We start from the raw sequence: 288358 nt of genomic DNA, 5'->3' as shown, positions 1-288358 counted from the left end.
GGCACGGAGGGCATAAATATTTTCGGTATAACTTCAGGTAATTAAGCAGTCATTTTTGGAACAAGAAATCATTAGTTCCTTTGCTGATAAGGTAGGAATCTTATAGAAAGTCACTCTCATGTTTGGGATTGTTTAATAGATCACAAGTATTTTGGGGTACTTTCTGGTCTACATTCCACAGCTGTCTGTCCCTACAGTCGAGGTGACACGGACACTTTCAGATGTTTACTCCTGTTTGCACTGCAAATTCCAAGATTGCCTCATGGTGAAGAGAGAAGGAGTAAGGAATGTGGAGGCCTCACAAACTCAGATGCCATAAAGTCATCAGAATATGTGACAGGACTCTGGGATACAACTGTTAGAAACAGATTCTTAACAGTGAGTTACTGTGGTGATGAGCCGATTGTCTCGGCTTAATGACTGTAAAATGTAAACTCACAGCTGTGCAAATGCTAAAAAATGCATCTACAGTTGCCGTGATGCACTGGAGCAGGGAAAGTAAGTTGCTGGACGTGCACTCACAACACAGACGTACACACAGTTTGATGAATGGAGGTCATAGCAAATTGTCTGTGAAAGTTGGGGACTTAGAGCAAGAGATTGACAGTGATGAATGACACACTGGGCACAGAGTTTTCTGTCAGCTACAAATATGGCTAATAGGAACACTTGAAAGCAAACTGAAATGCATACTGCGTCTTCTAACTGTCACCCTCACTATCATCTACTTGTTTGGACTATTGATAAGCCACATTTATAAAAGACCAAATAAGCGCTTTCATTCAGACTCTAAGTGGTTCTCCACGGGAACGCCGAGGCACACATACCTAGTGTAACTCTCATCGGGTGCTCTGGACAATGTCATGCATAATACGCATCATAAACTTTCTCAGGGCGCAGAGGCGGAGTGCCAGCTGGTGGGAAAACAAAGACACTCTATAATATGTATTGCGTGGAATTCTGTGTTTTCCTAAGTGCACACAAAGTTGCATGTAAGAGATTGAATGTGTGTTTGGATCCTGAGTTATTTTTGCTCCATGTCCACACAAAGTTAGGAATAATGCCCTCATTTTATTCACAAAAAGATATGAATATTATGTGTCTGCTTGTTTCTCATGAGGGTGAACACATGCACCTCATCCCCAGGAAGTGGCCTACTATGTAAGGGATAATGTATAGTGAGCAGGTTGTTATCATGGCATAGAACCCCGACAGGGTGACCAAAGGGGTCTTGTCTCACCCTAAAGTGGTTCCTCTGCGATAGCAACCTGCTCAGTATACATTATCCAGCCTATTACAAGGCTTTTTACTTTAATTTAATAACCAGTTATTTGATACAAAATATTGATTTTATTCATTTAAAAATTATTATCTTTCTGTTTTCCATTTAAAAATAGTCCATTACACTCACAGTGAGGGCTGCGTCCATAGTAATGGTTTACTCTGTATCATTCGTAAAATGAGCTAACCTAGCTGTTTATACTCACATTAAAATGAGCTAACCTAGCCGTTTATGCTCACATTAAAATGAGCTAACCTAGCCATTTTTACTCTCATCAAATTGAGCTAACCTAGCTGTTTTAACTCACATCAAATTGAGCTAACCTAGCTGTTTTTACTCACACCAAATTGAGCTAACCTAGCTGTTTTTACTCACATGAAAATGAGCTAACCTAGCCGTTTTTACTTACATTAAAATGAGCTAACCTAGCTGTTTTTACTCACATTAAAATGAGCTAACCTAGCCGTTTTTACTCACATGAAAATGAGCTAACCTAGCTGTTTTTATTCACATTAAAATGAGCTAACCTAGCCATTTTTACTCACATTAGAATTGGCTTACCTAGCTGTTTATACTCACATTAAAATGAGCTAACCTAGCCGTTTTTACTCACATTAGAATAAGCTAACCTAGCCGTTTTTACTCACATTAAAATGAGCTAACCTAGCTGTTTTCACTCACTTTGTGAAGTAAGTATTATTGTTGATGTAAAAATTGATTGATACGTTTTTTATTAGTAATTAGTGAAAGTCTTCTAGTATAAAAACAAACTGATAACTGAGGCAAGATGACAGAAGGTAAATGTACAAAATTACAGGACTTAAGGGTCTGCTTTCACACAATACAGCATACAGTACAACAGGTGCAGGCCGGCTGGTGAGAGGCAGTTGTGAGGCCCATTGAGGCTTCATTAATGGAACAGGAAGAGAATTGAAGCACGAGGGCAAACACACACAACTCATTACCCCCTGGCTATCGTGTACCTTTCACACCGCAACTCAAAGTGTGTGCCTGTGTGTGTGTTGCATTTATTGCATTTATATGAGTTTTGTGTTTGAGTGGGCGGGCAGGCGGGGGAACAATTACAAGCTATGCTGCCTCTTAGTGTGTTACATACACTCAGCATAGAAAGCAAACTTTTAGGGCCACAAAGAATAAAATCACAGCATTACAAAAGACTGACAGTCCTCAGCTGCAGAGTCAAACTGAGAGCTGACTAAGCTGACACTAAGCTGTTGGAGATGCAACAGGACATCCACCCTTTTACACCACCGTGACACATCAGAACCACACGCACACACTTTAACTCATACACATGCATTAAGCCACTCTCAAACAGGACACACTGAAGGTCTCTGTTCTGTATCTGAAATCACGAGAGCAAAGAGCAGAGCGATTGACGCAAAGGAAATAAAAGAGAAAACAAACTAAGGGAACAGTACGGGCGCTCATGCTGTATGCACATGTGCCGTGTGAAAGGCAGTGGCTGGACACGTCAGGTTGTTGTAGACAGGTGTCAAACCTGCCCTGGAAAGTGTCTGCCGTCACACGCCAACAAAGAACCTCTGAGAAAAAGAGTATTTTTAGTAGCTGGCTGTGACTGACGGCTTCCTCTAACTACTCATCAGGCAGCTTTTCACCACATTTAATGCGTGCTAAATATTTCACACTGCTGCTATGACAGGTGCAAAAGCAGGGATGTTATTCTTCCTCCTGCTTGTTGACAAAGGCAGATGTTGGAATTACACTGATGGAAGATGATCTCAATGAAGGTTTCTAACTTTCTAACATTTTTTCCCCACAAAGAAAAGTAAAATGCTGCTAACATTTTAATTTGATTCAAGTAATACTCGGCCTACAGAAGCATCAGAAGAAAATGTACACAACTACTAAAAGAAAACACAATTTTGTATCGCCATCTTCTTTTTAAGCCAGAGGTGGCCATATTGCTAACGCTAGCACTAGCTTAGTTATGACATTGAGAAGTTGGGTCGTTTTTTACAGATTTGCATACAAACCGTACAAACCACTGTATAAAAAGATGGACGAAAAGTGAAGCCAAACCCTGCCCCCTGCTGACTGGCTGCAGTACAGGTCATAAAGCCCGCCTCCTCAATGTTAACAGATGGGACATGAGTCAAACTATAAAATCAAAATACACGTCAAATAAATGTTCCTCAAACATGGTTACTGTCATTATAGTTAGTTCTTATCATGATGATTTACGTCCAAGTGTTCATTTTTCTGACAAGTTTATTTTTAGTTAGTTATTTGATGCTGTAAAAATGATGATTGACAGCTCTGTTGTTGAATCCAGCTCCTGCAGCCGATCTGTTCTGGATTATCAGAGTGGAGGACGATCCGCGAGAGGAAACGTAACTAAAACAATCACTACAGTCATTGAAGTTTACATACCTGTGAACGTTAACCTCAGACCAACACAAGAAGCTGTTCTGCTGACGCCAACGTGCGGGATCCTTGCTGTTTTTTTGGTACGTTAAGTGTGCGTTTTGGTAAGGGGAAGTGGCTACGACGTCACCATTACAAGATGGCAGCGCCAATCAGGAGGGCTATTTTGGCTTCAATTTCGTACAGTGAGAGCGGATGGAGAGGCGTCGTCCATCTTTATTTACAGTCATTGGTACAAACAGTGGTGCATCCCCTGCTGGCCATTCTTCAGACTGCAAGTTTAAGCCCCTCCTGCATTGGCTTCCTCTTTGTGACCGGAGGCTTTGTCCACTTCTTATTTAAAGTCTGTTATTAATGCATTATCAATGCTATAATTCTGTAGTTGTTCGAAGTGGCTGCTATTTTGAATAGATTATGTTGTTAGATATGTCAAACTTCATGTTCCAACTTCATACATATTTTAATTGTGAAGTAATTGCAGGTACTGTAATGTCTTTGATGCGCAATTATTGGAATAAATATGGTAATTATAATGTTTGAGTACGAATTATAATGATGATGTGAATCTGTGTGCATGTATATATTTATGCATCATTGGCTGTTATACCTTTTTTCCCCAGGTGTGTGCCAGTACAGGTGATCATAAACAAGCGGCCTCAGTGTGTCTGCTCTCACACACAGGGATAATGAATGACTCTGCGTGTTCCAGCATACAGTGGCCCCCGTACATCACAACAGTAATGAGGGAAACATTCCTGTTTATCATTGTCATCCTCTGTGGGCGCTCAGCAGGGGGACGTGAACATGTTTTGCCACTATAAATTTTGGCATTACTTTTCCTGGAGGTTATATTTACTCTCAGTCAAGTCAGTCTCCATCCCCTCCCTTCCCCTCTGTCTCCCACCCACCCGAGTGGCTCCGCCCTCCAGCAGATATAAGCTGTGTCTACAAGGTGTGCGTCTCTTATGAGCACGTATCCCAGGGTTCCCTCTGTGTGGCTGTCGACCGCCTGCCATTCTGTCTGTTAATCTGACTGCAGTGATTATTTCCTCATAAGCGGCCACTCACGACGGTAAGCACCCAAGTTTTCTCACTGTCTCTGAATTTTAAACGCAGTTCACTTCAATCTCTATTAGCAGTTACATTATTGGATTCATAGAAGTATTTTCTGACAAAGTGGCCTGAAAGTTTTTCATTGTCTATAATGACATTTTTAAATAAACTGTAAGCACTGCACTTTTCTCACGTTATAACGACGTTCATGCATTTGATTTTATGTAAGAATTTTCTTGCACATCTGCAAGAAAGTTGTTTTATTGTCTTTAATTAATTGCTTGGGCCTTCTGGGAATTCACTTTCCCCTATATAACATGCAAATAATACATGTTCTAATATGTTAACTTAAACATTTCTGATTGTAATTTATGTTAAAACTATTTGTTGAACGCACAGTGATTTTCTGAAGCTTTCAAAATAACTTTTGCTCTCTTTTTAAGTGGAATAACGTCACACATTCAACTTCAGATTTGAATAAAGCTTTAAACAGAGGCTCTTATTTAAATATATCACAATAAATATAACATACAGAAAGATACATAAAATTTGTGTGCAAGTTTTATGATTCTTATTTTTAGTTTAAATCTGTCTGTTGTGAGTGACAGGTATTTAAAGCCACTAATATCTTTGAACTGCTAGCACCTCTGGAAGGCCTCATAGCAGTCAGAGCATCTCCTCAGCTGTAGCGCGGTGTCTCCCAGCCCGCTGAACGCACAGCGTCCCCGGCGTAGTCTGCTGAAGTTTGTGCCGTACATTAGTTTGTGCCTGTGCTTGGAGGCAAATAAGCATTGCAAGTGTTTTGTGTGCATGTGTGTAAGCAGAAAGCTGAAGGCAAACTGTCAGATGGATGTGACGGGGGGCAAAGCAGCAGCTTGGTGAGAAGAGACTGCAGAGCAAACACAGGCACAGTTTTCTCTGAGCAGCTCCGGCTCTCTCTCCGGGCTGATGCTCTTTGCTCTGACAGAGGAAATCATCTGTTCGGTGCTCCGTCAGTCAGAGTCACTTTTACATGATTGACAAGTTCTCCTCCTGATCAGATATTTGAAAGGAATGAAAGAAAGTGCGTCATATTGGAAAGTTGAGCTTAGAAAACTTCCTTATGCTCTCACCTTAGGCCTATTGGCCCTTATTTTAACGCCTATCACAGACACCACAATTCTCGGTCTAGGTGCGTAAGTGTGAAGACATGGCAACACTGACTTGCCTCAGAAAACGTGCTGGTTCTTATTTAATTGGTGATTTATTAAGATTAAAATAAGCTCTTTTTGTCCTGCCCGCTTTGCTACACTAATCAGTGTGCATTATTTTATGGATCTTCAGTAAAATACATCTTATTGTCTGCAAATAAAACTATTTAACATGTACTTTAGGGGTGTTCTTCCTTGAGAAATCCTTACACATTGATCTTTTCTTCTTATTTCATACATTTAAAATGCTCTAAAGCTATAGAGCTGCTCCCTTTCTCTCCCATCTTCCTTTAGCCATCACTCTTTGCATCGCATCATGGTATCAAATCGGCGCACAGCCCCTGCAGTGACCTCAACACCGCAGAAGATGAGAACCTTAAATATAGCCGCTCCTGTGTACAAGCCTTTCAAATGGAGTGTGTGCTTGTTATTGTGTACAATCACCATTGTGCACTGCTGTACACATTACTCAGTAAACTTTAGGAATGCACAGGACAAAAGGGCCCAATGAAAGCAGGAATGATGGCCGGGTAGAGGAGAGGGAAAGAAGCAAACACTTTAGTCATTTAGCTGCACAGCTGTGGCAGAGTGTGTGTGTGTGTGTCTGTGTGTGTGTGTGTGTGTGTGGAGTAGCGGTATGCCTCTGGTTTGTGTACGGGGTTTGTTTGAACGAGGACATTTGCAGCGTGTCTTGAGGAGGTGTTAATTTTACGAGGTGTGCTCTGCGATAAAAGCTGCGTTTAGGGAGCCGAGGAGCTGCAAATGTTTTTCCCTCTCGCTGAGAAACCACAGCGTCGGGGCCGCTCACCAAGATTGAGTGCGAGGGCACCGCTGGCTTAAGGTTGAATTTGTAAATGGTTTTTGCGGTGCAGGGTAAGGAGAGGCAGAACGGTTTGCCAGGCGTGTTCGGGGGGAATGAAACAGCAGCTTTTCGGTCAGGCTGCTTGTTACAGGCAGAAGGAGAAAGTCAAAGTGTGGCTGAAGAAGTGAGCAGGTTAGGTGCTGAATGCTGTAATGTTTTCTTTCCACTTAAACAAACATAAAGCACAGCAGAGTAAATACATAAGCAAGTGTGAGAACATTAAAAAGATTTAATGGTCACTTTTAAATCTGTGCCCAGATGTGATTAACACCTCTCACATCGCAGACGTTTCTGTGGTGCCTTCCTGCGCTCTCTTAGCAAGGTGGCTCAAAGTGACACTCAGTCTCGCCCTCCGACCTCCGCTCAGGTCTGCAAGGTCACCGACCGGCTTCAGGTCACCAACTCGGGATGTTCCCAACGGGGCAAAAAAGGCCAGCGAGGGCAAACAGACAGAAATGAGGCAGACTGTGAAGACGGCGCAGAACAGGCGTCGCTCTGTTCACTCAGACGCACAGGAAGAAAAGGAGACGGTGAGAGGAGAGAGAGAGAGACTTGTGTATCTGACGGAGGAGAGAGGAGAGACAGATGTGTCTGGAGACGTGTGGACAGTTGACACAGAGAGATAATGTTTCCGTCTCAGTCTGATGCATGAGAGCAGAGATTACAAAGTGCTTTAGAGAGGGAATCTCACACACATCCTCAGCTGTGTGAGATAGTTGTCCTCTGCCTAAATGGTGCTCTGTCACTGAATTGTTTGCGTGCGTGTTTGCATGAACATTTAAAAATCCAGGCGTGTCTCTCAATCATCTTCTCCTTTACATCATTGCTCAGTGTTGATGTGTACGATGGAAATCACGCTAACTAATGAGTATAAGGACAAAGTGAGGACAATGTATAACAAGCCTTTTTGTAGCGGCATATTTTTGCCTTTAACACACATTTCCTCCCAAAAAGAGCTGAATGTCAAGCTGTCTTCCACAAATAAAATAAATCTCTGACTAACTTCTTTTTAATCCTCTTGAAATCCTTAAAATCAGGGCGCTAGTTTAGCTCAGTTGTTGGAGCACATGCCCCATACACAGAGGCTTCGCGTTATCGGCCCCAGGTTCGACCCCTGCCCTCCGCCCTCTGGTGCGTGTCATCCCTTCCCTCTTTCCCCCATATTTGCTGTCTTTCTACGATGTCCTATCAAGTTATGGCAAGAGGCCACAACATTGTTTTTCCTCTTTAGTCCTTTTTACTATTGAAACTACAGCAACGCTGCTCTCCAGAGCTCAGTAGGCTCTTAAAGAGACCCTACCGTGGGAATGCTGAAGCTACAAATAAAATAAACTAAAAACAGCTACTTTGAAATAGTTTCAACTTGATTGAATAACTTCAACAACAGTTTTTTAAAAACGTTTTAAAATTTGAAGTTTAAAAATTTGCCTTTTCGTCCTTTTTCAATGTTTCCTCTCCGCCTTCCCTCTTGCATATTTTAGTAAATCAGAAGTATTACAGAAGCTGAAGTTGATATCTACGGAAGCCCTTAGCGGACATGCATCCATACATTTTACTTACTCTGTTTTCCCGTGATAACGAGTCATTTCCGTTTGTTTTCTCGACTTATTTATCACATCTTCACGAGATAACAACGCTGCACCACTGTCACGTCAGATGATCATAACTTGTATCCACAGAGTCGTAAGAGCACAAAACAAACACACAAACAGGCTTCACTGACCTCATCAGTGTGGGCACTGATGAGGTCTGTAATATCACAGTAACCAGCCTGTTGTTTGTTTTCTAGATCCCGTTACCACGAGAAAACCAGCTTTGTTATCTCGAGATGACGAGAAAAATAAGTCGAGATTTCAAGAAAACGAGCAGAAGTAACTCGTTATCACGGGAAAACAGAGTAAATATAATGTATGGATGTCCGCTAAGGGCTTCCGTAGATAGCGGTAGTTTTGGTAGGCTTATTCTTCTTTACACATTCGCACAGCTGCTGCGGTTTTAATGAGATTCTGGAGATGGCAGCTTGTTTAAACCGCAGAAGCCGGCACCTTTAGCTTCCGCTGGCTCGAGGTTGACTCAGCATCTTACAGACACATGATGCCCATGAGTCCTCGCACACCTGACGGACAATTTAATGCTTACACAAAATGTCAAAAAAGATGGACATCTGGAAGCAGTTGGGGAAACACACACACACACACACACACACATATACAATTCAGACTACTTCGAGGTTTGCTTATTTTTGGGACTGTCTGGACCAGGCAGGACATGCTGAGAGCTCAGTGGTGTATGACCAGCCGGCAGCACGTGATGTTGGCAGCAGATGTCGAAAAATTAGAGTCCGAACCGCAGATATTTGTACCTGCTCGTCCCCCTGGGCTGCTGTCTTGTGTTGGGTTTAAGGGAACCCTAAACTTACATGCCTAAAATAGACAACTTCAAGAATAAACATTTACTGATGATTTCTGATTTGCAGAAATTAAAATGTACCATTCATTTAGGAAAGGTCACAGGATCACCCTTCGGAGGGAACTTGCTTATGATCCGTAATTGCCCAGATACGTCTCTGCTGCACGGGCTGCAGGGTGGTGCAGTGGTTAGCGCTGTCGCCTCACAGCTATAAAGTTCCTTCTTCGATTCCTGATTCGATCATAGGGGCCTTTCTGTGTGGCGTATGTTTCCCCTGTGCATTCAGAGAGGGTTCTCTCTAGGTACTTCGGCTTCCTCCCACATTAGGTTAGCTGGTTGGGTAAATTGATGACTCAAGACCCCCAGATTTCAACAATGGCAAATCATATCCATTAAAATCACCATATGTGCTTCAGAAATGACAGCCAAAGTATACTTTACATGTGGGTGTTTAAGCCCAACAGAGTTTTGAAAAACAAAGCTGACTGACAACAGTACGCTATAACTGTAATGACAGCATGTGAATCTTTCCCAGCCTCATAAACACACCACTTTGAAACGGGTGTGAACTTAATGGGAGACGTCTCCCTGACATGAAAATGTAGAACATGGTTGCTGTTCCCGTTGAGCCTCTGTAACAAATGGCAGCTTGTCAGAGAGTCGTCATCGACGGAGCCAAATTGTTTCACACTCGTGTGTGAAAAATTAAAACTGTTAATCTGACAAATGTGAGAAACAGTTCGCGACACGTTACTCACGCTGGCACGACTCCTCATAGCTGCAGCACATTTATATGCGGCTTCATGTCTGACATGTGTGCAGATATAGACGGAGGGATGACACCAGCTCTTCAAAATAAAGGTTCTTGGTGAAATATTCTCTGTGTTTTTTTCTGTTCAAAGTTGGAATTTGCTGGTTAGAGTTTAAAAGAGGCCAGATGATGTGATGAACTCGCTCTGGAGGCAACACTTACGTAGAACAACGTGTCGGAGAGAGAAGCCCAGCAGGTAAAGACAGGAGGTGTTTTCCATCACTCGGTGGTAGCCGACATCACGGTGTTGCTATGTGACGCTGAACAGACCCTCGTTGTGCGGTCCCTCTGATCTGTATAGTTGCAACTTTTGTCGGAATATTTCCAAACCCTTTAAAGACCCACACAGACACTCACACACACACTAGCGCACACACAGACTCAAACATACCAGTGTTACGTGACGTTACTAAAAGGTAGTAAAAAGTATCACATTATGGTTGTATTAGGGGACATGTGTACATTATATATATACAGTATACTACATGTATAGGTTAGTTGATTGGGTCAGTTGTACAGTAAACTGTATGCTAACCCGTCTTCTCTATACTTAGCTTCAAATAAACTGGTAAATGGACGGTACTTATGTAGCACAGCTCAGTCTTCTGACCCCTCAAAGATGTGTTTACACTACATGTCACATTCACCCTTTCACTCACACGTTCACATTCACACACAAGTGCCAATCTCCGACCAGTATCTATGCACATTCATACCTGATGGCCATGCCTTCAGTAGCAATCTGGGGTTCAGTGTCTTGTCACTTCGACACTTCGACAAGGGATTGAACTCCCAACCTTCTGATTAAGACGACTGACTCCACCACTGAGCCACAGCCGCCCCCAAAAGAAAAGAGATGTCACAGTATAAGATTTTTATCATTTACATTGTTAAATTCTCAGTCAGAAGGTGATATTTTATGAAAACTGTAGACTTTTCTCTGCGCCCTTATTAATAAATCACATACAAGTTAAATATTTTGTTATGCTTTTCGGCTATTTTGCCTTGATTAGAAAGGACAGCTGAGGAGAGACAGGAAATATGGGGAGAAGATAGCTGAGGATGGCGTGCAGCAATGGGCCGGGGGCGGGAGTCGAGGCAACAGGGTCTGTGCCCTCTGTTTGTGGGCCGCCTGCTCTACCAACTGAGCTAAACCAGCGCCCCGTGATATATTAAGTTTAACATATTTTTTCCTGCTACATTGTGGCCCAAGCAGTTATTATTCCAGATCTAATTGCAACAGGATATTTCAAAATGTATGAACATTTCTGCAAGTGCATAAATAGGATCTAAAATGGGACTTTATTACATAACCAGTCAATTTATTTTAGATTATATCAAATTTTTATAGATCATATTAACTGTTTTACTGTCATTACATTTGGTGTTAACCAAAGCATTCAGCTCATTCATGTGTTTGGGCTTTATGCGATAAAGGTTCTTTGTTGTGTTGTAGAAAGTAGTGAAGACCAACGCCATTAGATAGAGAGACAACATTTGAACTTTTAAGCTCTTAAACATGTTTGCGATGGTGTGTCTGAATATTGTAACCTGACAAATGTCTCAGGATCACTGCACCTTTACCTTGTCACTTTAAGCCACCTGGCTAAAGCCCACATGAAGCCCACACCTCAAAGAGGCCTTTCGTCTGTACCCTACAATACAACAAGATTTCCACACACTTTAAATGCTCTACACTCTTTAAAAAGCAGCACACACTCTAACTTTTTCTCATTAGACTGAACATTTCTATTATCTACCTTTATCAGTCAATGTTGTCCACAAAGTGTCTATTCAAGCAGCTCAGGAATCTTAACACAGCCGCACACAGACAGTGGTCATGATGCTAAGGTTAGTCTGTGTCACAGATTCATATCATTGATAAGGAAACTGGGGGCAGACCACAGCGTCCACTCTCCAGGCAAAAATAGGTTCCAGTTTCAGTTGGGAAAAACTCAGTGGCATTCCTCTGGCCTCTTTGGCATGTCTGGCCTCTGTCGCAGTGGAAACTAGGTTTGCTTCTCTCAAAGGCCAGTTCTCATCGGGAGAGACAGTGGCACGGCCATGTCAAAATCACCAGTCCACTGAGAAAAGGTCAGAGGGCGCAAAAGATCCAAAGAGCCAGTGATGGAGTGGACACTATAAGGATGTGGTTTAGGATGTGAATCTAGGGATGAGATGAATGAATAAAACTGTAACCTGGATTTGCGGTTCAACCTGGAAAGGTAGTGTGGCAGGAGACGAGAATGAGACTAGGGCGGAAAATGAGTAACCAACATTAGACACAAAGAGGCAAAGTTTAAAGCAAGTGTGGAGCCAATTCAAACTCTCCTTTCCCTTTCTCTGTAACTGAGAATTTAAAGCATAAAGCTCAGGGGACTAGTAATGGATGTAAGACATAAATAGGCAGTCTGGACTGCACAGCTACACTGCAACTTCTTGGAAGAGGCATTTGATTGCAGGGGGAAAAAAGACTTTAGACAGGCATCATGAAATGAGTTGATTCTTCCTCAGCAGTGTTAATCTAAGAGATCTTGTTTTAAGGTTTGTATATTGTGCCTGTAGGTGGCTTCGGAACATTCTAACCAATTTCTTTTATTTTGGGATTTATTTGAGTGAATGGCTGTAATGCAGCAGAATGCTCCTTTGATGCCAGCTGGATTGGTGTGCACACAGCAGTGAGTAAACTAGGAAGTGGTAGAAATACTTTACACACTTGTAAAAAGTGATATAAAGTAAGGTCATGTAAATCCTCTGCATATTGTACCTCCACATCTAACCTCTGTAGAGGTCAGAGCCATTGTCTTTGCCAGGCATCACATCCATTCTACTCTGATTTAAATGATATAGGTTCTTGCAAAGTGTAAATTCAACATGTGGACATAAGGAGGGAGTTGAAAAGGATAATTTGACTGAAATTTAAGAGTGCTCCCTCTGGTGGATAACTATTGTAAATGCAGTTTACGACAGCTTGAAAGATGGAAAAACACATTTAACCATTATTTCTAAATCAGTAGTAGGTTTAAAATCACCAAAAGATAATGCTATATAACCAGTAGAAATTGGACATCAATAAAATAGAAGTTAAAAAACACAAATTTACAAAGCAGTCATGTATCACTGCCATCATACAGTCACTTCCCTTTTCTGCAACGTTTGGGAGTTTGTTGGTGTCAGAATTTAACGTCTTAGATGGTTTATTTCTGCACAGACTTTCAAAAATCCTTGGCTCAATGTCATTTTGTATCAAACATCTCTGGCAGGCAAAGTATGACTGAAAAAATTACTTAAATGTCATTACTGTTAAAGTCCATGATGTTGTTCAACTTTTCAAAATTCTTCACAGGAAAAGTCTACAGAGCCCAGTCAAAAATATATTTAACAGCGCTACTATTTGTGATATTTAACATTTACTTTTACTGCAGTAGTTGTGGTTGACCTTTTGTGAGGCACTTAGTTATCACTCTTCTATATTCATAGTATATTTAAAAGGTATTGAAGGTAAACCAGTGAGGTCAAGTCATATAAGTAAGTCATAAAGTCATTTGGCATCTTTGTTTTATGATTTTTTTATGGGGGCAGTTTTGTGTAAAAGTAAAATAACTTGAAGTTCACTCTTGCTAAAATGTTGTTAATTGCAAATGGCATAGAGAAAAATAGGCTTCCTGATTTTTGTGGGTTTATGCACATATTACAAAGGCTACATTCCCTCATGGTAATTGTAACTGACTGATATCACTAACACAAGACCAATGTGTAGTTCCAATGTTTATCCACCAGAGGGAGACAGAGCATTCCCTCTCATTCCCTACATTTTGCACTGACCAATGACATCTCAAGAAATGCTAAACTGCTACCACAACAATGTTGTTTCTACTTACTGATGCACAGGATTATGTAGCCTTCTCTCATATCTTGTCATCTCTACCTTTCATACAGGCGTTGGCCATGCCTCCCCTCCCTACCCCCATGTTCCTTGCACTGCTACAGCTTGTAGTATTCACATATGTGAGTGCTGGGGCATACTATGGACACAAGCAACACCCTCAGCCATACCAGCCTATGCAGCACCTCCAACACATGGGCATGGGAAAGGAAGGCTTTCCACAACAGCAGTACCTTGGCAAAGAGGTCCCCTACATGCAGTATCCCCACTACAGGAAAGAACTACCCCAGGTGCCGATGCACAAGGGCAAAGAAAATCCTCGTAAAGGGGGCGGATATAATGGTGGCCAAGACAAAGGTAAGAAAGTCAACATTTCCAACCAACAGAAATCAACATTCTTCGAGGAATATACATACAGATCTTGAACATGTGACATGAGAAACATACCAAAACAGCACAAATATTTATTTCACTTATTTGTTACACTATTTCTTTAAGTGCCCGAGAAGAAAATATTTATAGGGCGTTTTATGAATGAGTGTCAGTTGTGTGTGCACGTCAGTGCTTTCCCCTTTGACAAATTGATAAATCACATTTTGTCAATTTATTTTTTTAAATTTTAAAATAATTTCTGATTGGATGTTTATCTCATTCCTCACAGGTCAGACAATCCCGAGTGGTGCTGAGGGAATTCCCCAAGGAGAGCCAGGCCCAGCTGGGCCAGCTGGGCCAGAGGGACCTGCAGGACCTCCTGGACCTCCAGGGAATGGACAGCCAGGACCTGTGGGTCGACCTGGACCTCCTGGTCCCCAAGGAGTGCCTGGAGTGGGAAAACCAGGTCTGCCAGGACTTCAAGGCAAGCCAGGAGGAAGTGGGGAGCCGGGGCCCCAGGGAGAAATGGGCCCTGGAGGTGAAGAAGGGCCAGCTGGACAGCCAGGGCCTCAAGGTCCCCCAGGACCACCTGGGCTACCAGGAATAGGTAAACCAGGGGTACAGGGATTACCAGGCCAGCCTGGGCCCAAAGGTGAGCCAGGACACAAAGGTCTGCCAGGACTGCCAGGATTACCGGGACCCAAAGGAGACAAGGGGATGGGTTTGCCAGGACAGCCTGGTCACAAAGGCTTTCCAGGGCCCCCAGGACCTGCTGGTCCAAGAGGGCTGCCTGGTTTTGGAAAACCAGGGTTGAATGGGGCACCAGGGCCACAGGGACCACCAGGAGAGAAAGGGCATCCTGGAGAGCAAGGACCAGCTGGGCCACCTGGTGACGGAGGACAGCCCGGCCCACCAGGTCTACCTGGTCAAGGAAAGCCAGGTCAAAATGGTTTACCAGGACAGCCAGGCATGCCAGGTGGGAAAGGTCATCCAGGACCACCAGGTTTGCCGGGAAAGCCAGGACTGCCAGGATTTGGTAAACCAGGACTCCCAGGACCAAAGGGTGATAAAGGTATGGGTGGGCCCCCTGGAACTCCAGGACCAAAAGGAGACAAGGGCCATGGAGGACTACCTGGTATGCTTGGACCCCCTGGACCAAATGGTCCACCAGGGCATCAGGGCCCTATGGGACCCCCAGGAGGTTTAGGTGCACCTGGTCTGAAAGGAGACTGTGGAGAAGGAGGACCTAAAGGACTTGATGGAGCTCAGGGGGAACGTGGTGCTCCTGGGTTACCTGGGAAGGACGGTCTGCCTGGAGAGCAGGGAGAGCCAGGACCTAGAGGTCCTGCAGGACCAATTGGTGCCAAAGGAGACAATGGGCATAAAGGTCTACCTGGTAACCCTGGTCCTTCAGGACTTCCCGGGCCAAAAGGACAAGGTGGATTACCTGGTGATTTGGGACCTCAAGGTCCTAAAGGAATCCCTGGAATGGATGGTGCAGCAGGTCCAATTGGGCCTCCTGGTCTTCCAGGGCTAAAAGGAGATAGCGGTCAACCTGGTCCACCAGGCATTGCTGGTGAGGGGACTTCGGGTCTTCCTGGTCCCATTGGTCCAACAGGCAAAGAGGGCCCATCAGGACCTGCTGGACAACCAGGTCAGCCTGGCCCTCCTGGACCCCCGGGACCACCTGGAGCAACTGGTCTGTCTCCTGACATGGCTGGAGTGCTCTCTCAGATGGGCCCTGGGCTTGATGGTGTTAAGGCTGGTGGTTATGGTAAGACGGGCAAGTATGGAGGCAATGGGGCAGAAGTAATGGGTGCCAGTGGGTTAGAAATGCCAGCATTTACAGCAATAGTAACAACTCCTTTTCCACCTGTGGGAGCTCCAGTTGTCTTTGACAAGCTCTTGTACAATGGTCGCCAAAACTATAACCCTGAGACAGGAATATTCACCTGCGACATGCCAGGCATTTACTACTTTGCTTACCACATTCATTGCAAAGGAGCTAATGTGTGGGTGGCTTTGATGAGGAACAACGAGCCAGTGATGTATACATATGATGAATACAAGAAGGGTTTCCTGGATCAAGCATCAGGGAGTGCGGTAATACCTCTACAACCTGGTGACACTGTGTATATTCAGCTGCCCTCAGATCAGGCCTCAGGACTTTATGCTGGGCAATATGTGCACTCCTCCTTCTCCGGTTATTTGTTGTATCCAATGTAAAACCACAAACTGCAGAGAGAAAGAGGCCCCAGTGAGTACAAAGTGGGAGCATATTTTTTGCATTAAACAAAACATGATCTTAAACCACCTAAGACTGAACAGTCTTGGTAATCAAAAGTCAACAAAACATAGATCTTGTCAGCGGAGATGAGTGGGCGAAGATAAAAGGAATATCTGAGGTATGCAGTATGCATATACAGCAGCTTTTATACTGTATAGCCTTATAGTCACATAATTGGGAGAGCAAAGATCTTTTCTTTTACATCCGTGAGCTATATAGAATGTATAAAAGTGCAATCAAAGAACAGTGGTTGAAGATGTTTTATATCTACAGTGCTAAAACACACACAAGGATTAATAGATACCAACAACTTGTTGCCAGGCGAAAACAAACAAGGGGAATGTGTTCAATGTATGCAAAAAAATTATACAACAAACTACACAATTTTAGTTCAACTGTAAAAAAAGATTCAAATTTCATCCCTGCCCCTCATCAAAAGTGGCAGCTACCCTATGTGGTGAAGAATGTGAATTTAAGTAGAAAACATGAAGGCTTATTCTTTTTGGGAGGTTATTTAATCTTTTTGCATGTATACCGTTGTATAAATACAGTTATTGCATCCCTATTGATAATGGCCATCATGTAAAATGATCTTTTGAGAATCATTAAAAGGTTGGCATTTTAGCCATTTGTGCATGTAAAGTAAAATTCATTTCTGGTCGTGGTCTGATTAACAATATCTCAGGCTTCCGAATGACCACTAAATTAAAATACAGTGTAGGAGCAACCTGAATGACATCAAAGGGAATGAAGGCCTTATCGAGGAACTGTGGAGAACTGTGCTGTACTGGTTTTGGGGGGTAGCAATTGATGTGCTTGTAGGGGCACAAAATTAGATGGTTAAAAGTAAATAATCACACGCATGATATATGTTGCCGAAAGACAATTGCTCCCGTGAGTGAGATTCATAAAGTAAGAATGTAATATTAAATGTGTATTTTAATGTTTCCATGTAGGTTTATGTTTTATGCTCAAAAACACAAAGGTCAAACATACACACCATGTTGCCCTGAACTATGAAAACCACTCCATACTCCATGCTCCACATTATAACACCATATAAAGAAAAGTCAACACTATACATCATCTCTGCGTCACTAACTAAGATGCAGGGTTATACACATATACGTAAGTGGCACATGACAATAATCAGAACATGTACTGTTGACCAGTGTTCCAGTTAATCCTGCTATTATCATTTGGAGTGGAAGTATAATTATACACAAAAGGGTGTCATATTTGGAAACAATTTATAGATTGTTCTTTTGAAATGAAACTGTTTTAATAATGATATATTGTTGTTGTCCTGTGCCTCTGGTGTTAAGAAATGAAGTTCCACGACATCCTTTGTGTTCTAAATTCAGTATGTCCTGCAGCCATGTTTAGGGGAAATAAAAAATAACAGATGGACTTGAAGCTAATATTGAATATTTCAGCAATTAAAACATTCATGTCAATATTTATTATTTTATTGCTGATCTCCTACATGCAATGGCAAGGACATAAACATGGCACAATTTAAAGGAAATTAAATGTGTATTTCTTCTTTTAACCATGGTGCTAAGATTGTCCTAACCAAAGATTTTATGTCTTAATGCTTTGTGTGTTTTTATTTTTCATGTTTTTTCTAAATAAAAATGTTTAATAAAAACTGCTGTTGAAGTCTCTATTTCTAATCTCACAGGAAGCAAATAAATCAAATTTGAGTAAGCATGGAACATTAATTACTTCCTGTTTAAATTAATGAGATGTGATTGAGCTTAAAATATCAGTCCCATGAGTGAATTAACTAATGTGGCTTCATCAGGTACAAAATATGTCATTAATGCACGTTTGGTTGGTAACTTTAATCCGTTAATGTTTTATGTCATTTTACCAGCTCTACTGTACAATTTCTGTCATTTAAAAACACATCTCAAGAAGACCCAGAGAGCTTCAGATATAATATACTACGTCAAAGTTGTACTGAAAAAATGTTCGGAGAAACGTACCCCTGAAATACAAGACTGACTGAAACGATAAAGTGGCCATTTCCGGTTCAAATTGCTTACAACCGGCTCTGTGCTGGGATGAGGGATGCTGATGTTGCGGGGGGGAGGTGTTTTGGGCAAGATTACGCATGCGCAGAGCCGTTTATATCACATCCATATATCACATCTTTTGTTTGTACAACATCATACAAGAAGCTCAGCTCGACGGTAAGGAAATACGGAGCGGTGAGCTCTGAAAGCAATCGAAATCTTACGTGATGTTTTACTCTGTTTTCATTGTTGATGATATAACGACGCCATACCCAATATACAGTACGTGTATTTTTAAAGGTAATGTTGAAGTAGGTTAGCTAGCACTAGCAGCTAACATGCTAGCCTGCTTTAAATCGGTAAACTAACCCAGCCAATCTGTCTGAATTTAGCCATTTTAAAATCCAATAGTCTTTAGCCCCTTGGTATCAGAGTTACACAACGGGCTGGCTTATTAATGTTGATTTAATGTCATTGTTTACTCTTCCCCATGAGATCATATTTTGTGGGCTATGTTGTTTTAGCTGCCCTATGTGTCCAAGCTCAAATTGTAGCCTAATATTAGCAAGTAAAATGAGTGAAACGAGTTAATTCGATCAAAAGAAAAACATTTGCCAACTATTTTGATCACTGATTAATTGTTTCATTTTCAATCAAAGTGTCCAAACCTTACATAGTTTCATCTTCCAGTTGTGAGGATTTTCTGCATATCTGTTTTATCTGGTTGAACATCCTTAAACATGTACAGTATTTGGGCTTTGGATATCAGCCAAAAACGCTCTTTGAAGACATCACATTTCAAAACTGTGATGTCCATTTTCACTGTTTCTGGACATATTATAGACCAAATGATTGAACAATTAAAACAAAAAGTTTGTTGCAAGCCTTGGTCTTCCACACTCTGTAATTTGAAATAGGTTTTGTTTTGTGTGTTTGTAGCTTTCCCTCAACATGACATCACGCGTTGGACCTAGAAGTGTCGGTACCAATGGAAGTGACTTCAAACACAGAGAAAGGATAGCCCCACATTACCAAATGAGGCAAGTATCTTATATCTATTTTTGATATTTCCCATTAAATATGATTGTTTGAATTTAATTCTGAATAGCAACAATAACCGCAAGATCAGTAATTCATGTCATTTATTTCTGATCTTTTTTACAGTGCTTCCCTAAAGTCAGAGGTGCGAAAGTTAAATGTGGTCCACCTTATCATCTGGCTCCTGGTGGCGGCTCAGATGACTGTCAGCCACTTTAACCTGATATCGCATGACACAGTTTCCATGCCCTACCAGTGGGAGTACCCCTACCTGCTCAGCCTCCTCCCTCTGTTCTGCAGCAGCTTGTCACTTCCAAAGAATAATATCAGCTATCTGGTCCTATCCATGATCAGTGCAGGGCTGTTCTCCGTGGCACCGCTCATATATGGTGGAATGGAGATGTTTCCTGTAGCGCAGCAGCTCTACCGCCATGGAAAGGCCTATCGCTTCATTTTTGGCTTCTCTGCAGTGACTGTTATGTACCTCGTCATGGTGGTTGCTGTTCAGGTGCATGCCTGGCAGTTGTATTACATGAAAAAGCTGTTAGACTCATGGTTCAACACCACCCAGGAGAAGAAGAAGAAGTAATGGAGTGAGAAAACACTGACTGGGCAAAACTGTGTTTTTATCTTTATATATAAGTTATGTAAGTTATGAATCTTACATATGCTATTTATTTTAACATACTCATGTAACATACCTTCACTACAACTGTTCACTGACACAAAGATTTAAAAGTAATATAGTATGAAGTATAATTTATATATTTATTCACCATTATTTATTTAAAGCAGATGAGTGTCTAGCACATAAACTGCGCTCTCTTCATCAATGAGTCAATACAGCAACTTTTATCCATACAGAAAGGCTGGTTATTCAGGAGAACCAGGACATGTTTTATTTGTTTTTATACATATATAATTACACGGTTGAGGTGGAAATGTTCAAACAGGCACAGTTTACCCGTACATTTGTTGTGTATTTATTTAAGAAATTAGGTTTACCTTTGTTGCAGGTGTTGCTTCCTCTATTAAGGTTACCTTCCGCAATCTATTATCAAAGCCATTAAAAAAAGAAAGGTGGCAACCACAAAAGCTGCCTGTGCTATTATGGTTTGAGATATTTTTCTGATTGTGTGTGCTAGTCATCTAATTTACCTATGATGCAGTATTTGCACTTGTTTTAATTAGCCTGATTTGTTTTATTCTCCTATTTACTTTGTTGTAAAGCACTTTGAACTACTCCCCTTGTATGAGAGGTGCTATATAAAAAAGTCTATTTATTTATTAGTTATTTTCAGTCATCATCAGAAAGCCAGTTTATGAAGCCTGTGTTCATGAATACAATATGCATTGTAAATCAAATGAAAATAAAATCATTGCTCTTTAACTTGTGACATTTGATGTTTGATTATCTTTACAATTAGCTGAGTCAATCATAGCGCACTTTGTTCTAGGTGATCTGCGACTGCGCACAATGAATGCCACGTACTGGTTGACGTTGACAGTTTGGAGGACACTTCCTGATGCTGGCACCCGGGTTAAGCTAGGCTAGCTTACTGATTTGATTTCACGGTTTGGGGATACCTGTGAAATACAGCCGGGTCAAGTCGTCTGATTTAGGTAAAATAATTTATTTTGTTTGGGGTCCAGTCGTATGTGATTTAGTTTTATCTCTACAGCAGCTTCTATGCTCTCCCCATTTGGGTGTTATGTTGCTAACTAGCAAGCTAAGTGTTTAAATTGCTAGCTAGCAATTAATGTTATGTTCACTACGCAGTGAGCTAACGCTTGGCTAGCTCGCCCAAACAGGTGTCGAGACTCATTTGTAGGAAGTTACTGTCATTTGAAAGATGTTCTGACTTCAAAGAAGACAAAGATAGCACATTATAAAGTTAAGAAAGTGCTGGTTTACCTAGCAGTGAATGCTAATCCAATGTATTACCGGTTACACAGGAAACTGTTTTGACGACTAGTTCTGTGGTGAAAGTGAAATTAAGACAGACTGTTTCATGTAGCGAAACAATGGAAGATTAACTTCATTGAAGCTGTTAATCCACATCAATTGTGTATATATCCATTATCGTCACAATAATTAATCGGCCCTGAAAACGTTAGCAGTCTGTAGTTTGCTGTTGATGGGCCGCTGACAGATGACTCTGCGTGTTTTTACAATCAGCGTTAGCTAGCCTTTTGATACAGTCACAAGAACGTGTCTTTATGTTGCCTAAATCGTTAGTTTCTTAGAGCCAGTCTCGGTAGAAATCAGCTTGTCGTTGTCCCCATTAACCATAAGTCAATGCTAAACGTTAGCTACCACACAATCCCTAGCATCCAGCCAATTATTCATCTGGCTAGGAGAGCCAAAGCCGCAGCATAACTGGAATTAAATCCAGGGTTGTATATTGTCCGGCCTCAAACATCAGCAGTAACGTCATAGTTAATCCAACTGGTGGTGCATGGCACGATCATTTAAATACGTCAAATTATAATGATATAATAATAATACACTTTATTTGTATGTGCTTTTCTCACTGCAGACATTTTGACTTCTAACAGGAGGAAACGCACAGGCGTTAATAATAACTTTAACAATGGTTCTGTTGTATTCAGGTGTCTGAGAAAGCCATGATAGGCAGTCAGCATGCACACAACCAGGATGGTGAAATTAAAGCAGCTAACTGGAATACAGCCATCATCAATGCTACTATAAACACCTACACTTTTCCTACTTTGATATGCTAAAAAGTCTTCTGTGGAAAAAGGGCTATAGCACATTTTAAAACACACGGTCACAAAGTGCTTTACATACAAGAGAGAGTACACGAGTTAAATCCTGCACAGGCAGGAAGAAATACAACATGTATACATACATACAAATACCTGAAACAAGCATACATTCATACACACATACAAGAAGGATGTACAGACAGACAGGCAGAATTTATGAAAACGTTAACCATCAATATGCGCCAAATCACATACAAAGTTATCTCAAGACACTTTACAAATGAGTGTTTAGCAGCAGTTTAAAACTGACCACCGATTCGGCTGACCTAATGTTTACAGTTGTTCACAGTTATCACAGACTGCTAAGGCTAACTTGTTTGATTGTCTGTATGGTCTTACAGTTACAGTACACATCTAGAATGAGGTGGCAAACAAGTCCAACTCTGTCAAGCAAACGCATGATCCCATTGTATGTTTCTAAAAGACTCTCTAAACATAGTAGCTTTAACAGTCTTATCAAACTAATTGATATTTTGGGTCAAAGTCTATTAGGAGAACAGTCTGTGCCACCTCACTAGATGATGTCTGACCCTTAGACTGTTACGTTCAGGTGAAACTGTGTGACCTTGTTACAGCATAGGAGAAGTCCTGATTGGATTTTGAAGGTAAGATAATGATGTTAAGATGATATCAAGATAATATGAGAATCCTTCAGTACCTGGCAAGGACTTGAGGTTTTAAATATGACCATATTTTAATCATAGATACCTTCTCTCAAAGCAACCACCCTCCCTGACCTGCTAACCTACTTACATAGACCGAGTCTTTTAGGGGGCTTCAATTTCATTGTTTTGTTTGTTATCATAGTGTCATTATTTAACCATATGTTTGCAGTCTGAGTGGGGTACAGCATATTGGTTTATTAATGTTAACTTTAGTGAGGAAATAAGTAAAGCTTGGACAATAGGGGTGTATTAGTTGGTTGTTGTTAAAATTACTTCTCCTCTGACCCTGTCCAGCGGTGGGAGCAGAAGAGGTCGGACGGCACCATGAACGGCCAGCTGGACCTGAGCGGGAAGCTGATCATTAAAGCCCAGCTGGGCGACGACATCAGGCGCATCCCTATCCATAATGAAGACATAACTTATGATGAGCTAGTGCTGATGATGCAGCGTGTTTTCAGGGGGAAGCTGCAGAGTAATGACGAGGTTACCATCAAATACAAGGATGAAGGTAAGCCAGAGAACAGGCCTTTTCTGCCAAAATGAAGTCTATTTTCTTTGCTAGCGATACTCTACCTTTCAGTGAACCATCTTGACTCTCTTTTCCATTTTTCTAGATGATGACCTCATCACCATATTTGACAGCTCTGACCTTTCCTTCGCCATCCAGTGCAGTAGAATACTTAAACTGACTTTGTTTGGTAAGATATGTTTTCATTTCTCTTGCCCCTGCTCAGGCATATACAGCTAGGAGTAAGCCTGTAGAGTCATGTGATAGTGACATCATCACAAATTGTAGTCCAAGATGCTTCCCACAGCTGTTACAGTAAGCAGTCACTGGAGGGCAGTCCAGCCAAAGTTTCCAACAACAAACCTCCGCTCCTATCTGCTCCTAAAAGTTGTCAGCACTCCCTTCTGGCTGAATAAGGGTGGAATTCCCATGTGTTCTTAGCGCTAGTTCAGCAAACAAGCAAAGTGACAGGCGGGACATGGATGCATTCACAAAAGCCTTTTCTGGCCAGTTATACTAGTTCCTAATCTTAATCTTAAATATGTCCCAACCCAGTGAAGTCCACAGTCATCCAGTAGGCCTGTAGAGCTATGTGACTTCAGGGGTAGGCAGGAGTAGGATTAATCACTTTTCCAAACCAGTTAGCCTCACCCTGTTGTAATAGGTGTTGGCCTGTTTTTCTGCATATTAGCAACACAGTGTACAAAGATGTCTTTAATTTTTTTTTTTTTTTTGACAGAAATTACATTCAGTACTTACAGTTAATTTGGTGTTAATCAATAAATACTTAATCTAGAGTATGATTTTTATTATTGCTAGAGAAAGAATCCCCACAAAAACAGGTTTGCCCAGTGTTCACATGGCATTTACAAGCGGCACTATAAGCAGATGGTGCCTGCTTGACATTGATTTCTAAAACTTGATAAAAACAAACATTAACAAAAAGATATTAACAAACAACACAATATGTGATATAAACATGGTGTCACAGCATGTTTATGTCAAGATTTTTTTTTGCTTGTTTATTTTATTCAAGCTATTCTTGATATTTATGTCTGTGCTGTTGAAGTTTTAGGCCGTTTACAGAATTTGTGGGCTTTAAAGCAAAGTTGATACTATACACACTATAAGTAAATGATTAAGTATTTTTCATTCACCAATAAGCAATACCAGCCTATCAGAAGAGTCACCTGGAGCCGAGTGTACCAGCTAAGCCTAAAGAAATAGGTCTTTCCTCTCACGTCCGACTTAGCTACGACCAACTTCTTCATTCCAATTTACACTTAACTAACTCACGCTAGTTGTAGCTGCGCCTGGTTTTATGATGTGCGTCCACGTGAACACTCGAAGAGCGGTGAATGATCCCAAGCAACACACGTCTCCCCTCGCTCGAGTTGTCTGCAGAACATAAAAATGGTCTCACAGCAAAACTGACCAACACAAACAAAAGAAAAGATACTGACAAGGAAATTGATCTCCGCTGCAATAAATAGTAATAATCAAGCAGCCTTGTTTGAGCCTTCCCCAGCTGACTTTGAGTTGTCCTGATCAGACTCGCCTCCTGGTACTGATTACTTTCAATAGTGGCAAAAAAGCAAAATCTGACACAAAAAAATATAATATGCAACTTGATTTCATCATTGATTATATCTCCTTGCAGGCCAATTCTTCTTCACATTTGGTTTTGTTTAAGTTCATGAATAATTCTTTGTCCTGTAAATGCTTGTAAATGGAATATGTCCCAGTGTTTAGTAGTCGAACATATGTTTTAGAGCTGTTTCGTCCACTCTGCCAGGAAATAAAGATGCGGTAAAGATTCACCGGTATGGGAACGTAGCCATGAATTAAAGTCCAACTTGAAGATATTGAGTCTTGAAAATTAAATAACAATATCAGAATATTGCTATCAGCTGGAAAAACAAAATAACTCCAAAACCAGAGCCCACCATGGACGTGTCTCTGACAAATTTAATAACCTAAACAAGATTTTGAATCTCCAAAAGGCTCACACAAAGTTAGAATAACAGTAACACACGCTAACCCTTGGATCTGTAATGACAACATGATGTTGTTTCCTCTGCTCTGCTCCCCGTCAGGCATTCCTCTTTCTGCTGCTATTATTAGCCAAGAAGCTGTATGATCTTTCTTTAAAAAAAAAGACAAAACTGGACTTCTTCCCAAACAAACCTGAGTGCTGGCTCAACATTACATGTCACGACCTCACGTGTTAGTGATGTTCTCGGACATGTGTGGAGATTCAAAGCCAGCAGGAGTAGCTGGAATCTCGTGGCGGCTTGTGTCTGAGCGCAGAGCCTCATGACCCCGATGCATCTCTGTTTAGTATTATCCACTGAAACAGAGAAACTGAGAGGAAGGAATGTGCAGCGATCTCCATTATTGCTCTTATTCTGTTGGGATGGAAGTTTCCCCCGTCAACACGGTTTGTAGTGCAAAAATAGGAGCTTGAATTGGTGCACATGTGATGCAGGCCCCCTAAGTCGGAAGATTTGGTTTGACCCTTAAAAAAAAGAAATGTCATCATTTAATGTTGCATTCACGTTGATTCAGGCAGATGGTAGACATAGGGCTGTCACAGTACAGAATTTTTCTAACCACAGTGAAACACTAACGCCTCCTTGTGGTTCGGTGGTTAACCGCCGCCCCATGCCCGCTGCGTGAGAGACGGAGAATTACACGTTGGTTAACATTTTTTTTTAAACTTTATTATCATCTATAAAGCAGCACAAGCAGCCTTCCTGACCCTCCTGTCACTCATTGTGGTGTAAATTTCTTTATCCTTCCTCCTGATCAACTGACAGTCAGAGACTCAGCACTGTATTTCCATGCGCACAGTGCTGATGGTTTACCTTCTTCCTTCTGCCGTTACATATACCGCCCTTTTTACAGTCTTTCTCAGACAGAGGTTCAGTTTTACTTTTTCTTTCACTCTCTTGAGAAGTGCCTCACTGCTGCATCTCCAAATTTGTGTTCTGCAAACTTGAAACCTGACAGCATTCAGGTTCTACCGTTTTCTATGTGCCGCCACAGCGACCTGTGAATGTGACGTGGCGTTTAAGCGAACAGGACCTTTTCACATCTTAATTCAGTTATTTATTGAACATGGGAATTTTTAATAAGGAAAGCTATAATAGGTCTATGATAAAAAAGCAGTATTGCGGTCATGCGGTTACCGTGACAACCCTGGTAGACGGCAGAGAGACTTTTTCTGTCACAGGAAAACAAATGCAGGACTGTAATACGAAACAGCGATGGTGATCATGTGTTATATACAAAAAAAAGAGTATGATCTATAAATACAAACTTTTCATGTATCGTATTAATGCTTGTAGCTTTAAAGGCAGTTCCCTCGTCATATTCCAAGTGCAAAATCCAAAATCTGAAGGTTCTTCATTTATTCCAACAAAGATAGCAAAAAGAGAACGGCAGTTGGAGTATCCCCTTTTTATCTTTGTCTGGAAAAGAGACTGTGTGATGTTGCATCAAACTAATTGGCTCCTAGTTGTAGAGGTAGCCTGTGTTTTCTCCTTGTGTGAAGGACCTACTTAAAATTAGGTGCAAATGATGGGAAAAAGTTACAACATTTTAACATTGGATGACATTGCTATCTACCGTTACAGTGGTCAGTGTTCTCCTAACCTATTTTTACCATCCTGTTGTCGTCCACTAAAAAGACACCAGGTTTGCCGTCTACCTGAGTCCATGGGAATGCAGCACAAGTCCGTCAAACCAGCTCTAAGTTAAATGCCTTGCTGACAGGGTGGGATGATGAAGCTCTCACTCCCTCTGTCAACTTAGCTGCACCCTATTGTAAAAGGCTTTGTGAACGCAACCATGTGATGGATGATCTCTGTAATCCAAGGTATTCACAGTGTGGAACCGGCAGAACCATCAGGGACAGATCATCATTTGTAATATACACTCCCTTTTCCAGACCAGTGAGCTGCATAATTCAAATTGGTGTTTGTTTTACATCAGCAGATATTACTGTATAATTGACCTTTTTTTGTTAGGAACTTTCTATAAATAAACTGTTAATCCTGTTTAATCGCTAAAACTAATGTCTAATGGAGTGAACAACAAAGTTTGTTCTTGGCTTGCTCTGGGTGTTTTTCACCAAAATCATTTTGTATCTGTTCGTCCTCTACAATCTCATGTTTGATTTTCCTCCTCCTTTTGGTTTGGTTATCTGCCGAGCTGCTGACACATTTCTGTCTGACCCAGATATTCCTAAGAACTCATGGCCATAACCCAGATCTACACCGTGATCCATCTGAACACGAAGTTCAAGTTCAAGAAAACATTGCCCCAAGTGGGAAACGAGCGCGGCTAATGAGGTCCAGATTCAGTAATGTACAAAAATGGCCCATTAATAATGGCACAGACAAGGCGATTGTTTTCTTCTGTAAAAGCGATCACGAGCCGAGGTCTATCCATCAACCTCCTTGAGGTCAAACACACAAGTGGAGTCAGCTGTGCGAAGCCGAGCAAAGACGTGCCAAACAAATAACACGAGATTTGTTTAATTTGTCCCACTTGTGTCCTCCTTCTTCATCTCTCGTCTTCCACAGTTAATGGTCAGCCGCGGCCTTTGGAGTCTAGTCAGGTGAAGTATCTGCGCAGGGAGCTCATCGAGCTTAGGAACAAAGTCAACAACCTCCTGGACAGCCTGGAGCCCCCCACAGAGCCTGGTCTGGCTGCTACAGCACCCGACAGTGGTAAGGTCCACTATAAGCTATAATACATTTGGTTTAACTTATGAGGGAAAACATCCATGCACAAACTAAAATAATGAGTTAAAAACATCTTAAAAACATGTTGATAAACTGAGCGTGCACCACAAATAACGGCAAAAACAAAAAAAAAAATGTTCAGATGGTTTGATGTTTTTTTTTAGATCACAGCAATGTTCCTAAATCTCATGGATCAGGATCGCACAGCCTCCTTAACAAAAAAAACATATTTTTACAATTATATCGAAGAGGGATACTGGCACCAGACTTGGGCTGTTAATAAGATTCAGTTATTGTTGGAGTAATTTAATAGCCCCCTTTTCATATGAAGATTTGCCTGGCCTTTCACGCTATATTTGTAGCTTTAATTGTGAACTGCAGACATACTGGTTCAGTCCAGTTTGATCGTGGTCACTCACACCCACACAAATATGCATATTTTTAGAATAAAAATACCCTTCCCTCACACAAGGAACATGTGTGACTTTGTTTAGTTGAGCTGCAACATTATGCAGTACCCTATTCTGACCAAGTAAATATTCATGTGATTTGGCTAGAATGGAATCAACAAGGGTGTTTTGTAGTTTGCAATCTGGCACAATGGTCAGAAAAACAGGTGGGTTGTTTGTTTTTTCTTAGTCAAACACGACATTATAATCAGTCTTTTATGAGGCTTTGGTTGTGTTCATTTTTAAAAGCCAAAGTTTGTTAAATGAACTCACACCCTCATTAAACACGTACTGCAGGTCTTTTCTATCGTTGACTCAGCTCTTGCAAAATGTTGCAAACATAATGAGTTGTGTTATCGCCACGTTCTTTCATCGTCTCTGTTAGATCTCAAGCTATTTCTGTGTCCGTGTTTGCAGAATCAGTGGATGGACGTGAAGGTAAAGTGGTTACAGCAGATCCCACACTGAAACAGGCCACTCCAGTCAGCGCAGCCAGCATGTCAGCCTTCGACCCGTTAAAAAACCAGGACGAGGTCAGCAAGAATGTCATCTCCGCTTTCGGCCTGAGCGAGGACCAGGCTCCAGGTATAGTACAATATCCAATGCTTAAAAACATGCACAGAATTTATTGTATTTCTTTTTGTTTCAGTTTTTAGTCATCGTCTAAATAATATCTCTTTATGTCTCCCAATTTGCCTTCTGATCAGCTCCTCCAGCAGTCGCACCAGAGGAGCGCTCAGGGACCCCTGACAGCATCAACTCCTCCTCGTCTGCAGCCCCTCAGCCAGGAGTGCCCCCCCAGCCTCAAGCTCCCTATCCTGGTGTACAGCAGGGACCCCAAGCTAGCATGGATGGTGAGTAACATGCACATAAAGCTTCTCCCAAAATCCTAAATACACAAATACAATATTTAAAACTGTGTAATTGGTGAGCACACAAACACTCAAACAGCCAGGTTTGTATCCCTGTAAGAAACACAATGGGATGATGTCCTATAAACCAAAGGGAGTTGGAGACCTCGCAGTGTGGGTGGTTAAGCCATTAAACTTTATTTAACAGTGGTGCTGTTATACTGGACGTTTTTCCTACATCACCACCAACACAGCCTCATAAAAATGTCACCTCCTGTTGAGTGAGTTCTAATGCATGGCCCTAAACGAGCGATCCAAGCTCTTGTTTTCCAAGAGTAGTTCTGCTTGGATGTTATAAACCGAGTATAGGAAACCTTGAAATACATCCCCTGGTGAGTATAATCAGGAATGAGTTGATTTACAGGCCCGGTAGTTCATCCATAAAACATTCTTGCAGTACGTTCAGCAGTCCATTAACCAGACAGATATATTACTTCACTCTTATGTTTTTGCCATAATTCATAAGGTTGTCTGTAGTTATATTTTTTGGATTTATAGAATTGTGTCAAACAAATCAAAATGTAACCAAATTTAATTTAATTATCCAAAGAATCCAAAGTAATGATAATAACAGAACAATAGAAAGAAGCAATATATATTAGGTCACTGTCACTTTGAACCTGCTGAAATATTAATAGTTCGACCTGTAATGATGTGATCGAATTCCAAATTGAAGCACAGCAGATAACGCTCGCCCACGAACACATTAGTAATCTGCTGTCCAGAGTCCCAGAATGCTATCATGTTTAAAGTACTGTGCCTTGTATTCCAACAGATGGCGATAATACGCTGCCTGCTACAAACCAATGGAGGAAACTAACAAGCCAAGACGCTGTTAATCTTTCTTGCTTCAGCGTCCCGACTGTAGTCAGAAAGCACAGGGAAGACTTATTGTTGTTCTACTCCAGGGCCGAAGCTGTAGCTAGCTTCGGGGCTAACTCCTGTCACTTTTTTTTTTTTCTTTTTGGCTGACCGCCGTGGTCAGCCCTACATCTGTATGTGACTGACTGATTGAGTGAGTGACGGTACTTCCAGAGCCATAGAAGGAGAGTCGCGACGTCGCAATGGCTGATCATGGAGCGTATTGGACCTCCACTGACGCGACTCTCTGTCTATAAGGCTGTGGATACTTTGTTTGGGGAGTAGGCGGGGCTGCTCCTCTGCTGCTCGTCCGCTGTCCTCACCTACGTCCGCAGCGCGCACCTGCTTTCAAACATGTCATCATCGGCCTCATAAGGACAGTCCTTGTAACACATTGCCCACAAAAGCGCACATTGACCTAAAGCTTTTATTATTCAAAACTCAGGTACAGACTCCCGTCACTTTAGTACGCCAGCAGCATACCCGAACTATACATTAGTTCTGTGATTTAAAAAGCTTCCGATCACTCTTTTCTCTGCTCTTCCGCTGCTTCCCTTCATGTAACTCGTGCACACACACTTGCGTTCTCTCTCACTCGCTCTAACACCCCACTCTCACGCACTTAGCTCTTCCCAAAACAGAGCTACGCTTGTAGTATAAGACCGTGCACCTCAGACGCGCTGTATGTACCACTATGTACAGGGGGGTGTTACTGTTTGATATAATTCGATATCAAGTTTTATCAGTTCGAACTCGGAAAAAGTGACAGCCATAATATGTACAGATATATAATATAAGTACATGGAGTAAAACAAAAGACACAATCCAAGAAGAAACAGTACCAAAAACACTGAGCTCCTGTGTTCTGTATTACATTAATTTGTATCAGGGACTATCTACAGACCACATCAATCTCAAAAAGTACCAGATTTAGCTACAAGCTTATTTCCATCTGTTTCACCAGGGCAACCCTCCTCCTCCTGTCTGCCAACTTCCCCCCTTAGCTAAAAAAATTCAACTCACACACACACACACACACACACACACACACACACACACACACACACACAGCACTGCGGTAAAAACCTTAAAAACTTTTTATGACAGTAAAACCAAGAAATTATTCAATCATAGACACTTTAAACTGCTGTTTTTATTACTTTTACTATGTTGATTTTATGAGTTAAGTCTTGTCTAAACTGTGGTCAGGCACTTACAGTGGAGTACATACACACAGTTGTCTTTTTACGTCTTTTCCATGCACCATTTTAAAAGTAATAAGAAGTTCACACATTTCAAGTTTACCGTGTGGACTACAAGCACATGCTTGTTGTTTTTTGAGACTCAGATGCATTCTCCTTTTAAAACCAATTTGACTGAGTGAGAGAAGATGTCAAGTTTCCCCCACTGAGGATTCAACACTGTGTAAACAAGAGTATCCGTGGGGTTTATCTTACTCAGCAGACCTTATCACAGCTGTCCCATGTGTGAGATCTCTAACAAAGGCATGTTGGACTCAAACCCAAGGCAGAGATGAAGATAAATTCAGAAAAACACGGCATGTTGGCAAAAACAAATATGACCTATTTTGGGTAATTTTATCTGCTAATACCGCTCTGGGAAAAGCACAGGTTCATTTCCTTACCAAAGTACCAAAGTATCTCACTTAACACAGAAGCGTTGTCTGGCTTGTTTCTCCTTGTGTTGTGAAGGAAGTTCCAGACAGGTGCAGCCTTAGAGGTGAAGCATATCGTACTGTTGATCACATTGCAGTAAGAGGAGTAGATTGTTTTCAGCTTGTGGTTTGGCTGAGCTGAATGAGGAAGAACAGAGGAGATGCCTTTTTGTTGCACCACGAGGCTCGTAACTTGCTCTCAGCGCAGGCACACTGCTGAGACATGACCGCACCTGAAGCACTGAGGATCAGCACACTTGTGGTATGACTTCCTACACTGAACTAGTGGTTTGTGGTTTGGCCGGGTTACAGCTGCAGGGCCTATCCATAGGGCTCAATAAGAGTTCAGTGGATCCTGAAGGAGGACGTGTTTCCTCACAGGGTTAGTCAGCTGCAAGCTTTTTTCCTTCTGCGACACAAGCACAAGGAAAACAACAACATACGCTCTTGTCTAACACGTAACTAGTTCTTGATGGTGTTTTATATTTATTCTGACTTGTTTTCCAGATTAAACAAATGTGATGCAAGGATACTATTATGGAGGTCTGTCAGCACATGCTCTGCGTAGGCGCTCAAATTGGCAGCCTTGCAGAGTTTACTGAAAGGATTGAAAGGGCATGTTGTTGTAACCACTAAGAATCATCAGATTTGAATTGTTATACGCCGATCAGCCATAACATTATGACCACCTGCCTAATGTTGTGCAGGTCCCCCGTTTGCTGCCCAAACAGCCCTGACCTGTTGAGGCATGGACTCTTCTAGACCTCTGAAGGTGTGCTGAGGTATCGGGCACCAAGACATTTGCGGCAGATCCTTTAAATCCTGTATGTTTCGAGGTGGGGCCTGCATGCATAGGACTTGTTTGTCCAACACATCCCACAGATGATCGATTGGATTAAGATCTGGGGAGGCCAAGTCAACACCTTGAGATCGTTGTCGTGTTCCTCAAACCCTTCCTGAACCATGTTTGCAGTGTGGCAGGGTGCATTATCCTGCTGAAAGAGGCCACTGTCATTAGGGAATACTGTTTCCATGAAGGGGTGTGCTTGGGTGGCAACAATGTTTAGGTAGGTGGTACATGTCAAAGTGACATCCACATGAATGGCAGGACCCGAGGTTTCCCAGCAGAACATTGCCCAAAGCATCACACTGCCTCCGCCAGCTTGTCTTCTTCCCATAGTGCATCCTGGTGCCTAACTTCCCCAGTTAAGCGACGCACACTCATCCGGCCATCCACATGATGTAAAAGAAATCGCGACTCATCAGACCAGGGCACCTTCTTCCATTGCTCCGTGGTCCAGTTCCGATGCTCACATGCCCATCGTAGGCGCTTTCAGCAGTGGACAATGTTCTACCAGAACCAGCATTCACTTTTTCAGCTATTTGAGCTTTACTAGCTCTTCTGTTGAATCTGTCCACACGGGCCAGCCTTCGCTCCTTACTCAAATCACTGAGCCTTGGTCGCCCATGACCCTGTCGCTGGTTCACCAGTTTTCCTTCCTTGGACCACTTTTGGTAGGTACTGACCGCTGCAGACCGGGAACACCCCACAAGAGCTGCAGTTTTGGAGATGCTCTGATCCAGTCGACTAGCCATCACAATTTGGCCCTCGTCAAAGTTGCCCGTTTTTACTCAAATGTGTCAACTTCGAGGACAAAATGTTCCCTTGCTGCCTAACATATCCCAACCACTGACAGGTGCCATTGTAACGAGAGAATCAATGTTCTTCACTTCACCTGTCAGTGGTCATAATGCTATGGCTGATCGGTGTAGGATTCGGGGTTAATACATATTGACTGAAGCAACCTTATGGTCTAAGGGTTCAGCTTTTACCATTCCAAGTTGTAGTAGCACAAATGCAGTCTTCACAAACAGGTCGACGCAGCTTGACATGGGGTGTGACAGAGGCTCACCACTCACTAATGTTGGACTGAGATTCAACTAAAGCCCCTGTGCAGACGAGCATTAACCTCACTGACGTTCAGAAAGCTTCTCTTCCAGGGCATTTTTTCTGCACTGAAACAAATCTGCAGTTTGACCTTCTTCTGGTGTGAGACAAGTAAATTCCTCACCGATAACAGTATTGTTATTGTACACCCTGGCAGCTCTAACCTTGTTATCTTGCAGCAGTTTGTTAGATGCATCTCCAAATCCAACAACGCAACAAACACCTCATCCTCTCCTCATCCTTTACCTTCTTTGTCTCTTTTCTTACATCCAGGGCTGCAGATGGTTGGCACACACACACAGACATCAAACTAGATTCTGCTCATCCCTCTCTCCCACTCGACCCTTCTCTCACCCATGCAGACTGTTTGTCAGTACAGGAGCCTCAAGGCTCTTTTTGTTGAAAATATAATATTTAAAATTAATGCCAATTAAGTATGTGTGGCCTTTTTAAAAGGTAGCCTTAAGCTCACTTAGTTTGGTTGTTACCAAAAGAATGCTGCTAACAAGATCCAGAAGATGGTAAAGATTTCAACCTGGTGTCTGTCAGTTGCTGAAAGACCCTCGGCAATATGAACATCTGTGCAGGACAGAAACTGTAAACACGTGCATGCAGCCGCAACAGCTCAGACGTTTGCGTGAGGGTCTTTATCAGATGGGCAGACGTGTGTTCGGTGTGATATATTCGTACAAAAATGGAACCATTTTCTCATGACTCCTTTTATGAGGCATGTGTGGAGGCCAGCAGAGCTACAGCCAACTGCGTCTTTCTTCCAGTGAATATAATTTTGTTAAGCTTGGGGACTTTCTCCTGAAGCAAAGCAGCTTGTGTTCAGCGAGCCTGTGGTCATTTCTTTGTCCCGTGAACTTAGCAGGTTTGTAGCTGACCTCTCGGCTACACTAGAGAGAAATAGCCTCCCCAAAAGCCATGAATCCCTCCATCACTCTTACATAACGCTCATGATGGATTACAGAGCGAAGAAGCCAATTTAACACACATGCCTTCTCAACCAATAAAGACCACGGTGTTCTCTTTAAAGGTGCTGTCAGTGAGGTAACAGATGGTTGCCACATCGCTTCATACCATTCAAAAGACACTATAGTGGTAGACTGTTTCTAGCTAAATATTTAGTTGCCAAATGTCTCCCAGACTGATGTAAAGTAATATCTTTGTTTTCGGTCTGCTTCTTCATTGAACCAACTCTTATCTCATTACATATTTATTATGTCTCCATAGCAGAGCCATAGGCATTATGTTTTCGTCCGCTGTCTGAATGTCAGTACATTTATTGTGTCCCATTATTGACCATTATACTCAGGAACGCCTTGAGCTGTTACCTATATATTTGCCATGAGCGTTCACTTGGACTTAAAGGAGCAATTTGCTCCTGGAAAAAGCTGCTGTCAGTCAAAGCTGGTGTTCTCTATAATTGATAGAAGCAGTAATATTTGAAATTGGCGCCATAGCTGTGGAGAAAGTTGTACAAATAGCTTGTGGTTTTGCCCATTCTACTTTCCTACAACACCCAGCGTGCATTGCGCCCCCTCCCTCTGAAAGGAACGGCCCAGCGAGAGACGCTGGAGTGAAAGACTACCGTTTTCCACTCAATGACATTGAGTGCTGCAGGCAAAGGCACAGAGCGAAATTGCATTTATTTTCTGCTATAATGGCATTAGCTCTCCATAATAGCATGATAGGACTGAGGTTGAAAGTCGGTGAACTGGCCCTTTAAGGATGACCTTATTAGATTTTGGATGTCAAAGGTGTCATGTCCGTCTCATTCTTTTGAATGTGGTTTTTCAACAAAACCTGGAGAAAGTTCAGTGTTAGCTGAATAGATAAGATCATGTTTGGGGTGCTGGTTTTGCTCAGTTGGTAGAGCAGGCGTCCCATGTGCAGAGGTTAAAGTCCTCGATGCACTGATCGCAGGTTCGACTCCCAGCATGCCGGTCATTTGCTCCATCCCCCACTCTCTCCTCGCCACATTCCCCGTCTCTCTTCAGCTGTCCTACATACAATAAAAGCAGAAGCTACAAATATAAGATGTTTTTTCTGAGAAGTTCTCTGACGGCACAAAATAAGTTGAAAGAGTTTATTGTCTCTTTTACAGTGTTCCTGTTTTTTAGCCTTTCAAAAATAGTACAAGTGCCACAACATCAGGCCTCCCAAAGGCACTTGGAAAATTAGTTAACCCGGGTGTGGCCCTCCTTCTCTCTTTTTGCTCTCCTTTTGCTTTTCATGTTTCGTCACCCTAACTTACTTGCCAGGCAGGAGATTTTGGGAGTACAATTCAGGCCTCATTAAGGGAGAATACAAGTTTGCCAAGCCCCTTGCATGTTTGCTGAACATTCAGGCATTCAGTGGAAAACCTGATGAGCAAATTTGAAATAAGAAGAAATAAAGGTTTCCATGTTTTCCATGAAACATAAAAAACAGTCCAATGGCATCACTGTCTAGCATAATATCAATGATTAATTGTCAAGCTACCCCAATGAATGTTACATGGAGCTCCAGGCTTTAATGGATATAAGAGTTACTATTTATTGCACATCATTAAGATAATTGGAGTTGTAGAGTCATTGTTGTCCACATGTGCATGTAGGCAGTGTGGACAGATGAAGTCATCATCACTTTTGCAACAGGAAGTCGCTGTCTGCAAACACAGACACGCCTGGTGGAGCACAGGACATCTGTTACTGACCTGATACAGAATTATGCATGTCTGAGTGCCCATAGTATCTCACTGGTGTACACGTCGGCCTTATTTGAATGATTGCGTCTTTCACTCTGTGTATTTGTCTTTGTATCTGCTCAGCACCTGCAGGCTGCTCTCTTTGTATCAGTGAGCCAATTCTCACTGTAATTGTAGCAGAGATATTTGTGGGTACTGGACTTATTTCAACAAATAGTTGTATCAAAGTGGTTGCAGCTGTTTTTACTGGAACGGTTGTGTATTATTCTGACCAGATGTACAGGTGTTTTCGTGAGGATACAGAGGCCCCATTTAAGCTTATTTACTTCATGCACGTTGGATCTAATATCAATAAAAGCTTAGTGTAAATTCAACCAACAAGAATTCAACATTAATGTGCCAGATGTTCAAAAGGTGTGAGTTTTCTCTTCTCTAAACTCTTCTCCACTAATATTTTATGTAATATAATGTGCTTTATTACCAATATGATATGTGTCTGGGTATAACATACTTAAAATGTAAATGAATGTATATAATATTTATAAGGCTTGTCCTTGTGTCTTCAGGTCAGGTGTACCCACAGTACCAGGCTCCAGGTGGATACCCGCCTCAGCAACCAGGTGCCCCACCGCAGCAGCAGTATGGCATGCAGTACTCTGGTAAGACTAAAAGAATGTCGGGGATAGAAAAGATAAAAAGGAAGCTGCTCTTTCTTCTCTCTACAGTGATTGAACTCCCTCTTTCCTCCCTCTCTCTGCAGGATACAGTGCTCAGCCCGGAGCCCCTCAGCCTGGCCCCCCGCAGCCGCCACAGCAGCAACAGCAGCAGTTTCAGAACTACCCCCCTCCCTCCTCCCAGGCTGCACCCGCACCCGCTCCGGCTCAAGCTCCGGGCTTCCAGGGTGGCCAGCAGCAGCTCCCTCCAACTCAGGCAGCCCAGCAGTATCCACCAGGAGCCTTCCCTCCCCAAAACTATACCTCTCAGGCCTCCCAGCCTGCCAACTACAGCATGCCGCCAGGCTCCCAGCCCGGCCCAGGGTACCAACCTCGCCCTGGATACACCCCACCTCCAGGCAGCACCCCTCCACCTGGAGCTGCTAACCCCTATGCCCGCAACCGCCCCCCTTACGGCCAGGGCTACACTCAGCCAGGCCCTGGATACCGGTAAAAGAGGATAACGAATGTTCCTGATCCTCACACACACCCCTAACCCCTTCCCTAGTATGTGGCTCCAACTGTCTGGAGTGGGTGCAGGAAACTACCGCGCTGCATCTCCCCCTCCCTCGTACAAATATCAATCCAAATATGAAACAAGAAACTCCCCAAGTCTGATGGTTAGTGTCTGTATGCCGTCTCTCCAACATACCACTCTGTTCTGGCCCCGGAGTATGTTCCTGGTGTTATTTTCTCCGCCACTGTCAGCTCTGCCCTCTTGTATCCGTCATCGTAAAAAAATGTAACCAGTCTGTATGCACACACCTGGGAGACCAAAACAGGCTGTTGCACAAACTGTTCATTGTTATTTTTCATGGTAACGCTTCATTTTAGGAGTGAGATCAGCATCCACATTCTGCATTTGTCATACATGTCAATGACAGACATCTGAACCTGTTGTTTACCGTGTATAAATTAATTCATACGACACTATCGAAATGAAAAGTTACCCCTTTGTCGTTTGTTTTTGTTTAGTTTTTTCTTTATTTGATCAATTTCACCACCATGTCGGTATTAATGATGCGTCAATGAAACTGAACTGCCCCATGTTGGGAACACTAGCTAAGTGATGGCTGATGGGAGGCGTAGATCCCACTGTCATGAAGCAGAAGGCTTCTTTTGTTTAGCTTCTTATATCACCTCCAGTAAAGCTTGCTATTCCTCTCTCTTTCTCTTTCTCTTATCACTGGTTTTTACTAATAAATCAAATTCCACCTTCAAGTGAGATTAGTTGTTTATGTATAAAATGTAACATTTTTTTTCTTGAACCTAATAAATGATTGAGACCCACTTGGACTCCTTGTTGTTTTGATATTGAGTTGCTTCTGGCCCTTTGTTGCCTGTATGTTTTTCACTCAACACTCACTCTCTCTTTGTGGTTTCTGAGTTCATGTCTCTGTTAAGTTTGGCTTCTCTCTTCCTCTTCTCCCCCACCCAGATCTGGAAAACTGTGGTAATGCTGGTATTTCTATTTTGCTTTCCTGCCTGTGGGTTGTGGTTGGCTGGGACATGGGAGTATGCGGTTGGACGTTCGTGTCAAACTGTCTCACTGAGTGAGAAGAAGTGAGCTCACAGGATTTATTGAAGATAATTTAGTGCACTGTGTTGAGGTTGCTCTTCATGTAGTACGTGCAAAACTAAAATCACTATTTTTAGATGGTTTTGTCCCCTGAAAATGGAGTGCAACTTTGGCATAGTTTGCGATTTGTTATAAGCGATTGGATTAATGTCTACCTCTGGAGTTAAACCCTTAATACTTATTTTATAACACCTTCTGGTCAAAATTTAAACAGGAAAACACAACTTTTTACAACCATTTAAATAAAATGTTATCATTGAGATGTCTGCTTAGCCTATACGCTTTTTGCTGAGAGAAATTTAGATTACTCTCATATTGACCTGCGAAATATGAGGCTAACACCAGCACCAACATCTTTCTCGCTATAATAACTATATTCATATTTATATTTACATGATGACGTTCAAGTGACGGAAGTGATTATGATGCTCACCGTTGCTGCTTGTGGTTATTTGATTGGTTAGTGTCTGTGGTCACAAGTCTCATCGCGCGTATTTCTGAGACAACATAAACACACGAATAGTTTTTTGTGCTAGGAGCTACTACAAGTGTTGAATCAATTCAGTGAAACACAAATCGTCAGTGTGATCTAGTGTGTTAAAGCTAATCAGCTGATTATTGGCCGCATTTTATTTGTTATTGCTAAAAAAAACGAGGGAGAATGAACACAGTCTGCCAATTCCAGCAACGAGGATGCTAACCTGATGGAGACATTGTGTTGCTACACATGGAGGATAACGAGGACGATGAGGATGAAGAAGTTGGCAGTATGATCGAGCGGTATTTATAAGGTAAGTTGACGACGCGAGCTGAAACTACCGGTAAGCTTCTTCTGTCATGTGCTGTGTGCCGCGGGCTAACGCTAGCAACGGCTAACAGGCAGCTGCTAGCTAGCAGGAGTTGTGAAGTGCCGCTGTCATTGGGCGAGAGGCGGGGTACACCCTGGACTAATCAGCAGTCAATCACAGGGCTGTAATGTAAGATGAATGTGCTTAATCATGAAGTAACTGCTGCAGTGGTTTTTATTCACAGCTGAGCTTTTTTGTAAATCCACAAGTGCTTTTTGTGATGACTTTGATTTGATCTGTGACTGTGGTTGTTATTTGCTTTTGCATTTGATTACTTTGAAAGTATTGCACGGAATTGATTAAGCATATGTTGCGCATACAGCTACCTGCATTTCAGCTATACAGAATGATTTGAAAGTTTTTTTAATATTGTTTATTATTGCTAAGGCTTCATAATAGATCTGGGAAGACCTGTTAATAAATGCGGATTGTCTCTTTTCCCATTTACAGTGGAGTATACTTCAGTCGGCCTCTTTTCTGCTGCGTCACCACCTGACATCACAAATGCGCCAGAAACAGGGTTAGTAAACAATAGTAAGCAAAAAGAACTTACATTATACTCTTTGGTAAGCAGCATGGAGGCCAGTAAAGATGTTACGGTGGTTAGGTCTTTATTGTACCCTCTCTGCGCCAACATATTTGGAATGATTTTTGAGCGCTGCTTGGAGGGAGACGGGTGGAATTTGTAGCTGAGATGATGCGCAACACAGCATTATGCTGAGAAGGGGGCTGAGATTAGCATGTCGACTCGTGTTTTGTGTTCCTATCGTTGCTGATCAGAGCAACCTCTGTAACCTTTCCCACTAAGCTAATAAAGTCAGGTGTTAGTGGGTGTTAGCAAGTTTTTTGACCAGTGGGAAAGTGGCTTTATTGTGCTAAAAGTGGGCAATGCAGATCACAACAAAGTCATGTTTCTTACCTACATTCAAAATTCAGGTGATAGCTTGAATTAAGTAAAACATAACAAATTTTTTAAAGCTACCATGTTGTCTTTTGGTTTCTTTAACTTTTCGCTTTTACCGTGAAGACGTTGTATCGTAGTGCTCCAGGTTACAGAGATTTGTTAACAAATCCAGAGTAGTTGTTCCCGTTTCTTCGCTTTGTGTCTTGTAGTCAAATGAAAATGAACATCAGTAAATATAAAAACAAGATTTATTGCTGAAAATATACATGGTGCATCAAAACAACTACAGTCATGACATATGTGGAAAAAAACCTGACAAATTTCTCTCCCATGATTCATATCTTTATGTACACTTGGAAGTCACAAACACATAAATTAGGCCTATGTCATTTGCTTATGTCATTTCCACATTGAACCTCAATTTATTTATTAATATGTTTTATATATATTTATTCTTTTACAAAATACCGGCCAAGACTGCACAAGCATTAAAAAATACATAAATCTTTAGTTGCAGATTTGCCCCGAACAATTTGACTAAAGCTGTTTTTTTTTTCACCTGAAATTCATCAAACCATATGATCCCTGGTATACATATTGTATTTAACATCATATACATATATGAACAAAAGTTTAATACTGTGCAAACTGCAACTGCTAATAATCCCTTAGGGCCAGCAGAAGGTCGATTCTGCATGTCTGTGTTTACTTTATTTTACAAAGTCCAAATGTACAGCGAAAGTATGATTGGCACCTTTCTTTATACAAATGTGTGTGACAATGTGTGTGCTCACTGACATGCAAGGGAGTTCAAAAGCCAGAGCACACACAGCGAATTGAGCAACGATCCCCAGATAAATAACATCATACAAGTAATTACACTTTGGGAGCCAGCTTCCCAACATTTTCTTTTTGTTTAGTGTATATTCAGCATTTTGGTTCACCCAGACTCCTGCATTCCTTCGTCCATTGTGACATTTTTGATAAATACAGAAATTAAGACCAATTTTACAAAATGCACTCAATGGAGTTTTGTGACACCTAATAGTCTTGGACAGGTTCATACCAGGGAGAAGAGGCTTGGTTCAAACACAGGCCCTTCTACAGTGTCCATGGTAAAATTTAAGACAGGCCAATCTCCCTTTAGGCAAAGTCAGCCATCTTCTTTTTCTTCATCTTCCACACCACCAAACAAGTAATCCCTCCTGGACAGGGATCTTACCATTTCCCGGGTATGGGTGTGCCACACTCGTACCAGCCCACGTAAGTAACATGTGACTTCCCTCCAATCTCTCCAAAGTGCACAGGTTCCTGTCTCAATGCTCTATAATATCCTGGTATAAAGGCAAAGAGGTGGGATTAGAGTCATATAAGTAAAGACTTCATGATGATAATGATGGCTATGGTTTACTAAAATACCTGTCCTGCTTTGTAGCTGGTCAGCAAACATCTGGGTGCCCGTCCGTCCATCCAAAAAAGAGTCAACAAATTGACAGTGGTCCTCACCATACCCCGTCTGATCTCCTATGTTGTAGAACTTTCCTACAGAGAGGAGAGGAATCTGGTTATAAGCTATACAAATCATCATAAAATTAAACTGATCAGACATAGTCCGGGTTATTTTTCCTCAGGACACTAAAGTTTTATATCTACTTCTGATTCTATACAAAGACAAATAACCTGGAGGAGTGTCTGTGAAGGTTCTCAGTCATCCAGGTCAAGCTTAATCCAAAAGGCAACTGGACTTGGTTGAAGCTAGAAATATAATGACCCACAGAAGCTTATATTTCTAGCTCCGTCCACCAGTCAGTTTAGAACTAAAGGAGCCCTTTGGATGACAGGTGAAATGTTTTCAAGAACGTAAACCAAGTTCAGTTGCCTTTTGGATTAAGCTTAGAATATTCTGGATTAGTGTTTTAACCATCCATACGTGGGTCAAAGGTCATCCCTTGTTCTGTGTTTTTATAAGTTTACAGAATGTGTTGAGAGATTTTTTTGAGATTCAGATCCTTTTTTTCCCCTGAAATATGGGCTGTGTATTTGGCATAATACATAACAAAAGTTTGATTTCATATTTATTTTATTTTCCGCTAAGTTAAGCTACTGTGCTAATTTACACTTAGAATGTACTGTATGTTATTGCTGTTGTTGTAGTATGTTTTTAATATGTAATCTTTGTGCATGGCTGTGTGAACTAGTTGCACTATGGGGGTAATAAAGGTAGGCTATTTAATTTAATCTTCAAATTTAGCATTATTAAGATTCTGTTACACATATGCCGTTACTCCCAAAGCAGTCCAACCAAGATAACTCTTTACTATTAAGAATTGCACGCTCCTCTCTGGGTTAAGTCCAAATATAACACAATTAAAAAGAGAAAAAGAAGAAAACAATCAAACATAAACACTGAAGTTCCCACAGGGCTGACGTGTTGGACATGCAGTGGTTTAAAAAGTGATTTGTAATTTCCTTGTGTCCCCTTGGGGCCCTAAGAAGCTGCGCAGGTACCTCTGCCAAGAATGTTGTGTATGAAATTTTTGTCAAAGGGATTGCAGAAAAACCACTGGCTCAATTTCCAGGTAACTAGGTGGTTCGTTGTTGCATGCAATAACAAAGAACACATTTGTTTTTGGACCTAATTCAGATTCGACTCACGAACAACAAATATTTTGACACAGTCATGGCTGTGTTTGTGCTTGCAGACATGGTCACACTGGACCATGCCCTTTGGCGGAGGTCTGTTTTCTCTAAGTGCCGTATCGTCCAGTAGGGTGTCAGTCTGTCCTTACCATTGAGAGAGTCACTGAGGTAGATCTTATATCTTAGGGAGTTGCAGAGTTGGATGCCCACAAACTTTCTGTACCAAGTTCTCTTCACATACTGCTTTCCATTGCATTCAGAGTAGGCGTCAGACTTAAATGGGAACTGGGTCCAGATGGCATCTTTGCCTGTGCGGAAATAAGTAGAAGCAAAGGCTTACTAAACTATTCCGTATAAACAAGAATCTAAAAAAAGTGAAATCTAAACTAAGCAGGGTTTGGCTGAAACATACTGATCTTAAAAGAAAAAGAAAAATTCACCTGAAACATTTTCGCTCACTCGTGGATCCGCTACAAACGTGAGAGAAAGTAACAATGAATAACGTCATCAAAACAATTTCAAAGGAACACAGTCATGATATATCTTGAATTATTGTGCTCGACAAACCTAGACTTGTATTAGAGCCCATTTGGCATTGTAATCACAATGTTTAGCCTCAACAGGCTGTTCTTTGATTGCACAACGGCAAGAGGCCAATTAAGCAAAGCATTCCCCTCTAAGTGTTGTCATTGTGAGTTTCAAGAAACAACATATGATCAACTCAGGGCTAAACTCCACCTCCTTAACACTGATGATAGATAAGCTTTGTTCAGAGGGCTTTGATCAAGAAGGTAGATGATATTTTAGAAATAATCCTCTGGGGACATCTGGTGAGCTGTCAACACCCTTGAGTCCTAATCATTCGGACCTCAGTGCCATGTTGAAGTCATTAGACCAACAACTGCCTAACAATCCATCTTCTGAGATTCAAAGCAATTTGAATCTCTGCCCTATTATTAGCAACGTACACAGTGGCATCAACTTGCAACTAATGGGTCTCTTCTGTCAAACACATCAGGGTTTGTGAGGAATGCTTTTAGTACGTCTTGTAGCATTTGTACTTGCCTGATTCTGTGCTAAAAGACACAGGATCACTGGACGGCCCTGTTCCCAGCTCATTCTTAGGTGTCACTTTAAACTCATAACTGAAATAAAGAAGGAAAAAGAGAGAATAAAAAGGCAAAATCCAAACGTTGAATTTTCAATTTAAATACCTCTAAATCCCAGAACTGGGACGAAAGATATTTTAATGCCTTGGACAGCAAAGAATGGGTCACACACATACAAAGTACTGATGGTTATTCCACGTGCTGCGTTCAGATGTCCTGGCAAAAGTTGAGCCAATAGTCAGGCCAGAAAACCGAGCCCAGAGGAGGGTTCTGGTAAGTTCTGCGACTCCAGATGCTGAGATCTAATTAAAAACTCAGTGACCCACTCCACCCAGATCTCGTCAGCTTTTGTGTCGCTTTATCTATTTTGTAAATGCAAACCAAGCATGAGTCACTGCATTGGCTGCAAGAGTATGCAGTAGTGCCGTTTAGTACTCCTGTCCTTGATGAGATTTACAGCAAACCTCACGAATGTAATCAGTCGCTAGTTCAAGCATACAGGATTTGTTAAAGGTGCCCCGTGGAGTTTTCTTGAAAACAAACAAAAGTAATGTGTACACTCTGTGCCACTCATCAAAACCCGTCATGTGTATCCTTGAGGTCTAAAACACATCATGAATGCATTTCCTTCCTCACAAAACATTTGCAAAGCTCATTATAGGTCGAAACCGGTATTGTTGCATCCATGTTAACTATCAAGAATTCTTCTTCTTCTCTGCCTTTGTTGGCTCCTTCGTGTCTTTCTTGACAAGGCATCACTGCCTGTTGATATGTAGAATAATTTGATACAATTGGTACCAGTTTGTATCGTTGCATGCCTGTACACTTGCAAGCATGTCCTACTTGCATGAGACAAAGAAACCAGAGGCAAACAATAAACTGAAAAAAGTGGACGTAGCTGCCGTGACATCACAAGCTGTAAGACTAAAGGAGAAAGAGGTCAAGTCGGCTTGGCACATTTTTCAACAACAGGCTTTGTCAGATTTAACGTCTGAATCCTGTACCTGCTCTCTGGTTTGAGATTCTCCACAGCTGTGTGTGTCTGGTTGGTCGTCGTCAGTATGGACATCTTATGTCCATTTGGTCCTTTACTGGTGGATACAACTTCATACTCTTAAAAAAGGAGCCAGAAAATCAGTGTTATCTCAAATGTTTCCTTAGATAATAAACCATATTAGAAGAAGGGTCATTTTCTCACAGTCTAATCAATCGTACAGAGTTGCCTTCTGCTTGCCTTGAGAAAGATTGCTTAGAAGTTCAAAGCACTTCCGCAGTTCTATAGTATATCAAGTCCAATCAGCCCGACACAATTTGGACTCAGGGGTTCTCAAACCCAAGAGCCAAGAGATTAGCCGTTTGATCATATTTACGGTACCTCTGGTTTCATTGTCAGATTTCTGCCAGTCAAGAATGACGAACGACGGGCAGCCTTCCACAGTAACCACAGTGAGGTTTGAGGGAGGTATGCGTGGAGGACCAGTCACGTTCTGATCGCTGCCTTCCTCATCCGGGAAGTAAGCAAGGGAGGAGGTGATGGAGCACGGCTCATCTGGCTTCTTGTCTGTCTTGTAAACCACATGGGGAGCTGAAGACAAGCGCAATAAAAAAGCAGTTATTAATTAATAACTGCTACCTTTTTTTCTATATTTGTGCTGTATTACTGAGTAGAATTGGGAGAGAACCTGCACTGGAGGAAAATACCTAAAGAAGTCTTACCTACAAAGCGCTTCTTGCCCATGATGTCTACTTCGGACGCAGGCAGAGGCCTGAATATGGAGGAATTTTCATTTATGTCAAAGCGGCTGCCTGAAAAGGAAACAGAAGCGAGGTTAGGTTTATGCGCCAGTAGTCTGGCAGCTCTCTCTGTCCTCATTTTTACAGCTCTGGCCCAGGTCAACCGCCAGCCAGCACCCAGCACCTGCTCTGGCCTGAACTCAGGTTCTTTGTCTGTCTCTCAATATTTTATATTTCTCTTTTCTTACGACAAGACACACCTGCAAGCTGCATCACCAGTCCAATGATTAATATCATGTGCATGCACTGACTGAAAGTCTTTTTCAATCATATGTTTTAATGTTCCTGGAGATACTTAATTTTTCCTGCAGGTGTGAAAGCAGTTATGATAACGAGCCATAACTTTCCTCCAAAGATGCAATAAAAGTTGCGTTTCTCGTACTGTTTACTGCCGGGGCGGAGGTGGTTGTCTGTTTTCTGCGCTCTTGCTTTGGTTTGGCTGTGACCAGAGGGAATGTCTTCAAGATGGACTCCTTTTCCCCTTGTTTCAGGTCCATGGGTTTATCTAAGGACAGAGAGCAAGAGAAGGAGGAGGAGAGATCAGCTCTTCACTCTCATCATCTGACTCACAGTCACAGTTGTGATCCATCTGCTCTGGCCATCCTCACTGAGCAACTCAGTGGCCTTTTCCTGGCTGCTGAAAGATCAGAATTTGCGTCTTGAGTAATCTCTTTTGCTCTTTAAAGGGGAAAAAAAGTCTGCCAGAATACATTTTCTGAATCCAAGGATGCCCAGACGCTTAGAATCATGCACGGACACATAAACAATATAGCCTTTGTTCACATAAGTATACTTATAATGAGACGGAGACGAGGGACAACAAAGAAACGGGACAGAGTGAACGTAGACACAGAAAGTCCAGAAAAGAGCTTTTGCAACAAGACTGCTGAGTAGAGCTGTAATGTTAAATAATTGCTGTTTTGTTAATAAAGTAAACACATCATGTTTAATTATAAGCGATTTTTAAGTTGTAAGCCCTTTTTTATTAACAAAAGATAGCTTAAGACAGCGGTTCTTAAATCATATTGGCGAGTGCAGAGGCATTGCAGCGGAGACTTACTGGAGGATGTGAGAATATAGCGGAACTAAAGTTGAATAAGCTTCATTCGGGACTAATAAATAAACTACAGTGCTCTCACGCTTGCAAGGCAATAAGGGTTGGGTTGAGCAAGCTTCATTCAAGAAACACAACAAGTGTGAATGACAAGTTGGACATATTTTCTACCCAGAAGAAAAGGAAAACAAGTGTCAACAAGGCAAACAAGCCTTGTGTCCTCAATGTTTTCTAACTCTTTTGGCAACTCAGGGAAGATGTCAAAAAGAATGCTTCAGTTATGCTTATTCACTCCCTTGCTGCTGGCTGTAGCTTCACAATAACAATTGCGTCCGGTAGCATCAAGTACCGACCATTGGTTGCGCCCCTTTGGTGTCTCACAGAGATGCAGATGGTACCCCTTTAGCGCCTGTGTCAAGGAGCCTTTATATGTTTTAAGATACCCTTTAGCATTTTCTCTCCCTTTCTAACACCTCTTCTTAACATGCAGCGAGTAAGCGCACAGCAGATGGAGGGAAAACAATTGAAATACTGCGAGCGATGCTGCATTACTGGACCGAGATGGAATCCTTGTGTGTGTCGCTTGTGATTTCTTTCTCTGAAAAGGAAGTGCAGGTACATGACACTTTTATCAAACAAGCCACAAGTTGCTCAACCTGTTTGCTGATTCAAAGAGCAGGCTGGAATATCCTCACTGAAAAAAAATGAAAGTATCTGATGTTTGCTTGCTAGCTCTTAGTTAGAAATTTGTTTTTTAATGGTAAATGATTATGTTCTGTTATGAAAGGTTATGGAAATGCTACAGGGTACCTTGCTTGTTGTATGAGGCGCCAAAAGGGCATGGAAATGGTAGGTAGTTTTACAATTGAATGACGATGACAATTTTTTTTTAGCTACAGCCAGCACCCCGTGACTTTAGCTTAGGCTAAACAGAGAAATAGTTGGGGAAGCAATTAGCGGTTAAAGGGTCAACTGATTGAGGTTCTTCATGAGTGTTGTAAAGGGGTATTTCTTGGCTTGTTGCAGTGACTTCCTCAAATTTCCACTTGATGCTTGGTAGCCGCCACTCCCTTTTTAGCTGCCCCTTCCTTTCAGTCATGTTCTAATCTAAGCTAAACTGTAGCTTCATATTGACCATAAAACATTTTGTGCCATTCTTCTCATCTCTCTGCAAGAAACCCAATTACGTTTTTTTTGCCGGAAGTTGATCCATTTCTGTAACTTGCATTTTGTTTTCCTTTTTTCATACCCTTTAACGACAATATGGTTAATAATTGAAAAAAATATGATTGGTTGACAGAGGGGTTAAAACCATGAAGTGTTTTTTGCATCTGAAGGAAAAGATGAGGGAAAGGTTTGAGAACCCTGTCTTGAAAAGCAGCATTAAGTCCAGCCTTCCTTGCCATCAGTGCAGCATACAGGACAAGGTGCAGCAGTGCTCAGTGGTCAGTGCAGCTAATGCTGTTCACTGTTCCTCACCATGGTCATTAGGTTTCCCCACCAGGTTGGTTCTCTTGTTGACAGGAATAGGGGGATGCAGCACTGCAGGGAATCGTGGGAAACAAGAGTCATTTTCAGATTAACAACCACATTGACACAGAGCAGGTGGTCAGCACTGAAGAGAAGATGCAAAACTGAAAACAAGTGTTGTTGGTTATTTAATAATGATGAAGGAATGTCAAGTTTATAGAATCAAAGACTGGGAGACATTAAGCAGGGGAGAAGGCCGCGGTTATACTGTGTGCTGAAAAAATGAAAATACAAACACAGGCTTAATACAAACAACAATAAAGCACATAAAAGCAAAGCACGTTGCATGTGAATTCTTTATGAAGTGCTGCCACAGAGCACCGCTGTGGTATGACTAATGAAAACCATGTCAGTGTTTAATAACCTTGAAAGCATAAACTGGTGCTTTAACCACCCGGAATCCCCAAAGGAATAACTCTGGAATCTAAAAATTGAAACAGGACTTTGACCGCCCTTCTGTGAAAAATTATTTTGGATCCAATGCAGTTTGAACAACAAATGTTTCACAAAATTCCTGCACCACAAAGAAAATGAAGATCAAGCCAAACCATCAGATGAAAACAAAAATAATTGGAATTAATTGGCTTCAGTGAACTGGATAAGTAATCGCAAGGAATAACAAGTCTTTGTAATGAAAACACCTTGGATACATGCTGTGAAACTCGGATTTCTCAACATGAAAGTTCTGCCATAATTTAATGTTGTTAAAGAAGCACAATCGTCCTAAATCTTTGTTGTGATATCTTAGAGGAGGTGGAAGACCTTTGGGAGGCTTGAAACATGAAGTTTCCGTTACACATTTCACATCTGAAGTGCTTAGAGATAATCCATTTAACTGCAGTGATTCACTTCCAGATCATCCCTTCACCATTTGTCATTTTCCTATCTCAGAGATTCATTAATGGTCCTTCCGTCGACAAAATTCTGTAATTGCTATAGTGTTCTGGCCAAAACACCCTAGAAACATTTCTCTTGGAATTGTTTCCTCCCTGGAGCTGGTCGGCATAAATCAGTGATCTCTGGCACCTACTCCCAAGAGAGAGGAGTTGAGGCTTTCAAGACCAACTGAAACAACATCTGCCAACAAGTAACTGATTAACATGAGAATATATTTTAGGAGTACCTCTGACTCACACATGGTATAACTGACAGCTAATGGTAAACATATGCTCGTATATCAAGTCACACAATAAGATGACGCAGTAATTTCAATGCCAGTCTCAAGATATACAAATACAAATGTCGGGTATGCACACTGACAGCTTAAAAGAGTTACGTCATCTTTAACTGGGCAGAGAATGAGAAGAGGGCCATTGTGTTGTAATGTGATAAGATGTGATGTCAACATAACACATGTGAACTATCTGTCTGCAATGTACACAGTGTGATCTGGTGTGCGTTCTACAGCGGGTGTCTTTGGGTTGCTGTCGCACAAAAAACCCCTCAAACGGCAGGTCAAGTATCTGAAGAGCCAAAGGCCTCAGACTCACATCTATGATGAAAAACAGCAGCAGTTGTGTGAGCACTGGTTTCTGTCAGACAACATCCTCCTCTGGGTGAAATCATATAAAATGCATGCAATCAAAACAGAGAGACTAACCTTCAGTTCAGAAAAAAATATTCCAACTGAAATGCATACCATTGTCTCATGTGTTAAGTTTTTGCAAAATACGCTCAGATTTCATGGATGGACATCATCCAATACACACCTGCGGTCCACTGTAAGGAGAGCCTTAAAACAAATTCAAGTTCGAATGCCAATGTGAAACTGAGGTCTATAAAACTGTGGAAACTTCATAGGAAGAGCAAACTGTCTCTGAGCTTCTGTGTACAATCAAAGAATGCAGATTACTATTTGGTGAAAGAAGTAATGATGATGGCTGGAAGGTGTTGACAAATGGTATCTTTCTAAAAACCTGCACATACCTCAAGAGGTGCTTGGATGTGTTTGCAAGGTGGCAGGCAAATTTATAATGTTCTCTGCTTTAGAGTTACTTCCAGAGAGCCTTGTGACTCCTTGAAGACCTCTGAAACTGTTTAAGTTTCCAGAAATAACACACACCAGCTGTGACATGGGACTGAAGCACAACCTCTTTTCACAACTCCAAACAACTAGGATTGAGTAGAGCGTCACCATTAATACATGCAGTCCAGACGTGGTTTGCATTACAACTTGAGATGGATTCAATTACTCTAATTAACAGAGCCTGCCCAGCAGAATGGAAACAATGTGACTAACCAAGGAAGGGCAAGACACATTCACCTTTCACAACAAGCAGGCTAAAGCTGTTCTCAAACTAATTTAAAAATCAGCTCCTGATTACAGGTCCATATGTGCAGTAGACTAAACATTATGGGAAGAAATTCTTATTATATATGGCTTCAGTCTCAAGTTACAGTAACTGTACATAATGGACAACAAAGACAACAACCAGACACAAAATGTTACACTGACAGACAAGTTAAAAATCACAAAGCAGCATAGATTGTGGCAAAAGCACATATCAGTGTGGCCATGTGGGACAGGAAATTACAGTGCCTCTTTGGTTAGTGAGTGAGGAGCACTGAAAGGCATTTATCTTGGTTTACCAGTTTTGTCTCTGGGCCACACCACAGGTTTAGGAAGAGCATTGCCCCTATGATGCGCTCCACCAACAGCTGGAGGGAGAAAAAAGGTCTGTTATAAAATGTTTTGTGTGTAACTGTGAGAAACATACTGAGAGCAAACAAAAAGAAAGAAAGAAAAATATTTTGTCTTTATACTTTCTTGCTGTCTAATGTCAGTGATAATAAAATGTAGAATTGTTTGTGATCTCAAATTGGTTTTAAAACATACATTATTTTATTTGACATTAAAATTCTCTTCTGAAACTCTTTAGGGAGTGTGCGGGTGTAAGATGGAGATGCAGAGAAAAAAGGAAAGCAAAAGAGGCTGGCTGTGCAGCCTGCACAGTGCTTGGCTTGGCATGGTTGGTGTAAAATGTGGTGTGTCCTGGCCAGTGGTGTGGCCAGACTTCCCACCCGGCCAGCAAGAGGGCCCGTAAATCATATTAACGATCCTGACCCCAGAGACGCCACTGCTGCTCGTGGCAAAGCTGTGAAATACACACCGAGCACATGTGATGGAGCGTGAAGAACATGTGGACAGTAAGAGGAGGTAAAGCAGAAGATCAAGAAAGTATAGGAGAAAGGCACAAGCATCCAAATGTCTACTGAATTCATTTAACCGTAAATCATGTGCTTAATCAAAAGACATAAGTTTGTTTTTCTTCTTCAGTAGATGCACATCTGCAGCAGTAACTCAAGAGAGTGCTGACAGGAGAGGATTACTTGAGGTAGCTGCTTGGGAAGAGAGACTAAGAGAAAGGGAAGTTAGTAATCAATTACCCCCAGGTGTGCTGGAGCTGTGAGAGGAGGTGAATGTCTTGGTTGGAGAAAATGGTCGGACGCTTTTACGATTGGAATTGGGAGGAACTCGGGTGCGAGACAGCGTGCTGTTTCTTCCTGCTTGAGAAACTGATGAGCTAATGGGAGTCTGAGGAACTTCAGCAGTGGACGATTTGAAGACACCAGTACCTAGATGAGCAGAAAGGCAATTGAGGAGGTTAGACAGGATCATCTTCTGAGAATGACAGCTTTACCTAGATGGAATAAATGATAAAGCACATCAGTGAAAACGAATGAAGAAGATTGGACAATGAATGAAATGACAGAGGCATAGATGAGATTGGAAAGCTAGCAGGACAGCTCTAGATGAGTGGGCAGAGGTGAGGTGAGTGTGCTGGGCTGAAAATGGAGGCACACATGGAGAGTTTGATAATGATGGGGTGGGGTGTGTTGGGTGGTGAGATGGAGATGGTGATGGGGAAGCAGTGACATCATCCAATGGTTTGAGGGACAACTGAAAGCACTGGGTTTCATGTGACTTTACGGAAGCAGAGATGGTGATGGGACAAACTTGTTGTGGTGTTTACCCTGATCGTAACTACCAGCTTTCTCTGTAGCCAGGTCAGGTCTTGGTAGAGGCTTGCCCTCTTCTGGTTGACTAGGAGCTGTATGAAAGAAAACTCACTATTTAACTCTTTATTATTATAAGATATATTTAAAATACCCAATAGGATACAACCAAAATTTCAGTCAAATGCCCCTTTTAAAATGTAATTTTAGACAAGCTCTTAATACTTGACATGTGGATTGCCGATTGCAAAAGGTAGGGTCTTTACCCGTAGTAACAGCCTGCCTTGGGGTGACCTTGGTGGGATCAGAGTAGCTCCTGGACTGAGACTCAGACTGAAGATCAAGCTGAGGTTGTTGTTGGGGCCTAGGTGCAGGCTGTGGCTTGGATTGAGGATCAGGTGGAGACTTAGACTGGGTTGTGGGAGGTTGTGGTTGAAGAATGGGTTTAGAGTGAGGTATAGGTTGGGTTTTGGTCTTTATTGGAGGCTGTGATTGTGGCCATTGCTGAATCTTTGTGTGAGGTTCTTGGACCATTGGTTGGGGCTTTGGTTGAGATTGTGGCTGAAGCTTTAGTTGCTTTTTTGGGTGAGGTGGTGGTTGGGGCTTGGATTGGCTTTTCGTTTGAGGATGTTTCTTGGCCTTGCATTGGCTATTGGTATGTTTCTTGGGCTTGGGTTGTAAAACATTGCTCTTTGGTTTAGGTGTTGGTTGGATCTTAGACTGCTTCTTATTGGTCTCAGGTTTGGTTTTTAGTCGAGGCTGTGCATTGATCTTTGGTTGAGGTTGTGTTTGGGGATGTGGCTCAATTGTGGATTGCAATTCTGGTTGATGTTGGGGTTTGATGTGAATTTTCGGTGGAGGTTGTTGGGTCTGAGGTATGTGTTGTAGTGTTGGTTGAAACATTTGTGGGTGTGCCATAGGTGTGGGCTGGATAGTTGTTTGAACTCTAGGCTGTGTCTGGGTCTTTACATGTGGTTGTGTTTGAGGATGGACCTGGTGTTTGAGCTGGACTGTTGGTTGAAGTTTTGGTTCAGTCGGGAGCTGGGTTGTGGTTTGAGGCTTTGATTGGGGATGTGGTTTTATCTGAGACTGTGATTGAGATAGGGTCTTGAGCATGGGTTGGGATGATGGGTCAGGTTTTGGTTTAAACCTGGGTACGTTCTTGGAAGCTGGTTGTGGTTGTGGTTGTGGTTGGGTCTGGCGCAAGGGCTGGGATGATGGTTTGGGTTGATGTTGTAGTTGGGTCTGGCGTATGGGCTGGGATTTTGGTTTGGGTAGTGGTTTGGTCTGGGGTATGGGCTCTGATGATGGTTGGGGTTTTGGTTGTTGTTGGGTCAGGGGTTTATGCTGTGGTGTTGGCTTGGGTTGTGGTTGATGTTGGTTCTCAGGTGTGGGCTGAGATGTTGGTTGAGGTTTAATTTGTGGTTGGGTATGGGGAATAGGCTGCCGTGCCATTTGTGGTTGGGTCTGGGGAATGGGCTGGGATGCCTTTTTTGGTTGGGTCTGGGGAATGGGCTGGGATGTCGTTTGTGGTTGGGTCTGGGGAATGGACTGGGATGCCGTTGGTGGTTGGTTCTGGGGAATGGGCTGGGATGCCGTTGGTGGTTGGATCTGGGGAATGGGCTGGGATGCCGTTTGTGGTTGGGTCTGGGGAATGGACTGGGATGCCGTTTGTGGTTGGTTCTGGCGAATGGGCTGGGATGTCTCTTGTGATTGGGTCTGGGGAATGGACTGGGATGCCGTTTGTGGTTGGGTCTGGGGAATGGACTGGGATGCCGTCTGTGGTTGGTTCTGGCGATTGGGCTGGGATGCTGTTTGTGGTTGGTTCTGGCGATTGGGCTGGGATGCTGTTTGTGGTTGGGTCTGGGGAATGGACTGGGATTCCGTTTGTGGTTGGTTCTGGGGAATGGGCTGGGATGCCGTTTGCAGTTCGGTTTGGGGAATGGGCTGGGATGCCATCTGTGGTTGGGTATGTGGAATGGGCTGGGATGTTGTTTGTGGTTGGGTCTGGGGAATGGGCTGGGATGCCGTCTGTGGTTGGTTCTGGCGATTGGGCTGGGATGCTGTTTGTGGTTGGGTCTGGGGAATGGGCTGGGATGTCTCTTGTGGTTGGATCTGGGGAATGGGCTGGGATGTTGTTTGTGGTTGAGTCTGGGGAATGGGCTGGGATGTTGTTTGGGGTTTAGGCTGAGCCTTGGCCCAGTACTTTAATTGAGGATTTGGGGTTTTAGGGTTTATTTGTGGTGGTGGTCGATACTTTGACTGAGACTGAGGCTTTGGTTGAATTTCTTGATGTGGTTGGGACTGGGTAGTTAGTTGTGGTTGACTCAGGGGATACTCATGTTTCTCCACATTTTTCTGAGGAACTGGCACAGATGCCATGGTGGGTGTAATGTGTAGTGGAGGATGAAGCCTGGGAGTTAACGGGATCTCCAGGGAAGGAGGCAAGTCAGATCTGGAGCGGTCTCCTCCTGCTGAATTGTGTGAGAGAGAGAAATATGGCAGTGAAGCCACAAGGCTGTGCTGTAAAATATAATTTCAGGTATTATTTTCAGTAGGAAAAGATCTTTTACAAAATGAAATTAAACAAAATGTTTTTTATAGTCTAGAAAATAATGAAAGTAAGACATTAAGGCAGCCAGGGTCCAGCTGAAATTTAGATCAGAAGGAGGGCCAAAAGCTTTTGGCCTGAGAACTCACAGAGCAAATCTTGGACTAAAGCAAAGGTTACACAATAACTTCTACCTGGCACTTATCTCCAATTTCAAAGGCAGACAGACCATATGGAGGTATTTGTAATGTAACAGCCGTGTTACTACAGACAGACTCAGCTACCAGATCCCGGATGCCTATGAGCAAAGGCCATCCAAATCCATTTGCTGTGCACCTAAGAAGCTATGACACACAGAGGTTGCTGACTGATTGCTTACTGTGACATTGTGATCGACCCTTCTAAATTGATTGTTTAATCTGATAAGAAAATCACCTCAGGGAAAAAATGACAGGAAAAAAAAACAGAATAGAAAATGAGAAAGATTGAGTGAAATTTGAGAAAGCTAGTATGCTTTTTCAGAATTAAGGCTACCAGCAAATGAAATCAAATATAAAGGTTTGAGAAGGGGATACAGACAACAGGGTAACACAAGTTCAAGAATAGATGAATGTAAAACTCTGCTGGAGTTCCTCCTAGAGAAAGAATAATGTCTGGTGCATGCAATTTTTATCATGCAGACTTTATACCATGCCCTGCAGTGCATTGTGAGCAAAAGCCTCAGTTTTGAAGTCAGCTAAATAGTGATAATAATACTGTAATCTTAGTGCAAAATATTATGTGCACCGATACAAAATGTATAGGTATTGATGGCTTTACAAATGTCAAAGCCAGACACAGGAACATTAAGAAATACAGACTCAGAATTTGAGATATTACTAACCTTAAATGCATTGTTTGAGAAGGTTCAATGTTTTCAGTGCTGGCTAATAATCATCTTTCTCACAAACAGGTTGTGATCCTCCAGATACTTTTGGCTATTGGGCTTGTCTGACTGACCTTTGCAAATCATGTACTCAAAAACAATTTTTACAACTTACAAAAGAACCTTATAACCATCTTTACGAATCTCAGCAAGCTTTGTCACTTTGCTTAAATGCCATGCAGCCAAGGCCACCTACCTTACCCTCATTACAACCCATACAACTGACACCATCAGTTTCCACAGGGAGGCTCTAGCTACTGTACTGACACCGAGCATGCTGCTTTTGCCCATGCAGCTCATTGCAAAGGACACTGTAAAGCATCTCAGTTACAGTCCACCAGGACTACGACTGCGTACAGCGGGAATGAGAGCCATGAAGCTTTTTCAAAAAGAACCATTATTGTCTCTTTACCGACTGGCTGTTTGGTGACCACAGGCAGTGTGGGTCCAGGGGTCGACAGAGATTCCTGTCTAGTAGTTGTTGTTGGAGCTGAGAAATATAGTGTGCATTAGTAGACCTATGAGAAAAGTTGGAACTGTTTGTTCTTGTAGAATGTACAATTAATTGGTTTATGTATTGTAAATAAGAACATTTTCAGGATAGTGACGGAGAAGTCAGGTAGAATGGTCAGACCTAAGTTCAAGAGTTTTTTTCTGACTTCTGAACCCAGTTTTAGGTCAGAAAATTCATTACCAAGAGTTGTCTTTGGGGATAAATTCCTGGAGAGGGGCACCCTGCCCTGGGTCCTGTTATGTGGAACTGGCGAGAACAAGGGAGGAGAGATTTTAGTCAAAGAATCACACAAAAGATGTCCTCATAGACCTGAAAAAAAGAGCCATGTAAAGGAGCTATCGTAATGCATTAAATGTGTTTTGGAGGAAACAAAGCATCCTGCATTATATCGTACCATCCCAGAATGTTCAGTGTCAGTGTTAATTGATGTTTTATTCCATTCCAGTAAATGAACATGGCATCACTTGTTTGACCACATGGGAGCCACAGAAACAAACCGTAAATACAACATTGACATGACCTTTTAAGTTGATATGGTGAATAGCTGTGTTTCTGCACTTCTGAGGATAATATTCACTCTCAATTTAGCCTCTTTTTAGACCAAATGAGTAGGGTCCTATCTGGCTCTATAACAACAAAAACATATTAGCCAGCGAGTCGCTATCTCTGTCTGTCTGCTTTTTGGTGCAGGGTGAGTAGGGTACATTGTATTTTTGGAGCAATGTTTGAGCAAAGGCCATTGTTTCCAACAGGTTGAAGACATTGTTAAAATCATGAGTAACCCCTTTGCTGGGCGATGTTAAAGCTGTCGGAAACAGAGAAGGAGCAGCAGGTTAAGATATACATGTAGTCTTAAAACGTAGGATACAAGCTGTTCATTTGACGATATTTTCTGGACCAAAGTTGTGTTTAGCTCGAGAAACTTCTGTCTCATTTAACACTGAAGTATACTGAAGTAGATTGGGCCGTTGGACTAGGCTCCTATTGCTTGGAAGCTCCTTATCCCAAAACTTTAAATCTGTTTTGCTTCAAAATTATATCTGTGTAACCAGAGAAATTTTCCTACATTTTGAGGGTATGATATTTGTGTTGGGGGGGAAACTGTTGAGATTTTTTTTATATTTTACAACTTTTCCACTCCAGCAATGATGTCACTCACTCTAGCCTTTGGCCCTAAAGATAGGTGGGTTTGAGCTCTGTTCCATTCATTTCTATGGGGATTTGCACAGCTTGTAAAAAAAGAAAAAAAAAGAAGTGTTGCGAATAATAATAGGTTGTCTGTTTTGCTTTGCAAACCAGCCATCCTAATGAGAGTGGATCAAAAAGCTTAGTTGTGAACCTTAAAAAACATGTATTCTTAAACCAAAGAGCTAAAGGGCATTGCATTATGGGTTGAAAACTTTAAATGAACCACTTAAAACTACCAATTTCTCATTATTTGATCTATTATTATTAAAACAATACTGATTATAATATTATGGTATGGCAAGTCTTGCTAAGCTGTTCGTCATTGTCATAGTTTGGAAATGTTTAAACTGTACTTGGTATCTGTAATAAACTAGCAAAGTACAACAAGTACACACAAAAATGAGACTGTATACAATGACATACAATACAAATACAATGTCCTGTCTGCAAAACAATAAATCACAGTTCTAGTTAAAATTCTTCCAGTCCTAAGTCCTAAAGTACGGGTCAGTGAGTAGGGTTGAAACGGATATTCCTGAGCAGCGATAAATCATGGTTTGTTCTAAAATCCTGCCGCTGTATTTAAAAGGGTTCAGTGAGTTTGACCAAAAGCAGCATGTCGCTATTGGCTTACCATGGCGAGGAGGAAAGGGGAAGGAGTGTGGACCTGGCGTTAGAGGTTTCTGAAGGGCAGAGAAAAAAAGACAATGGGAAGTATTGGTCATTAGTCTTTGCAAAAATAACAAGAAGTCAGAATTCATTTGACTTCAATGTGTTTGTCTGCTGCTTTCTCTGTGTTTCATAAGGTTTAGGTCCTCTACCCTTTATCTAATTGGTGAAATCCCTGGTGAGAAGCTTGTTATTCAACATTTACCTCTGTGAGGGCAAGTGTTGTGGCTGATTCTCAGCAGCTGTAATGTTATACAAGAACAGAGCAAGAAGTATGTGACACATAACCCCAGAGTGGTCGGTAAATCAGTGCCACCTTTCTCCTCTCAACTCATTTCTACACTGCCATCTTTCCTCCTCTACCCGTCCCTCTCATCTCCATATTTGTCCCCCTAGTTTGTTCCACTCCAAAAGTTAGCTAGCTACAGACTGCTGTCTTGGCTCTGTCGGTCCTGGCTGCACTGGTGCTGTTTCCATTCGGCAGTTGGATGGAAAATTAATGAGGCAAACAACCCTGAGAATAGCATAAGCCTACTAAAGTACACTACATGGGCTCTAAAGCATATTGCCTCTTCCAAATATACATCCTGTTCCCAAATATATTTATTTGAGAATGTACCTGTGCAGTCTCAGTAAGGTAGTCTCACTAGTTTATGACTCTTCCTTTAGCATGTTCAACCTATCGGTTTTAATCGGTTTCTTGTGTGATAAGAATTTAAGTGCGGGCAATACATACCACTGGGGTGACAGGACGTTTGAAGATTTTCCTGATGGTCTTCTCTACTTAATGACACAAGATAAAAATCACAAAATAAATCAGCACAGCAGAACCAACAAAAAGTGAAAGAACTTAAAAGCATGCCTTGAGATTGAATGAGGGGGTTCTTCAGTAGCAGTTTAATTCAAGTTTCCACATATTCATTTGAAAGGGTTTATTTGATATGGCATTATCATCGACCATCCATTGCATGGCTCTTTAGTCTTTGACTTTGATTCTGGTCAATATTACTTTCTGCTATCAGCAAAACAGCAAGAGTTCTCTTTTAGTTAGTGTCAAAGGGCAGGAATCATGCAAAACAACTTCACATACCCTCTATGCCCCCTGAGCTTATGTTGTGAATGACCGGTTTGCTCCACGGTCCAGTGGTATCTTTAGAGTTGGGCTGCACACCGAACTCGTAGACTGTGTTGGGCTTCAGATGGTCAACAACGGTGTCACTAGTTGGGCAGGTCTGGTAGTTCCACTTCCTGTTCCTCTCACGATAACGCACTGTGTAGTGTCTAAGCCCATGCAGAGAAAACAGAACATGAGGATAAACAGTATGCTATGTCTATTATGAAAGAAAGATGTTAGAATATCAAGAAGTGCAAGAGGTTAAAAGGAAGTGCATTTACCACCTTTGTCTCCAAGACATATGGTAACTCACCTAAGAGGATTTAGGAATTTAACCTTCTAGGAACATTCAGACTTCAATTTCATAGCAGTACTGCTAAATTCTAAATGGGAACAGGAAAAGGGCCAGTGCACGTTTCTTTCCCATTATACAGAATATGAAACTAATATCGGTCATGAAATCAAGAGTTCATGTGTTGCAAAAGGAAAAGTTAGAGTTTCTCTGAGTTTCTCATCAAATGCTTCTAAATTGGTTTTCCAGACTTCTTCAACAGAAGGAGAGCTGTGCACATATGTTGTGTAGGTGGACTGCTCTCCTAAACACCTGTGTGTGCAGGCTGTCCTGGATCCACTGCTCAGTAACCCGAGAGACTTCGGGGAGTCATATTATGTTTACGAAGATATACTGGACTCTGTGCACAAACCCAATGTGTGTGTGTTACTTATCCTCCCACCATCTGTTTTTATGCACAACAAACTACAATACAGCAACCCCATATGAAATGAAAAGGCTGAAAATCAAAACTCATTGCATTAATGTGACCCTTTTGTTTTTTTAAAGGCTACATCTGTTGGTGCATACCAGCTGTCTCTCTGTAGGAAATAATATTCCGCTAAGCTTGTGTGTTTGTAGGTCTGGAAGCTCACCCATCCTCAAGACAGTCATTCATGACGTTTCCTTCATAGGGGGTTTTTAGCAGCGTCCCCCAGGACAGGAGTACTGAGGTGGGCGTTACCGACCCAATGACCAAGTGTAGTGGCTTCTCCAGTTCCACCTTACCTGAGAACACATAAACATTTGACTTTTACTTCCATGTCAACCTCTTGCTCATAATTTATGTCCGAATTCCAGTTTTACCATATAAGCTTCATTAAAAAAATGCGATACCTGTGCAATGCTTCTTAACGTCATTGGTTGGGATTGGCTGGACTGCAATAAGGTACTTGGGCTCAGCATCTAAACACAGAAGAAGAAACATAGATTGGGTATAAAATCAGGATGTAGCCCCCATAAGACAACCATTGGTTTATGGGCTACAGTTTTGAAGCCTTGAGTTTGGCATTTTGGCCATCGCCATCTTGTTTTGTAGAAGACAAAAGTGACCATATTTGGATTAAAGAGTGGATACCCAAGAGATTCATACACAAGAAGATCTTGGTATTGCAAAAATAGCTGTGTGGAGAGCAAAAGAGATGGAGTGCATTTATTGATATGCCATCTCAGAACCCAATGGCCATTATCAAAGGAAAATGTAGCTTTTCATTCATGTCTTTAAACAGCTATCTGCATGTTAGTGCAGATACAAATCATGCCATGATGACATCTCTCCACTCCAACTTCATTCTTGTGTCTCAATGTTCTAGCCAGACCATAAGCAATGACCATGGCATGGATAAGGAAGGCTTGGCCCAGATATTTCTTCTCTGTTATTGGGATATCCGCTTGCTACAGTATTAGCCATTAAAATATTAGCTGTTATCCCTGGAAATTGACTTATTACTACTTACTATCAGACGGTAGCGGATAGGTTCGGAGACTTCAAGTTCAGTGATTCCAATCCACTGAGGTGATACCTAGCAAACTGCTAGCAGCACCAAAATTTCTCTTTGTGTCTACACCCTTAATTCTACATGAGTTTAGGGCGTTTATATGGGTGAGTTACATAAAAATTAAAACAGTGTACAGTTGTCATGAATGGGGAAAAGAGCTAGCCAGCCTTCAACCTAAACTGGCGGTTGTAGAATTGCAGTTTATGGCACTTCCGCCCTGGCGTTACTTTTCAGCCCCAGAGGTTCCTGCTTGGGAAGAACAAACTAGGATTTATAGATCCTCCGAGCTGAAACATCTTTCTCTGTCAGCCATGACTAAAGAGGTCAAATTTACAATTCACATGTGCATCATAGCAGATGTTCATCTCTCAGTGAAACTTTGCAAACATACATATCGGCAGCCTTACCAAACTCCGTCTCATACGGCTGTCCGTTCTCAGGCAGCTGAATGAACTGTTTGGAGAACATGCTGCTGCCGTAGCCCAGGATGTAGCCCTCAAGCTTGGTGTCAGAGTTAGGACGCAGGAACTTCATCACGATGGTGTCTCCTGTGGCGTTGATTCGGACTTTCATGTTCTGACGCCTCACTGGGGGGACAGAAAAGGACAACATTTGTGACAAAAAAGTCAAATTAGTTTTAAAAGCGATAAAATCTAGCTTCCATAGACATAATTCATTGCAAATGTTTGAGGAGCCTCTGGAGCTTCTAATGGCATCTTTTTTCATTCCATGAAATCTGGGAAATGCAGTTTAATATTGTAGTTGTAAGTTCTAAATACATAATATCACAAAAAAGGAGAATACATCCATTCAGAAAAAAAAATATGGGAAGTAGTAAAAAGGAAGGCAATACTGCCCAAACGTGGGGAACAGACAGCACCAACGACCCTCAAACAAACGTCCTCTTTCCTTTTCAGTCTTGTTTTCTAAAATCAGAATTGAAAGCTAGTGAGGAAGAGTTCAGAGAGTTATATCACTGCTGCTATTTAAACAACCTTCACTTCCCAGATTCAACACCTCTGCTCTCCATCACTTCACAGGCACTCTCGAAAGGTGCAATTAGTCAAAGCAGACATGCTGCTGGTTTAAAACCTGCTGAGGTGTAAGATTTACTGGAACAAATAATGGTCATTTTATTCACCACTTGGAGACATACTTAATACACTTTTTATTGTGTTCTTTCTAGCTGCAGAGCATTACTTTTACAGGCGGTTCAAACATTAAGATCTGCCACTTACAGGCTTAATAAACTGCATAGATTGAAGCTTCTATATGAGGTGTTTGTGGGTTTAGAAATAGCTTCTTCAGTGTAAACACAGTTCTTTTATATTAAAAATTTGTGAACACGTGTCACTTGAGGTTAGCAATGAAAAGTTCAGCTTTTGTTGAATTCACAAGAGAAGGGTATGATATCATACTGGCACTCAGAGAGAAGACTTTTTCGAATTGACATCACTTCACAAGAAACCTCACATTTTCTGCCAGAAGTGACTTCTACAGATCCCAGTTAATCAGCAGAGCCAGGGGACAGGCAACACAGGGTGGGTCAGAATAAACCAAAGCCAAGACAGCTTGTTTGTTACTGGTCAAAGCAACCATAAAAAATCTGACTTGGTCTGAGGGCTTCAGGTCACAATTTGCAAAAAAAAAAGAGCCACGTGAAGAAATACTCCCGGCAAAAACAGAAAGGAGAACATCCACTCTAAATATTATTCCAAACTTGACCTCTTCACCATCTAAAATTTGGAACGTTACAAGTTAGTGACCAACTCCAAGCTAGAATCACAGTTTATCCAGTTGTTGGGGAACTTTAAACCTAAGTGCGGGACTTTTACTGATTAATAAACATCTGTTACATTCAAGCTCCTACTGCCAAACTGGTAAATTCACATTATTCAGGGATCCCTATGGCATGCCAAAGTGTTCAACTTTAGTTTCAACCCTTAAAACAAACATTACTGGTACAAACAAAAGAAGATTTTTATTTTCTATCAATCACTTGCCTTCACCATGTGGCCTTCAAAACAAGCGTGCTAACAATTAGCCAGATTTTAACAGGCATGCTAATAAACATCAAGAACTCAGATGGGTGCAACTGTGCCAGGAGTGAATTTATGACTGACAGTTGGCGGATGCACGTGTAAATCGATAAATAACTGCACCAGTGCAGACTTGGAGGATAAATGGTAAACAGGGGAAAAGAAAGAATAACAGATTTGTAGAATTAAGCTTATTTTATTAAATTGCGGTTTTGTTTTTGTAATACTAAGTGTGCTAAATTTCATTGACTCGCAGGCTTTTTAAATCAAGTTTAGATTGAGAGAAAATTATTTAATTCAGTTTAACTTGGTTTGAATCATGTTCCTTGTTACAGTGAATCTAAAATGAGCCTCTAGGAGGTCAAGCCTCCTCATCTCATAATCTACAAGGCTTCGAAAAATGGGCTCTCTGCCTGTGTTATGGCTTGTGTTGTACTCTACTCTCCACAGCACATGTCCTTGGTTAATATTTCAACATTAAATGATATAATGGAACTTTGCTTGAGGAATTACGCCAGCAGCTTTCAGACGCCAAAACAGACACTGAGAGCGAGAGGGGGAAGCCCTGGATTAGAAAAATACCCTTGTGCTTTTCCAGCTATGTGTTTCCCATCAAAACTGCATTTGTTTTGATTTTCCCATCAATATTTCCGATAAAACACAAGTGAGATGGGCTCTGAGTAAGAGGGGGTAAAAGTGTATAAACATTAGGAAACTTCTGGCAGTGCACTTTTGAACCTCAGTACAAGCAAACACTGGCTTCGTCCCACGACACCCCGTCATAAGCCCGGCCATTTGGCCCACACACCGCTCAGGGACTGTTAAAACTTATCAGTATTTCCAAAGAAAAATGAATAAGGAACGGATCCAGTCACAGTCTTATAATTAATCGCATACAGTACAACTGCTTGACATTTAGCTAGCAAGAACAAAAACAAAGCTACACAGACATGTTGTGCACGGTTGTGTGGATGTATCATAAGGAAAACCATGATTCATTATTTGAGTTTAAATTCTTCATGAGGGCAGCTCTGTTTGTGTCACATGAGATCACTGAAGATTTACAACCTCACAGAAAGACATATAACAAAAGTATAATTAAATCCATAATCCTGCCGTTACTAACCGTGGATGGATTGCTGAACAGGCCTACCAGGGAGAAATAGAGCCCATACAAGTTATTATTTATTGTTGATACAGAATGGGATGCAAAAAATGGGGCGAAATCCCAAAGACAGACTTTACTGGGTATCTCAGCGAGTCGTTGCCTAAGTACAGGGTTGGCAATTTGATACCAAGCTTCTCCTGTTTGTATTCTTGAGTGTCCTTGAAGCACGACACATCAACTTGCTCCCAATGGGCAGGTTGGTACCTAGCATGGCACCTCAGACCCCCTCAGTGTGTGTGTGAATAGCTGAACGAGAAATCAGTTGTACTGCACCTTGTATAAAAGAACTACAAGTGCAGTACTGTGCAATTTAATGATTCATGGCCATTATATAAAAGTGCTATATAAGTGAAGCCCACTTAACATTCAACAGGAAAATAAGTACAAAAAGACTTTTGAAATCAAGATGCATCACGTATAGATTGACAAATTTGCCACATGGTGGTGGTGCAGTGGTTAGCACTGTTTCCTCACAGCTAGAAGGTTCCTAGTTTGAAACCTGGTTCCAACGAAGTGGGCGTTTCTGTGTAAAGTTTGCATGTTCTCCCGGTGCATGTGTGGGTTCTCTCAGGGAACTGCGGCTCCAGCCCCCCCTGCGACCCTGAACAGGATAAGTGGTATAGAAGATGGATTGATGGATCATCAGGCTAATCTCAAGCATGAACAGACTACAAGATGCAAAAATTGCCGGAGGGAAAGTAACACTCAAATGATCTTGCGCGATCAAAGACGAAACAGATAATAATTGATAATATTGCAGCAGCCCTGATGGTCACAAGCTATTTGGGAGGTTGAAGTTTGAAGAGGTCTAGTTTTGGTCTATAATCCTCTCACATCAATCTGGGGCAAAACATCCAGCCATGATCCAAAACCACAGGTTTCAATCTGGCCAAACTTGTAAAGTCTGAGCCGAGACTACGAGATGTTCAAGACCACAAAGAAATGATAAATGACCACAAAGAGATACAAAATAGGAACTAAAATCCACACACAAAATGACAGGAATAAGATTTAAAATAACCACAGGGAGATGTAACACAGCTACTTTGGGTAGACGGTTTGTAGTCTCTAGGGACTTGGCTTGGGAACCGGCCCAGTATGGACCAAGCGTGGAATTGGGAGGTGCTAGTTCCTCTCCTGGGCTCCATCGAGGTGTCCTTGAGCAAGGCACCGAATCCCCCAAATGCTCGGGGCGCATGTCTATGTGCAGCCCCCTCACTCTGACATCTCTCCATTAGTGCATGTCAATGGGATCCTGTGTGTGCATGGGTTTATTTCGGGCCATTGTGTATGTAGCATGTTTGTAAAAACAGAGTGAAAACATTGAATTTCCCCTCGAGGATTAATAAAGTACTTTTAATAAAAATGGTCAGTGTGATGCAGGATGATAACAACAATACAAAAGCAACCACAAAGTATGGCATCATTTAAAGGCATTTTTTGTAGGAATGGGTTGGGGGGTCCTTTTATACGTCTTCGCCCAGGGGCCCATTGTTTCATCAGAGCAATTAACATTGATTGTAAAACAAAGAAATGCTATGATGTCATTATTTAACCAACAATAGCTTTAATAAGCATCAGCTTTATATTACAGATACTTGGTAACAGATTTTGGAGACAGTGTCACGAAAGTCATTCCCGCTTTCCATGTGAGTGAAGGCTTTTATATAATATACTGTAAATCTCAAAGTGAAGACTGATCCTTTCAATTAAAACATGGTGACATAAGCGGGCTCTCCCCCTCGTGCTGAGAACTCATCAACAATTACAGTACAAGGAAATCAATCGTATTGCTGCTAGTCAGCCAATAAACAAGTCAGATTAGGCAACAAACAATTGCGCATAATTCAATAAGCATTTCACCAGGGGTTGAGTCCTTTTTTGGTCTAATAGCCAGAGGATGTAATCCTGCCAGTCGGACAAGAAGAAACAACATTAAACTAAGAGCTCAGGTTTGCTGTGGGAGTAGGTTAATGGGGATGTCAGCAGAACACACTCTTCATTTTCAACTGCTAAGCAACATATGTTTATGTGTGTTTGGTGCTTAAAAATAAATATTAAATGGGTGCATCTTTGCAGTATGAGCACTTTGGCACGAACACATCCTGATTTATTGTCTGACACTATCAAAACTGCAGATTTCCCACCATTGGAAGCTTATGCTCCACTGTACTGGGTAAAATGAGGACAAGGCTGGAGTAAATACACCGAGGTCAGCGCAAGGCCTTTCCACTCATGCTTGAATCATGAAATCATAATATATGAAAAAAGCCTTCAAAAATATTGGAACAGGACGACAGGGTTTGATTTCTTGTCAAAAAATGCAAGAAAAAATAACCTTTCCGCTGTTTTTGTGGTGGTATTTCTATTGGATGTAAGTGACACCAAATAATCAAGTCATGTCCGTCTTGTCTTGAGCATCTGGACCTCACAGCCGATCTCTACAGCCTGTAAATCCCCCTGACTAAATGAGGGTGTAAACTCCCACAATCTGTATGACATACAACTCTACAAGCGCCCATGTATCACAAGCGGTCACGTCTATAGCATCAATCAAACTGACTGTTGCTGACACCCTTCCTGCCACACACATACAAACACACACATGCCTCCTGTGCGTGCATGCCGTGTGATTTCATGCAGCTCTGGCAGTACTGTATTTTAGCCTCTTGGGTTTCTGCTCTGGAAGATGCGAGGTGCAGAGGAGACTTGGCTCCCCACGCCGTGGAGACACAGACAGATGTTTTATGGCCCCTTGGTGAAACAGTCACCTTCATTTAAGGAAATGAAGTGTGAAAATGTCTGTGCGTCTCGCGCCAGCCACGGCACAGAGGGTTTGAAATAATTTAGCTGGCGAGTAAAGGACAGCTGAACTGACCTATATTGGCTCTAATGGGAGTATTTCAAGCCTGCAGATTGCTGAAACCCAGCCCTCTGAATAACCAGCAGAACCCGTCTTTGATCCAGCTCTCTCTGGAACAATCCCATCTCTCAGGTTCACAAAAGGCCTCACCTCGTGGTCCAGCATGGCCAGGCTGTGCATGGGATTATACTCTTGGCCTTGCTGCTTCCTGCGCTCTCACACTATATATCTCCCCTGTCAGGTTTAACTGAGCGACAGCTGTTTTCTCTTCTCCTGTGGCGCTGCTCCATCCCATCCTTCTCCTCCTTCACTCAATCACTGCTGTCCTATATGTGTCAGCATCAACCTGATCCTCTTTCAACATCCTTCAGTGCTTTGAATTTATCTGTTTTGTCCTCATCGTTCCTCTCTCCTTCCATGTTTCACTTTCAGTTGTAAGACCATATATCAGCCTAATGAGGTTAAGTGGTAAATAACTACCTGTTTTACAAAGAATTGAACTCTTGTAGATTGAGATCATCTCATGTACTCACTCAGCCTGTACTAAGTACTGGAAAAACAGCACCAGCATGTAAGTACGTACACCTGCTAACTGAAACATCTGTGTATTATTCTACAGTGTCATGAAACAAGGAAACAAACACCTTAATGGCATTGCATTACATGATTCCAAAACCAAAAGCTTGATCCAAGACGAACAGAGATACAGACATCTGAGTCTCCACCCAAAGCACAAATACACAGACAGCCCCTTTCATCCAGCTTCCTGTGCTGCACATCTGAGATCTGTCTGCGAGCCAAGTTCAGCCAGCGAGCTACGCAGTGGAAGCAGCCTTTACCACTGAGCTTACCTCTTCATAACAACGACAGTCTGCTCACCTTTAATCACTTCCACTACCATCAAAGTCTTCAAAGAGCGCCCAGGTTTAACAAGCAAAAAGAGCATGGCTGCAAAGCATGGAGTCAGGGATGGAAAGCCAGAGGTCAGTGTGTATGCAAGTGTGTCTGTGTGTGCACTGACCCTGCCGTGAGATAATGAGGCAACACGGAGAACGTCTGTGGAAAGTTTTCTGTTCACGAGAATCCTAATCAGTCAGACAGCTTTCCTTGGAAGGTATGTTGGAAAAGAAAACACTCCGTGTAGGGGGTGAGAGCTGTGACACTGGTTATCTTCAAACTACACGGAAATTACTTTAGATGGTCCTCGGGCAGGCAGGGAATGAAAATAACGGTCCAACTCATAAACTCATCAGATCGTCTGCTTGGTGGGCACAGTTCCAGGAAAACCATCCCATCAAGATGTCTTCAAGTGTAACCCCTGACCCCCCAACCTGGAAACACTTTCACTAAAACATGTGAGCAGTAACTGACCAATTTCATTGTGTCTGCTCACAGCATTTCAGGGTAATGTGGATACACCACACAGGTTGTAAAAACAGTGCTTTCAAATCAAGGTAGTTTGAAAGCCTGACTGGTAGCTCAGGAGGCTTCCTCTTGGGGTTCATCAGCATTTTACAGAAGTCAGTATCAAATCCATTTTCTGAATGTGTTTCATTTTAAATCCTGGAGTGGATCTGTTAACGTGCCCTGTGGGGGATGGGGGCACAATATGTTTTGTTTTTGTTGCACCAGGAACAAATCAGCTTCATTAACTTTAGCTTTAACATACTTCAGCGTTGAAAAGAGCTAATTTATCTGCAACATATGGTACAAATACGGTACATTGCGGTTAACTCTACTCCTCACGAGTGCCACAACAAGGGGGCACAGCTTGCTTTGTTTTCTCTCCATATAAAACAAGTCTGTTAGAAACAGTTGGTGCACCATTATCAAAGCCAAATGTTGTGATCAGGTTTGTATTCAGTTAGGAAAAGCAGCCAGCACCAAAGAATATTTTTTCTTTCTTTATCTGCATATTTAAGCCACTTTTGCTCTGCATGTGTGTATTTGGAGATTTCTGCACATCAGAAGCATCAAACATCCTTTGTTCTTTATAATGGTACAAATAATATCAAATGGTATCCAACACTCAAAACTCTGCAGGAAATGCATCCTTTCATCCTTGAAAACGAAATTAATCTTACTATGTGTGACACATTGTCTTCCCAAGCATATCCCAGCATGCATTTGGCAGAAGGCAGAAATACAACTCGGGAAAGCCATCAGTGCATCAGAGGGCTTGCACAGAAAGAAAATGACACTGATGTTCACTTTCACCAGCATGGACTTGGACACCCATGAGCAGAGATATTACAAACATGACTCCACATGCAATAACACTGATGCAATAATTACTTACCTCTGCTCCTGCGGGGAGTTGAGGGGCCAGAGAGAGCTATCCCAGCGATGAACACGATGAGGAGAAGGACTAGAAAGCTGCGTGGCTGTTGATGCATCCCCATCATCAGTTGTGTTCTGAGTCTCAGGTGTAATGTTGATCTGAATGAGCTCAAAAATCTCACAAAATGAGTGATAGAGAAATAAGAGGCTGTCGATCAGCAATGATTAAGTCTGTGTTGAGTTTGGTATGTGCTGCAGCTGCAGGATTCAGGATCTGAAATGCTTCTGGAGTGGCTGGACTACTTCTCTGAGCTGTTGGCTCTCAGGACTAGTGCAGCTCACTGGACTGGACGTCTGGATGCTCCTGCACCATCTATACCTCTATAATGGAGGGAGGGGACAGACAGAGCCAGACACACCCACTGCCATTACCCTCCCCTATTTATTCCTTTCTTTCTCCCCATCTCGCTCTGTATTTCTCTGGCAAAGGAGGGAAAGTTTTCTCTGAGCTTTCCGCCCCCTTCTCTCTTTTTTCTGCTTTCTTTTTTTCTCTGCTGAGTCTGGTGTGGTCTCAGCGATCCTATTTTCCATCTGCAGAGGCCTTTTGACACTTTCATTGTTCTTCTAGTCCTTCTATACCCCCCTTTTTCTATCTAATTCTCTTGGATCACACTTTTCATGCACTCTAGGGATCCTAGTTTGAATATTCTGGATTCTGGATTCTTGGCAAAGCAAGTTTTTCTTAGTCATGAATCTAGTAGTAATTACATTTCTAATGGTCAGCACCAACCAGATCACCAGACAAAAATGTCGGTGTGGATGCTTATGCATATTTGTGAATAACTTTTGCACCTAGCACACAACATTGCAGAGTCTTTCACTGTCTACACTGCATATAGCATATGGTGGTTCTTAAAGAGGGGGTATTATGCTGTTTCACATTTTAAGACATAATGTTACAATGTTGGATGTCCAGACTAAATGTGGGTGAAGTTTCAAATCTGTAGGTAAAAGTATGTTGGCTGCAGGCAGCTGTGAACGCCAGGTTTCACACAGTTTTTTCTACACGCTGCACTTTGTGACATCACAAAGTGCAGCCTCAGTAGGCTTCAGAGAGCTGGCCAATCAGAAGAAAGTGGGCTGGTAGGGGCGGGGATTCTTAACGGGACAGAGCTGACTGAGTCGTTCCAGGCAGAGGCTGTTTAAGGGCCTGCACAGAGCACCAGTGTGAGGAAAATGAGGGGTTTTTTAACAATAAATTATGCTAAGCTACTCCACAGGTATCACAGAGTGAAATATGAAGCATGAAATTAGCATAATACCCCCCCTTTAATGTTCTTGGACCAGCCTAAATGACTAATTCTTTGTTGTATTGTAATCCCTCTAGCAACTTAGATCCTCTGCAGCCAGTTTCCCAGATGTATACGATTACATACATAAGAACTCAGACTTCTTTAACAATGCACCATAACTAGGACAAACCCATAATTGATATTATATATGCAGAGTACACAGAAGGACCCTGGCTATATAAACCTCTCAAAAATATGAAGACTAGGTAAAACACACAAGAAACACTGAAACTGTTTGCAGACAACAAATAATGTAGCAAAAAAAGTGCGTTTCCTTAATTCTGAAACTATGATCAATGTTTACACCCACATGTATGAGGGTTTTGTAATATGTAATCTGTCTGCTTACTTGAATTAGAATTCTCATACAAAAAAATGCATACACATGAATTCCTTGCATATTAAATTTAGTAGCAACCTCAATTAGTAGAAACCTTTTAGCAGCAGTTTTAGCAATTTAGTCCTAACCTCAATTAAAGCCCAATTCTGAATGTTAACATAAAACCAAATAATAACTCTAAAATAAGTTGTTAAACTTTGGAGGGCCAAACTTTGGTCCCCAGATTGAAGGTAAGTCTGTGCAGCGTGAGTGGATTTCCAGGTCTGGGTCCCCGCAATGCCATATAAACAAGAACACACAGAATGTCATTTGGACGGTAATTGAATAAGTCATGAAAGTTGTGTGTTTCCAAAAGGTTTTGAGTGTGCAGTGTATGGCTGTCATTATATTTCATGGAAACAATGTCCCTCATCATCCTATCTATAAATATTCTGTCTGCCAATGACAAAAAACACATCACGTGCACCGCAGACTTGCTGACAGAAACGTGCAATTTGCAGCCATGTGTCGCACGTTCAGACATGACTTTCTGGTGTATCACGAACACATGGTGACAGCGTTGCATCTAGGGCTTTCTTTGAAGTCAAATATATCATTGTTTACAGCAAATGAGTTCAGTTTTTCACATCTGTTTGGGTGCAAATTTGTGTGTGTGTGCGTGTGTGTTTCCTAGAGTCAGTTTTAGTGCTGGTCAGCCAAAACTCTCAGCCAGAACTGGGCCTCAAGGACAAGCACTGTGTGTGTGTGTCTGTGTGTGTTTGTGCAAGGCGCACACATGTCTGCTTGCACGTGCATGTGTGTACTCCAACAACCGCACCCACCAATGCAGTTGATTATATCACACATGTCATCACACGAGACAGGAAATGATGTCGTCCGCCAGAGGAGGTGTGTCTACCAAGGAAGTTCCTAAACAGATTGTTGCAGTGGAACCCCGGCCTTCATAACGCCAGAACACATTAAACACAGACAAAATTTACTGCCCTCGTAAAAATGAAATCAAAACGTTCGGGGTAAATCAGTTCAAGGCACTTTACTTGAGTATTCCCTTAATGTGCTACTTTTCTACTTCTACTCTTCTGCATGTCAGGGAAAATATTATCCCTTAGCATATAATAACACTACAACACTTATCTTATACTAATACATTGACTATGATTTAATGTGCGTAAAAACAAAGCATTTTTAAACATTAAACCAGTGATTCCAAACTTCTTTGCTTTGTGACACCTCCAGATGTCTATAAAATGTTAGCAGTTCGATCAAAGAGAGATTTCCCTCTTTCAACTTCTCACATGGTTTCTTTTAAGTTACTGTTTCAGGCCCAAAGTGGTAAAATTATCCATAATTTCAACAAAAAGGAAGGGGTGGGGAACGGTAAGGCCTAAAACTGAATATGGATTTAAAAGAATTTGTCTTTCACTTCAGTCATCACAAGACCTCACCTGCCAGGTGTGTAATGTGTAATATAACATTTTTTGCCTAGTTAAAGGGACTGAAGGGTAAAAGCTTACTTCTACCCACAAAACGGGGACCCAGACCACAATCATATACTGTAGCTGAGACAGAAACTCTTGCAGCTCTATTGCATAATGAATGAAGTTAAAGCTATGATATGTGAGATTGTTTACATTTCTGACACTGGTGCTTTCCATTGGTTGCATCACAAAAGACATTCAAAGCTAGATATATTATAAATTGGAACTCATTTCAGGGACATTGTCAAAATAAATTGCAAGTATGGGGCGCTGGTTTTGCTCAGTTGGTGGAGCGGGCGCCCCACATACCGAGGCCACAGTCTTCGACACACTGATTGCAGGTTCGACTCCTGATCTGCCGATCATTTAGTGCATGTCATCCCCCACTCTCTCCTCCCCCTATTTCCTGCCTCTCTTCAGCTGTCCGATCTAATAAAGGCCAAAAGCCAAAAATAATAATCTTCAAAAGAAATGATATATGATTAAAATGTGTACTTCGATGTACTACTTTTACAAACAAAAAACAGAAGTCGAGAACAGTGGCAATAGACCATTACAGCAGAGCAGCAACAAGATGGTGTAATTAAAGTCTCAGCGGAAAATGTGACTGAAATATGACCTCATGTTTACTTCATATAATCATATGAGGAATGTTACGGCCTCTGTGTCTCCACAAAGATCTGATGGTGTCATCTGTCGCGTTTATTTTATCTCCTCGTTGACAAGTGACGATTTTGTCACACGTCGTGATTAAGTCGCTGTTTCCATTGCATGATGTCACATTTTGCCTTCATTGAGAAAACAACCTTTCCGCATCGGACAGTATAAAAACACATTTTTGCAACCTTTAAACTTTTTTCAGAATTTTGCTTCCAATTTTTTTTTTATGCAAAAATTAGAGATGCACGTAAAAAACGGGTGCAGAAACGCACCAGGTAGCAGGGCACGCTAATAGCACCTTAACCCCTTCACGGATTGGACGGAGAATTTTGAGATTGACAAGCAGAACACAACAAATGTTAACTTGTGACTTACTGAGATTGTCTATTTTGTCTTTAAGAATTCTGATATAGGAACAACTTCTGATAAAAAAATCAGTAGAAGTATCTTATTATTTAGTGCAGTCATGCTTATAGGGCTTTTCCCTTATTTACCTTCATTCAGCCCTTCTTCAATCTAATACTGTCAAGTATTAAGATTGTATTGAATTGTAAGATACGATAAAATTGTAATAAGACTAAAATATTTCCACTCTTATCCTACAAGCCATAAAGAAAGCAAAAGCTTCTAGGTGATGATTTAAATCTTTTTTTTTAATTTGTCTGACATCAGTGTGTCATCCTCCTTTTCTTTCTCTGATATCTTTTATTCCTCTCTTGTGACCGTGATCCTTTTCAAGAGAATGGGTCAGACACACTGTCCTCGCTCTGCTTTTGTCATTAAAGATTCCTTTCTTTCAATTTATAGCTTTTCAACACATCATCAGTCTGACCTGCCAACATGTGCCACGCAGCCAAAAAACTGTGTCACCAAAAACGGTGCGGCCTTACATACTCATATAAGTTCATGTCTATGTGACGCTGATGGCAGTAAAGGAAACAATCCGATTTCGCTTCGAGTAGCCACAGACGGATCTCCTTTGCTCATGTGGAAAAACACTCATCACATCTTTTCACAACATAAATGTCAAAGTTTAAAGATCATGACTTTTCCTTGCATCCTCTTTGATTCCATCCTTCTACTAGGTGCATTGCGATTGGAAAATGTTTGCTTCTGGAGCCAAGAGCAGAAGGTCTTTCACAGCTCGGTCGAGTGTGTGCAAGTTTCCTGGTTGTGATTTTGAGAATGGAAAAAGACAATAATTTAGATTTTTTTCCACTCTCTTTTTCCAATCTGCTGATGCCATGAATGGAGTGGCTTATTAAGTTACAGCGGCTTCCATACCAGGTCAGAGCAGTTTGAGGATGAAAATGTTGCTGACATTAAAGGACTCATATTCAGACTTATTAACTCTACTTAATGCCACACCATAGAAATCAAGCTGCTCTGTCATCAATATATCACCACGTTTCTATATTATAACCTCCATACCAATACATCAGCCTCTGACTTCTGCCCCTGCTCCATATTTGGAAATTTATTATGTGCCTGTCAGGATGTGCGGTAGTGCAGCGAGTCTGGTTTTCCTGCCAGATAAACGGGCTCTGCGATGCATTCTGCAGGAAAGTGGAAAATATGATGTATGGAACATTGTTCCAAATATTCACACAGTTTGTCAGAGGTCACAGGCTCACCCACCCTTCACTTAAGCGCACACACCTTCTTTTTCTTGTGTACATAATAGCTGCTATCATGTTGCTGATAATACTATTAAGTTGTAAATTTAAATACCTGGATCCTCCTTGAGGATGATTTCATTGCTGAATGCTTTAACAGTCGTTGCTCAATATCTGCACAAAACTTGCCGTCCTCCCACACACTCTTATGCAGAACAGGTGAACAACATGTGTGCATCTCTCCACATCTGCAAGGTTTTTTCAAAGCCAGAGACCTAAATAACAGATCATTCTGTTTTGGTATTTTAAATGTTTCAGATTCACACCAGAGGCCTGTACCAGCAATTTCTTTGTGCAAATTAGACCCATAACCACAATATGACAGGCCAGTGTTATTGCCAACTGCCATGTGGCAATCAGCAAATCTTTCTTTCTGGAAAGTCATGGGGGACAGCGGGGTTGTGCATGATGAAGCAGGGGGATTTAGGGGGACTAGAGGACAGAGAATAGAGATAATTCATCCACTCTAAATTTGTCTCAGAGAGCAGAAGACGGCGACCAAGAGCTCAATGTGGTTCTCATTTTGTGTGCCTTTGTTCATGTGTGCGCAACCTCACTGTGCATGTGCAAGTGTGCGTACCTTAAGTATGCGAGTGCGCTTGTCAGGATGGATCCTCCACATGAAAGATAAATAACCACATTACATGGGAGGATCAGGCCTGCAGCTTAGGGCTGACAGCAGATAGGATACTCGACAAATCCACAGGCATTAAGGAAGAATCTGGCTCTGATACGCCGACGCAAAAACACAGATGTAGGAATCATAAAAGTCCCACTTTTTAAAACACTTTCTGCTCTGCTACTGCTTTGAATATTCACCACCAACAGCCTCAAGAGTCCTACAATACAAAAGATGTAGAGATAAAAGACGCATACCCCCTCTCCTTAAAAAAGTTTGTTTTAGATACCACTCTTATCTGCACATTAAAGCAGCTTTTAGTCACTACGCCTTCCTTCTCAGCTGAAGCAGAAGCTGTTTTCTGAAAAAAAACAGGGAGACAAAATTAGCAACTAGCATGTAAACAAAGGGTAGATTTTGCACCTTACGGCACAGATGTTTTTTTCAGGATTATTGCTATAGAAGCAAAAATAGAGCTAAAAGAAAGCGAGTACTGAGAGTTAACAATCAGATGGTCAGAGTGAATCCTCCAAATTAATGTTGCTCCTTGTATTTTGAAGGGCAGTAAGGCAACTGTATGCTAGCAAGTTCAAAAGCTGTTCAAACCTTTTGACCACTGCAACCAAGTGGCCAAGTTGAATAGTGCTTTCAGAATAAGTCGTGTTATCTTGTCCACAAAAAGAGTCCTGAACGCCCCCTTCTTCTTCTTCGAGTATTCAAGACCCTCAGAAATGTTGTTAAAGTGCAAATTAGCAGACCTCACAAATGACAGACGCCATGGAAGTTAAATTTTCGTTTCACGAGCAAGGACCACACCATCAACAGGATACGATTTAACATGATTAATGAGATTGATGATAATTATGCCTGGATGTGGAGAGGTCCATGTTCTTGCAGTTAGCGTTGTGGGGAAGCTTCACAGACTGTGAGAGCGAAATAGGAGGAGAGGGGTCGGTTTGAATTTATGGGAATGCCGGCAGAGGCGCGGTTGAGGTGTGGTCCTGCTCCTGAAAGTTAGCTATATAGCTTCAATTGATGCTACAATATTTTGGAAGTTTCGTCGAATAAAGAAATGTCTTTGTAATTTTATAATATGTCATGAATGATATTCCCAATGGTCTTCATGCCTTTGCATTTCATGCATTATGTTGCCTGCTTGCTAACTTGCTGAAATGTTAGCCTCGGTGGCTTCTAGATGCAAACACTTAACTTAATTTAGCACTCATGGTACCGTTGACTTACAGTGTTCTCACTACTTCACAATGTGAACACAGAGCAGGTGTGTACATTCTTCCCATGTTGTAACCAGGAGCGACAGCATTTGAAGGAAGCAAAAGTATGGTCTGGTGACAGCTAGCTTAGTTTAGCATCTAAAGTTAGCCTCGCTCTTTCCTGGATTTCAATGGCACAGGGACTTTCTCAGAAGAGTTTGTAGCCTACTAAATTTCTATACTTTTTTTAATGGATAAAACATGAGACATTTGTCAATAAGTGAAGTTTAAAGGTGCTAGTATCGGATTTTCTACCCTACCCTTCCGTTTCTCGTGCTAACAGCCCTGCAGCTGGCTCTTGCTAACTATATTCAGCGTACAGACATAACATCTGGTATCTTTCAATGAAATTAGCTGGAAGAAAGACAATATGCACATTTCCCAAAACAACTGTTTTACAGGAAACAAAGCTTACTCAAATTTAAGCAGAAAAATATCTCTGCTCTCTGAAGAACAGTACAAGAATGAATCATGGCAAAGAAAAAAACAACATAACTTGAGGTTCAATGAGGTGTGTTAATAACCACCCAACCTTAAAATATTACAAGACGGACTGAAGTGTAGAAGATTCCACTAGTCCATTAAGCATCCAAATGCAAAACACAGACCAGTCAAACAGCGAAGAGGCCGCATTCTTCACAATAGTTATAACAGCAACACATTTATGACTAAAATCACATTGCAGATGGACGTTGTGCTAAAGTCATTTTCAGGAACTGACACACTGGAAACCACTTACTTCTGCCTCCTATCAAGAAAAATCCAGCATCACATTTAGTTTTAAGGTTAGGACACATTTCTGTAATAATATTTTACGGTGGAACATTGGCGGGCTATGAGAGGGCAGTCTTGTACTGTACAAGAGTTCTGCAGAACCGGTCAGTGTGCGCACAGTGGAGAAAACACAGGAGGCCTTCAGAAGCCAACAGATAAATTGTTTAGATGTGTTTGTTCACAGAGCACTCCATCCCATACCTGCACTTCATCAGCTCGGAGTTAACATCACTTTTCTCTCCAGAGTGAAAACAAACACAAGGGATGACGATCGTACAGCGGCTGCCAGAGATAGCAATGTGAGATTGATTCAACATTCAGATTCCATCAGTTTGTGTCGGTTAAGTATTCAAGGTTAAAAAACTATTTAAAGTCTTTGAATTTCAGTGCTGAACTGACAGCCCTGAATTGATACTGGCAAGTGGGTGGGAAACCCTGTTCATTCTGTGACCTCGTGACCTTTCCCTCTAGCACCAGAGACAGATCTCATTTTGGCTTCTGCAAAATACCTCAGTATATACTTCCTGGTTCCAAACCACCTCTGTTTCTACCCCCGATGCCGACGAAACGTAACAGAGGAGACAGAGAATAAACACGCCTTAAACTGGCAGTGTAAAAGGGGCTTATGTGTTAGCCCTGTGATTGACAGGCAAGGGTGTACCCCACCTCTCACCCAATGCCAGCTGGGATAGACTCCAGCCCCCACCCCCCACTCCTGCGACCCTGAACAGGTTATAGCGGTATAGAGAACGGATGGTTGTCAAAAGAGCTCCGGACACCAGCTGTAGTAGTATTACTGTTACTTTAATTGGTAATAACAATTACTGTTTGCTGGTCTTTCCTTGGTAAGACAGGTATCTATAGTTGTGGAGGCAAAAAGTAGGCTTTTTTTTTTCAGTAACACTTATCTCTCCATGCTAAGCTAGCTTAAAGCCATCTTGAAACAGTAAAGGGCCTGTCACTCGATGATGTGTGGAGTGACAGCGAGACAGGTAGACAGACAGAAAGAAGAGAAGGAGAAACGACGTCTGATTGAAGTGCGTTTGTTTTCCTGGCGTGGTAATATGATTGTACTAATGCCTTCTTTAGTCTCGGCTCCGCCTTTGTTCCTCTGGGCGATTAAGACAAATAAACCACGGGATCAAACTAAGACAGGCGCTGGAAGACCGAGCGGAGGGAGCAGGAGAGCTTTGGACAGATTTAGTGCAGCCAAGCTCAGCATAGGTGAAAGCAAATGGGAGGCCAGTGCATCGGACTGTGGAAAATAATCACCCACTCCACATCACCTCAACACATCATTTCACACTTTTAGGACTGAGTACAATCACTCTCCTTTACAGTAAATGATGTAACAGCCTGAAAATGTGCTGTCTGACCCTTTTTTAAAGAAACTAATGCTTTTTCTTTCCATTTTTCGATCCCTTCATTTATCTGTCAACCCATCTGGATTGTGAGGTAGAAAAAAGAGAATTTATCTGGACTTGAACCAGGGAAAACCAACGTGTGACAGCTGATGAAGTAAGAGGCGCTGCATAGATACAGTGCAGTCCTTGTTCGACCCCGATGAGATGCATATAACTCTCGACAGGTGCCTCTGCAGGGTTTCGTCTATTTGTCTTCATTTAAAATGTTGGAGAGTTCGTCCTGAAGCGGAGCTAGTGAGTGCATCGTACGCTGGCACGGCATTTATAAAATGATTGATTGAGAGAATGAAAGAAGACGAGGCAGACAGAATATGAAAGTTTAAGCCATAGAAAACAATTGTAAGAGGATGTTTCTGTGCCCAGTGTGAACACGAACAAGTAAAGAAAGTTTTCTCATACGCAGCCTCAAAAAATCTGTTATGAAAATTCCTCGGACTTTACCCAAAAAACTCCAGATGTCCCTCTCCTGAAAAGAAAACTTGGTGAAAGTGTCCATGTGGCAGAACTAACAGGGCGATACATAACTTCACTGCACATGAAAGGAAATAGTAATATAAACAGGATATAATGACTCTTTACACACAATAGTCTAAGAAAAATATTTAATGTTTTGGTAAATTCAGATGTGGGGTGAATGGTTATCTATCTCTACGTGTCAGCCCTGTGATTGACTGCTGATCAGTCCAGGGTGTATCCTGCTTCTCGCCTAATGACATCAGATCAGGGACCAGCCCCCGCACGAGCCTTAAAGATATAATCTTGAAGATTTTCATTTAAATAAACGTCTGTTAAGTCACTATCTATTGCCAAATGAGTGAGTGAGCCTATGGCCCACTGATGAAAGCCTTTGCATTTGCAGAATTACAAACTGGGTGTCTTTTGTGGAAACAAATTGCAAGAGGCGCCCAGTTAGTGACGCGTTTTCCATCAGCCAGCAGTGGTTGGTCTGCCAGAGAGGGTAGGCGGAGCTAAGCGGCTGCTTTTCCAGTCTCAAGTGTTGCGAGTAAACAGTAATCTACTATGGCTGAACAAACAAAGAAAAGATTGATGACTACAGATACAACTTCAAAAATATGTGAAAATCTAAAGAAAAAGAAACAAACTTGACGCTCAGATGAAGCAAACAGTCTAAAAAGGAAAGCGACCGTCAGCGAGGAAAATCAAGAGTTACAACCGGAGCCAACCGTGGACGCCACACATGCAGCACTGTCTGGATATCTGGGAAGTGTGCTCCCGCAGTTACCGTTTATCACCATAGGTGCTGCCAAAGAGAACGAAAATGAGATCTTCGAGATTATGACTTTGACAGGATAAATAATGGATGAATAGATTGCAAATTCAAAAGTGGGTACACCAGAAATTTCTTAATACCAAATAGCAAATTAACACTGCCAGTGTAAAGTCTTATTTATACCTTTGTGCCTCATCTAAACATCAGGTAGGCCTTGGAAAACCTGAAGCTGTTGTCCCTACCCTGCAGCATAGACGTTCACCTCCCCAGATATGTAACTACTCGTCACGTCACATAGGCCAAGGTTAAGAGCAAGCTGAGCTGATACCATAACTTAATATCACTGCAGACCTCTGATTGGTTGGGTGACAGCGCAGCACGCGATACACTTCACAACACTGCACACCACTTGGTTATTCGGTTAGGCAACCTGGGCGGTGACACTGCAAAGAGTGAAAGATCTGAAATACAAATTAAAACTTAAACTAACTTTGCTACAGTTCATTGAGTACATTAAGTTCCTGCCTGTGATTGAGCTGCTTTGAAGACAAAAAAAGGCAACATATGGGACAGTCATTATACCTACAGTATCTGCAGGGATAAACTAAGTAGAGAAAGTGCTCGTACAGGCCAAAGCAGGTAGAGTTCAGTAGAGCCAATACCATGCTGAGTTGAAAAGCTGCTTACATGATGTTAGAGGGCAGGTCAGGGGATTTATTAATTTTAGCTAATGTGACCCAGAAGGCTTGATATGAAACTCTTTTATACAGAACAGACTTTTCTGTACCCAGTGATTTATGGAGAAACAACCTTAAACTGACAGGGACACTCGCGATCCAGTGGTTTGTGGTTGTTTACTGTTTTTAATCTCCACTAATGACAAAAACACTTCATTCCCTTTTACATGGACCCATATGGAGAGCGGATTTTCTGCTCTGCAGGGGAGGATTACACCCGAACAAAGCTGGGCAACAATTGTGTTCCACACAAAGGCACAGACACTGTGACTGGAAAACTTGTAGTGACAACTCATCAGCACCACCCTGCAGCGTCCAGAGCAGCAACAAACCCTGAATAAAAAGGGAAGCGTGTGATTACGGAGTGTTTCACAGCGCCGGCAGGCATTCAGGGTGACTACTGTGAAGAGTTTACCATCCACCAAAGACCTTTAAAGAGAGCTATAAGAGCAATCAAGTGTAAACCAGAGAGGATACTTAAGATATGATTAATTCTTTGGTCCATAGAAACCAATGACATGCTGATGGTTTTGCATGTTTTCGCTCATTAACTTCTGTTTTACTTTCCATTTCCCAGCATGCCATAAGGCTCTTTTAATTGATTTTCCTGAATTCCAGGAAACCATTGGTTTCACTTTGCTATAAAAATCAACTTGCAAAGACTTTCGGTTTGCCTGAAATACAATCCATCACTAAAGACATGTTGTCACATTTAAAGCATATCATCGTCCTGACTGCTAATGATTGGGTGTTTATTCATTTTTATGCAGCGTTTTTTACAGTTTGCACTCCAGAGCAATGACATGCAAGTAGTCAACTACTGAACAAAAACTATCTACATGTATGCTGCATTCTTGGACAAAAAGGGGACTTATAAATTATCTTTACTCCACTCTCAGGAAATACAGAAACACAAGCACATCAGTTTAGCGTGGCTGCATATTGCCGGACATCTTGGCCTACTGAATGACATGTGTGCCAAACACTCTTGCTCACTGAAACGTGAGATAATAAACGTCTGCTTGCACTGTAGCTCTCACGCACACTTTGACAATATTCATCACACTCGCATAGCTAACAGTAATGGCCCGACGGAATGCGTTTTAGCAGCTGGGGGCTTTTTTTGTCATTGTTTTCAGTGAGAGCTTTTTGCGCGCTGCTTTTGCATTGCAGAGCGCCCGACGTCATTGCTGTTTTTTCCCATTGTCCAATCGGATGAATGAAGAGGCGGGCCTTCCGTTAGTTTACAATATTACGGTTAGGCACTAACAGCTAACTGACAGCTAATGATTCGGTGGTTGCCTTAACAACAGTAGAAAAAAATGGCACAGTGAGCCGCTCTTTTTTTTAAAGTCGAGGTGAAATGAAAAATGTAATTTTAATCCTTTTAGATCACATCCCCGGTAATATTGTGAATCTATTTGACAATATAGGCCAAAAAACCCCACAGAAAATCAATTTCTTCGTATTCTTATATCAAAATCCAATATTTTTTTCTTCTGTTAAAACTAAATTTCAAACGTGCTTACGTAAGCTAGTACCAAACAATTTCAACCAATCAATCTGCAACATTTAGCTGCAGCGCACCAAGAACGCTCGGTCAGTTAGCTAGCTACTGCGCTGTGGAGAACGTCTGTCTACGCCCACTTCTCAACGCTCAAATCAAATCCCTCTAATGATATGTCCCGCCTGCACGTCCTGTTTCACTCGGAAATACGTCACGATACGGAAGCTAGATACTCAGCCCGACTTTAACCGTCGGCTTCAACAAAAAAAGGCAGTGCGGCGCGCCTCGCGTTTTACAACCTGCAATAAGCTTTCTGTCTGATCGGGCCTAAAGCTCCTGTGAGGAACTTTTAGGTTTGTGTTGATTTTGGCGCCCCCTGTGGACAAAGCCATACCTCTTATCACTTTGCTGATTTTGTCCTGCACATGTTTAAGTGGGGGTTTAACAGCCATATGTATCACTCACTTTTATTTTTTGCCCTGGAAAATGTAAACAAAGGCAGCGTGTAGTTTCGTCTGACACCAACCCCCCGCCAGCAGTTTCAGGCGTTAAAAATAACTATAAAGAAATAATCAATCTTGTCGCTGATGGACTGGTTTGCTTTTGTAGCTCATATAGAGTCATCAGAATTCATTTCAGTCAGTTTCATAACCAGCGAAATACTCCTCACAGTGGCTTTAAAGCAGGATACACATGGTTACATCACTGACTTCCCAACTAGCAAAAATAGCACGTACGGCACCTCAAAGAGAATCAATTAACTTGCAAAACTTCTTGTATCTGACAGTGATAAAAAAAACAAAGCAGAGTTGCTACTGAGGCACAGGTTGGCAAACTCTCTTCAACACTTGGTGCTTTATGCAGCAGTTTAAAGAGCCTTTACATAATAAAGACAACAACAACACTGGCCTTCCTGAGACACCAGACAACAAAGCACAAGCTTCAGTCACATACTTACTGCTTGCCCTGCAGGTTTTTTTTACACTCTTCAAATCAATTCTTCCAAAAAGCTCCGACTTCTTCCATTTATCCGTCAAAGATAACCGTCAACAAGAAGGGAGCACAAGTGAAAACCATTAGAGATTCCTGGAATTGAACCTCAACTTCACCTTCAACGTGCACAAGCACTTCCCGCAAAGAGCGGAGAAGTGAACACACCTGACATACAGTAAATGGAGGTGGAATAAGCCGCAATGATCTGCAGATACCCAGACATCATGTGCAGCATATGGGAGATATTCTCCATGGCAGCAGCCAGAGCCAGTCTCTAATGACCATGATAAAACCTGATTGCGTTTAATTTGATACAAATGACCATATTATCCAGCAATTTACCAGGAGCAATTATAGCATAATGCCTCACTTCATTAGCAAATCAGGTATAATGACTGGCATGTCAAATCAAACACGAGTGTCAATACTGAGCTGGAAAAGTCTCTCCTCTTTCTGGGGACCGTATCCTCGTGGAGAGGAGATGTGCTGCTGCTGTAATAAACTATGATTCCCTGAAAACTGCTGAAAGTTTCCTGACAGAAACAGGCCAGGATCTAATTGGGCCTGGAGAAGAGGGAAGTTCTAACTCTTAACTCTTTTTTTTATTATCCATCCCTGTGTTTCCCATTAAAATAGTTTCCAGCCACTGGAAGAGGATTTGAAACAGCCAGCCTCAGGTAATACCTGCTGCAGCATTCGCCAGACAGTTGAGATGAACTCTAGACCCTGATTCTGTTGTTGGACGCCATCCAATAATAACTCGTCAACCGTTCAGCCCAGTCTATACTTTTAATATACTATTATGAGTTAAATGCATCTCTTGTGTCATAATGTTTGTTTTCTCTATGCAAAGCTGAAAGATTCAACCAATCAAATAGTGGCTAAGGTCCGCCTGATTCAGCTCGCCATATGGAAAAAGTGTGGTGTGTTAAATAAGACATTTGACAGAGGGAGAAATGTACACCAAAATGGTTCCATCTGTATGGCCGCAGTATTTAATCCAGCTGTGAAACTTCTGTCTGTTTGAGAAGAGCTTAGAGGACCGTCTCGCTTACTCATTTTTAGAAAGGGGATAGCATAACAAAGCCACACTTACGGTATTCAACATTTCTTTCAACATTTCACCGATATGTGTTAGAAAAATGCTTTGATTGAAGTGATTTTCAAAAGAATTGTGTTCTAGCTAGAAAATCCCTCCATCACCAACTGAAAACGCTAATCATCAAACGCAAAAAAAAAAAGAAAAAGAAACCAGCTTAGCCAAGTTAATTTATAAATAAGTTGTTTACATCCAAAGCAAGCTTTTTATTAACACCGCATACATGAAGACCTGTCTAAAATGTGCCTATTTTGCTGTGTACACATAAGGAAAAAGACAAATACATCAAAACTTAAAGCTACATTTTCATTAGCTGAATCAGCTGTTTGAGTGTTGATGCTGGACTTTATTAGGACTTGGCCATTAGGCTTTACAGCCATTTTACCACCAATTTCTTGACACTTTTTTGCCAAGAAGGTAGATATCAGACATGTATGTACACAGAAGCGCCAAAAACTGCAGTTCCTTAAATGGCCACTTGAGGCTGGCTCCAAAAGCGAGACAAAAACATGTACACAGGCTGGTACAATAATTGGTATTGGTTTCTATAGGTTTTCCCCCATTCATTCAAACTGTACGGGGATGAATTGTAATAAAAACGCACCAATTTAAATTATAGTACGGCTAAAATTTCTGCAAGTAAGGGTTCAAAACAACAGTAGCATGGTGCAGGGGAGCCATGAATGTCACTGTTGCTGTTCATAACTAAAGATAAACAGAAACAACCCATCCATCCATAAACTGCTTATCCTGTTCAGGGTCACAGGCGGGCTGGAGCCTATCCCAGCTGTCATTGGGCGAAAGGCCTGGTGACACCTGAACAGGTCGCCAGTCAATCACAGGGCACAAACAACCCATTCCATTGGATGATTTTAGACTCTGTAGCATAGTTAACGTCATGAACTTGCTAAAAGAAGCTAACCTTAAAGTCGAGCTGAAAAAGCATTTCGAGAGTATCTAGCTTCCGTATCGTATTTCCGAGTGAAACAGGACGTGCAGGCGGGACATATCATTAGAGGGATTTGATTTGATCGTTGAGAAGTGGGCGTAGACAGACGTTCTCCACAGCGCAGTAGCTAGCTAACTGACCAAGCATTCTTGATTTGATTGTTGCAGATTGATTTGTTGAAGTTGTTTGGTGCTAACTTATGTAAGCACGAGTGAAATTTAGTTCGGATTTTGATATAAGAAAACGAAGGAATGGATTTTCTGTATTTCTTTTGGCCTATATTGTCAAATAGATGCACAATATTACCGGGGACGTGATCTAAAAGGATTAAAATGACATTTTTCATTTCACCTCGACTTTAATAAACTGACAAGGCAGCATTGCTGAAGTGTCTCTCCTGATAAACCAGTAAGAAAACGGTGATTGCTATTGGTATGTTGCTGATGTTTGTGAACAATTTTTCCTGTTGGGTTTGGGTTCAATGATTTAAATATCATATTTACAGAGTAAATTAATTAATTTAAAGTTTTTTTTTTACAGTAACATTGTGCAGATTGTACCAAGAAGATAAGTCAAATTTTAGAATCCATGGGTCAAAAGTTACGCAACAAACTCACAGCTTCAGGTGGGCTTTCACCAGAAAGTTGCAGGATTTCAAACTGAGTATGTAGATTAAGAACACACTCTGATTGTTTTTTCATCTTCTGTGAAGTGCTGCATGTTTTGATTGCAAAACCATACAGCTAAATTCATTGACATGAAAATGTGTGCCTGGGCTGAAATTGACTGTTTTGATTCCAGTTGTTGACATGTGTCAGAAAGGCCCAGTCTGGAGGAATGATTGCAGAGTACAGAAGAGGAAAGACATCCAGGTCTAATTATGAGCAGGTGACCAGCAGGCGAGCGGTGGACGGACTGGAAAAACGGCCCCCGCTTCCAAATGCCACAGTCACCCCAACTGGCCCTTCTCCCTCACAGGCCTTTTTAATTTTCCATAACATTCCTTAATCCACCTGGCTGAGTCTGCACACACCAGACGCATGCAAACATGCTCGCACAGATACACATACTTTCACATTTTGCCTCAAACCTTCATTATATTACCAGTTGGATGTGTGTGGGCAGCTTTCACTGAAGCATGATGCAAACAAACCACAGCGTACATGTCAACAAACAATGGCGATAGATCCATAGCAATCAGAGCGCGAAGGACAAGGCTGACACAAAGGTTCGGGGTACATACACACACGTAGATGCACTGTGTTACACTCGGCATTAAACAACATGCAAGACTGGGTTGTTTATCTTTAGTTTGACAGGTTGGTGTGTAAGCCACCATCTCTTGATTACACTCGCTGGTTAAAGCCTTGGAAGCTTTGTTTGGGTAAAGGACCATCTGGTTTCCATATGTCTTCCAGAAACAACTCTTACTGTTGGCCGGAAACCAAAAAATATCCGCATTGCTACGATCAGCAGTTGGCAGAGGTGCACGTCGCATCCTGAAGAGAACAGAGAGCCCTCTGATCTGTTAAAAAACCCAACACAAAGATTAATGCTTTAGGAAAATCCTGTCGCACCCAAGATTTAATTTAAAGCACCTGTAGCTGAGCTCAAGTTAATCAATGTTTTGAAGCACACAGCTAATTCTGGTGAATAACATCTTACTGTGCAACATCCCTTGCCTATAGCAAGGTACAGTAGCTGTCATTTTAATTTCTATTGTTGAGTCATTACCAAGAATTAGGTAAGCATCTTTCTTATCTGTGCGTGACAGCCGATATGAAGCTATAGCCAGTTAGCCTAGCTTAGCATAAAGAATGAAAGCAGGGGGAAGCTGCTAGCGTGAACAGACTTTTTTGTTTATTCTGTACAAAAATCAAAGTGTAAAAAGCCAAATTGTGGTTTAACGATGGATTGTGTGCGGTCGTGTGTTAAGTTCTGGAGTCGCCGCTACTTTCCTGGCAAGCTAGGATGTGACTGCACCTAGCCAAGAAAGTCTGACACATAATTCCCAGTAAAATCACAGCAGGGAGTTTCTACACATTGGTATGTGGAGTTAATGACCTTAGTTTCATCCCAAAAAAACCCCCATCATAACTGTAAAATTAAATTAAACTTATTTTGATACATTCTTCTTCATTAAAAAAAATCTCGCAATCTAAAAATCTAGCGATTCATACTCGTAAAAATTGACAGGGGTTAAGATAAGTTCAGGCACATGTTTTTAATGATATGAGGGTTCCCCCTGATCCCTTGAAGTCCAGCCAGATCTGTCCTCTGAAATGTCACACAGCCCATAAGATCGAAGATATCATGTCACACAGCCAGTTGGACTTAAAGCCAGTAGAGAAAATAAAGTTGAGGGAGAGGTTAAGACAAGAATAGAAGGTTGAATAAGAGGGGAATCACGTTGGACAGCGTGAAATGAAAACATGGAGATCTTTGTGGAAAAATCTCAGTAGCACAAAAGATGCTTTAAAAGGCGTATTATAACCCCAGATGGTTTCAAACATCGTCTCCTGTTGAGCCCATGTTTGGGTGGTAAACCATGGTTTCCTCCTCACAGCTTTGTGTATCTAAAACATTATTGCTCTCGACCACAGATATGATAAATACCTCAACAGAAGTGCCAAGCAGAACAAAAACATCCATCATGGGAAATTCTGTTGGATTTTTCAAACCCAAAATAACCGTATTAAGCTCATAATTTGTGGTGTCACCCCTGTTTTGTAAAGGTTTCCTGGCTACAAATGATACCCTAGAGTTAAAGTTCTTACAGTGTTTTGTTATCAAAGGTACTTTGTGGAGTTTAAATGCATGTAATGTATCCTAATCACTTAGAATTGTCAGTGTGTGAACAAATATTGAAGTAACTTGAGACCATTCCCATTTTTGTCGGGTGCCTGTCGCTAGTAGCCTTTCGTCTGATTTCCATGTAAAGAAGTTGCGGAGGTTTTTCCAGGAGAAGCCAGAGGATGTGGCATCAGTGTGCCCTCCCCTAAAGCTAATAGTGCTGACATTAGCATAGAAATAAGACCGCTAACATCAACAAACAACAGGCACTTGTTAACGTTAGCTTGCTCGCTAACCGTACGAGTTGCTAGCTTGCTTTCGTCACAAAACACTGTCTTGAATAAATAACGGTCAGTCATCCAGACTCACTGGGCTGATCTGTAAGCTAACTATTATTAGCATATTGTTCGTATATTATTTTATAATGCTACCAGATTTCTACTACCATGTGCTGTAGTGGATGCCGTTTGCCTAAGAATATTGAAAGTAAACCAATGATTCGCAACGCAACAAAAAAGTTTTAGACTGTTGAAGAGAAAATTGTAGCGGTGTGAACTGGTTAGTTGCAGAGCGTCTGAAGCAGTTGCGTGGAGTTGCAGAAGATTTGACTTGTCAAATCTCCAAATGCAGTTTTAGAACCGAATGATGTACATATTTCACTTCAGCCAATCAGGAAACAGCATAAGTTGGCGTAGGCACCCTGTCTCTGGCGCTGCAGTAGCCAAAGACGGCTCCAGGTCGTGTCTTTCCAAACTCTCTGTCTTCGACGTTTATTAATCAGCGTTACCGCTAACATTGTGAGCATGTCACAACGTTGTAGGGGTATGACAGTGTGTCGTTGCTATGGAGATGGTCAGCTTTGTCTGTGTGCATTGCGTTGCTTTGATGTGAACGGCCCAGTTTTAGGATGTTTTCGATCATATGTCAAGGGATTCTTTTGGCAGTTGCATCCAGTCTCGTTGCGAACCATTGATCTGAACTGGCCTTAAGAACATGCATGAATTGAGTTGCAGAAGCTAGTTGAACAGAGGCTAACCTGGACTGGCCCGGACTTGTTTTGGACACTGATATCACAGTGAGCGTACACCTGGGAATGATTGAGAGCTGTTATTCCACACAGACCTTCATGACTTTGATCTAAATTTGTCCAGGATGCGGTCTGTGACACAGCAGTGTTTCCTTATAAACGTCATGCAGCAGGCCGTTATGTAACCCAAACAGCAAAACTCTTCGGATGATCTCACAGAACTAATACTTTACAATCATAAAGAGAGCATTCATCCATTCCCTTCTTCGTTTACCACTGTGGCCAATAAAAGCCAATGTTTATGACATCAGTTTGTTAGCTCAGTGGATAAGTGAGCAACTTCTTCCCAGTTCAGAAGAGGCATCCTTGCCCATCACTATAAACTAAATATTGATGATCCAGAAGAGGTTTCCCCGCAACATCTTTTCCCTAAGAGGAACTGTTTGTCCGCTCCCACCCTAAAGTCTCTGCCGACTGAAGGTCTGGAAAAAGACAGCTGTGATTATGTTTTTCACACTTTTGATTTAACAGTTCCAACGCAGCAATAAATAATGTCATGGAGAGAATGCTCCATTACATAATAGGGAAGGGGCTTAATTGGAAAGAGACGAAAGCAAATATTTGATTTCCATTCTTATAAGTCAGTTGGGGAAAATGTCTCATTGTATCAAAGGGTTTTTATACACAGCCTGTCTAAGCCTATTAAAGTTAGTTGAGTGTTTGTAAAATACAACAACTATCAACTAAATAGAGGAATAACCAGAGCCAAACTTCCAACTGATACTCGCTGATAAAAAGCCAACTTCTAAGTTTTGTGGCCAAAGAACCTGGTCTGAATTTATCCCTGATTAAAGATAGATGATAGTATTAGCCTGTCTTGACTTTAAGCTTCATTCCTGTAGTGAAGCTCATCAGTGTTTTACTTTTACATGTCTTTCTGTGAGAAAGAAGGCATTTATCAACGAATCTGATGAAGGATTAATATCTTTAGGTAATAAACATCACAACCGTTGTGGCTTGATGAGTATACAGTCTGACATGGTAGTGATTCAGAGTGGGAAAATGAACTAAAAACAATGGTCAACATTGAGATTGTTATGCCTGAATACAAACTACTTTTATTTTTTCTAGATTTGACTTTCTACCGTCTACTACTGTTGAATACAAACTACAACATAGCTCAATTAAGCGTGTGGTTATAGTTAGCTAGCAAGCAGGGTTCAGGGTTATGGTTAGGGGTAGGGGTAGGGTTAGCTAAAAGTAATTCAAGCTGTTAGCCTAGCTTAGAGCAGTGGCAAAATAGTTAATAGCTAAAAGTAATGAACAAACGATTGAATAAGTTAGCTAAAAGAGTAGAGAGAGAGTAGGCAAATGTTTAAAATAGTTTGTACCATTGAATTAATTAGATAAAAGTGCTCAGTAAGTAGTTGACATGGATAGCTTAAACTTAAGTTGAAGTAAAAACTAAGTCATAGATAAATGATAGAAATAGTTAGCTTAAAATAATGGATTGACAGTTGAATATTTAGCTATAAACAATGGATGAAAGATTGAAATAATTTAGTTAAAGTAATGGGTAGTATTGAAATCGTTGGCAAATAGCCATGGATAAAGAGTTGTAACAGTTAGCTAATAGTAAATCATTGAAATATCTTGCTAAAACTGGTTAGTAAATGTTCAAAATAGCTTGTTATTGGAACCACTGGTACGCTATAGTTAGCTTAACGTACTGGGTAAACTGTTGAAATTGTTAGCTGAATTAAGTAGTTAAAATTAAAGGCTTAATAGTATAAAATGTTCAAATTCCGGCCCTTGAAGTGGTCGAAGTACAAACTTAGCAAAACCAAAACACTGATATTTCAATATGAAACAACTTTTGTAGCATTATATTTAGGACGTTAAACATAACCTATTAGCCTTAAAAACATCCAGACAAACACAGGTTGGTGCCAATACATATAAAAGTCCATCTGTGAGGAGCTCTTGGGATACATAAAACACCAAGTGATTTAGTATAACTATACTAATCTGGCTGTGATGGTCAATAGATAGGAACAGACTTCTCCAAACTGGGAAAAGGAGCTGAAATGTTTTGCCATAGGACCTTAAGAGTTTCCCCTGCAGACTACCTTGGACAGCTCTGTATCACAGCCAATGGCATTACACTCATCACACAGGCACGCACACACTAGCCTACTTCCCAACAGGATAACTGCTCATCCCAGAACATCTGTGCAGTATAAATCACCCTCAGCGAGGTTACCTCACAAACCACAAGGCCTCAGAGTCAAAGGCAGAGAAACCCTTGGCAGCATCTGCCAAGCAAGGGAAAGGAATTCAACGCTCACAAACTGCAATACATCATTTTTTTAATTGCCAAAACACTGAAATTATGCTTCAAGTGGGATTTGGGGAAGAGAAGTAGAAGCAGGCCGAAACCTTGGGTGATCCAACTGCAAAGCTGAAATCAACACCCCATTATGTTAAATCTATCACCAGCGGTCTGTATCGCCGTGTAGATGTTAATCTGTCTTCCTTGGATGCTTTTTAACTACCATGAGTTATACGATGCACAAAAGGAAGTATTCTGCTTTACTGGGAACTAGTTTATGCGCTATAAAACGTAATGATTTTGGGCCTGTTTAAATAGAAAAATTACAAGAATTGCGAATGAACGCTCTAACAAAGACAACACAAGCTATGTCTGGAAATTATGATAATGAGAACGGCCTGCTTTAATCGACACAGTAAAGTTTGAGGCTGAAAATCCCAAACAATCAAGAAAATGAATGAAGGATGAACATATTTTCAAACCCCCAATTTGAAGTCTTTAAGTGTACTCATTCAGTTTCTATCAGTCTTGGGGACAATTACTTGAGTATTAGCACACCTGCAAAACGCACCTTTTAACAGAGATGTGGACTTGAGACTCGAGTCACTGTTTTGATGACTTCCGACTTGACTTGACAAAAAATAAATGACTCGAGACTCGACTTGGTCTTGAGGCAGGATGACTCGGATGACTTGCGTGTGTTCATAAGTTTGAATGTTAACTGTTAAATGTAAAATTATAAAATTCAATGTTGTCAAGTTTCTAACTATCAAGTATATACGCAGCTGGGAATCATGATTGGACGACTCAAAAAGCTCCCCGGTATGTGTTTGCCATGATTGAAAGACTGGCTGTCAGTCAAACTCCTCGCTATGGCAACACGTAACATCAAACCCCCCAAAGAGAACCCTAATCAGTCGTACTCGTTACTACTCAACACGGTCTCAGACCAGACCATCATCATGGCTGCGTCTGTGCCAAGATAATACAGATACAATTCACTATCATACTTTCTGAACAGGTTATGAAAATAGGCCAATAATATCATTATTAGACGAGCTACTAACACCTTGTCTTTTCTCTTTATAAAGCTGGATACTACAGGTAAGAGTGCTGCATCTTGGGTGGAAAAAAAGTGACTTGACTCGGGACTTGACTTGCCTTAACTAAGGACTCGACTTGACTTGACATAACCTGTGACTTGACTTGACTTGCCCAAGAAAAAATGACTCGAAACTTGCTTGAGACTTGGACCACATGACTTTAGACTTACTTGGGACTTGAGCAAAGATGACTTGGTCAGAACACTGCCTTTTAACGCCATAGACACCAGGAAGGCAGCATTTTTGTTGCTGGGTTCTTAACACAGAGAGGAGTTAGCCTTCTTTCAGCTAACCGTTAGCATACTGACATCAGACTGACATAACACTCAAGATACTTGAGCCTTACAAGCCCAGACAAATTGTTACCTGGACGTCTGGTCACCCTAAATAAATGCTAATTCACTTACAGAGGATAAATACGGGCTCTGATCTGGGTGTGTAATAAAGTGCAGACTGGGCCTGTGGTAATGGCCAGGCCAGTAGGACTTGTGAACAGCTAATGATGAGTTGAACACTCACATCTGTTAGTGAACTCTCAGTCACCCATAACAGGCACTTCACTGCTGGGTGAGACACGTGTGCCAAAAAGAGGGCAGTAATCCAGCCACGTGCCTTTTTGGGATTCTTCCTCCTTGAATCTGATTCGCCATTCTCTTCCGTCTTTTCCCTTTGACACACACCCACAGAAAACATATTGGAGGCATTAATGGGTTCACATCAGGCTTAGACAGACAACACATAGTTGTGGATAAAAAAAGAAAACGATGATGGGAGGGACTGGGGCAGGAGAGATTAAAGAAAGTGCTATTACAACTGTGTAAAGAAATGAAAGGGAGCATAAAATTATATTACTTCCTTCAAAAAAAAACTGCCAGGTGCCGTAACGTGTTACTTTAAAACAAAAGCTACCTTCCGCCATAATAATTTGACACGGCCTTTGAAAGCAAAAACCTTAGAAAAATTCAAATAAAGAGCTTAAAGTTTCTGTGCAGTGTTTCCAGCTGCAGCGTGCTGGTGAGGGCCGGGGTTGCACTTTCTGCTTACTCATCCATCTGCCCATAAATCAGCAGACATTTATAAGACACTTAACAAGAGTCTGCACAGACACGAGGGACTGAGCTGCGGCCCTATTGAGTTATCAAAAAACACCTAAGCAGGCTTATCAGTATAATTACATACTGTTGTTGAGGAGGCAGGAGGATCTGACAAAGATCCTGTAATTTATTACCACTAACTGTATGTTCAAAGAGGTATTTATTTAGTGTCCTATGTGGATTAATCTAATTTAAACACTTAAAGCCGCTCCAAACTACCCTGATTTCTAAACTTAAGCTTGATTTCGCTACTCAACATTTGAGTAATGAACCCACATCAAGAGAAAAAAGGCCTTAAATGATACCTCCAGTGCAATTATCTCTACTAAATAATACACAATGTATTCCAAAACAATCTGTTTTTACAAGTTAGGAGTGCACACACATAGATACATGGCCCTCTTGTGGTTGCATAGGATCAGAAACACCTCAGACTCCTCACTTCCTGTAAGTTGAGTAAATCCAACAAGAGTCTGAATTTAAAGACTGTTGGTCAAACAAAACTGAAGATATTACCGTGCACCCTGAGAATTTCTAAATCCTTTAACATATTTAGACCATAGTCAGGAAAAATTCCTTCATCTTAACTTTAATCTATTTTTTCTTTAATTTACAGCAGTTGTTTTTAGTAAAGTAGGAGAGTCCTGCATCGTCTTGGTCCTGAAAGAAAAAGTCACTGCATTTATGGGGGCCACAAGGGTGTCCAGGCTGGTCCCACGACGGCCACTGCTAACTTCTTGCCTCCTTTCAGGACCATCCTGTATTCAGTGATATTCAAAAGGAAAAAAATGATGTTGCAATTATTTTTTTAATTTCAATTTGTCATATAGTTTTTTGGGGCTGGTGATGAAATCAGGGTGAAATCAGGTCTGAACATCTAAGACCTCATTTCAACCTTTTTTCAACCAGCTAAAATACGGTTACGACATCATCGTGTCAGAAACACATTTTGTTAATTTGTTCATTTTAGTGTTGAAAGGGTGACAGGGTGATGATTGTAGAAGCATTTTTCATACAAAAATCAAAAACACGCCGCTTTATTGGCTGTGTGATGTTAACAATATGGTTAGAGACATCGTAAAGGGAGCAGTTTTGAACATTCTCCACAGAAGAGGAAAAGAGAAGACTCGCACTTGCGCAGGTACTTTGGCTGTGCAGCTCTGACTACAAAGGCAAAACGACCCCTGAATGCTGACGTAGTTCATTAATAACTGACGGACACGTGTTTCAGAAGAGAATTCGGTAGGCGACTGGGTTTAGAGCAGTGATCGTGGAATCGAATCCAGCTCAACCCATTTTACAAAAAAAATGTGTTGGTGACTGTGATGCACTGCTCACTTATACAATCATTGTAGCTGCTATGAGACTTGAAAATGTGTGTGTGAATGTGTGATGAATCTTGTGACAGAAGCAGGTGAACTAAACGTAAGCTTTCACTTTTGACGTCTTTTCAAAGGAAAAATGTTCGGGAGCCACAAATGCACTAACTAAACGCTACAACCTACCAAACTTCTACCCCAATTAAGGGTTAAATTAGTGTTCACTTTTTTACACACTCCTCTTGGGCACAGTTGTGTTGATATGAATCACACATCCAGCAACTTGAGAAGAGCTTTTAAGTTGAAAGCGTTTCTCAGACATCAGCCCACCTCCTCCACCTCTGTAACTTTAAATCTATTCTTACTGAAAACATTTCGTTTCGCTCTGTCAGCACACAGTAATGATTTCCTCCCCGCTTTGTTGTTACCATTTTTCACCAACTGCCCCGCACTGCAGCGGCACTGACTTCATGCAGGTGCAGGATGCAAACCGAGCCAGCACAGAGCCTGCTTGTTTCTGCTGCTGTCACTCTTCATCCTTCATTGACTTCAGACATGCTGAGGCTTTAAGCTGGCGCACCCTCCTGCTCCGTCAACATGTCCGTTTTGATTTTCTCAATTTAGACTTAATAAAATGACACCATCAGTTGTCACCAGCACACCCGCTGACCTCACCAAACCACACCAAAAATAAATCCAAAACCTCTGGAACAATGCTCACACTAGAATAAACAAAACATCAGCAGCTGGTTGTAATTTGTCTCTGCATGCAGTACAAGGACACACATTGTTTCACCAGACCACTGCTATGTTTACTAAATGTCCGTCACTTGTGCATAGGCGTAAAATTACGCAGCCAATTCCTGGCACATGGTCATGTGACGTAGGCTGATTACTGGTATGCACTCTTTTAGTAACTATCATGGAGACAGACGAGCCTATAATCCATACCTGCTGAGGCTAATCTGCTCTTTGGATTATCCGCAAGAGGCTAAACACTTGGCTCAAAAGCCAAGTGGAAAAAGCAATATATCCGTGGTAGGGCCAGTCTGCTGCCACTCTCTTTAATGTCTTGACAATAACAAGGTCAGTAGTGGAGGTCTTTACTCAAAGGAATCCACACCACAGAGTAAATGTGTTAGGACAAAGACCCACACTCACAGTTTGTATTTGTAGGAGTAAGCATTGATATTTTAGTGCCTGTCATTTAGATGAGAGGATCGATACCACACTAAGTCTGTATGGTAAATATGAAGCTCCAGCCAGGTAATGGTTTAGCTTAGCTTAGGGGAATTTTGGCCAGGCAACTAGGTTGAGACTCCGGAAGGTGACCGCTCCAGGCCCAAAAATAGTCCCGGACGTAATCTCAGGTAAAACCACAATTGGGCAAGCCTACAACTTGTGTTGTACGGATTAAACAAACAACATGTTAATAAGTTTAAGTTATATTTGGACAGAGCCAGGCTAGCTGTTCCCATGTCGTTATGCTAAGCTGAGCTAACTGCTGATCTACAGCTTCATACTGGTGGTAGAGACATGTGAGTGGTTTCAATCTTCCCAACAAACGCTTGACAAGGAATTGCAGGAAGGAAGTGAAGAAGGGAAGGAGGAGAACAGATTTCATACAACTTTGTTCTTGTTTTTAACACACAGACAACAGAGCGATCCTCTCTTTGCAAAAATATGAATAATTATAATTCCAAACTATTTCTTTAATTTAACGTAAAGAAAACTAATCAGCCAATAATATCAAAGGTGAAACTTCTTAGCTTCTTTTTAATCATATAAACAACCATCTGCAGCCAATTCAACTAACAATCTGTTCTAGATCTAAAATTTAACTTGAAATCAATTTTCTTTGATGTTGTGTCAGCCGTTCAGCTTTTCTTCTCCTCTTGATGACAGACCTGACAAAGCTTCATTTTACTTTTTACATCTGCATCATGATGTTGAAATTTCAGCAAAGGCAAGACTTGTTAATTAAAGTCAATCACAAGAAAATCTGTTTCCTTTTCTGTAAACGATGCAGCACGTGGAAAAGGAAGACTGGAAGTCGTTTAGCGCTAAGCGCTGGCTCCCCACCCTGACAGGTTCACAGGTGTCCCCAGAGGCTATATCGTCGTCAGACTATAGCCGATGAGATCTGAGATTGGGTCTACTACATGATGAGAATATAATACTACAAATTTGGACAGTATTTTGTTTTTTGTTTTTTAGCAAATTGGCATATTCACTTGTTTTAAGAAAAAAATCTTTTATCTCTAACTACACTGAACAAAAATATAAACGCAACACGCAAACACCATTTTTCATGAGCTGAACTCAAAGCTTTAAGACTTTTTCCATGTACATTTTGGAGTGGCCTTTTATTGTGGCCAGCCTAAGGCACACCTGTGCAGTAATCATGCTGTCTAATCAGCATCTTGATATGCCACACCTGTGAGGTGGATGGATTATCTCGGCAAAGGAGAAGTGCTCGCTAACACAGATTTAAACAAATTTGTGATCAACATTTTAGAGAAATAGGCCTTTTGTGTACATAGAAAAAGACTTAGATCTTTGAGTTCAGCTCATGAAAAATGGGAGCAAAAACAAAAGTGTTGCGATTATATTTTTGTTCAGAGTAATAATTACAGCTGAGCAGAGGTACAAAGTACTAAAAATGTACTAAACAACAGTAACCACTGGACCAAAGTCTGTAATTTATATAAAACATTTTATTTTTGTACACATTACAATTCTTATTAGTAATTTACACAGCTGCACGGTATGATAACACTGTTAAAACGATGTAACAGATATCAGTATAAAAAGAATATGCTCAGAGATTGAAACATTTGAGTCACATGATTTTAACTCTACAGCTCTTATATTATCTTTGTTATCTACATGACAGAACACTGTGTGGGAGGATCGGCCCTCTGTACAGGTGGCAGGTGGAGAAGGATGACAGAAGTGAAATGCAGAAATCTGCGTATAAAAAACAAAATGAAAGACGGAGACAGCAAAAGGCATGACACTGAGTCTGCTTCACCTGTGTTTTTTGCTTGTGTAGACCTTTTAAAATACAAGACGAGGACAAGAAGCACGATGTAAACAAGAAGCTAGGACTTGATCTGTCTGATTCTGACCCTCTGAGGGGTCAGAGGTCACGCTGGCCAACAGCAAAACCTACTGATAGTAATCAGCTGCAGCTGTGAGGGTCCACTCAGGAGACCAGTAGGATCAAGTACATCGAGTCCAGGGAGGAACATATGAAAATATTAGTCTGTCAGAATGTTCCAGATTGAGGAGCAGGATAACGGCCAAACAAGTAGTCGCAGGGCCGATCATTTTTCAACAATTGCTGGAAGTTTTTTCAGCAGGAGACGCAGCTTGAGGTTGTCTTTCCAACGGGCCCATGATGGTTATCATCTTGTGTTTCCTGTTCCCTTTAGTACATTACATACAACATGTGATATCAGATCATTTTATCAATCCCCAGGCCTCCGGCCTCGCAGCATTTCTCCACTCAAACATGTTTTCACTTATTTTAGGATCCAGGAGCGATAGTGAGTTCATGCTCTCTGCATGTCTCCCATCACCACTGTTCTCTCACCTACCACACCTTACATTAACAAACGTACACTAAAGTTTCTGATTGATTGAGCCCCTAAAAATCACCTGCCAGTAGAAAAATATCTTGAGCACTGTTTTTGTTGTTTGCTGTTGTTTGTGAAAGCTGCTTTTACACTGATGAACAGTGGGACATATACACTAGCACTAAATTTGGCCACCTTAAAGAAATAATTGACATTTTTTGGTCGAGTTTTATTAAGCAATAGTTACCACATTCTATCTGTACATTGAATATTTGGCTGCAGCCAGCACGAAGGCTGTGACCTGGAGGAAACAGCTTGCCTGGCTCTGTCCGGAAGTTTCAAAATAGACCTACTCTCCGTGATTAATCCATGAAATCCGTAATTAGTCAGCTTTGGAGCTTTAAGGCGTCAAAGCGCACTACTTACTTTCACCAAGGAGGTTATGTCTTTGGTGGTGTTTGTTTGTCTGCAGGATTACGGGAAAAGCTACTGGCCTGCGGAGGAAGAGGTAAAGGATGCCAAGGAAGAGTAATAGTGGATCCGACTCATCATTGACCAAAGTGAATACTACGTAGTTTTGGAAATTTATCCAGACATATAAATATTTTCATATCATAGTAGACTGGACTATTAGCCTAAGCGGAGGTGTGTGCTCTTCAAGTAGTCTCCTGGTTAATGTTCTGTTTTTGATTTTTTAAAGTGGTAATCTAGAAGATCTCAGTTTTGTCCTCTTTGGCGGCACCTGTGGCGATAAACGGTAATTGCGGGAGCACACTTCCCAAATATCCAGACAGTGTTGCATGTGTGATGTCAACGGTTGGCTCCGGTTGTAACTCTTGTGTTTCCTCGCAGACGGTCGCTTTCCTTTTTAGACTGTTTGCCTTCATCTGAGCGTCGAGTTTGTTTCTTTTTCTTTGGATTTTCACTTATTTTTGAAGTTGTATCTGTAGTCATCCATCTTTTCTGTGTTCTTTGTTTACTCGCAACACTTGCAGAGAACAGAAAAGCAGCCGCTTAGCTCCGCCTACCCTCTCTGGCAGACCAACCACTGCTGGGTGATGGAAAACGCGTCACTAACTGGGCGCCATTTGTGATTTTTTCGTAGAAAGTCGCCACAGACACCCAGTCTGTAACACTGCAAATGCAAAGGCTTTCATCAGTGGGCCACAGGCTAGCTTTTCTCCCTTTTTTCCAGCCTTTGTGCTAAGCTAAGCTAATAGTGTCTGACAGCTAGCTTCATATTTGACGGACTAAAAAGAAGGTTCAATAGATCTTCTTGTTCCAGTTGTACACTTTTTTCCAAAATGCTGAACTATTCCTTTAATGTACAGTAGAGTAGATCCATTGGAATTACTCTTAAATAGTAAAAATGAGTCATCATAGACCGCTATATTTCAAAGAGTATTTCAAATTAAGATAGCACCATTGACTAAAAAAATGCAGCCCCTCCCTGTGCCTCTAGAAGAAGACCTAAAGAGTAATTTTGAGCTCCACAGAAACAAAATAATTGAGTAAACTGTTAAGAATATCTTAACTAGCAAACATCCCAACAGTAATAATATATACATATTCACAGTTTTAAGTTCTTCCCTTTACATTGGACAGATATGACAAAAAGAAAATCGATAATCCCCCTAAAGGAGAGTTCTACCGTAGACAGGGTTGTGATGTGTCTGCCAATATTTCAAGTAACAGGATGCGGTCCAGTTTTCCCCAAAGGGAGTCGTCCGTTAAATGAGCAGCAAACGCGTCCTGTGATGTCACAGCCAGCTCACCCAGTCAAGAGAAGGCACCGAGGAAGGAGGAAGAACAGTCAGTAGACACGGGCAGGGACATACCCAGACACTAGAGAGGGGTCGTTGGTCCGTCGTAGACAGTCCAGTGTCTGAGTGCTGTGATGGATAAGTGGAGGTCTTGACAGGGAGCTTCACATTTCACGTAGACGCGTGTTTCTGTGCAGCAGAAAAGGTGTGTCAGTATGCAGGATGAACATTGCTTTAGATATACCTAATATATACAACACAGTCTTCTACTTTTCATATTAAAGTTTATTTGCAATAAAATCGATCACTTTTAGTAAAGTAACCTTTAAAAGAATAGTTTGTCATTGTGAGAAGTAGGCTTTTTGCTTAATTGCTAAGAGTCAGATCTAAAGATTGATTCCACCCTTTTGTTTGTTCAGTAAATAAGAATCCACAACCTTCAGCTGGTTAGCTTAGCTTTACTTAAAGAGGGGGTATTATGCTGTTTCACATTTTCCGACATATATATAATGTTACAATCCAGACTAAACGTGGGTGAAGTTTCAAATCTGTAGGTAAAAGTATGTTAGAGTAATCTTTAGGCTTCTCAGTTTTTTCTACACGCTGCACTTTGTGATGTCACAGGCTTCAGAGAGCTGGCCAATCAGAAGAAAGCGGGCTTGTAGGGGGGAGTTTCTTAAAGGGACAGAGCTGACTGAGTCGTTTCAGGCAGAGGCTGTATGAGGGCCAGCACACAGCACCAGTGTGGGAAAAATTAGGGTTTTTTTAACTGTAAATTATGCTAAGCTACTCCACAGGTATCAAGGCTGGAAAAAGGGGAAAACAGCTAGCTTGGCTCTGTTGATGCAAAAACATTAATAACTAATTTTGTTGTTTTAACATGAACATTTTTTAACTGATTGTTTTATGGATTAGAAAAAAGGACAAGTACAATGTTGTTATTATTCAGCTTTACAGGTGCTCGTAGGTGGGTTTTCTAGCTTAGGATAGGGCAAGACAAGCAGTTTCCACCTGCTTAAAGTTATTATGCTAAGCTAGGCTAACTACCTCTTGCTGTAGCATCAGATTGAATGTAAAGACATGAGAGTGGTATCAATCTTCTTATCTAAAGCTCAGCATAAAAGTGAAAATGTATTTTCAAAATTTCAACCTATAATGTTTAATCTTTGTCAAACGCTTTCTTCAAATTCAAATGTACATATATTGTTAGCCAATATTCTGTTGGATGCAGATGGGTCACCAATCGTCATACATTGAATGCTCAAATCTTATAAGTAATGTATGTATATTTTTTATGGTAAGGTTTTCAAAAGTGCAAGCTGAACCCTCTAATGCATTTGGATAATAATTAAGAAGTTACTGCTGCATGGTGTTCACATGGCGTAAAAAATACCTTGTTGTTCACAGGAGCGTTTCATGCCTGTGTAGAGGAGCTCTCTCTGCGGGTATCCAGGACACTGCAAACACATTCACATGAGATTCTTTAGTTACTTTACAAACAACCACACACAACTTAACTCAGGTTATCTGGCACAAAGTATCTCAAAGGCACACAGAGCGGTAATCTACAGCCAGACACAACTTAAAAAGCACAAACACATTGTTCCTGCCAGACTGTTGGCAGACGAAGGAACGTCTGCGTCTCCTAATGGTTTCTGTCTCACTGTATGAGCTCCTGGCCTGACTGGTGAAGATATAAGATGATGATAAATCTGTTTCCACACTGGTTTGGCAACTTATCCTTTTCACAACGATCCTGCCAGACTTCTTTATCTCAAACTCACTTCCCTTTTCCCTCCTGTCTTGGTCTCTTTGGCCCGTGTGTTTATCTCATTGCGGTATAAAAGGAAAAACAAGGGAGGCACTCACGCTTGATGTTGCCGTACGAAATCTGCAAACTGCCGGTCTTTGGCGTAGAGCTCAATAATGCGTATCCTGTCTTGGATTTCCTGCAGAAACACATGATAGCAGTTGAGAGAGAACATTACGTCACAGGCAGATAAACAGTAAACTACAAGCTGTGGTTCAATCAAAACATTGACATCATGACGCATTAAACCCACCAAAACCTACACTGGCTTCCTTAAGGCCGTAAAAGCCAGCTGGTGATAGATCGAGTTCATGACCTGAGGTTTCCAAATTAAGATACTTGTCAGATACAATTTGGATGCTGGAAATGAAAGTGATGTTTCACACCTGAGTCACTGACTAGTTACCTATCTGCACTTAAATCAGAGTCGAGATTCCAAAAAGGCACTTAGATTATGAAGATAATCAACATAAGACAAGTCAAATTTTTAAAAGCATATTTTCAGTTAGGTCAGACTAAAACAATTTTTTCTCCCTGAAAAACTGCGATTTTCCATAAACTTCTTCCGTACTTCCTCTGGAATACCGCATGGCTTTCATGAGACATATTAGGAGTGAAGCAATATCACATGAAAGGGAGTCGAAGCTGCGATTCGGTTGTCGCCACGAGCCCGCAAATTATTACAGCTGTGATGATGTTCAGTACAACATCACGATCTGGAATGTGATATTGCTTTTATACAACAGTTATACAAGCGGCAAAGAGTAGTAAAAAATAATAATCAACAACAGATTACTTTTTGCTCCACTAACTCAACTAGTTCCAAAACTTAAAGCTCCTGTGAGGAACTTTTAGTTTGTGTTGATTTTGGCGCCCCCTGTGGATAAAGCCGTACCCCTATCGCTGTACATGTTTAAGTGGTGGTTTTTAACTAAAAAATCTTATCCTGCTTGCTTTAACAGTCACATGTATCACTCACTTTAAATTTTTGCCCTGTAAAATGTAAACAAAGGCAGCGTGCAGTTGATCACTTCATCTGACACCTACCCCCCCCCCGCCAGCAGTTTCAGGCATTAAAAATAACTTTATTGAAATAATCAATCTTGTCGCTGATGATCTGGTTTGTTTTTGTAGGTCATATCGATTAATCAGAATTAATTTCAGTCTGTTTCATAACCAGAGAAAAACTCCTCACAGGAGCTTTAACTGAAATTGGACTTTTGTTGCCAAGCAACCCAAAAACTAAAACTCCGGCCAGGGTGAAGACTTTTAGAAACTCCGTTTCCACAGAGACGTGCAGACGGGGTAAACAGCGTTTTTGGCTCATGACATCAGGCTGTGCGCCGTTATATCCTTTGTGAGGCATCACAAATGAGGCGACATTTCTAGCAAAATGACAGACGTGACGAAAACAGTGACGCTTAACAGGACTTTTTACATGTTTACACATATGTACAGTTACTCGTCTACTACATTGAGGAACAAAGGCGTCGGGACTCGGGATAGATTTTTTCAGACTTTTGACTGGCAGCAACTCTTCTTCTTCTTCTTCTTCTTTGCATGACCGGGTTATATCTCCGCCTGTTGGTGTGGCATTCTCATGACAGCGTTTTATGTTGTGTCTTTGAGTTTCCGTTTTGACGGGGATTTTTTATAACCGTGCTTGTGTGGACAGGGTTTTTTTTTTAGAAACGAAGGAGGCAAAAACTCTGTTTTCAATAATTCCCGTGTACGTGTAGACATGGCCTGTGTCTACGTGTTACCACAGATCAGCTGCTTTTTATCATGCACATTTATCTGTATGCTTTGATTTATCATCAACCAGTGAAACAAGAGTCTGCTGTGTGTTGAGGTACCAGCTTGATCAATGTCGACATACACGGTCTGCTGTAGTTAATTAACAGTATTCAGAACACCTGGCTGAGGCGGAGTGATACACAGAGTGAAAAGTCTCAGTGGTGTCGTTCTCTACGTATATCAGCTCTCATGGAATGCCTCTTGTCCCATCAGATTAGTTGGTCTGAACTAACTGTTGAATAATACTTTATAAACAAAGATGGAGTTACAGATGGCACTGTAAAACGAACAGACTCTTATTTTCTGTACACTAATCTGACGGAGGAGGCCTCTATTTGGCTCTTTTGCAAAACTATGAGGAAATAAAGCCTTGTGAGGGTTGAGAGCTGTGTGGTAGTCAAGTGAAGGAGTAAACCTTTCACCTCTAAGATTCTCTGTAATAACTTATTTTGAAAGTATTTGAAAGCAGTGGGGAGTAGGTACTGTAACACACACACACCTCCTTGGTCAGTTCACTGTTCTCGTAGATGTGTCGTATCTCCTCGCTGCTGAAGTCAGTGGAGGCCTCCGCACTGGCGCTGCTGTACACCGGAGCTTCAGGGTAGCGTCGGTAGTAGTGGCTGTAGCCTGTGGTGGCCTCGCTCTCATACATGGGGTTGTACTTGGTCGCCCTCTCCAGAGACGGGAGACTTTCCGCTCGCCTGTTAAGCAACATGAAAGCAGAGAAATCAGTCCGATAACTAAAGCTGCAGTGAATACAGCTTTACCCTCATTAACCTTTGTTAACCTCAGATGAGTCTTTGTATTTCTGCCAGATTCGGATTCGGATCTAACAGCCTCTTCTGTTGGGTGTTTAAAGGTTTTTTGGGGACAGATTAGCACCATTTCTGATCAGCTAATTGGCTGAGGTTAACGATGGTTCCTCCACAGGCTGCTCTGGGAACCCAGCCACACGCACACACAGACAGATGAATGAACAGATACTTTGTGTGTCTTCATGTCTGCAAAGGGAGAAAAACAGTAAACAGAGGGTAAAAGCAGGAGCTCGGGCAGAGGGAGAAGGGGAGGCCCTACTGCCGAGGAGTACAGGGATAGTTCAGAGATGATTTTGGCAGTCTAGCTGAAAATACAGTCATGGGATGTCTCAACTTATTCTGTCCTCTAAAGAAAGTAACCAGGCTCCCCTAATCTAAAAAGAAGTTGGTGGAGGAGGGAAAACTTCAAACACACTCAATTGCTGTTTTTTTTTTACTATGAAATGGAAACTAAGTTTGGTTCATTTTCAGGAAAAGAGTTAACAGCTTGTGCAGGCTGCACAAAAAATCTGACTGGTAAATTCATCATTTACTCCGAGTTTTACAAGCAGTTTGGGATACATGTATAGAGGATTACAGTCTTGATTTCCCCCCTTACAGTATGTATAAGTATCTTATACAGTATGTCAGTGTCAGGGACACATACAATGTGTTTCTACTTGTTCCACAACTTAATTGCACCTTTACTTAAACCCAGTGTAATATGTCTTTAGATGTAACTTTAAATGTTTCTTTTGATCATACTGAAACATTCTTGGTAGAGCTGATACGATTTATCAAACGCTCAATCAGCTATTTAATTAATCGCCAACTGTTTGATAATTGATTAATTAGCTTAGTTAAAGCCAAAGCAATGAATCAATTATATTATTAACTTTTTTAATGGCGATTAGTTTCCTTAATGTGAACTGAATATCTTTGGGTTGTGAACAAATAAGACATTTGAGGTTGCAGTGATCTTTGATAATCAGCAGCTTATTTGCCAATGAAATAATCATTATAGTATTTTTCTTTCTGGCCTTTTATGCCTTTATTGAGAGAGAGAGAGAGAGAGAGAGAGAGAGAGAGAGAGAGAGAGAGAGAGAGGACAGCGGATAGTGATGGAAACAGGGGAAGAGAACGTGGGGAGTCGAAACTGGCCGCCACATCGAGGACTGTAGCCTCTGTACATGGGACGCGCAATTTAATTACTAAGCTAAACCAGCACCCCCAAATGAAATAACTTCTGACTGAAGCCCTAATTCTTGGTCCTAACTCTTCCTAATTCTATTTTTATAGACGTTACTTAAACACAAATCCAGCCTTGCATGTTTTTTATCTTTGAAAACTGCTTGAAGTTTACAGTAGTTCTGTCAACAAACTTGACTATATAGCATAAGTAGTTAAAGATTGATGGAGAGTTGAAGAAGGGAAATATACACACTGTAAAAACAATTAGTCATGCTAACTCATAACGTATTGTCAGTTTAACTAGAAGTGAGTGTTCATGTTGTGATGTTGTGTTTATGTCATCTCAACTAATGAAACGTTTTCCAATTTCCAAAACTGATTGAATTGAAGTTATGAATGTGAGAATATAAGAATATACCTTATAATAAACTTGACCCAAATACAAATATATAATTTAATTAATGTTACATGAAGGGGCTGCAAAATGCAGTGGTAAGCGCTGTTGCCTCACAGCGAGAAGGGAGCTGATAATTCGCATCCCCGTTCGGCCATGAATTTAATTCAAAGACTGTGTTGACAAAACATCTAAAGTGGCAACTAAATTGCAATAACAACTTAAGAAAACTAAAGGATTACAAGTTAATTTGACCAGGAAAGTGTATTTGTTTTAAATGAATTCAAATGTATCAGTTTATCTTCTCAAAATCAGTCAACCCTGGAAACTTACTTTTATAAGTTCAAACAACTTTATTTTTCTACAGTGCATCTGTCAGCTCAATTATTTGTTTGTTCAGGCACGATTAAACTCCTTTTATTCACCATGTGTCACTCACTGATAACTAAACCACTATTTAGAAACATATAGCGGTATATAGTAAAATACATTTATTTTAGTTAACTTTGATGCATGCCCTTCATCCCGGCCGTTTAAGCCTACTAACATGCTCCCCAAATGAGGCCCTCCATTGTGTGTTAATATAATGACAGGCATGGATTAGATGCCTGATCTAATTAACGTGTCTGACACTCTCATTAGGTGCTAATTGGTAATTGGTTGATTTTCCTCACCGTATAGGGTCCTCAGACTCGTCCTTGTCATACTGATCCCGTAACGTCCTGGCGAGGAAGAAGATGACTCCCGAGGCCACCAGCAGGAACCCAGCGACGGAGGCGATCGCTATGCCGACCACCAGCGGCTCGGATACGTACTCCTCGCAGTGCTCTCCTCTGTACCACCAGTTCTCCCCGACGCGACACCTGAGATGACAATTTGAGAAGATATTCTTAAATAATTTCCACTCAGAACAATGACCTAAAACCGACTCTTTAAGTGAAATGTTCCAGTGCAGACGTATTGGTCTTCTGTTTTAATTCAGTGTTGAATTATTACAGACTGTAAAGATGACATAGTAATGTGTACAATTTTAATGGTCCGTGTGTGTCATTAAATCATGAATTCCTTGTTTTGGGATAACTCAAATAACCTTTAAATGTTTCTTTCCTGTCTCGATGGAGCAACGTGACACTTGGTTTGTCAAAGTGAAATAAACAAGAATCCATCTGGAGCTGTCTGCATGCTTTATGAGGCACACCACCACCTCATCTTGGCGCACAATCTCACCTCTGTTCAGAATCAATCCATTTAAACCACACACAAGCTCGAACAAAGCCTGAGGACAGGTTTCTGTCACTTATTAGGATTATTGGCGTATATTCCTTCACTTTTTACCCACATAATCCTACTCAAAGGTCCATTTGGATATGGAAACACATGCACAAACATAAGAAAATAGTTTGAAAGTAAGCCTTAGTAATCTTTTGATATAGAAGAAATAAAACAAAGCTATAAAATCGTATTATTAAATATATTTCACTAAACAAAAATGTGATAATATGCTTCCTGGAGCTGAAAAAAATGCACCACAGAATTAATCAAACTTTTGCAATTATGCCTCCCCAGACGGTACTCATTGTGTTCATTCATGAATATTTACTGCCAGAGGGATATATTAGATTAAAATGGTCAACCGCCAAAGATTTTAATACTGACTCAAAGTCTTTTTTATTTCCTTTGAAAGAACAATCTTGATCCGAGCCAAAAAAATATATCTGTTTGAAGATTGTTCTTTGTTGTTTGTGGCCGTGATAATAACACATTTTAACCTCCCCACTATGATCAGCCAAAAAAAAAAAAAAAATGCCTTTAAACAAATATTTACAGTGTATTGGACGTCTCTCTGCACGTTAAGCAATACCACTTTAAAAGCAGAAGCTAACAATCGGAATTTTGACAACATGTTTAAAAAAGCTCTTCAGTCTTCTGGGAAGCAAACCTGCAAACTCAGACACATTTCCCGCACACATGCTTATCTCTTCCCCTAAATCCCCACCCACCTGCAGATGGCTCCCTGGCCGGGGATGATGTCACACTTGCCGTCATTGAGGCAAAAGTCTGTCTGCAGCTCACAGATACTCTGACAGGGAAGGCTGTCCACGCTGAAGTAGCCGGCGTTGCAGACGCACTCGGCCTCCCCGGACCACTTGTTCACTTTACACTCTGCGTATTCGTTACACGCCTGGAACTTACAGGGGTCAGCTCTGTCACCTGGAAATAAAAGAGCCAAGAGTGTTGACTTAAAGGCTTTATGAGAAACTGTAAGAAGCAGGTTAGCTTCATATTGTTATGTGCTTATGTGGTTTTTAGTTTTAAAAGAGCTAAGAAAATCCCCTAAAGGAATAGTTTAAGCTTTTGGGGGGATGCGCTTATTCGTTACTTGTTAGATAGCAGAATGACACCACTTTCATATCTGTACAGTAAATATGTAGCTTTGGTCAGGAGCTGGATAGCTTAGCTTAGTGCAAAGACTGGCAACAGGGGGGAAACAGCTAGCCTGGCTCTGTATAAAGGTTACAAAGTCCTTTCATCAGCACCTTTAAGGATCAGTAAAGAAAAGTTTTCAAATATCAGGTTTTGGAAAAGCAAAACAAAAGAGACAGCTACCTTTTTCTTGTTTTTAATCCTTATGCTAAGCTAAGCTAACAGGCTGAAGCCGTACATTGACCATATTTATCGAACACACATGAGTGGTATCAATCTTCTTGTCTAAATCTCTGCAATCGAGTGTTTGAGCACATTACCCAAAATGTTAAACTATTTTTCAAATCATATCAAAAATAAACAGAAGATTAAATTAATTCATACAAATTGTATGAATATTTCAGATGACCTACGTATTCATTTTTTATTTTTTCAAATATGGACACAGACACATAAACTGGTCATCTTCCTCTCTTTCCATTTGAGCCCCTCTGCATGCTCCACCACTGGGTTTTCACTGTGACTCAAGCAACTGACATCATGAGCATCCAGTTACAAGCCGTCTGATGTTCTCAAAGGCATCGGCCTGGAGTTCAATTCCGCATAAAGTGCAGTAAATAATGTGCACATAAAATGTTCGGTTGGGTCCTTAATTAATCGCATTTTAAAAAATGAGGGCACCATTAAACACACTGTGTAAAACTGGAGCTGCACACAGTAATCAGTCGGTCAAAGAGCGATTAATTATATAGGTTAACTTGGACACTGTCCAGGGAAGCCATGATTATCTCTTCTCAGCTGATGTGACCGTGTCTTTGGCCTCTTAAGACCAAGACAGGGTATCACGACAGGGATTCAACATCTGCTTTCCCTGACCTTTTCACACACTAACACCTTTTTAAACCGACTCAATGCTGTTGTTTTACCAAACAACGTTCCTGAGATTACACCTGCAAATTTGCTTTTCAGAGTTAGGTGAGAAGAGGGAAGCAAACAGCTAGTTCGTTTAGCTTCGCTTCAGCAAGTTCTGTTACCTTTTGACAGAGCCAGGTTAGTTCTTACTCCCTGTTTCCGGTCCATGCTAAATTAAGTCTAACTGTCAAAAGGCTCCAGCTTTTAAAGAACAGGCATGAGAGAGGTATTGGTCCACTTATGTAACTCGGCAAGAAAGCAAGTTAGCATATTTCCTTTCCACATTCCTTAAAGAAATATTAGCTTCAAATCATTGATGCTTTCAAAGTTGTTAGCACTTATAAAGACCCCACAGTGTACATCGCTGAGAACCTACCTGACTCAACGTCCAGTGAGTACTTATCGATGGCCAGGTTCATGGTCTGGTAGGCTGTGTTACAGAAGTCCTCCAGGATCAGATAGACAGTGGTGGTCACACCTTTTTGCACAGGCTTGCCAAACTTCATCCGACTGTTGACCACAATGCTCCCGTTCCTGAAGTTCAGGATCTCGAGATTCTCGAAGTGGCTCAGGTTGGACTGCAGGTAAGGAACAAGCTGAGGGAAAGATAGACAAATGTGAAGTTGGATGTTGAAAAGCAGAGGCTTTGATACAGTGGAAATACTGACAACGACACGCAGAATGATGTGAGTTTACCAGCTCTACGAAGCGCTGCTCCAAGGCTTTGTATTCTGGGGAGCTCTTGTTAAAGAGATCGTCTGAGAAGATCATGTTGGTCACCCTCAGGCTGAAGAAAACCATCAGCGCTCGTCCAGGGTTGGCAGGCATGGCGATGCTGACTTGGTCTGTGCCATGTGCCACACCAAACGGAAAGCTAGTGCTGCCGTCCTCTGTGTGATTTGTCAAACCATAACCGTACTGAATCAAATCAAACTCCTGGTCTCCAGTGGTGGCATCATCCAGGTCTTCGTTAATGGTCTGGATCTGGGGGGCAAAAAATGTAATTTAACTTTGTGAAAGTGTTGTATGTGCTACTTTTGGTAATATCAAATTCTCTTCCATTACCTCCACCATTGAAGGCAGGATGACATCAGGTGGCCCCTCAGGGATGGGGTTAACATCAGAGATGCGGGTGAAAGGCGACTCCCTCTCTGGAGACAGGGCGGTCGGTTGAGGAGGACTGGGTGTGCCTGTCACTGGTAGCTCTGTTTCCTCTTTGTTGACCAGTAAGATCTCATCCTCTGCAAGATCCTCTGTTGAGATCGCTGGAGCTTCTGCTGCCTTTTCCTCTACAGCCGGAGCTTCGGGTGCTGTCTCCTCCTTCAACTCCTCTCCCCCGCTCAATGTTGCTTCCTCTATACCGCTCTCTTCAATTACAGGTAGTTCATTGTAGGTCTCCAGCTCTGTCGCTTCACTCGGTACTTCCACAGCCTCAGGAGGTGCGACTAGAGCAGGCAGGCCTTCTTCTTCTATGGTCTCAGTTGCCGTTGTGGAGGTCTCAAGCTCCTCTGTATTCTCTGCCTCCTCCACAACAAGCTCATTCAGATGATCCTCTTCCTCCAGATGAGTTGCAGTAGTCGGTTCTTCTAGCACTGCCGCGACCTCAACTTCCTCTGTTTCAGCTTCAGAGTTCGGAGCATTTGTGGTTACCTCCAGGTTGTCTATGCCTGAACCAGAGGACTCGACCTCCAATGGTGATTTAGGCAGAAGTACATCTGGGAGCTCCTTGGTTGGGGAAGGTTCAACAGCTTCCTCCAGCAACAGACCCTCCTCTTCAATGCCTTGAAAAACAAAGACAATCGGAAACTTATGTCAATGTCTGCTACTATTTTATAGAAACTGGCTACTCTTTTCTGAGCTGACAAGCCGTTGAGGAATACACTTACTGTGAGTTTCAGGTGCAGCAGTGGTCAGGACAGGAGCAGGAGCAGGAGACACAACTGTACTCTCCTCAAGGACGATAACGTCATTCTCTGCCGTCGCCTGCAGAGCCCTGAGGACCTCCTCTTTGTTGACATCTTCGTTGTCCTCTCTAATGATCGTGACCTCTTGTGGCTCATCGGCAGCTTTAGCCTGCATCAGAATCAGGCTTTGTTATGTAAATCCATTTGCGTGATATCACCAGAGTGTGCCAGCTGTTTTGAGTTTGTCAGGCGAATTTAAGCTCCTGCTGCTGCTCTTGGGGTTGGGTTGCAAATTTAGGCAGGTACACTGCAAATAGTAACCATTACCTAGTTGCTAGTTATCTTGTAGTACTACAAAACTGAACATTGATCTATTGATACCAGCTGGTTTAGTTTGGTGAACCTTTTCATTGTTGCGATACAAACTACTTTTTACAATGTTTGCCATTCTACCGTTTGTATTGTAACTGCTGTCATTGATTGACTTGGTAAGGTAAGGTCTTTAAGGCAATCTGCTGGCTTACAACCCAATAGGAAGCATGTCTAGCTTGCTGCATTGCTATTATATTATTATTCTGATGTAATTCACGAACACACTATACTTTCTTAACTAAGCTGTAAAGGTCTATAATAATGAGCTGGGATACTGCAGGCTGGCTCCTCTAATGAGAGCTTAAATGTCCCAAACACAAGCACAGTAGCTCGGAGCTCCTGCCTGTAAATCTATTACTTACTTTTCCAAACGCTCCCAATACAAATAATGAGTCATATTAATCACTTAGCAAGCTGAGCTCTAAAGTGAACCAGCAGACACGTTTAAAACAACCCAAACACTGATTAGCATCAAAGAGCTCAGGCGGCAAGAACACCCACAAATTAAGACAGACTTTGGGTGGTATTACTCGTCTGCGTAAACTCACATGTGCTGTCTCTCTGCGTCGCCGTGTTCTGTAGCTTTTTACCCAGAATAGCTGTGGATTATTATAGAAAGAGCCACTCTAATCCTCAAAGCCTCACTTCATCCTTGCTGGCGAGCTCATCCCCTACCTGCACTGGTGTGGTCTGGAGAACATCACCAGCCAGTTACGTGTTATTGCAACATCAGTCAAACTACATCTTCCAGCTTTCTTAGTGATTTATCAACTTAGTGGAGCTCAAAGCAGCTGGATGCCCCGGAGGGAGATTGTTGTCAGGTGTTGTGGAGGTAACTTGTTACTCACCGCGGCTCCTCCTGCAGTGTTAAAAGGCTCGGGGACCTCAGACACTGTGGAACCAGTAGGGAAACAAATATTAATACAAAATGACACATAAGAGGCAAATGAGCCAAATGGCTAATACAATCGTGCCTGCGGGAGTCTACAGAATCCTTTTAAGTGTTACCATTTCAGCACTGACTTCATTTTACCTTCAGGGGTAAATATCTACAAATCAGTGTTAAAGTCTGGAGAGAATATTAGCCGCACGCTGTGGGCCAAAGCTATTACTGCATCGCCACCAAAGACGAAAAACAAAGTCAAGCTGTGCCTTTAAGTTCCCCGGCAGCCACAAAATGACAGCCATATGAGAGTGTTTAGCCATCATTTGTCCAAGCCCATCATTAAAGTGAGCATCAGATGGCATCCATCTCCAGGGAAGCTCAATAGCACAGAAATCTAATGATACATGTGGCCTCAAAAACCCGAGCAAGGAGAAATCTCACAGGAGGAGGAGATAAAGACATCATCACATCCTTCATTTTCTGCATGTCTGGAGAAGATTCTTGGACAGGATAGGAGGCGGCTAACCGACTTAATGATCTAAATAGAAGAGATGCAGGGGTTCAGATCTAATCGATCAATTTAAATGTGTGCAAATTGTATTGTATCCTATCGTATCTATTGCATCATATTGTTATGTATCATATCGCATTGTATGGTTTTGTATCGTATCGCAACGTATGGTTTTGTATCGTATCGCATCGTATGGTTTTGAATCATATCGTATGGTTTTGTGTCGTATCTTATCATATGGTTTTGTGTCGTATCGTATGGTTTTGTATCACATCGTATGGCTTTGTATCGTATCATATCGTATGGCTTTCTATCATATTGTATGGTTTTGTATCGAATCGTATTGTGTAGTTTTATTTCGAATCATATCGTATCGAATAGTTTTGTATCGTATCGTATCATACCGCATTGTATCTTACCTTATCGTATCGTATCGTATCGTACCGCATCGCACCACACCGTATCACATGGTTTTGTTTTGTAATGTATCGTATCGTATCGTATCGTATTGTACCGCACCATACTGTACCGCACCGTATCGTATCGTATCGTACCGTATCGTACCGTACCGTACCGTACCGTACCGTATCGCACCGTACCGTACCGCATCTTACCGTACCGTGCCGCACCACGCCGCACCACACCGCACCATATCGTACCGTATTGTTTCGTACCGCATTGCACCGTATCGTATCGTAGCGTAGCGTATCGTAGCGTATCGTATCGTATCGTACGCCACCAGGTACTGTAGTTATGAAGGTGTGAAAGCTCTGTTACAACCTCAGCAATTGGCAAAGTACTCTGATATTAATGTAAAGTCAGACCTAAAGTGAAACAAAAAAATTGAGGGCTCGGGTTTCAAACTTTTTTCACAGTTCACTTATGCTGACCATTTAAAGACAAGGATTTAACCGTAGCACCAAATAAATACACAGCTCCAATAACTGATGACTCTGTGATTTGGTCATTAGAAATGCCCCACTTTTACGCTGAATTTTCTTATAAATATGTCTCTGTCCTCTTTGACAGAAAGAGCAGACGAATAAGAAACAGATGAGACTATTAAAACCCTGGAATGTTTTCTCAAGTGGTGTAGCGAATGTAATAATATCAATGCTGGATCCACTATGTCTCTATTTGATATGACATTTGGAGGTTTTCCCTGCACTGCATGCACTACCTCTGCCAATGTGTTCCCAATGACTTCACTGCCATGCCAATTAAATAAATAGCTCTAATGGTGGCATGTGTGTGTTCTGTTACAGTGCAGGGACTATTTTAAGATTCAGCAGTCATGCATTGGCCATCGTCTTACCGCTCTCCAGCTCGGGTGGCTGCATGGCTTCAGTGACGAAGTTTTTGATCTCGCTGATGGTGTAGACAGTCGGGCGCTTCAGCTCCATGACCTCACGATAGGAATTCTCCACCAGGTTGGACTGCAGGGTCAGGTAGTCCATCTGTTCATTGCTGGCTCCCGCTCCATCCACCACCAGTGTGACAGCAAAGTCCACCATCACGCCGTCTTGCCTGAAGAAACAAGTATGCAGAAGTTACATCCAAAAAACAAACTAAACAGTCTCAGGGTTGGAACTGTATTGTGATATACACTTATCACCTACTTTATTAGGCACACTTATACAATGTAATGCCACTCAATTCAATAGATGTGCCAAAAATTCCACATAACATTCAGCTTTGTTGGCACCATTGTGTGTCTAATAGATGCGTTAGTGTTTCCAATGATGACGGAAAACATTAGAAACAGTTCAACAACACTGCACACTGCAACCTCACTAGTTAACACAAAGTTAAAGTGATACCTCTCCGACGTCAATTTGAACATAATGATCTTTGCACAGGTAGCGTTTATTAAAGAGCTGTGTGATTGGATGTCATTAGCTTATACAGGTGTGCTTAATAAAGCAGAAAAATACTTTTTCATACATATTAATATGTTGATATTAATCAAGATATATATTAATATTACAAGCTGCAAAAGACGTTTCTTGGATATTTCAAAGGTCAAGAGGGAACTTCTAAAAACGCTCTAATCTTAAATTAATTTCTCTCTTCAAAAGAACTCATAATGTCAGCCTTAATGAAACAACTGCAAGGATTAATCAATTCATCAATCACCTGTTAATTAGTTATTTAATCTGCAACTAGTTTGATAATTGTTTAATCTTTGTAATATTTTTTTTTAACATTTCTCTGATTCAAGACTCTTAAAGGTGAATACTTTTTGGTGTCTTTACTTTTCCAAAACAGCAAACTGAATATCTTTGGAATTTGGACATGCAATCCATTTGAGAAGTTTGCTTCTGCAGACACTGATATTTTTTGGACCAAAGACCAAATAACTACTGGTAATATATTAGTAGGAGAAAAATATACAGATTAATCGACTAAGTCCTTAGTTGCATCCCTACTTTACTACGTTTTAACGTTTATGTTCTGCTGTGACCATCGTGAAGCTCCACAAAGAGCAAAAAAACAGTTATTTGAGAAAGTGAGAAAAGATGGTTTCTTTGCGTTTTTCTGACCAACATTTGTGGGAATATTCCCCAATCCACAGACTAGGACCTAAACTGAATGTATTTCACATTTATCTTTTAGAAACGCACAATGAGAAAGTATGAAATAACGTCTCCTGGATCAGAAACCAGTCCTCCAGAGGATGAAGAATCACCGAGGCATTAGCGTGATTTAACGTCAAAGCTTCAAAAAAAAACTTGTAGAGCGCTCACAGATGACTGATGACCCGAGAGATTTACTCCCGCTTGGTACGCTGAAGCTCGACTGTATAGGCCCCAAAAAACGGCAGAGTCAGCAGAATGATCAATATCATCATAATAAACATGGAAACCTCACAACAGATTCCAGGCTCTGGAAAAAGCAATCTATCAGCCTAAATCTGACTGCTGGGAGCCCTCCACTCTGACCTAGTTTGTTGGGTTTCTGGCGGACTGCTGAGCACATGCCGGCCCACAGTCGGCTCAATTTAGAACCAAATTTTTCCTCATTTAGTTTCATATAGACACAGAGGCAGGCAGATACAGCTCTACTCCTGCTGTGTCCTGTGACCTGCAGATAACAGCAGGATTCAAATCACCATCACTGTGGAAAGCTTTAAATTTCTCTGTATGCTTAATGTATTGTTTGCAAAATTATGGCCATGCAGTATATAATGTATGTTAAACAAGGAAAACAGCTGCCTAATATCTCCATTTAGAATTTACACATAGAAAATATGATAAATTTAGAAGAAGAAACTGTCAAATAGTAAATAAAGTTTGCGCCACTTGATGAGCTATGAGACTTAAATGGATTACATGAGTTGATAGGTGGATTTGTCCATTTTGGATTTAGCCATGCTAGCTGCTTCCCCCTGTTTCCAGTCTTTATGCTAAGCTAGGTTAACTGGGGGCTGCACGGTGGTGCAGTGGTTAGCGCTGTTGCCTCAAAGCTAGAACGTTCCTAGTTCGAATCCCTGTTCGGACGAAGTGGGCCTTCCTGTGTGGAGAATGCATGTTCTCCCCGGGCATGTTCTCCCACAGTCCAAAGACATGTTAATTGGTGACTCTAAATTGGCTGTAGGTGTGAGTGTGAAAGGTTGTCCGCCTCTATGTGTCATCTTTGCATCTCCGCCAGGAAGCAAAAGTGTATTTCCCAAAATGTCAAATGGAAAAATTTGAATGCAAGACTTAAAACATTCTTAGTTGTACGTAAATTAAGCATTTGATGACTCCTCCACTAGTAGAACATGGCCAGAAACACAGTCACATCATTACCCACTAACTTCTCCACCTTCCTTTACTTACGTCTTCTGTAATTCCTCTACTTTGCTCTCCTGACACACACCACATCTTTCCCTGTAACCCTCCTGTGAGGTCCTAAAGCCCAGATAATCGTCTCTATAGAAGAGCACCTGCTCACTCCTGTGAACCCATCCTGATCCCACTTACCAGGTGACTGACCACACTAAGACCATTAACACAGGCAACCAGAGACGCATCTTTACACGTGCCCACACTCACAGGGCAACATGGTGGGAGATGAAGGTGACACCACACACAACCTCCCACAGGTCTAGGTAAACAATGGATGATAGGGATCTGGGGGCTTAAATACAACGCAGGACGGGAGAACTACTCAAGGTCAAACTACTACCGTAAGCTTGAACTTTTGACTCACCCTTGGGTGTCCTTCTCGGGCCTACATAAAAGGAGAGTTAAAATGGGTTAATGCAACACGTTAAGGTAGCTTTGCCCATAATGTGAGGGCAGTTCATTTTTCCACACTCATAGCAGAGAGACTGACCTGAAGTCCAGCACAGACACGCTCTTAAATCCAGGAAGCCCCTCCAGAGCGTCCGTGATCTGCAAGAACAAAAATGACCAAGCATCAAAAACGAGCCTCAGCAAGAGTTTCTGTCTTATTTTGACAGGATAACAACAAAGAGGATGCAAATAAGCCTCAAAGGCCTTTAGTCTCCTGGTTTGTCCTCCTATTCCCTCGTCTCTACTTCTGAGTCTTCAGTCCCTGTCCTCCCTTCCACTCCACCTTCTCCGCACAGATTTGTAATCTGTTCAAGGCATGTGTGTTGAGTTGTGTTTGCAGTAAACAAAGGTATGTATTTTTCATGTGTATAGCAGATCTCCACAGAGACTTAAAAGCAGTTTACGGATTGAGAGAGATGTCCTCCCTTGTAGACACAAGATATTACTGTTATTTACAATGTATGTGCGTGCCATTTCATCCTCCCACATCCATGTTTCAAGCTGTCTGCCAGGGAAACGTACCTAAAGACATTTACTGAATTTCCAAGTAAAATCCCTGAAGTTTCTACTGAAGGTGAGTATCTGTGCATACGCCAGAGTTTATCAACTCCCAAGACACATCATAACAAATAATTTGCATCATAAAATCTGCATTTTTGAAGTCCTGCCTGACACTTTTAGGCTTAACTGCTGCAGCTGTTAAGTATGTGTTGTTAAAGCTAACAATGCATCCATCACAGACCATAAAACAGGAGGTGCAGTGAGTCCTGGCTGCAGCCAAGATACGGTAGCACTAAAGGGAGTCATTAAGAAGAGACAGCGGTTGGAGCCAGAGACGAACCTTTGCACCGAGCTGTGTGCTGAGCGTTTGGTACTGGAGGCTGTTTGGATCGTCTAGGCTGTTGCTGAACGTCTCTCCGGTCAGGAGGATGCTGAGCTTCACTACCTGCTCCAGCACAGGGGGGGTGGGAGGCTGCACGGCAATGTCATTGTCCAGCTGTGCAACAAGAAAGAAATAAGAGATGCAATTTTTTACTTCCCAATACCAATTCCGATAGCTAGACTTTAATATTGGCCGACGCCAAGAACCCCTCCGATACTAAGGCAACAAAAAAAACAACAACTGGAAACTAGACTGCTAATCGTGTATGGAAGTGATTTGATAGCTATCACTGTTGGCCTGACTCAATAGACCTTGCTAGCCAACCTAGCTACCTAACAAGCTGAGCACCCACTAACAAGCTAAGCTAACGTTTGCCAAAGAGCATCAGAGAAACCCTGATTTTTAACATAAAAGTCCTTTATTTTCTGTTTTTACTTTTTTTATAATCAAGTAAAAATACTATGCGATAAAAAATACATATTTCTATTTTTATATAACAATTGGAAACTACATTGCTAATCATGTAGGGATGTGAATTGATTGCTATCACTCTTGGCCTGACTCAGTCGACAGAAGAAATCCTAACCTAGCTAGCTAACCTAGCCAACAAGCTGAGCACCTACAAACAATCAAAGCTAAATTTGCCGTCAGAGAAACCCTGATATTTATCATAAAAGTACTTAATTTTCTGCTTTTACCTTTTTAATGATCGATACTTTAAGTTTTAAAAAAAGTAGAGCCTTAAAATGAGTTATTATAAACTGATAACCAACGTTTTGCTAGCTTTGGCTAAAGTTTCACTCTTAGCTAGCAAGCAGCCACTGGTCTTCTTAGCCACTCAAACAGTAATTTCTAGTAGCAGCCATGATATGTATTATTGCTGTGAATGCTACTGTTTTGGAGAAAAGGAAACAAGTAGATTAATGGGGACGCTAATAAATTATGGTATCGGATAGGAGTACTTGATGATACCCGATACTGCATTTTAGGCAGCCATTTTTGTTAGTGGTGTTGGTATTTGAACAACTGTACAATAATTTAAGCAATATAGTAGTTAAGCCTGTGTAAGTGTGTGTGTGTGTGTGTGTGTGTACATACTGGATTCTCCTCCGGCTCTGGGACAATGTCGTTTGCTTCCTCCACCATTTCTTCTTTAGTAAGTTCTTCCAGTTCTTGTAGTTGGTTGTGTTCTAGGGTAAGAAAACAAGGAAGTGTGGGTTGAATTCAAGTGGATGTGAGATTAACCCTTTGCCAAGTTCCATGTTTCCCGCTTGCTGTATGGATTAGACTGTCCTGATCCTATCTCAGGTAGAACTGGCCAAACCTACTCCCCAAAAAAACAGCAAGATTTACTTTGTACAAAAACCCACATGAATATTGTATGAGTATACATTAAAGCACACACACACACACGATAATGGCCTGACACTGAAATTACAATGCTTGTTGGACACTTACCTAGCTCAGGAGCTTCAATAGTTTTCGGTATTTCAGGTGTTGGAGTGCTGTAAAAGGAGAAAGATTGTTTCAACAAGGCCGATATCATTACCTAAAAATACAGGCTTTTCAGTATGATGAATATTATAGGTAGAGATACGACTAAAAGGATGTGGCTTTTTTTTAATCTTTTTTTTTTTTCAACAAATCCTGAAAAGATGCCAAAACCAAACGATTGACTTATTTAACAAGTAGACCTACAGTATTGTCTGAGCCAAGGCATGAGACGCTGGCCCCATGTCATAGAAACTGATTGCTGTCCTTAAATTAAAACAACACTCAAAGGAAAAGTTGGGAAAGGCGCTTATTCAGTTCCTTTCATAGGGTTAGATGAGAAGCTTTCAAATACTCTCATTGTTGTGAGCTGAATGTAAAGCTACAGCCAGCAACTGATTAGCTTAGCCTAGCATAAAGACTGGAGACAGTCGGGAAAAGCTAGCCTGGCTCTTTCTGAAAAGACTCAAATCCACCTACTAGTACTTTTAAGTCTTAGAAATTAGTACAATGTATATAACTTAAATTGTTTTATGGGGGTTATAGTAGTGATTTTACAGTCTTATTTTAATAGTGAGGTCTCTAGCTAACTGGATTGGACCAAGCTAGGCTAGCTGCTTCCAGTTTTTTAGGCTAAACTAAGATAAGCTAACCGTTTGCTAGCAGTAGCTTCATATTTAGCAACAGGCATGAGAGTAGTGGAAATATCTATCTAATTCTCATCATGAAAGTGAATAATTGCATTTCCCAAACTCTTACTTTACTACTGCATTACAAAGACTTTGACCAGTATAGGTAATATTCCAAAAACTACCTTTATGTTTGGCTTACATCACTGAGCATGCCCAGTGCGCCCATTACACTGGCCAATGAAAACAGTAGCATGAAGGCATCAGTAGTATCAGATTGTGGCTTTACAGACAAGACTTCATTCTATGTTTGCTCCACCAAAGAGTTCAATCAGGGAGATTACTACTGATCTGGGTGAGGCATGGGCCAGGGAAGAACTCATTCATTTTTGGAGCAGATCGAGATCAGACTCACAAACAACCAATTATATTGGCTTTGAAAACCTCTGGTTGGTTCTGTTTCTTACTGTGGGATTTGTTGAAAAAAAAAAAAGATAAAATAATGCCAGTGTCTTTTAAATTCATCAAGTGCAAAAGCAAATACACAGAAGAAGAGCTTGGATATAAGTGTCTAAATCTATGAAACAAAAATCAAACAAAGGAAACAAATGAACATGAGTCATCTGTGGTCGCGTGCAGTAACTGACGAGCATGAATATGAACAGGTAAGGTTGAAGAGCCTTGACAACCTCACCTGCACATATGTTGCCAGGACCTGGTGGGCTCACTACGGATAGTGGGAAGAATGACACATTTACAAAACACAGACTTAATCACAAGATCATTAATGTATGATTAAAATGGTGGGTTAGCACTGGGGGAAAGAGGTGGAGAGTCTCTTTTACCTGCTGAACCCTGTCAGTGACGTTCTCTACAAAAAGAGATACAAAAAGGAAATGGGATAAGCTGAAGTATCCACCACCTGCAGAGGAGTATATCAGGATCTGCTCACAGATACTTTAGTCCTCCACTAACCTTTTTAACCAGAGCCTGATGCTCCTCTGATTGGCTGAAGTGGGTGCCAATATCTTGTGCCGTGACTGCGCCGTCCTGGCATTTGCTCATCCAGCTTTGGTACTCGTCTTGCTCTGGCAGGCGGTCCCAGAAGATCTTGAAAGCCTCCCATATGGTCTCTTGGCACACTATCAGACGAGAGAAAGACACCCTGACTTAGAAAACAAACCTCAAATCAAACGATCATAATGGTGCATAAGGAGACCTTTATATTAGCAGCTGGTCCGCTGCCACATTGACCTCATGACATAACTCCTTTTCATCAGTCACCCTATTGGGCATCGATCCGAGGACGATGAACAAACAAAGTCTTTTCCGATCTTTCCTCATCAACACCGACCATGAGGCTGAGTCACCAACAGTCACCTTAAAATCCAAATCTAGCTTACGTAACAAACCTCAACTTTGCACAGAGACAGAGACACAAACTGTCTCTTGGCACCAGCAACCGTCTTTGTCTAAATTAGGCTGCCTGGAAATGTGACGCCCTGATCTCCTAACACTCACACGCAAATACAGTGTTTTTCAAGCAATAACAGATGGAATTGTTCCTGTTCAGCTGGAAACTTTCATCCAAAATCCCACAGAAAATCAGTTTGTGACTTACCTCTTGAGGATAGAGGTATCTAGTGATGCTTAAAAAGGTATTTAGATTCTGTCCTTGTGTTTAAGATGAAATACCGCACAGTAAAAATACTACATTACAATTAAAAGTTGTGTGTTCATGATTGTAAATGAATAAAATTAAAGTGTCAAAAGTCAAAATCCCCCCATGTGTTATGTAATTATTATAATATTGGTTAATTATAACTAAGATTTAGCATTTTATTGTTGTAGTTTTTATTGAAGTAATTTATTGAATAATCTTTATAGAATTATTCGTATCATATACGTGTTTTGGTCGATTTATATATAATATAAAATGCCTTGTAATTAAAGCTCTGGAATATATGTAATGAAGTACAAAATACAATATTTCCGTCCGAAATGTTGTGAAGTACAAGCCTAAAGTAGTTTATAACTGCAGTACTCGAGTGCAAGGTCCATAAAGTGTACTTCAGTGCAGTACGTGAATGAATGTATTAATTAGTCCAACACTGGCGTCTGGCCATTTGACATCTTCCCCTCCACCAGTGCTATAACATTTAAAGACATTTTGTCTTTGGTGCAAAAAGTATTGCAAAACTCATTGTCATTTTCTCTCCTTTAACTCTGCATTAACACATACATTGTTTAAATTGGTCTACTTTGAAAATACTTTCTACCAAAAAAAATATAGTCCCTATTAAATCACTGAAATGCATGCTGGTGTAGATATAAAAAAAAATGTTCTTAACTGGCTTGACCAGCTCAAATTAATTCACAATCAACCAATATATCTGATTGGAGGCAAACAGGTCTTGGGGACTTCTACTGGATATGTGAGGAGCCAATGTTGCTACCAGGGGAGCTGTGCAAAACCTGATGTCACTTGAGTTGCTATAGCCTGTGGCCGAAGACTATTAGCGCAATCAAAACATTTGGGGGTGTGAAATTAGAAATAAGTTAGTTTACCAGACCTCCAGCTCACTCCTCTTCTCTGTTTGAGGCTAGCAGCTAAAGGCTACATTAGCTGCTACTAGCATAACAACACACCTGACTCTCTCTGATGAGTTTGAGTTGCATTGTGGGTGATATAGGCACCAGGTTTTAATAAGAAAGAAGAATGAAGGGACTTAAAAAAAGACAATATATCTGGTTCTGCTGGATTAATGTGGACACTTGTTAAAGAACTGTCCATCTTGACTCTTGATCATGTTTAAGGATTGCAATACTAAATTGGTGAACTTCAAACCTTGTCACATCAAAACAAAACTATATGATTGAGCAGATACCAGAAGAGTAAGGGAGCTTGGAGTTGACCTTGTACGGGACGTATCGGAAGCATCTGAAGTAGACCACAGTCTGTTCAAAATGCAAATCTCATAAGGCCTAATTGCAACTAGTGTCCACACAGATGTCAACTGACATCCTCCTGCTGGATACAGGTGGATCCCTTTAGGCAAATGGCGAAAAGGTTAACACTCTTGCCACTTGGACAATTAAGTCCCTGCTCGTTTGTGACACAGATTAGGACAAACAGAGGGGGAAACTCACAAAATAAGTCAAGGTTTGTTGTTGTTTTTGCTGAAATCCCCTCCTGGTGTGTAAATATATAGTATGCCTACTGTGTACAGAGATCTACTCAGTTCAGTCTTACCTCTGAGGTAAAAGTAGCTCAGATGGTTTGCAGCAACTTGCTCGGCGGTGTCTTGTGCACAGAGTTTGACTCCACTTGGGAAAAAGATGTTTCGTTTCCGTCGAAGGAGAAGTGCAAGGCCTTCATTTGATACATCAGACGCAGGATCAACACTTGGATAAACGTCAGGCTCCTGATGAGGCAGACTCAGGTAACCCATGCCTGAACCTTCCAGTGTGGCATCTAGCGCACCATAACAAAAAAAAACACATTTAGGACTTAAAATCAGACTGTTTTTTCAGTAAGAGGTGAACAAGAAGCTTAATACATACCTGTCCTTATGTCCAAAAAAATAACCACAAAACTAAATACAACAGAGTAGAAAAAACACCTCCACGATATGACGCTCATGTTAAATCCGTGATTGTGATTAATTCCGAGCACTTGGAAAAGGATCAGGCGGATACGTACTTCCTCTCAAGTCATGTAACAGCAACGCAAACAGCTTCTTACAAGTTTGCATAGTTCAGAAGTCCGTGCAGAAATCATTTCACGACACTACGACTCGTTGGTTTCCTGCTTTCCTCTGCAGCCGAATAGAGGTGTAACACATGGTGCTGAAAGGACAGCTCCTGGATCAGGTAGATAGGCAGATGGCTCTCGGAGAGAGGGGGATTTTTTAATGCTCTCTAATCCTGTTTGCCGTAAGCCTTTTAGAGGAGCTCGCCAAGAAGTTACTGGAGCAACAGTGGGAAGGGAGGGCGCTAGGTGTGGAAGGAACGTGGATGGAGCAGCAGCAGAGACACATTAATTTTAATGGATGATTTGACAGCTTACTGATTATTGGAGGGATTTAATGATTTGTGCAGAGAAGCAAATAGTCACCTTTAAATAAAGTATTGATCCAGGCCCTTTAGTTGAAGGACAGTCCCTTTAACTGCCTGCCACCCAATCATGCAAAGGGCATTAAATATATAAAACTTTTGGAGATAGTAACTCATGTGCTGAAATAACTTCCTACAATCTAGCTCCTTAAAAATAACCAGTTCTATTTTTTAGAAATCTCTAACACACACCCCAACCCCTCCCCACCTTTACACACATATGCGTCAGGTTGTCTAGCAGCTGAGACGATGAGCTAAGGACCAGTGACTGAAATCCTCTCAGTATGTACATATTGGCAACAGTGAGAGTCATGGAGCTTAGTCTGGAGTCGACCTTTAACACCAAACACTTCCTACGGGGTTTATCCTGTTTTTAAAAGGGGAATCTTCCCCTTCTTATCTTTTAAGTAGCTGCCTTACGTACGGGAAAGAAAGAGAGACGAGGGGAGTGAGTAATGAGAGATAAACTTAGGGTTTAGTAAGCTGACAACATTAATTATTATTAAGTATCATCCCATTATCCTAACTGCAGTGTAAAGTGATGCATTTATGTAGAGATTTATTAAAGGTCCCATATTATGCTACTTTCAGCTGATTAAAAACATGTCCAATGGGTCTTTAAAACAAGGCTCTGAGAGACCTCTACGTCCTCCCTATGTCTGCCTGCATTAACAAAAGTATTACTTATATATTGTGGTCAGCAACATTAGCATAATTACAGTGGTAACATACACAGGTATGTTTACCATGTTAAGCATTAGTAATGCTAGCTGTGGGTCCTGGCACTAACGAAACATTACAGTAGACTTACTTGAAAAATGCAATTATTTTTGCAGGTTTTTGATCATAAACCAATCAATAACGTGAAACATTTTGGCCTGATTGTAGTATTAAATACAAAGCCAGGGAGTTACTAAAATCATAAGGATATTTCCTCTGGTATCTGTCAAACAGTTGTTTTGATATTTCACTTAAAGTAATAATCCTCTATCGCCGAATGAGGTAACACAATGGTGATTGAGCCTATGGACCACTGATGGAAGCCTTTGCATTTGCAGTATTACAGACTGGCTGTCTGTAGCGACTTTCGCAAAAAAATCACAAGCAGCGCCCAGTTAGTGATTGTTTCCATCACCCAGCAGTGGTTGGTCTGCCAGAGAGAGTAGGCGGAGCTAAGCGGCTGCTTTTCCGGTCTCTGCGAGTGTTGCGAGTAAACAGTAATCTACTATGGCTGAACAAACAAAGAAAAGATCGATGACTACAGATACAACTTCAAAAATAAGTGAAAATCCAAAGAAAAAGAAACAAACTCGACGCTCAGATGAAGCAAACAGTCTAAAAAGGAAAGCGACCGTCAGCGAGGAAAATCAAGAGTTACAACCGGAGCCAACCGTGGACGTCACACATGCAACACTGTCTGGATATCTGGGAAGTGTGCTCCGGTAATTACCGTTTATCGCCATAGGTGCCGCCAAAGAGAACGAAACTGAGATCTTCAGACATTACAACTTTAAAAACACAATACTAACCTCATGGTGGCCCTAGAGGAAAAGTCAGAGGGTCACTGAAGGCATTATGATTCATCCTCTGGGGACCCTGAAAGTCTGTAAAAAATTTGATGTTAATCCTTCCAACAGCTGTGGGGAAATCAGACCCAAAACCACAATAAAAACCTCATGGTGACTCAACAGGAATTGTCAGGGGCTCACTGAAATCTAAATGATTTATTTTCTGGGGACCATGAATGTCTGTAGCAAATTAAATACAAATGAACAGACTAGTTTGTTTGGAGCGACTGAGACATTGTCATCCATTGAAGCAAGCCTCTTACATGGCCAAAAAGACTAACCAGTGCCAACACAGCTGGCAGCTTATTTGTTTTTGTTTTAAAATCCGTCTTCCTCTTAAAGGTTTTACAGGCAGAAGTGCTACATGTGATACACCCTATTCATGGTGCAGGCTTCTGAGCTAATACCTGGGCATCCAGTTGGCAGATATCTGAGCTGCTCCAAAGCGTGCATTAACCTGTACCCTGATATCATGAGCACCTAGCAGGGGAGCCAAGTAGGCCTTTAGCGCTGTAGTTTAACCCTTACTGTATACTCTCTGACTACAATGTCTGATACTATAATGAGTGTGTGCAGACTAAACTACTATATTATTATATATAATATTATATACTATATTATTATAGTATAGTACCATACTTTGGTACATATACTTCTGCATTTTTATTACCTCATCCATAACATGCAATTATGTCTCATGTGCAATTGTTATTTATTCTGCAATATGTCACTTTACTCATTTGTACAAAAACTTCCACAATAAGTGAAAGGTGTACAAAGTGTATATATTTATTATTGATAATATTATTATTGCCTTTTTTTATCCATCACTTGTTTTAACCTGAGCTGTTGTAACAAGTGAATTTCCCCCAATGGAGGATCAATAAAGTCGATCTTATCTTAAACATATGGAAACATTCTAGAGAGGTGTTTCTGTTCTTTAGACTACTCTCGTGATACAAAGGGCTGTAGGTATGACAAGGTGTACCTAATCAACTGGCAACTTAGTGTCGATGTGTACTCGAATGGCTGCAGCACACTCCCAAACAAAGCGCAGGGAGGGGAGGGGGTTACTCGCAGTCAGACAGCGAGGGGATCCGACAGACTGAGACAGTAAATACACCTAAGCCGACCACGTAACCCTCTGAACAGATTACATTGGAAAGCATTGTTTTGCACTCTGCAGGCATTTCCAAACGAGGCCTTTCGGCTCCAGAAGAACAAAGTTGGCTCCTCTGGTCAGAACGAGAATTATTTACAGTAGGGTAATAAAAAAGCTTTCAGAACAGCAGCCAAAGAAAACTTTGTAATACATAAAACGAATAAATCTACTGATTTACGACACAGGCATGCGGGCTCTGTTTTAGTTACAGACATGTAATCCTCATCTTGTTATGAAAACATCTAGGACAAGAGGTCAAGAGTCAGGACCGCACCCAAATAGTGTCCAGTTGGCGTTTGTCCTCTCATTCATCACAGAAAACATACTGAGCTTGTTGAACGCAGCCATCAAGATTTGTGGTTCCAGATGAAAATAAAAACAGGAACAAGTGTAATTTGGTCTACAAGATTTAATACACCATTGAAACCAAAGATATTTTGGATTCAGCTCCTGTACATTCATCCAATACAATGTCTAAAAAACATTTTGAACATAAAATGTTAAAAGAGACAAAAAGGGGGGGAAAACTACAAGACTATAAAGTCTGATCTCTCTTGAGGAGAACTTAGGCAACATTAGTGACGGACTACAACGTCTCTGAGGGCTTCATTAGGCAGGTTAAGAGCAGACTGTTACACATGCTAATGTATGTGCACCCCTCAAGTTCAGTGTGTCAAATCAGGACGAATACATGGTAATGCCAAAAAGGAGAGAGAAGTTTATGCCACACCAGCATCAGAACAATAACTTAGAATATGTTATATACAAACAACGATAGATGTTTGACAGTTTATTTCCCATTTTGATGTAACTCTGCTAATTTGAGCAGGCAAAGTTAATATGAGGCACCCTCACTGCCCCCCCAATATGATTTAAAGGGGCCATGATTCATTGCTAAAGAGAGAGTGTAGAAGATAAATGGTTGCATGCAACAGCGCAGCTTACTTGCAAAGAGAATTAAGTGGATGATCCTAGCTTATTATCATTTTTAGAAAGGGGGGAAAGCTACCTGAGGGAGGCACTGAGTGACGAACTTTCCGTTCGACATATCCAACAAGAGGAATTCCAAAACATGGAATATCCGATTGAATTTGTAGTTCGTGTTGGGAATATGGTTCCTGAGGCCTCCGGTGATGTTCCCTTTCTGGATTACGTAACAGAACGAGCACGCACCAAATTCACAATCAGGGTGGGAGGCTCCAATCGTGCTGTGTTTAAAGTTAGCAACTCCCATTAAGGTAGGGGCTACTCTGTTAATCAGCAGCTAAAAAGAAAATCCAGGAGGTGAAAATCAGGCCATATTTTTAATGCAGCAGCGCGACAATAAAACGGAGCTTCTCACCTTGAGCCTGACATCAGAGGAAGACGGAAGCCCTGTGAATGTGTTAAATACCACGCCTTTGTTTTGGGAATCAAACTTAAGGATGCAAAGAATAACAGGTCAAAGCCTAGTATGTGGCTGACCGCATAAGCTTAATGTGCGCTTTTGTGGGCAATGTGTAACAAGGACTGTTCTTATGAGGCTGATGACAACGTGTTGCAGACGTAGGTAAGGACAGCGGAGGAGCAGCCCCGCCTACTCCCCGAACAAAGTATCCAGAGCCGTACAGACAGAGAGTCGCGTCAGTGGAGGTTCAATATGCTCCATTACCTGCCATTGTGTTGTCCCAACTCTCTCCCTCTACGGCTCTGAAAGTACCGTCACTCGCTCAGTCAGTCGCTCAGTCAGTCACATACAGGCCCGTGTGTAGGCTGACTCAGCCAAACATTCTTGACTGGGACTGAAATTTTAAGTCTCACATTAAATGTCAGCAAAGCAACTAAAACGGTTTACTATCTGCTCTACAAACTAGCTTTTACTGTTGTGACACTCTTACACAATTCTTTCAGACTTTCGCTTCAGCGTAAAAAAAAATTAAATACAAAAAAATGCTTTTATAAAATATGCACTATTAAAACAATGAGTAAAAAGCCACGGGGTGTACAAACATTGTACATTGGGTGTACATCATGTCTAGATATGATCTACTGTGTCTGCCATCTGCCTGGTAGGAAGGACTGCTACCGGTTTATTTTAAATTAATTGATACGTTCATCTTCACTCACAGGATCAACAGAAGGTTTACATGTTTCCTTCAAGTTAATGCATGGAACAAAAACAGCATCTAATGTAAAGGAAATATTTTCATTTCACTCTGAAATGTCCGTCACTCAGTATGAGCAGAGATGTATGATGGTCACGGGGACGTGACGCGCTGAACAGCAGAGCTGCTCCATGCGTCTATCTGTGACCATCCAGGTTTTGTTTTCTGTAGAGGTGAAGAACCAGGTCTCTGATTTCGTCCCTTTTCCTCCGCACCAGTTGCCGTGGAAACCAGCGTTGTAGATGTAGAGGGAGGTCAAAGTGTACCACCGGGTCCTGAGAAGAAGAAGCAGTTTTCTATCACTATATACATGCATTGAAACCCCTTTAATTTGACATTTAAAGCTGTGATTGATCCAGAATTATAGTTTTAAAGTTCTTTACCTTCAGAAAACTCTCGACGTACTGCAGCAGGTAGAGGCCACAGTCGCTGCTGTTGTCCTGAAGGGGAACTTGGCAGTGTGAGCTCTGCATCTGGTCAGGGCTGAAGTCTCTCGATGAACCACGGCGTACCTCCCATTCTGACTGCAAGTAGCTGAGGGACAAACGCAAATTAGCTCACAAACATTCATAAAACACAGAAAGCAGCGCGAGACAGGTGGATTCAAAGGGTCATACTTACTCTCGTAGGAGTTTGAAGACTCGCTCATGAAGAGAAAGTTTGAGGGAATCCATGATAAGAATGCACGGCCTACAGAGAGGAGAGGCAAGTCTGTCATCAGTGTTTACATCCACATTAGGCATAAATGTGTTCGTATGTTTACAGTAAGGCTCATGCAAATATTGAGAGTTGTGTGGACAGAATCTGTTTTTTAACGGAGGGGAAATTACTGAAGACATGGCCTAAATTGAAAGCACAAAAACTATGGACACATTATCTACGAGATGTGAAGCAGAAAAACTTTAATACTTCCCATTCAAATATATCAGTGTAACTCTGTGGACCCTGACACTCACCTCTTGGAAACAGTACTCTTCTGGCAGGTCTGCTCTGTGCATTTCTACAAAAAGAGAAACAAATATGAGCAGAGCAGATTTTGAAGAACAAATTCAGAGATATATTGAAGTGACAATCTCGAAAATGTTCATGTAAATAACTGCTAAGTCACAATCTATCGCCGAATGAGGTAACACAATGGTGATTGAGCCTGTGGCCCACTGATGAAAGCCTTTGCATTTGCAGTATTACAGACTGGGCGTCTGTGGCGACTTTTTGTGGACAAAAAATCACAAGCAGCGCCCAATTAGTGACGCGTTTTCCATCACCCAGCAGTGGTTGGTCTGCCAGAGAGGGTAGGCGGAGCTAAGCGGCTGCTTTTCCGGTCTCTGCAAGTGTTGCGAGTAAACAGTAATCTACTATGGCTGAACAAACAAAGAAAAGATCGATGACTACAGATACAACTTCAACAAGAAGTGAAAATCCAAAGAAAAAGAAACAAACTCGACGCTCAGATGAAGGCAAAGTCTTAAAAAAGGAAAGTGACCGTCAGCGAGGAAAATCAAGAGTTACAACCGGAGCCAACCGTGGACGTCACACATGCAACACTGTCTGGATATCTGGGAAGTGTGCTCCCGCAATTACCGCTAATTGCCGCCCAAGAGAACGAAACTGAAATCTTGGAGATTACAACCTTAAAGATAAAATATTGTCACTCCTCATGAGCACAGAACAGAAGTCTTTCTTACCACCGGACCAGGAGGTTCTTTGGTGGGTTCTTCTGGAGCTTTTTCTAAACAAATGAAAACAATAATGAACTTCTGCAGCAAACATTTGTTATAAAGTGACATGCATACAGTGTAATCATCCTAACAAAGAAGGCATTTATCATTTAGTCGAACATACCTGTCCCTGTGTCTGTATTGTCACTGGGGTTCGGTGTCGATGGCGTCTCTGTGATTTCGTTTGGGCTTTTACCTCCTTGAGCGACCTCTTGTTCCTGTAACTCTTCTGTCCCACCGTTGCTCTTTCCATTCTGGGAGTTGGGACTGTTCCACGCCTCCAATTTTGGCTCCTCCAGTCCAGGAAAGCAAATGACAACTAAGTACCAATGAGCCCTAAACAGACATAGAGCAACGTGGTGTGTTATGTGATTTATATGTTAAAAAAAAAAGCCCTGAAAAATTCTCCTCATTGTGGGGTTTTACTCACTCCTGATTGACAGGCACAAACAGGAAGTCCTTTTTGAAGATGTCCACATGGCGTGTCCATGTCTTCACCCGTTGGTGCCGCCTCTGCCTCTGACAGCTGGGTGCACACAGAAACAAACACAGGTGCAAGTTTTACACATACACGTTCTTTAAGTACATACGAATAAGAACGTAAAGGATAATAGAAAAGGATTAGTTTCAGTTCTTACGTTTCATTGGCGATGCCTTCACTGGCGTTGTCCCGCCGTGTCAGCTGCTTGTAGAAGAAGCTGCTGAAGATGTGGCAGCGCTCGGACACAGCCTCGGAGGCGTTCTGGAGGAGGTACCTGGTTCAAAAAACACATTATTATCAACTCAAAGCTGGATCCCTTCTCCACAAACTTCTGAGGAACCTTTTGTGTAAGAATGTTTTGCTTACTTGAGGTAAAAATCAATGATGACATCGTTGAGGAACTGCCCACTGTCAAGGCACTGCAGGTCCTCCATTGTTACGGTTATTCCTCCTTTTAATGGCGGAGGAGGAAACTGGATCAACCTACGCAGCGGTGGAAGAAAGAAGAATGAGACGGTTCAATCAAAGGTCATACTGGTCCCACTAGCAGAATCTGTCTCTGCACAGAGCAACCATAGATTTTTTACTCTGGACATCTACAGTTGTAGTTGGACTGTATTATTTACAAAATATTTATCTAGGATGTATTGATCTAACATGTCAGGTTGGTGTACGCGACCTTAATAAGAAAATCCAATATCGGCCCCCACATTCATTCAAGTTCATATAAGTCAAAGCTGGTTTTCTCTGTAATCAATAGAAGCAATAATATTAGAAATTGCCGCCATAGCTGTGGAGAAAGTTGTACAAACAGCTCGTAGTTTCGCCCATTCTGCATTCCTACAACACCCAGCGTGCATCCAAAACACGACGAGAATATACCAGTGGATCGTCTAAAAAATCTTCAGGTCTGCAGTCTGCATTTCGATTTTGAACGAGACATGACATCGGAGGCGGGCGTCCTAGATTGAGGAAGTGTAGTTTAGCAAGCTCCCTAGCCTCCGCCTGATGATGCGAGGTTTTCCAGGGCTCATTGGAGAAGCGGTTAGCGTCCTCCAAAGGCACAGAGCCAAAATGCATTTTAATTACCATAATAGCATTAGCTCATCATAATAGCATGATAGGACTGAGGGTGAAAACCAGCGTACTGGCCCTTTAACTGCTTTGGCTGCAACAATCTTCATTGGGAAGTCATATTCACAATGAATGCATTAGAGTGAGCATGTGGGGTAAGGAAGGTAACTTACCTACGAGGGAGGCCCTGATGTTTGTATTTAATCCAGCTAGGGGCGGGTCTACACACGGACACGGAGTAGGACCCTGTGGTTCTACGGTGGCGCAGAGTGTAAACAGGAGGGGTGCCTTCCTTTCTTTTCTGTGGGAGGAAATTAATACCATGAGGAGAAAATGCACATTCAGCCCCTCCTCTAGTCTTTGCTCTTGTTTTTTTTAATGTTTAGGACCACAAATCATTTACAGTCAAGAAATCATTCATCATTTAAACATACCTCTCAAACATCCCATGTTGAGGTCGATGCGGCTTCTTTTTCAGGGGTAACAAGCCAATTAAGTTAGAAACCACTCACCTCTGATGGAGTTGGTTCAAGCACTTGTTCTTTCTGATCCTCCTCCGCTTTGAGTGGCGTCCTTGTTTCTCTTTCGGCCGCCGTCTCAGTCTCAACTTCTGTCTCTTTCTGTGAATCGACCTCCACCTGGATGATTGGTGTCGTGTTTTCATCCGTATCCGAATGTGAATCCTCCTGGTCTGCATCCTGATCAGGCTCCTCGCTCTCCAGACCCAGCAGACAGAGCAGGGAAGAGTCACGGCCCGTTCTTCTAATCAGCTCTATGCTTTCATCCAGAGACAGAACAGGAGTGTGGATGTTTTCAAGACCTGTGATGCTTTCTGCTCCTTGAGAATCAAGAGATTTTTCATCTGCGAGTCTGTTGAGACAGTCGATGTCCAGGAAGGAGCGCAGTAAAGCCCCCTCCATTCCCTCAAGAGGATCCCTCAGAGTCACCAGGATGAAGGGGCTCGCCTTGCCTAGTAAAATTGTGAATATAGAATATTGTGACATAAGAAATAATTCTGAAAATTACATCAAATATTTATAAGAAATATATTTTTTACTGGGGGATCTGACTCCAAGTGTGCCGGCCTTCTCACCAGTGTTTGTGTTGCTGCCCTGTTTGACAAGCAGCTCGAGGAGCTCCCCCTGTATGCCGGCTGCAGCGGTATCCGACACACAAAACAGAAGGACGGCTGACGGGCAAGGATCCTCGTCACCCTCGAAGTAAATTCCCTCGACCTGCATTTCGTGCTGCTCCCAAACGCTGTACCTCCTCAGCTCCTTGCGCTGGAACGTTAACATCACCTTCTCCTGCGACTTCTCCTGCGAACTGGTGTCTGGGGAGAAAAGGATGCTAGGTTAGCTCAGCAGTTCCCAGAGTTTAAAACAAATAATTAACACTGAGGCTTTTCATCCTTTTACCCTTGAACCCAATCTCGGATCCAATCGGCTATAGTCTGACACAAATATAGCCTCAGAGGGGGAACGGTGAACATGCGGGACGTGTAGCCTGCGGTCGGCGATAAACGACGTATTTTTCCGCGTTAATTAACGGGTCTTACCTTTGCTGAAATTTCAACATCATGATGCAGATTAGTAAAAATGAAGCTCTGTCAGTTCTGTCCTCAAGAGGAGCAGAAAACTACTTTTGAAATGCTCTACTGTTGACCGCAGGTCGGATCGATCATTCCTGATGCATTCAAGGAAGTCGGGAAATCTGAACGCTGAGCGGCTTTCGTGACACAGTGTCAAGGGAATTTGTCTAAAGTTTGATTTTTGATCCAGAAAGGATTGTTAGCCGTTAGCATGCAGACGTTCTGTTTAAAGTGATTAACAAGAAGCTAAATCGTTGTTAGATAGCTGCTGATGGGAGCCGGGATGGCATTATGCAGCATTATGTTCCGCCTGCCCTACACGGACTGTTTTTCCGGACGATAACTGATTGGTCAATATTACAAGCGTAGTACAAACAGAAACCAGAACACTTCCCTAAAGATCCACGTCCCTGACTACAGATTCTACATTTCTATGTAGAATCTGTGAATAGAGATTACCCTTGACCAGACAAAATTCAGTCACATCTCCAGATTTATGCTCGTTTCCATTGATGTCCCAGGAGCCACACTGCAGATGCCTGATAAACCTTTAGAGCGTTAATAATCAAGTGTTTAGATCCCACAAACATTTTTTAGGTATCCCAGTGCACACTAGACGTGTTGACTTTAAATAATGTACAACCGAGCTTATACACAAGGTGTTAGACTTCAGATGTTCAGTCAAGTTCAGTAGTGTTTTAGTTTGGCAGGTTTGATTGATTTATTGGATTGAATGGTTGACTAATTAATTAATTGACTGATTAAATTACTGATGAGTGATCCACTGATTGACAAAATGACGGACTGACCGATTGATTAAACGGCTTTACTGGTCACCTTAGTGGGAATTTCGCATTGGTTTCTCCCTTGTCCCGAAGTAGCATGCTAACGTTAACCAGTTAGCATTAAATACAGGGTACAGCTGAGGCTTATGGGAATGTCTAGGTTACCGTTAGCCTCGAACTGGCGCCTAAATTCAGTATATTTGAGTCTGGATTTAAAGATATATTTAAGATTTCAGTTAAATAAATATCTATTACCGAATGAGGTAACACAATGGTGATTGAGCCTATGGCCCACTGATGAAAGCCTTTGCATTTGCAGTATTACTGGCTGTCTGTGGCGACTTTTGCAGAAAAAATCACAAGCAGCGCCCAGTTAGTGACGCGTTTTCCATCACCCAGCAGTGGTTGGTCTGCCAGAGAGGGTAGGCGGAGCTAAGCAGCTGCTTTTCCGGTCTCTGCAAGTGTTGCGAGTAAACAGTAATCTACTATGGCTGAACAAACAAAGAAAAGACGGATGACTACAGATACAACTTCAAAAATAAGTGAAAATCCAAAGAAAAAGAAACAAACTCGACACTCAGATGAAGCAAACAGTCTGAAAAGGAAAGCGACCGTCAGCGAGGAAAATCAAGAGTTACAACCGGAGCCAACCGTGGACGTCTGTGTATGAGGCAAGTGTATCACCGCAATTGCCGTTTATCGCCATAAGGTGCCGCTAAAGAGAACGAAACGGAGATCTTCTAGATTATATCTTTAAGTGGTAGAACGACTTTCATTCAAGGTTATTTGGTCATAATTTCTTCACCAGACCCAAGCTTGTATCATAAACATGTATCTCAGAGAGAACGTTTTCCAACATGCTTTCTTAAACTAATACGGTAGCTTTTTTGTTTAATAAACACGGATGGCAAAGATCAAATCTCAGAGAAGAACCAGCTTAGATTCCTGAGGGGGAGATTTCACAGGCTCAGAGGTGAAAGTGCACTAGAGCCTCGAGGGCCTAATCCAAGAACACACACACACTCGCGGAGACAACCACACACACACACCTCATCTGAAATAGACCTGTAAGCTGGGAGTGGATGGTGTGCAGACTGCATCACCAAAACAAGATGAGATGGCTTCCTCTTTGGTCGGAGTAAATACAACCCAGACCAAAGGTCAAAGGCAGGTCAAAGGCGCGACTCAAACACTTTAAAAAATAGCTTTAAACAACTATTCATTACCTGATAGGGGGATGATGATTTTCTCTCCTGTTACCTGTAAAAAGACAGCATTCATGTCAATATAAAGCAATAAAAACAGAATGTGATGCCATCAGTGAAACGCATATACTCGTGGTTGACACAGCTTACCATCATGTCTCCGTTGGCCTTCCCCTGGTAGCCTCCGTAGTGCAGGGCAGAGAACGAGACGCTCAGGGAGAGGCCCTCACTTGGGATGAGAGGGACTGAATCGGGAGGATCTTCTATGATTACACTCAGCACCTGCTACACACAGACAGGAGAGAATGGTGCAGACAGGGTTCAAAGGTCAACACAACAATGCTGGTAGAATAAAACAGTCAAATAATCTCCGTACTACAATGAGACCAAGCTGCAAGGTCGAATAAAGTTAGAACCAATATTAAAACATTTAATCTTCAATATTTATGTGCAGGATTGGAAAATTCTCTACTTTGGTGCCATCTAGTGGTAGCACCAATAATGACATTTGGGTTGCCTGCAAATCTGCGGCTAATTGAACAAGAAAAGTATCTTGTTATCCAAACATCTCATATCTTTTGAGCATGAGAGGAAATGGAGGGTGGGCAGGCATTAAGTCTGTTTGTTCCAGCAGTTAACTTTAATCTTGTGAGCCTGTATGAAGCTTCTGTTAGCTTAAGCTTCTGTGATAACAGGAAGCTGTTACAACAACATGCCCTCAAACTGTTTTAGTACACATTAACTGTTTAACATACGGAAATAATTCTGGGGTTCTGGGGGGGGGCGCTATCCTGCAAACATCCAGGCAAACTATAATCAAGACAAATTTGTTCTCAGCTGATCAAACACTCATCCACGCCTTCATCGCCGACTGCAACAGCATCCTTTATGGCACATCCACCAAAACACTCAACACACTCGTTACATCCAAAACTCAGCTGCCTGTCTCCTCACCTACTCTCACACGAGATCACATCACCCCAGTCCTTCAGAGCCTCCACTGGCTTGCCATTCATCAAAGAATCCGGTTCATAATCCTTCTCATCACCTACAACGCCCTCCACAATCTTGCACTTAATTGTTATATACGTCTTAGTATAAGATTTGACTTTGAAAGCCTTTTTTGTTCATTGTTTAATTACATAATTGTAGAACAGTGTTCATTTTGGCAACTATTTTAGATTTAGTCTTAGTCTTCACATAAAACGGCCCTCTTTCTCTGAACACCACAGAGCCTGAAGCAGAAAGCCTGAGTTAACACAGAAGCTTTACAACCACCTTCGTGGTACCCGTTATCTCCAACCGAGTTACCCAGCAACAAGAATGAGTTGCTTGTATTTTGACAGACACATTGGACGCTCAGTCGTGGAAAACATGCATTTTAAATGTCCGACCACAAACATTTTTAGTCCTGCCTCGTCTCGTTAATGAAAACAAAACATGTCGTCGCATTTTTTATTATCAACAATCTATTTTTAACCCGTCAATGTCTCGTCTTTGTCATGGGATAAAGGTTGTTGAAGAACATTTGTCATCATTATTTTGGTTAACACAATTAACACAGCTGTAGAAGCACTGTTGTATTTGCTATGCACTATGAGCAGTGTGTCTGAAAACATTCTGCGAACCTGCATGTCTGCTGCATCAGAAGCTTTCTGCTGTTTGGCCACAGCTTCCTGTGAGGTTTGTCTCTGTATCACTTTCTCCTCCACCGTGACCCGTTTGTGGGCCGCCGGGCTGCAGCGTTGAGGAACCTCACTGCCCTCCTCGTCGTCGCTGGACAGCACAACTGAAAAACAAGCATGGAGAACACGTCAGAGGGCGAAGCAAGTTCAACATACCCAGGCTTTTATTGGGTAAGCTTGTTTAACAAAGCCTCAATCACCAGTTAGAGATATCACAAAGGTGGTTTACTGCTTCAGGCTCTGTACGCTCACAGAAAAAGGGGGCGTTTTGAGCGATCATCAGCTGTCTGCTTCAGTCAGATGGTTTAAATGAGAAGTGATGATAAAAATATAAAAAATTATTGCGGTAAAAACCACACTGCTGCAGAAATGTATTCTTTTAATACTTTAATTAATAGGGATGCACGATATTATCGGCACGTTATCGGTATCGGCCGATATTGGCTTAAAAATGAACTATCGGATATGGGCCAACACGCTGATATCCGCTGATATAATTAACCGATAAAATAATGGGCTGCTGCATACTTGATTAACTGTCCGACCTCGGCGCAATGTCCCCGGCGTGAAGAAGACCTGCGCGGCGCAGCGTGATGACGTCATGTGTGTCTACCTGCAGCACGAGAGAGTTAGAAGCCAAAATGTCCGTGGTGTGGAAGTTTTTCAAAGTGTCCGAAATAGACAGCAAAGCTGCTATTTGCAATGACAGCTCAGCTTCGGTGATGCGAGGAGGAGCCAAGGCAAAGTCTTTCAACACTACAAACTTGATTAACCATCTCAAGACCCGTCACCCCGACCGCTGTAACAAATGTGATAAGAGTATCACCTTTATAGTGTACGCTAATTCCAATACTGAAGAGAGTTGATGACCTCTGCAATTAGGTGTGCGGGGAAAAAATATCGGTATCGGTAATCGACTAAATGAGTTGTAAAATATCGGCATATCAGCATATCAGATATCGGCAAAAAATCCAATATCGTGCATCCCTAAAATTAATGTTTTTATTTTACCTCATTAAACGCTCTCAGTGCCTCCTGTTTATTGTTAAAGTAACAACTACACAAAGTACAACTCTTACACTGCAGGCCTTCACGTGATTTCAGGAGTATAGTCAGGAACTACAGTGAGGTCGGATAATTTCACTTCATGAAAAAAGCAAGGAAATAACGTTAATATTTGTCCAAATAGAATTCAAATTAATTAATTAATTTGAATTAATCATTGATAAATACCGACAGACTTATAAATTTTATCATATACGTTTTAGCTGCAAAACCAGCCGTGTGAAACGGACTTGGCAGTGTCTTTAGATGCTGTGTCTTCACCGTTCTTTTACTGTATGGATGATCTGCTGGAATTTAAAGTGTTAATTTTACCTGAAGCAAACAGGTATAAAGGAGAAGAAGGACACTGAAGGGGGGGGGTCATATTATATTCATCACTAACTGAATGCATAGATTCCATAATGCCATGCAGTGTGTGGTACTGTACCTGCACGGCTTCGTTCTGTGTCTTTACATGCGTAACGTTACGTTCCAGAAGTTTCCTTGTACACATAACGTCAGCTGAGGATCTATGTTACCCACGGAGAACGTCGTCAGGACTTTATTCATGAATTGGAGGTGCTTTACAGCCGATTTTAAGCCGAAACTCTGAACATAACCTGGTACCGACCAGGTTAGCTTTGCAGAGTGAGTTACCATGGTGATTTAGCCCGGTTAGAAGAGAGCCAGCTTCGTGACACAGAAAACCCCGGGTTAAGGCTCAACAGACCCGGCTAAGCCTCTAATCTCGCTTCGTAGTACACCCCTCAGGCCCAGTATTTAACTCATGTTTATGTTTTCAGAGACAAGCGCACTGCCAAACACTTTGATGCCCTTAATTGACACAGCATGAAGGATGTATAATGGGCTTTGAAAGCCAGCAAGGACAGAAGTAATCCTAGAAAAGACAATTGGGCAGGTTATAAAGAGGGCGCACAGTAAGTACACAGTGCAATAACCTAATTTAGTTTAATTGAACTATTACCCACTGTTTACTTGTACATTTTCTAAGAGTGTATATTTTATATATTTTGTTATCTAATTTTGTACTTTTTTTATATATATATATATATATCGATAGATATATATATTTTGATCTTTATTTTTTACCCTCTGTGTGCTGATTCTTTCCTATTGTATTGTACTGTATAAGCTGCTGGAGACTGAATTTCCCAGAGGGAGTCATCCCAAAGGGATCAATAAAGTTGAGTCTAAGTCTCTAAGTCTAAGTACTAAGATGCAGGACACACCCAGCAGAAACAGAAGGTGCAGGACAAACAACCACAACAGATATCAGCCGATGGCAAAAACAAGATGCTTGAGCCACGTGACCGAGAAGGAGCCACTACGATGCTGGTTAACGAATCTACTCACTGGGTTCAGGGGGGCTGCTTTTGGTTGTGTCGTCCTGGCCGGTGGAAAGACTTCGTCCAGGGCTACCAATCAAATCTCCAGCATCCAAATTAGACAAATTAACTTCAGTCCGGTCATCCCCCCCCACTGTGAACTGAACAATAGTTTGATCGAGGCTCTCCATGTCTCCATAGTCTTCGCTTTCTTCCGGACACATCTGTGCGGAGCCCGTCCCATCCTCTCCGGTGAGGCGGAGCACACTCTCACGGTGGCGTTTGGGGCTTCCTGTTCCGTTGCAATGGGACGCTTCTTTTCTTTTTCTCTTCTGTTTGAGATGAGAGAAAACAGCAAGTTCAGTGTGAGCCCAGCAGACAACTTGAGCTGTAGCTGCATTACGCGCTATTAACAAGAATACATAACATTGATGGCTTGTTCTAATAACGGAAACTTCTGTGGTGTTATTGTCAGTCTTGTGTCGTGTTTGGATGTTATGGAAATTTGACTAAAGATACTAACTAGTAAGTGTTTTGCAGGAATGGTTTATGCTTAGATAAAGTTTACTCTGTGAACGTGTGCAGTGCTCACCGAACTGTGCTGTACTTCCTTTTCAGGATCACTCAACCGGTCCTTGATGCTAGCTGGAGAGAACTCATCACAACTTCCTGTGTCCTCTGCAGGCTCCCAGCTCACCGACAACCCGCAATCTGTGTGTAACAGAGGAAGGGTAACCTATTCATCTTAAATAAACACATACATGCAACCTGAACGCCAGACCACTTCTACTACAAGAAAACAGAAAAAGACGAAGCTAAATTGGGCACTGAGATAATCTTGTCAGGGAGACTGAAGTGTTGCTTCTGTTTATTTCCTCTAGAAGCAAGGCCAGGAGCATCAATGAATCCGAACCATTTAACTTAAAGTGATAATCTCGAAGATTTTCATTTAAATAAATGTCTGTTAAGTCACCATCTATCGCTGAATGAGGCAACACAAGTGATTGACCCATGGCCCACTGATGAAAGCCTTTGCATCTGCAGTATATAGTATTATTACAGTCTGGGTGTCTGTGGTGACATTCGTGGAAAAAAATCACAAGCGGTGCCCAGTTAGTGACACGTTGGTCTGCCAGAGAGGCGGAGCTAAGCCGCTGCTTTTCCGTTCTCTGCAAGTGTTGCAAGTAAACAGTAACCTACTATGGCTGAACAAACAAAGAAAAGATGGATGACTACAGATACAACTTCAACAAGAAGTGAAAATCCAAAGAAAAAGAAACAAATTCGACACTAAAAAGGAAAGCGACCGTCAGCGAGGAAAATCAAGAGTTACAACCGGAGCCAACCGTGGACGTCACACAAGCGACACTGTCTGGATATCTGGGAAGTGTGCTCCCGCAATTACCGTTTATCGCCATAGGTGACGCCAAAGAGAACGAAACTGAGATCTTCGAGATGACAACGTTTAATTTCAGAGGAGGGTGCAGGAAAGACTCTTTAAGAAAGTTGCTGGTCGGTTGTAATGTGATACAGTCAAAGCAGGATTCCAACAGCTTTTAAAGATTGAATTTCAAACATTTTCAAGTCGTTTCATCACAAAATTTGTTGAAATTACGAAATAATAAAATTATTTTTTTCCTTACCTTGAAAACAAAACTAAAATAAAATATTCCTTTCTAGACTTTGTTCGAACTCTTTCAAGGCTTCAACCAAAACTCTGACTGCAAAAACACAATGTTCTGTAGTTTAAAAGGACAGCAGCATCAAATCAGTCGTGTGTGTGTGTGTGTGTGTTGTCTTCATGTTTACACACCTACAACTTCAGAGAACTTGTAGTCCTCTCCGTTGCCTATGATCACCTCCTCGATGTCTTTGTTTTCCTCTTCGTCCTCTTCATCATCTGCATTTTGTAACCTCTTCCTGACTCTTGACCTGCAGACATGAAAGAAAAATACTAGTTATTATACAGTTGTTCTCATTCACAGCAAAGCCACATAAAGTGGTGTAAAACTTAGTCCCAGGGCCTTTGTAAACTTAAAGTGTAAGAGTCTAGTAGTAAAATCTTTCTGTGTGGTATTATACGGAAGAAGTTTTCTGCCTGGAAAATACCGAGAGCCAAGAGGAGTCGCACGAGCCAAACTCCATTAAAAGGTCGTTTCTCCTTCAGCTGATCGAAACAAATACAATAAATGATCCCAATAAAAAACAGCTCCTACTGTTTTGTGTTTTTCCCTGTTCTTTGTGTAAAACCATCACACTGTCCTGGCTTTTTTAAGTTTAGCACAGCTGCATCATGCGTCTAAGAGACGGCCCACACAGAAGACGCCCCCTTTAGTTCAAAATAACCCAACAAGCTTCCATGAGTGGGTCCTATTTTAAGACTTTTACAGTTACGCACATAATGATGAAAACTTCCTTTCTTTCTCCCAACAGTCCATCCATGAGTTTAGAATTGTTATTGGAGACATGCTGCAAGCCCCCAGGAATAAAGCCACAGGAGGGATTCTCTCTCTATGCTAAGCTAGGATAACCTCCATCTCTCAAGACAGCAAAAAAAAGTATTTTCCTTTCACTGTAACTTCCTACCTTTGAGACGACGAGGAGGGGGTCTTCTGGTTTCTTTTAGGGGTGACACTCTTGGTCTTATCGGTCCTGACCTCAGACCTCGTTCCTCTGCTAATCAGGGCCTCCTCTCTGCTCCGACCACTCTCTCTCCGCGTACTTGACATGCATTTATTTTGTTTTATCCTTTCCATGTAAGCTTGGCCCCGTTCCGTCTTTAGGACGTCCGTCAGGATCAGACGGGGCTTCTTCCTACAGGACAGAACAGAGCAGTGGTTAGTCACAACCTTCTTAGAGCGGTGTCTTTTCTGCAACATTTAGCCGCCTCAATGTATTGGAAGTCGCAGCTCTTCTACCAATGCAGGTCAGCCTTTATGTAAACCAGCTGATCGAGAGGGAGGTTTAGGCAAGTCGTCTGGTGTAGATAAGCCATGTGTAGAGTCATGATAAGCTTCGCTAAGTCATGGTGCTTATAAGCAATGTTTTATTCAAGCAGTGAAAATAAATACTAACCACACAAGACAAAACTCTCCTCATATTAAAAGGACATTACTGCTTAATTACTGGCTCAATATTTATGAAATCAATGCAAACAAACGGTCACTTTCACACCTAAAAGGTTCTGTCCCTGACATGCATGGAGTTGCCTTATAGATCGTTTAACCATCCCAATGCGCACATGTGCAATGGTTACATCGCAAGCATGAATGACCTGAAATACGTTATGCTGCTTTTTTGTTGCTTGATGCAAAACAAAAACTCGCCAGGTTCTCATTTCCTGTGTCTGATCTGTCTGATATCACATGAGTGCAGCTCCTCACCTCAGCACAGATGGCTGTGCATGCAGAGTCTGCGTGTCACCTGCCTTTAAACACGCGCGCTTCGCTGCTGCCGTCACAGACGATGCCGGCGGGATGATTGCGTCAGACGTTGTTGCTACATATACGGACTGTTCAAAGAGCAGAGTGTTTACCTTTAGCGGCTTTACGTAGAGCACACACACACTGTGTTACTGTCACGGGGCTGCTCATGCATGTTAAACAAACCTTTGAACATTGTAAGACAAGGTTGATGACATACAAAAGTCTATTTGCACAATTATTGAGAGACGTGTCGCTCCACTTGTTTTCTCTGTCAGAGTTGCTGGCAGAGAGCTGAGCCATGTGTGGTCAAAGCAGGAGAGAGGTTTTGTTTTGGTAGACTTAAAGTCCCAAAATAATAAAAGCACGATTGTTAATTATTATTAGGGATAGATTATCGGCCGGGCCAATTATCGGCGCCGATATTCGGCATATCTGCATCAGCCTTTTTTTTTTTTTTTTTTTTTTTTTTTTAAAATCTGACGGCCGATAAGAGTTCATTTCTTTGCAAATTTTATTTAACTTTGTTTTATTTACTTTATAAAACTTCAGGAAGTTATTTATTTATTTATTTACTTAAATTTTCAATTAACTTTATAAGAGATGCTGCTGACCCTGGGAACTCCCTGCGCTTTTTGTTTGTTTGTTTAATAAACATATGCTTAAAGGCATTTAAACAAAGTTAAGTGTTGGAGTTTGTATTATTCAAAATTTTGACGCCAATATTTTAACTTTTACTGCAAATGAATATCGGCTCCAAATATCGGTTATCGGCCTCCTTGACTACTAAAAAGTCGTAATCGGCCCTGAAAAAACCATATCGGTCTATCTCTAATTATTATTGTATAAACGTACATTAGAATACATACATAGAATACAATGCATATCGCAGAAAGAAAAGATATAGCAATTTTCCAATATCGCGCAGCCCTACTCATAAATCAGTCTCATGAGTGGAAAGCTCATTGTCAGAGGGCTTTTTCCTAGTTTCGTTTTTATTAAGCATAAATACTCATACTTAAGATTCTGTAAACAAATACAAAAACTGTTTCATATTAATAGTATAGTATTCCCTATTGTCATAGCAGGAAGCAGCTGTGTAATTCAAAGTAAAAGAATAATAAGTTAAATAGCAAACATTGTTTTCAAGTCTGGTTTATGCTGGAAACATTTTTATTTCAGGCTCTGTAGCTTTAAATTCTTCCCTACAATACACTAAGCCCAGTCTCAGAGCTCCAGTACATTTAAGAGACAGTACATGCACACAGCTGTCACATTAAGAGATATCAGAATTGTTTAGTATTTCTTATGACACTGAAAACAATGAACACTGCTGCAAACAACCACGATCCACGTCTGTAAATATTCAGGCTGAGTGCTCCATCTTGTGAAAGTTTAAGAAACTGCATTGAACCTCACAGACAAGGCAACTTTATTTCGTGCTTTCAGACAGAACCACCTGTGGTCAGCTTATTCTCATCAATCATCACGTATTATATTTTTTGATTAATAAAACATCAAATGTTAAATCATTTCTGAGAGCCAAACGTAACAGAATTTTCTCTATGCTTACACCCTTCACAAGACTCTTGTCCAAACAATTTCTAGTAAGATTCAGCCTGTTTTCCAGGCTGTAATGTTAGGTGAATGTGATGTGTGTTTTTGGCTGTCCAGCAGATATAATAAGAATAATACATTTATTTATAAAGCACATTTAAAAACACCTACAGCTGACCAAAGTGCTGTACAAAACCAAAAACCAGACACAGGAGAGTTAAAAACATCCACACAGGGAAAAAACAAAACATAGAAAACACAAGCAAGATATAAAAGATGTGGTATAACACATTTAAACACATTGAAAGACATAAGCACAGTAATAAAGGAGACTATTTAGAACAGGAAGGCTCAAAAACTAGTCTGTAAAAGTGTGTTTTGAGCCGGGACTTGAAGGAGCCTGGTATCTGAGATGGCTGAACTAAATCCATATATTTTATTCTCTATGGGAGAACAGTATTTAAAGAATGCTGTCCTGTTGTTCAGTTAAAATCTGCTGAACTAACTCCCCCAAAGAAGACATGCCAGAGTGTAGTGGAGTTAGGAATACAGAAATATTCGGTTATGATTAATGACAATCTGTGCATGTCATTGATTCTGTAGAGATGAGATGCAAAGTGCAGTTCAGGGTAAAATTCTATCAGTAGTCAACATCCCAGTTAAAGCGTGGGTTGTGCTGATATTATGGGCAGCAGTTAGTAGTTCAAAGTAAATCACAACCCAGAGTTGTCATTAATTATCCTCTCAATGATCCTTAAATGAGTTCTAGTTTCAGACTAGTAGGAAAAATGACAGCTGAGCAGAGAGCACCTTCAGTGTGGCAAAACAGAAAGCTTGGAAGAAAAACTGGCTAGAAAAACTGGCTAGAAAAACTCTTAGCCCAATTTAGTGTAGACAACAGAATATATCTGAAAGTTTCAGCCTAGTAAAATGTATCAAAACTCTTTTGTGTGCACCAGCTTACCTGCCCATAGCAGCAAGGCTGTGATCAAAAAGCTTCGATCCGTTTTTATGCAGTGAATCATGTTGTCTGAGTTTGCAACCTGCAAACGCCGTCCAGGAAACCTGCAAACAAAGAACGAAACAGCGTGAGTCTCATGAGAAATCCAGAGTCGCTGTGTTTCCAGCATAACATTTGTCCATGTGGTCTGACAGTGAGAAAGATATCGTGTACCTGTCCTTCTAACTTTCCACAATCTGATGCAAGACATGTGATGGGAATTCTTAGTGGGTGTTCCATCTACAATTCACAGGATGGTTAGTGACCATGCATGTATAAATGAATTACATGCAACAGCCAAAAGCTACTCAACTATTAGTCGGACATGTAAATAAAGCAAATGAGCCAAGCTTGTGAAATCGATCTGTAACCCATCATGTCGAGGTAATTTTTCTTTGTGTTTGCAAGCATGTAGGTGCAGCTGTTAGCAAAACAGGTGTAAAAGCAGGATACATTAGCTGTGCCAAAATGTATAATGTGCCCATTCATAGCTGCTAAATCTGAAAGTGTTTTGACGACTGATTCATTTTTTGAAAGTTAATTTTCCGGCAGAGAATATGAAATTCATTAGTTCCTGCTTCTCAGTTGTGTCACCTTCATTTCTGGTTTTGACTGAAAACTTATCAGCAGAAAAATCTTTACTGAAAAACTTGCAGTCCTAGAAGCACCTGATTTTGGAATCTGTAGCATAGCAGTGGTATGGTAGTAGCATGTAGCAGAGTTACATATGATTATTGCAGCAGCTCATACCTGCACTGTGATCCAGTACTTTTAACAAAAGGGAAGCGTTCTTACTGATTAACAGATCTTACCAATATAGCAATCAAAACAGCAAATGTGCATGTAAGCACCCACAGAGCAAAAGGTTAGACTGTAAAGAGCTTGCAGTCAGCACATCATGAGCAAAACATGAAACTAAGATGGGAGCCACATAGCAAGCGTTGCCTCAGTAACTTGCAAGAATGAGAGAGCATTTCAAGCTGCACACTTAAAGCTCAGAAATAAAACACGTATTACATGAAATTGCATAAGTCACAAACATGGGTCCCACGTACCAGGTTATCCTTGCCAACAGTAAAAGGAATAGTTAAAGCTTTTCGTCGCTCCATCATGATCAGCAATTAGGTAAGGCACATCAAGTCTGCAGAAACACATTAAGAACAAAATCACATAATACTATCTTTGCATCAAAACAACTCAAAGTCTGTATGACACGGTGGTCATTAATAGGGATGCACGATATTATCGTCACGTTATCGGTATCTGCAGATTATGGTTTGAGAATGACATCGGCATGGGCGGATGTGTCATTTTTCTCCATCGAAAAAACAACACTTTAATTCTGCCTAAATGCTCGATGATTCCCTAAAGAAGCTTGACGTAATGCTACGACATTAACGCGCGAGTGTGTGCGCATTACAAATGTTATTGCCCATCTCAAGAATCTGCCAGTGGGCCACTACAATAAGTAGACATGATATCAATTCCACTACAGGGGAAACTTGATGTACTCTGCAATTAGGTGGGAAAAACCATGTGCCTAATATATCGGTATCAAAATCGGCAGTATAAAATCTAGACATATCGGCAAAAAATCCAATATCGTGCATCCCTAATTCAAAGTCTGTATGACAAGGTGGTCGTTAACCTGTAAAACAAAAACAAGGAAATTATAAAACATACATTCTTTAAGCAATAAACAGTATACTTTTGTACAAAAATAATAATAATAAAATAAAATAGGTGACCCAATCAAGTGATTTTTAGCTACATTGATCCACATATATAATAAATTTAAGTGCTAACTTTCATGACCAACAGAAAGAGCAGGTGGTACGTTTCAAAAGTGACAAAACAAAAATAATATGCTCCTTGCAGGAAATGGAAACCTTAAGGTAGAAATCTATGTCTTAACCCGAGGACTGTCAATTGAAATCCAAACAAACACGAGATTTTGCTGCAGAAATTAATTACAGAATAAGCTTTTTTAGCTGTTTATTTTGCACTGACACCACGTGTAGCTCTACCTATTCAGAACAGGCCGGTCGCATTAAGATATGTTCATTGACATGCCTGTAACAACAACGCTTTATATTTAAGAAACATTTTATTCCGAGCCTGGGACACAACAGAAAGTGAAAATCCTCATCAGCTAGCGCTAGCGTCAGCCGACAAAGCTAGTTAATGCTACCTTGTCCCTGATGCTAGCTGAACACAGGAGAGCTAAAGCTTACCCCAGGTCAGAGCTTCATTGAATATGAACAGAGAATATACGACGATTTTAGACAGCTATTTTTCAACGAACGTTTCCTCCGGAACCATGCAAACACAATAGGAACACATTTTATCTGGATTCTATTCTGTACTTTGCAGGCGGTTCAATCTCCCTTGGCAACATCCGTCTATCGCCGGAAGTGCATCGGGGGAAAAGACGAGGGGCACAAAGAGGGGAACAGTTGGTTCCCGGGCAAGATGATGCTATGGGATTTAGTGGGGAAAAGATACTGTGTATTGGTTGTATTCTTTGACGAATTAAAATTGTATGTGACTGCGAAGGTAGTAATGTTAAATTTGGTTGTTGTAGGAAAAGACGTCCGTATTTTATTTTTGAAACTAGACCAAATAAGCAGACAAGAGGAGGGGGATAGCAAGGTAAATCATGGTCTGTACTAGGGATACACGATATTATGAGCAAGTTATCGGTATCTGCAGATAATGGCTTGAAAATGACATATTGGTATCGTCAGACATATCTGCTGATATTTTCCACTGATAAACAACGCTTTAATTATGCCTAAATGCTTGATGATTCCCTAACAAAGCAAGAATCTGACAGTGGGCTACTACAATAAGAGTAGGCATGATATCAATTTCACTAGAGACTTGATGTTTTAGGTTGAAAAAAACATGTGCCTAATATATCGGTATCATCAAAAAGGGTTAGAAAATATCAGCATATTGGATATTGGTAAAAAATCCAATATCATGCATCCCTAGTCTGTACATGTTAAAAGTTTATAGGTCAGGTTCTAAGAACTGTTGCTATTAACTAGGCATGTATCCGTATACAAAAACGTGCATAATCAGCATCAGCAGCACTATATTATTCATAAAGCTTCTTTGCAAACAATTGCCTTATCGAAGCAGGAAAAGCATACATACATTAATGATGGCTAAATAACATTAAGGTGCAACATTTTTTCCAGTTACATCTGCTTTTTCCAATAAGATGAGTTGAATTGTAATTTTAAAAGGTCTCAAAAAATCTCTTTTAAAAACACAAGGGTAAAACATTGTAATATACAGAATATTCTGCAAGTAAACAAACATCACCCACACAGCAATTTGTCTTCATTTTTATTCATTGATACAGCAGCAGAGACATCAGGCCTTCTCAGCCCCTGGAGAGAGGTTGGTGAGTCGGCCTTCAAACACTGCAGTATATAAATAAAGACCTTTTTTCACAGAGAACAAGCTGTCTAACTGGATAAAATGAATACCATAAATGTTAGGTGCATTTTTGAGTAGCTCTCTAGCCATCCTTAATGGGATGTAGGTATTGTTATAGTTTCACTTGTTTTTTTTCCCGCTCGTGAGTCAAAATGTCTACTGTGAAAAAAGGCCTAAACGTGCGATTAGGAGCCGGACACTGGCATCAGAGGACAACATGGACACTGGAAAAGAGAGGAATAATGTTTCTTGTTTCAAAGTCCATAAGCATCTGTAAATTAATGTTGACTATTGAATATACATTGTCCTGTAAATAACTGGAGTTTTCCAGGATTATAGTCCTGTAATGAAACAATAGAAAGATGACTAATTATAGATGAATACAGTCCCAGTGTCCAGGAGGATCTTTAACGTCAGGAGGAGCCACATTTCTGCACCGCTGTCTCTGAAGATGTTCCTGAGACGGCTGCTCCACCGACTCCTCCATCAGGTCCTGAGGTCAGCGCGACCGCTGGGCCATTTCCTATCGCCTCATGTCCCGCTCTCATTTCAGCTAAGTAGTAGTAAAAATGAAACGCATGTCAGTCAATAACAGGTGTAGTATAATGCCCATCCATAAGCTCTCCTCTAATCCCCCTAATCTCATGGACATGCTGCATGACGTAATGGTGAGGTAACTAAACTATTACGTCCGAGTAGGTTACTGCACAAAAAGTGCTTATAGATAAAGTTTGTCATATAATCTTATAAATTACATTAAAAATAGCTGCAGGAATCTAAATACTTGTAGTAAACAGTTAATTGTGTTCTTCTGAGTCAACATGCAGGGTTAATCATTTTCTACTAGTCTTAGAGGTCTACGGTCCATTGCAGAAGTTGTATTAGTTATTGTTGTCTTACCAATAGCACTACATGGTGTTATGATGGGCTTGTCCAGTTGCTCCCCCTCAGCAATGGATGCCCGGATCTTCCTAACCACGTAGATGCTAGCTGGGAAGTGAGACAAAAACATTTTATCAGTTTGAAATCATATAGCCTATTTCTGTTTAATAAACATATTAGCCCCTAAGATAGATAGTTAGATAAATAATACACTTAAAAGCGCTGTATTATTTAAAAAATTTACTGATACTTTAATGTAGCTATTTATCACTTTTGTGTTGTTGCTCAGAAGCTCAACTGATAATTCTACATCGTAAATCATAAACATATTTCTTATCTCTTTTATTAAATAGACATAGATAGATAGATAGATAGATAGATAGATAGATAGACATGTACACAATATAAACATTTCTCCTCAAGCTCCTCCGTCAAGCTTTTAAGACATAGAAACGATAAAAGCAATTCCTACCTTTTATTATCAGTCAGACCATGTTTGTTTCCTGTTTTAAGACCCTCGTCTGTGGCAGGTAAACGTTGCTTTCTGCGTTTTTCAGTATTAATATACGAACTGTTACAAAAGCAAACCGGAAATAAATTACTGCGCGTGATACCAGGGGCGGGACTCGTATCGCTGTTCTAAATTCTGATTGGCTGAGCTGTTACGCAATTTAGCACAACGTAATGATGTCGCATACAGGGAAGTAAGGATTGAAGTAACAGAAAAGATGTGAGATAAATCCACAGAAAAGAGGATTGAGATTACTCAGTGATTACTCAGACAAAAATACATGTTATTTAGAAACATAGCTTATTAAATTAAACCTTATTACGGTATTACTAAGAAAACATAATAATTGCTAAATAATTGTCTAATAATCTCCGTTCATTTTACAAAATAAAACAGATGATATAATATCTAAGAATTATTCGGTTGGTATCATGCAGAAACAGTTTTAACATTCTCGTAACACAATCACTGACACCTGTAGGAAAATAAGCAGCAACATCAAACGACATCAGCAGTGTTGCAAAATTAACCTGTAGTTCTATGTTTAGACTGTTAAGGAGGCAGCTTGGGGGTATCTGCTATTCTAGGACATGGATGTTCTGTTTTTAATGCTTCTTAGTATTTACTTTACTAATACCACAATGTAAAAATAGGCTACTCCATTACAAGTAAAGGTCCTACAAAAAAAAAAAAGGAAAAATACAGAAGTATTACCAATAAATTTACTTAATGTATCACAAGTTGTTATGAGGAATACTTTATAGAAGCCGAGAAAAGGGTTGTGCTTGCACTTTTTAAAAAAAAAATGCTGTTATCTTGAGATCACAAGTTAACATTTCATTATCTCAAGAAAACAATGTAATCAACCTGTGTACGAGGAAAACAAAAGGTCATTTGTTTGTATTGCTGATCATATCACAGATTAGGAGCGTACTGTCGCAACTGATTTAATCTGAAAAGAGGACCAATTTTTGATGAATGCATCAGATTGTACTTCATCACTGTTCAGTTATGTATCCTCCCTGACACACAGTCATGCACTTGTAAAGTTGAACAAGCCAAAAAGGTTTCGACCCACTGGTTACATTTTTATCGGGCTGTAATATTTTTGATTTAAAGTAACTAAAAGTATAAACTTTAGTTTATAAATGTAGTAGAGTATAATGTACAATAGATCTCTCTGAAATGTAGTGAAGTAGAAAGTAGCATAAAATGAAGTACCTAAAAATTGTAAAGTACTCAGGTAAATATACGTATTTCTTTTGATCCATGGGGTTAGTTTGTCCACATCTATGACGCTGAAGTTTAAAGCAATACAGGTAGGAGTGTGTCAGGGTGTAATCAACTCTGAATATCAGTTGTGAGTTTCTCTCTTCAGTTTTACCCTGTACGTGTTGAGATGATAAATGAATAAATGGTGTAATTAATTAAAAGCATAAAAATCAACGGTCTCCATTTTGTTTAGTGTTACCAAATTAAATAGTCCCCCCAGGAAGCTCTCAGAATTTACTCATCAGAAGCTTTCTTTAAAATTATAGGAAACTGCGGGACCCATAAATTAAAGTAATACCCCCAAATCCCCTGCAGCTATTCTTCTCTCTTCCTATCATCCACTTTCTTCAGCATTATTTTGAAACCGTTTAAATAGGATCAAGCAAGTACTTCGACATTAAGCAGAGCTATATTGTATGTACAAGAAAGCAGCTTATTGATAAACGGTCCACGCTAGAAACGTATTAAGTGAACACAAACCGGAGTTATCCATGTAATAATTTATTGTCAGACATTTTAATGCAATTTACAGAGCTTCATTTATCCTTGACCAATCACAACAACCAACTCTACCATCAAATTATGCATCAACCATTTGGAAGTGAAGCAGGATGAAACCTACCCGGAATAAACGCAGCGCGAATCTTTTCACAATAAGAGTAGAGCAGTTTCTCATAAAGTTGCATTTGTATATTCAATATATACACATAGATTTCATTTAACTTAAAACAGTTTCACACAGCAAGACAAGCACTACAACTTCACACAGGCACCAGACAAATCTCATTCTTTCATAACATTACAATATTTTTTACAATAAAAAATAACAATTGCAATCAACCGGGGGAAACAAATGAAACGCAGTTAGTTTAAGTCGGAAGGAATGATGTGAGGTTGATGGGAGGAAGTCTGAATATCTTCACCGGACGATATTTAACCGCTTCATGTCGGCAAATTTAAGAACTATCCTGCCAGTGTTGTAAACAAAGAGGTGATTCAGTGTTAGGTCCTTCCTCCCATCAAGCTGTCACAGTATTTTTCACTAAACACAACCTCACACAAAACAAACATTCACTACGAGGATCTATGAGGACAGCAGGAGTGTTTGATGGACAGGAGGACTCAGTCCATCCTGATCTTCTGATTGGTCATCCTGTAGATGATGCTGTCGTATCCTGGGTCCATGTTCCACAGGTTGTAGGCGATGGCGATGACGGCGAGCGCCAGAATGATCATCAGCCACAGCACGATGTTGAAGATGACAGCGTAGTGGAAGTTGTATTTGTAGGCCAGGTTGTACGGGCTGCCAGGGTTACTCTGCAACAACAAAATATGCAAGTTAAAAATGTCCGCCATAAGGATAATTTCACCTTTAACACTGAGTACCCAGCAGGATTATATAAGGAGGGAAATATATGATAAGATGCCTCTGCACCAACCCCCTTTCCCCTTTTCCATTTTTATAAGAGCCATGAAGCAGCCGACACCTATGTCCTCACAATCATCACCTTTCACCCAATCTCGATCCCATCGGCTATAATCTGACAACGATATAGCCTCTGGGGACAACGGTGAACATGACAGGTGTGTAGACAGCGGTTAGTGATAAACAACTTCCAGTGAAGACTTCCTTTTCCGCGTGCTGCATTGTTTACAAAAAAATAACCAGTTTTTCTTGTGAGTTACTTCAGTTAACGGGTTTTCCTTTGTCGAAATTTCAACATCATGATGCAGATTAGTAAAAAGTTAAAATGAAGCTTTGTCAGGTCTGTCCTCAAGAGGAGAAGAAAACTACTTTTAAAATGCTTGTTTGTTGAACGGAGGTCGGATTGATCTTTTCTGATGCATTCGAGGAAGTCAGGAAATCTGAACGCTGAACGGCTTTAATGACACAGCATCAAGGGAATTTATCTCAAGCCTGCTTTTGCTGTCCACACAGACTGTTTTTCCTGCACACGTGATTCGACCAATCACGTATCAGCAGGCTGCTCGGACTACCATCGTAGTACAAACAGAAACCAGAACACTTGCCATGCCTAAATCCAAACGTTCTACATTTCTATGTAGAATCTATAAATACAGATTACCTTTGATCATATGCCACCATAGGTATTGTCCATGTATAATACTGTATAAGGCTAATGTGACATGCAATGGTCTTCTAGTTAGAAATAATAACTCACTTATTTTAGAAAAGAGGGAATGACTTATACTCAAGACTCATAAATCAAAAGGGATGCCAGCCCTCATGAGGCGTACAAGACAATACTTACAATTACATACACAAGCAAGCGAAAAAGAAAGCAATCACAGATATAGCACGATATCTAAATGTGTTGGCACAAGTTGAGCAAACAGTTCCTCTGCCTCAGACTTACAATCTGTTTGGACTCCAGGATCGAACGGGACTTCCTGGTCAAAGGAGCCTCAAAGGTCTTAACTGTGACGACCTCGACCACGGCGCTGTTGCTGTAGAGCCCGTACACATCCTCTGCAAACTACAAAGACAAAGACAAAAGTATTATTATAAACAGAGATTCAATTAAAACTAGGGAACATTTCCTAATAAGGCAAATCGACTTACTTTCTGCAGAACAGAGGCCAGAATGGCTGTGGCATCTTTGTATTGAGGAGAGTCCTGGCCGTAGACCCTGCTGAGCTCCTCCAGGCCGGACAGCTCCAAGGAGTACAGGTCAGGAGAGTGGTCCTTCGCCAAATGTTTGTGCCTCAGCAGCTAGAAGAAGAGCAGAACATGAAGCATTGTTAGTAACAATGCAAGGACTATGTTCATTTTTAGGACAGAAAAAAAAAGTAAGGTGATATCTGCAGACTTACCAGAGCTGTGATATCATGCAGAACTTGAACCTCAGACAGGAAGAGGAGATCAGCCTGGAAAACAAAAGCGAAAGAGGTAAGACAGAAGAAAAAGTATACTGTGTGCGAACTGCATCAGAATATGCATTTTTACATAATATTTTGCAGTACAGTGCTACAAGTGTCATAAGTAAGTAATTTTTGTCCCTAAAGATGATATTTAAAAAGCTAGAGTGGTTTTTGTGAGTGTTTGAAACTGACCTCTACATTTCTGCTGAGGGAGTTAAGCGGCAGGGAAGCCAGCACCGAGCCATCCTGGGACAGACGGGCACGGATCTGCTGCAGGGTGACTGGTAGGTCCTCAAACACAGCATTGGCCTTCCCCAGCATGTACAACCTCTGAAAGGGAGAACAAAAAGATACAAAGAATATTAGTAAAGCCTCTCAAGAGTGATGTCACTAATGGTAAGTATGCCTAGTATATTTTCATTACCTCCTCACTGGGAGCCAGCTGCAGCACTACAGGGGTGTCCTCAGCAAACAGAGAGTGCACCGTCTCTGCAACGCTATCCAGGGTGAAGGGTACCGGCTGCAAGGACAAATAAGAACAAATGACTAACTGAGCAAAATAACACTGTACACTTAAATAAGATTATAGCTATATTTGATATACAAAGCATCATCATAATGCCACAGTCCAGTCTGACTCACGTTCTCCAGGGGGTAGGAGGCCACACTCTGAGTCAGGTCCAGACTATCAACTCCTCTCACTACCACCAGTACGTTAGCCCGGGGACGCTGGAACAGTAGACCAGCCTTAAGGCCTGGCCATGACAGATCCTGTACAAATGAGCACACATTGTAAGGTAAAGGCTAGCATAATCATTAACTTTAACCTGCAGTAACTGATGTTTTTTGGCTACTTGGAGCAGCAGAAACAGGCCGTGTAAAGATTTACAGATCATCGCCTTATAGCCTCTTTTAGTTTTTTTCAACACCTGAGGAAAATATCTGACAGTTTAGCTCCTGAATGCTCTACTACAAGCCAGTCCTGTGAACATAACAGACAACGAAATTGTGGAGAATAAATAAAAAAAAACAAGAAAGAAAAACAAAGCACCTCTTGGACAGAGAAGCCCATGGTCAAAGCCACCAGGTCAGGGATTTTCTCTCCGGAAATGGGCCAGTCTCCTTTCTGGAAGGACACAAACTCTGGAGCCTGCAGCACGGTTAGGCTGTCTCCATGAACACCTGGGAGAAAGATGAGAGAACTGTCAATACAAGTTGAACCAAAGTGGGACCAAAGCACTACCAAGAAGAAAACAAACAGTTTCTCAACCTTAAAAACTAGTGAATTCATAACCCTTAAATTACTGGTACAAATAAATGTGTTTGTTAAAAAAATGTAAACATTGTGTTAACATATTTTTATAGGGCTTTTTTCTACATGTGCTTGGTTTGAAATCACTTTTGGTAACAATCTGAGTTTCAATGCTCTGCAATTGTATGCCAATATTACCGTTTCACACTATTTCAGAGGGTTGGTTAACAGTGTGCACAACCTCTTTTTCATCCTCACTAAAGTGTGAACCATTGTTTATCATGACTGTATTAATGCAAAAGTGAAAGAGAAATTGCAGCATTGCTTGTGATAAACATTAACTCTGTAATATCTATTTCAGCAACATTTTGGCTGGATTGGATTTAAAGCCATTGACTTTTTAAACTTTCTTTTAATTTCAGCAAAGATTATCAGTATAACTCAATACTAAAACACATCATCATCATCATCATGCTTTGTCCTTCCTCGGCTGCTGTTTTGCAATAGTGGAAAGTATCTCCACTGAAATGTGAAACCATGTGACATCAGACCATCAGTTATGTGTTAGAATTAATTTACACTGATATGTTAATTGTTTAGTTTAGCAAACATCAGCACCGGCATTCTCATCAGCGTTAGTGTACCTAAGAGTCAGAGATTAGGGTTGATAACCCTTGAAAAACACAGTGCCCTGAATGGGGGCATAAACTCGTGACAGGGAGTTCATGATGAATGGCAAAGAGGAAGTACAGGCGGTCACATGACAGAACAGCCTTGTGTGAATTAGTAACCAGCAACAAGGAAGCACAGAAATGTACATTTTAATGCAATTTTATACAATTATGATCATTTAGTTAACCCTTTTCTCCAAGAAAACATTCTCATCACCGCGGCTAGCGTTTACAGTATGCTGATACGTTAAATGTTAGCAACAAGCTAACAATATGAGCATCCGTTTTTCAACCAGCTTGTTTGTAGCCAACGCCGATACAATTATTTAATGCTACAAATAAATTAAGATGGTATCACTCTCTACCAATTATTTACGTAAATCCAGTTTTAACGTTACATCTGGCAAAAAATGTGATTAGTAACGCTAAGCTAATGCTAACGATGTTAGCTTGTTACTATTTGCAAATACGGTAAATAAATGACGCTATCGTGTTACATTTATTTGCGGTGAAACAAAAAAACTGAATATATGAATCATGGTTGCACATTTCTTACCCGTTGTGACAAAGAAACAGAGGACAAACGCCGCGGAGAATACAGCCTCCATCCTTCGCCAGCTTGACAGCGACATCTTTCTCCTTGCTACAGCAGAGATCAGCTGACCTGACGTCACCAAACCGCAGAGATCCTTCTTCTTCGTTAGTATTTATTGGCGGTTGGCCAACCAGCTTAAAGGTGCATTAACGCCACCAACCGGACTGGAGTGCGAAAAAAGAGATTAAGCAGGAAAAAGAATTCAATGAAATAAGTACAATGGCCCCAGGATGCTTCAAATGAACCATAAATCACAATGATACTTTAAACAATGATAACAATCAATGGCTGCAGCCCTAAACAGAAATTAAATTTCCTTTATATAATGCGGTTTAACTTCCTCCACTTCCTTCTCCCAATGTACTGAGTGTAGTATTTTTGTTTTATAACAGGCCTGAATTGAATGTTTTGATACACAAAACAATTATACATATACTGTCCTTGTAAGCCGACATGTAGTTCAGTTTCACTGTTATGTCAGTAACATTTATTCTTAAACTGGGTTTATAAGACCTGTTATTACACAGCCATTACCTTATACACAAAGAGGTATAAATTCACCACCCTTTCCATTGAACATGTATGTAAAAAATTATGGAAACAATATATCATCTTAATACTCCTAACACCTCAGTTAAATTCCCCAAACTCTATTCTAGAGCACGGGTGGTTACTGTGAAGCGTACTCCTTTGTAATATGTACTCCATACAGATACTTAGAGCAATATTTTTCACCTCGATGATGTGCTCCTGGTTGTTTGAGGCTTTTGTTCAGAGTGATGCCTTTATATGTAAAATAACATCCTGCCGTTCAGTTTCTCCAGCCAAAGGCAGAGTCAGAGCGTCATATCCTGAGGCAGAAGGTTCAGGAGGGTCACACTGCAAGGCTGAACTCCTTTTTTAAGGATCTCAATTAGCTGTCTGACAGCCTCTTGTCACTCCATGACCTTTACCTGGATATGTAATGTGAGCCAACTCCTCTCTGCTTGGAGACAGCAGCTACAGCTCCGATCTCACTCCACAACTCAGCTGCTAAGATGCAATCATGTTGCACAGTTTGAGTTCTCTTTTTGACATAAAAACAAGTCTTAAGAGCATCCTGAAGACTGATGATGATTTAAGTGTCTTTCTTTATTGTGCCTATAGGGGGTGATTTTCTCATGTCCCTTTCTAGAGTTCTGTTGTCAGCTTGCCGATCAACTAAACCTCTCCTAAGTTTTGGCTTGGGTCTTGGCAGTGAACCATCAGGGATCTGTTTGCAGCCACTCCGCTGCAGAGATAGAGCTGTTTGGAATTTAGTTTTCAGTCTGTCCACCTTGTGTGACTGCCCTTTTCTTTAGTCACCACTTTTGTTGAAGCTCAGCCAAAACGTCTTGTTGCTCATTTCAGCAGAGCCTCCCACACTGATGTGTGTTTCTCCAAAGCAGTCCTCTACAGCCCCTGAAGTCCAGACTGTCAGTACTGATTGGACAAGTTAATGTGAGCATCGATCGAGTGTTGATCCATACGCTCAACGGATATTCAGAATGTGATGTTACCAATCTGGGGCCTGTAGGCTCCCCCTAGCCACATACATCTCTCTCTCTGTACATTGTAAATCTATCCAGGAGCCCCTAATATCAATTTTAAAACATATCCTCTTGTTTTGATTGTCTCAAGTAAGTTTTTGGTAATTAAGCCTGCCAGTGTAAGAACACAACAAACAAAGTCCCACTTTCTATTTCTCCTCACACAGATATAAAACTGTATAAACCAGTCGCAAATCATTACTGTATTTTTCTTATAAGAAAGGTTACTCAAACAGGAGTAAAACGTGAATTAGTTGGGAACTATTTTGTGTGTAGGAATATCTTGAGGTAGGATCGTGTATGTTGGGATGACTGACTATATAACTATACTAACTACAGTGCCCATTGTCATTATAGCAAAGAAACATGACATTAAATGCAACGGTATGGCTCATTTATGTGTTCATGTGTGAAACAGAAAGGTAAATGGCACAAAGGGTTAGTAAGTGTGATCAATGCATTCTTGTTTTAAAAAATACAGAACATGACTTACCCATTTAAAAGTATATTTAAAGGGCCAAAGACCCTGGACTAATCAGCATCATCATTTTAGTGATTTTGTGATGAAGAGGTGCCTTGTTGTTGTTTTAGGCACCATATACTGAAACGCTAGGTCCTTTTACACTGCCAGTGCAAGGCGGGATAATTACGCTAAATAACAACACAGCGGGGGAATGCTGGGGCGAAGTCGTTCTTCTTCTATGCCGGCATTAGAGGTAGTAACAGAGGCGAAACAGCGGGGCCAAAGTCACCCTGTTAGTACTCAGTCCGTTTGAATCCCTCTTATCAAATATTAACTTGTATTCCTGGCTTATATTAATTATTATATTGATCATTCAAATATTAGTAGTGTAGGGGCGCTGGTTTAGCTCAGTTGGTATGGCAGGCGCCCCACGTACGGAGGCCACAGTCTTCGTCGCACTGATCTCAAGTTTGACTTCCGGTCATTTGGTGCATGTCATCCCCCCACATTTCCTGTCTCTCTTCAGCTGTCCTATCAAAGGTATAAGCTTAAAATATATATTAGTATTGCAAAAATATACACGTTTATTTAACTCAACACCTGTTCTAGACTTCGGTTTCGTACTGAAGGCCCATTCAATTCAGCATCAATAACAGATTCTGAACACTGGAGGGCGCTGCAAGCTGCAGGCTTTCCAGCACAGAGCGGCAGCAAATGGGAGGCGGCGAGTTGCTCAGTCATGGCTGCAGCGATAAATTGAGTGACACCTACAATACAAAAACATTCCAAGAGATGGCAATATAGGATTGTGTTGTCAAAACCACAGAGGCACACAGGAAATAATACACAATAATTATGTCAGGACGTTCAATTAGACAAAGCAGCCACCAAACTTTAGTTCTGAGCCCCAAATCTGGATTTAATTCAACACTGACAAAGAAAATGGACGGAATTCGTTTTCTCTTGCAGTTTGTATATTTATTTTAAAGCAACTTCTTTTGTAAAATATAAATACAAATTATGAGATATTTTAATTACAAAGTTAAAACAAAAATGAACACACCAAAAATTACTTTACTGCAGTAGCCTCCCTGTTATATACAAGCTCTGTGCCGAGGGGTGAATATCAACATTATCTTAAAACTTTATTATACAAACAAGTTTTGCATGTTAAATTACAGACTAAACAGGAAGCAAAACTCGAACATTAAAAAAAAGAAATACAACAGAGCAGCCCCTGAGGCCCAAGCCAGCGCTAAAGTCTGAGGAGAAAAAAAAAAACAGGACATCATGTGCTTCCTATAAACACAAATACCACATTCAATAGCACAGCCTCAGTACTATCCTGTACAGCTACACACAGGCACAGTGTGCTGCGCTCACACACTCCATCCACTCTGACAACACGACTACACCCTGTTGCCATACAAAATCAGTCAGAGAGGAGTCGTGAGCAACGTCCGAAAGGAAAAGAAAATCTCTTGATATTATTTATATATTTATTTATATATATTTATGAATTTATACATATATTAATTTATAAAAATAAGACCATTATTAAGTCACAAATTTTCTGAAAGCAGCCCGGTCAGCCAGCAGGTTAGTCCATCTGTACAGTGCACCCGTGCAGGTGCGGAGCCGGGCCGAGGCGTGGGAACTAAGAGTCAGGCTAAGGCAAATCATCAAAACCCCTGCTTGGTTCTAAAGAAAAATGCAGTCGTTAAGGTTAAAGGTCCATGTGTAGTAACTTCAGGGGTCAGGACGAGCCCAGTTTGCCAACAGCCTTGATTTTGTCCTTCAGTTTGTCCCCGATGTGGTCCCAGTGGTCGTCCAGACACTCCAGTGAGGAGCCCAGCAGAGCGGCGAGCTCAGCGCTGTCTTCCACCAGGTCCAACAGGTCTTTGCTGTCCGGCTGGAAACCCTCCAGCTCCTCCGGGCAGGAGAAGAGCTGCGACAAAGAGGCCTGCCGGTAAAACTCGGCCTCCGCCACCGTCACAACCTCCATGTGGGGGAAGGCCTGTCGGAAACCGCGCGCGGACATCCGCAGCCGGCGAAGCACGTCGGAGAGCAGCAGCCAGTTTCTTGGCCTGGAGGAGGAAATCATGAAAAGTTTAGGAATGAGGGTCAACAGAGAGGTGGAAAACTTTTAGGGAAGTGTGTCGGCTCTAGAGATCAAAGCTCACCCTTGGGAGAGGGACACCTGGATGTTGTAGCAAGGCAGCAGAGGTCGGTCAGAGAACTCGAACTCAAACACCTCCCTTTTATCATCCTCATCCTCGTCGTCTGGGCCCGGCGGGTCGGCCAGGATGTCATAGACCCCGCCCTCTTCGCTTGTTTCTGACAAACACAAAACAATTTTTTTCCCATGAGTATCCAGATGATTTAATAAGAATAAAGACATTGTAGGCAGTAAAACACACACGCAGAGTCCTAATCGGTACTCACCACACACAGCGCTGCCATAGAATTCCCAATAAATCCCCGGGTCGTCATCCGTGCGGCCCTGAAGGTCGGCAAAATAATCTATGGAGGGAGGAGAGGAGAGAGGCCTGTTATTCAAGAGCCAGAGCCCCGGGGACAGACAAGCAGGCAAATACAATTGCCCTTTAAAGTCTACAGCAGAAAAATGGATAAAGAGCACAGTAAAAGAGAAGAGGAGGAGGAGGAGGGGCGGTGTCAAGAGAGAAAAGAGAAACAAACAGAGCAAATGTTTGGGGGGAGGAGGGGGGAGGTGGTGATGGTCAGGGGCCAGCGGCTGTACCACGGGGGAGGAGAGCGACTGTCTCCGCTGGGTCAGAGCTGGCTCAGTTCAGAGCCGAGCTGCCAGGAATCAAACAAGAACCACACACAGTCGCTGAGCTCGCGCACACACGCATACACACAAGCTGGAAACAAACAAGCAGAGGGAGCTGGATGAGCGCACACACACACACACAGCGAGAGCAAAGCGTGTGTGTGCCGAGCACGCGCGCGCACACAGACACATTCGCAGAGTGAGAGCTGGGCTTTGTGCCAGCGCTGAGGCGTGGGGCGTCTGGCGTGTGTTTGGAGGGATTAACGGCCTCCAGATGAGTGGGACCAGGTGGAGGGAGGGCAGCAATCGCTCGCTCTCGCTCATTTTCTCCGCTGCTCGATCTCCCCTCTCTCTCTCTCCCTCTCTCTCCGCTCCGTCAATCTCGCAGCCGATCGATCCATCCGTCCACGCTCTTTTCAAAATTCGACACCACCTTTCCATCCGTCGACGTGTAAATCTCCCTCTTTTGCAGCGAACCCGTTCACCGTGAACTTACACCTGTTCATTTTCACCCTGATCTCCCTTCCCGTCTCCTGCGTCTCGTCTCTGTCTCTAAAGCCTCCGGCGTGTCTCAGATAATCGGTTTTAGCTTGTTAGATGTTCATGTAATATTAAGCAGCTGGCTTCAGAGGAAGTGTGTGCGTGTGCGTGCTCTCATTTCCTCCTCCTGTACACAAACTCGCTGCCTTCTCTGAACTTTTAACTACAAACATTCGGACGAGCACTCTCAACACACACGCCCCAAACGCGACCGCGTCAGACTCTAAGTGAAAAGACACATTCAGGCGCTCGCACGCACGCACACAAAAGCAGAGTCTCCAGCCAGAGCGGAGCCCATTTCCGCACGTACGCTGAGCAAACACAGTCGGCGTTGCTAAGTAACCAGATAGAGGAGCTCAGAGGCAGCAGCACGCACCCCGGCGGGCTGAGACTCCCTGTCTAACAGGTGGTCGAGGCAGAGGAGGAGGGGGAGGGTGACGGAGGGGAAACGGGATGACAGAGACGGAGATGGACATGTCTTGTAGCGGAGGTAGGGAGGTGGAGGATAAGGGATTTACAGAGAGGGACTCAGAGCAACAGGTTGTTCAGAGGTCAGAGCAGGGGAGAACAGCAAACAGTGAATGAGCCAAGACGGAGGACGTTCCGAGATCTGGGTCACCAACTGTCCCTTTTAACGATACAACCTTAGCCCCAGCGATATCCAAACTCTGGTGTACCTGCCGTCTAAAACACCTTATCGCACAGTTTTCATCCACAGCTTCCTCGCATTTATCATCCATCACTCAGGATCAACATTGAGATGTTCCAGGGCTTTGCATTCCACTCTGTCTGCATGAGGGACATTCACTAAACTATTTGACTCATAAGGGAAGAGTTAAATGGAAAACTCAAATGATTCTCATTAAAACTGTTTATTCTAATAACTCAACCCTATCTTACATCCCAATAAGAAAGCAAAGTTTGTGTATTTTTTCCGAGGAGTCAGTCTAAACAGATTACTGACCCAGATCAGAAGCGGATCAAACAGGTCCGAATTTTCAGATTGTTTCACTAACAAAGTAATAAAACTGCAGGCCTGTTTGTAATCCAACTTTTAACTCAACAAAACCAGTTTAATCCATAAAAAATGCATGTTGCTGCTGCACAGCTGCTGCTTCTACTTTGATTTATCCTCCTTGTTCATGGATAATTAAAAATCTGAATTATTCCTGATTGACATCACTTGCGAGGGAATCCCTGACTTCACCTGTACTCCTCAATTCCCCAGTCCTCACTTTTTTTGTAGCCAGGAAATTAAAGGGCCAGTTCGCCGATTTTCAACCACAGTCCTATCATGCTATTATGAGGAGCTAACGCCATAATGGTAGGAAAAAAAATGCAATTTGGCTCTGTAGCTTTGGAGGACGCTATCCGCTTCTCCAATGGTCCCTGGAAAACCTCCGCGAGGGAGCTTGCTGAACTACACTTCCTTAATCTAGGATGCCCGCCTCCGATGTCATGTCTCGTTCAAAAAGATTTTTTAGACGATCCACTGATGTATTTCTGATTGCCTGCAGCGAAAACGGTACTATTTCACTCCAGCGTCTCTTGCTGGGCCGTCCCTTTCAGAGGGAGGGGCGCAATGCACGCTGGGTGTTGTAGGACAGTAGAATGCCGCGAGCTGTTTGTACAACTTTCTCCACAGCGATGGCATCAATTCCAAATATTATTGCTTCCATCGATTACAGAGAACACCAGCTTTGACTGACAGAGGCTTTTGCCAGGGGCGAACTGCTCCTTTAAATTGAATTTGGTTTAGCCTGTTAACTGACGATCAGTAGCCAGGTGTAATCTCTTTCACAGGAATGACGCAACTTTTTCTGAACTCCAGTTTAGAATAAAATCCAGCTGGTGATCTTACCGGTGAGGAAGCGCTCCATGCTGTCGCTGTGGGTCATCTTCAGCAGGCCCCGGCCTGAGTATGTGGCCAAGGTGGGGTCAGCGCCGTAAGACAGCAGGATCCTCACCACGTCCAGGTGGTCGTTCTCCACGGCATCGTGAATCGGTCTAGACACACATTAAATACATATTAATGTAAAAACATGTTGTCTGTACAGAGTTTTATGAAGCAGTGTGTTGCATTAAAATATATCGCCGTCAAAGCGAGAGTGATTCAACTGCCAGATTCTCCGTCCATGTCAGCACTCGTATTAGTTCAAGTTTTCCATTAACTACTTTTTCCTCCTTCAGGTTACATGCTGCTGCTCCTGAATATCCGTACAGTTGCTCCATTTGCATTGGGTGATTTATTGATGAGAATTTACATGCTCTTTTAACAGTAGCATCTGACATTCAGTAAACTAACACAGACACAGTTTTGTGCCATAGAGTTTTTTCTACCTGTTTTGATTTCCCCTAAAATTCTGAAGTAGTGGGACATAAAGTAAACTGCAATTTATCTTAGGTCTTATGTGTGTCCTGTAAAACTCCAGTAATGGTTTAATAAAAGATAAAAGTGCTTCACAATGCACCTTTAAGACCTTTCCTATAACAGAAACTATAACTTTTAATAACATATCAATGAAACAACTGGCTTTTCCCACATTAAACAGCAGCTAAAGTGTCAAATCTCTGCTCCCGCCAAGCAAATATAAAATCAATCCAGGAATGTTATGAGCAAACTCAAGTGATTTAATTGATGACTAAGCCCTGGCTTGCCCTTTGCACGCAGAAAAAGCCACGGCCGTGTTTTCTTTGTGCACAGGAGATGTGTTTACGTAAGCGCATGTTTCTGTGATTGCGTGTGAATGACTGCATTTGTTTACCTGGTGCCATCCTGTGCGCTGCAGTTGATGTCGGCCCCGTAATCCAGCAGGTGTTGGACGATGCTGAGCCAGCCGCGGGCGCACGCCTCGTGGAGAGCGCAGTACCCGGCGTAGTCTCTGTGATTCACCTCGCATACTCTGTTCTCCAGACAGTACAGCACCACCTCCTGAAGAGAGCCAACACGCAGGAAGAGGAGGGTTTAGTGGCGACAAACCAAGCAACACAAGAGCAAACACACAAGTCAGACGGAGCAGACGCATACGCAAACAGTCCTTCCCTCTGCAGTTCCTGTGGGAGAGAAATTAGGGAAAGGAGGAACTGAGTGTGTTCCTGTGTCGGGCAAACACACACTCGCACACAAATGCTCCATAATGCTAGCGCTGGCGCCAAAACGCATCGAGGAGACTAAGTGTGACTCAACTGTATTTAGCCTGCCAGATTTTGCTTGTGTGTGTGTGTGTGTGAATGTGTGTGTCTGTGTGCCATGGCTGGGCCTGGACGCCGCTGTGGCAGCCAGTTACGATGGTTGGGCTCTGAACACAGCGTAATGGAAGCGGAACAAAGAGATTTGATAGAGGCGCTTAAGAGTTGGAAGCGTTTTCTCTGGTCGAGGGCTGTGACAGTTGGCCATCCAGCACTAAGTAGTCAGACTGGTTTTTATTGGACTGGAGCTGCGTCTGCTTCTTCTCAACAGAGAGGAGAGATAGGAGTTCGGCCATGTGTTGATATCAGGCGAGTCGGAGACTGACAAGTGTGTTTTAACACTGCAGGTATGTTTATCTGTGTGGATTAGGCAGACAAAACAAACAGCAAACAATACATTTTTATATATTTCTTAACATATATCTATTTATATGTGAATGCAAGACTCATACATCCGCACACACTCAAACTCCGTCCTGCTAACAGTCCTGTGCCGAGGGGAGGAAAGCTGCTCATCTGAACCTGGGGAATGACTCCAAACTTCCATTTCTATGCTAATTCTAGCCTGCCGTCGAGTCCAAGTGTTTATCTCTCTCTCTCTCGCGCTCTCTCTCTCTTTCAGCGCAGGGCGGATGGAGGGAGGAAGAGAAAAAGGAAAGGCAAAAGCGAGGCAGCGAAGAGAAAAAAAGACTGACAGAGGGATGAGAGGAGGGCTGAAGAGGGCGGAAGAACGGGAGAAACGACGAGGCAACACCCCAACAGATGACAGATTAATGAATCTGTGGATGGAATCTGCCGGGGCTGTCCTCTGGGCTGCAGCTGATAATAACAAGAGATGAAAGCCTGGGTGGTAGCGGTAGTGCGAAGTGTGTGTGGTGGTGGTGGTGGGGGTGAAGTGATAAGAGCGAACAGAGGACGATTGAGCTGGGGAGGAAGGAGAGACAATGAAGAAAAAAAAAAAGGGGGGAGAAGTGGAGAGCAGGATCGAGAGAAAAGAAGTGAGCAAGTGTGAGCAAGAAAAAAGTGTGAGGGAGAAGGAGAGAAACTAGGGTGGAGGGGTGGGTGGGGGTGCGGGACATCGCTCCAACTGGTTTTCGCTCGCTGCCAACACTCTGTTTGCCTGCTGGAGAGAGATTCAGGAGCGCTGTGCCGAAGCTCCCCTCTGGGGGATTCCACTCGCTCGCTGTGTGTGTGCATGCGTGTGTCTGTCTGTGTGAGTGAATGAGAGCAAGTGTTAGAGAGACTGACGGGTAGGGAGTGTTGATATGCAGCTTGCCTAAGTGTGTGTGTGCGCAGCGTGTGTACTTTTGTGCCGCCGACGTGTATGTGTGTGTGTGTGTGCGTGTGTGGCTGTGGAGGAGGCGTAGCACTAAACCTCCGAAGCCGTGTTTAATATCGCTAGGAGAGAGCGAGGAGCTTAGCACGAGAGCCCTGGCTTCCCGCCACACACACACACAGCCCCACACACACGCACACACACACACACAAACTCCTCCGCAGTAAAATGAGACACCACCCCCCCTCCCTCCCTCCTCTCTCTCTCGCTCTCTCCCTCCGTCCTCTAATCTCCCTCTCTAGAATGCTTCCCTGCGCTCGCCTGCAATCAATGCATCACTCAGACATTTAACCCCTTGCGGAGCTGCCTTGTATGCTCCTCGCGTACAACAGAGTGTGTGTGTGTGTGTGTGTGTGTGTGAATGCGTATTACATGTAGTAGTTGACGCATGAGTGACTTTGCCCGTGCGATGAACAGACTAAGCAGTAAGGAGTGAGTGCGTGCCTAGACAAGTGAAACGTGTGTGCGTGTGCCTGTGTGTGTGCGTGTGTGTCAGAATCCACCTATTGTTGAATGACTGTGCTGGGGTAACTGACTGTTAATATAGCCCCTGACGTTCCCAGATAGAGTTAATTAATCTCGCACTGATGCGCACATTAGCTAACCGAAGATGGAAACGTAATCATCACCTGATTTTAAATGTAATATCCGTCACAATAAAAGCCTCCAATCTCAACCAATAACCTGCTCTGTATATCAACGGCCACTGGCTAAATAGAGTGATGACTCATGGTTGCTAGCTAACAAGCTACTTTAAGCTAACCACTAACAAACGACACACTAAAGTAGCTAGCATGATACTAACCAAGCTAGCTGGCTTGCCACCACTTAGCTAACAACCAGTTGAACGCTAGCTAGCTCAGGCGCTAACTAAATTAAAGAACGTGTCTGTATCATGTGCTGCGCCTCGAAGGTGTGGCAGCGCGAGACGGGTTTGCAAATCAAAGTTCACCAAATTTGAACTTGAAAAGTCAGTTTGGATTAACTTTAAGTCCCCCAGCGAATTCACTAATTATGCTAGCCTGATACTAACATGATACTAACCAAGCTAGCTGGCTTGCCACCACTTAGCTAACATCCAGTTACGAAGCGAGCTAGCTCAGTCGCTAACTTGGTAAAAAGCTAAATTAAAGAACATGTTTGTATCATGTGCTGTGGCTCGACGGAAAGCAGACGTTGCAATTTCAGAGAGGAGCACATGCAGCTATGTGAAAGCTGCCCCTTTATCCGATTGGTTGGCGTCTGTTCCCTCTAAAGGTCGGCAGCACAAGGCTGCTTTGGTCAAAAGGTGCACATTTGCAAATCAAAGTTTACCAAATTCGAACTTGAGAAGTCAGTTTGGATTAACTTTAAGTCCTTCACTGAATCCACTAATTAAGGCAATTTCTGCCGTTAGTTTTTGCCATCATAAATACTGGTCTAACTGGGCACTTAAAATGCAATCTAGTTTTTCACTTTATTGGATCATCCATGGATTTGAGAAGGAAAATCAGAAGTGATTCATGTGAGGAGAATAAATTACAGATTGCACCTTTATCTGAGCTTTCAATGGGCAGAGCTGAGGGGCCCCGGCACGAGGGGGAGAGGGATGAAGACATCCGCAGAATCTCTCCTCATTACCATTTCAAATGCTCACAGAGCGAGGCAGACGAGGGAGAGAGAGAGAGAGAGAGAGAGAATAAAAGCGGAGGGAGGAAGAAAGAAAGAGTGGGCTTTCGTGTGCAGAGGCACGGATCGCAAAACTAAACGAACATGAAATATGCACAGTGTCGGCCTGGGCATCGGGAACATCACAGAATGGTGCGCGTGTGTTAAATTACACGCATGTGTGCATGACGTGATTCTGTGCCCTGCGTGTGCAGGTCTGTACAGGAAAGGATGCCTGTGTGTGCGCTTACAGGGTAACAACCGGCGCTTTTGTTTTTGTGTGTGTGCGCTTGTAGATAGCATGTAGGCTGTGCGTGTGCATGAGCTGATTTTGAATTTGCATGTGCAGGTTTGTGTGGGTGCGCGACAGCAGCGAGTAGCGAGACTCGTCACTCTGTGCAGCATATGGAGAGGAACACATCAGGATGCCTGTGCATGTGCTTATTGGGTCATAACCGGTGTTTCTCTGTGCGTAGCTCTGTGTGTGTGTGAGTGTGTGTGCTCATAATCAGCCCGTGTGAGTGTGTGTGTGTGTGTGTGTGTGTGCCTCTGTCTCTCAGGCCCTCATATCTCTCTGCCTGTGTGTGATAAGCCCAGAGCTCGCGGCGCTGAAACACCAGCGTGAGACAAGCACTCTGTGCGTCTACAGGCTTGTATGCAAGTGTGTGTGTGTGGGGCGGAATGCATAAATTGGTGTGTCTTTCTGCGCACGTCTTTGTGTGTGTGTGTGCGTGTGTGTGTGTGTGTGTGGGAGCCCCAGGGGTCTGCCCCAGGCTTATCACACACAGGCAGTGAGAGACGAGCTTCCTGAGAGAGAGAGGGAGAGAAAGAAAGGGAGGGAGGGATGGGGGGAAGGCGGGGGTGTTGTTTGCGCAGCGGTCAGCGCCTTGTTTGTGTAGTCTCAGGTTTTCTCTTCCCTCCTCCCTCCTCTCCTCTCCACACGCGGAGCGCAGGAAGGGAAAAATGCTAAGGGGGAGAGAAAAAAAAAAAAGGAGAGGGAGGGAAAAAAACGTTCGAGAGAGACGCATAAATCAGAGAGACGAGCCAGCTTCTCTCCAGCATGGCTGACTGAACCCTGCTGCTGCTGCGCTGCACTCTGCGTGTGCGCGCGCGTGTGTTTGTATGTGCGTGTGTGTGTGTGTGTGTGAGCGAGGGAGAAAAACAGCCGCCGCCGCTGCTAACCACAGTCACCACGGCACATTAGAGGGCCATTAGAACGCGATTATACTCCCAGTGCTTACCTCTCATTCACACTCTTGCTCTCTCTCCCTCTCTGACTCACACACACTTCACACATAATCACGGACACACACAGACGCGCACACACCCCTAATCATCATAAACGTGTACAACAAACACACACAACCATAAAGCAACCAGTTAATGAGCAACAAAAGATACCCGCACCTATTTACAGTTCTGTGAAGATACCTCTGCTGGTGATAAAAATGATCGCGCACACACACAAAGACGGCATCAAAAGGTGGGTGAGAGACAAAGTGGACACACACACGCGGCACAATCTGCAGCTCAAGTGGCATTAAAACCACTTGGATCAATAAATCAATTTGTAAAATCTGTCAACAAGGGGGGAGAAACGTTTAGGCGTATGAACAGAAACACAAGGGATGGGGATACAAGACAGCGGGCCATCCAACTTTAATTAAAAGCTTCCTGAGCGATGGGAGATGAGGGATTCATAAGAAAATACGCCGATCTCTTTTTTCGTGTGTATGTGCGGAGAATGAGAGGATCTGGTTCAGGAGCGAGCGATCGGCAGCTACACACAAAGAAAGAGGGAAAAAAAACTTCCGATGCTAGAGAGAGGCAGCGAGCATCAGTCTCCGTATAATGATCCCACCGATCCCTCATGCTGTCTGCGCACACACGTACGCGAATGTGTGTGTGCCTGTGTGTGTGTGTGTGTGTGTGTGTGTGTCACACTTCGCCTCACGGAAAATTAATGAGATGTGAGAGCGGAGCGAGGCAAGAGGAGGGGAGGCGAAGGGGGAGCGTGCGTGTGTGTATGTGTGTGCGCTCGCGGGGAGGAGGAGGAGGAGGAGGAGGAGGAGGAGGGGTGCCAACGACAATCTGAGTCACAAAGAGAGGAAGAGAAAGAGAGCGCTGAGAGGAAAGAGGGGGGGAGGGAGGGAGGGAGGGAGCGGAAACCTGAGAGAGAAAGAGAGAGTAGCGGGCAAGAGGAGCAGGAAAGATGGAGTACGGGAGGAACAAAGCGTGAGTAAGGGCGAAACAGAAGGAAAGAGGGAGCGAGAAAGAGGAGGAATAGGAGAGATGCAAGCGAAGAAGAAGAAGACAATTTTGAGTGGAGCGATGTCTGCCAGAGTCACAGACGGGAACAAAGTAGGGGAGAAAATGAGCTCAATTTAAGAAGAGAGAGAGCGCAGATTTGGAAGAGATGAAGTGTAAGAGTGTAAAATGTAAAAAGAGAAAGCGATAAGGAGCGAGGACGACTTTGAGCGAATCCTATTACCTCGTAGCCGAGCCGCGCGGCTCTCTGGAGCAGAGTCTCCCCGGCGTTCTTGTTCACGATCAGCCGACGAGCCTCTGGCGGGATCGGACGCACCGTGGGGGGCTCGGCAGGGGGGGTCCTGTGCGCCCCCACCGCCTCTGGTGGGACGGCGCCCGCTCTGCCGTTGGCCTGGGGCTGGAGGCAGGGCGGACAGAGCGCAGCGGGGGAGCAGGGCTTGACTGGAGAGCAGGGATAATGATTAGGAGAGGCGGCTGCCTTCCTCGGAGCGCCGCGCTGCTCGCTCAGCTGAGGAGAGACGAGGAGAGAGAGAGAGAGAGAGCGGGAGAGAGAGAGGAGCGGGAAAGAGTGTTAGAGCCACTGCCACATTGCAGACACGCACACATGGACACTCAAGGGCACACGCATGACAATCAAACTGACATATGCACACACACGCGCACACTCAGGAGATATGCTGTAGCTGTGTGTGTAAGGAGCACACACACACCACCGTTTAATTGATATTTTCAAAATAAAAGCTGGCAAATTTAAGTTGTTTCCACTCTCATCCGTACACGACTTTAGCTGCTTTGTACACTACCTACGTGTAGCTTAAATACACACAGATGGATTGTCCATTTACTGTGTTTACATCTGATAATAATGTATGGAAGACGCTAACACTAGGCATCGTAGTACACACTCAAAAAAAAACACCCGCACACGGCTTTCACACCAACTGTTCACGCCCCAAACACTGCAGGTTGGCACGCCACTTTCCTTTAACCGCTAAACCAACAGAGCCTTCGGAGCGCAACACGCCAGAGACAGGGAGTTGCCTGCCTCTGCGTGTGTGTGTGTGTGTGTGTGTATAGTGCGTGCCCTCTCAGTGGAATTCCATGTAGAAGCAGCTGTCAGGCTGAAGAGGAGAGCAGTGTGGGCGGAAAACAACTAGCCTTCTTTTTTTTTTTTTTTTCCCTCACTTTTTCCCCATGCTGGTTTTTTTCCCCTCTTTTGAACTAGGCGCTTCATACGCTCGACCGTGGCGGCCACATTCCTCGCTGTGTGAGTGAGGGAGTGTGTGTTCGCCACGGAGCGCGATGTATAATTGCTCCGGGGTTTTGTTGTTATGTCAAGAATGCTCACAAAACACTCACAGCCCAGTGGCACGCACCTACACACAGAACGGCACCGATGACACACGTTCGACAATTAAGGCCGGAGACAAACACACACGCACGCTGGCGCTCCGCAGGGAGCCGCTAAGGGCACGAGGAGGTCAAAGCTCCAGCAGCACTCTAAACATTGTAAACATACTTCCTTCCTCTCTCCCTCCCTCTCTCTCTCTCTCGCGATCCCAGCTGCATAATCAGAGGCGCCGACAGGCATACTGAAACAGACTCCGCTGCTACAAAAATCCAGACGCCCGTATCGCAGCCAGACAACCTATCAGCACTCACCTTGTCATCCTCAGCTGCTCCCAGATCAGCTGCACACCGCTGTCCCGGGCTGCTAGGTGTGGCCTCTTTCCTCTTCTCCCGCTCCCTCTGACTGGTGTGTTTGGTCTTGCACGGCCGCTTGCCCTTGGGTTTGTCGGTGTCACTATGGCGACGGGGCTTGAGGGGAGGGGCCCCTCCCATGGACTGCTCTGGGGCAGGAGAAGGGGGGCCCCTCCTGGGCTCCTTGAGGCCACGGTCACCTGAGAAGGGGCCCAGCGGTTGAGCTCTGTCCTTCAGCTGGCAGGGGGGAAGGGGAGAAGCGGCTACTCCTACAGCGGGAGAGAAGAGGGAGGCAGAGTGAGCGGCTGATAGTGTGAGAGCTAAGCGAAAAGGGGAGGATGGGAAGGTATTGCAAGGCCATCTCTCACCCTCTGTTGGTTTATTAATGAGCGCACAGAGCTGTCTGGGAGCGCAGCATGCCTGCTCGCTCGGGAAAATATAAAATAAATAAAAACACACACTCGCACGCACAAAGCAGGCCCACATAAATACCACCGTAGCGACTTGTGCGCACTCATTCACGGCAGCAAGGACACGGCTATGAGTTATCTCCTTAAACAAATGTGGCACTCTGTGGTGTCAGTCTATTATAGCACATATTTAAAGTAAAATAAAAAGCTGCCCTTGAAACCGCAGAGTCAGACGCAGTTTAATAGCTGCATGGAAATATATTTCCAACTAAGGATCTTTGCAAAGTATTTCTAACTTCTTAGGAATGTGGTCTGGGTCTGATTTGTGTTACAATTTAACTCTTAGAACAAACTGGCTAGGCTGAGTTAAATCATATATATTGTTAATACTTCATAAACGTGCCCATGTAAGAGAAAACCTTTTCAAAAAGCAGATTCTTAACAGAGGAAAGCGGAAAATTCTGAGTAAAAAGGCAGCATTGACCGACAGTGAAATTCCCATATTTATTAAAAAACACAGCTGTTACCACGGTGATGTTATCTAAAAAGGTGCAAGCAAAAAGGAAAAAAAAAATCAGTGGCCAATCAGGCCTGTGTTTCCTGCAGGAAACATGAAACCAAAATCTCCTCTGCTTTATTCACTTCCTTTAATCTCCCTCCTGCTCTTTTATTCTCTCTTCGTCTGTGCCTCCCTCTGCCTCCGTTTGGGCACATGAATAAGGGAAAGCCCTGGTTTTAATAAGTTACCCCCCTCGCGCACACACACACACACACACACGCACGCACACACACAAACGTCCCCCGCCTTCCCTTTCCCTGTGACTGGTCTTGAGGGGAAAAAAAGCAAAAGAAAAATCATTGATCACACATTAGTCACACTACACCTGCCCACGCGTATCTCCACCAGCCACTTCCCTCGCTCGCAGAGCACTTTCATCCTTCTCACAGAACCTGCTTTAGAGCAGCTGAACAAAAAAAAAAGCCCAAAACCACAAGGGAAGGGTGAGATTTTGGCTTCTAGTCCCTAGGTCTCGTTTTTTTACTCCCCCTAGAAAGACTTTCCTCTGGCAGGAGGAAGTAACCCACACCTCATTTCCTCCCCCCTCCTCCTCCTCTCGGCTCACGGGAAATCCCCCAAAAAGACAGACCGCTCAACATGAGAGTGAAACGTGAGCCAAAGATAGATTTCCGTTACCCAAGCTGAACTCAGCGATACAGCGGCGGTTTGCACGGCTGGCGGTTCATTCTTACCATTCAGAAGTTTGTCGCAGCCCCATTTCCTGTTGATCTCGGCTCTCTGCGCTGCAGCTCGGTCCTCCGCCTCGCTGGTCCTTATCTTCCTTTCGCGCACGCTCTGACCCGGAGGTACCAGTCTGGGCTGGGGCCACGGTCTCTCCTGTTTGATGTGGAACCTGTCGGGGGAAGTTGCACCAGCTGCGGGCTTGCTGAGTCTCAGTCCCTTTAGCTCAATGCAGACTTTGAGCTTGCGCACCTCGTCGTCATCGTCTTCATCGGGACTGGCGTGTTCGCGCTCATCTGGAGAACAGAAACCCAGAAATTGCATTTTTTGCCATCTGGATAAAAAGCTTAATTACCTAGAAAGGGTTTTGTCCTGTACAAACCTTAATATTTAACTATTTTTAACCAAGTTTTAACCTCTGTTGAAAGATTAAATCTCACACACACACTTGTAAAAGGTCATCAAAAACCCAGGAAATGAACTCAGAGGGATACAGCTGTGCTTTAATCTTTTCCAAAACACATTTAGAAGTGTCTGTGAGTTGACATTTTGGACATAAAAGGTTTTCAGCCCTTCAAAGAAACTACTCTCACCTTCTGCAACAAACAAAACTAGCGTATGTACATAAGGTACACAGTGAACTGCACACAGCTGAGCACAAAGAACAAAAGGCCATTAATCACGACATTCTTATGGCTTGTAAAACCCCCTCTAAGCCTTACATTTAACACACGCGCACTCTGGCAGGAGAGCAATGGAGAGCGATGTGAAACAGACAGACTGAGGAGTGGAAGGGGAAGAGAAGTCAAGAATCAGGCGGAGACACAAAGCAATAAAGACTGGAGAAGCCGAAGGAGAGATCCCCCCCCCTTTTAAATTCACGGGGGACGAGTATTTGACTCGTCTGCCAGTGCCGGGGAAAGAGAGCGTGATACCGCATGCCAAAAAAAAAGGGAACCCAAACAGATGAGGGAAAAAAGAAAAGAGATGAAAAGGGAAGAAAAGAGCAGCTTTGAAGAGGGTGGGTAAGGCGCAGCGCAGGAACGGCGGAGCTGAGAGAAGAGAGGGAGAGAATGGCTGTCCCTCTTCCTCGCTTCTCACTCGCACTCCGCTCAAAGGCAGGATTAAACACTTCTCCGAGCTGGCTGCCACACAGAGCGAAGGATGGGACGGAGAGCGGCGAGGGAGGGGAAAAGAGCGGGGGTTGTGATGGAGCGAGTTTAAGGTGGAATTGATTGGGAAGAAGGAAGCAACAAAAGGAATAGAAAGATTTTTCTTTAAAAGGACAAGGGATGAGACAGGGCTCAGCGTAACGCAGGATGAAGGGGCGAGAGAGTACGGGCAGAATTAGAGAGATGCATGGAAAGCAGATGAAGGGGGAGTTTGAGGAGAATGGAAGTGGCATGTGGGTGAGGAGGCATGTTCAGGAAATTCTCACCCGTAGAAATCTTGGCTCTTTTCTCTGGATGGGACAGCCTCTGTTCTTCCTCGCGCTCGCTGTCGTCGTGTTCAGATTTGAGGCAGAGCTGCCGTTTCCTGGAGGATCCGAAACCAGGGCTAAGCTTTTCTTCAGGGTACCCTTTGGCCGGTGTCAAAGTGGGGGGCACACAATGACCTTCACACTCCATCATCCCCTTTCTGGCTCCATCCTTAAGCACCCCTTGGCCTGCACCTCTGGCCCCATCTCGAGCCCCACGGCCTGGGGACAAAGGTTCATTCTGCCCCCCACACCTCTGGAGGACTGGAACCCGGTTATTTGGGAACGCCGCTCGGACACCTGAGCAAATCAGAGACAGACGGGCGGAAAAGAGGGGGAGGGAGAGAGGGGAGTGGGCAGAAGCAAAATAAGCAACAGAAGATAAAAGGGAGAGAAGGCAGACAGACAGACCGCAAACCAGACAGACAGACAGAAAGAGAGCGAGCAGGGGAGCACGGGGCGGGGGTGAGACGGGGTGGGGGATTGACAGAGGGAGAATGCCAGTTAAACACCAGCCAGCTTTTATTCTGCTTTAAAGACAGGCAGTAAAACTTTGATGGGGTAAAGACTTTTTAATCTGATGTGAGCCGAGCCAGCGGGCTGACGCTTCAGCGCAGCCGCTCGCGCTTCCAGCGAGGAAAGGCAAGAAAACATCCTGCACACTCGCTGCGCACGGCGACTCCCATCCCCCCCCCCCCCCCTTCGCTGTCCTCCCCCCCGGCATGACCGCACCACGCCCTTCTCACACTGAGCGTGACTCTACCCCCCCCCCACCCTCTCCTCGTCTCCCTCTCTGTCTCTCTCCATGCCATAATTAGGCTCACACGTCAGCCGCGGCCTCGCTCCAACACACAGCTGGGCTCCAAGCCAACGCAACTAACCCCCCCTCCTCCTCTTCCTCCCTTCTCCTCCTCTCTCTCTCTCTCTCTCTCTCTCTCTCTTTCCGTTGCGCTCTCCCATCCGCTTTCACCCACTAGCTCTCCCCCTGCTTTCACTCTCCCTCTCACTCACGCAATCTCTCCCCCTCCTTCTCCTCTCGCCCTCCCTCTCGATCGTCTCTCCGCGCAGATAAGCACAAAAGACTTCTTGAAAATAAAACTCCCCCTCTCTGTCTCTCTCGCTGGCTCGTTCGCTTGCGCTGCCTCGCTTGTGTGTGTGCATAAGTGTGTGTGTTGCGTCTGTGCATGTAGGGAAGAGTGTCTTTTTTTAGAGTGACCCGGTCTTGCCTCAGCATTTGCTGCAAGTGCATGTGAGTGTGTACGCGCATCCATTGTTTGTGTGTGTCCCTTTCCGTGTGTGCATTTGCAGAGTGGATGCATTCGTGTGTCTGTGCGTGCACGGTGAGTGTGTGTGTGGTGCTGGGTTACTCACCCTCCCTCTCTCCCTGCCTGGTGGTGTGTTGGCAGTGTTCCAGCACTCGCTCTCTGCGCTGGCCGTCTGCCAGCTCCCGTCCTGCTGCCGCTGCCGAGGCAGACACACACACACCGCCGCCCTCCTTCTCCTTCAGCTCCAGCTCCGAGAACCGCATCATAGCCCGCTGTGCGCACACACACAGACACAAATGCAGAGGAAAAACCCCATGAAAACCACTCATCGTCTGCCCGAGCCGCACACACACCTCTCTAAGCCTCAATCTGGCCTCAACAGCTACAGAAGCAAAAAATTGCGTCAGAAATCGCATTGTCTCAAATTCAAAGAAAATGCCAAAGAAATTAAAAACCCACACACACAAACACACACAGGACAAAAAGGTAGACAGATAAATCACAAGCATGGCATCAAGACACAGATTAGACTACTGCAGCCACTGTGAGTCCATGCGCTCTGGGGCTTAAGTCCTGGCATCTCCCTTCCTGAAACATAAACATGGCTAGGAAACATATACATCTAAGCCCTGAGGCAGAGAGAGAAGAAAGAGGAAAGAAGGGAGAGGGGGAAAAAGGAGTGTGCGGCGATACAGAGTACAAAGGAGACAGAGCCCATCAGAGGCAGATGTGATAAGAAATGTAAAGAACTGACCTCCCAGTTAGCTGCAGGTTGACTTATATTACTCCCCTCTCGTGATATGACTTCCATCTAAGCAATTAGAATGGGGGGCTCAATATATCTGTCCATCATTTCATCTTTCTTTAATGACTTTATGTTCTCCACATGTTTTTTTTTCACACACATAGGCAGCCACAATCCCACAAAATAACACAATCAAATTAAAGAGACTCAACAGGTCAATTAACAGAGCATCAAAACTATCAAATCCTTTCTGAACTGCATGAGTGACAAATTAGGAAAAAAAGATAATCAAAACAATACGTTCACGCTAAGCATGATGGATAACACTAATTCAGTTTAAATTGTCTCGTTATTTTTTTCCAAACAGACTTCGACATTTAATTTTGACATGTCCAGAAACAGAGCGTTTGATAGCTTTGCGTTGCAGCTGCGCATTGACAAGCATGACACAGACAAAACCACAGTGTTCTAGGGTGCGTTCACAACATAGACAGACATGTGCAACCTATTAACATATCTGCCTCTGAGCCAGTGGGTAATAAAGCATAGGGTTTGTTTGTGTTTCTATGCTGAACATTGAGCATGAGGAATCAGAGATAACAGGCTACAATGAATAGCTTTATTGACTGACAGGGGGTGATGGCCAAGAGTAGGGGACTTTTCTGTAATTGTGCATTCATACATGTAGTGTGATATCTGTTAGGAGAGGGGGTCTTTTAGCCAATGGGATGAGGAGAGTTATGAACTTGGACAGCAACCAGGCAGGGCAGTATAAGGCCATCAGGGGGGAGGAGGGTAAGGGGAGGATAGCGGCTGATGGATGTGGGGCATGCAGGAAGCCTAAGAGGAACCCCGTAGAGGGCAGCTGCTGGATTTTTAAGCCCACTGCAAGACCTCCACCGCCCCTAACCTTGAGGTTAAGCATAGCCAAAGGCGGTGTTAACTGTGAGGCTGCCACAGTCATGCTCTCAAACTACAGTATACGGCTCTACAGCACAGTCAGCACTAACACATGCTTTAGCCCCGAGGCAGTCGCACAAGGACAGGCACGTACGGACACACAAACACGCACGCACAGAAATAACCTTTACAATGGCTGCTCACTAATCAACATACAGAGATGGCAGTGCTGGTTAACCTTTGAACTGGCCTCCCTGATAAAGGGCCTCCATTAAGACAATGATAAACTAAGGGGAAGGTCAAGCCTATGGCCAGGACAGTAGCATGACAGCACTTATATAATTTTGTGCTGTAAATGCAGAGTATGCCAATTTCATGCAGGATTTGTTTTTAATTTTGCAGCAAGAGAATAAAGACAGTAGCCCATTGGGGATTATTCCAGTGTGGATGTTAGAACCGAAAGTTTGTTTGAAATGTCTGCACATAAGAAAAAAAATGTCCTCATGACCTCTCTCCAGTTCACCACCAGTTTGAACCTAATATATCCTGTACTATTTATATATACACACACACACAAAAGTGTTAATGGCCTTACCTGCAGTGCTCTCTGTTCACGGCTCAGCTTGCTGGAGTCAGCATACAGCTCAGTGGTGACACATTTAAAGCGGTCGCCAACATAGCCTGAGGAGTTTGCGATTCTCTTGGCCAGACTGGATCTACGAGCGCCTTTAGATGAAGCATGGCCATCTTCGTCCTCATCCCCCTCTTCTTGCGACTCCCCTAGGTCAACAATACTGTCTTCCTTTTCAGTCTCTGCCTCGCTTACTTTTTCCTCCTTTATCGCCTCTGTGCATTGCTGAGTGAGGTGAAAAGCTCTGCGGTTTCTGTCACCTTTGTCCTTACCAGAGCTGCAAAACCCGGTCGTGCGGGCACAGCGTAAAGTGCTCTGGTCTTGGTCTGCGGGGTCCGGACTCGGGCTCTGTTCGTCCAGGCTCTCCTCTGCTTGGGCGTCCGGCCCTGAAGAAGTTGGAGATCTGCAGGAAGTCACCCCAGGACAGCCCGAGTCCTGAGGAACTTTTGTTTTCCCAAAGGGAGTTTCTGGCTGTCTGTCAGTGTGAGTGGGCTTCAGGGTGGGGCTCTGTCCGGAGTGGATTGGATAAGGATGAGAAGGGTGGTGTTGGTGTTTTGGCTCGTAGTCAGTCTTTATCGAATTTTGGTTACTATGACAACATTCATTTTGGTTAACCTTTGTGCTGGTCTCAGCAGAGGGCTGTTTGTGGGCTGTTGGGGTAGACTCAATATCTGTGTCTGAGTGTACAAGGTCAATGCAGACAATCTTATCTCTGGATGTTACAGAGGAATAAGAGGTTTTGCTTTGGCTGCCACCCTGTCCTTGAGCTCCAGCTTCCCTATTAGGCTTCATTTGGGTTCCTTCGCCAATCTCTTTCCCAATATTCTGATCTCTGTGGATTTCTTCAAGAACTCCGCAGGATTTCTCCTGCCCCCGGGGCTTCAAAGCTGCATCTCCCCTTTCAGGCAGCTTGTTGTCTGAGTGCGTTTGCATCAGGGGATGGGCCATCTCCTGTGAGTTAAAAGTGAGGTATTCCCCTCCTGGACCAGCTTGGAGGTTGTGGTAGGGTAAAGGGTGTTTTGCTGCCAAGTGAGTTGGGTAAAGGCTGTTGCTGCCCAGCAACATTGGGTGGGGGTAGACTGGGCCTTTCCCTGTTATCGGTAGGGAGTGTAGTGCCATGCCATCAGGGATTGGGTAGTGCAGGTATCTATTGGCATAGGCCAAACTGTGGTTCAGATAAGCATCATTTTGAGGAAGGTAAAGGTGGCCAGGAGGGTGGCCATTCTCCATACAGGGCCTCTTGTATGATGACACATCTGGAGTTGTTTCACTTCTCTTAGTGGCCTGGGAGGACCTCTCTGTTCCTTCTCTGTGGTGGCCCATGCCTGGTGTATGTTCTGATTGACTGGGGCTGTGTTTGACCCACTCACCATTGGGTCTGGGAGAAAGTGGCCTCGAGTTGCCTAGAGAGGAGTGTTGAGTGGAAGGAACATTGTGGTTGGACTCTCCTATCCTCGGACAGGATGAGCTACGTTGCTGAGGAAGGACTCTCTCCAGACCCTTGTGTTTGATGACAGAGGGCGAGGAACCTTTGGCTTGTGAAAGGTCTGTGTTAGGCCTCGGAGAGGGGGGCAGGCCTGGTGTGTGCTGTGTGTGGGCAGAAGGAGACGGACTGGGTACAACCCAGGAGGAGTGTAAAGTGCTGATCATCTCTGGCCTCTCTGGGACCTTTGAGGAAGTGCTGCTGACCACAGAGTGAGGGTGAGCGGAAGGGGACAGGGACATGTTCTCCTTTAGGAGTTCCCGGCTAGGGGGTAGTCCATAACGAGCACCTGGTGCCATAGTATCCATTTTAACTGGGAACCCATTTGGAGGCGGTCCAAACTCAAGTATTCTTCCAGACAAATCCAAAGGCTTCTCTGCTGAGTCTTTGGTTGCTTGGGGTTGGTGAGGGGGCCTCTCAAAATTTGGTTTGGAGGGTGACCTGCTGGGTCTCCTCTCAGCCCCTACACTTCTGTGCTCAGGTACCCCCTCTCTAGGCCGAGGTTTGTGGGGACTGGGGCGGGCAGGAGAGGGTTGCTCTGATGCCATGCTGCTCACAGAGAATGGATGAGGAATGGACTGCGTTGATGAGGATGAGGCAGATAATGAAGAATTGGAGGAGGTGGGTGGTTGGCCCATCCTTGCAACTGGTCTTTGTAAATCCAGTGAATTGTCACTGTGAGAAGGAGGAGGGGGAGGCTGGGGGAGGCGAGAAGATGCATGAGGAGAAGAATCACTAGGCAGACTATTATTACTCCCACCACTGGTTTCTCTAGTGCTACTGGTGTTATTGTTGTTGCTTGACCCCTTCCTAGAGGGAGGTCTGCTTGGTCTGCTGCTCCTGCTTGGGGATCGGTCCCTGTCCATTGCAGCCTGATGGTGCTGAGCGTGAGAAGGTTGATGAAGCTGCTGTGCAAAAGGAGATGCAACACCAAGCCCCTTGTCCTGGCAGTGTACCAGTGATGTGGGGGCAACTGTGACTGTAGGAATCCTCATAGGGGGTGGCACCAGGGGCGAAGAGATAGGAGTAGGAGGATAGGAGGGCATATAGTAAAGCCTCTCAGCCGCAGACGCGGCTGCAGCAGGGTTTCCCCCCTGGGCTGCACAAAGGGAAGGGTAGGGCAGATGCTGAGGAAGATAGGGGTTGGGTTGGCTTAGCAAGGAAGCTTTGTACATGTTTAAAGCCGCATACTTGGACGTGTCCATGAAGGGATACATGCTAGCTTCAGGGTAGGGGGTGAGCCATGGCAGGCGGAGGTAGCTGCCACCAGCACTTGCCAAGCCCAGATCAGATGCTTTCTCTCCAGGCCCTACTCTACGTTCCAAGCCTAGACCTTCAGCTCCAGCTCCAGGAACCAGCATAGGCTTGTGAAGACTTGGCGGGGTGCCCTTATAAAGGCCCAGGTATCCATTAGTGGGCTTACGACTGTCCAGAGGGCCATCGGGCTTGTAGATGAGCTCTGGGAGACCATCCCTGTTGTAAGTGAGGGGGAGGGTGGGTGTCTCTCTGCTCTTGTCCGCTGGCAGTGCTCTGATCCCTGGGTACACAACCCCACCATGGAGACGAAGACCATCATGTATTAGAGTGCCTCGGTCCAGCCCCATTGCTGCCAGTGGCGTTAACCTTGCATCCACCTGAAGCAAAAATTTAAACCAGAGAGGTTAATTTGACTATCATCACAGAAATCATACACAAACATAGTGTGGAAAACACAATTGCTGCTGAAAAAAAGCATTAAAAGCTTTCTTAAGGTTGTTGCGTGCTTACACAAAGAGAAACAAGTTTGTATTTCCAGATAACAGTGACTCATATGACAGATTAGTTTAAACAGTACTGAGGACAAGCAAAGGGACTTGCCATGGTTTGTGTGATGTGGTTCCCTTGTCTTAGTTCCAGGTTGGTTTGTGTCTCAGCATCGACATCACGAACAGATGTTGCCCTGCGGAGGTGAGCAAACAGTTAGCAGTCAGTGTCTTGGCTCTGTCACATGCACACAAACACAGCACAGCTCTGTGATCATCCCACTGCCAAAAAAGTACAGGGCAAAAATGTCAGATTTTAAAATCTCCAAAAGAGAAATTACATAGAAGATATTAGACATTCCTGCAATATCTAAATTAAAACATATATTTTATTGCAATAAGGCAATCTATGATCAAACAGGAAGTAGGTTTCTCACACACAACTCTGCTGAAACAGTTGCTGGAGATGAAAGCACCGTGTGGGCTCCCCTCCCTTCCCATCCGTCAGCATCCGTCAGCAACCCCCCCCCACTCTCCTATTCCCCACCCCTGACCCCCATCCTGCCCACCCTGTGGGCTAGACGAGCATTGTGGGGCTGCGTCTATTCAGTCACGTTCCCCACACACTGGTTTTTCTGTGCCCTCTTTGACCTGCTCTCTCGGCTGCCTCGGCCAGCGAAGCGAGGAAAGATTATACATCAGAGACCACTACGGTGGGAGACCATTAACCGCCCGCCAACACAGAGATCAACAAACACTCACACCAACGAACTCATGCAGAAGTGCAGCATTAAAAAGGCAAAGAAACAACAACGCAAAATCTACAAATAAACCACTGATTCAGTCTGAGAACGTAAATCACAGAGAAACAGGCATATGGATAAAGAATAACATGAGCATGGATTGAAAAATGGCGTTTCTTTGATTTGTCTCCTTTTGTCATGTTTAAATCACACAAGAAATTACAACAAGCAAAAACAATGTCTCTTTGTTTGTTGAATGTCCCTAAAATTTGCCAATGGCGGAGCTGGTATTTTATGTTAATGAGACAGGAAATGAGTTACAAGAAGATTGTTATCAATTTTTCATTAGTGCAATATTTTGAAAGATGACAAATAAATAAATTGGTCTTTAATCTGTGCTCATATCAGTTTGCTGATGGGGCTGGATTTAACTACTTTTTTAGGATAAAGAAACAAAAGGGTTTCTTTTGCCAGGACATAATGTAGGATATGTAGTCGCAGGTGTATTTATACAAAATGTATATGATACCCGAATACAACTTAAACAATATGTCAACTAACCTTGCAGCTGCATTAATGAGGAAGGAACATCTCAATCTTGTGTGGGAAAAAAAAAAAGGAACAGGAAATAGAAAACCACACAAACCAATTGCCAAACAGATATCCCAGAACACTTATTAGCCTTACCGAGTCAAGTGAAATCTTAATACTAACAGAGTGGTCTTCCAAATGTCAAGAGGCTGTTTCAAAATCCTCATACAGGTGAAAAAAAACAAGGGCTGTTGCTCCCTCTTCAAAGATTTTTTGAGGAAAGCTTTAAGTTTGAATATCTTTGATGGCTCCAGGGTGGGTATTTCTAGCAAGCTTTAGCCCTGTTATGGAAGCCAGTGTAGGAATGAGGTGGGAGACGGAGTGAGAGAAGTGCCTTTAAATAGTAAAAGTGAAGCCTCGCTGTGCTCTGCTGAGAGCAGCAGAGACTCTCGGCTCCTCGATCATCGCAGAGAAACGCCTCTGAGCCTTGCTGCCGCGCCGCTGGCACGCCACTTTTATTGCCGTGACCTGGGGCCCATTAATCAGCCTGTAGCGGGCCCCTCGGCACGGCTCCTCCCCGCCCCAGCGCTCCCATCCCCCCCCCTCCCAGCAGCTCCCCGGGGCCAGTGTGCCTGCCTCAACAACATCCGCGGAACTGAAACGGTGAGCATGCGTCGGTTAAGCGCTACAGTTTCGCTACAAATGTGCTTACAGACACGTGTATGCGTTTCTGCACATATCTGGCATCGTTGAGAAATCGCATCAGTCCCGTTTCCTGTATCTCCTGGAGCGACGTATGCATCTCTCCGTCTCACGCGCACGCACACAGCAGCTCCCCACCCGAACATGATAAGAGAAATAAGCCTCTTATACAAACGCTGATATTCAATCGCTAGAACATTCTGTTAAACCTAAACCTTCACCAACATAACGAAAGATCTCTCCTTAAATACAAAACAGCTGGGACACAACCGACAGGTGAAAAGATGTGTTCATATACAGGTCAGCAAAACAACAAGACAGCCTGGTGTTTTAAGGTCTGTTATTACTTACAAACAAAACGATACTTTGCTGATGACCGGGTATTTTGTTCGCTCACGGCACCCGTCATCTCCGTGAAATTAATAGTAGCCCAGTCCATCCAGCGAAGATGAGAGGCTGCACTGGGCCTCAAGGTCAGGACCGAGCACTTGACGGCACTCTGCACGCACCACCGGGAATACAATGTTGTGTGTGGTTGCATGGAAGCTCGTATAGCTTTTTATTTTGATACTTTAAAGTGCGTCAATACGCAAAGGAAAAAAGGGGCTCACGTTTTTATTAACATCCTGGTCATACTTGTGAAATTCTGCGTGCACTTTAAGGGACATGGGGGCAAAATATTACAGTCCAGTTTTCAGAGGAAAGTTCTTTGACAGGAATGATTTAAATATCCTTAATATTACGTCACATTAACGTATACCCATTAGCCTACATACCTGTGGTTAAGTGATTTGTAAGATAATTTAATTTTGTACATTAAATCAACTTAATTTCAAACAATATTCTTTAAAATGCTGTTTGATTTTCCGTATTTTGGCCATGAAATCAAACCATAACACTTAATTGTATTTTTCCGTATAAAGACCAGCCTGCATTTCTCCTATTGTTTCCCCACACTCGCATTGCATTTCATATGGTGCTGTCAAGATATGATTTACAGCTCCGACAGCCCAGAGTCATAACTCATAACAAAACCACATCGCGAAGTGTTCAAAGCTGCATTTGAACTATATTTTGCACGTGGTGCAGAGACTGTCTGAATCTGGTCCAGAGCTTCCTGACAGAGCAGATCAACAGGCGGATAGACTAATCTGCTACAAGACACTGCACAAAATATTACAGGAACCCATCTGGAAAGCTCGCGCTGCTAGCAATAATTAAAGATATTTCACATTAACCCTGGAGTCTATGAAAAGGGGCTTTATGATTATGCACTTCATATCTCATAATCTAAGTCTGAGCGTAAAGAGAGCTTTCTGTCCGGGTGTTGTCTTGCATCAGTAGTCTGTAAACCGGATACTTTTAGGGGGACTTACTGTCAAAATGTCACATAATGAGTGAAAGGGCGGAAACGGAGAAAGTGTGAAGAGATAGGAGAAGAGGAGAAGGCGGCGTGTTGACGCTCGTCCCCGCTGCTAAGAATAGTTTGCGCAACAAACAACTCCCGACGGCCGTCCAATCCATCACAGCGGTCGGCAACAGCAGCAGCAGCAGCAGGCAGGGGGAGGGGGAGCGCAGCGGTCGGAGCTGCGTTTATAAAGCAGACCGCTGGAGCGAAGCCCCGACGCGCACCATTAAACAGAAAACCACCGGCCGGGCGTTTCAGCGGAACCTCATATATAGCTCTGCATGTAATTCCGTATTGTGCGCCTTTTCAAGGAAGAAGGAGCAAACAAAGAGAGAAATGAGCGATAAAAAGAGCAGCAAGAGGGAGAGAAAATAAACTCGACGCTCCCTCTTTTCCCTCGTTTCCTGTTTCTGACGACAATGACCTGAACTCTGCGTGACCCGCGGTGTTTGCACCGGCACCGCAAATCATTTCCTCCCGGGCTGAGGCCTCTTGGATTCCCTGTGCAGCCAGTGGTTGCGTGCGTACACGTCGTCATGTGTGTGTGGGAGACATGGAGGGCGGACGATAAGAGTTGGAGAGGTGGTTGTGTCCCCTCTAGCAGCTTCCTGTCTCTGCACAAGTTGAAAATGACTTATAGTGGAAAGGCAGATCTGGTGGCTGCACGTTCAGGTTTGCAGGTGTGTGTGTGTGTGTGTGTGTGTGTGTGTGTGTGTGTGTGTGTTTGCTAGTTTAACGGACACCGGGAATGTGGGTCTGGCTGAGAGTGCAGGCACCCTCTCGCTCTTTGTCCCTGGAGCTTTGCCAGGCTCTCTGAAGCGCAGAGCTCCGATCAGCTCTAAAAAAATGCAGTGTGACGCAGGATAATCTCCGCAGCAGCGGGGGTGGGGTGGGCATAAACACGGATTAAATACGGACGCGCGCACACACACACTTTTACACAAACCATACACACCAACATGAGGCTGTGTGTGCGGCCAAAACGACAGACATTGCTGGTGAACAACATAATGAAACACACTTTCACCAGCATTAACACCTTGAATGCAACCTGATTAGGAGGCTGACGCGTGCCAAATGATCATCTCAAAGTGCAATATAGAAAGTTGACACATTGTAAGATTGAACAGAGAGAGAGAGAGAGAGAGAGAGAGAGAGAGAGAGAGAGAGAGAGAGAGGCTGAGGGGAGACAGAGCAGATAAACGCTGTACAAAGACATGGAGCGCGCGCTGCTGATGGTGGAGCGCGGAGCCTGAAGCAGCCAGCGGCGTCTCTTCAGCTGTCACATTATTAGCGACCGAGCTGTAAACAAGGGGCCCCTGCGTCCTCCCGGGCCGCTGCACAGCCGCATGCAAGTCGGTGCACGGTTCAATTCCCCCCCTCGGCAGCACGGCCGTCAACACAAGGCCACATTGTGAGGCCCCCCGTGCTGTCACCAGGGCCCGGGCGGCGGCTGCTGAACTGGCTCTATTCATCCTGGGCCAAATGGGGACTAAATGGCCCTTTATGCCACCAAAGGAGCCGATTGTAATAGGGATGCGCATGCATGAATCGGCCAGCGTTTACCGGGGGTTTCTTGACTCTCCTTTGAAATGCTCACGTTGCTTTCATGTGTTGGATGTTTCTAATGAAAGCACATGACGGCAAAGGACTGATCTGCCTTCATACGACCCCCCCAACCCCATCCCCCCCTCCCTTATATAGGATGAATGGTCGGTTTAAATAGGCGGCTTAGTGATTGGTGCGTAAAGACGTTAATTAGGCTAAATGAACGTCAGTTTAAACAGGCGCTGAGGTAAACCAAGCTCTCACACACAGCCTAGATTTCAGCTTTTTAAAAGGTCACACGTGTTAGTGTGGGGGAAAGGAGCCCTAGATCCTATTAGTGCAAAATATTTACTGGGCTAATTGTTCACTTTGGTAATGTGAAGCCTCGTGATGATCCCCAAGTCGAGGTCAAAAGCTTTTCTTGACAACATGCACGTGATGTGCCATCCACCCAGACAACAGGCGCAGCATTCCTGCTTTGAAGACGGTTGGTGTAATAAACTCGTATCTATCACCATCCTCCTGCTGCGCAGCGCTGCCAAGCGTCTGTGGGATTTCGTCAGATAGATAGAAGCCCGAGGCACCGACATCTAAAAACAAATGAGGAGGCCCTGATCAAGACCGAGCGTGCAGAGAGGCAGAGGAGGGAGGCGAGGTGCGCCATCATTACTCCGCTGCTAAATCAATCTTCCGATAGGCCAGAGCGAGGTCAGAAAACTAAATAACGGGAGATTTGGATTCATATCACGTAAAGGCGCTGAATCCAACATATTGGCAGCACAGCCATGTAGCTGTTAGAGACATGACAAGCACTTTACGTAAAGAAGGAACTTTGTGTCTGAAAACGGAACTAGAGCGTCATGTGCTGCAGATTTATCAGTTTTAATTTGTGTGACAGTTGCCTGAGCAAATACATGTCGTATGTGGTTCTGTTATGTCGTCCTGGCCGCCTCTGTGCCGGGGAAACAGCACCGGAGGCCGACACATCTCTGCGGGGAAGTGATCCGCGCGCTCCAGACCTCGTCGAAACTAAAAGCTTTGTGGAGCGCTGAGAGGGAGAGAGAAAGAGAGAGGAGGAGGTGTGCGGGGGGGGGAGGAGAAGGCAGGGAGGGAGGGCGGCTCTCCCGTTTCATCGCGAGGTCCCGGGAGGCCAGCACGGAGCATAGCTTCAATCAAACCGTGACGTCTCCTCCGGGAGCTGCGCAGCGCCTGGAAAACCGATCTCTCCTCGGCTCTCTGCCGTGCCTCCGCTTTTGTTCACACGCACCTCGCCTCAGCAGCGAGAGCAGCGCCGGCAGCGAAGAGACTGTTGTTTTATATCCAGGCGTAAGTGAGAGAGGAGAGGAAAAAAACAAGCGCGACAACAATAAGCCAGACCTCCTGCCTCCGACTGGATCTAAAAAAGAACACCGGTGTTTCTTTTGACGGGTTCTATCCACAGTTTTTCCTGCGTGTTATCCAACACAGATCACATTTGATATGCAAAAGCGGTCTTGTGATTTTATTGACGTGCTCTCTGTCTGTGCGTAATATTCCCCGCGTGCTCCCCATTGATTAGAAAAGCGGGCAAACAGCAGGTTAATGGGTTTAGAATGGAAGTGATGTGATTGTCCCACCATACACGCAGCCACCCCACGGAGCTGTGCGCTGACACATCCACTGTCACACATCACTCAGCATGACAATGTGGCCCAGCAGGCACGCGGCTGGTGTATGACTTCAGGTGCACCTTCCCCCTTAAACGCGCAGACATCGCTAAACTGAACAATTCTCCACAAAGTGCTGCGTAAAAGTCTTTGAATGTTTTCAATGTCAGAAACACTTCACTGTTGGATTGTGACAGGCTGTTGGAGGTTAAATGGAAACATCTGATTAGTAAAGCCGTTTCTGACTCATTCTAATAAGAAGTTATTTCTATTTTGTTTGGAGACCACCCTTGAACCTCACTCTGACATCTAATAGGCCTGGGCAATAAAACACTGTTTGTGGAAGAAGTGTGAAGTCATTCAGCATGAAAAGAGAGAGAGAGAGAGAAAAAATCTGTATGTCAATCTAATCAGCCCTCCCCCTCTGTGTTCCAACACCTGGAAAACAGATCAGCCCCACGCTGACATCACAGCGCGCAGTGGAAAAATGATGCGCAAAACAGTCCGACGGGGTGCCCTATAAATAAACTCGGCCCACACAAAATGTGAAGTATTTGTTCAATGCTTCCACAACACACAGCAGCCCGGGGAACAGGCTGTATTAGTAATGTGCATAAGACTCAAAGCAGTCAGAAAGGAGGCGCTCTTTGCTGCTAAGTTTGGGTGGAGGTGTTTCAAAGCAGCACGTGCAGAATATTCTGATTATTGCGCTGCGTAAAGGATGACCTACTCTTCTGTTTCAGCGAGGGATTCATTAAAAACAAGATGTCACAGTCATCCAAACCTGGTGTCAATACACTTTGGTAAATAATTAGCCACACGCGCTCACAGATCAGCGTTGCTAATCCTTAAATGTGGCTATTTTTAAAGCGAGGCTTCCAAACGTCCACATTTTAAACTACTAAATCAAATGTAACTGTAGATGTATCAAGTGTCCTTTACATCTCCATACCAATGGAGACCATGGTTTAATTTAAATACAATTAAGCTTTTATTCCGCAGCAAATCCTCCTGAAGTAGCCTCCACCCCCCACCTCTTAATCCCCCTGCTCCGCTCCCTCGAAAAGGTCCCAACACGAGGTCCTGCATGCGTGCTCCTCCAACCTGCGCGAGCGTCTGCGCGCCACGACGAGAGATTCTCTGCTACTGTATATCCAGCGCGGATTGCCTGCCGGGGCTGAAGTGCTCTTTTAGTAGCTGCTTCCCTCACTAAGCTCGTCAATGAGCTGGAGCCAGCCAATATGAGGCACATCGATCGTCCTAAGAGAGCGTCCCCTAATTAGTGCCTGTGTGGCTCCAGGACAGACGGCATGCAGGCATGAGGAGGAGGAGAAGTCCCGCGATATGAGCCGTTTTTCCCTCATGGACGTACAAAAGAGGAATCCAGAAATATGTCCCGGTTACACGCTGCTTTGCGGGTCGTGAAATTCAGGGTATACAAGCCCAGAGGGGGGCTTTAAAATCGTTAGGAAAGACGATTCGGTTTGGAACGCGTCCAGCAGGGCGTGCAGCACTTATTACAATTAAACAGCAACTTTATGAGAAATGTGGTCGCCCACGCTGGTGCAGGAGGAAGAGAGGAAGTCGAAATCAATGTTTTGAAGTTGATAATGACAGAAGAGACGAGTGGATACAATGTAAGGTATGCGAAGTCAAAGCTACCCGAGCAAAGAAGAAATGATAGATATTATAATAAGTGGCACTTTTAAACTATTTTTAAGAGTCTCTGATGACACTTTCTCCCTACGAGAGAGCGGCGCGTATCGGAGCTGCAGGGGGAGGGAGGGGGGGGTCTGCTTGCTCTACATGGATCCTCCGTGCGCAAAGGATTTTCCTCCGCAATGCAAAGACGAGTCACACAGCGTGCGTGCAAGAGAGGAAGACAACAGACTGCAGCGCAAAGTCATATCGGAGAACACCTGCAAGACATGAAGCGAGAGAGAGCGCTGTATGTGTGTGTGTGTGTGTGTGTGTGTGTGTGTGTGTGTGTGTGTGTGTGTGTGTGTGTGTGTGTGTGTGTGTGTGGCATGATGCCAAAGCGGTTTCCATCAACTAGACAGGAAGGTGAGCGGTGCACTCCCCACCCCCACCCCCACCTTTCCCCATCACCACGTTTGGGGTTGATGAGACGACTGATCAACGTCCACTCTGTCCAAACAAAGCCCCCCCACCCCCCCCCCCACACACACCTCCCCCTCGAACACACACACTCAGCTGTCACACCAACACATACACACACACCCCGGGGATGCCCTCCAACTGAACTGAACCGTGTATAAGCGGAGCAGCACCGCTCGCTTCCCTTTGGCAGGGCGAGGCTGAATTCCGTAACCTTGTTTAGCGCAGAAGCTCCGTGTGCGCGCACGCACACGCGTACACACACACTCCCACCCTCTCGCCCCACAAGCGCTCACACACACACTTCGTCACTCAGCAGAGTGCGAAAAGCCTGAATATTCACCGTCGAGGACGGCGCCGCTTTCAAGTCCGCTAATCTCTGGGACGTCCTTCTCACCTCCGCCCGGCTGACAGGACGGTTGTTAAAAAAAAAGAGGCCAAGATCACGGTCGATCATTACGTGTGTGTGCGCGCGTGTGTTATTTATCAAGCACATGCCACTGCCCCGCCGAAACGCACAAAGACCACCCTATGCGCTATTCTTAGAAGTGGCCGATCCTCTCGCAGTTTCTGCGCACAGCACCGGGCTCTCGCTCCAGATTAAAGCACACAAGAAGACCGACTTTGATTTTCAACACAATGTATGAAAACACTGATCGTTTCAAAGCATCCTGCCTGTTGTAGTCCAATGAACAAAAAACTGAACAGTGTGCGTTTTCTGTCCATAGAGGATTTCACATCTCCACAGACACTAGTGAAAAACAATACACGTTCTTTTGTCATTAATTGTCTCACCTGGTTAATTGCTGATAGTTCCAGCCGTCGTCCGTGCGCCACAACTCACGCCTTTTTCCTGTTTTTCCAAGTTAACTGGGAGGACAGCGATCCGTGCGTACGTAGACTAACCCGGTTACGGTCCTGCCTGCTGGAGACAATCCCGGCCAGAGGAAAAAACAACTAAAAGTGTCTAACAGGTTATCCACTTGTCACGAAACAAAACAAGTCTCACGTATAAAGGTCTCGGTCCTTATTCTATTGTCTACAGAGAACTCTCATCCATTAGCCTTTATTTCAAACGGACTTTTCTGCTGCTGCAAATGTCACTTGGGTTGCCATAAAGCAACAAAAAGATCCTGCGCGGAGGAAAAACAAACGTCCGGATGGAGAGAAATCCTCAGAAGAAAATCCGTTATGGTCCTTTAAGTCGGAGAGCCTCTGCGCCGTGCGGCCCGGGCCCCCAAAGGATACAGGTGGCGAGGTCGGCGGACTCGCGGAGAAATTAATTCAGCTCGGCCGTACCTCGCAGCAGCGCCATGTTGGGTTTCAGCGGAGCACGCCGTGCTCGGAAAAAGCCCCTCTCTCCCGCTCTCCGTCACTCCATGTCCTCTACGGCGCCGGATTCCGTGTCTGAGAAGGTTCGCTGAAGGTTATTCCGTGAAGCTTCGTGTCGCGCGTTTTCTTCCTCTAAGCGGAGAGAAGACCCCGGTTCGCAGAGAGGACGCGCGGAGCCGTACGGGGAGTGCCGCACAGAATGGATGAACGCTGCCGAGACCGAGCGACTCGCTCCACTCCCACTCGCGCAGACTCTACCCAGAAGGCCAGTCGGGAGACCGCAATTACCATAAGCCTCCAGCGCACGGCACTGGCTGCGCGCGCACGCACACACGGAGAGACACACAAACAAGAGTGAAACACACACACACACTGGCTCCGCTGAAAGTCCAAAACAGGAACAGGCGAGGTTTTAAGAGCAGAAATAAGACAGAAAAAACGTGGAAGCCATAATGATAATGATCAGTAAACAAAAGTGGAGCAAATATTTGCTAAATAATGTAAATTAAATGTATAAAATAGATGTTTTTTTCTAAAGGGAGAGAACAAATCAAAGAAAGACACACATACGCTGCCATATATGATGAGTTGTTTTACTTTATATTTACAGTGTAGGTGATGGATGATGTATTCTATCACCACGTGTCCATCTTATTACTTGTCCACAATTGCATCCCCATTTTTTAGCTTATTCCTTTTTTTTTCTTTGACAACATTTAGACTGACTACAAATCTAAATCAAATGTCTTATTGTTTTACTTCCAAACCAACAGAGAAGGTGAATTTATGAGGCACGAGGCAATAGACAGGGGGAGAGAGACAGCGAGAGAGGGGGGAGAGAGAGAGGGAGAGAGAGGGGAGAGCAGCTCAAGGCTGGGGCACATCTGTTAAGGCTCCCATGTCAAGTGAAGGAGGAGGAGGCTATGAATATCAAGCCGCCTGAGGTGTGTGAGCATCATGTGCCTGCATGTGTGTGTGTGTGCAGACAGACAGACAGACAGACAGACAGACAGAAGCAGAGTAGGAGTAGGAAAAGAGGGGGACATGGAAATGGAAGGTCTGGCTGCGTTCGCCGCAGCTGTTGGAAGTAGGAGTTGAAGCAGACGGGCATACACAAACAAGCACAAAGCGCTCACGTACGGATGCATTAAAAACCAGAGCTCATCTTTAAGGCAAATTTGTCCAAAAAGTTTGGAGGACGACGCAGAAAAGGAAACCGGCAGAGGGATGAGGGAGCAACATAAGAGCAGAAACTGCTGCATCAGCAAATTTAAAGCCCTTGCCTCAAATGTAAATGTATTCAGGGTGAATTGCAGGGCATGTTTGCTCATATCTGCCCCACCCTCCACCTCTCATAACCGGGAGCTGCCCAAAACGACCACATCCACGAGGCAGCCGAGGCTACCTCCACACTAAGCAGGCTACGTCTGAAAACACAGTCCAAGCGTGAAAAGGATGCACACGCACACCGAGGTTTTCAGGGTGACTCCGTCTGCACTATAATGCCCAAGAAACCGGTTTAATCTTTTCTTCCGAGAAAACTGTGTCCTAGCCTAAAACCAGCGAAGGACACGGCCTGGTTAATCTGCTGAGTCTCAGCTGGTTGCAGATCTCTCTGTTCTCTCTCGTGCTCTTTATGATCTGTTTTAATAAAGACAACTCCCTATTTAGTTGTCACATGCTACCACCGATAATAAAGGCCCACTCTGGCTGCCAACATAAGCCGTTTCACGTATGAACTCCGGATATTTTCCGGATAATTAGGGCTTGGACATTGTCCGGACTTGCCCTTCTGCACATGTCGCTCACAGCAGGAGGTTGTCCTTGGGAGACTCTCCGAACAACTTGAAAAAGGAAAATCCAGGACACATGATAATACCACGTGTAAATCCCCCCTTAGTCTTGGTTTAGGTGAGGGAGGCGTCTGGGTAGAGCGTGCGAGAGCAGCAACCTCCGGTGCGTTAGTGCAAAATACTGCAGCTCCTCGAGGGTCCGCGTGAGGCTGTCTCCAAAAGCCAAAGAATCCCCATTAGGCCTTCTTTAGTCTAATTAGCCAGCTAATGAACGAGCCACAGCTTTCACTTTCTCTAAACCCTTCCTCTTCTTTAGCACCGCCCTCTTATCCAAATATGAGCTGTGACCCAATCCAGGGGCAGCATCTTTCGAAGGGCGTATTTGAAGGCCTACTGCGTCACAGTGACGCGTCAAAGGCTGTCCCAATTATAAGGCTCCTTCAGATGTGGCCTCCTTTTCCTGGGATACATCGGGTGCATACTTCGTGGTGCAACGTTCATTGCGCGCCAATTCAAACGAGATGGCGGACTCTTAAACGGCCGAGGAATACACTTTTAAATGTAAAAGTTTTTGGTTTTTAACTCAATCGAATAGCTAGCGACACACGTTTTTAAAAAAAGAAAGGGCCCTTGAAACAAATTGTCTTTGAAATAATAGGTACGTGATGTTAGTTATGCTAGCTAGTTAGCAGCGCTTGGTGACGCAAGGGTAAGGGTGGGAACAGCAGGTGACGCAAACAGGAAATCTTTGTAGATCAGACCGTTTCATTTCAGTTCGGCTTTAGCGGTCTAGGCAGGCTCATCCGCTATGAACCGCCTCCTACGAAGGCTGCAGCCCCTGCATTGAGACATGATCGCTTTTAGCTCCATTAAAAACCAACATGGCTACGGCCATCGGCCTCGAAGTGTTAAGTCTCGGTGGCCAAGTCAATTATTAACACAGTCTATGATAAGGACGTTTCCACGATACAAGCACAATAGTAGAAAATAATATACAGCAGACAACTCGACTTGCACGACTTAAAAGGTGTTATCAGCATGTCCACTCGCTCGCTGTGACCGGCCCAGACCATTACCTGCTTTCTTCTTCACACAGCGGCTCACACAGTCTTCACACCATCTTCATTACAGTGGGCTAGCAGGTTAAAGCGCTCTCACATGCATAATGTCGGGACATTTTCAGGAGCGCAGCGCATGTTAGAAAGGGGCCACAGAGGTCTCCAGACTTTGTTGGGTCATCTTAGAGAAGTTGGATCTATTTTTTGAGGACCTGAAAGATACTGAACCCCAAATTGCTCCTGGAGGCTCTGCTATTAGTGTGTGAATGTGTGTGAATATATGTTTTAGAAGATCAATCCATTTACCATGAATTGACATGCATGGACTTACTTGACATGAGTGCTGAAATTTAGAGCAGCATCAAGTGGCTCAGGATGTGTCGAAATTTGGACGCTTTAGGCTCAACAAACTCGACAAGATGAGACTCTGGACTGTGAATTCTTTACGAGCTTACGACACAAAGTGAATTTAACAACATGCATGAAGAGAGAGAAGCCAACTAAACCAATTTATCCCGTTTTCATGCGGTCACGCGGCAGCAACCGGCTCACAAAAGCACTTAGCTCGACGAGCATACCTGCATCCTCTGCAGTCAAAACAGCGCTGTGTTTGTTTCTACTAACGTGTCCTTTATATGCCAACGTGTATTTCCCCAGGAAGTATACCACCATCTTTAGCCTTGGCAGTGCAAGTGTCATAGTCTACAAATGTAGCACCATATGTCCCAATCACTTCCTCTGCCCAGATTTTTGCAGGTAGGATCCAACCTGGCAACCCTGCGCTACTAAAGCCCCTTCTGTGTGTGCTGTTAGAGTAAATACAGGACAATAAAGAGATCTAGCTCAAAAAAAAGTTGCCACAATTTAATAAAAAGTTTGTCAGGAAGACTCTTTATGAACGCAGGAAACATAACAGCTCTGAAGCATATAAAAACAGACTCGCGCTGACGTCACACACAGCTAATAATCACGTTGAAAGGTCAGATGGGTGTTGGAGGGAGAGAGACGAGCGAAAGCAAAACACACGACATCGGGGCTTCCTCTTCTCCCTCCTGCTCTGACTCACAGCTCCATCACTCACTGGAAAACTGGATTAGGATGAATATTGCTCCGGGGAACCGCAGGGCAAACTGAGTTTCTGACGCTCAACACACACACAGACAGGGGGGAAAAAAACACCAAAGCTGGGACGCACAAAAACAGGTCTGGAGAGCGAGAGCGCAGGCTTTTTTATGGCTGCACTTTTACGACTGTGTGTGAACTTTGTGGTTTGAAAAGGCAGCCCGAGAACAGCATGTGCCCTTGAAGACGCTCGTGGTGGATAATAGTGGCGAAAAACGTGTTAAATGCGCGAGCGTGTCCTCTATCTGTGACTTTAAGTCTGGCCAGGGACTCATGAATCGGTGTTTCTCTTATAAACCACAAAAAATCCGCGCACCACGATGTAGAAGGAGCTGCGCTCTGGGAGGTCATGGTGATCCAACCATCTGCTGTTGCAATCACACACTGACAAACACACACACACGTATTCAGGGCAAGTTCACGTGTGCGCACAAACACACCTTCAGCACACATTTAGCCAAATATACACGCTCTGCCCTCAAAACACACACACACACACACACAGCGCTGACACACATTTCTGAAAGGGTTGCCTGCCAGCGCACGAGTTGCTTCCACACACAGTCACTCACAAACGGCGCGTGCACTCTCAGTCGGCATGGCTCAGATTGCAGGAAGCTCTTTGCACGCAGCTCAGTCCACAGCAGCCGGTACTAATCAGCACAATCCACCTGCAGATCGTTATGGATCGCTTACTGCAACTCGCACACAGACACACACACATTCACGGAGACTTGTCTGAACACTCACTTGCACGCACAGGCTCGGACGTGTGCACGAGGACAATCAGTAGATCGGTACTTGAACGTACACCCTTGAAAAAACTCACTTATGATGCTGATTATGCGATGTTCACGTTAGTTCGGAACTCTCATGTGTTTATGAGGACTTATTGTGTATTTATGATAATCAATAGTGCCCTTTTAATGAGCATATCAACTGTTTTAAATACATTCTATAATCTAATATTAATCGCAAAAACTCTTAGGTTCATGCAAGGACTTGAAATAGCTCTGATACGGGCCACCATTTTTCCCTCCGTATCACATAAATACGATATCACACGCTCGCAAGCACGAGCATGCGCAGGGGGGGGGGGACACGCACACTCATGCACCCCCACCGGTGTTGTAGGGCTAACCGGTTCCCCACAGGCGCGCCACGCTGCGTTAGCGCGGCCTCACCGGGGATAATTACAGCCTGGCGCGGCAGGGCGAGCGTGGCCGCGAGCCAAACACTGCTGCTGCTGCTGCTGCTGCTGCTCGCGAGGAGAGCGAGAGCGAGAGAAAGAGAGAGAGAGATTATTGGAGCAGTGAGAGACCTATGGATTAAGCCCTAATCAATAGGCTGCTAAATTCATCGATGCAATCAATCAGTGGGCTCGTGACACAGAATAACCAATGCGATCAATCACACTTGTCTTAGCGCGACCTTGGGGATCATAAGCGCCGATCGCTTCTTCTTTCCAAAAAACGCACGAGCAGAAACGTCTTTTTTTTATAAAGAGAATAAAGATTAAAACCTTCAAACGAAGCTTATCTGAGAGGAAGGAGAAGCGGTGGCGGCTCTCAGCGCAGCACAAGAAAGATCTCCCCCTCCTTCTCCTCCTTCCCTCCCTCCTCCCCCTCCTTCTCTCTCGTCTGTCGGCCTCTGTCGAGTTCCGCTCATAACCTCGCCACCCACCCTCCCAGTTCCCCGCCTCTCCCTGCTTTCCGCTGCTGGCGAGGAGCGCGCACATACATACACACACACACACACACACACACACACACACACACACACACACACACACACACACACACACACACAGAGAGAGAGAGGGAGACACACACCCTCCTCTTTATAGCTCTCTCGCTCTGACACGCACCCACAAGCATTCACGCACGCGCGCACACACACACACACACACACACACACACACACACACACACACACACACACACACACACACACACACAGATGACACACAGGCAGGCAGCGTCAATAAAAAGCCCAGCGCTGTGAGAGGCCGCCGGCACTCCACTCCCCCCTCCTGCCACTGCGATTAGCGGAGGCTGGCTGGCTGGGGAGAGGCGCCCCTCTGTTATCTGGGGCGGTGGCAGCCTGTGTGTGTGTGTGTGTGTGTATATGTGTGTGTGTTGAGAGAGTGAGAGCGAGCGAGCGAGCGAGCGAGGGTAGAGGGAGAGATTAGTTTAACTCTTTCGGGGCCGGATCGCAGCGCAGGAAAAGCTCCGCGCTGCTCCGGCACTCCGCTCAGAGAGACGCAGCAGCAGCAGCACGACCGAGCTGTTAGAGACAGGATGCAGGAACACAGGGGCTGAAACACACCGTATATACGAATATAAACAGGGGCAGAACCACAAAGGTCATGCCCTATGATATATTTGAGGAAATTAGGGGTTATTTTTCAAAACAAGCATATAAAACATGCTGATTTTGATATTTCCAGACTACATTTTTAATGGTTTATGGGTAAAAATGTAGTCCGTTTCCTCCACAACAGTGACAGGTATTTTTTAAGCAAAAGTGACAAAAGATTTTTCTCTAAACATGGGAAGATTTGCTGCTTTTTTTCTCTTATATAACACTACATAACGTGCAAAATTAGGGCAAATTAAACATCTGCACGGGCAAACTTGGCTTTCGGGGGAGTGTGATGCGCGAGACGTTTAGAATAATTAGGTGACTAAAAACGTCTCAGGTGGGCGGGGGGTTTCTGCAGGGGGAATTTGGCCTCACTCGGTGTATCTTGTCTCTGAATGTCTGTGAATGGCTGCTTCAACAGTGCAACAGGGACTTTAACGATAGACAAACAAGTATTTCTGCAAACATTTGTTTACATTGAACACAACTCAGATTTTGTCAGTTTGGGATGTACATTAAAGTATAAAGGGGCTCTTTTTAGACTTATTAGATACTGAAAGTTAAAACGTCTCATTTATTCAAATGACTCTCAGACTGAATGTCATGTTGGTCTCAGGAGAGAAGAAACAGCCGTGAAACCACTAAGATACTTCGTTCATGTCTTTTATTTCAGGTCACTAAATGAATATGAAGTTGAGCTGTTACTGTGTTTGTATGAACACTGGTGATTGATTAACCTGTTTGGTGGGACCCCGAGGGGGGAAAAACACGCTCATGAGCACGTATCCTTCTGACACGGGGCCCCTCAAAGAGTGAGTGACACGTGGTGAACATGGAGCTTCTGGGGCAAGAAAACGAGCCTTTGTGAAAATAGAAAGAAGCTATATATGTGTGTGTGTGTGTGTGTGTTCTTTTTTTAACACAATCCAAAAATACATGTTATTAAAACCATGTATGGCTGATTGTTACTGACGTTTCGATGTGTCTTTACATGTGGATTTTTGTTTTTAAATTTGTACGTTATTAAATAGTAATGACTTTATTGGGAACCAATGGGCTTACAGTGCTGCGTAGAGGTTCACAAACACATGGAGGGTTTTGGTTTTTCATGGGCAAGACACACATAGCCTATATAAGCACCAGCTGTCAGCTGAAAGTCAACTTTTCCCGCCAACTATCCTGTAGCTTTTTTAAGTCGTCACCATCTTTTTCACTACGTCATTAACCTTGTGAAGGGTTTTTGTTGAAGATCAAGCTAAGGTTAGCGGCCGCTCAGCTCAATGAAATCCTGCTGAAGAGCATCAGAGCAACACAAATTTTTGTTTTTGGTCTTTATTATTTACGGAGAGGACAGTGGATAGTGTTGGAAACGGGGTAAGAGAGAATGGGGGATGACAGGCAGCAAGCGGCCGCCACATCGAGGTCTGTTGCCTCTTTGCGCGGGCCACCGATTTAGCCGCTGAGCTAAACCGACACCCCCTGCTACACTGATTTTAAACTATAAACAGTTTTACTTACTTACTGTTTAAAGGATTTCTCTGTAGATGATTCAGCTCCCGGTAAAAACTTTGTATAAGTCAAAGGAACCCTTGGCTAGAAACAAGGTGAGGACCCAACAACAAGCTAGCTCAGCTCTTAGCCCTCCTCACATCCTGTGTCACCTGAAGAAGAGCGTTGGAGAAACTCTGACTTGAACTGCTCTATTCAGTGTTTTTACCGTTTATTATCTTCTTTAGAAGAGCAGGAGACTTCTGTGGATAATTCTGCTCCCTGTAAGAACCCTGTGAATGACAAACACTTGAAGGTCATTTGGAGACTTTGCGAAGTTTACAACCTGCCCTGTTGTTGCTCCTTTAAGGCTCTGTCGACAATGACGCAGCTAAAACTACGTTATCCTTACGCCGCAAACTGAGCTCAAACTTGAAACTATCATTTAAAATGAACTTTAGTGCGATTCAAGAACCTTCCTACAACAGAGCATATAGAGCTTCACTTCAATACCGACAGCCTTGAGCAAATTAAGCTAATTAAAACATTTGCTGTAAAGGGCTACACACAAGCTCGAGTCAATTATTTATACTTTAAAGACATCATTCATGCAGCCTGTAATCTCCCCATTAACCTTCTCCTGCCTTGTATTTACTGTAAGCGGAGTTTAGGAGGGGTTCTCCACCGCACAGTAAATACTGCTGCGGCTCTAATAAACAGCAGCGAGGCTCCCGGTGGAAGCTGCGCAGCACCGAGGCGACAAAAACAGCCCTGAGGCCTGCAGCCTCGCTTTCGCTCCGAGGTGACCGCGCGCGCGCTTGTTTTTCAGCGTCTGAGCTGCTGTTTCTGTCGCCTCTCTCTCTCTCTTATCTCTCCCTCCCCTCCCTTTTCCTCACCTCTCTCCTTTTCCGTGCGTCACAGCTAGGTCATGGCCGGACTCCAACAATGGCTCCGGTTTCTCGAGCCGCATGCACGTGCGCACACACAAACACACACACACAGAGGCACCAGGAGCACACAAACACAGATCTGACAAATGATAGGGTGGCGAGGCGAGGCGAGCTAATAGTAGGCAGTGCGCCTGCCGACATGCCCGTGGGCCGCGGGTGTTAAATTGTATCCAATTACGGCGCATGCGACGATATGAGGGGGGGATAATAATTCTTCTTGCGTGACAGGGAGATTCGCTTATTTCCCGGGCTCTTTATGCGGAGGGGGTGCGGGGCTCGAGACGTTCAAGAGGCTGCTGTGGGAGAGCTGCGGAGGTGTGTGGAGGAAAAGTGTGGTTTTCTGGAGGACATGGAGCGCATATTTCATTAATCAAAATCCAGTTAACCAGATTTGGAGACATGGAAAGGGGCCAGCAGGGTCCGAGAAATAATTAATATCCATTATTTAAGCAGCCAAGGTGTAAAAGATGTCTTAAGGCACACACACACACACACACACACACATAAGGACACACACACACTTCACAGGAGGCAGATGAGGGAATGAGGGATCGCATCAATGTGAAAATGAAATAAACACGCCCAGTCTCAGCTTTGTTATGAAATGTCTCTCCTGCTCATTTATTTGATGGAGTGCACAGTCAAGTAAAAGCAGCAACAGTGCCAAGAGTGTGTGTGTGTAAGTGTGTGTGTAATAGAGTTGTGAACCGCAAACTAAAGTTGCACTCTGGTGTCGTTGACGCCCTGCAGAAACACCTGAAGGGTTAGAAAGGGTCAAGTGTCAGTTCACAAGTTCGCCCTGTCAGAGAGGAAGCTGACAGGCGGCAGCACGTACGCACACAGCGATGAAAACCACCTCAATGTGTGCAGAACCACACGGACAGAGGTTGAATCTAAAGTGACTCCTTTATCCGCCAATCACACCTCGGCTTTGTCCCCTAGGTGCCAAAGACGAGGCCCGAGAGATGATGAACATCGGAGGCTGTTGCTATGCCGTGGGTACCGTGCGTGTGTCATCTTTTCCAACCTGTTTTGACAAGAGGGATAGAGTGTGTTTGCGTCCTTGTGTGTGTGTGTGTGTGTGTGTGTGTGGGAGTGTATTTGACTAATAACATGTTCTTTTAGTTGCTCGTAAGGCTCAGCTCGACTTGTCGCTTGAGAGCAGCAGGTTCGGACCAGTTTGTCTTCATATTTCAGTCCAAGGCACGTACAAAAATAGAGTGTACACTTAAATATATAGAGTACATTGATCTGTTATAAATACAGTATAACAAACAAATGTAATATTTCATAAAAAATACAAAAGACAACCTCTTAAAGGAAAATTGTGCGAACATCAGTAAAACCATATGTAAAGAGAATAAAGAGAAAATAAATACTGCCTGAGGAAGGAGAGACTCGCTCGCTCGTGCTTTGGGACCTATTTTTCCCACCAAGTCCTCCTCTCTGTGTAAACCCCCCCCCCTCCTCTATCTCCACTGTTCCCCACCCTCCCCGCATATAGGCAAGAAAATCGCTCAGTACCCGGACCAATCTCGGCGTAGATGCTTTCACATCTGACGCACAAGGCCTGCTTTTCACCTCATCCCCCTGCAGAGAAGTGAAAAGGTAATTGCTGCGCATGCTAACACTAACACCTTGTTGTGACTGCCTTTCAGCACTCTTTGTGTGTTTTTCTTTCTTTTTCTAATATGGCAAAACTCTGCAGAATGCAGGAGTCAAGAAGGCAGTGCAGAGTGTTAACCTTTTTAAGACGTTTAGGATGCTGCGGATACCTTTTACATTCGGATTTTTAGAGCTGCTCCTCTGTGGTGGTAGTATTGCAGGGAGCACTACGCTGCTCAGTATGTGTGTGTGTGTCTTTAGGATATTAAATAGTAAAGGATGGGGATTAATAATGGAACCTGACAGCTCATCTCCGGCTTCTATCTGCCTGACTGTCCCCCCCCCAATCTTCCCTCCTCTTCCCTCCCTACCTCTCTTCTTCCTCCTTCTCAGTTTCTAATCCGCTGCGTTTCTCTCTGAAGCTCTGACCCTCCTCCGTGCTCCTTTTGTCTCTCCCTTCCTCTCCTCCCTCTCTCTCAGGGCCCTCTGTCTTTCAGGGTCATGTCAGGGGAGTAGAAGAGCACGTTGGTGTCATCGTCGTCGTCATCGCTGAGGTCGACCAGGTCAGCCTGCGTGTAGCGCACCGCCCCGGGGTGGTACTCTCCGATGCGAGTCCTGTCACACAGCCGCGACTGCAGAGCCAGCTAGAACACAGACACACACAGAGGCTAAAATTAACGCACACTCTTTGTACTGGTGTGAGGAGTATTTTCACACTAAGCCGGCTTTATTGTAAGATACATCTTTTTCTCTACGTTCTGGCGATCCACACACGCTAAGCTGCTGTTTTACACTCTTGATAACTGTCTCCTTGAGTGATAAATGTGAAAACGCTGGTAGCTTCTGTTACTCAACGTTCAGACTTAAACATTCGAGGCTCATTGTGAACTGAACCTCCTACAAGTGGTCACATTTAAGACTTAAAAAAACAACCAAAACATGTGGAGAAATGTTCAGCTTTATGCTAATGTCCTCTGACAAACAAGACATCGTGGATACACCCAATCATTAACGCTTGTTCTGATTCCCTCGGGAAACTCAAGCGGAGCCGTTTTCATTTTTCACTCCACTCAGCGACATAAAAGTCCCACGCTTCAAACAAAAAAGCAGGAAGAGCTGATTGTCACGTTGAACGGCACTCGATATGTTTTAACTTTAAGGAACTACCGGGACTTTAACGAGATAAATTAAGTGTGGAAATACGTCGCTCAAACATCATGCAGCAGGATGTCGGAAAAAGGTGTCGTTTACAGGCTTAATGCTGAACAAGCTCGCGAGCCTCAGGGTTGTATGAAGCACAAGAGAGTGTGCTTCTTTCAGACCAGTAAGGGATCAGTTTATTCAGACAGAGGGGATCATGAGATGGTTAAATAGCTTCAGAGAGCACCTTCCACCTCACCTTTTGGACTCTGATTGGGGGGCTGTGTTTGTCAGGTTAGCAGGATGAGCTTCTCTCTCTTTTGTCTCAATTGCGCTGCTTATTCAACTCCTGTCTAATCGAATTAAAATGTTTTTTGGATTTCTATAGAAAAGGTGTGGACAGTAACTGTTACCTGAGATTTTTTGTGGCATCACCTGGACCATTTTTCATGCAAGTTGAGCTGAAACAAAAAGCTGACGATAGAACCCTCCAGACCACCGATTGGTCGGAGAGAATCATCACACTTAAGACACAAGACAATAAATCTGAGCATCCCTTTCAAGTTGAGTTGAGCTGTCCAGGCATCAAAATTGTAAAAAAAAAAAAAGAAAGAGATCTGAGGGGCAAATATTCTCAAAACTAGAAGGTTCCTAGTTTGAATCCTGGTTTGGACGTAGGTGTGGAGTTTGCCTCTTCTCCTTGTGCATGTGTGGGTTCCCTCTGAGTGCAAGACATGCTCGTTAGGTTCATTGGTGACACTAAAATTGCCCGTAGGTGTGAGTGTGAGCGTGAGCGTGAAAGGTTGTCTGTTTCTGAAGCCGCTTTCCCAATGGTCAAAAAACCCGCTAACACCTGGCTTTTTTGCTTAATGGGAAAGGCTACAATCGGTATTTAGACCCGGGTAATTATCGCCTCGGCTCCAATCGGCATTGATGGGAACAGAAAACCCGGGTCGACGCGCTAATCTCCGCCCCCTTTCCGGCACGATGCTGTGCTCCGTCGGTAGCTTCTGCGACTCTTCGTCATCTCAGCTGCAAATTCCGCCCGTCTCCGTCCGAGCACCGCTTGAACATCATTCCAAATTTCTCTGCGCCGAGTTTGACAAACAGACTGAATGAGTAATAGATACAATAAAGACCTAACCACCGTAACATCTTCACTGTTCACTAACCCTGTCTCCGGTGCGTTTGTGACGTCAGACGGTGATGCAGCAGAAAAGAGACCGACAGGAGTATACTCAACCGGTAACGGGAAAAGAGACAATCAGCATCTATAAGCGGGTCTCAAAAACACAGCGGACACAGTTTAATACGAAACCTACCTTACACAGCTAAAGTTCATTGATTAAATGATGTCACCTAAAGTTGCTGCCAGTGTTTGTGTCGCGGTGACGACACAATCACAGGCGACACATGGCTGTTTCACGCTGTGTCGCTATCGCGCTCGGCTAAGAACCCCGGCTCTAGAATAAACTCGAGCAAAGCCAAAACCTTGCTGCGAGGCATAACTCATACACTCATACATATGTGAGTGCAGCACAAAGAATGTCTGCGCCATCATCCCCATATTTAAATCTATGTACCGGCACATTTGAAGTCTAACTGACAGGCAGGTTGCCAAGAAGAAATATACACTTTATTTATCCCAGAGGGGGAATTTTATCTTTTTTCACTCTGTTTTTACAAACATGCTACAAACAGGATCCCATGGACATGCAGTAATGGAGCGATGTCAGAGCGAGGGGGCTGCGCATGGACATGGTGCCTTGCTCAAGGACACCTCGACGGAGCTTAGGAAAGGAACTGGCACCTCTCCAGTTACCAGCCCCAATTCCACACTTGAACCGGTGCCCAAGCCAAGTCCCTACAGACTGTGCTACCATCTACTCCGTCACAGGTCATTCTTAACATAACCAGATCCTGCTTCTACTTTGTAGGCGAGGACGGGGCATTAGGGCTCAGTGGAGTACACTGACGCCTTTAACGGTTCATAGATATGAATCAGTATATTGATTCAACAATCTAATTATCTTCATTAGTATAAATGTAAGTGATTGTATCAAACAGGCCTCTGATATCATCTCACATTAACTAAGCCACTACATTGAATCAAATCACACTTTGGATAACGATACAAAAGTTGCTGTTTTCCCCAAAAATCGGTATAAAATCCAACTGAGAGACAAACATTGTAAAAAGTAAAACAAAATAGTGACTTCAAACGGTTTAAAAACACGGAGCAGGTGATCAAAGAGAGCAAGAGAGGGCAGGATGTTTAAACTTTAACCAGCCGAGTATCTGCATGACGGCTGGTATCCACAGGTTTGATGTTAACCGCCTGAAATAGGACGATAAAGAAGCGATCTTTATAAAAAACAACCTGAGCACACACTCACTGTTCTCACACATAAACAACAGCCTCTAAATCTGGTGCCCGAGTGCGGGCATAGTCTAAGATTTCAGCCATACAGAGACATATGAGGACTGGGAGCAGCTCTTTTCCCCCGGCGTGCACACTCGCACACACGCCCGAAGAAGAAGCGAGAGGTGAGCTCATTGCGGAGCCACAGGCGGTTCAGCTGTACGGCTAGAATGCAGATCAATATCGAGGGAAGGAAAGAGAGGAAGAGGGGGAGAGGAAGAGAGAGAGAGACAGCGCACACAGGTGGGAGGGAGATGCTACACAAAGGAGAGCGGCTGAAATCACGTAAGAGAGATGAATTCCAGAGATGCTGTAACGAGGTACAGGGAACAGACGAGCATACAGCGCAGGGAGGAGGAGATGGAGATACGCAGAAGAGAGAGAGAGGGAGGAGGAGGAGAGAGGCAGATGAGACGGAAGAGACAACGGAGGAGATAGGAGGCAGAGAGACAGCAGAACGTTTATGAGCATACAAGGAACAAGAATATGCCGGCGATAAAGGAAAAGGTTTAATTATTACAAAGGCTAAGTTTGTGTTTTAGTAGCACTAAGACATACATATATAAGAAGTACATATTTTGAGTATCTGTACTTATGACTTTCACTCCACTACATTTGAGAGACAAATATCGTACTTTTGACTCCGCTACATTTCTATGAATGTTCTCGTTACTCGCTGCTTTGCTCTGAAGTCAGCTGATTAATTTTCTTAAAATCCGAAAGACGGTAAAGTGTGTTCGTGTAGCTCAGCGAGTGGTTTGTCTAAGTGGTGTTGCCGTACCTGTACCTCGCGTGTCTCTGTGGTTGAACGTAGAGCAAACGCAGAGCAAACGTCACTCAGATCAGACGGTTCATTTAGAGGTGGTAATGACGGCAGAGAAGGATCTCCACCTGAGCAGCCATGGCCTTAACTTCAGCCATGTTTGAGGTTTTTGAAATGAAGAATGATTCGCTGGTAGTTTGAATACTTAAGTATTTCTAAAAGCAAGTACTCCAGTACTTTAACTCAAGTAATAATTGGTCTGAGCAACTTTCACTTGTATTGAAGTAGTTTTTGTCCAGGAGTATCTTTACTTTGACTCAAGTAATGAGTGTACTTTGTCCACCACTGCTGACAGGTAAGCTAAGTGGTCTTAAAAAAGAACAGTGTTAGGGAGTACAAATCTTTTGTTACCTGAAAAAGTTTACTGCAACAATTTGAGAACATATCACAGTCTTCTGCCCGAAACAGAATAATGAAATGTGCTCTTTTCTCGTACCACAAGTTGATCTTTGAATTCTGGACTCAAAGGACTCTACTGTAACTTTACTCATCAACATCAAATTCATGTTAGCTGATTTCTTGTTGGTAATTGAGGGTGTTATATTTGCACAAATATATTGGTATCCCGTCACGTATACATCCTACCGATGTCACCAATGGCATGGATTTATTTCTGCCTCTGAATGGGGGCGTGAAGTGTGAGAATCAAGAGTCGACCTGACATCTTTTCCGACATCCAAAAAATGCAGTGATTTTACAGCGAGGTTATTTTTGCAGACTGACTGTGCAGCTACATCACATCATCCAACTTTGTTGCTTTTTGTGTGAATGTTGCTCGGTACAAAGTTACATCCCCATTTTTTGTCCCACAAATCTACAAAGCTTAAACTGTTTTCCAGCCGGTCGGACAAAATTCGGACATCTGAAACAAGGCTACTGGTGCAGGTCTTTTTACATTAAAGTAACAATCTCTAATTTTTCATTTAAATAAATGTCTTTTAAGTCACTATCTATCACCGAATGAGTAAACACAATGAAACTGATGAAAGCCTTTGCATTTTTAGTCTATCGTATTTTTATGGACTGGGTGTTTGTGGCGACATTCACGGAAAAAATCACAAGTGGCGCCCAGTTAGTGACGCGTTTTCCATCACCCAGCAGTGGTTGGTCTGTCAGAGAGGGTAGGCGGAGCTAAGCGGCTGCACTTCCGGTTTCTGTAAGCATTGCGAGTAAACAGTAATCTACTATGGCTGAACAAACAAATAAAAGATCGACAGACACAACAAAAATAAGTGAAACGCTCAGATGAAAGTCTACAAACGAAAGTGAGGAAAATCAAGAGTTAGAACCATGACAAAGGGAGCCAGCGTTAGACGTCTGGTTAAATGGGAAGAGTGCTCTCAAAATTACTCATCATGGCCAGTGGGAGGCGCTCAAGAGCACAAATCTTCAAATTTGTAGCTTTAAATAGACATTTCAATGTAATCTCCACAGACTAAACCAGGGGTTTAGAGGAGTCTGACACTCTGGGTTCTCCCCCCTTTAGACAAAATGGAGACAGCTGCAACCCACTAACACCACTCCCCTCTTGCTCAGTGAGCTGCTCTGTGAGTGGGGGGGGGCTGTGACCTATATTGTTTACATTTTGGCAAAAGTTAAAAGCGAGCCTGATAAGTTATTTACAGTTCTTGCTTGTAAGACAAGTATCACTGGATTACTCTGATACTCGAGAAACCCTAAAAAGAAGATGAATCTGAGGAAAGTCCTGAAGCTGTAACGAACATGTTTTTGTTGTTTAACCTGCTTTATGGATGTTTGCTCATGAGGAACATCAGATAATAATATCTTTGGAAGGTGAAAGTCACACTGAATCTAAAAATATGAGTATCACTTGTCCGTGTGTTCAGATTGGACTGAGTTATGACTCCTACAAGTCTAGCCTCAGTACTTTAATTGGCTCCGGGAGCTGCTGCCGTAACTGCTGACTGTGTTGATGAGCAGGCAAAGTCAGCCGGCTAAACTACAATAACTACCTCCTTATTGGTTTTACAACACCAGCATGCATCTGTCCTTTTCACTCCACGCTGTATCCATGCCTCAGCTCTCCCTCGCTCGCAGATGGAAAACCTTTGGACTTGATGAGGCCAACTTAAAAGTGGTGCAGTGTGGGTTTGTTGGCGGGCCTGTTGTTTCCTAATTCACTAACACAAGTCTCTGAGTCATATTGTACAGTGAATTCACATGATACTTCACTTTGATCTCACAACACAAGCTTTTAAGTCATCACATCCAAAATGCTCCCAAGTTCTTGCCTTCACTGAAGATGTATGTCATTCACAGCTCCACATTTTACTGCACCAATGTTGCAAGGAAAAACGCACACAGTTATCAACCATGTACATGGAATCTATCAGAATTGAGGTTCTGATAAAGATTCCAGTACTAATATTGACCTCCGTAACGACCTAAAATATAGGATTGGGTAACGGCAAATACACCAATCAATGCACCAATCAGATAACGTAACTAATAAGCCCCCCCCCAGGTACGTTTTTGTGCGATAATGAACAACAACAGCTCGGTGCCAGCAAAAACTTTAATGTTAGTCAAAGCTAGCAAAAGGTCAGCAATCTGTGTCTTTTTCGCCAGTTTTATGTTCATACTAGGGATAGCTCAGTTTTTACCGGCGCTTGGGCGTAATGCAGAACAACCGACAGACGGTGGCTGTAGCGCATCTGAAACATAGACTGTATAAAAAGATGGACGACATAACAGCTCCCTAAAAGTGAAGCCAAAACCTCTCTAGCGCCCCCTGCTGACTGGCTGCAGTATAGGTCGTAAAGCCCGCCTCCTCCATGTTAACAGATGGGACATGAGTCAAACTATAAAATCAAAATACACGCCAAATAAATGTTTCTCAAACATGGTTTCTGTCATTATAGTTAGTTATTATCATGCTTATTCACGTCCAAGTGTTAATTTTTCTGACAAGTTTATTTTTAATTAGTTATTTGATGCTGTCAAAAGGATGATTGACAGCTCTGTTGACCAATCCGGCTCCTGCAGCCGATCTGTTCCAGATTAGCAGAGTAGAGGAGGAACAACGAGAGGAGACGTAACTAAGTTATCATATCTGTGAACGTTAACTTCAGACCAACATAAGAAGTTGTTCTGCTGTTAAATATGCCAACGTGCAGGATCCTTGCTGTTTTTTCAAGTTAAGTGTGTGTTTTGGTTAGTGGAAGTGGCTAGGGCCGATTCACCCGCCAATCTCTCTGGAGTCTCTGGCTCCAAATGGCGTCACCATGGCAAGATGGCAGCGCCTATCACAGGGGCTATTTTGGCATCACTTTCGTTCAATGGGAGCAGATGGAGACGCGTTGTTCATCTATATATACAGTCATTGATCCGAAAGCTGGTCGCTAACTGCCATTAAAAAACAAAACAAAAGAAAGCATTAGTGCCACATGCCGGTAAAACGGGTGTGGCGCTGTGAGATTCGGAACCAGAGAAAAATGCAGAGACTTCTGCAGCCGTCAAAAAGATCTGTGTCGAAAAATAAACGAAAACGAGTGCAAACTTTGCCAGGTAAAACTTGCATTTCATAAGTCTACAACAACTATGCACAGCATGGACCCTGGAATGCATTTAGAATAGGTAGGGCCCAGACCCACCCCCTCAAACCCCCCCTTCCACAAAGCAGAAAACCAAACACAAACCCACACATGCAGCCACCACACAGCTGAGCCGCTGCTATTGTTAATATTACAGATAACACATTATTTGGATAATAATTAATAGATTCGATCTTAAACTATACAATTTAAAGTGAATTGTCAGGGAGGGAAGCAAGTAGGTTTGGTGACTAATTCTATCACGTGTCTTTTTTATCCGTCAAAAAGATCGTCATCCACGATAGATTAATTGACTGGACCGTCTCCCCTCACGCTCTGTCTCTCCCGTACCTGGAGCAGCGTCTCCACACATGCTCGTCACAGAAACCTTTGAATAATTCTCGCATCTTTCCCAGAGAATATCGAATTGTAATTTTGCTGGAAATGCCCTTCCCTAGTTCATACTAGAATCACGAGGATACTCGGTATCGGCCGTAAGTCCAGGTATCAGATTCAGGAGATTTGGTACATCTCTAATCAGAATCATAGGAAAGGATCCTGATGTATTTTGACATCTTAAACTCTCGCCACAATTGGGGTTTAAAAGCATAATGGTAAGTTTGGTGAGGACAAAACTTTCAGTGCACATACTGCACATGAGCGGTGCATTTACAGTGACGAGAAAAAATCAGTCAATCCTTTTAAATGCATGTGAACGCACCGCAGGCAAACAGCGAGCGATCGACACGGAGAGAGAGAGAGAGAGAGAGTCAGTGATTGAGCTGGGTTAGGACGGGTGGGGGTTGCGGTGGGTGTCTCGTACGAGAGCGCAGATTTGTTTAGTTGAGGGTGGAACGTTTTGACGCTGCAACAAAACCCCCCTCGCCACCTCTTTCTCTCCCCTTACCCCTCCTCTCCCCCGCCAATCTCACACCTGATGTGTGGGAGCTGCTGGGAGTCGCATGCCAAGATGAATAACAACCGGCTGTTAGTCACGATAGAGCACGAACACACACGCCGCTCTCTCTCTCCCTCTCTCTTTCTCTCTGACACACATAAACAGCATTTTCTTCGTGATTTACGAACACATTGAGATTCCATTTCACTCCTCTGTCTCTCTGCGTCTCGCTCCCGACTCACCACAGCGCAACACTGACATTTGGGTTGAAGGTCATACCACACATTCCACTCGTCCACATTGTCCTCGTGACCCATTATCAGCGTGGTTGGAGATACCGAGTAGGTGACAATGTGTGTGTGTGTGTACGTAGCACTAAGACCACAGAGAGGTTTTCTGTGCGGTTCAATATCAGCTTTGTGTCATATCTGCAGATTCTGTCAATGTTTGCAGATTGAGACAAATCTGCGGAGAAGTCTATTGATTGTGGTGTTTATTGAAATGCAGCCAAGGAGGGTTTGTGGTTTAAATGTACAAACATCATTTCTCTGGTAATTTTGTCCTCGTTATATTTCCCTAAAAGCTCAATTTGTGTAAGAGATTAAAAAGGAGTAAGTGATTTGTCATTTTATTCAGTCAATAAGGAGATTTTGGTATCAAAGCAAACACTTGTTCCCTGTTTAGATGATGAAGGAACACCTGTGACAGGTGGTACCAGTCAATTTGGAAAGTTTAGCAGTATAATCACAAATTCTGAAGTCATTATTTCTAATGAGGAAGAAGGCTTAAAACACCTGAGTAATAAAATAACTTCTTTTTGGATCTCTTGGCTTTCGCTCGACCGGATCCCAAAGATATTTAGTCGTGTTTCGGCCAATTGACAATTAGGGTGGTGATCAGAGGATGAAGCATTGTGACTTTGGGGATCCCCTGACTTTTCCTGTTGCCACCATGAGGCTGACATTTTCGTTTTGACTACAATATGGACAACTGTTGGACGGGTATCAAATGACCGCCGAGTGATCCGCTAGTGGTCCATCCATGCATTATCTATTCCGCTTTTATCTTGCTCAGGGTCGTGGGGTGGCTGCAGCCAATCCCAGCCGTCACTGGGCGAGAGGCGGGGTACGACTTGGACCGATCGCCAGTCAATCACAGGCTCAAGCTCACATGAGAGAGCCACCAATTAACCTAATGAGCATGTCTCTAGACTGTGGGAGGAAGCCGAAGCACGCGGAGGGAACCCACGCATGCACGGGGAGAACATGCAAACTCCTCACAGAAAGGCCCCCGGGATTTGAACCAGGAACCTTGCTACCTAGCTGTGAGGCGACAGCACCAACGTGAAGTCAGTCCCATCTCTGCTTTGTCTTTAAGCGCAAAGTATCAGAAGTTAGACACAGGCTCAACTAAGATGTTAAATATGGTTCATAAAATACCAGCTAAACATCAGCATGATAGAACTGTCATTTTGAGAATGTAAGCATGCTGATACTCAGAAGTTAGCCGTGCATAAGAACAGACTTGCAGAGCGGCTGGCATTGCAGACTCTAATGAGGGAAAAAGGCATCTATATGCTGCACAACGCTAAACACTCCAGGTGGTCGGGAGAGTTGGGTCGAGCTTGGCGCTGTTTGGATTTGGCTCATCCATTTTAAACCAAGATAAATTGCCGGCTTGATCACAAAGTTTCTTGTATTTTAGCTCATATTTCATGTTTCATAAGCACCGCCTGGTTTGACAGTTTGCTCTGAGTGTTGTGGGTCTCGTGCGTTGGGTGGGATGGACTCATTTGCATAAAGTAGAGGAGGAGTTGCGTTTATGCAAATTTAAATATGCCTAACTGTCCCTTAACTTGCAGGAGCAACTCTCCATCATGCACTAAAGACTAACAAAGACTAACTGAAATGTGTCCAGGTCCGACTCTGTCAGATTGGCATATCAATATTTAAGGAAAAATGACATGAGGGTGTACTCAGACATTATCAACAAGTCACATTGCAAGCACTCTTACATACTGATTTGCATGTCTGAAAGGGGCTGTGTGTGCATTTGCTTACCTGCATGCCTGTAGGGCTCAGTACGCTCCACCAATCCCGATCCAGGCCAAAGACGAAGGCATTGGCCAAACCGTGGAGTGGTGCTGACAGGACGTGCAACAGTGTGAGAGGGAAGGAGGGATCCTTTGGGTAGAAGGCGTTATGGAGCCTGTTGAAGGATAGAGAGAGATAGAGAGAGAGAGAGAGAAACAGACAGAAGTGTTGAGTTCATCGCCAAAAAAAGTTGTAAATAAAGAGACAACCTGCGAGAGAGCTTCAGGGGTGACGATGAGGTAATTGAAGGAGAAGAAGACAGCAGCAGGGGAAAAAAGTTAAAGGCAGAGAGAGCGGGAGGTTGATGGACAGAGGAACAGAAAAGGGAAGAAAGAGAGGGAGAGGACAAGTGAGTGACAGAGTGAGAGACAGGATGAGAACGGGAGGTAATGAGAGCGAGCGGCGGAGGCAGAAAAAGAGAGGCAGAGGAAAAGGGGAGGGCGAAAGAGCGAGTGAGCTTTATATCAGCGTTTAAGAGCCCATTAGGCAGCGTGAGACGGCTGGGCTGACACATTCTTGGCTGCCGCTTCGACAGCACGCAGCACTTTACAAGGACAGGGAGAAGTGTAGCGCTCAACTCCCTTCCTCTCTCCTTCTCTCCTCTCCCAGTTTTCTTTCTTCTCTCCTCACCGTCTTCTCTTTCTTTTCCACTCTATGCACGCTGCCTACAAACTGCCTCCCCTCTTCTCTGATATCTCTCCCATTTCTTCACGTTCGGTTTCATCTGTCTGGATATCTCATTTTCATCTCGACTCGTGGGGGTGGTCCTCCATTCTTCTCTTTTCAATTCCCCTCCCCTGCGCCTATCTCTCCAGGAGCTGGGGGCATGACTAGGGGGGGATAACCTGATATTGTGTGGTGCGGCTGGAAACTAATGGCTGCCCCTGAGAATGATGCTGCTCAGCCATTAACCCTGGATTAACCCTGTATTAGCGCTGCTCGTCGGGTTAGCCCGCCGCTAATGTCTTTTATTGATCTATTAGCGAGAGAATCAAACCGTGCACGGCTCGCAGCGTTTTTTTCCACGTGTGCGGTGTCCCTGGGTTTGGTGTGCAACGTGAACTAAGTGGCCCGCCGTGGTTGACCTCAGAGCGAGGAAGTCGTCCCCAGGCTGCTTGTGCCCCCTCGGGGGAAAGGAGATACAAAACCAACCATTTGCGGAGGAGAACCACTGTTGTGTTGTGGTTACAGGCAGTTACGTGAGACAACAGTCACTCATCTCTTTGACATGTTTCCAGTGTTTTAAAAATCCTCCTCGTTAATCACTTGACAACAGTGTTGCCAATAGTGTGACATCACTGGACTCGGCGTGTCACACATCCCTGAACAAACAAGCCTTGGCAGCCAAAGTGATGCCAGCCATGCTCGCACAAATAAAGCACCTATGGCGAAGTTTTAACTTGTACCAAACAGCTACAACAACCAAATGTAGTGTAGTTAAATGTGTAGATATCTCCTTATTTATAGAACAATGTATTTGTCTTAACTCAAGATGCTCTTTGTATGGGATTGAATGGTCTGCCTTGTCCAACTGTAGCCTTAATCATTGGTGTGTTTTAATTTACATGGCTGATCTTGGTCTGCTTCCATCTGAGCTACAAACTACATCATTCAAAAGAGTGTTAGGAGATACACCTGCAATATTACTTCCTAAAATGTTGATTCTGTAATTAGCTTTTTGCTTTGGTTTCAAAATGTAATATGATGTGTTTTGTCACTGCAGCTCTGTAATTGTGCTGCTGCCCGTCATGGCCAAAACCCTCTTATAAAAGTGATTTTCAGCCTTAATTAGACTTTACTCCTGGTTAAATAAACCTTAAATAAATAAAAAAGTGTTGTTACACTGTTATTACATCATTACTGTCTCTTCCAGAAACCAACGGAGAGAGAAAGGGTTGAGAAAAGACAGCAGCTGCTCCCAAAAATGCCGGAAAAAGACCTGCGTAATCAAAGAAAAATAGACAAAAAAAGACTGAAATATCTAAAAATATCGACTTCGCACGGTGCATTGTCTGATCACGGCAGGGAGCCAACTTCTCCGACTCTCTTTTAGACATAAACCTTCAAAAATAGTTCATAAAAATGTAGTTGCATTAAAATTTGACAGAAAATGGATCAGCAGTAGCAGCAAATGTAACTCACTCAGGAGTAAAACGTGTATTTTCAGCTGTGGGTTAATACTGATTTGGTTTATGGGAGCGTTTATGGGACTGGGACGGTACCGGGTGGACTCAAATTAACTACAGTGCCCTTGATCATCACACCAAAGTAGAATTCACTCAACTGTGTGGATTATGTTTGCTTTTCAAAGCTTTTGGACATCAAATGAGGCTTAATTTGAAGAAAAACTAACACTTTGACTGAGATTAAAAATCATTTCATAGTTCTGTTTGTTAGGGGTAATCATACAAAGGGATGGCAGTTAAAGTACAGACAACTGTGACCTTAAAGTATGATATCCGGTCATTATAGTCCAAATGTTATATTATGACGTGGTTAGGGCTGAGAATCGCAGGGTAACTTACGATACGTTACGATACGTTACAATACGTTATGATATGTTACGTTACGATACGATACGATACGATACGTTACAATACTGTACGGTACGTGGGGTTACGATACAGTGCGATACTGTACGGTACGATGCGTTACAATACGGTACAATACAGTACGATACAGTAGGATACTGTACGGTACGATACGGTACGATACAGTACCATACAGCTCGATACCGTATGGTACGATACGTTACGATACAGAACAATACTGTACGGTACGATACGTTACAATACTGTACGGTACGATACGTTACGATATGTTACGATACGTTACGTTACGATATGATACAGTACGATACAGTAGGATACTGTACAGTACAATACGGTACGATACAGTACCATACAGTACGATAGTGTATGGTACTGTACGGCACAATACAGTATGATACGGTACGGTACGATAAGATATGATAGAATAAATATGGTACGATACGTGGCCCACGATAACGATAATATCACGATACAGCTATTCTTTGATAACTGATGTATTGCAAGACAATCATATAATGATACATCACAATATTTGGTTAATTAAAGAATACAAAATGCCCCTAACTAGGTAAAGTGCAGGATTTATGTATTCATTCACTGCAATTTGGAGCCTGTTTCACAGAATTTGACACAAACTGAAATGAAACAATGTACGTGTTTTCAGTCTGTAAATTAAATGTACAGAACTATAGAACAACTGTAACAACAAATTAGGACTTTGGATTTGAAAGTGGCTGCCTCATCTCATCACATTCCTGCTCTCTGTACCTGTGTGTCTTGTAACCGGTATTTCTCCCACATTTCAGTCATTTTTTCCTTTCAAGACAACTGGATGCTCATTGTTGAATGCATTGTGAAAACAGTGAGGTGGAACAATGCCTACTTGAGTTCAGAGTTAACGAGAACGTGCTGACAGACGTATTGTCACTGTGCTTTCAGATGCTTTAAGGGAGTTGACTTCAAATGTCCAAATGCATTAATTGATCAAACACACTGACGTGACTTTGGATGACTTCAGTTTGGCCCAGCCTCGCCCAGTGGAACGGCTGCAGACTTAAATTATAAGTTAGCAGCACTTCTACTTTGTCAAATTGAGCGAGCACATGATTATTATCAGTTTTTTTCTTTTACTTCCATTAAAGTCCCCAGCGAGAACTGCAGGTGAGCCGCACAGAAGATGATTATGGAGATTCATCCACAAATCTGGTTATAATCCTCTCTTATCCTCTTTTGCAGCACAGGGTTGCAAGGTGTATTTGCTAGTAATCTGTCTCCATTTACCTCCATCTACCTTTTAAAAAAGTTATGGCAGGAAAGAAACCGCAAGTTGGGTTGGCCGACCCCGAAATGAGAGCCTACCTGCTGTGAGTCATCCTGCGTACAGGTTTCCGCTAAACCTCTACATGCAGCTTAAAATAAAACCAACAGTGCAGCAAGTGGAGCGCAGAGCGGCGTGGACTGGAGTTAGGGCCCGTTTCAGAGTGATGTTGCCTATTTTCTGGGTTAGCCTACTGCTGTATCTCCGAGGGCCAGACCAGCTGCTGCTCACATTCATTTCACTTCCCATTAAAGGTGAAATAAATCAGGAGTCCCCACACAACCTCCTTAGAGACGCAGGAAACACACACACACACACGGGCGGAGGGAGGAAGTCGGACGCATGCGGACATGAATTAACACACACATCGCCGCCTGTATGTGTGCGCAGAGGTGTGTAACCTAGGTCATATGCATTGAGGATGTCAGGTTGAGAGGAAATGCATGGATGTGTGTTTGAGTGTGCGTCTGCCTCTGTGTGTGTGTGTGTCTCTGACAGCGCAGCGGTGAGAGTGAGTGGGTCTGTGTGAAGGGGGGCTATTTCTGGCGTCTCATTTTTTTTTCCTGCTGCCGCAAAGAAATGCGATCGGCGTCCGGGAAACGAGAGCTGGCAGCAAGCAATCATCTGCCTGCCACACACACACACACACACACACACACACACAGCACCTCGCAGTGCCGAGCAACACGCGCCATGGCAACGGAACAGCCGCAATTAGAGGCGAAGAGCCTTTCCCCTCCATCGAGGGAGAGACGGAGAGCGAAATGAAAGGAAGAAAGAGGCGAGAGAGGGAGAAAGAGAGACAGGAAGGGAGGGAGGGAGGGGGGGGGGGGAGCAGAGATGAGTGTCAGAGAAACAGGAAGGAGAGAGAGGGAGAGTGGAGGAGGAAAGGAGAGCACGATAAAGAGGTGAGAATGTGCGAGAGTGAGGCTGTGAAGGGGAACGAGGGCCGAGAGCGATGGAGAAGCAGGAGGAGGAGAAAGAGGAGGGGAAAGGGCTGAAGGAGTGAGGCTGAATGGAAAAGACTAAAAAGCAGAGGAGGCAGAGAAAGAGGAAGAGAAGAAAAAGAGAAAGAGGAGAAGGACGAGGAGGAGGAGGAGAGGTATCCGAAAAAGACAGATTGCGAGACACGAGCGAGACAAACAAAAGCGATTACGTGCGAGAGAAACCAAGATAAGACGAGAGGGGAGGAAAGAAAAGACGAGGAGGTTAGATAGAGAGAGAGGGGAGAGATGGAGAGACGGGGTGGAGGCGTGCGGAGGAGGGAGGGAGGCTGTTTCTCCTGTGTGAGCCGGGCTAATGAAAGATGAATGAGGGAGGCAGTGGTGGGAAGGAGAGTGTGGCTGCGGGCGATGCCTCGCTGAGCTGCTGCGTGTGTGTGTGTGTGTGTGTTGGTCGGAGGTTTGTGTGTGCGTGCGTAGTCGAGTGAGTCTCACAGTTGGCTGACTGGTGTTGGACAACAGGGATGATATTGTGTATACTGTATGACTCAGGAGCAAACGGTCAGCAACAATAAACACACACACACACGCTCAAACGCACACAGAAAAAGAGCATATACAGCGTGTAGCTTTAAGGCTAAGTCTGCCACCACCTGTTAGCATGCAGTCAATCATTAGCACTCACGCAGCGTCTCCGAGCCCCGCTCACTTATTCAGACCTTCCATCTATCATGCTGTCAGTCACTCTTTGAACCCGTCTCCCTCTCACCCACCACATCCATCCGCTGCCTCTCCCCATCTCCTCCAATATCCCACCCTGCCAGTCTGTACCACCTTCCGCCCGTCAGTTTCCCTCCTCCCTCCATCCACGTTCACCTTTTTGTCAGCCTCTAATTGTTGTGCCGAACATGCTCAAAAACCGCGGGGGGAAACAGCGCAGAGGACAGGAACTCCTTTTTTTCGAGAGTGGAGCGCAGCCAGACAGAGAAGTCACCCTGACCCCGCTCGCACTTCCTCCTCTCTCGGACTGACTCCTTTTTTTTTTTGCTCCAGACGGATCACATGCTTCACAGTGTCAAAACAAGGCCCCTGTGCTGCTGGCGGTGCCTCTGCTGACAGAGAATCTGAACTCTTCTCAGACTAAAGACGGATAATTTTGCCGTAACGAGGGTAATCCTTCCACCTGGTGTACGAGCCAGTTCGTTTCTTGCTGCGTCTAAATTTGACAGGACATGAGCAACTTCCTGCAGCAGAGGAGATGTTGTGATTTCAACTTTCATTTCTGAGAACGAACTATAATTAGCTACGGTGCATTCTTTATACAAGAAGTTAAACCGCCTATGGTGATGCTCACTGCAAAGAATAGCTGAAGTTGTCTGAAAGCTTTTGGACTTCTTAGAATGATTTGAAAGCATCTGAAAATTAATTTAGGTTATAAAAGGGGAACAAAATTCTCCCAAACACCACAACAAACATTTCTCACAAACAGACACGAGGAAACAAAAACTACAAATTGCCACAGTTCTAAAAAGTAAAGTCTATATAAGCCTTGTTATAAGTGCTTTGGGGCAGGATAGACGAGGGTTTGGCATCAACCATGGCCACAAAAAGTTACTTTGTAGCCGCCAAAGTAAAAAGTTTTATCTCCTTACTGCAGCTTCGTCATTACACTGTTACAGTTCCACAGTTAAGGGAAAACCAAGAGACTTTAAGAGACGCTTTTTAAGCACCAAATGTTGACAAAAAAGTTATAAAGGGCTGTGATAAGTTGTGTACCTTGTGATACCTTTTTCTTTTGTTTTTACCGAAGCTTAAAGTGGTAATCTCGAAAAAGTGGCGCCCATGGCGATAAACGGTAACTGCAGGAGCACACTTCTCAGATATCCAAACAGTGTCGCATAGTGTGACGTCCACAGTTGGCTCCAGTTGTAACGGTTGTAACTCTGACCACAACGCCAGAACGCTATATAAAGACACACACTGGGGCGGCTTTACGCCGGCGTTGCATGGTCCAATGTAAAATGGCAAAGGCTGCATGACGGCAGAGCTTCGTTACAGCGCTGAGGCGGAACCGCAGTGTAAAAAGGGCTGTTGTTGCATGTGTGACGCACACAGTCGGCTCCGGTTGTAACTCTTGATTTTCCTCGCTTTCCTTCATCTGAGCGTTGTTTCTTTTTCTTTGGATTTTCACTTATTTTTGAAGTTGTATCATTGATCTTTTCTTTGTTTGTTCAACCATAGTAGATTACCGTTTACTCGCAACGCTTGCAGAGACCGGAAAAGCAGCCGCTTAGCTCCGCCTACCCTCTCTGGCAGACCAACCACTGCTGGCTGATGGAAAACGCGTCACTAACTGGGCGCCGCATGCGATTTCTTCCTCGAAAGACACCCAGTCTGTAATTCTGCAAATGCAAAGGCTTTCATCAGTGGGCCACAGGCTCAATCACCATTGTGTTACCTCATTCGGCGACAGATAGTGACATTTATTTAAATGAAAATCTTCGAGATTATCACTTTAAATGACCTTTTCTACGCTTAAATTTGGACAACCAAAAATGTTCTTCAGCCACCAAACTTAGCTGCCTGGTGACCCCTGGTTCCTCGTGACCTTTGATCAAATTTTTTTCAAGATGATTTTTTTAGCCTTTATTAGATCGGACAGTAAAGAGTGACAGGAAGAGAGGGGGGATGACATGCACCAGAGGAATGCGAGTTGGAGTCTTTGCCTCTGTGCATGGGCTGCCCGTTCGACCAGCTGAGCTAAACCAGCGTCCCACTTTTGATCCGTTGTTAAAGAAAGTAGAACCCACCATCCTTCAAATCCTTGAACGAAACAAACCGCCACTTAGAAGTTTTAATTCCAATTTTAAGCAAACTAAGTTAAATATATCAGATTTTCTCCACTCGATGATTGATATTCAATAAGGAGTCAATGTGACATGTGGGCACGCTGCTTCAAAGGGATGTGTTGGTGGTTGATTCGTCTCTTGTGCATGTGTGACGGCCTTCGGGGCAGCACAGACACAGGACAGACCTTCCATTGTTCGGTGACGACATGTGATCAGCCACTCAATGTGCAAAGAGCTCCGAGGCTCGTGAACTATATCTGCAGGGATATTTTGCGGAGAACACAGACGTGTGAGTGATCTACTTTGATCACAGGGTCAATATGAGGAGAACTGACACAGCTCTTATTATAACACACTAACACCAAACACACAAGGAGATTACTTGTTAACAGTCTGTACGAACATCTCGATAACAATCTCTTGAATAAGACAAAAACGCACCAACATGTTGAGCAGAAACAAAACGCACAAACATGTGAGTGCGTGCACGCGGCCGCACGCGCGCACACGTACGCTGACACACAAAGAGGCACACAGACTCTGGGGACCGAGGCGGCTAACGTTCAACAACAGAATAAAACCCAAACAAAGAGACATCCTGTTTCCTGGAACACAACACCACTCAACCCTCCGTGCTGGGAGAAGCCAGTAAACACACACACACACACACAAAATCTGTTCATTGTACATCTCCGTGCCTGTGTTTCGGTGCGCCTGATTCATGTACAGCGTGTGTCAGTGCGTCCAGCGATGCCACTGGCTGTGCCTCGGAGCAACGGTGCATGTGAGTTTATCCTTGTGAGTGGCTGTGGCTAGAAGTGTGCGTGCGTGCGTGTGTGTGTGTATGTGTGTGTGTGTGTGTGAGCGAGCGAGTGAGAGAGACAGAGAGGAGGGAGGGAGAGCAGATGATAGAGTAGGCTTTAGCGATTCCCTGGAGTGTGAGGCAGCGTTTACGGCACTCTCAGAGCAGCCAGAGTGATGAATATTTAAAGACGTGCCTGAAAGAGCAGAGGGAGGGGGAAGCAGGGTGTGTGTGTGCGGGCGTGCACGCTTTTGTGTGTGTGTGTGTGTTTGTGTTTGCATGCGAATGTGTGCATGCCCAAGTGTGTGTGACGGAGGTTATCTAGTATCTCCTTTAGCATTTGCGTGTGCTGGTGTATTCTATATGCGTGCACATGAATGTATATGCGCCTGTATGTAGGTTGTGAGCATGCATGAGAGTGTATGCGTCCATAGGGACTTATGGGTCCGTATATGTGTCAATGTTTGCATGTCTGTGTGTGACGTGTACATATGCCTGTATTCTGTGTTTAAATAAGTCTGCGTATTGATTCATATAAGAATATAAACGTACGTGTGATATTAAAACCACAGCCTCATTTCGTGTACGTGCGTGTGTGTGTGTCCAGCCTCGGCACGGGCGCCCGCCTTGTGTGTGTTTGCACTTCACACACCCCTGTAGGCCAGCGCTCTGTCTCGCTAAATGGGGATGAATAGCAGAGCGTCGCCGCTGCTCAACGGGAGACGAATGGCTACGGGGGCTCCCTGGTCTCCAGTTACACACACCGATCACCGCCGGAGAGATGCAAACGCACACGCTCGTACATCCGCGCAAATAATATCTAGGCCATAACGCGGGGCGATCAGGGCGTCACCTGACACCACAGACATCTGTGATTGATGAGGATTTTTAAGAGTCTGTAAATAACAGTAGAGAAAATGTGAAAGTAATGAGAACATCAGAAACTAATGATTAAAAGCGGATTTGTTTTCAAGCTGTGTCTCAAATTACGCTCAAATTCTGTTTCTGACTTTGGAGCCAAGTCGTGGAAACCTGGAGCCTTGGAATCACTCCTGCTAAAATCAGAGATCAAAGCAACAGAAAAAAAATGATCGAGTTTTGCCTCCAAATCTTTAAAAACAAAAAAAAAAACATCACATACCTGCGAGCTATAACAAGTTCCAAACTTATTTTAGTAAACAGGCCAACGCTGCCACTCTCTTACACTTAATTGAATGTGAAGAGTTAGATAAATAGAGGAGGCTTGCAGACAAATAAGAAGAGATGAGAGTTGGAGACTTGCTCGCTGCCTTTCAGCATCTGAGGGGCTCACTTGTTCGAGTAAACAAAAAACGCCACAGACGATATTAGGGGATACAGTACAAACCACACACCAGCCTACGCACGGCGAGGCACAGACACACATCCCCGCGCGCCCCGAAAGCGAGATATTCCGAGAGGCGAGGAAAGAGCGGAAGGAAGGGAGTGTAGAAAGGAAAGAGAAAGAAGGAGTGAGAAAGAGGGAGCGAGAAAGAGCGCATCCTGGGATGCAGAATGCCAAATACAGTGAGATAAGAGTTAATGTATCCCCCCCGCTCCTCCTCCTTCATCCCTCCCGTTTGGCTCTCTCTTTCTTCCTCCCTACATCCATCCCTCCCTCCCTCCCTCCTCCTCCTCCGCCTCCTCCCCGTTTGCTTTGAGGGATGAATAATAACTGCTGCTCTGAGATTTCCTCCCTCGTTTTTCAAAGCGCAGAACGGAGATGGGGAAGGTCTGCCTGGCCCGGGTAGCGCGTGCGTCGTGCACACACACACACACAAAAGCGCACGCACGCACTTGAGCACACACAGGCGCACGCACACGCTGTCTTGTTCTCGCTGCTTGCCTGGAGCAGAGAAATCAGATCTCCTCCAGAGAAAGGCGAGGGGGGCTTAGGCGCTGTAGGGAGCCCATACAAAAATCCCCTGCAAGCACGTATAGGAGCTATACACAGTGAAAACCCACACGCAGCATCGAGGGAAACCAAGAATAACTACGAGGATGCGAGCCGCCTCCCGGAGCGACAGGGTGAACCCAAGGTTACAGACACATCACCGGTTCAAGCCCCGCCGCCAGGGCCAATCCATCTGCGCTGGAGCACCCCTCTGCAGGGCACGTAACCCTGATCGCTTAGAGGCAACTAGCTCTCCTGCTATGTGGTTCTACACAAAGCCTTAAGAGGAGGAAAACAGACACTAAACGGGGAAGCCTGTTCCTCCCAGCTTGGTGTCTAAACGGGGGGAAAGAGGAGGGGCTGGTTTAAGGAGAGTGAAAAGTCCTCGTAAAAGACGAGCAGGCCGTCCAGGAGGAGCACTCGGCACATCAAGCCGCTCGGCGCCGCAGAAATCGGCAGCTAAGTTCCGAGGAGAGGGCTTATTTATGCAAACAGGCGTACAAGCACGCACAGTAGGAATCTAGACAAGCCTTGTAAACAAACACACACCCACACCATAAAGCACACAGGGGAGGCGATGTGAGAAGCAGACTGTGAAAACTCTAGTCGTGCCCGGGCAGCGCTTACACACACACACACACACACACACACAGGCGCACACAAGAGCGGAGAGAGACTGAAGTGGCAGAGAGGGAGGGAAAAGAAGGACAAAGAGAGAGAGGAGGAGGAGGGAGAAGTGCGAAGGTGTGAGTGTCTGGTGCTACTTTTGTGTCGCCGAATGAGGGCAAGTGAATGAGTGAGGAGAGAGAGGGAGAGATGTGTGCGGCGAAATGATGTATAATGACTCTGCCGCGCGTGTGTGTGCGAGCGAGCGAGCGCGGGCGAGGAAGAGTAGGAGCGCTTTCCCATTTCAATTCGCAACAGCTGGTGTCGAATTAACACATTTACCAGTGTGCATTTGGAACAGATTAAAATTGTGTGTGGCGTGTGACTGTCTGTGTGTGAGTGTGTGCGCGCGTTTGTGTGTGCGGTGGCAGATGAGGGCCAAAAACAAGAGTGTGTTTGTGTGTGGGAGTGTCTGTGTATTAACGCAATGGATCAGGGCAGGGAGAAATGGCAGAGAGAGAGAGAGAGAGAGAGAGAGAGAGGGAGCGACGGGGGGAGAGAGAGCTCTACCCGACGGCTTTAGCTGCTGCCCTGGGCCGTCTCTCTAAGCCCTGTTTAGGAGGCTTTGGGGCTCAGATAGAAATAATCCCCCACTCAGACACACACACACGCTAGGCATGCACACACACACACACATTCAGCACACAAACACAAGGGAAATGCTCATAGAGAGACGTACAAAAGCGCACACTCAAATCGAGGCAAAACAACACGCACGTAGGCGCACGCACACACGAGAACAAGCAGCCACAGCGCATTCGCCTTGACACGAAACCAACCACCCGCCTACACACACACACGCGCGCGCACACACGCACAGAAAAACACACACTAAGGCTGTCTGCCGTGCGCTGCTTCCGCACGGCAGAGCACAGCGACATCGGCACGGCACCGTGACAAACACTTTACACACTCCAGCACTCAGCAGAGGGGAGGGAAGGATGGAGAAAGAGGGGAGGAGGCGGAGGAGGAGGATATGAGCCAGGGGGAGGGAGGTGAGTGAGTAGGGGAAGAGGGGGGGGGGGAGAGAGGGAGGGGAGGCTAACAAATTAATAGGAGCCGGAGATATATACAGCCAGCGCTGCCGAACAGGGGGAGGTGGAGGAGGAGGAGGACGACGACGACGGGAGAGCAATTCATTCCCGTTTTCTCCTCGCTCGCTCTCTGGAGGAAGGCAGAGCGGAGCGGAGCCGAGCGAGCGAGCAAGAGCATGTTTGCTCAAGAGAGAGAGAGGGAGAGAGAGGGAGGGCTTTGTGTGGTAGAGGAGAGGAAAAGTGGAGGAGGAAAAGGAGGAGGTGGGAAGGTGACATAAAAACACAGAGGGAGAAAAAAAGAGAGAACCAGAGCGAGGAAGTGCGGAATTAACGGGGCTGTAACAAAGACGTTTTTCAGCGGAGGAGAGGAGGAGGACAGGAAGAGAGGGTGGAAGGAAGGGAGGAAGGGAGGGAGGTAAGGAGATGAGGGACGGTTGGGGTTAGCGCAGGATGCAGTTTGTCATCTTCATCAGCCGACAGCCGGAGCGCATGAGGGAGGAGGAGGGGAGCGGAATGGATGGAGAGGTGAAGGAGGCAGGAGGAGGAGGAGAGGGTAAGGCGGGGGGATGGGTGGCGTTTAAGCGGAGCCTTTGAGAGACGTTGACCCTGTAATTGACCTGTGTCTCCGCCTACATCGCCGTGGCGACAAGCAGAGCCGCCGCAGCTAATCACTTAGTAACCCTGACCTGTCAATCACACCGGGATCCACGGGGAGGGGGAGAGGGAGGGAAGAGAGGGAGGGAGTAATAACAGCGCTGGGGTTATCATTTACTGGACCACCCGCCTCCTCCCACCGACCATCAGCCGGAGAAGCCCTGGTTTTAAAAAAGCCAATAAAAAGCTAACACACACACACTCACCAAACACACACACACACACACACACAATCTCTACGTGTCCGTGCAGCTACAGACAGAGCGAAAACCTTCAGAGAGTTCAGATAAGAGAGAGCGAGAGAGGAGAGGAGGGGAGGGGGTGACGGGTCGAGAGGAGATAAGACGGCAGAGTGAAGCCGACATGCAAATAAAACAACAGAGCGGAGAGAGTTTATGTGGCGTACAGGTGTGTAGAGGACCGGTGTGTGTTTTGTGCGTGTGTTACCTGTTGATGAGGGGGAAGATAGACACCAGCAGGTAGACGGATGGGTACCACTTCAACGGCTTGATCTCCTCCGCCAAGGAAACCTGGGGGAGAGAAAAGAGGCTGCTGACCCATGTGGAGAAAGCGAACGCACACATTAACACTTGTCTTCCTCAAACACACACACACACACACACACACACACACACAGAGAGTCAGGGTCTTAACTGGAAGATGGGTTCACTGAAGCAAACAACAAAGGCCAATTAAAAGCTAATAAAATATTAACCTGCTGATAATACGCAATATCCACACAGTTATGAGAAAGAAAAGGGATTCCAATTAAACTAGAAGCCAATACTTTGCTGCGAACGTGGACGGGATGAATTTAATATCTACATGAGGAAGAAGGGAGACGCTGCTGCAGCGTTACGTCGAGGAAAAGGGGGGAAGAAGAGGCTGCCAGTGGAGAGCTTTTACAAGCCGTTATCTAATTCCCGGGAGAGGAGGACTCTTGCGTCCGGAAAGAGGCTGAGAAGCGCGGCCCCTGGATCGATTTTCTGCGCTGTGCTGGTTCAACCCCCCTCCTCCTCCTCCTCCTCCTCCTCCTCAAGGCTAGGACGCAGAAGCCGAGCCAGCGCAAAGCAAAGCCTCCCTCTTTCTCTCTCTCGCTCTCTCTCTCTCACACACACAAAGTCGGAGCCAGCAGGCAGGCAGGCCCACGAGCTCCGGTCTCTACCCCCACATGCTGGAAATTAATTACTCACCAGAAAGACCCTGAGGCGTGCAAGCTCGAACGCAGGCGTTTTAAACAATTCATATGAAAATCACGAGAGCCCCCCGGTGGTTTTTTATCTTGTGTGTGTGTGTATGGGAGGATGTAAGAGCCAAGTTTCCATCGCATGCTGGCTGTATCTGATCAGCTGAACGGAGACTGGCCTGTAACAGCATCACCCAAAGGCATACGCTAAGCTTAGCCCTATTAATGTCGATCATAAGAGGAAGCTATGACATCACCGGCCATGCTAAGCTCCGCTGTCACCTAAAGTGTGCGCGTCCTTGGAGGAATGTCTCATTGGCAAAGCGGGAAAGGGCAATCCGGGAGCCTGAAGGACGCTTCTTAGAAAAGCAGATTTGCGGCCGTGTGAGGCTTTTGTGTGTAATTTTTTTGGAAGGGAAAAAAAACGCTTCCAGAAATCAGGTTAAAAAGAAAGCACAGACGAGTAGGCTCAGATACATTTTAGGTGAGGTGTAGAGACAGGCATTTGAGGAATTTCAGTGCGCAAGAGACAGGATGTGAAAGAGCGGAGGAGGAGGGGGAGGACGAGCGCGGCTAAAGAGCCTCGTGTTTTTAATCACAGTCCTCCCGTGTCAGAGGCCCCTGCGCCGCTCGGGAAGCAGAGGGGGAATGAAACCGTAATTATGTGCGGCGGGCGCAGCGGCCCCGGCGTTAATGACGCACGCTAGATTACAGACGGTTATCAGGAGCAAGTCATCCCCTCCACCACCCGCTGAGCTCGCACTCACTCGCGGGGGAAAGTAAAAATAACAGCGCCAGGTTTCACTTCAACGTCAAATCAAGGACGTCTCGAGCGGCTTTTACGGAGTGAAACTCAAGGACTGCAACTTTTAAAATCACAATGTTGTGCTTCTTATTTTCTTTTGTGTTATTCATCTTGTATTGTTCTGCTTCTTTCTGTTGAGTTTTGCGTTCCTTTTCATTGCTGAGTTTCTTGATTTGTTTTGTTTTTTTATTGAGTTTTATGTTCTCTAAGTCCGTGGTTCTGAACTGGTGGGTCGGGACCCAAAAGTGGGTCGCGGGTGAGTGCTTGAAGTTGTGGCCAGAAGTGTGCGCTGCGCCTTTATTTTGAAGGGCACGGGTTTCCTATGACGTGTGAGCAGTAGTAGTGTAGTTTACTCACACTCCAGGGAATGTGCTGTTCTTATTCACTGCCACCTGCTTATCATTTTGGTTGACTAATACACTGCTGTGTTTTGTGATGCTGATGTTTCGTTCTGTCTCAGGTCAAAACTGCACCAAGCTTCGAAATCAGCGTCAGAAATTTGGGTCGCAATTCGTCATTAAGGAGGTGGTGATGGTTTGAGAACCACTGCTCTAAGGAATGGGCATTCAATTTAGCATAGGCTGTACATTCTGTGGTGTGTTGCATCATTTTACATTCTACATACAGGGCCCTATACAATTAAATGTTTCAATAAATAAATATATACTTTATTGTGCTGCATAGCGGAAAGTCATTAAAGGTGACCATATTTTAGCTATGCAATTTTGATTGATCAAGTGTTTTTGATTCACGTTGGTAAAGTTCATTATTATTCTGAGCCTCTCCTTCCTGCTAAGGCGAACAAGCAGTTTTGCCATTCAAAGGTTTCACCTTAGCCACGATTGTCTGAAGGTATTTGTAGTGACCGCGTAGCCCCTCCCCCACGTGGAGGAACGGCCGCACTACAAAGTTGTGGAAAACATGGCTGCTCTAGGATCGGTTATTCCACTTTATATATACGAGCTAGAATCGCCAGGAGGTGTCTGAATGGTGAAATCTTGACGAAGACTTGACTACAAGCTAGAGCAAGAAGGCAGCCCGAGGTGAATGACGGTAAATGACGATTGGTCGATTTCAGCGAAAGCAAGGTTCTACGTAGAAACCTGAATCTGTTCTGAACGGCCCATTTCAGAGGCGACCTTTTTAAAAATGTGAAGATACGGCCCCTTTAATCAAAGCATCTACAACCTGATGCATCTTCCTCCAACGCCTTCAATCTATTTTTAAAAAGATTTAAAGAAAGACGGCCCTTTGATGCACTTTGGGGACAAAAATTGAGTCTTGCGAGTGGGTCACAGAGCGAAGGCTGTAGCTACAAGCATGTTTCAGATTAATAAAATTAAAAATCCATTTACATTTTTTGCAGTTAAAACATGACGATTCTTTTTAGAACAGACAGTGAAACTGTAAATAATTATTTTATGTAAATCTCATTGTTTTGTAAATTTGCTGTTTCCAACTTTAAACCTGTCCTTTTAAGAAAACATAGAAAAGATGTCCTTGAAGAAAAATGGAAACTTGAAAGTCAAAAAATCAACAGCTAAAAAAAAAAACCTCCATCTGTTGCGGAAAATCATAAAATAATTCTAAAATCTAACACTTCCATTGACGTTCCTGACAATTTAAAAACCACATTTTCATTTTCTTCAATCAAAAACTTTGAAATATTTTTTAGATACTTGGTTTTTTTTCTTAAATCCTCAAACCCAGATTTCCCAGAGACAGTTGAAACATAAAAGCGCCCTGTCAAGAACCCCCGAAGTATCACCGAGGGCTCAGAGCGACACCCTCGCGAGCAGCTGGAGAGCCGATCCCTCGATGTGTTTCGTCAAAGCCACATGTCCTGCCTGAGAGCCCTCGACAGACAAACCCAACTGTCCTTGCAGCAGTCAGGATGTTCCTCAGGATGCTGGCAACATGTAAAAGTAAAAATTGGCTCTCCCAAAAACACACACACACACGTATACAGACACACAAGGAGACACTTCACATTGTGACTCAAGGCAAAGCTTGTGTGGATCAGTAAACAAACACCCTGGGAAGATAACGAACAAGCAGCTCGCTGTTTGCTCAGCCAGCTTTGTTGCTACCCGACGGGACGGAGCTGCTGCGTGTGCAAATGTGTTTAAAGGTGTTTGTGTGGCTGCGTGTGTGTGTGTGTGTGTGTGTGTGTGTGTGTGTGTGTGTGCAGCCTGCCTAAACGCCCTCTTCAGAATATCCTCTTGCTGACCTGAGCTGCTGCAAGACCTTGCAATGCTCGAGTGTGCGTGCGTGCGTGTGTGTGTGTACTCGAGCATGACCACAAACAAACCTCTGGAGACACAGAGATATGTGTCACAGCCATGTGACGGACGGCTCTGATAACTGCCAACTCTAGTTATGTACGTCATCTCTCCAGCCAGATGCACACACACACACACACGCACAAGCACTGATATAGAGGGAGGGGAGTGCCAGGCTGAGTCATAGACAGAGAAAAATAGATAAAGAATGGCGAACGCAGGCGACTACATGTGTGAGGACGAAACATGAAAAGCGTGTGTGTGTAACGGAGATCATGTGAGGCCCAGAAGGAGGCCGATGTAGCGACGTGAATGGAAATCACCAGAGCCAGCGGACACCCAGCAGGACTCGCTTTCTCTAGTTTACACCTGCTGCTATACACACTCACACACACACACACACACACACAGGCGCGCGCAATCACACACACATGAACCGGAGCTCGCTGAATTGGCAGGCACAATCGTGGAGGCTGTTGTTGTTGTTTTAAAGCATCGCAGCGCGTGCATAAACTCTCATAAATATTCATGTCCATGAACCTGGCTTGCCGCTTTATTCATGCTGAGTGTGAGTACAAGAGTGAGAGAGAGAGAGAGACGGAGGGAGGGAGGGAGTGAGAAAGACAGAGAGAGAGAGGGGAAAAAAGAGAGAGAGAAGTGTGAGGCTGAGAGAAAAACAGATGGAAAGAGGAGAGCGGCCGGGAAAGAGAAATACGAGGAAGAGGAGAGTGTGATAAAAACCACTGCTGACTTATTTACACTCTGAGCTACACACAGCAATTAGCCCACATGAACAGTGCATGTGTGTGTGTGTTGCGGCCACACATTCATGCCCACACACGCGTCACTGGTGTTAGGGTTACGCCAGTTCAGTGTGCAGTAATTACATCTGCCACTTAGGGGCAGCATCTACATAACCTTAACCCTAACCTGCCCCTGCACACCTTAGCCTGCAGGGAGGAGGGAGGGAGGGAGGGAGGGAGGGGGAGGGAACTAAAGGGCTTTTAAGTTTTCATGACTTGTGCTGTAACACTGAGCACCTTTGTGCAGGATGCTTGAGTTTAGGTGTATTTTAAAGCTTTAATCGTTAATCATTAGAAATGTCTGTAACATGTTAAGGTTTGCGTCCTGCTGGGGGACACCTGAACAAGACGCAGCATGTACAAAAGAAGGCCGTGTTTAATGCCACAGTTAGAAGCTTTCCAGCTTTCCAGTCCCAGGATATGACAAGAAACCTTTGAGACTCCAGCAGTTTAGTCCTGCACTGTTCAAAAGTTATAGGACTCACAATAGACACAGATTTCCCGACTTTTCGTCCCTGTTATGGGTCAAGCAATAAAAAGAACTATTTTTCCCAGAATAACCGATGACATTGGACTCCCCAGTTTTCAATGCAGGTGGTCAGTTTGGAATATATTTGCTGTCTCAGAGCCCCGGCGTGCCAAGATAACCCCCATGACATCACCAGGGTCATGTTTTTCAGGCTATGACAAGTTTCCAGCGAAGCCACAGAGGACTTTCTAAAAACCGGCTGAGTCCTGCTCCCCGTTATTAAAAATGACCTTAAAGCTGACGTCATGATATCAACCATCCGACATGATGATTTCATGCAGCTTTTTATCCACCCGACCCCCCCTTCCCGTATCTTTAAACCAGGTCACGCTGTAATTGTCGAGTTTGTGGGGGTGAGAAATGAGCTAAGCTTCTTTTCTTCATCCTAACAAATACTTTTCAATTTCAACAAGTGAGCGAAACTCTATGAATACCATCAAGGGGAAAAAGCGCATCTTCCTTTTTAACAATGTGTCATCTCGTCCCTCAATGACGGGCGTTTTTTCCTCCTGAGGGGTGACCATGCAGAAGGAACAAATAGAAAGACTTTTGATTTACGCCGCGGGAAGACAATGCTTATGAGCTCTTATGAGCAAAATTACTTGAGAGCCAATTTAGACTAAAAAGGAACGACATCTTTATTTACAAAAGAAGCAGCTAACTCTCTCCCCACTTAGTTTTTATTTCTCATTTCCCCTACACCCCTATTCTTCAGCATCAATCTGGCTCCTCTATTTAGTAATATCTAGAGATTTCTGCTGACATGAATTGGATTTTTTCACACGTTTTGCTGTTTCATCAACCGTACTTTTTTCAATTTGTACCTCTTTGGCATAACTTTGTTTTGACGTGGTCATGCCAATAAAGCTTATTTAAATCTGAATATATTTTCCTTGTTTGCTCTTCTTAGTAATGCCCCTTTCCCACCAAAATTAGCGCGTTGAGGCGGGTTTTTCACGCTACTGCTTATAGATGCCGATTGTCTCTGTTCCCATTGCCAGTGAAGTATACGCTGACAGTCTCTTTTCTGCTGCGTCACCGTCTGACGTCACAAACGTGTCTGTCTGTATATTCAGTCTGTGTATCTAACTCGGTGCTGACAAATTTGGAGCGATGTTCGAGCGCTGCTTGGGCGGTAGACAGGCGGAATTTGTAGCTTAGATGACGGGGAGTCGCAGACGTTATTGACGGAGCATAGCATCGCGACGGAAAGGAGGCGGAGATTAGCGTGTCGACACAGGTTTTGTTTTTCCATTAATGCTGATCGGAGCCGAGGCGATAATTACCCGTGTCTACTGCAGAGTCATTTGACCCGGGTCTGAATGCAGATCGTAACATTTCCCACTAAGCAAAAAAGCCGGGTGTTAGTGGGTTTTTTGACCAGTGGGAAAGCGGCTATGGTAAGAGTCTTGGACTCCAGGGTCTGGGACCCAAGAGGATTCAGGGAATTCTAAAAACGGAAAATGTATAACTGACGAGCTATAAATAAAGAGAAAGACTTAGGCCTAAGCAAAAGAGTTGTTTGCATTCAGTGATTTAGAGAGAAAAAGGTAGATTAACAAGTAGAATTAAATAAACAACTCTTTTTTCTGGCCTTTAAAAGTTATGTGACTGTAACAATTCCAAGTGTTTGGAACTCTTTCAGGAGAAAAGGTAGTTCTGGGAACACCTTTTCAGGGTTTGGAACCCGCAGGTTGAAAGCGTTCTGGGGTGCTAATAAATTTAATGCTCAGTTCACATGGATTCAGGCAGAAGGCAAACCGGATATAATTTCAGTGGACGAGCAGGACGGTAGAATGTGGTGAGGCCAGCAGAGATTGTCGGCAACGGTTTTGCCGTCCTCCACAACGGAAGGTACAACTGGATGTTGCATTTATAGCTACAAATATTAGAATAATTACATAAAATGATGACACGAAATAAATGTTATATATTTAACATCACCATCACCATAGCAACATCTCGTCATGAGTGTTTCGTTTTGCCGTCTGCAGTTCTGTCGGAGTGTTCGTTTGTGTCCATGTGAACGCAGCATAACTGACGAGTTACTTTATATAAATACTTTAAGTGTTAGAGAGCGTCATTAGGGAAGTAAGCATATACTGTTGTAGTGCTCTGACCGGACCTGAACTTACATCTTAATATATTTAGTTTTTGGAATCTGTCACATTTCTTTTAATGTTCTTAACGCTCTGTTTTTAACTGTGTGAAGCACTTTGAATTGCTTTATGAATGAATGGTTCTCTATAAATGTTCCAGAAAGGTCAGCACCAGAACAAGGCAGGCATCACAGCTCCCAAACTGACCCACATTTATATGTGCATGCACAAACACACTGCGAGAAGAGTGGGTGTCATGAGGTCAAACCGCTCCCTGCTGTTTGACACCTACCGAGCTAATCCTGCACAAATACACTAATCTTCAATGTGTGTGGATGCTACAAAAAGTCTGTGTGTGCTGGTCAGACGGGCGATTACCTTCCGCCTCTCTCTCTCCGGGTTGAAGGTTCCCAACCACGACTGCATCTGAAAGGAGACAAAATGAAACGAAAAGGTCAGGGCAATTACTTTAGCTAAAAAGACCCAAAACAGAAGAGCGCTTTGATCATTTAAATCAGTTGTTTTTTCCTAGAGAGAACACAAAATCCCTCCGACTTTTCACCCATCGCTGCAAAAGTGCCTAATTTAGAGAAGAGGAGGAAAGTGCAGAGCTGAGTGGCTGAGGGGGCACTGAAACAGCTCCCAGCATCTCGCAAAAAAGAGGGAACCGATCGGCTTCAGCGCACACAAAATGACGTGAGGAAGGAGGAGAAGAGGAAGAAGGCAAAGGGGAGAAAGAAAGGGGAGAAGTTTTTTAGAAAAAGTGTGAAAGAAAGAGGAAAAAGTGGAGCAAACGCGGCAGATCCGAGCTCTCTGGAGAGAACGTGGGAATACTTTTCGCTCTTCCTCTGTCTCCTCTCTCGGGGGAATGCAGGGAAAATGTCAACAGGCACGCGCACTCACACACACACACATGCACAAGACCGGGATTTCTAATGGTGGGATAGTGAAGGGGGGGGGTCGTAGGAAGCCAGAGGGTTTATGTAACCCAAGACATCAGAGACAAATCTCTGGAGGCCCAGTGCGAGCTTCACACACACGCAGAGAGCGAACGATGTGCTCTAACAGCTCCTCTGTTCTGCTATTTATTAACTCAATGTTGCCATGGTTTCTCTGCGCCGACGTGACTGTCATTGTAAATCTACTGTATGTGTGGCCGTGCGCGGCTTGTGCACCGACAGGGGGAAAACAATAGCCTTTTGGTTGAACTCCGGAGCCGCTCCTTTGTTGAGCGCAATCCATCACAATCAGCGAACGCTGATAATAAGTGGCATTAGGCTGTGCCGGCCAGGTTTTTTGTTGTCTCTCTCATAAGCTGCGCCTCACAAAGTCGAGCAATTCAGCCGGGTAAGTGTTGTGGCTTAGGACGGAAGGAGTGGGCATGTGGACGCTGCATCCGTAAAACAAACACTCCCAAACCTCTGTGTCTGCCTTTATAATGACTCATTAGCTTCACAATCTCTCCAGTTAGTGTGAGCTTACACTGCAAACCAGAGTGTGTCCATGTTTCCTCTTAATAATCCTCATGTAACTCTAACTTGGTCAACTAATGAGCTACAGTTTCACCCACGATCCTCTCCTTTCTCCGTTCGCATCAGGACAGTGTGGGAAACTCCTTCGTCCGGCTCACGTCCCCTTTTTCTCTACGCTCAGCCTCCTCCTCGTCTTTATCCCTTTTCCCCGATGCGTCGCCACCTACCCCGCTTTCAAAGCTTTTTGAAATTCTTTCAAGTGAGACAGCCTGCAGCTGAAAAGAGATAAGGCTTGAGCTCTTCATAAATATGATAGAGAAAGCAAAACGGCAGAGGAGGAGGAGAGGGGGGAGAGACGGAGCGGCAGGAAGGAAAAGAGAGGAGACAGAAACAAAGAGATAGACGGAGGTTGAGAGGAGAAATAGAAAGGTGGAGGACAGATACAGAGAGAGAGAGACGGGTGGATGAGGGAGAGACTGTGAGCTGAATGAGTTATGAGATGCAGATTGCAAACCAGCTCCATTCATTCATCCCCTTTATCACATTCATGATAAAGAGCCGTGTAGTCTCCTTTTCCTTTCAGCTACCTGCTGTCTGTCTGCCACGCTGTCTGTCTGCAGCCTCGGCTATCTCCGAATCTGTCTCACCGTCCCATCACTCACTCCGCCAGCCAAACAAAGAAGCTAACACACAAGACGACAATTCATTGTGAGTGTGATGTGACTTCAGCCCGATTCTCTCTTACTCTGTTATTTTTTTTTTTTTTGTGGTTGCATCTGATGAATCACATCAGGAGCCCACACACATATCGCTGTAACACGTCCGCCAGCAGCCTCTGACTGGCACTACGGCGTGTGCGGTGTCGTCACGTCAGGGGAATGGGAGCTATGTGAACCGCGTGGAATGCGGCCCGTGGGCTTTAAATGCAGTCTGACAATGGAAAACAACAGAAGCAAGAGGCGAGCGGAAGAGGAGGAACAGCTGAGCGGTGCAGCAATTAAGCGATCGGTTACCTTCGCAAATTGATATAAAGTATGCAATATTAAGAAGTGAGAAATATGCCAATTACACAGGTACAGGAAGCACGCGGTGACGTCTTTAGGAGGTTTGTTTAGCGAAGCAGCAGTCCAAAAATCTCCAGGCATGTAAAGGAGAGAAGCAGCTGTAAATGCGGGTTGCTGGTGTAGCTCTGCTGGTAGAGCAGGCGCCCCACATACAGAGGCTGCAGCCCTCGACTCTCAACACCTGCCCTCTGCTGCACTTCATTCCCCCAACTCCTACTCCAACATTTCCCATCTCTCTTCAGCTGACCTATCTAATAGAAGCAAAAAAAATGTGAATGATGGACTATGAACATCATTTATAGCCGCTATATGATAGAATTTCTATGCATGTACATTGCAATATTCTTTGAACTACACACTTTAAATGTTCTACATTGTTACACGTTCCTGTACAAAACTGTATAGCTTTCAAAAACAGTAAAATTGTAAGTTGCATTTTTCCATAATGTTTTATATTTCCTGTAGCCTCCTGAGACCCGAGCTTTTGTTTGGTGTGCATTTTTAATTTCTCCTACCTTTTTGGGATTAATAGGACCTAATAAGTATGAAACCTAAGAATTGTCTTTGTGTTACATTGAAAAAGTCCAGATGTCCTCATGTGAATACCTTGTTGTAACGGTGTTGCAGCTTGTTGCTATTGATAATATGCATTAAATAAAATAATAAAGTTTCAATCATAAAATCTGAGGAGGTTTTGTACCTGGTTGAGTTTTCTGTAGAGACTGACTGTACCACATATTGGTCGGGATAACGGCCATCTTGAATGTACATTGATCAGTGTAATTTGCTTTTGTGATCACAGGTTGGTGAAGGAGACCAACGGGTCGAAGTTTCGCAGAATTAAATATTATGGTGCTGTGAAGCCAAAATGTAACGTCCCCGTATGAGGACTCAGGGTCTCAGGAGGATAATGTTTTTGTCTTGGAGTACTTTTCCTTTTATGGACAAAAACACCCCAAAAATCCTTCCTGTTATATTCTTAGTAAATACAATATGTTCAGTTGGAAAATGTGGCCTTACATTCAAACGTTTGCTTGGTTTTCAAGCCTCATAATGCTGCTCCTCCTCAACTGAGGAATTTTGTTACACTCTGACAACACGAGCTACCAGGTCGACCACTCAGGGGAACTCTTTTCTGTTGGGGTGTGGGTTAGGGTGCCTAGTTTTGTCTCGTGTGTTTGGAGGGTGAGGAATATATTTTGTACTCTTTTAATTTCTGGTCTTCTTATAACGTCCATGTCTTCTTACTATTTGATCATTTTACTGACCTGCTCGGGGTCTATGGGTGGAAAATAGCAATTTGCAATACATCTCTCCTTGTTTTATAAGGTTAGTGTTCTTTGTGTATTGTCCCTGCTCACATAAAGAAACATAACATTAAAAAACACATACATGCATAAGCACAAGTAGGTATTTGATGAAAATAATAAGGAGCTATAAAGAATAATGTGAGGGAGATTACAGCTTGTATTGCGGTAAATATACCTTAAAAATATAGCTGGAAAAAGCGAAAAGTGTTTACACTTAAAAATAAATAAAGCCACTCTGTACAGGCTGGGAATGAGAGTCTGCGCCTGTTGCGTCCCAGTAAAGCATGAAGAAGGACCTTTCTGTCAGTTAGACTTACTGCAGCTCAGAACTTGTTTATTATACGTTTTGACCTCACACCAGTTCGCTGTAGGAGAGTTTGTCTGCACTAAGTTTACTTAAAAGTTGTCACAACAACATCTGACAGGTTTTAACCCCCCCAGGTAACCAAACATATTTGAAGAGAAAACAAAGGCACCTGTGAAACTGACATCCACCCTGTGTGTTTTAAACATGTCCTGCGCTATGCAAACAGACTTCCTGGTTAAACTTTCACCTACAGCAGCTCAGACAACGTGACTTAACTGTGGCTTTGTTTACAACCTGGCTGATTGTCAGAGATATTTTGTTGTTTTTTCCGTGTTGCACGTTGTGGAGTGATGTTTCCAAATGGTATCAACAAATGCAGGACATTACTGTCATCACAATATGATCATGATTGCCAAAAAATGATGACAGAAAGTGCAGAAATTTAAGACACATGTTGTAATCCTACAGTATATTATCCGAGCAGCAGTGTCTCGGCAATGATGCACAAAACATCTGCACTGACGCATTCGATCCTCTCCTAACCCCAAGCTGCTTAGGGATTTTACATGACTCACTGTATGTGTGGGAACTGTACACAGTAGCAATCTTGAGTTCTCAAAGACGTCAGCTTCCACTAATGTCACTTTCCTAAAAGGTCACAATGCATTTGGATTTCGCTAAATAGCCAGCGTCTCCAGCTGCTGCTGCTGAATGGATGCATGTTGAGAACTCACCCTCTTATTGGCCACGCAGATGATCCTGGCGTAGCATAGGATCATCAGGAAGATGAGGCTGAACAGGGGCACGTACCATCTGCAAACAGAAACACGAGCAGGCGGTCAGAAAACTCCAAATGAGTATCGTCGTTAAAAAAGATCATTCTTGTTGTTTTATGTGTGATGGCTCTTTTTCTTTGGCCTCCTGTTACTAACACGAGGTTTGGAGTTCTCTTTAGTCCAGAAGACACGACAATGACCAACAGCTTTCTTTTGTCTTTCCTTTTTTGGCCTTTTATGCCTTTATTGATAGAGAGGACAGTGAATAGTGTTGGAAACGGGAAGAGAGAGCTGGCACGTAATGTCATGAGCAGCAGTTTCAAGTAGAAGCGTAACAACAGAGACGGGTGATCAAAAAACCCACTAACACCTGCTAACAGCCAGCTTTTTTGCTTAGTGGGAAAGGCTACAATCGGCATTCAGACCCGGGTAATTATGGCCTCGGCTCCGATCGGCATAGATGGGAACACAAAACCCGTGTCCACACGCTAATCTCCACCCCCTTTCCGGCGCGATGCTATGCTTCGTCGGTAACTTCTGCGACTCCTTGTCATCTCAGCTACAAAATCAGCCCGTCTCCGTCCGAGCAGCGCTCGAACATCGTTGCAAATTTGTCGGTGCCGAGTTTGACGTTTGTCACGTCAGATGGTGACGCAGCAGAAAAGAGGCCGACAGTATACTCCACTGGCAATGAGAAAAGAGACAATCGGCATTTATTAGCGGGTCTTCCCCGGTCGGAAAAAACCTGGGTCAACGCGCAAATTTCGGTGGTAAAGTGGTATATGAAGGCCATGAGGAATAACATCAATGCTCCCCGTCCTTGTCCAGCGTCATAACTGTGACGTTGTACAGCGCGACACCCTGTCCACCCAACTCCCAAAGACGTACCTAAATTACCAATGCAGTTTGCATTGCATTTTTCTTCTAGAACATTCTTATTCGGCCTTTAAATCTTGCACATGCCCTGCCTTATAACTCCTCAAGAGTCAGTTTAAAACTTAAATGCACATTTAAGTATATTTATGTAAAGGTGTGACTCTTTAGCTGTGGCCACTAGAGAGGATTACTCAAAGAACACACCGTACGTAAACAAACAGCACAACGAAGAATGGGCCTGACTCAGCAGCCCTGGACCTTACTGCACATAGTTTTAATGAGTACAGGAGAAAACGCAGCCAAAGTCACAGCACCGGAAACATGTGGCATTCCTCTGGGATGAGAAGTTGACAATCAAGGGAGGCGCGGGGGCTGAATAATAACATGTCAGGTATTTCTGAGCGGATGCAAAGAGAGCGAGGCGAGCGAGGGAAACCTGGGTGATGGCTTTGTTGGAATGGCAGCCTTGTGTTATGCAACCTCCCGGGAGGTGATGTAAGATCGGAGGAGTTTCAGCCTCTCCCTGTAATCATGAAACAGGCCTTTGTCTTCGCTTTGATAGACAGGTTCCTGGCCACAGCGTCTCTGTTCAGCCTCAGTGACTCTGAGCTTTCGAGACCTGAGCTGTGCGACAGCCAAGTCCTCCTGTCTGAGCACCTGGCACAGGCGGGGAACAAATGCACCTGTGTGATAAACATATTGGATTGTGCAAAGGAAGAACATCAAGCGTGATTAAAGGCCTGATGATGATCTAGAGGAAAACTGACATTCAAAAGAGGGAGTCTGAATGTGTCTCTGACCCAAAAATAAAGGGACACTCAAAGGAAAATGGATTGGGAATAAATATTGAACACTGTGTTGTGCAAAGCTCTAAACATGTTTGCTAAAAGCTGCATCTAAAAAGGCAAGTATAAAGTTCTTGACCCAATTTAATGTGGTCCACAACTGTCCTCCAAGAGAGGGAGTATCGATGCATGGATATGGGTTGATAAATATATTCAATTTTCAGTAAAATTACTACAAAGTGAACAAATTGATCTTTATGGGTTACACGTCAGTTTTAAAATACCCCTAAAAACAACATTTGTATTTAAATTTCTGGAAAAGTTAACTTCTAAAATTGCCACTTTATATTCTAGTTGTTTATTATGTGAGTTTAAAAACCCCCTCCGGTGAAAATCCAGTGTTTAACCTTGTAAACATCTCCATGTGGTGTTCTTCACGTGCTACAAGACATATCAGGAACAACATAAGCAGTCATCGTCATGGCTGGGCCTGTCTGCTTTTAAACTGCAGTGCACCAAGGACAGGCTGAACAACACGTTTTCAGATTGGCAGGGTTTGTGACGTCACAAACCTAAGGAGCCAATCCCGTTAATGGACGGGGCTATACGCTAACGCTATATCATTACTAACTACTACTACTAACATTACTACTACTATTTATTACGGCATTTCAAGCTAGCTAAGTTTCAACAAGTTCCCGCTAAACGATGGCAGAGAAGTTTTGTTTTGCGAAGGAGGGGGTGGTTGGAAATTTGCATAGTGGGCGGGGCCTATGTAGAGTGGGGAATTTTTAATGAGGGAGAACGAGAGGATGCCTTGGGAGGATTTTTACAAGGTAGGCAGGCAGAAAAAAACATATCAGACACAATTTATTATTTCAAGCAGAGCATTTTATATGTTTTAAAACATGACTGGAGCTGCTCAACTAGTTGTTAAGATCACTTGGAGCGGCTGTGGCTCAATCGGAAAGTTGGGGGTTCGATCCCTGACTGTTACAGTCACATGTAGAAGTGTCTGTGTGTGATTGTCCATATATCCAGATTATTGGCACTAAGGCCTTTGCCATCAGTGTGAGTTTGAAAGAGTTAATGTGACATGTAGTGTAAAAGCGCTTTGAGTGGACAGAAGACTAGAAAAGCGCTATATAAGTGCAGTCCATTTACCTTCTAAAATCAATTGCACTGAATTGAATCCAATAAAAATGTTACTGTTGCAGACTTTGTGATATCATATTGTTGTCAAAATAACTGATATAATATACGTATGAGTTAAAAAGGTTAAAAGAATTCACTTAGGATTATCAAATTAATCTTTTATTGGCCGGGAAATACGACATGTTAGGCGTTTGTTTCACAGCGGGAAATAACAGGGAAACGCTGCTTTACACATGATGTAGGAAACATCAATATACAAAGATTCCCCCCTTTGAACAAGCGCGCGTGTGTGTGTGTGTGTGTGTGTGCGCGCAGGTTCAATAATGGCATGGGACAATGATGAAAGCATTTCATGGGGAGACCTGCGCGAGCGTCACCTCGGTGTGATTTAATAACCCGCTCCCTGGAATAAACAGCGTCCAATTACACCAGCGCACGTCCCGTTAATGATGGAGAGACGAGGTGGGGGAGGGGGGGCGAGCGGGGCGAGTTGGTGGAAAGGGGAGAAAGGAGGGGGTGGCCTTTTTAACGATAGCGTGGGGGGGCTGCGATGGAGGAGAGAGAATGACGGGCGGCAGCTACAAAGTGCTCTAATTAGCATGATAATGATCTGCCATTAGAGTCCGCTGTGCTCTACAGCTGAGCACTACCCGGAGAGAGAGCGAGAGCGAGAGGGAGACGGCAGGCAGAGACACAACGAGATAGAGAGAGAGAAATAAAAGGCATAGAGAGAGAGAGAGAGAGAGAGAGAGAGAGAGAGGGAGAAAAGGAAATAAAGGCACAGAGAGAGCGTAGATTTGGAGCAGGCACGGGATGATAAAAGTGCAGACAAGAATAGAGGTGAGGATGGAAAGGTGGATGGATGATGGCAGAGTGTGGGTCAGGACCAGGAAGAGCAGGAATAAAAGAAGAATCGGGTGATTAAGAGACAGAGAGAGGGATAAGGTCATGCAGAGAATGAAAGGAATAGCAGAAGGAGGCTGCAGCCAGTAGACAGACAAGGGAAGGGTGTACAGAAAGGTGGATAACCAGAGGGGGTTTGAGAGGACAACCGCGAGCAGGAGAGGAGGCCTGAAACTGGCAGAATGAAAGATCATCACGGAGGCACACAGATTGAATCTCTGGGCCTCGGCCCGACCTCCCCCTCCCCTCCAGTGCCGCTCCAAAGTGAAGAATGAGGCTCGGCTGAAAGGAGCCCTAATTGAAGAGCTCTGTAGGGGATGAGAGCACGGCAGGGACCCGTCTGTGAGGGTTAGCGCTCGACTGCAGCCGTCAACTTTGACCAACAAGTTCCTCCATCTGAGCGGAGAGGTCGATCTACCTGTTCGGCCACTTAGGCAGGAACGTGAGAAGCCGGGAGGCGGAAGGAGAGGAGACACAAAAACAAGGAGGAGCCGGGTGTGCAGAGTGCGTCTCTCCTGACTCACTAATGTAGAGGAAACAAGATAGGAAGCTTTTAGAAATTTCAGCTTAGTTTGATTTTTGAGCTAACGATATGCTGACAATGCTAATGTAAACATAATGATGTTTAGCAGATATATAAAGCAGGTTTCACATGATAGGAAATTTACTCTTTACTCGCTAAGAGAGGAAGCCACTTGTAGAGAACAAGCCCAGCGCCAATATACATCATTAAAAAAAACTAGGAAGTTATATATAGTGTTTTTAGGGAACATTTACAGACCTTACGCTTCCCTGTTTGCTTGTGTCACTTCTGCCTATGGTACATGCAGCTATTATCTCACTGGTTGGGCTTTCAATGCTCAGTGGCAGCAGAGGTCAAAGAGGAAATATTTTGAACATTGGGTGCAGAGCTTGGAGGCGATTGAACGCTGCATCATGCAAATGGTACCAATGCACCTAGTTGGTTGGCACCGCTCTTCTGTCAGCACAGAGTGGTTTGACCATAATCATGTGTAAGCTGCCTTAGCGTTCAGGCAAAATGTTTGACCCGAAAAAAATTGACCCAATGATCGCGCTGGAGAAATAGTTCAGGGGTCAACAAACAATTTATTCTGAGGGTAAAATGAGTGACTCCTAATTTCCTGTCGTCGCTGTTCTTTGAACTTTCTCGTAAAAGATATTAAATGACCAAAAAACCGAGCCAATTTTTCGGAGAGATGTTTATCTGAATCACAAATTCCATTTGATGCAAATCAATCAAGTAGGTGGTTCGACAATAACTAGATAAGGGGGAAATTAAGGGGGAAATGTCAGTTAAGTGGGGGGCTTCATTAGGGCTGCAACTAATAACTATTTTGATAGTCGACTAGTCATCGATTACTGAAACGATTAATCGATAATTAATTGCATAATTACTTTATGGCTCTTATTTAGCCATCAGCTTAGTTGGCGGTTCTTTGTAGCATGTGCTTACTAAAAAGTTCTTCATTCAAAAATATGTCTATTAATACACTTTGTCCGTTTAAAGCCAACGACAGACAAACTGCTGATAGAAAAAATAAATCAAATCAAGTCCACGAATCCAACGTGCCTTCTCTTCAAAAGCTCACTCATGATAAGCATGGCGCAATGGTGTAACATCAGCCGCCGCCAATTTTGCTCTGTTTTGTTTACCTGTTGCTTCCCCAGCCGCTGTTTTTGCGTGCGCAACTCTCAGCAGAGACTCAGCTCATGTCCGTGCACGGCATGAAAAACACATGCGAGGACTAACCTAATTATCAACAATTAAACTCGTTGGCAACTACTTTTTTTTTTGGCTTTTGCCTTTATTAGATAGGACAGAAATGGAAATGTACAGGAAATGTAGGGAGTAGAGAGCGGGGGATGACATGCACCAAATGGATTGGGGGTCGAACCTGCGATCAGTGCATCGAGGACTGTAGCCTCTGCATATGGGGCGCCTGCTCTGCCAACTGAGCTAAACCAGCACCCCTTGGCAACGACTTTTGAAATCGATTTTTGTCGACAATGCCGACTAATTGTTTCACCCTTAGTCTTTATAGTTCTACCTCTGGTGACAATGAATATCTGCATAAAAATGTATGGTTGTCAAAACATGCCACCTTTTGCTACAGCAAAATTTAGAGGATCACAAAAGTTATTAAGGTCTTCTTGGGACCATGAGTGTATATTTCATGATCGCTCATCCAATCACTTTTGAGAAACTTCCCTCTGGACAGACTGACTTTTCCATGCCCAGAACCAGGAGGATAAAAGTCCCCTGCTCATCTTAAGTTTCCCTTTGTGAACGTCATTTGTGTAGTTTTTCCATTCCTGCGTCTAACCAGCGGCCATGACACACAGACGGGCACCTCTTGGAGCGGTGACTCAGCTCAGTTCGAGTGCTTCCTCCTGCTGAGTCAACCTCCTGAAATTCTGCACCTCGGTCACAAACCGCTGTCCTCTGCTTTTCATTCTCCTTCATCCCCTTTCACACCCTCCTCCTCCCAGCCTCCCCGACCTCCGCTGTCCTGTCTGCGCGCTCCGCTGAACTCTGATGAAGACACACTACGGGGCGTGGGCAGAGACGAGGGCAATCTATTTCTCTCCCTCTCCTCTCCTTCCCCTCCAGCTATGCCGCCTTCTCTTTCCTTCTCCTGCTGAGTAATTCCCCGTCTCCCTAACTGTACCCCGTATGTCTCCCCTCCCACCTTTTACACTTTTCACCTTTAATACGGAAGCCTCTGCTCTCCTGCGACTCTCCCTGCCAGCTGTCAGCAGGGTGTGTTTGAGCGTATGTGTTTTTTTTTTCCTTGACGGGTGCCGCTGCCTCGGCCTCTAATCTCTCGTCTGGTTTGATGTAATTAGAGCTAATGAAGATTCCCTGATCCTCCGAGCGGCTCGTCCCCCCGGGGCCACGACAGCGCGGAAAACTAGAAAGAGCCGGGGAGCAGAGGAGCGCTGATAAAAGAGACACAGGCTCGTTTAGCACAGCTGATAGCTATGTGTTGTTCTGCATGCGTATGCGTATGCGTGTGCGTGTGTGTGTGTGTGTGTGTGTGTGAGTGTGAGTGTTTGTCTGCGGGAGTCTGTCTGTGTGTGCGCATGCTTATTTGTTTAGAAAGATTGATTCCCTGCTGATGCCGCGAGCAGCAACGCGATTACCTTGGCTCGTAGCAGAGTGTTGTTGTGTGTACGTGTGTGTGTGTGTGTGTGTGTTTAAACGTCTGCGGCGGGGATTGGCAGAGCCTTTGCAGACTTAGGGCCAGTTGCAGAAAGCAGTAGACAGGCATAATCCTTCATAGCCGTCCTAAACACTTAAATACACAGTGTAGCAACTCCCCCTAAATCTGACAAGGCGCACACACACACACACACACACACACACATATCTTGGCCTTACACCAAGAGGGAAAAAACCCTTCAGGCTCCCTTGACATGCAACCCTTCACATTTCCCCGCAGAGACCCCCCCCCCTCCTCCTCCTCTCCCACCTCCCCCCAGTGAGGGAAGCTTTGATGCCGGCGCTGAAAGGGTCTACTTACATCCCAAATCTCCAGGCTACGTGATCGTCTGTGATCCAGCTGGGGGAAGAGAGAGAGAGACAGAGAGAGAGAGAGAGAGAGAGAGCGATGAGGGTTGTACAAAGGAAAGGGAGAGCGTGAGCGGAAGAGAGAGACTTGTGTGACTGCGGAGGGGAAAAGCTGTGCAGCTGTAGCTATTAATAAGCCGAGAGTGGAAAGAGAGAGCCGAGCCCGGAGATTAAGGCTCTGTCCCAATTCTCATTCCGCCGCCTCCTCTCCTCGGCCTCTTCCCCTTTTTTTTTCCTCGCCCCTCAAACTGCCCTCCAAACAAATAACGGCTTTCTTTTTTTCAGCACAAGAACCGGAGAGCCCGAGGGGGCGTTTTTTACTGTCCAAAGATGTGCTGATAATTACCAATTTTATCGCATAAAATCTTACGAGGGACGAAGCCGTTTTGATGCCAAAGCTGTGGCCCTCTAAGTAATAATCTCAGAGGTTTTCATATAAATAAATGTCTGTTAAGTCATTATCTATCGCCTTTGCATTTGCAGTATTATGGACTGGGTGTCTGTGGCGACATCCGTGGAAAAAAATCACAAGCGGCGCCCAGTTAGTGACATCATTTCATCACCTAGCAGTGGTTGGTCTGCCAGAGAGGGTAGGCGGAGCTAAGCGGCTGCTTTTCCGGTCTCTGCAAGCGCTGCGAGTAAACAGTAAACTTCTATGGCTGATGACGGCAGCAACAATAAGTAAAAAAAAAATTTCGACGCTCAGATGAAGGCAAACAGTCTAAAAAGCGATCGCCAGCGAGGATCAAGAGTCAAGAGTTACATCCGACACTAGCCCTTTTTACTCAGCAGTTCTGCCTCAGCGCCGCAACGAAGCTCCGCCGTCATGCAGCCTTTGCCATTTTACACTGGACCACGCAACGGCAGCGTAAAGGCGCCCTAGGTTGTGTATTTAAATAGCGTTCTGGAAGTAAAACGTGCGCGAGGTGTAAACAAACAGCAAGTGCTTCAAATACACACACGCCGCTGCCGGCTCCGCCGTTTACACAGACGCTGTTACGCCTCTGTTACTACCTCTGATGACGGCTCAGAGGTGGAACGACTTTGCTCCATCATTCAACCTCCGTCCGAGGCCTAATAATCCCGCCTTGTACTTGCAGTGTATAACAGGCTACTGTCTGGATACCTGGGGAGTGTGCTCCCGCAATTACCGTTTATCCCATAGGTGACGCCAAAGAGAACGAAACTGAAATCTTTGAGATTAGCACTTTAAGAAAAAGGACATTTAACAGAAAATATGTTGCTGTAGCTGTACTCACCACCAGGCTCCTGCTGGGCCGTAGTAACCCTTCATCAGCGGTAAAGAGGCCATGACCAGCGGCACACCCCACGCCAACACGTGGTACAACCTGACGGAAAGCAGACATTTATTTCATAATGAGCACCGAGACCAGGAAGCTTGGCCCCCCGAGGGAAAAAAAAACACTCCATAACTAAATCAATTCTCTTCTTCTTCAGCTCATCTCTCTGTTGGCACTCGCATCAGGGTCATTTTTCAGGTGCAGACAACTGCCTATACAGCCAGAGACCGCCAATTACTCATGGTAATATAAACCATAATTACCCGCGCTGTTGTGGAAACGATGATTTGCAGAGGAGATGTGCCACAAACATGATGCCGGTTCTCGCTAGTGGCAGCGAAAGTGGAGGACGAGGCGGCTAAACTGTGTTTTTGAACTTTATTTCAGAAATATTCATAAAGAAAAAGGGCTCAGAAAGCTGGAGAGGCTCATATTGACTTTCTGTAAAATATCATAGGATCAGTATCAGCCGCCGAACAAGTTCAAAAAGTCTCGCTCGCTGTACATGGGTCTGTGTGTGTGTGTGTGTGTACGGTGAGACAGATGAGGTGTGAGCTCCAGTGTCTTGGGCGTCGGTGTGGGCGTCGATACTTTATAGAGCGTACAGCGTCGCCCGGTCAATAGAGTGGAAGTCCTGCCCTGACTTGTTCCAAGTGCGGTCAATCGAGCGGCGGCGACACGGCTGACACACACTCAATCCCTCTTGAGTTGTGTGCCACACACACACACACACTTTCCCACTCTTATTTCACCGGGGCACACACACACACACACACACACACACACACACACACTGTATCCCCTCCTCTCTGCCTCCCCGTCTGACGGACAGCAGAGTGCGAGTGTGTGGGAGGCAGGGGAGAAAGAGAGACGGCTGGTGGTTTAAATAGAACGGAGTAGTGGGTGGGAAAGAGACATAGGAAATGAGTTGATCCGGGGAGAGAGAGAGAGATACGATCAAACACAAGAGGGAGTGGGAGAGAAATAAGGGAGCAAGGGAAGAAAAGGGAAAGGGTGGGAAAAAGGAGGAAGCGTACGGAGCGAGTGAAGGAGAAAAAGAGAGAGAGACAGAGAGAGTCTGTGTGGTGGTGGGAGGAGAGATACAAATGGTGAAATCAGTGCCTCCTCTCCGTGGCGTGACGACAGCTGCAGGAGGAGGGGGGGGGGGGGGGGGGGGGGGGGGGCTTGTCAGGAAATCAATGTCGAGAGCTCGCAGACCCACTCACACACAAACACACACGCAGACAACAGACACGCTGCAGCTCGTACACCACACACTCGCAGCGCTTTGAGTGGGAGATGACGAGGTCCGGAGCCGCGCGCAACATGGGCTTAATGAGGCACAGCAGGGCCGCTATGTGCTCGGCATTGCACACACCTGCGCGCTGCAGTCACGCACACACACACGCTACCTCATATAGAAATCTCTCCTGGGGGCTCGATCTCCACTTGCTTGAATCTGTCCTTCAAACACACACAAACATACACACATGCAGGCGCACTTCCTATCCTCTCTTGCATCCACTTCAATCACTCTTAGATCATCCAGCCTGCGTTCTCCATCTCCTCTGGCGATTTGTTCATTTATTAACCATCACACTGTGCCGTCACTCTGTAGCTGCGCGAGTGTGTGTGTGTGTGTGAATGAGAGAGGGAGGTTTGGTTAAGGGGCTGAGGGGTAATTGTGCATGCATGCAAAGCCACATACCCGCCTGCCTAAACACATACAGCTCTTCTATGCACAGTCAATACACGACAGCCCCCCTGACGCTCCCTCCCCGCTTCACTCTAGCCCATTAAGCGCTGACTTGTTTTTTTATTTTGCGTCGCATGTGTGACCGACCCTCGCAAAAAATACAGACACACACTCCTCCCACCTGGTCCCTCTGGACCCATGAGAGGTATACAGCTGATAAGGCTCTGGAGCGAGCTGATTTTGGCCCCCTTGCCCGCCCCCTTCCCTGCGCCCATAAAGCCGTCTCCGTCTGAGTTATACCACCATTATATCGTCTGGCTTATTGCTAATCAATGCAGGGAAACTCCCATGGGGAGGTGGAGGAGGGCACCTTCTTTTACCAGCCCAACCCCGCGCACACATCTACAACTATGAACAAGCAGCCTGCAAAACACTGGCGCTAACTTGTTAAAGCTTTCCTTCCTTCAACAGAGCGCGTACCTTTTTTTTTTTTTTAAATATGTGTTTGTGTCACACGGCTCCGCGCTCGGCACGGAAAATGAGAGAATATCTCACACGCACACGAGCAAATTCACACTCGCGCCGCGCAGAGTGCTCATGGGAGTTTGAGCGACAGAAACATAGAGCCACGAAGCGTGAAGATGGGAGCACACACACACAAACACACACACACACACACACTTAACGGATGACACTCACTCCCTTTTCAATTAGAGCGTCGGCTGGCTGGAACAGAAAAGGAGGAGGAGGGAGGGAGGGAGGGAGGAGGCGAGGAGGAGGGGGGCTGTCAATGCTCCGTGGGGAGACACATGCTCTGGCAGACCAAACACAAGCGCATACACACACACAAACACACACGCAGACGGGAACGGCCACAACAAGAGCGGAGACTAATGTATATTGAATGAGGGAAGATGTTTTTTGTGCACATGAGGGAGGAACGATTGTCTTTAGCGTTCATATAATTAGTCAGTTCATCAATTACCGTAAATTTTGGTGTAAAAGACGCACTTTTAATCCCTTTTGTTCCATCTAAAAAGTGGGCAGCGGCCAATATACCAGTATAAAATGCAGAGAGGTATTTTATTGTGTTATGATAATTTACCCAGACGATGGCGCTATAATGCTCAAGCTTCCTCACATACATGCGCCATCATGATCGTCAGCGCAGCCGATACCCTCACAACAATTATACGTCTTCGCCAAGCAGTCCGGTTGCAGGTTATATGACGCGTATCTCACAAAGTGAATGTATAACTATGGGTATATATTTGTATAACGAGGCCTTTTTTGCCTTTATTGAGAGAAAGGACATGGGATGTGAGTCGAGAGTGTGGATGACACGCGACAGGGTGCCGAGTGTGAGTCGAGCCCTGGGCCGCTGCATTGAGGACTGTAGCCTCTTTATAAGGGACGCTCGATTTAACCGCTGAGCTAAACCAGCACCCCTATATTGAAAATATTTGTGAGAATACATTACCCAATATCTTACCCCAATCTCGTATCCCATCGGCTATAGTCTGACAATGATATAGCCTCTGGGGACAACAGTGAACATGCCGGGCGTGTTAGCGATAAACAACATCCAGTCAAGACTTCCTTTTCCGGGTGCTGCATTGTTTACAGAAAAGGAACCTGTTTTTCTTGTTAGTTACTTTAATTAACAAGTCTTACATTCGCCGAAATTTCAACATCATGATGCAGATGTTTGATTGTAAAAAGTAAAAATGAAGCTCTGTCAGCTCTGTCCTCAAGAGGAGAAGAAAACTACTTTTAAAATGCTCGTTTGTTGAACAGAGGTCGGATCGATCATTTCTGATGCATTCGAGGAGGTCGGGAAATCTTTCTGAGCGGCTTTCGTGACACAGCGTCAAGGGAATTTATCTGAAGTTGACTTTTAGATCTAGAACTGATTGTTAGCTGTTAGCATGCAGATGTCTGTTTATAGAGATTAATAAGAAAGTGAATCGTTGTCAGATGACGCTGATGGGAGCCGGGATGTCATTACGGCGCATTACGCTCCGCCTGCTTGGACTGGTGCAAACGCCGCAGCCTGCTGATACGTGATTGGTCAATATCACTCGGACTACAAGTGTAGTACAAATGGAAACCAGAACATTTGCTGTCCCTAAAATCTACGTCAGTGCCTGTCAAATACAGATAAGCATTACCCCTTTTACAACAACCCTTTACAGGAACACTTAGAAAGCTGCTCTCTCTGTTTCTCTGCAGAGAGTGTGATCCTCACATGTAACATACTGCTGATGAATGAGACAGGAATAATGGCAATAAAACAGTTTTTTCCTTCACCTTTGACCACCAAATTTATATCAGTTTATCGTTGAGTTCAAGCAAGCGTTTGTGAATATGAAAGAAAAAATCCTCTCATGTGTTTTGGACAAAAAGCTTAATGCGTCAGCAAAGGAAAAGATCAGTAAATCCACCGATCAATAATGGAAATAACTGTTGGTTCATGGTCTCGGGCCCTTACTCACATTTGATATCTGTTGGTGCTCACTTCTCTGACTAGGTTGAGGTACAGGTTCAGTGTGATGAGGCAAACCCAGGCCAAGGCACTCCAGTCTGCAGAGACACACACAGAAAAACAACAGGGTCAAATTACAAAACAGCTCCCCCGCCACGCAGAGCGCACCTGCAATCGTGTGTCCAAACCACACATTGCATAAAAGGACACAGAGCGCGCGTGTGTGTGTGCGCGCGTGCTCCACTTTTTGATAAATGAAGGCATATTCTGCAGTAATATGAGGGAAACCTGTGGCTTAGGGTGATGGATGAGAGGGGGGAGCTCGGAGAGAGATAATGATGAACTGTGGAGAAGCAGAGGGAGATAACACGGGGGGGGGATGAGAAGAGGGGGAGAGCAGAGCGGAGTGGACTCGAGCGAGAGTGAAGTAACTGAGAAGAAAAAAGAGACAGAGAAAGGAAGGCGAAGTCGGCAGAGGGGAAAATTTGAATGAATTTAGCCAAGACAAGAGAGAGTCTAGAAAGCTCACTTCCTTTTACGGGCCTTCATATTCAGCCATTTTGCTTTCTGTGTGTGTGTGTGTGTGTGTGTGTGTGTGTGTGTTAAGCTGACAGGACAGGCAGGGCAGGTCGTCACAATGATGGATTCTCTGAGCCACATACTCAGCTTACTCAGTTTCACACAACAACCCCCCCCTGCACACAAAAAAAACAAAACACTCTTTTTTAACACTCGGGGAGCCTTTAAGAGTCGACCGCAGTGACTAAGAAAGAATGAGGCTGGCTGTCTCTGCCTTTATCACCATAAATCACTGTCATTGTGATAGCAAACGCGTCTTACGTAACCAGACAGCAGCTGAAGCTTTAACTCGACGACAGCGCACCTGTCCCGCCGCTGCCCCTGCTACCATCTTCCTCCATTTCAAACGCATTTCATAAAATTTTATTGGTCCGAGTTAAAAGCGGAGCCGTGCGCTCGCGGAGCTCCCGCCAGACTCGACGCTTCGCAACAGAACAAAGTGCCCGCTCAGCCGGTGTTTATGTACAGCCGTTTGTCCTCGGTGTGAGGATCCCGGTGATTAACGGTGGTGACAGGCGCAGACCCTGCTGCACTAACTCACTGGCCATTACACCCGTTTCCTTCTGCATGTGTGTGTGCGTGTGTGCAAAAGCAATAAAGGGGGGAAAAAAGCCTGGTGAAGTGTTGTATCAGCAGCAGGTCCTAACTTAGAATCTCTATGTTAATCAAGGCTAAAAGAGCTGCAAAAGTGAAACAGAAATGCACATAAAACCAAGATTTGAATGTAAAAATAATACAATTTTATAAATCAGAAAGAATGGAGAACCTGTAGAACACGTCCCTTAATGACCCAAATTAAAAGCAGGGCTGTCATTGGAGGAAAAGTGTCTCCTTATACAGGAGGCAGTGACGAAACTCTCTGAGGTGGTTTTAATGAACGGCTGCAACAGGCCAATAAGTACACAGCACGGTGCTCGACTCCCAAGTGTTACGCCATCACGAGGGGTGTGGTGCTCTTTGTATGGGTGTGTGAATGCTCCTGAATACTGGGTGAGTTCAACCAGTGAGTTAACACCCTTGGCAGCTGGTGTATATCCAAACGCTAGTAAATATCATCCCCCCTCTGTTTTGGCAAGACACAGAAAAAGATGCAACGGCTGAGTTGACAAAATTAAGCAATAAAAGACAGTAAGGGAGGCTTTCACACAAATAAAACAGCCTCTGCTTTAAATTAGAGTGATAGCATAAGAGAGAATGACAATAAAGTCTGTCTTAACTGCAACAAATAGCAAATAACCACAGATATATCATGCAGTAAGATTTGATTATAAAGTTTTATATTAAAGCTAGAGGGCTGCGCGGTGGTGCAGCGGTTAGCGGTGTCGCCTCACAGCGAGAAGGTTCTTAATTTGAACCCTGGGGGCCTTTCTGTGTGGAGTTTGCATGTTCTTCCTGTGCATGCGTGGGTCCAAAGACATGCTCGTCAGGTTCATTGGTGACTCTATATCACCCGTAGGTGTGAGTGTGTGCGTGAAAGGTTGTCTGTCTCTATGTGTCAGCCCTGTGAGTGAGTGGCGATCAGTCCAGGGTGTGCACCGCCTCTCGCCCAATGACAGCTGGGATAGGCTCCAGCCCCCCACGACCCTGAACAGGTTGTAGATAATGAATAGATGGATTGAAGCTAGATTCTGCACCAAAGTTTTGACCTTCTTAATCAGCACAGAAGCGTCGCATGGGCTGCGCGAAGTGTGCCACCGCACAGGGCCTCGCGCTTCTAAAGGGCCTCGCACAGGGTCCTCAGCAACACTGCAGGAAAACCGCAAACCTGGCAATGCTGGCTTCGCATCCTGCATTTTCTTATACTATATAATATTTTCAAGACTGTTGTTGACCCATCATGGTTCTGAAATGAAATTCTTGTTTGTCAATTCCATTATGCATGCTCAAAAATCTACCCTAACAAATTATTCAATTTTTTTGCATCTTAACGTTGTGTGTGCTCCATCTTGCAGGAACAAAGGAGAAGGGAAAACAGTGTCGGCCGCACGAGAGCGCGACAGATTTCGTCGGGTGCTGAGAAAAAGAAAATTTAGTCTTAGACCCTGCCAGGACCCCCAGTGCCATAACAGTGACCCTGCTAATTATTAATTACAAACCATTTAAACCATTATTTATTTTTCCCTTAATATTATGTATTTATGGGGCACCGGTTTAGCTCAGCGGTTAAATCATGCGTACAGAGGCTTCAGTCCTCGATGCAGCGGCCCCTTGTTCCGCTCCCAACCTCGGCCCTTTGCCGCGTGTCATTCCCCCTCTCTCTCTTCCCCTGTTTCCGACACTATCCACTGTCCTCCCTCTCAATAAAGGCATAAAAAGCCCATAAAATTACATTTTAAAAAATCATATTCAAGAGATGTTTACTAGTATGAAGCCCGTATCTCCTCCAGAAGATGCCCTTACTACTCCCCGGGTGAACGATGGCGCTGTGAGCTGAAACATCTGCTGTCAAGGCTCACTTTGTGTTTGAGCCAAAAGCAAAACGACCAAGCATTATTATTTTCCGTTATGATAAATCTCTGCTCTTTATCTCGGCCTTCTTCATTATATTGTTAAATGTGTGCCCGTAAATAATAATGAATTAGGCTTTATCTTACCGAAGTATGTTAGCCACCAGGCCTGGAAGTCACACAGCGATCCCTCTGGATGCGATTCACCCTGAGGAAGAAGAGAAGAGCAGAACAAGGAGACATTTTCACAACTTAGGCCAGAAAAAAATCGTGTGTTAAATGACACAGACGAGAGTAACTCACCATGACATATGCCGTGCTGTCGAAGAAGGCAGCTACAGTCAGGCTGAGAATCATTTTCTGTGGACGACATGAAGAGGGATTCTCTAACAAAACGTCCCATCTTGTTTAAATATCCCTGTGTGTTTTATTCACTTAGAAAGGAGGGCAAATTATAGATCAAATCACTGATGCAGCTGACAGCTTGGCGTGCGGCGTCCCTGGTGACAACAACGTAAAAATATCACAGGAGAGGATAGAGTCTTCTTAATTCCTTCTACACAAACGGGAGACATTATTTCTTATATGGAATAAATCAATCGCCAGCGTGCTACAGAATTTTAAGAAGGTAGTTTAAGCTTTCAGGCTATAGGCGGTTACAAACTGTTCTTTTGGTGGGAACACAGTCTTTTATCAATTTGTGCTCTGCAACAACACTGGCGCGGCTACAGAGGAAGAGGAGGAGAGGGAGAAGAAAGAGGAAGAGGAGGAGGAGGAGGTGAAAGAAGGGAGAGGCGGAGACAGAAAAAGAACACAGGAGGGCCAGAGAGCACTAAAGACTATCGACTCATGGTAACCTCTCTAAGGAGGCCGAGGTAAGGAGAGGATTTATGTTGTGTGAGAGGAGCGCAGAAAGAGGAGGAGGGAATAGAGGAAGATGAGCAGGTTGAGGTGACCTGGTTCACAGGTAATAGGATCTATCGGCGCACCGTGATAAGCTGTCATTTACAGATCAGTAGGCGAAACAGAGCAGCGCCGCTGAACCTGGCAGACCTGCTGAACCGGCTTCAAAAACACCCAAAAGAAGTTGCACAAAAGCTGATGTGCTTCAGAAATTTCAAATATTTCTGGATCCGACAAAACGTATTTATGTGACTTTATATAATTCAGTGTTAAGTCGGACATTTGGAGAGAGGGAAAGGCACAAGACTGCAGTCATTATCACAAAACAACTTGAGTCAATTAACTCCACAACTGACTAATCTGTACATTTTAATTGGGTTCAGTTACGCCAAGATTTGCCACGGCTAATTGAACATATTTCCTGTGGCACTGAACTAAACAGAAGGGGAAGAGGAGTCAGAAACAAGCTGTATGTTGTTATGCAAATTTACCTGAGCCAAAGAGTGATACCTGCGAAGCAGCCAGATCACAAACAGCATGAAAAGGCTGCAGAGAGAGGAGGAAAACAACAGTGAGATTTCTACTTGTTTCCTGAACTACAAGGAGGACAGTGTGAGCTGTTTGTTCTTAGTGCTCTTTGAAATAAAGGATTTAAAAATATAAGTGAAGTTGATTGCTCCGAACATTTTTACTGAAATGATTTTAATGCGTCACAATTGGATATTTGTCCAGTGTCTGACAGTCATACTTCTGTTTGTATTGTCTTCGTACTTTTGCTGCTGCCTTGGCCATTTCACTCCGGAAAAACTGTTTACCACTGGCCTAACTTTTGATACCCTTAGGCTTGTAGAAAGATCGACAACGATTAAGGTTAAATCTGTTTAGACTAAAATGAATGAAACCTGCTTCACCAACACCTGCTGCTCTGCGACATTTAAAGGTTTGAAGTCTGTGGCCAAAAAGAAACGACGACAGCTAAATGTTGAAGCCCAAATTATGTGTGTTGAGTGTTGAAACTTTTGGGAAACCTTCAATGACTCCTTCAAAAACATCAACCGATTAGGGTCTGAACATACTCATCTCCCTTGTTTGAAGGTTTAGGTTTATGGCTGTGTCGTTCTATAGTTGATAATCCAGGGCCTGGCTTCAGAAACTATGGGGCAAATCAATTTGTTAAATTAAACAAACTACATGTGAAACTTTGAAGCGCTAATGCTGCAGTTACGTCAACAGGTCCCTTCTTATGAACGGTATAGACTTAAATGACCTTTCCTTTGTTGGACATACATGCAGGGTGTGACCGTGTAACACCAAACTAGACTTTAAATCAACACAAAGTTAAATCTCAGACACAACCTTAACAAAAGCCGGTTATTATAACATATTATAACTTTACAATGATAGGACTTATATGGGAAATGTTTTGTTTGTACAGATTAACCTGACCCTGTAGAGTTTTCTATGTTTACATTCAGAGCAATACACTAAAAGGCATTATGTGTCTTTAATAAACATCATGTGCATGTCCTTCCTTTTTTTAACATTTCTAATTTTTTAAAAACAGCTATCCAGTATTTACATCCATGCTAACTAGCTTGCAATCTTTCTTTTGCTGCACGTGTTTTCTCCTGCACATCTGCTAGCTTAAACAAAACAGGTACTCAGGGATCAAGAACTGATTGTTAGCTGAACTTGTGTCATTACAGCGCATTACGTCCCGCCTGCTTTTGCTCTCCACATAGACTGTTTTTCCTGCACACGCGGCAGCAGCCTGCTGATACGTGATTGGTCAATATTACTCGGACTACAAGCGTACTACAAACGGAAACCGGAACACTTGCCATCCCTAAAATCCACGTCCATGCTTACAGATTCAAAGTGTTCAAAGTATCATTTAAGAAAGAAATTAGAGCGAATATTTACCATCCTACTAAGGAGAAGGTTCCTGTGGCTCGCTTTACTGTTAAGATCAGCACCTGCAGATCAGAAATCATGTATTAGTCTTACATTAAAAAAACATGTTGACATGCATTACTTAATCTGTGTAATGTCTCTGCTCTAAATGCAGCACTGTGCAAATGTATGTAGAAGTGCAGTACAAACACTGTACTCGCATCATTATAGTCATCAGTTTCGAAATGACTGGGTCGACAAGCCTGCTGTTTGCTGAAGCATGTACTTTAGTGTGTTTGTGTACACGTGTGAAGGCACGTCTACAAGTGAAGCAAGCGTAATAAAATGGAATCTGCAACAACATTCTTTGGCGTTTATGAAACACTGACAGCTTAGTGAAGTGCAGTAAAGAGAGGCAGAAGTGTTAACAGGGCTAAAACCTGACATGCTGCATACTTTAAAGCAGGAACTAATCTCAAAGCTATTTAGAAAAGAAAAAGAAGGAAAGGAATGAAGGAATGAAAAGAATTACAAAAGGTATGAGGCTCTTCTTCAAGCTTCAGGGAAAACGAAGCGGCAGGGAACAGGCTCGCATGCAAAACAGAGGAGGCCACGTCCCACTACTAGCTGTGCAACGCCATTCCTGTGACATCTAGCACACAATGTCTTCATACACCTGTTTCCTCAGAGCAGTCACAACAGAAGGCACACTAAGTCAGTCTCATAAATCACCTGTGAGAAAGCACTGTTGCCCTATATAAAAAACAAGGACATATATTGCAAAAAAAATGCCAGAAAATGTGAATATTTTTTATTAAGTGTGTGGACGTGAACTTCAATTTTACATAGTTGTTTGTTTTAGCAAAACTGAATGGACAGAAAAGATTTGACTCACAAAAAGAGACATTTCTCCTCACCACTTTACTACTGTTTTAATTAAATTTGAATGATGGCTCCCAACATGGAGCTGCATGAGTTTAAAAGAGGCTCACATCCTGCACTTCATTACAAATTGTTTCATAAATACTGCATGAGTGATCTTGGTTTTTGAAAAGTTAATTACACTATATTTGGAATGAGATTTTTGTCCGCATAATTTGCAAGCCATACAAACATCTGTATGGAAGAACCGGCTGTTAACTTTGAATGGGTAAAGTAATTAAGGCTACAACAACTAATGATTCCTTAGGCTCAATAAATCTGCCAATTATTTCTTAATGATCTGGTCCATAAAATTAGAAAAAATGCTGGCAACCAAAACCAAAATATATTCTTCTTGTTATCACGTAAGACTAAAAAAAGAAGCAAATGTTCACAAAAGAGAAGCTGGGAATTTGAAATGTTTACAAGAATCATGAATTGCTATTTCCAATACCAGTATCCATTAAGGCCTTTTCACTTGATAGCAAATAACCCAAGATAAAACTCCCATATTGTACATCCAAACTTTTAACTTAAATCTGTAAAGTATTGATCTCATACAGGGTAGATTTATGAAAAAGTTATGTTTTCAAATTGGAGCAAAGAAGTCAGTGAAACTTTCTTTCAGCTGATGAAGACAAGAGGACGTCTAGAAATGTCAGCAGCACACAGGATTTGGATGCATTAATTTTCGTGTTAATATTCAAAAAGATTAGAAAAGATTTCTCTACTCAAAGTGGTGTCGCTGTCTTGGTAAATGTAGGGCATCTCTATCTGGGTCAGTCGGACAGTGCACGCAATACTGTGATCGATTACTTGCAATTTGAGCGATCGGTTGTCAGTAAAGGACAGAACTGGGCTTTAAGCAAAACAGCATTACTGCAGCATTCTTGCTCTGGTTTAGTTAGACCAAAAGGCTGAAACTACACCTACTCACGTTCACATGCTCACTGCAGCAGAGCAAGCACTGGTTCTTCAACTAACCTGCCTGCATGTCAGCTTTGATACATTGACAAGCCACAACTGATACAAGTGATTTCCTAACTAGGTTAAAACTTATAGACAGGTTTATTATCACCTCTTAGACAATCCTCAGGGTGTGAACTCAATACCCTGTACAATCTGATTTTTAGCTACGTTTGTGAAGCTCATAACATGCAATTAAAGAGCTTGAGACTTTGCCAGAGAGGTGTTTTCCTTCACTCAAGGCGTTGCCCTTCATAGGAAACCTTCAGTGAAGGGTTGATGCTGTTGTATTGCATTGCACTGTGTTGTAAAGTTCCCCTGTTGTACAGGACGGATAACTTAAAGTAAATTCAATGAAATATAACATCATTTCAAACCATTACAAGATTTTCATTTGGCTGCACTGTGCGCATATAAACTTTAATGGAACTGGCTGCAACAGGGTGCCAATGTCGTGACAAGTTGCATTGAGAAAGTTTTCAGTGGTAAGACACCAGGCAGGCAGCAGCATCCTTTAACAGATGCAGGGGTCTGAAGGTGGACTACAGGGTTTCACTGAGAGAGAATTTGCAGTAGTAGAGTACAGATAAGGGGTGACAAGATCCAGAATGAAACTTGAGCCAATTCTGTGATTAGGGAGGAAAATCTTCCTTATATTATATCGGACGAATGTACAGGAAGAGGTTAATAATACTCAATTAGTGCCTCAAAAACTGCATTGAAGTTAAGTAAAAAAATAAAAAATAAAAAACTTTACCTACACAACTATCTTTCAATGTGGTGTATTTTTATGTCACTGGATCAATCTAATCGATCAATCTCTAAAAGTTTGTTCAAGGCAGGAAAAACTGCCTGACATACTGATTGGTTGTTTAAAACTATAACAATGGACAATTATAAAACAATCACAGATTTTCTTAGTAAAATATTAATCTGTAAGGTAACTGAAACTTGTAGATTGCAGTTGTTTTCCTCTTTTTTAAGTCTCTCCTTCAGATACTATATCGAACAAATTGGTTAATTTATCTACATTGTATATTTGCTCTTCTTTATTTTGCCAAACAGACTAAAGATTGGTTGCTCATGTCAGTTGGTTTTAGTTAGCTTGTTAGCTTGTAATGTACAACAGAGTAATGTTAGCGCTTCATTTGCAAGTAAAGCTAATTTCTGGCTCTTCCACTGTGGTGAAGTAAAGTACCGTTACTATTCAACAGCCCTATTTATGCAGTTAGCAAGTGAGATGACTGACAGCCCTGTCGTACCGTTACATTTTAGCTTTGAGAGCCATACAGATGTCAGGCCTCAAGTTATGAAGTTATAAATCGATATATCAGTTAATAATCAGTAAATTACCAACAACGACCCAAAACAAGCTAACAGTGACACGTTATGTAGCTAGCTAACCAGCTAATTAGTTAGCTAAAAAGCTCAACATGAGTTTATAGTTACGTTAGCTACTTACGCATCGATAGTCTTCTGAATGTGTATCAAAAATTACGCAGCGTGAATCGTTACTCATTGACTTAGTATCTTGACTGGCCATTTTTAGATGGTTTTAAGAGACAATTTCGCTCCAATTTTGTTTTGTTTTGCTGGAACTTGTCTTGCACTTCCGGTTTCTACGGTGCGCACAGAGGGACAAAAAGTACCAAGGTGTTGGAAGTCGAGTGTTGTCGAAGGGCCAGAGGTTTGTCAAGACTATCTGACTCTGAACTATTGACATTTAATCTCTAAATTCTAACCTGTTTTCTCCAACAACTGTCAATGTTTCTAACACATCAGTGCACCAGTAATACAATTGTAGCTGATGCTTGAGGTACATTTTGTTTAAATTACTTATTTTTAGAACACCTTTTTTACTTTAAATGTTTTGCTACTTTAATTGAAGAAAAAGATTAAACACTTTTCCAATTCCACTCTAAGAAACATTAACCACAGGCCCTACATTAGCCTCAGGAAGACAATCTGTGTCATCCTCGGTAGGGTGACACTACATACACGTATGTTATGTAGGTTAGTGGTTGCCTCCTTTAGGTTAAAGATAAGGTTATACAAGAGGATGTTTTAAGAAACCAGAAACCTCTTTTGCTTTCAAGTGCAGCTAGGCATGTTAGCATTGTCCAAAATGTCAACAGAAGCCTCTGTTAACATTTCCTGTAAACACTCTGAATCAGAGACTGAAAATGTAAAAGTGCGTCCCTACAAACATGTTATGACAAGTACTGCTTCCTTTGAAAGGGGATTCCTACACTGGAATTCATGGGAAATTGTACGTGTTTTTTGTTTGTCTTAAAGGGACAGGAACTTCATAGTAATTTTGTAAAGTTGTTGATGATTAAAAGTGGTTATTGACTGAATAGTGTTAAAATTGTTCACATAAGGGACCCTATTTTGGATATAGAGCAACTATTTACATTATAGAATATATAATACAAGTTATACTCCAGTTTTTGTACAATGTTAGGATGCATCTCGCTTCGACAATTCATTCGTCCACTATTGCATACATTCAGTTCTATTAAGATATATTGCTCTGCTTTTGTCTCCAACAGAATGAGAGTGGAAAGTGGGTGTGTTGCACCCTGTTGACCTATTGTGACACTGAAACTCGGGCTGCACCCTTTTCTTTTGGTGGCCTTTGAGGCTGCTGTCACTGTCAGTTACTAAAACAACAATGAGGGATATCTGTCTTCTATTTTTCCTGCTGGATAAGTATTACATAAAACAAGGCAAGTGTGCATGCATGTATGCAGACAAGCACAGATACATGTTCTTGAAAATATGTATAACAAAACATAACTAATTCTGGTGCATGCTTATAATAAAATTATGTTGCAGCATTACACAGTAAATTTACAGGTTTTAGGTGCATTTAAAACCTTGTTATACATGTTGTATTATTAAACGAACACTCCCTCTTCCTCAGGCTCTTTAGTTTAGGAGTTCAGATGGTTCAAGGTGTTGTCGAGTGAAGCTTAACTGACAGGCAGCATTCCCCAACCTGCAGGTAATTTAGAATCACCTCTCCCTTTTAACACTGTTAACATAGCTGGTTGCTGAGGGCAAACTATGCGCATGTAAACGACGGTGTTTCTACCTTGCTGTTCAACAAACATGTTGTCCAGCTGTTGTTTCACCTTTTGAGGCTATGTCAATGATACTACAGTGTTGTGAACCGTGGTTCAAATTCAACAGTTCAAACATAAGTGATTCTAAACATTATCTAATGTTGGAACCGGATGTTTGGACGTGTAAGGTGCAGCAGTTTAGCACTATCTAAAAATAAAATAAAACAGCAACAGTTGAGATGAACTCTGCATTCTGTTTATAAAGGGAATTAAGTGCAAAAAGTAAGTTGCACTGTCAAATGACACTCTTTTAAGCTGAAGGGACAGAAAGAAACTTGTTTTACCCTAAGAAAAGATGCAGAAAAATGTTTCAGTCCTGCTGATTTAATATTGTATCAGTTTATATTGAATACCTATGGAATTTCTGAGTTGCTGCACTCACTTCAGATTTTTTTTCAGGAATTAAAGTTACCCAAAAGTCTAATTTTCATGTCCTAATATTCCAAGAAGATTCAATATATAATTTCAAAGTGAATTTGTGATGTTAGAATGTCCCATTCATGACAGTAAAGAAACATAGGTGCATAGTACGTAGGTACTAAGAGGATGTGTTTTTAACACATAAGATGTGTAAAACATGCTTTTGGACAAAGAACTGACCGATATACTTCCTGTAAACTAACGCTGCACTTTGGAGAGTAACAATTAAGCAGCAACCTTTGAGTTAGACATGCTTTGGTCATCTGAGTCGGCCAAATTCATGCAGTTTTGCTCAGTTTATACTATACGCCTCAGGTTTTTGAATAAAATGAAACATAACAAGTGAAGTAAGTTTATATAAAAGTTTATTTTAGAAACAACATCAGTACAAAAATGGTGCAGAAGGTACAAAAGCATTTGCTTCTTTTGACAGATGGACAACTCCAATAATACCATGACAGTAGCAAATAAAGATAATAACAACAACAAAAGCATCTTGCGGAAACCCTCATTATTCTCTATACATATGATTCTGGTTCACTGACCATGTAGGACATTAGGAGATCACAGGCGGCTACGGTAAGCATCTGCCTCCTTCCATGCGGGCACAATTTAAAGACACAGACACATTAGATATGAAGGAGGACTGGTCACACACACAGGCGAATTCTTCTAAACACACTGACATCATCAGCATCACAGGCAGGAAGCTGAATCTTCTGTCAGTATCCCCCTCAGAGGGGCGGTTCAGGCAGACGTCCTGTAGTTCATACAGTCCTCTTCTTCTTCTCCAACTTTGAAATAACATTTGGCTCTCATACATACAGTGTGAGGTAATAAATTACATTAAATAAAGGTATAAATATGTTTCATCTGTGTATCACAGGAGCTGAATGCAGGTTGTGTACAACACTTTGGAGTGCAAATATGTAAGTTTGGTGTTAGTACACAGGCGCCTTCTTCAGGATCAACACATCTACAGTGAATACCACAGAGTAGACCAACACCATGTAGGCCTATACAGAGAAATAAGCTGCCTTTTTTCTCTACCATTCAAATATTTGTCCATTAATTTCATCAGTAGTGACAGCAGCAGCAAAAAGGCCTTAGAAAAAAGTCAGTCAGTGTTATTAAAAAAAAATCAGTTTCCGTGGATTTACTGGCCCCATCCTCCGATTCCAATCTCCTTTTTGTAGCGTTTGGTGAGAGAGTTGGCCTGCACTGTCAGCTTGGACAGCACTCCATGAAGTCCGGTGAGGTGGAACTGGAACTGCTTCTCCAGATCCTCGTCTTCCTCGTCTTCCTCCTCGGATGATGATGATGATGCTGATGATGAAGAGGCAGATGAGGAAGTGGACGTTGTGGAGTTCATGCGAGTGATCTTCATGCTCTCCTTGCGCCTCTCGTCGGCTGCAGCGCATCTGACCCCCCACTCGATGTCCCTGCGGATGGATTTGAGCAGCTGGTAGTAGCTGTACATGTCCCCCTCCTCATCATCTGATTTCAGGGAGCTCGTCATCTCCCTGTCCTCCTCCAGCGGGACGTCCCGCAGCATGCTGGGCAACATGATGGTCTGGTCCATGTTGTTGACGGCGCCGATGAAGCGGTTCATGGCGTTGAAGAGGGAGTTTTTCTGGCTGGGTGTTTCTGTCAGCTGCATCATCATCATCTTGGCGAGTTTCTTTTACTTTCCGGTAGAGGAATGAAAGCGAAGGTCCGAGTTTCTCGTCTTGTTTGCGTCTCCTGAGTGAGTGTCCTGCTTTAATTCCGGGCTGATCGGATTAAGGAGGCAGCTGCTTGTCTGTAATGCTGCAGCGGGGATTGGCTGTCCTGTAAATCAGGCGAGTTGCGATGATAATGGAGTTTCCCCTTTGAGGAGTGTTTGCTGCTTGTAGTTTCTAGTTCGTGGGAAGACCGGTGCGCACTTATATAGCCTTACAGATGTAGGTAAGGCGGTGCCTAAACCTGTTTGTCAAGTTCTTCGACTGCAGCTGTAACCGGACCCAAATGACCTGAAATAGCACCCAGCAGAGCAGAGATGTTAGCACATTTTCAAGGAAAGGAGTGGCTTCAAATTGACAGTTGGGGGTTGCCTGTAACCAACTCCCCTGATTCCTAGTGTAAAGACGAAACAAAGCTATCTTTTACGCTGTCAGTACACTTGTAATTCTGCCTCATTCAAAATTTTTCCTACCGTGCAACGTGCTGTCCTCTGTCTCTGTGCTGTGATTTCTCTTCCGGTAAAAGAAAGGCAGATATTACATCACCTCGCATCCCACATTCTCTTCCGATGAGCCAGACACAAGCAGGGTGAGGCCGGCCTGACCGAGCTAACCGGTGTCATGAATATTCATTGACTCAGCCATCAGCCCACTGCTCGGGCATCCAGTACAGCCAATCAGATGGCCAGTTGCCGTCTCTTTGAGGCGGGACAAGTCGATGTTGGACCAATGAGAGGCAAAGTTGACTCGCTCACATACAGAAATCAGAGGCAACACGTAGTCGAGAGTGTAAGTGTTGGACAGATTATTGATCTAACAGACTGACAGTAACTGTGTCATCACCAGGGATGGAAGTAGTAATTAGACTGTCAGTTTAAGTACTACTACATGACTCTACAAATACTCAGTACAAGTTAAATTCCTGCATTACTAATCACATTAGTATCATCAGCTAAATTAAGCTAAAGTTTCTCAAGAAAAAGAACAAGTTCTGCCTGATATGTTTTACAGTGCTGCTCAGTTAAAGGGGGTTTAGTCAAGTGGTTCCAAATCTAGGGGTCAGGCCCTCTCCAAAGGGTCAGAGGTTCAATCTTAGGGGGGCATGAGAGGATTGATGGGTTAGGAAAAAAGAAAAACGAACTATTTCTGCTGGACAAATATACTCATTCTTGTTTTATTGTGAAACAAATGAGTCGTTCTTTGCATTTAACCCACATTTAACCTATGTGTTAGCAGCAGTGGGCAGCTATGGTCCAGTGCCCAGGGACAAACTTACTGACTTAAATTGATAAGAATGTAGGATAGGCATATATAAGCGTTTGCTTCTGCCTAAGCCTTTTCAGTCACCACTTAACACGTCGACTTTGAATGTGTTTATACTGTTTATATTGCTTATGTGTGTAGAAACTACAAACTTTCTGTTAGGCAACAGTGCTAACTGTATAGCCAACATGCTAGCTATGCAGTTGTATATGTTGGTCTGTTCTTCTATGCACTGTTAGAGTTGAATTATAAAGCAGGATAAAATTGATCCATCATGATATTTAACATAATAAATAACTGTGGGAAACAATAACCTATAATGTCTTTGCATTTGTCAAATTATAACACATGTGCACTGATAAATAGGGGGGTTAAAACTAACATAAAGTATAAGCATTATTACAGGACTTGTTATTCCCCTTCCAGTCTGTTAGTGGGGGACTTTTCAGATGACTCATAACTGTTTAACCAGCCTGGACATCAGATTTCCCCTTGCACTCTTCAAACTACTGTATAAGTACTGGTAAACAAGGGGGGGACCCCGACACAAACACCCTGCAGCAAAAAATAGCCCACCATCAGATCCTCATGCAGCACGGCGCGTGCACTGCTGGAAGCGTTCCGCCTGAAATCTGAGCCCCGGTAAACATTTCTGGTAAGACTGATACAAACATGTTTTCCCACCGTGTTGCCATCAACAAAAAAAGAAAACCACCTGTCCCGTCTAGTATTAAATCCAAACATGTCTGAATGACTCATACTCGACAAAGAGTCGACTACATCCACGTTGAATTAAGGGATTGGCTCGTTGGAATGATAGTTAGGAAGAAGGGAGGGGTGTAGGGTGGCACAGAAAGTAGGAACAATTGATACTCCATGTCCATAAAGGGATATGTATGCATGGGCACAGTCTATTCTGAGAGTTGGCTAATGAATCGTTGCGACAAAATTGTTGCTCGGCAAGAATGGGGAGAATGTGATGATGGGCGGCAAAACCTGCTGGGTGAGTTTCTGTGTCTCGTTCCCATCAAACGTCTGTCTCCTCCTGGTATCAATCAAGGAATCAAGGTCGGAGTGACACAAAGGAGAGGTGGCCCCTTCATGCTACAAAGAACACAACTTTGAGATTAGAATAAAGTAAATAAAATTAGTAAATTCAAAGATTATATTAATATACAGTTATTCATATAAATACACCCATATACCTTAGACTGTATAAAAGAAGCAAACAAAGCCAACATGATGTCACCCATTGGTTTTTGGACTTCTATCTTATAGTCTCGAGCATTTTGAAGTAGCCATATATGGACGCTAAATAAGTTATAAGCTTGCTTGCTTGGTTAGCAAGGTGCAGCCGTAATTCATGATAACTTTGATATCAATTTGATCTGGTTCAAAAAATGTTTCCTGAAGTCAACCGCAGAAAGAATATAGATACAAATCTTAGAGTCCACCTCCCCTCGCCTCAAACCCGGCCCCGCCTGTCAAGCTTGACTGCATCGGAGCTGGGTCTGGTTTCTGTGAGATGCGGGCACAACAGTCTGATTTCCTGTTGCTGGATCAGCCTGTTTTTCTCTTTTTCCTGCATTCAGATACAAAAAATAATGGTAGGTTATTTTTAGCAAAATGTACTTAAAGATTCAAAGTAATATACACGTATAATTTAAATGCTGCAGCTGGTCATTGTAGCTACTTCTTAATCATAGTGTTGGGTGGTTTAATCTGAAACAATTGTTTTATATGATTCAATTTTAAAATCTTAGGATGCAAAGTGAAAGAACAATATGTGCATCTGAAATGTACGGAAGCCCTTAGCGGACATGCATCCATACATTTTATGAACTCTGTTGGTTTTCCTGTGATAAAGAATTATTTCTGGTCGTTTTATCGAGATCTCGACTTTTTTTTCTCGTTATCTCTGGAAAACTAACTGGTTTTTCCATTATAACAGATTTCTTTGGCCCATTATCTCGAGATAACAAAGCTCATTTTCTCGTGATAACAGGATAATTTTCCATCTCGAAAACAGAACAGGCTGGTCACTGTGATGTTACAGACCAGGACACACCATGCTGGCACTGATGAGGTCAGTTATGCCTGTTTGTTTTGTGTTTTTACATCTCTGGAGATACGAGTTATGATCATCTGACGTTATGGTGGTGCTGCGTCGTTATCTCGTGATAACGTGATAAATAAGACGACCAGAAATGACTCAATATCAGGGGAAAATGGAGTAAATATATGCATGCATGTCTGCTAAGGGCTTCCGTCGCAATGTTAAGGAGTAGACATATACATTAGCATCAAATTCAAGCAAAAAGACACTTCATAAAACTTAAGTACAGTACTTAATTTTAGTTTGCTGAGAAGGGAAAGTACTTCTACAGCATGACAGCTTCAAGTCAAAATCTTTACTTAAATTAACAATCTCAAACTTTCATTTATATAAATGTCTTGTTTATGTTTAAGTCACTATCTATCGCCGAATGAGGTAACACAATGGTGATTGAGCCTATGGCCGACTGATGAAAGCTTTTGCATTTGCAGTATGATTATGGACTGGGTGTCTGTGGCGCTTTCACAGAAAAAATCACAAACAGCGCCCAGTTAGTGACGCGTTTTCCATCACATAGCAGTGGTTGATCTTCCAGAGAGGGTAGGCGGAGCTAAGCGGCTGCTTTTCCCGTCTCTGCAAGTTTTGCGAGTAAACAGTAATCTACGATGGCTGAACAAACAAAGAAAAGATGGATGACTACAGATACAACTTCAACAATAAGTGAAAATCCAAAGAAAAAGAAACAAATTGGACGCTCAGATGAAGGCAAACAGTCTAAAAAGGAAATTTAGACGAAATTGGAAAGAGTGCTCCCACAGTTACCGACTTTCGCCAGTGGGTGGCGCTCAAGAGCACGAAACTGAAATATTCAAGATTGTGTCTTTAAGTAAAAGTATAGTTTTGTCATTAAAATGCAATTAAAGTATGCAGCAGAATGGTAGCACTCAGTGTTACAATATTATATGACGTAATATTGGATAGTAATTTGTGATGCCTATACCTTATCTTTCATAGCATGTTCCTTTAGGTTTTGTATCTAAAATCTTACTCTGGAACTATTTTGACTAATAAATACAGTAAAGAAAAAAAGTGCCGAAATTTACTCTGAAATGTCACCATGTAGAAGTAAAACAGCACAAAAGTTGAGTATAAGTACTTCAGAGCTATACTTAAATACAGTTAAGTTAATGTGATTATGTGACTTGCACTGTCGCTTGGCCACTGTCCCACTCTGCCCACATCCTCTCAACCACAAATCTCCCTTGGGAAGAAAACCTACAAACACAATCCAGTTAGCGAAAAGAAAGCAGGTCAGCAGAGCAAATGTTCGCCGCAGCTGAGAGGAGATCAGATAGGAAGAGGAGCTGGTTTTGTCTCCTCAACGGAGCTGTCAATCAAAGCCCCACCTCACTGACTTCTTCTATTCTCCTGTGAGAGGCCTTTTCCACTTGTCAGAGGACGCGTCGCGCCTGAATGCAACAATGAAACCTGGATCAGTTCGGGAAAGGGTTTCTTGATTGTGTGTCATGTCAGAAGCTGAGCATCCCGCGATTACGGCGGGTGTCATCATCATCCCACAAGGCTTCAAGGAGAGAGAGAGTGAGAGAGGAGGTGGGAGAGAGGAAGGGAGGGGTAGCTGCTTCACTATAGGAACAGGCAGCTTGAGTGGGAACTCTAGTACTTGTCATCACAACTGCGTGTTACTGAAAAGTGTGAGGCAGGGGTGTACGAGTTCAGCGGGGAAGCTGGAGGCGAGGCAGTAACAGCAATTATAACAACAACAGCGGCAACAACAACTCCCATCACAAACAGACGGACAGGAGGAGGGGGAGATGTTCTTTCATCTTATAAGGTACTAAATGAGTAGCAGTGGAAGAGGTATGACAGAGCCATCACTTAAAGTAATCCTCTCAACAATAATAAAGTTAATTTAATGTCTGTTGATTCACAATCGATTGACAAATTAGCTACCACTGTGGTGATTTAGCTCAAGTCCACTGATGAAATTTAGAGTAGAGGGCAGGTGGAGTTTACAAAAATGACTTGCCTTTTAACTCACTTGTGTGTGAACTTGCCGTAGACTGTGTTTAATAAGTCGACCTTTTGGTTTCAAAAGTGAAACCAATGTAAAGTGCCTTGAACATGCGTTCTTTCTAATGGCCAGTAGGGGGCGACTCCACTGGTGGCAAGAAGAAGTTCTGTGTATCAAAGATTACTTTCGAATCCTGGTTCAATTCCCACCTTTGGTCACCATTTAACATCAATCAAATCCCACAACAATCATTTGACAATACAATTATGCGAGACTATAATGATTTTCAAACTCTAAACAATTCCCTCGAGGCTTGGCGGGCAGTTATTTCAGTGGATAGAGCACTAACTAACTAACTCCCTGGTTCCATTGTCACCTCTGTTGCAATCAAATCCCAAGTTCCACTGCAGTCATGCAGAGCACCCAACCTCTGTATCAAGAAGTACATTTACACCCTGGTTGGATTCCCACTTGTGCCAGAACATCGATCGTGTTCCTCTGCAGTTAGTTAACAATACAATTATGCAAGACTAAATTGACTTCAAAGCTCTAAAGCATCGCCTTACAAATGGCCATCCACTTAGCGCAGTGGATAGAGCACCCAGCCTGAACATTTATACCCTGGTTCGAATCCCACTTGTGCCTGAACGTCAATCATGTTCCACTGCAGCCAATAGAATAATTTCAAAACTCAAATAGATTCCCTGGAGGATGGGCAACCAGTTAGCTCGATGGATAGAGCACCCACCTGAGTACTGAACAGTATGTTCGCACCCTATGTTCAACCCTGGGCAAAACAAGCAATCCAGTTGACTTGCAAATCGGCACTGTTGACTTGAATGCAGAACATCATGGGTTCGATTCCCCAACTGGGGCCTTTCTTTAAATCATCACAATGTGATGAAAGTTGGATATACCCAAAAAGGTACAAAGGTGGCTGGTTGGCGTGGTGGTTAGCACAGAGAGAAGGTCCTGGGTTCAATTCCCTGGCTGTGGCCTTTCTTGAAATCCTCACAATGGGATGTAAGACAGATATTCCTAAAGAGGTACACACTTGTTAACATTATCATTGTGCAAAACTTTAATCAGTTCAGATCACTGCCGGATCCCTTCAGGAAAGGCATCAGCTCATATGGCTAGAGCACCTGTCCTGTGTATCCCAACATAAGTTTGCATATTGGTTAAATCCCCACTTCTGGCAGACCATCAACCATGCTGCCCTTTCCTGAACAGTCATTTAACATTTGCATTGTGCAAAACTATAATCCGTTCAAATCACTGATAGATCCTCTTTAGGAAGGGCATCCGCTCAACGGATAGTTTCATTCCAGTTATAAAGTACAGAAACAATTACAATACTCAAAGCTATATTACAAATATCAAAACCAATGAGATATTATGTTGAGACTTGTTTTAATCAAACATTTGTTACGTAAGGAGAGTTGTATCCCATGTTCTTGCTTATGGTCTTAAGCTGATATTATTATTAACACTTTTTAAAAAGACGTTTTCAAAAAGTTAAACTAGCTACACATAACACTTGTCCGTGTGCTCTTGAGTCCAGCTCTGTGTGTGTCTGTGTGAGTAATAGCGCTTCCCGGTCGATGCCTCCCTCTCGCCTATATCTCATTAAGTGTATTCGGGAGGCGGAAGGGGGGTGGAAGTGGTAGGCAGGGTGCGGAAGCCAGCCAGGGGCACGCACGCTCCATTAGCGGACCCACTGCTGCGCCGCTCTGCCGGTAATTTGCGTAACGATGATGGCGCGAGCCCGGTTAGCGCGATCTGCACGAGTAACAGCCTCTCTTTCCGGCCTTGTTTCCGATGCTGAATGCAGGAGCGCGGGAGTGCAGGAGGCACGGAGAAGACGGAAAATGTGTGTGTGTGTGTGTGTGTGGTGCTTTCGTATCCTTTTTCTTTCTCGCCAGAGTTCCGTTTTCCGCTAATACTCAAGCGCCCCCATGTGGACGAAGACGGTACTCAGTGATGTCAAAGTACACCAAACTCATACAGTTCAATGTTTATGAACAAAATCAGCTCTAGTGATACAAATAACGTTTTTCCTTCTCTTTCATGTATATTAAAGGGGAAAACGATGCCTATGTGATATATTGAAAACTAGTTAAGACAGAATTTTAAAAAAGGAGACAGATTTTAAAAAGATGGAGTTTCATGTGTTGTTCTGCTGGGTTTTCCTCAGAACGGGACATGTTTTACTTTTTTCCACCCTCATTGGACTCATCTCTAGTGGGGATGAGTCCGCCTACAGGTGGGAGATTGACCATCTGTTGACCTGTTGTGATGGCAACAACCTAGAGCCTAATGCTCTAAAGACAGTGGAGGTGATTGTAGATTTTAGAAAAAATTAAGCTACACCTGCCCCAAACAACCTCAACTGACTCCACTGTTTCCACTGTGGAGTCTTTCCGCTTCCTGGGGACCATCACCAGCCAGGACCTCAAGCAGAAGCTGAACGTCAGCTCCCTCATCCAAAAGGGACAGTAGAGGATGTGCTTCCTGCAGCAGCTGAAGAAACTCAACCTGCCAAAGACAATGATGGTGCACTTCTACACCGCCATCATTGAATCCATCCTCACCCGCTCCATCACCGTCTGGTACGCTGCTGCCACTGCCAAGGACAAGGGCAGGTGGCAGCGTATCATCCGCTCTGCAGAGAGGGTGATTGGCTGCAATCTGCCATCTCTCCAGGACCTTTACACCTCCAGGACCCTGAGGTGTGCAGGTAAGAGTGTAGCCGACCCCTCTCACCCCTCAGACTCTTTGAGACCTTCCCGTCCGGCAAGCCTCACGCCTCACGCCATAAGAACAGTTTCTTTCCCTCTGCTGCCAGTCTCATTAAAAATGCCTTGGTCTACTTCTGTGTTAATTGTTCTGCACCAAAACACCAGGTAGAATTCATTGTTTGTGTAAACCTACTTGGCAATGAACTTGATTCTGATTTAAGCCAAAGTCAGTTTCCCCTAAGTGATTGATTAGTGACTTAATTGGAATCTGTCCCTCCTCAAATGATCGACAATTTCTCCCTCATGTGATTTCCAAAACTTGAAATTCACCTAACGTATCCCAGCATCGCTGTAATCCTGTTGAGTGGACACAGTCCTTACAAGTGTGTGAATATTTAAGCTAGGTTTTTTAAGTAGCTTCTTGGTTCGGATTTGTCAGGGACCGTACACTACAACCACAGAGTTAATTTAGCTACAACGACTTCAATTGCAGGAGGGTGTACTTGTAGTGAGTTTGTTTAGGTTAGGTAGAAAGTTCAACAGGACCTAGTGTCCTTCTTCAGTCTAATTTTTAGTCAATCATAGCTTCGTTAAAATTGTGTGCAGAGACCTCAAGTCTTAGTTCTAAATATGAAACATTGTGTTTTCTGCCAGAACACAGAACATTAGCACTACTTTATTATAATGGACAGCTGAAGAGAGACAGGAAATGACTTCCGCTGAATGATTCGCAGACCAGGAGTTGCACCCGCGATCTGTGCATCAAGGACTTTGGCCTCTGTACAAAGAGGGGCCTGCTTTGTTGGCTTCTTCTTGTTGGCTCCATTAGGCAGAGCGAAACCACAACTTGGAGCCGAACCAAACGCATATAGGCTTCAGCTACATTTATTATAGTTGTAAGTTCATATACAAACTAAGCCAATTTTTGGTTGTTCCACACTTAAATAATAGAGCTGTACAGCGCGCCTGATCACTACAGTTAGATGACTTACACCCGCCCACACAAGCACATATGCCTTTATCCACCCAGCATCGCTGTAATCCTGTTGAGTGGACACAGTCCTTACAAGTGTGTGAATATTTAAGCTAGGTTTTTTAAGTAGCTTCTTGGTTCGGATTTGTCAGGGACCGTACACTACAACCACAGAGTTAATTTAGCTACAACGACTTCAATTGCAGGAGGGTGTACTTGTAGCGAGTTTGTTTAGGTTGGGTAGAAAGTTCAACAGGACCTAATGTCCTTCTTCAGTCTAATTTTTAGTCAATCATAGCTTCGTTAAAATTGTGTGCAGAGACCTCAAGTCTTAGTTCTAAATATGAAACATTGTGTTTTCTGCCAGAACACAGAACATTAGCACTACTTTATTATAATGGACAGCTGAAGAGAGACAGGAAATGACTTCCGCTGAATGATTCGCAGACCAGGAGTTGCACCCGCGATCTGTGCATCAAGGACTTTGGCCTCTGTACAAAGAGGGGCCTGCTTTGTTGGCTTCTTCTTGTTGGCTCCATTAGGCAGAGCGAAACCACAACTTGGAGCCGAACCAAACGCATATAGGCTTCAGCTACATTTATTATAGTTGTAAGTTCATATACAAACTAAGCAGTCCATTTCTTCATACAAGTCCCATTTTTGGTTGTTCCACACTTAAATAATAGAGCTCTACAGCGCGCCTGATCACTACAGTTAGATGACTTAGACCCGCCCACACAAGCACATATGCCTTTATCCACACAGCTCATACTCTACACATTCCTCAGCCCTTAACTCGATCTCTAATACTCACTTATCCTCAAGCTAAAAATATAACTTATAATATAACCTTTAAAAGAGGTTTCAACTTGGGAAGCATTCTTGAAGTGATTAAGACCAGAACAGCCATGACTCATGTACAGATTTAGTAAATGCATGTAATAAGACATCAGCTTGGCTCTATTTAAATAGAAAAATAAACCACACAAAATTGTTATTCTGTATATTTATTGATAATAAGACCACTGATGGTGACTTAGTCAATAGTAGACAGCAGGGTGAAGTTGTTTTTGAGTGTCTGGTGACCCCATGTGTAAGCAGGATGGTATTACAATTTAGTATTTACAGGACAATATCAGTTCAGCGAGGGAAAAAGAAGTATGTAAGAGTGTTGGAAAACATACATTCACCAAATAAATGTACAACCTTTAAAAGCAGAAAGGTTTGAGAAGCCACAACAGAATACTGACCAGAACTGAAAACGACAGGATCCACGAAATTGAGACGCTCTCTCTCTCTCTCTCTCACATACACACACGCAAACACACACACACCTTATCATACAAAAAATAATACACCCTCAGTGTTAAGGAGACAAATTAAGAGAATCACCCGCTCTCACACACACTGAAAGAGAGACAGAAAACCACTTGGTGAAACTGTAAACGTGATGCCAACCAAACCAGAATAAATATTCAGCTAAATTGAAACAGCTACGCGTTTGCATGGTTCATTCAACTAAAACAGGAGCCACGAGTATTTTTTCCAGTGCGTTTTTTTTCCCCTACAAACTATCAAACAAATACACATTAACGGCACAAAGTGCAGAATCAAAACTGTGACACAACAAGATACTGATTAGCATATTAGAATGAGAAACATTACATCATATAAATTACATTTCCAGTAAATATCTACAGATGAGGATGATGAGGAGGATGGCATGTTGGTTCACTATTAAGAATACTGTAAATACTAGATGAACACTGATGAGTTCTCTCACTGTAACACACTGCTGGCATTATGATCCATCAGAAAAAAACCATTCAAGATCCTCTTGATTTGATATGACCGTCCGAGGCTGAAAATCTGTTTTTACTGACCTCTTCAGGACGACAAAATCCACCCAAAGTTGTTTTTTTACAAGTGTAACTACAGCCAGTGGTGACGTCAGGCGCACCTCTTGTGCTGGGTCAGCAAATACAACATTTTCAGCTCGATTTACAGTTGATCTTTAAAGCTAAATCTTCTGGAATTTAGTGAGTTTCTTAATCGAAAATACAACTACTAAAACGCTTCTAAGGTGACAGTATGCTTCAAACAAAGTGCTTGTTGGATGTGCCATTTTTCACAGCAGGTTCAACTTGACTGAACTTAGCGCAGCTGAGCGATAGCATGTCATTTTTACAGAAGTGTATTTATGTCGTCCAATCTTTAGTTTACATTGAATCAGATTTGTTCCACAGCTGATCTAATTTGTTCATTCTGCTGGATTAATACACTTCTTTCCCTTAGTATTACTTACACGACTTAAATTGAAACTTGCATTGTGGAAGTATAATTTTAAATTTACAGTATTTAGATACAGAGATATAAACTTTTGGGGCAATTTGGGGCCGCCCATTTCTCTATTTTTGTGTATTTATCCCAGCAAAAACTTCCACCGCTGTTAACTAAGTAAAGTTATCAGGTCAAAAAAACATCAGGCCTTTCCTCCAGCTAAAAAAACTATCTAAGGATTCTCACGTTTCTCTCCTTTGTCAGTTACTTAGTTTTAAATGAAAGGTAAAAATCATCCTCAGTACGCATAATCAGTGCACAAAATGTCACAACCATAATAATAATATACAATGGTGAGCAATAGCAAAGTCAAATGCAAAACTAAACCTATCTATTAAAGTATTACTTTCAAGCTTTAGTGATGTCATTCTGTACAAAGATGTGCAGTGTTCTTCTGATGACGCTCTATGTAACATGCTGCAACCAATTCTGCTTCACCGCCTGTTCTAGGCTGAACTGATCCGAGATATGCGCTAATGAGCAACTTCTACATCAAGCAGCGGTGGGATGTGTGGTGTAGAACGCGTTGATGCGACAGCAGTGAGTCGAGGAATGGTGCTTTACAATAAGATACATTAAGATATTACATTAATTTCAGGCAGAGAGACGGAGGGAGGTAAATTCCTATTCAGACGTGTGATAGTGTTACAGAATTTACTCCTGTGGTGTGTCAAGGCTCTTCGTCTCTTCTTCTCTTCATCTCCCTAAAAAGACAAAGACACGAAGAAAAGAGTTGCGTATGAATTAAAACTCATATGTTTCATGGTTTTGACATGTTTTTGAAAAAATGTAAGCTTACAGCTGCCAGTTTACACATTTAGAAAACAATAATAAACATTTCTAATTATTTGGAGTTGTGTTTTTGTCCTTTTAGCTTTGTTTTGGTCTCCACCAACTCCTGAAGGAAACACTGCGCTCTTTAGCTGCTAATTGACCAACTTTGTTCACCAGCTAGCAGCTAACTTTAGCTATTTGCTGTTTTGGTTCTGGGCAAGTAGCATACTGTGGGTTTATACAGTTTATTTGTCAGTTGAAAAAAAGCTGCGACTGAGACTGAAACAAAAAAAGTAAAACATTTTTGCTGAAATGCGTCTTTAAATGTCTCTCACCTGCCACGTCACATCAGCTAGACCATCTCATACTGATTGGCTGTGATGATCCTGGACAGACAGCAGGCCAGCAACATGCCAATCAGCTGAAAAGGAAAAGGGCTTTGGTTTATTTCATGTTTTTGATTTCATGAAAACAAGATGTCATTTCCTGTTGTAAGAATGCTTTCGCTACCCCTGCTCTTGCCTCTAGCATTATGATTGTTAATAACAACAAAAAGTTAAGTGTATTTTCTTAAAATTGGCAAATATAAAATTGAATTGCACAGAAGGGAATGGGAATATTGTGGGCTTTATCTGGCAATTTAAACAAGTTCAAGCCATGTAGACTTGTCATTGTAGTAAAGACACAGTTGTTATTAACAATGGCTCCATTCAGTTAAAACGCCCCAAATTTCCCCCCTGGGGATCAATAAAGGATTCTCTCTCCCTCTCTCTCTAAGCTATGACAGTATGAAACTAAACCAGTGTACCAGGACCCTGAAACAAAAGCAGCTAAATTGGACGTTAATGTTTTAGACCTGTACTTCTTCTACAAACTGTATTAGACATTTTAAATGTTTACAAATCTTTTCCATGAAACAATCAAGTGGATTTCAGATAAAGAGGCAGCACACATAAAATGGAATTCTAGCTGTCTTTGTCAGTTGTCTTGCTTGTTTTCAGTAACTGTGTCATCATATCTAAAAGAGTTAATAATGCATTGCGACATTTGCTCATTATAACCTGCAAAACATGAACCTTTTTCAACTCTTACCTGCGAGAAGGCAATCCCAAACGTCACTCCTGCAATAATGGCCATGTTGGTTTCCATGAAGGAGGTGACCAGCTCATAACAGCCCTGAAACACAGGGGGCAGGTTAGTCCGCAGAGGGTTCATGGACATGTTAAATGTGCAAGTTAGGGGCAAGATGGATAAATGGGAGAGTATCTAAGGCAGTTGTTAAGTGTATGGAAAAGAGAGATGATTTGAAAAGTTGAATGAGGACTTTTGGCTGGTGAGATAGTCAGTCATAAACTACATAAATGGGGAGAGAGACTGGAAAGTATGATAAGACGCTGACCTGGTGGTAGACCTTGCTCGGGGCTACAGTTGCGTTGCGAAGGTCGTCGGTGTTGCAGTCAGAGGCGTTAAAGCAGCAGCTGGCAGGAATGCCGTTAGATGGGTAGTACACACTGCCGAGCCAGCTGGTGTAGTTGTACACTCCACAGCAACGCAGCTAGAAACACACACAAGAAAAATACCAGAAGGAAATAAGAACAGATGACAATTAAAACACAAGGTTGGTATAATATATTTTTCCTATTGTCAACAAATCCCATGTTAAGACCAAAACAAACAAGTGAACAGTCCCTGAACAGTATGCAACTTCCCTACCTTGTCTGTTTCACTCAGTCCACATTGGTGCCTTCTGAAATCTACATATAAGTATCTTTAAAGACCCCTCCAGTGAACGCAAGTGTTTAACCTTGTAAACATCTCCATGTGGTGTTTTTCATGAGACATATCAGGGACAACATCAGCAGTCATCTCCACGGCTGGGCCTGTCTGCTTTTAACCTGCAGTGTACCAAGGACAGGCTGAACAACACGTTTTCAGATTGGCAGGTTTGAGACATCACAAACCTAAGGAGCCAATCCCGTTAATGGACGGGGTGACGCTATGCATATCATTACGGCAACCACATCGGCAATGCATTTTTGCAAACTCACCACTGACTACTAACGTTAATGTTACTACTACTAATTACTACATTCAAGCCAGCTAAGGTTCAACAAGTTGCCACTAAACGATGGCAGAGACGTGTTTTGTTTTCATGACAGAGAGGGAGGTAAGGCATTTGCATAATGGGCGGGGCCTATGCAGATTCAGGAATTTTTAATGAGGAAGAAGGAGGAGATGCCTTGGGAGGATTTTTACAAGGTAATTAAACGTATTTTGCAGAAAAACATATCAGACACAATTTATTATTTCAAGCTGAGCATTTTGTCTTACAACATGACTGGAGCTGGTCTTAAATAATACTTCATTTAAATTATTTCCTACAACAGCTGGGCACTAGTTTTAACACACACACACTGATTAACAGGGGTAAATAACATATTTGGTGCACTTTGTAGTATGTATGGTGTGTGAGTGGTAATGACTTTAAAAAAACAGTGCCCTTGTATGTTGCAATGAAGGAATATTTCACCCAAAATAACACTGCTTTGGACAACAATGGAGTTGTATGGCACAGACAAATAAGCCATATAAGGCTTTAGCTACACAGGTAATGCGTGGTAGTAACTTTTGGCCTTACTCATGGGATTTGTAGACAATAAGCAAAAGAAAGAGCTGCTGGTGTTATCCTTTAATAATGCAAACATTTACCATGCAGGCTGCTGATGTATTCATCAGCTGCTTTGATGAGTTTTGGTCAAGGGGACTTACCCTGTGCTGCAGGTTATCAACAGCACGGCTCGCCTCATCCTCGGCATTGTAATTCAGGACTGCGTCGGTGTATGTCCTGTGAAAGGTTCCCTTTATCTGCAGCATGCAAATAAGGAAACATTATTATAAACCTTAACAGTATAAGAGTACTAGAGTTGTGTTGGAGTTTTGATGTACATGCAGACCTCGTGACGAAACACAAATCCAGAGATTCCGGCCACTAACTCAGCGAGGAAGACGAGCGACAGGAACATGGCATACTGCAGAGAGAGAAGGGGGGAGATTTGCATAGTTTGCATGAAAATCCTCTACCTTTGTTGTGTATCATTTGCCTAGGCTTGCACACGCACACATGCTCACACACACCCACTTGACCACCATTAACCGAACTAAGTGCCCTGAAGCATTTATTGCATTTCTAATCCGTCTCCACAGGATAGAGGTCAACCATTATTCCCTTCGTCATGTGACCTGAGGCTAATTATTCAGCATCCACAATACACTTATCTCTCCCTGCAACATAACACCACACCCTTCCTCCTGCAGCGTCTCACCAGCTTCAGCATCCATGGGCTTCCTCTGCAGGTGGCGAAGCATCCGAACAGGCCAAAAACGATGATGACAGTCCCGGTGCCGATGAGGACGTACGGGGCGTTGGTGGAGTTGTCGGCTATCAGAGAGATATACGGGCCCAGCATCAACTTCCCCCATACTCCAACTGCCAGCAGGATGGCTCCTGTTATCTACAGGGCAGGGGGTTGGAGAGTAACAGAGAGAGAGCACAGGAAACAGAATGAAAGCAGCGAACAGGCCTTTATCTCTGTACTGCTGCAATATTACAAAAGCTGTGTTTAGCAGCGCTGCGCGGGGGGAGGAGGAGAAAGAGGATCAAGGTGGAACAAGAAAGGAGAGCAATTAGAGTGAGGAGGAGGAGACGGTAGACAGAAGACATAAATTTATCTGGAGTGTGGGATTACGATCACCTGCTTTATGAATATGCCTGTACTCAGTCACACACAGACGGAAAGGAAAAGAGAAAAAGAAAGAGGGCATGTCAAAGAGGCTCTTTGATCCGAGGCGAGACGCTTCCTCCTGTTGCGCCTCTCTTAGCATTTCAAATGAAGGCTGCGGATAAAAGAGCGTGTTGTACTAGGCAGCTGAAGCGGCGTGTGTCTCAGCTGGGTATGTCTTGCTGGCAGTGGAAAGAGAGCGGGGTGTGGAACGGCTGCTGATGATCTGACTCTAGCGATGGCCAACTCATCATACTGCCCTCTTTCCTTCCAAGAGGAGGCTGCTCGCCGTCCTGCTGCCAGCCCCTCTGGTTAGACGGCACAGCCTGTACAAAATGTCTCTGTGCACCCTGAAACCTCTCAAACTGATGAGACTAATACTCTCAGCAGCAAACAAGCCAGTATGACTGATAAGTTCCCTCTTAGGAATTAGTCAACAATGTCCTAAGGCTTAATGTCATATTACATAAAAATGACGCTAATAAAGAAGTGATTAACAACTAAATCAATGTTTTTTCTCTGCAAACACTTAGGCCTCCACGTTCCCTCTCTGACACTAGCTAAAGGCAGCGATTCCCACCCACGGATACTTGTACATAAAGGGTACTTCTGCAGTTGCAGTTGGTAAGGTGGGGATACTGAAAAACGGAATTTGAAAAATAAAAAACTATGATTTAATTAAAATAATGTATCCAGATATTAAGTCAGCTTTAACACCCAAATACCAAGTATTGAAATCATGTAAGAGTGTGTGAAAACTAGAAAGCAGGAATTGGATTAACAGTTTTAATAAGTAATGGCTAAGCTAAAGGTTGTGTAATAATACACTAAGGTAACAGATACATTGTTGCTATAGTTAGCCAAGGGAATAAGATATAAGCTCAAAGCTTAGCATAAAGTAATGGATAAATGGTTGAAAAGGTTAGCTTGAAGCACGAGTTAGCTGTTAAAATAATTAGCTAAAAGTAATGGATACATGGTTGAATTAGTTAGCTAAAGGCATTTGTTAGCAGTCTAAAAAGTTAACTTAAGCTACTGGATAAATGGTTGAAATAGTAAGCTTAAGCATGAGTTAGCTGTTTAAATAGTTAGCTTAAAGTAGTGTATAAATGGTTGAAATAGCTAGCTTAAGCGTGAGATAGCTGTTTAAATAGTTAGCTTAAAGTAGTGTATAAATGGTTGAAATAGCTAGCTTAAGCATGAGTTAGCTGTTTAAATAGTTAGCTTAAAGTAGTGTATAAATGGTTGAAAAAGCTAGCTCAAGCAGGAGTTAGCTGTTTAAATAGTTAGCTTAAAGTAGTGTATAAATGGTTGAAATAGTAAGCTCAAGCATGAGTAAGCTGTTTAAATAGTTAGCTTAAAGTAGTGTATAAATGGTTGAAATAGCTAGCTTAAGCATTAGTAAGCAGTTTAAATAGTTTGCTAAATTTAATGGATAAATGGTTGAAGTAATGAGATAAAAGTAATGCATAAATCATTTCAAAAGTTAGGCTAGTTAAAACATGGATAATTGGTTGGAGCTGCTTTGACCAAACTTAAATTGAAGTTGAAGTTGTAGAACATCAATCATTGCTTGTAATAAATGAAGGGGTATGTGCATTTCTCTGACTGGGATGTGAAGGTACCTCAGGCCAAAAAAGGTCGGGCATCACTGACTTTAAGTCGTCACTGTAGGTTAATGATGGTGTTAACAACATTTACACTTTGCCCCTTTGGCAGGGTGTGCAAATATTGGCAGGGCAAAGGTTTATTTGCTGCATGCCTGTACTCCAACTGTTACATTGTTCTGAGTGTGGTCACAGTTTATCTACAGGTATAAGGAGTCCCTTGAGGACTGAAAAGAGTGACAGAATGTGATGTTTACTACAGCTACAGTGTGAACTGCCTGAACTCGATCGTGTCTCATGCGAACATCCGCGCATGAATTTCCATATCAACACTATGACGCACAAGGACACTGAGTTTCAGCTCAGGGTGAGGTGATAAGAAGGGTTAGAGGCAGAGAAAACACACACAGACTGTAACAGACTGAATGACAGCTCTGGAAAAAATCACAAGCTGTAACTGTATTTTGAAATAACATATTCAGGTTTAAGGCTGTGGTTGGTTTCTGTTACGTAAGCAAACCTGTATAAACTGGTATTATCGACATCTTGTTGGCAGTTAGATGCAATGAATCCCCAGTGGCAGGACATTTAATGGAGCTGAACCACATTGTGAGAAGTGAGTTTCACAGGATTATTCTATTTCAATCATCTTAAGAGTTGCCTGTTTAATATCTCCGTAAGCTCTTCATCTGGATACTCGTGCTGTAGCTTCCTGTACTACTGTAGCTGCTATGTGCATCAAATTTAGCCTACCAGTATTATGGTTTCATATTGGATGCAACTGCTCAAGGTATTGATTTTCATGTTATATAAACATATATCATGTACGTTTGAAAGCTCAGGTCCTACAGCTACATGATACTAATGTTTGAAAAGGTCAAAGGCTAAAAAGGTTGAGAACCACAAGCCCTCACCATAGACTGTATAAGTCGATGTAGCTGCCGTGACGACTCCAAGTAGTTTGCGTACAAATGTTTTGAAACTTTGAGTTTGACATTTTGGCCTTTACCAACTTGGTTTTTGCAAGCCAGAAGGTAAATATTATTTTGCAGAACTGTTGGACTTCATATAATTTCATCAACCCCCCTACAGCAGTGTTAATTTTGGCAGCTATTTTAGTCTTAGTCTTCACATGAAAATATTAGTTTTACGTGTTTTATGAGTCACATTTTAGTCACTTTTACCCTTTATAGTTTAAAACAGTCTGACTAAAGCCGATGATCGCTCCTTTTTGTGTGGAGGGACCATCAAATGACGTGTAAAATGGCCCTTTTTGTGTGAGCGCGCACAGAGCCTGAAGCAGAAAGCCTGGGTTATAACACAGAAAGTTCAAAACTACCTTCGTGACACCCGTTATCTCCAACCAGGATACAAAGTTACAGGAATGAATTGCTTCTATTTTGACACACAGATTAGACGCACAGTGGGGGAAATTTTTGAATGTCCAACAGTCCACCAATAACATTACAGTCCTGTTTTATCTCGGTAATGGAAAAAACTAAACAGTGTTGTCTGAGTTTTTATTATCAACAATTATTTTAGCTTGTCAACGTCTCGTCTTCGTCATGGAAAAAAGATCGTTGACGAACATTTTTCGTCATTATTAACGAAACTAACGCCGCCCTACAGTTGTCATGAATGGGGAAATTTGCTGTTGAGACCAACACAATATATTTTTTTCCTGTCGTGTAATTCCTGCAGCACAGTTTGGTATCTTAAAACTGGGGTCTATAGGGACTGAAATGCTAATGGAGCAAGCCTCAAGTGGCTATTCAAGGATGGAGATGGATACTGAGGTATAAATGGTACATTAAAGTCTTTGTCACGGTATATATTATAATATCCCCTTATTAATTAACTTATTTTCTGTTCAGGCTGCACGGTGGTGCAATGGTTAGCGCTGTTGCCTCACAGCTAGAAGGTTCCTTGTACAAACCCCGGTTCGGACGAAGTGGGCTTTTCTGTGTGGAGTTTGCGTGTTCTCCCCGTGCATGTGTGGGTACTCCGGCTTCCTCCCACAGTCCAGTGACATGCTCGTTAGGTTCAGTGGTGACTCTAAATTGCTCGTAGGTGTGGTCGTAAGCGTAAATGGTTGTCTGTCTCTTACCCCTTTCACACCAAAATTGACGTGGGTTTTTCAGATCTGGGAAGACTCGCTTATAACTGACGATTGTTTCTGTTCCCATTACCAGTGGAGTATACTCTCTTTTCTGCTGCGTCACCGTCTGACGTCACAAATGCGCCGGAGACAGGGTTAGTAAACAGTGAAGATGTTACGGAGATTAGGTCTTTGTTGTATCTATTACTCATTCAGTCTGTTTATCAAACTCGGCTCCGACAAATTCCTGTTAGACTCCAGCCCCTCCGCGACCCTGAACAGGATGAGCGGTATAGATAATGGATGGATGGATGGATTTTCTGTTCAAATTCCTGCAGGCCAAACTGACGTCTCCAAATGTCTTGTTTCTCAAACCAACAGTCTGAAACCAATAGATATTCAGTTTACCGCCACCTGTGACCAAGAGAAACTTGAAACCCTCGCATTTGGGAAGCTGAAACCAGCAAACGTTTGGCATTTTGCCCACAAAATGCTCATTCCGTTTTTAAAATAGTTGCAGATTCATTTTCTGTCAATGGACTAATCATTGCAGCTCTTATGTCCCTTCACTTCAGCCGCTCTCCGCCTGTACTGAAGGACTGCGGGCTGATGATTTGATTCGTCAGTAATGACATCCACTGTTTCTATTACCAGTGATTCTAACAGCCAGGGCAGACTGTCATCTCAGAGAACAGTCCTCTAGATGACGATGTCCTCACTGTTTATGGCCTACATCATCAGCAACAAAATGTCTGAACCCCTAAGAGCTGCTCTCGCATACAAATAAGGGACAATCATGTCAATTCTAAAGTGTTCATTTAAAGCCAACAGGGAAATCAGGTCCCAGAAGCGGGGGGCAAGTCATCTAGACTTTCATGTCTGTTTCTGAATACCAAACAGCTTCAGACTCCCCCCTTCTTTTCTCCTCCTCTCCTCCTCCCTGGAGCAGAGCAGCCCCCCCACACGTTTTGTTTGAAATTCAATGCCACCCTGGTTACAGCGCAGAGTTTAAAACAGGTCACCCCTATTCCCTCCTCCTCCCCCGCCGGCCTAATAAAGAAACAGAAGGTGCGATGACAAAATATGCTGGCGAGGACACCATGTAGACTCCACCACCTGCTCTGCATTTATACATCCCTTGTGTGTGTGTGTGTGTGTGCGCGCGTATGAAAAGTATGGCGACGTGGCTATTCGCACTTAAGACATTATTGCCCGGACAAGCTGGTGACAGTGAAACCGTGGCGTGACACGGAGGCAGCTCTCTCTTACTTCAAACTCTCAGGGTTGAAGAGGTCCACGCTGAGCTGTGAAACACTCTCGCACTTTGGACACCCGAAACCCGATGCTGTGGATGTAAGGGAGCACTGAGAGACAGTCCAATCCAGACTAAATATAAAACTTCATATCTGTAACACCTCACACGTCTGCTCCAGCTCTACGTGCACACGTAACCGACCGGCTGATTTCAGTTCTGCAACTTTCTTCTGCAATCCTTTGGGTTATTTCTGGTTTTTGGAAAGTCAAGTGGCGCTATTTTCGCTTCCCCCAGACTAGAATGAATGTGGGGGAAAGAAGACAAAGTACACTTCAGGTCCTAAACACATTATGGACGGATAAATCTCTCCCACGTGTTCTTATTAGATAATCCTACCCTGACTATATCTGGCAGAAGTCATCAGTCTACAGGAATGAGCCTCTAACTCACAATTATGGTTCAATTTTTATGGTCAAATCCTTATAAAGTCCATCAATTAGTCAGACATGTGGTCTTGGATTCATACTGTCGCCTACACAGACGCATGATTATATTATAAGACTTGGCTGATGGGAAGGTAAACAAAGGAATATCCAAACCACTGAAAACCAAACAGAG

At 43.3% G+C, this 288358-nt stretch overlaps 11 protein-coding genes and 1 long non-coding RNA gene across 19 annotated transcripts in view; 3 read left to right on the top strand and 9 right to left on the bottom strand.

The window, feature by feature from the left end:
• The first annotated feature begins 13964 nt into the window (after positions 1–13964).
• On the top strand, positions 13965–16500 carry col8a1a (collagen, type VIII, alpha 1a). Its single transcript, XM_069663327.1, has 2 exons — positions 13965–14259; positions 14564–16500. The coding sequence occupies exons 1-2, from the start codon at positions 13965–13967 to the stop codon at positions 16498–16500; spliced, it is 2232 nt and encodes a 743-aa protein (XP_069519428.1).
• Positions 16501–18694: 2194 nt separating this feature from the next.
• Positions 18695–21010, top strand: jagn1a (jagunal homolog 1a). The gene is made up of 3 exons (XM_069663585.1): positions 18695–18759; positions 19522–19622; positions 19747–21010. Exons 2-3 carry the CDS (start codon positions 19534–19536, stop codon positions 20207–20209), a joined length of 552 nt encoding a protein of 183 aa, XP_069519686.1. The 5' UTR covers positions 18695–18759; positions 19522–19533; the 3' UTR covers positions 20210–21010.
• A 116-nt stretch (positions 21011–21126) lies between these two features.
• tfg (trafficking from ER to golgi regulator) lies at positions 21127–38873 on the top strand. Its single transcript, XM_069662993.1, has 8 exons — positions 21127–21243; positions 23370–23583; positions 23690–23773; positions 28173–28319; positions 29201–29368; positions 29491–29637; positions 37437–37529; positions 37631–38873. The coding sequence occupies exons 2-8, from the start codon at positions 23400–23402 to the stop codon at positions 38035–38037; spliced, it is 1230 nt and encodes a 409-aa protein (XP_069519094.1). The 5' UTR covers positions 21127–21243; positions 23370–23399; the 3' UTR covers positions 38038–38873.
• A 2271-nt stretch (positions 38874–41144) lies between these two features.
• On the bottom strand, positions 41145–70427 carry LOC138592336 (target of Nesh-SH3). 5 transcript variants are annotated; one of them, XM_069663108.1, is made up of 23 exons: positions 70159–70427; positions 62197–62376; positions 61128–61196; positions 60887–61019; positions 59936–60126; positions 59582–59625; positions 58811–58859; positions 57169–57234; positions 56887–56964; positions 53265–55472; positions 53016–53093; positions 52429–52617; positions 51631–51699; positions 48991–49053; positions 46840–46962; positions 46380–46469; positions 46039–46248; positions 45668–45776; positions 44620–44699; positions 43995–44024; positions 43704–43862; positions 42334–42456; positions 41145–42248 (listed from the first exon to the last, which is right to left on the bottom strand). In XM_069663108.1, the coding sequence occupies exons 1-23, from the start codon at positions 70262–70264 to the stop codon at positions 42133–42135; spliced, it is 4563 nt and encodes a 1520-aa protein (XP_069519209.1). In that variant the 5' UTR covers positions 70265–70427; the 3' UTR covers positions 41145–42132. The 5 variants fall into 5 exon arrangements, with proteins under 5 accessions (XP_069519209.1, XP_069519204.1, XP_069519205.1 ...); XM_069663103.1 differs by lacking the exons at positions 61128–61196; positions 62197–62376; positions 70159–70427 and having other exon boundaries at positions 59582–59628; positions 60887–60978; XM_069663104.1 differs by lacking the exons at positions 61128–61196; positions 62197–62376; positions 70159–70427 and having other exon boundaries at positions 53031–53093; positions 59582–59628; positions 60887–60978.
• A 32248-nt stretch (positions 70428–102675) lies between these two features.
• On the bottom strand, positions 102676–125182 carry impg2a (interphotoreceptor matrix proteoglycan 2a). The gene is made up of 21 exons (XM_069662992.1): positions 125104–125182; positions 124793–125014; positions 122498–122681; positions 122385–122387; positions 122234–122266; positions 120878–120924; positions 120518–120609; positions 119378–119533; positions 118577–118635; positions 118451–118471; positions 115572–115783; positions 113708–113751; positions 112470–112656; positions 111649–112364; positions 111280–111567; positions 110960–111179; positions 109248–109458; positions 107922–108110; positions 105368–105569; positions 103131–103210; positions 102676–102718 (listed from the first exon to the last, which is right to left on the bottom strand). Exons 1-21 carry the CDS (start codon positions 125180–125182, stop codon positions 102676–102678), a joined length of 3288 nt encoding a protein of 1095 aa, XP_069519093.1.
• A 4453-nt stretch (positions 125183–129635) lies between these two features.
• On the bottom strand, positions 129636–149830 carry LOC138592888 (sentrin-specific protease 7). Of its 3 annotated transcripts, none has more exons than XM_069663785.1 (23): positions 149672–149830; positions 148493–148578; positions 147612–147677; positions 147402–147502; positions 144045–144272; positions 143272–143390; positions 142051–142169; positions 141487–141790; positions 139012–139172; positions 137534–137668; positions 137405–137438; positions 134896–135135; positions 134315–134772; positions 133976–134103; positions 133095–133211; positions 132886–133002; positions 132678–132773; positions 132372–132583; positions 132215–132258; positions 131486–131529; positions 131151–131219; positions 130913–131063; positions 129636–130804 (listed from the first exon to the last, which is right to left on the bottom strand). In XM_069663785.1, the coding sequence occupies exons 2-23, from the start codon at positions 148547–148549 to the stop codon at positions 130667–130669; spliced, it is 3138 nt and encodes a 1045-aa protein (XP_069519886.1). In that variant the 5' UTR covers positions 148550–148578; positions 149672–149830; the 3' UTR covers positions 129636–130666. The 3 variants fall into 3 exon arrangements, with proteins under 3 accessions (XP_069519886.1, XP_069519887.1, XP_069519888.1); XM_069663786.1 differs by having other exon boundaries at positions 137534–137665; XM_069663787.1 differs by lacking the exon at positions 147612–147677.
• A 960-nt stretch (positions 149831–150790) lies between these two features.
• On the bottom strand, positions 150791–152363 carry LOC138592809 (uncharacterized). The gene is made up of 3 exons (XR_011308225.1): positions 152242–152363; positions 151788–151877; positions 150791–151440 (listed from the first exon to the last, which is right to left on the bottom strand). It is a non-coding gene; the product is annotated as an uncharacterized lncRNA (long non-coding RNA).
• Positions 152364–154037: 1674 nt separating this feature from the next.
• Positions 154038–159026, bottom strand: atp6ap2 (ATPase H+ transporting accessory protein 2). The gene is made up of 9 exons (XM_069663196.1): positions 158915–159026; positions 157487–157617; positions 157078–157206; positions 156860–156955; positions 156628–156765; positions 156388–156441; positions 156137–156286; positions 155931–156050; positions 154038–154869 (listed from the first exon to the last, which is right to left on the bottom strand). The coding sequence occupies exons 1-9, from the start codon at positions 158988–158990 to the stop codon at positions 154675–154677; spliced, it is 1089 nt and encodes a 362-aa protein (XP_069519297.1). The 5' UTR covers positions 158991–159026; the 3' UTR covers positions 154038–154674.
• A 2914-nt stretch (positions 159027–161940) lies between these two features.
• LOC138592298 (BCL-6 corepressor-like) lies at positions 161941–194564 on the bottom strand. 2 transcript variants are annotated; one of them, XM_069663050.1, is made up of 14 exons: positions 193844–194564; positions 184468–184549; positions 181092–184244; positions 179606–179662; positions 178958–179123; positions 177548–177886; positions 176121–176405; positions 174421–174728; positions 172982–173266; positions 167084–167250; positions 166180–166325; positions 163430–163507; positions 163168–163321; positions 161941–163071 (listed from the first exon to the last, which is right to left on the bottom strand). In XM_069663050.1, the coding sequence occupies exons 2-14, from the start codon at positions 184468–184470 to the stop codon at positions 162741–162743; spliced, it is 5472 nt and encodes a 1823-aa protein (XP_069519151.1). In that variant the 5' UTR covers positions 184471–184549; positions 193844–194564; the 3' UTR covers positions 161941–162740. The 2 variants fall into 2 exon arrangements, with proteins under 2 accessions (XP_069519151.1, XP_069519152.1); XM_069663051.1 differs by lacking the exon at positions 179606–179662.
• Positions 194565–204659: 10095 nt separating this feature from the next.
• On the bottom strand, positions 204660–258319 carry LOC138592753 (cyclic AMP receptor-like protein A). The gene is made up of 11 exons (XM_069663623.1): positions 258265–258319; positions 257174–257230; positions 257018–257078; positions 253855–253942; positions 249622–249711; positions 248316–248354; positions 241010–241088; positions 236501–236548; positions 228866–228948; positions 215658–215805; positions 204660–205404 (listed from the first exon to the last, which is right to left on the bottom strand). Exons 1-11 carry the CDS (start codon positions 258310–258312, stop codon positions 205237–205239), a joined length of 909 nt encoding a protein of 302 aa, XP_069519724.1. The 5' UTR covers positions 258313–258319; the 3' UTR covers positions 204660–205236.
• A 7130-nt stretch (positions 258320–265449) lies between these two features.
• LOC138592904 (mid1-interacting protein 1-B-like) lies at positions 265450–267103 on the bottom strand. The gene has a single exon (XM_069663804.1). The coding sequence runs from the start codon at positions 266768–266770 to the stop codon at positions 266258–266260; it is 513 nt and encodes a 170-aa protein (XP_069519905.1). The 5' UTR covers positions 266771–267103; the 3' UTR covers positions 265450–266257.
• An 11164-nt stretch (positions 267104–278267) lies between these two features.
• LOC138592461 (tetraspanin-7-like) overlaps positions 278268–288358 on the bottom strand; it is a 12865-nt gene continuing 2774 nt past the window's right edge. The window contains exons 2-8 of the mRNA XM_069663276.1: positions 282325–282513; positions 281956–282030; positions 281771–281866; positions 280401–280556; positions 280094–280177; positions 279337–279422; positions 278268–278931 (exon numbers count right to left, since the gene is read on the bottom strand). Coding sequence (XP_069519377.1) covers positions 279354–279422; positions 280094–280177; positions 280401–280556; positions 281771–281866; positions 281956–282030; positions 282325–282513 — 669 coding nt within the window. The 3' untranslated portion in view covers positions 278268–278931; positions 279337–279353. The remainder of the gene's footprint in view (positions 278932–279336; positions 279423–280093; positions 280178–280400; positions 280557–281770; positions 281867–281955; positions 282031–282324; positions 282514–288358) is intronic.

Source organism: Semicossyphus pulcher, unplaced genomic scaffold (assembly GCF_022749685.1).
Source record: "Semicossyphus pulcher isolate SPU_LCO1_2020_fin unplaced genomic scaffold, fSemPul1.0.p SCAF_15, whole genome shotgun sequence".
Taxonomy (NCBI): domain Eukaryota; kingdom Metazoa; phylum Chordata; class Actinopteri; order Labriformes; family Labridae; genus Semicossyphus; species Semicossyphus pulcher.
The sequence above is the reverse complement of the archived record's forward strand: the minus strand, read 5'-3'. Positions and strand labels throughout refer to the sequence as shown.

Coding starts and splice junctions, on each gene's coding strand:
- LOC138592753 (XM_069663623.1), bottom strand. CDS start 258,312: ATGCTGTTTGTGATCTGGCTGCTTCGCAGGTATCACTCTTTGGCTCAG. Junction 248,355..249,621: donor GGCCCAGCAGGAGCCTGGTG/GTGAGTACAGCT, acceptor CTCTTCCCCCAG/CTGGATCACAGACGATCACG. Junction 205,405..215,657: donor TGAGCCCTACAGGCATGCAG/GTAAGCAAATGC, acceptor TCTGTGTTCTAG/CTGGCTCTGCAGTCGCGGCT.
- LOC138592888 (XM_069663785.1), bottom strand. CDS start 148,549: ATGATGGAGCGACGAAAAGCTTTAACTATTCCTTTTACTGTTGGCAAG. Junction 147,503..147,611: donor GTGGAAAGTTAGAAGGACAG/GTACACGATATC, acceptor CTTTGTTTGCAG/GTTTCCTGGACGGCGTTTGC. Junction 134,104..134,314: donor TTGAACCAACTCCATCAGAG/GTGAGTGGTTTC, acceptor TTCCTCCCACAG/AAAAGAAAGGAAGGCACCCC.
- jagn1a (XM_069663585.1), top strand. CDS start 19,534: ATGACATCACGCGTTGGACCTAGAAGTGTCGGTACCAATGGAAGTGAC. Junction 19,623..19,746: donor GCCCCACATTACCAAATGAG/GCAAGTATCTTA, acceptor TCTTTTTTACAG/TGCTTCCCTAAAGTCAGAGG.
- tfg (XM_069662993.1), top strand. CDS start 23,400: ATGAACGGCCAGCTGGACCTGAGCGGGAAGCTGATCATTAAAGCCCAG. Junction 28,320..29,200: donor TGCTACAGCACCCGACAGTG/GTAAGGTCCACT, acceptor CCGTGTTTGCAG/AATCAGTGGATGGACGTGAA. Junction 37,530..37,630: donor GTATGGCATGCAGTACTCTG/GTAAGACTAAAA, acceptor CTCTCTCTGCAG/GATACAGTGCTCAGCCCGGA.
- col8a1a (XM_069663327.1), top strand. CDS start 13,965: ATGCCTCCCCTCCCTACCCCCATGTTCCTTGCACTGCTACAGCTTGTA. Junction 14,260..14,563: donor TAATGGTGGCCAAGACAAAG/GTAAGAAAGTCA, acceptor CATTCCTCACAG/GTCAGACAATCCCGAGTGGT.
- LOC138592904 (XM_069663804.1), bottom strand. CDS start 266,770: ATGATGATGATGCAGCTGACAGAAACACCCAGCCAGAAAAACTCCCTC.
- LOC138592298 (XM_069663050.1), bottom strand. Junction 163,508..166,179: donor CATGGAGCGCTTCCTCACCG/GTAAGATCACCA, acceptor CTCCCTCCATAG/ATTATTTTGCCGACCTTCAG. Junction 163,072..163,167: donor CAGGTGTCCCTCTCCCAAGG/GTGAGCTTTGAT, acceptor TTCCTCCTCCAG/GCCAAGAAACTGGCTGCTGC.
- atp6ap2 (XM_069663196.1), bottom strand. CDS start 158,990: ATGTCGCTGTCAAGCTGGCGAAGGATGGAGGCTGTATTCTCCGCGGCG. Junction 156,287..156,387: donor TGCATGATATCACAGCTCTG/GTAAGTCTGCAG, acceptor CTCTTCTTCTAG/CTGCTGAGGCACAAACATTT. Junction 156,051..156,136: donor TGGCCTCTGTTCTGCAGAAA/GTAAGTCGATTT, acceptor TTGTCTTTGTAG/TTTGCAGAGGATGTGTACGG.
- LOC138592336 (XM_069663108.1), bottom strand. CDS start 70,264: ATGATGGGGATGCATCAACAGCCACGCAGCTTTCTAGTCCTTCTCCTC. Junction 46,963..48,990: donor GGGGAAACCTAATGACCATG/GTGAGGAACAGT, acceptor CTCTGTCCTTAG/ATAAACCCATGGACCTGAAA. Junction 43,863..43,994: donor AGTGAGCGAAAATGTTTCAG/GTGAATTTTTCT, acceptor ATTTCCGCACAG/GCAAAGATGCCATCTGGACC.
- impg2a (XM_069662992.1), bottom strand. CDS start 125,182: ATGAGCGTCATATCGTGGAGGTGTTTTTTCTACTCTGTTGTATTTAGT. Junction 111,180..111,279: donor AGCAGCGCTTCGTAGAGCTG/GTAAACTCACAT, acceptor TCTTTCCCTCAG/CTTGTTCCTTACCTGCAGTC. Junction 103,211..105,367: donor ACAGTGAACTGACCAAGGAG/GTGTGTGTGTGT, acceptor GTGTTTCTGCAG/GAAATCCAAGACAGGATACG.